Source organism: Ranitomeya variabilis, chromosome 5 (assembly GCF_051348905.1).
Source record: "Ranitomeya variabilis isolate aRanVar5 chromosome 5, aRanVar5.hap1, whole genome shotgun sequence".
Classification (NCBI taxonomy): domain Eukaryota; kingdom Metazoa; phylum Chordata; class Amphibia; order Anura; family Dendrobatidae; genus Ranitomeya; species Ranitomeya variabilis.
The window spans coordinates 12,047,441-12,335,798 of NC_135236.1; the positions used below are offsets into that span (position 1 = coordinate 12,047,441).

Genomic DNA, 288,358 nt, shown 5'->3' on the forward strand with positions numbered 1-288,358 from the left:
ATTTGCTAATTATTCCAGTAAATTTTACATTCAAAAAGTGAAATGGCGCTCCTTCCCTTCCAAGCCCTGCCATGCACAAAAACAGTGGTGTTCTCCTACATATGGGGTACCAGTGCAACAAGGTGGCATGGGGTGGTAGTCATGGGCGAGTCTACAGTACTCGCTGTGTCAGCTAGAATCTTAATCCCAGGAAGCACCACAAAGTCTTTACTAAACGGCAATGACAGAAAAACGACTGGCACATCCAAACTAGTGTGAATAGGTGCATAACAGGAGCAGCTACGATGTGCCAGTCATTTTTCTGTCATTTCTATGTTAGCTTACTGACTGATTACTCCTCCCGTCACCATGTGGTTTTTAATTACACCTATCACACTTGGTTCTGGCCAACCCATATGTAGGCTTTGCTGACAGAGGTGTCCACATTCACCCAGGCATACACACATTGGCCTTCAGTAAGTGTTCACATTTGGACAGGGAGGTCAGGGACCCATCAGTTTAATGAGACCAAATTGACGTTGGTTGATGGGCTCACACTATAAGATTAAATCAAATTCTGTGCAAAGCGTCTCAAATATTTTCCTAATGTTCAAAAGCGATTTTGCTATTCATATTTCATGTATTTCATATTAGACATGCTTTGGCACGATAGAGTGCAACCTTTTTTGTATATTTACGAAACGGCAAGGCATCCATCACATCCAGGGGTACTCTCCCACAACTACCACCCTGTGCCACCTTGTTACATTTGGCGTAGTCAGCAGGATTGAATCCAGGAGCCCTGCAGCTACAGACCTGGTGAAAAAGATTCCTGGGATTTGTAGACTGATGACTAAGTTGTGGTTAAAAATGGCGCCAAACACTGTCGAGAGGGAAAGTCAGTGGCACGAAAATGGAGGGTGGTGCCACCTTTTGTGGGTATCCTAGAAAGAAACTGGCACCAAAAGGAAGGAGGTCGTGGCATGAGCCGAGGCCACATCCCACTGTGATTAATGCCTGCCCGAAATGGGTGCGGGCGAAGAAGAAGCTTCAGGCTTTTCAACAGAGTGTGAGGAAACTGGTGAAGCAGCTGGAAGTGTCTCTGCCCATGAAAAGGAGGAGCCCAGAAGGATGAGACAGTGTGTCGGAAGAGGAGACACCATTGCCTGACAACATGCAGAGGCGAAACACGTCCTACCGTGGTGGAATCGGACACCAGGACAGGAGGCATTCTGTGGCCCGGGCAGAGACTGGACTGCAGTTCGATGACTGGTCGGTGAGTGAGTGGGAGGAGTGGAGCTCTTCTCAATGGTGAAAGATGAGGATCTCACGAGATCGGCCACACTGGTACCGGAAAAGGCCCCAAAAACCTTAGAAGCTGTCTTGCGAAGGGTTGTAGCGATCGTGGTTACCAGCTCAGGAGGCTGCATGAGAGAATTATCATTGAGCACAGCATCAGTGAGTGGGGAATCCAATTCTGTCCATGCTTCCACCTTGGGGACCATGTGCTGTGGCCATCAGGATGGTTTCCAGTCTTGAAGAGCGGCGGGTGCATGCTGCCAAGTATGATGTGCGGCTGACTGCAACGGCTGTGGTTCCTGCAGCTCAACAGGAGGATGCAGTCCCCGTAACCAGCCATTCCTTGATGCAAACACTCATGTGTGTTTAAGAGCCCGTAATGTACTAAAAGGAGGGAGGGGAAAGATTTGTACAGGAGGACCCGAGGAGAGAGCCGGGTCAGGACTACGTGGACTGTTGTCAATTTAGCCACTAGACCAGTCTGTTTGTGCTTGTCGGTCTGTGTGTGTTTGAATACCCAGAGCAGGAAAGGACTGGCCTATGGGCCCGAACTGATGCTATGTGATACCTCATGCGGAAGGGTCCCAGGTGTCATGGGATCGTAATCAGTCAGACTCACTTCAAAAGGAACTTGAATTTCTATTCCAGGGCTCTAACCAAGTAGAGCCTGGGTCACGGATAATCCACAAGAAACATTTGAAAAGGACTGCATTAATTTTATTGATGTTTTTATATATGCTAATTTACAGTTTACAGTTGCCATCATGGTCGGGGATGACCATATTTTAGGAGGGAGGAGTGTAAGGAGGTAGCGGGGACCCTCAATTGCCTTCCCTCTCCCACGCCTCCGACTGTCTCCTTCTTGACAGTGCTTGGCGCCATTTTGAACCACACAAGCCCCTATACCCCTGTAGCTTTGCACTGTCACACCCTTAACTCCTCCTAGCTGCTTAACTCTTCTGTCCCTGAACTAAAGCATTTAAGAACAAATACATTTACAGTAACAAGACATTAAGAGTACATCACATTATGATACCGCACGTAACACAATACAAGAACATGAGAAAACCTCACATCATATTCATAAAATATTAGTAAGCCGCACATGACAAGGTTACTTGATATTCAGGAGAGGGACGGCAAGCGAGGGTCCCCACCACCTCCTTACACTAGCATGCTCAGGAGAAATTGTGCATCAAATTGTATGGTGAATTTCCTCTGTTACTCTTGCAAAAGTATAAAAAAGTAGATCTTAAGGAAAATTTTTGTGAAAAAAGTTAAATGTTAATTTTTTCATTCCACATTCTGTTAATTTCAGTGAAGCTCCTGAAGGGTTAATAAACTTCTTGAATGTGGTTTTGAGCACCTTGAGGGGTGCAGTTTATAGAATGGTGTCACTTTTGAGCATTTTCTGTAACATAGGCCTCTCAAAGTCATTTCAAATGTGAGGTGGTTCCTAAAAAAAATGGTTCTGTAAATTTTCTTGTAAAATTAGAAATTGCTGGTGAACTTTTAGACCTTATAACGTCCTAACAAAATAAAAATATGTTTCAAAAATTGTGCTGAAATAAAGTAAACATGTGGGAAATGTTACTTATCAACTATTTTGTGCAATATGACTCTGATCTAAGGGCATAAAAATTAAATTCTAAAAATTTAAAAAAATTTTCACATTTTTGTGAAAAATTCCGATTTTTATGCAAGTATACATAAGTTATATTGAAGTAATTTTACCACTAGCATGAAGTACAATCTGTCACGAGAAAACAATCTTAGAATCTGTGGGATCCATTGAAGTGTTCCAGAGCTATAATCTCATAAAGTGACCGTGGTCAGAATTGTAAAACTTGGCTTGGTCAGGAAGGTGAAAACAGGCTTCGGGGCAAAGAGGTTAAGTAATTTCTCTATCCACATTTGTTTGCAGCAGAATTGTCCTGCTGTTACCCCTATTTTGCTTCTTTTGCAGCTCCCTAGCACTCTCTATGACAATTTTATAGCTATTTTCCAGCTCTCAATTTCGGGTCTCCATTGACTTATTGAGGGGTCCAAGGACAAGTTCACGATCAGAACCGAACTTTAAAAAAATGTCCGCCCGAACCAACTGAACACTAACATCCACAGGTGTACTCATCTCTACCAACATATACATCAGTATGTACACCTGTATTTATACTTGTTTGTAACTCTTTATGTACCCCTGTATGTATCTCTACAGTATACATAAAGCTGTATGTACACATATTGTATATGTTCCTCTCTTTCCCTGCAGTGTGCAGGCAGTGTGGTTAGATCACCCGGCACAGGTAGGACACACCTTCCCCAGGTATTTATCTGCTCCGCTGTGAACATTTCTCCAGTATCCTGACTGACGGCTGCAGGCTGACATCATGGCACGGCGCTGGCATCTCGTCCTCGTACTGCTGGTGGTGCTGACCTGCTACAGCGTCTACCAGAACCTTCAGCACCGGGGACAGAGCGCTCAGCGGTAAGTCACTACTAATGGGCTGCAGGAAAACATGTGTGCGAGACAGGGAGGAAGAAAAATAAAAAGAGAAGAATGAGAGAGAGAGAGAAAAGCATAAACAGGGAAAGAGGGATAGAAAGTGAAGGAAATTCAAAGAGAGAGAAATAGAGAGAGTAAAAAAAAGGCAAATAGAGAGAAAGAGAGACACAAAGAAAAATAGAATCTGGGAAGGAAGAGATAGAGTTTGAAGAGAGAAAGAAAAAGAAAAAATAGACAAACAAAGACACAGAGAAAAACAGAGAAAAAGGCCAAGAAAGAAGAAAAGTGAGAGGAAGACAGACAAAAAAGCAACAGAGAGAGAAGAGAGTATAAAAAAAGAAAAAAGGCAAAGAGATAGAGAAAGAAAAAGAGAAACAGAGAGACAAGGAACTAGACACAGAGAAAGAAAGAGGCAGAGTGAAAAATGTATAAAAATAAAAAAGAGAAACAAATAGAGAGAAAACGACAGGAAAAAAGAAAAGAAAAAATGGGAGTGAGAGGGAGAGCGACAGAAAAATTAAAAGAGAGAAAGAGAAAAAGGGACAGTGGGACAGTGGGATGAGAAAAAAAGAAGCAAAAAAGGAGATCCACTGTGCCATATTTTCCACTGGGCTAGGATGGCCGGCTGCAGGGGGGGTGGCACTTGCGAGCAAAATAATTTTGAAAATAAAAATCTTTAAATTTTCCCCCTCACGCCAGATCGGCGTCTTTGTGGAGGGGTTTTCAGAGGGGCTCAGAATGGAGGAGGGGCAGTATAGTGGGTGCCTCCTGATGAAGGATTTAATTCCGAAACGCGCGTCGGGGTGTGTGCCACATTCGGTTCTCTGAACCACCAGGTATTTATTACTGATCATGTTTGCAATATTTCCCTGACCAGCTCGCTTATTATGTAGTTTATGGACAGTGTCATATTAGGAGCATTGGAAGTGCATGGACAGTACTTGTATTTACTACCATTGCCCAGTGTGGTCAATCACGGACTTCTCTGTCCAAGGTATTTACATGCGTTACTGACATGGTGACTCACCTCCCGTTGTTCTGTTGTTATTGACAGGGGATCATATCTACTATCTTTTTGGGGCGGTTGTGTTTCCATCATCACTGAGGGCTCAGTTAATACCTGGATCTTTCTTATTTCCCTTCTTTTCAGCATTTAACCTGTAACTTCTACGTTGTTCCTATCCCACAGCCATTTAATGACTAGTCTTTTGTTTTATCTGCCGCCCCTCTTGTCGCCACCAACACTTTGTACATATTTAGATGCCTGTAATCGATTCTTTGATCCACTCTTCGCACTCATACCTGTTCCTGGTGGATCACAGTGGCTTTTTTCTGTGCTGTATATTGTTCTATGCAGTGTGGACACCTGATTTCTCCAGTAAAGGTTTTTACTTCCACAACCTTATCTTGTTCTGATCTTTGTGTGGCCATATGTTCGGTGATTTTCATTTGGGTCTTGGAGATAGGGGCAGTAGAGGGGTCGCAGTGTAGGGGGTTCTGTTAGAAGATGAGGCAATTTACGGGAATAGATAGGGGACCGTATAGGGGGCGCTTTGTTTAGAAACTGTCAGTATAGAGGTGCTCAGAATAAAGAAGGGACAATATAGGGGGGTTCTGTTTGGAGATGGGGCAAAATAGTTGGACTCTGTTTCTACATGGGGAATTATTGGGGAGCTTTGTATACAGATGGGGCTCTTTGTGGACATGGGGCAGCATTGGGGGCTCTGGATGGAGATGGAGGAGTATGGAGGGGATGCATATGGAGGTGGGGTAGTATAAATGTGCTCCGTAAGGAGCTGGGGCAATATAGGGAGCACTATGTACAGAATAGAAGCAGTAGGTTGGGAGATATTTTAGATATAGGGGAAAATTGGGGACTCCGCATGGAGAAATGGCAATATAGGAGTGCTCTGTATGGATATGGAGCAATATGGGGGCTCGCTATGGAAATTAGGCAGTATGGGGCGCTTTGTATAGTGACGGGCAGAATGGGGTTCTCTATATAGACATGGGGCAGTATAAGGGGGCTCTGTTTGGAGATATGAAAGTACTTAGGGCTCTGTTTTGATATGGGGCAGTATGATGGGGAGTCTGTATGGAGAAGGGAAAGTTTAGTGATAGGTCAGTATGGGGCGTTCTTTTTGGATACGGAGCGAAATTGTGGACTGTGTATGGATAAATGGCAATATGGAAGGTGTTCTGTATGGATATGGGGCAGTATGGGGGGCTCAATACAGATGTGATAGTATGGAGATGAGGAAGTAGGGGGGTCTCTGTATAGAGAAGGGGCTATATGGGGCTCTGTATGGAGATGGGGCAATATGGGTGGGCCTTTTATGGAGAAGAATCACTATAGGAGTGTCTGTGTATAGAGTTGGGGTAGTATGGTGGGTCAGTATGGAGAAGGGCCAATAAGTTAGTGACAGCATGGTAGTGGCTCAGTATAGAGTTTGGGGCAGAACAGTGTGGGGGTCATAGTTCATAAACGATGAAGGTGTGATGGGTATAACTCATAAGGGCAAATAGTATGGTGGCTGAAGTTCATAGAGATGGACAGTTTGGTTGTCATAGTATATAACGGGGCGGACGGCGTGGTGGTCATAGTATATAACGGGGCGGACGGCGTGGTGGTCATAGTATATAACGGGGCGGACGGCGTGGTGGTCATAGTACATAACGGGGCGGACGGCGTGGTGGTCATAGTATATAACAGGGCGGACGGCGTGGTGGTCATAGTATATAATGGGGCGGATGGTGTGGTGATCATAGTATATAATGGGGGACGGTGTGGTGGTCATAGTATATAATGGGGCGGACGGTGTGGTGGTCATAGTATATAATGGAGGGACGGTGTGGTGGTCATAGAATATAGTGGGGCGGACGGTGTGGTGGTCATAGTATATAACGGGGTGGACGGTGTGGTGGTCATAGTATATAACGGGGTGGATGGTGTGGTGGTCATAGTATATAATGTGGGACGGTGTGGTGGTCATAGTATATAGTGGGGCGGACGGTGTGGTGGGAATATTTGATATGAGAGAATGGTTTGGAGGCTGGGTATCATGAAAGGGACAGTGTAGGGTCATGTTTTGTGCAGGGAGCACAGTGAGAGGCAATTATATATTCATGGGCTCAGCATAGGGCTTATTTAGTGCACATCACGGGTGGTTATTCTTAAACAGTTGGCATTATATTCACACTATTATTTTGTGGGACACCATGATGGAATGTGCTGGAGAAGACCGGGGAAAAGGGAAATCTGCAGATGAAAAATCATCATGGCATCAGGACCAGATGAGAACTAGAAGAACTCCAATCAGAATGTCACCTTCAAGGTATCTAGATGTATGGGTGCAGCTACATTGGCCAATCTCTCATATAACATAACCACAGATTTGCTATATGACGTCAATTGGCAGTTATTTGTCGCCGCTCTTTCTCGTGTGCAGAACGATCGTTCACATGATCGTTCTGTGCGGCTAGATAGCATTGTTTTCGGAAGCACATGTTTACACATGACAATGTGCTGCCAAGAAGGATGATATTTAAAGAGAATCTGACAGCTGACACATAATGCCTAATCTCCATGGACATCCGGTATCAGGCACTGGCTGTATGAACTCACCCTGGTGTGTTTTACTCTGCAACAATGCAACTTTTTAGAGTAAAACATACTTTTATAGCCATTGGGGACCAAGCCACGCACTAGACTTGTTGGTCAGGCGGGATCTCAGTGGCTTCTATCCACCCCCTGCCCAGGAGTAGGGCAGCATGAACACCAAATATGGCCCTGGATACACTCAAAGTAAAAGAGAAAGAGGCAGAAGGGGCAACAAAAAGAAATAAAGAGAGTAAGATATGGAAAGAAAAAGAACAAAAAAGAAAGTGAGAAAAAAAGAAATGTAGAAAAAGAGTGAGAAAGAAACTGAAAAACCTAAAGAAACTGATAAAAAGAGTGAGAAAGACAGAGAGATGAAAAGTGAGGAGTAAAGACAGGGAAAGAAAAAGAGTAAAAAAGACAGAGACCGAGGAAAAAAGAGCAAAGAAAAACAGACAAATAAAAGAGTTTGAAAGACAAAGAGAAAAAAAGATGGAAAAAAACAGTGAGAAAGACAGAGACACAAATAGAGTGAGAAATACAGACAAGGAAAATGAGTGAGAAACATAACGAGAAAGAAGTAGAAATACCAAGATGAAAAAGTGAAATATACAAAGATAGATAAAGATAAAAGGCCCAATACATCAAGATCAGCACTGTTCAAGCCGGTGTTGATGAGGGGGAGTGCTGGAGTCAGATTCATGCGCCTCTTCATGAATCAGTCCCTGCTGGATATACCACTGACGGGTGTACTAATCCCTAATCAAATAGGACTCATTGAACGGGATGCAGAATCAAATAGGACTCACTGAACGGGATACTGAATCAAATAGGACTCACTGAATGGGATACTGAATCAAATAGGACTCACTGAACGGGATACTGAATCAAATAGGACTCACTGAAAGGGATACTGAATCAAATAGGACTCACTGAACGGGATACTGAATCAAATAGGACTCACTGAAAGGGATACTGAATCAAATAGGACTCACTGAACGGGATACTGAATCAAATAGGACTCACTGAACGGGATACTGAATCAAATAGGACTCACTGAAAGGGATACTGAATCAAATAGGACTCACTGAACGGGATACTGAATCAAATAGGACTCACTGAACGGGATACTGAATCAAATAGGACTCACTGAACGGGATACTGAATCAAATAGGACTCACTGAAAGGGATACTGAATCAAATAGGACTCACTGAACGGGATACTGAATCAAATAGGACTCACTGAACGGGATACTGAATCAAATAGGACTCACTGAAAGGGATACTGAATGAAATAGGACTCACTGAAAGGGATACTAAATCAAATAGGACTCACTGAACGGGATACTGAATCAAATAGAACTCACTGAAAGAGATACTGAATGAAATAAGACTCACTGAACAGGACAGTAAAATAGGACTCACTGAAAGGGATACTGAATCAAATAGGACTCACTGAAAGAGATACTGAATCAAATAAGACTCACTGAACAGGAGAGTAAAATTGGACTCAATGAAGGGAACACTGAATCAAATAGTACTCACTGAATGGGATACTGAATCAAATAGGGCTCATTGAAAGGGATACTGTATCAAGTAGGACTCACTGAAAGGGATAATGAATCAAATAAGACTCACTGAACAGGATAGTAAAATAGGACACACTGAAAGGGATACTGTCATGTCTGACGCTGTTCAGACCAGGTCGTCCGACAGACAGCGGTAATTCCGCTTTTGACCACTATTTGCTCATTGGCGTCTGCTAGATATTATCTAGCTGTTCCGGGCTTAATTGACCTAACCCTCAGATTGGAAGCTGGGCCATTCCCATGGCCTTTAAATAGTTCTCCTGTTCATTGGGCGTCGCCGATTATAGCTTCTGTCTTGTGCGTTGTTATCTCGGTCTGGAGTGGAGAGCTGGTTGTTGGAGATTCGTTGCTGGTGGTGTATTTTCCTCTGTCTTATTTACACCTTCCTATATTTGCATTTATTTTGCCCTGCACATTTATAGTGTATTCCTGTGTGACTGCGGCGTGGTGTATATTTTCCTTTATCCTTGTCTGTGCTAACTGTGGGTATTGGAATATAATATAACCTCTTCACTGGGTGGAGCGCGGAGGTATCAGCCTAGGGTTAAAACAGGAGTCGAGGCCTGGACATGCACACCATCAGTGTAAACTCCAGGTAGAGGGTCAGTCAGGATTTCCCTAGTCTGAGGGAAACTGCAGGGGCCCGGGTTTTTAGCTCGCTCACCTAGTCTCCCCGTGACAGATACTGAATCAAATAGGACTCACTGAACAGGATAGTAAAATAGGACTCACTGAGCGGGATACTGAATCAAATAGGGTTCACTGAAAGAGGCCTCATATAGTTCTGTGCTCTAAGTTTGGGCATTGGAGGCCGTTGTACTTATTTTGTGGCTGTACGATACTCAAATTCTATACAGCACTATTTAGCACAAATTAACTTTAAAAAAAATTGAATACAGTCTCTTAGGTGTGGCTGAGGCCTGCCTGGTGTTTGGGTTTGAAAAATCGTAGATTTGCAGGCATACTGATCACATATTATTTTGCTACTAATAAAGACATTTGTGTTGAGCATTTGAAATAGTGCAGTAGTCCATTTAAAATAGTTACAGCAAGGGGCAAGGGACAGGGAGGTGGACGTGATGCTGATGGTGCATCCAGAGGACGAGGCCGTGGCCAAGGTAAAAGTGGGCAACAGCAAAGACTCACATCTTCTCGCTCGACCTTCCTGTCACAGTTTCTGGGGGACCGCAGCACACCACTACTGAAGCCAGAGCAGTATGCAACGGTTGTTGGTTGGATAGCGGATAATGCTTCCAGTCACTTAGCCACCACCACCACCACCATGTCTTCCACACGGTCAAGTCTTAGTAGCTGTCAGTGTGGCCACGATATTCCTCACCCTGATCCTCCCACCATGCCGAGTGCCCTGAGACAACTGATCCCACACTTGTACACTCTGAAGAGCTGTTCAGTTTTCCATTTCAAGATTCAGAAATCTCTGCCGGTCAACTTGAAGTGTGGAAAGATGAGATCGCATGTAGAGCTGCCCAAAGCTTTGACCAGCCCCGGTCACATGAAGGCGATGGTGGGAAAGTGTCATAAGAGGTGGACGATGATGAGACACAATTGCCAGAAAGTCAGGAGGAGGAGCAGGGTGCGAATGTGGAAGAAGAGTTGGTGGATGACATAGTGACTGACCCAACCTGGCAGGAGGACATGCATAGCGAGGACCATGACCACTGCCTTCTGGTCACACCACTGCTTTTTCCACTGTTTTGCGTCGAAGCCAATCCCCAGTACACCGTGCATGTGAAGATGTCTCTAGCCCTGCACCTGTTGTGGCCCACAGTCAAGCAGCACCATCAGCACGTGCGTCCACGTCCTTGTCCCAGCACAGCGTTTAGTTGTCTATAACCCAGTCTGTGGAACACAAGCAGAAATACCCAGCCAACGCCCCACAGGCAACAGTCCTCAATTCTAATATTTCTCTTCTGCTTGCGCTAGAAATGCTGCCTTTTAGGCTTGTTGAGATGGACGCTTTCTGCAACCTGATGGTGGTGGCCATCCCAAGGTACTCGGTCCCCAGTCGCCACTATTTCTCCCGGTGTGCCGTACCGGCATTACACCAGCATGTGTCCCACAACATTACCCATGCCCTCCACAATGCTGTTACCTGGAAAGTCCACCTAACCACGGACACGTGGACCAGTGCTTGTGGGCAGGGATGGTACATCTCAATGACGGCACACTGGGGTAACATAGTGGAAGCCAGCACCCTGTCAGACCTTGGTATGGAACACATCCTCCCCACGCTGAGGATTACTGGCCCTACATCAATCAGGGTTTCCCCCACAGTCTACAGCTCCTGCATCTCCTCCTCCTCTTCATCCTCCATGTCTGAAATCAACACATCAGTCAGAAGCTGGAAGCACTGCAGCACTTCCTCAGCCTAGCGGCAACAGACTGTGCTGAAGCTAATCTGTATTGGTGACAAACTGCACAATGCAGAAGAGTTGTGTACAGCGTTGAAAGAGCAGTCAGATGTTTGGATGACATCACTGAACCTATAGGCAGGCATGGTCATGTGTGACAAAGGCCGTAACATGGTGGTGGCTCTGAGGCAAGGTGAGCTCACACACGTACCTTGCTTGGCCCATGTGCTTAACCTCGTGGTTCAACATTTTCTGAAAAGCTACCTAGAGCTGCCAGATCTGCTAGTGAAAGTATGCCGTCTCTCTTCCCATTTCAGAAAGTCAGCTACAGCTTCAGCTGCCCTTGCCGTGCTTCAGCAGCGGTTGCAGCTTCCAGCTCACCGACTGTTTTGTGATGTCCCCACGCGCTGGAACTCTACGCTGCATATGCTGGAAAGGATTTGTGAGCAGAAGAGGGCCATTGTTGACTACCAACATCAACAAGGCCATCGAATTTCAGGTCAGACTCCATACATAAGACTTCAGGATTGGACATGGATGTCAGACGTATGTAACATCCTTCAAAATTTTGAGGACTGCACCAAGATGGTGAGCGACGATGATGCCATAATTAGCATCACCATCCCACTTCCCAGCGTTCTGAAAAACTCTCTGCTCACAATCAAAGAGGAAGCATTGCAGGCAGAGCATGAGGACATGGAGCAAGGAAACATGCAGAGGGATTACACTCAGCTAAGCCTCATGTCTTCTCAACATGGATTGGTAGGCAATGAGGAGGAGGGTGAACGGGAGCTACTTTCATGCGCTACAGACGGTATTACAAACACATCTGTATTAGCTACTGTTCAGCGGGGATGGCCTGAGGACAGGGAGGAGTAGGATGAGGAGGACAGCATGGTCAGTCGTCCTGTTGGTGAGGACACAAAAGTCTTGCCTGTTAGCAGTCTGGTATGCATGGCTGACTTCGTTGTGCTGCATTTCACGCGACCCTCGGATTATAAAAATTTTGGGTGACACTCATTACTGGTTGGTGACACTTCTAGACCCACGCTACAAGGAGAACTTTAAATCTCTTATGCCTGAGGCAGAGACGTGTACAAAAATGTTGAAGTACCACAGGGCCCTTGTAGCAGAATTAGTTTGAAAATTCCCATGTGAGAACGCTGGCAGCAGACGTCAGAGTTTGTTGTACAACCAAGGACTCCAAGCAAAAGAGACAGAAGTACAATCCAGCTCAGGCAGGAGAACAATGGCCAAGATCTGGGACAGTTCACTCCCTCCCATTGTGGTGGCACAGAGGCAAGCGATGCTGTCACAAGAAGTGCAATCGTTGGGAAGATGGTGGGGGAGTACCTTGCAGATCCTACAAACGTCCTCCGTGATTTCTCTATGCCTTTTAATTCTTGGGTATCCAAGCTGGACACGTGGCATGAACTGGCTCTCTACGCCTTTGAGGTCCTGGCCTGCCCTGTTGCTAGCGTTCTGTCAGAGAGGGTTTTTAGTGCCGCTGGTGGAATTATAACAGATAAGAGCATCCGACTGTCAACTGAAAAAACTGACAGGCTGACTCATAAAAATGTACAAGGGCTGGATTGGGAAAGACTTCTGTACACCAACAAGTGAAAACAGTGAATCATAACCTCAAATACATTCTCTCTTTTGGGGACTTGTATTTTCATGCACCTCTTCACAACCACACATGGATATACGCTTCCAGATTTGGTCTGCTTGTTTTTATCCTCCTCCTTATCCTCATCCTCCTCATCCAGAAACACTATATCACCAGGGTGAACATGGTCTGTACGGTGCATTTTGGCCGAGGGTACTTTGATGGCACTCTTTTATTTTTTAAAAAAAGGACAACACATTGGGGAATTGGGCATGGCATTACATTGGGCCAACTTCTTAACTCGGTCTCCTGCAATCTAAAATGTTCCTGCCAGTAGATCACCAGGGTGAACGTGCTCTGTACGGTGCATTTTGGCTAAGGGGGCTGTGATGGCACTCATTTATTTTTCTTAACTCTGTTTCATGCAATCTGACCTGTACCTGCCAGTAGATCTCCAGGGTGAATGTGGTCTGTATGGTGCATGTTGGCCAAGGGGCCTGTGATGGCACTCTTTTATTTTTATAAAAATGGACCCCACATTGGGGAATAGGGCATGACATTACTTTGGGCCTACTTCGTAACTCGGTCTCCTGCAATCTAAAATGTATCTGCCACTAGATCACCAGGGTGAACGTGCTCAGTACTGTTGTAGGCCTTTGAAGTTTGGGCTAGGGGCATGCGATGGCACTAGTGTATTTTTAAAAGAGGTACCCTGTTGTGAATTTGGATTCTGGGCTCCCCCGGTGGCTACTGGTGGAATTGAACTGGTGTCTTCATCTTCTCTGTTCACCTGTTCCCATCAAGATGTGGGAGTCGCTATATAACCTTGCTTCTCTGTTAGTTGCTTGCCGGTCAACAATGTTATCAGAAGCCTCTCTGTGCTTGTTCCTGCTCCTAGACAACTACTAGATAAGTTGGACTCTTGTCCATGTTTGTTTTTGCATTTTTGTTCCAGTTCACAGCTGTAGTTTCGTTACTGTGTCTGGAAAGCTCTTGTGAACAGGAATTGCCACTCTGGTGTTATGAGTTAATGCCAGAGTTTTAAAGTAATTTCTGGATGGTGTTTTGATAGGGTTTTCAGCTGACCATGAAAGTGTCCTTTCTGTCTTCTGCTATGTAGTAAGTGGACCTCAAATTTGCTAAACCTATTTTCATACTACGTTTGTTATTTCATCTTAATTCACCGCCAATACATGTGGGGGGCCTCTGTCTCCTTTCGGGGTATTTCTCTAGAGGTGAGCTAGGACTTATATTTTCCTCTGCTAGCATTATTTAGTCCTCCGGCTGGTGCTGGGCATCTAGAATCAACGTAGGCATGCTACCCGGCCACTGCTAGTTGTGCGTTAGGTTTAGTTCATGGTCAGCTCAGTTCCCATCTTCCAAGAGCTAGTTCCTATATATGCTGATGCTATGTTCTCTTGCCATTGAGATCATGACAGTACCCCCATTGGGGAATTGTTTGGCAAATCATGCACTGCATTAAAAGTCTCAGAGACCCACACCACTACATTGGCCCTAATTCTTAACTCTGTCTCCTGCAATGTCTCTTCCTTCTCTCCGACAACATGACCAGGGTGCACGTGCTTAGTACTGTTATAGGCCAGTGAATTTTGGGCAAGAGGGTTGTGATAGCACTATATTTTTAAGTCCAAAAAATACAACACATTGGGGAATTGGGCATGACATTTCTTTGGGCCTACTTCTTAACTCGGTCTCCTGCAATCTGTCCTGGACCTGCCAGTAGATCACCAGGGTGAACGTGGTCTGTACGGGGCATTTAGGGCTAGGGGCTGTGATGGCCTTATTTTAATCAGCAGTCCAAAAAGAACCCCACATTGGGGAATTGGCCATGGCATTCCATTGGGCCAACTTCTTAACTCTGTCTCCAGCAATGTCTCTTGATTAACTGCCACTAGATCACCAGGGTGAACGTGCTTTGTACAGTTAGAGGCTGGTGAAGTTTGGTCAAAGGGGGCTGTGATGGCACTAGTCTATTTTTACAAAAGGTACCCCCCATTGGTGAAACCATATCCTTGTTGGCAAACACTTCATAACAATTGTGCACCTGAAAGAGCTCACTTGAAAAGCTCCTTTTTGTGTTGCCTGGTTGCTAACATTGGACATAATACACTTCATATAAATTTGATAAAGCAATGCTGTTACTTTGCCTCAGTAGTTCATTAAAAATATAGCTTTGTCCACTATATTTGTTTCTCTCCTTGTGAGCCTTAACTTTGTCTGCCTCAAATGTACAAATGGAGAATATACAAATGGCGATTTGTAAACAAGATTGAAATACTGTATACCGAATGCATTCAGACAATCACATAGCTGCATTTCTTGTAAAACATTTAGAGATGTGACAGACAATGCTCATAGTGACACAATCTTGATAAATGTTTGTTTATTCACTTCACAAACAGTTCTAAGCCTCTATATGTTTGCTGTTTGTCATTGTAAAACATTAAGGTTTACTGAAACTATGCCGGTGGTGGTTTGATTTAAATCCATGTGGGGTTCTCTGTCTTGGTCTTGCTTCTCTGATATTCCAGTCGGATGATGTTTAAAGCCTCTTGGTGATGATCTAACTATACTGTATATAGTTCATCTTCATCTATTTGTAATCACTATATTTATTTATTTAATCCCTATATGTACTTATTAACCTGTGTATGTTAACACATACAAAAGTGTACGCACTCACACTATTCAATAATACTATTCCTTGCATTTTGTAGTTTGCAATAAAATTGTGTTGTATTGCAAGTATTTGCCTTTTTTTAAAAGCCGTATCTGAACGTTGGTGATAACAACATCGCAAATAAAATTGCCAAATTCTCCAGTAAATAATTGTGCAGAGAGGGAACCATCATACCATTAAAAAATACGAGTGAATTTTCCTGGGCCCATCCAGTATGTGGGTTCCAAGGCCTAATGGGCTGCGTATGACTGACTATGCAGCAGGGTTCACCTTCCTGCCAATGTATAAAACAAAGGAGTACGGAGTACAAAATGCATATTGTGAAGTGGATCTTCCTGGGCCCATCCACTATGTGAGTTCCAACGCTTATTGGGGTGCATATGAATTGGTAGCAGGGCAGGCCTTATATTCAATGCAACACTTTTTCAGGAGTCCCTCCTGGATATCTTATGACAGGGGTATTGTGGTGCGTCATAATTCTTGGCAGCCCATCCATTCACAGCATAGGCTACAACAGCTTAGGAGACCCACTGTTTAATAATGGCCCTTTAAGAAGATTAATGCCGCCTGATGCACCAGTAATAATAGGTTCTGTGACTTTAAGAGTTCCTCCTTCATGAATGAAACAAGATGGGTCTCCTTATGTGTCACACACCACATGGCCAGCTAGGGGGGTTACATGTTACAATGACATTTCCCAGTGAATGCATTTGTGGTGGTTGAAAGCAATGTTAAAGTGGAAAAACGCTTGAAAAACGCTGCGTCTGAACTAAGCCTCAGTGGGGGAGGAACATTTTCGGTCTGGGGTGAAATATTTGGCCTTACAGGCAAGTCATTACCCTGCAAAGGATGGACCTTGACATATTTCCAAGCAAAACCCGTTTTGGTTTCGTTTTCCTGTGCTTTCTGTGGCACCAGGAAAAATCGCATGAATCTCGGAAAAAAATTATTAAGGCTGTGATCTCAGAGTCAGGAAGGCTTCCAGGGGCGATCCCCATGAGGTCCCTGTGTCATTTGAGCAGAGTTTCCATCATTTTCAGATGTTTTTAGACCTTAAAAAGACCCCGGGGGGATCGCGGTAAAAATACTCGGGTCTCCCATAGACTTACATTGTTGTTCTGGCCGAGTACCCGAGTATTCCAAACTGCTCGACCCGAACAACGAGCAACCGAGCATTTTAGTGCTCACTCATCACTACATCTAATCATTAATTCTTTTACTACTCTACCAGGCAAATCAACATCAGCCTGTTTATTTTCTCTAGACCAGCATGGTTATTATCATTAACCTCTTTGCTACGCTAAGCCACCAGGACATCATTATTACTTTTTTTTAATACCTTAGACAACCAGAGATATTGTTCCAGTAACTATCTTTTTTGTTCAAGACCACTAGAGAAGTAATCGATTATTACCCTAGACCAATGTTCCATAACTCCCGTCCAGCAGATCATGTTTTCAGGATTTCCTTAATGTTGTCTACGTGATGGAATTATTTCCTGCACAATACTAATACTAAGGAAATTCAGAAGACGTGATGTGTTGGTAGAGCTTGAGGACTGGAGCAGGGAGGTTGTCATTATCTTCTACACTGCCTCAGAACCTAGGGATGTTATCAGTAACTTTTGTACCATCCTCGTCCATGAGGGTTGTTAACATTCATTTTTTTTACTACCCTAGATCACCATGGATGATATCATACTTTTTTTTTTTAACCTTTAGACTATCCTTAACCCTATTACTACCTTAGATGACTGGAGAGATGATAATGAAACGTTTTACTTCCTTAGACCACAAGAGACTGAACCATTAACTCTTCCTCTACCCTGGCCACACAGCTGATCTGGGCTTGTGAGAATCTACAGTTATTAATCTATTGTTGTGTTTTGTTTAAATTCTGGAAACAATAAAAAACTAATTCCCTTTCATCCAAGGCTCCTTGTGGTTTATGGAACCTTCTTACTTGTCCTTTTGATACATATGAAAGAAATCAGATGAATCAATCTTAGGAGCGCCTCCATTCCTTTTCTACTTTGGATAGAACCATTGCAGATTCCATGGGAAACACATTGTAGACCCAGCGGGCTTACCACCTAACCAAGATTGTGCATCTCGTCAACAGGTCAAGGAGAAAATACATGGAGATGCCGGAATCCGAGTGTCTGCGCCTCAAATCTCTCATATTGAAAACTACAATGAAGAAGTGAGTAACGACAGAGATTCTTGGCCTCATCACAAGCCTCATTAATTTATTCTGATACAAGTCACCTTATGTTGTAACCGCAAAAAAAGCTTCATCATAACTGCTGTATCACTGCTGCCTGTTACTATTAGTCTCTGCTGTATCACTGCTGCCTGTTACTATTAGTCTCTGCTGTATCACTGCTGCCTGTTACTATTAGTCTCTGCTGTATCACTGCTGCCTGTTACTATTAGTCTCTGCTGTATCACTGCTGCCTGTTACTATAAGTCTCTGCTGTATCACTGCTGCCTGTTACTATTAGTCTCTGCTATATCACTGCTGCCTGTTACTATTAGTCTCTGCTGTATCACTGCTGACTGTTACTATTAGTCTCTGCTGTATCACTGCTGCCTGTTACTATTAGTCTCTGCTGTATCACTGCTGACTGTTACTATTAGTCTCTGCTGTATCACTGCTGCCTGTTACTATTAGTATCTGCTGTATCACTGCTGCCTGTTACTATTAGTCTCTGCTGTATCACTGCTGACTGTTACTATTAGTCTCTGCTGTATCACTGCTGCCTGTTACTATTAGTCTCTGCTGTATCACTGCTGCCTGTTACTATTAGTCTCTGCTGTATCACTGCTGCCTGTTACTATTAGTCTCTGCTGTATCACTGCTGCCTGTTACTATTAGTCTCTGCTGTATCACTGCTGTCTGTTACTATTAGTATCTGCTGTATCACTGCTGACTGTTACTATTAGTCTCTGCTGTATCACTGCTGCCTGTTACTATTAGTCTCTGCTGTATCACTGCTGACTGTTACTATTAGTCTCTGCTGTATCACTGCTGCCTGTTACTATTAGTCTCTGCTGTATCACTGCTGTCTGTTACTATTAGTCTCTGCTGTATCACTGCTGACTCTTACTATTAGTCTCTGCTGTATCACTGCTGTCTGTTACTATTAGTCTCTGCTGTATCACTGCTGACTGTTACTATCAGTCTCTGCTGTATCACTGCTGCCTGTTACTATTAGTCTCTGCTGTATCACTGCTGCCAGTTACTATCAGTCTCTGCTGTATCACTGCTGCCTGTTACTATTAGTCTCTGCTGCATCACTGCTGCCTGTTACTATTAGTCTCTGCTGTATCACTGCTGACTGTTACTATTAGTCTCTGCTGTATCACTGCTGCCTGTTACTATTAGTCTCTGCTGTATCACTGCTGTCTGTTACTATTAGTCTCTGCTGTATCACTGCTGACTGTTACTATTAGTCTCTGCTGTATCACTGCTGCCAGTTACTATCAGTCTCTGCTGTGTCACTGCTGCCTGTTACTATTAGTCTCTGCTGCATCACTGCTGCCTGTTACTATTAGTCTCTGCTGTATCACTGCTGACTGTTACTATTAGTCTCTGCTGTATCACTGCTGCCTGTTACTATTAGTCTCTGCTGTATCACTGCTGTCTGTTACTATTAGTCTCTGCTGTATCACTGCTGACTGTTACTATTAGTCTCTGCTGTATCACTGCTGTCTGTTACTATTAGTCTCTGCTGTATCACTGCTGACTGTTACTATTAGTCTCCTCTGTATCACTGCTTCCTGTTACTATTAGTCTCTGCTGTATCACTGCTGCCTGTTACTATTAGTCTCTGCTGTATCACTGCTGCCTGTTACTATTAGTCTCTGCTGTATCACTGCTGCCAGTTACTATTAGTCTCTGCTGTATCACTGCTGCCTGTTACTATTAGTCTCTGCTGCATCACTGCTGCCTGTTACTATTAGTCTCTGCTGTATCACTGCTGCCTGCTAATATCAGTCTCTGCTGTATCACTGCTGCCTGTTACTATTAGTCTCTGCTGTATCACTGCTGCCTGTTACTATTAATCACTGCTGTATCACTGCTGCCTGTTACTATTAGTCTCTGCTGTATCACTGCTGCCTGTTACTATTAGTCTCTGCTGTATCACTGCTGCCTGTTACTATTAGTCTCTGCTGTATCACTGCTGCCTGTTACTATTAGTCTCTGCTGTATCACTGCTGCCTGTTAATATCAGTTTCTGTTGTATCACTGCTTCCTGTTACTATTAGTCTCTGCTGTATCACTGCTGCTTGTTACTATTAGTCTCTGCTGTCTCACTGCTGCCTGTTACTAGTTCATTTTTTATGGGAATTGTATAAAATCTTTTTTTTAGAGACCTAAAAAATCTACAATATAATTTTCTGCTTACTTTTTTGAATCTGTGATACCTCATGAGCAGAGACAGTAATTTATAAAAAAAAAAAGTAATGTTCTATCATTGTGCAAGAATAGATAGTTCATACGTAGTTATACTGATGTAGATAGTTGGATGTGCCAGTGACATGTATCACTTTCCATTGTATTGCCTGTTACTATTAGTCTCTGCTGTATCACTGCTGCCTGTTACTATTAGTCTCTGCTGTATCACTGCTGCCTGTTACTATTAATCACTGCTGTATCACTGCTGCCTGTTAATATCAGTCTCTGCTCTATCATTGCTGCCTGTTACTATTAGTCTCTGCTGTATCACTGCTGACTGTTACTATTAGTCTCTGCTGTATCACTGCTGCCTGTTACTATTAGTCTCTGCTGTATCACTGCGGCCTGTTGCTATTAGTCTCTGCTGTATCACTGCTGCCTGTTACTATTAGTCTCTGCTGTATCACTGCTGACTGTTACTATTAGTCTCTGCTGTATCACTGCTGCCTGTTAATATCAGTCTCTGCTGTATCACTGCTGCCTGTTACTATTAATCACTGCTGTATCACTGCTGCCTGTTAATATCAGTCTCTGCTGTATCACTGCTGCCTGTTACTATTAGTCTCTGCTGTATCACTGCTGCCTGTTACTATTAGTCTCTGCTGTGTCACTGCTGCTTATTAGTCTCTGCCGTATCACGGCTGCCTGTTACTCTTAGTCTCTGCTGTATCACGGATGACTGTTACTATTATTCTCCGCTGTATCACTGCTGACTGTTAATATTATTCTCTGCTGTATCACTGCTGCTTGTTACTGTAAGTCTCCTCTGAGTCACTGTTGCCTGTTACTATTAGTCTCTGCTGTATCACTGCTGCCTGTTACAATTAGTCTCCATGAAGTACTCAAACTATTGATTTTTTGTCCTCTACTGAGATTTTGGTGACAAATCTTACAGACAACATGAGTTTTGTCATACTTTGCGATATCAAAAAAAGCCCAGGCTATGCAACGCTTAGAGCCCATGCGACCTGAAGTGCCACCACTACTTGTGCTCAGAGGCACAGTTGTGGTTGGGGATGCAGTTGATGAGGTGCTTCCAGTACTCCATCTCTGTCCAGGAAGGCCCAACCTAACCTCATCGTCAGACTCGTCACTAGCATCCTCCTCCACCTCCTCTGCTGACCTCATGGACTGGTGGACTGTGGGTTGACAGAAAGTGGGGTCTCCAACCTCGTCATCATCACATCACCCTGTGTGTTCTCACACCCGTCATCCTCAGAGCCAACCTCTTCCTGCCCTGACCGAAAAGTCAATTTTCGTTCCAATCAGGTATCTGTCTCATCATCATCTTCCTCATTGTCTCCCCCAACAGGAGTTACAGTTTGGGAATGAGGGTCTACATTATGCTCAGAACCTTCTTCATCTGGGCCTCGCAAAGATTCTGGGCATCAGTGCATATCATTTCCTCATCTGGATTCACAAAATGTTATGATCCGGTGGTAGGATCTAGAAACTGACCTGACACATATGACCAGAATATAGGACAAGTTCTGGGGATGTGGAAGCTATACTGACCGCAATCCTGATCCTATCCACAAACACTAAAGGCAGCTGTGGAGCGTTCCTAAAATCCTAGACGCCTCGTTCACAGCCTGAGAAACTGACTACCCCTAGAGAGAAAGCAAAGACCTCACTTGCCTCAGAGAAATAACCCCAAAGTTATAGTCAGCCCCCCACAAATAATAACGGTGAGTTAAGGGGAAAAGACAAACGTAGAAATGAAACAGGTTCAGCAAATGAGGCCCGCTAACACTAGATAGACTGAAAATAGATAGGAGTCTGTGCGGTCAGTACAAAAACTATCAAAAATAAACCACGCAGAGAATACAAGAACCCCCACACCGACTCACGATGTGAGGGGCGCACTCTGCACCCCAGAACTAACCAGCAAGCGAAAAATCACATATAAGCAAGCTGGACTGAACTCATCATATACAGAGAAACGTTTTCAAGGAAATAATGAGCAAAATGAACAAACAAACTTAACTACTCCAGCAGGAGACTGGTCACAAGGAATATTCAGGAACTCTCAGAAACAGGACTGAATACACCGATAGCAGGCAACAAGTGAAGGTCCAGGTGGAATTAAATAGGGACCAGTCATAGCAGGAAATGAGGCAACTGAGCCCTGCTACAGACCCGCAGTATCGCTAAAGGCCACCAGAGGGAGCACAGACGGAATTCACAACAGTACCCCCCCTTGAGGAGGGGTCACCGAACCCTCACCAGAGCCCCCCGGCCGATCAGGACGAGCTGAATGAAAGGCACGAACCAAATCGGCCGCATGGACATCAGAGGCGACAACCCAGGAATTATCCTCCTGACCATAGCCCTTCCACTTAACCAAATACTGAAGCTTCCGTCTCGAAACACGAGAATCCAAGATCTTCTCCACCACATACTCCAATTCTCCCTCGACCAAGACAAGAGTAGGAGGATCGACAGAAGGAACCACAGGCACCACATATCTCCGCAACAATGACCTATGGAACACATTGTGAATGGCAAACGAAGCTGGGAGGTCCAAACAAAATGACACAGGGTTGAGAATTTCCCAAATCTTATAAGGACCGATGAAACGTGGCTTGAACTTAGGAGAGGAAACCTTCATTGGAACATAACGAGAAGACAACCATACCAAATCCCCCACACGAAGTCGGGGACCCACACAGCGACGGCGGTTAGTAAAGCGCTGAGCCTTCTCTTGTGACAACGTCAAATTGTCCACCACATGGTTCCAAATCTGCTGCAACCTATCCACCACAGAATCCACCCCAGGACAGTCAGAGGGCTCAACCTGACCCGAGGAGAAAAGAGGATGAAAACCAGAATTGCAAAAGAAAGGTGAAACCAAAGTAGCAGAACTAGCCCGATTATTGAGGGCGAACTCAGCCAATGGCAAAAAAGTCACCCAATCATCCTGATCAGCCGAAACAAAACATCTCAAATAAGTTTCCAAGGTCTGATTAGTTCGTTCGGTTTGGCCATTCGTCTGAGGATGGAAGGCCGACGAAAAAGACAATTCAATGCCCATCTTGGCACAAAAGGACCGCCAAAATCTGGACACAAACTGGGATCCCCTGTCAGACACAATGTTTTCGGAATACCATGTAAACGAACCACATTCTGAAAAAACAGTGGTACCAAATCGGAGGAGGAAGGCAGCTTAGGCAAGGGTACCAAATGGACCATTTTAGAAAAACGATCACAAACCACCCAGATGACAGACATTCTCTGAGAGACAGGAAGATCTGAAATAAAATCTATGGAAATATGCGTCCAAGGCCTCTTCGGGACAGGCAAAGGCAAAAGCAATCCACTGGCACGAGAACAGCAAGGCTTGGCCCGAGCACAAATCCCACAGGACTGCACAAAGGAACGCACATCCCGAGACAAGGAAGGCCACCAAAAGGCTCTCGCCACCAAATCCCTGGTACCAAAAATCCCAGGATGACCCGCCAACACCGAAGAATGAACCTCGGAAATAACTCTACTGGTTCATCTGTCCGGGACAAACAGTCTCTCCCGTGGACAACGGTCAGGTCTATTGGCCTGAAACTCCTGCAACACTCGTTGCAGATCAGGAGAGATGGCAGACAAGATCACCCCCTCTTTGAGGACACCAGTCGGTTCAGAAACTTCCGGGGAGTCAGGTATAAAACTCCTAGAAAGGGCATCAGCCTTCACGTTTTTCGAACCCGGAAGATATGATACCACGAAATTGAAACGAGAGAAAAATAGCGATCATCGAGCCTGTCTCGGATTCAACCGTTGGGCAGACTCGAGATAAGTCAAATTCTTGTGATCCGTCAAGACCACCACACGATGCTTGGCTCCCTCAAGCCAATGTCGCCACTCCTCAAATGCCCACTTCATTGCCAACAACTCTCGATTACCAACATCATAATTCCGCTCGGCAGGTGAAAACTTTCTTGAAAAGAAAGCACATGGTCTCATCACAGAGCCATCAGAGCTTTTCTGCGACAAGACAGCCCCTGCTCCAATCTCAGAAGCATCAACCTCGACCTGGAAAGGAAGAGAGACATCGGGCTGGCGCAAGACAGGAGCCGAAGAAAAGCGACGTTTCAGCTCCTGAAAGGCCTCCGCGGCTGCAGGAGACCAATTAGTCACATCAGAACCCTTCTTGGTCAAATCTGTCAAAGGTTTAACCACACTAGAAAAATTAGTGATGAAGCGACGGTAAAAATTAGCAAAACCCAAGAACTTCTAAAGACTCTTCACAGATGTAGGTTGAGTCCAGTCATGAATAGCCTGGACCTTGACTGGATCCATCTCAATAGTAGAAGGAGAAAAAATAAAGCCCAAAAAGGAAACCTTCTGGACTCTGAAGAGACATTTAGAGCCCTTCACAAACAAGGCATTGGCACGCAGGACCTGAAGTACCATCCTGACCTGCTTCACATGAGATTCCCAATCATTGGAAAAGACCAAAATATCATCCAGGTACACAATCATAAATCTATCCAGATACTCTCGGAAAATGTCGTGCATGAAGGACTGAAACACAGAAGGGGCATTAGAGAGCCCAAAAGGCATCACCAAGTACTCAAAATGGCCTTCGGGCGTATTAAATGCTGTTTTCCATTCATCGCCCTGCTTTATGCGCACAAGATTATACACTCCTCGAAGATCTATCTTGGTGAACCAACTGGCCCCCCTAATCCGGACAAACAGATCAGACAACAGTGGCAAGGGGTACTGAGATTTGACCGTGATGTTATTTAGAAGGCGATAATCAATACAGGGTCTCAGAGAACCATCCTTCTTGGCCACAAAAAAGAACCCCGCACCCAAAGGGGACGAGGACGGGTGAATATGCCCCTTCTCCAAGGACTCCTTTATATAACTCCGCATAGCGGTATGTTCTGGTACAGATAAATTAAAAAGTCGTCCCTTAGGGAGCTTACTACTAGGAATCAGATTTATAGCACAATCACAATCCCTATGAGGAGGTAGGGCATTGGATCTGGGCTCATCAAATACATCCTGGTAGTCCGACAAAAATTCAGGGTCTTCAGAAGGAATAGAAGCAATTGACACCAAAGGAGCATCGCCATGAATTCCCTGGCAACCCCAACTTGACACAGACATTGCTTTCCAATCCAGGACTGGATTATGAGCCTGCAACCAAGGCAGGCCCAACACGACAACATCATGCAAATTATGTAGCACAAGAAAGCGAATCACCTCCTGATGTGCAGGAGCCATGCACATGGTCACTTGAGTCCAGTACTGAGGTTTATTCTTGGCCAATGGTGTAGCATCAATTCCCTTTAGTGGAATAGGGAATTACAAAGGCTCCAGGACAAAACCACAGCGCCTGGCAAATGACAAATCCATCAGATTCAGGGCAGCACCTGAATCCACAAAAGCCATAACTGAGTAGGATGACAGAGAGCAAATCAGAGTAACAGACAAAATGAATTTAGGTTGTACAGTACCAATGGTGACAGACTTGGCGAATCTTTTTGTGCGCTTAGAACACTCTGAGATAACATGAGCAGAATCACCACAGTAAAAGCACAACCCATTCTGACTAGTGTTGAGCGATACCGTCCGATACTTGAAAGTATCGGTATCGGAAAGTATCGGCCAATACCGGCAAAGTATCGGATCTAATCCGATACCGATACCCGATACCAATACAAGTCAATGGGACTCAAGTATCGGACGGTATTCCTGATGGTTCCTAGGGTCTGAAGGAGAGGAAACTCTCCTTCAGGCCCTGGGATCCATATTAATGTGTAAAATAAAGAATTAAAATAAAAAATATTGCTATACTCACTAGGGTTGAGCGAAACGGGTCGATCATTTTCAAAAGTCGCCGACTTTTGGCTAAGTCGGCGTCTCATGAAACCCGATCCGACCCCTGTGCTTGTCGGCCATGCGGTACGCGACTTTCGCGCCAAAGTCGCGTTTCAATGACGCGAAAAGCGCCATTTCTCAGCCAATGAAGGTGAACGCAGAGTGTGGGCAGCGTGATGACATAGATCCTGGTCCCCACCATCTTAGAGAAGGGCATTGCAGTGATTGGCTTGCTGTCTGCGGCGTCACAGGGGCTATAAAGGGGCGTTCCCGCCGACCGCCATCTTACTGCTGCTGATCTGAGCTTAGGGACAGGTTGCTGCCGCTTCGTCAGAAGCAGGGAGAGCGTTAGGCAGGGTCCACTAACCACCAAACCGCTTGTGCTGCAGCGATTTCCACTGTCCAACACCACCTTCGGTGTGCAGGGACTGTGGAAGCTATTTTTTTTTTTTCCCCTCAGCGCTGTAGCTCATTGGGCTGCCCTAGAAGGCTCCGTGATAGCTGTATTGCTGTGTGTACGCCACTGTGGAAACCAACTGCTTTTTTCAAAGCACATATCCTCTTGTTCCTTCCTTTCTGCACAGCTATCTTTTTTGTTTGTCCACACTTTTTATTTAATTTGTGCATCAGTCCACTCCTATTGCTGCCTGCCATACCTGGCTTACATTACTGCAGGGAGATAGTAATTGTAGGACAGTTTTTTTTTTTTTTTTTTTTTTTTTTGTGGGAGATTAAGATTGGCATTTCTGCTACAGTGCCATCCCTGTGTGTGCCATCTCTCACTGAGTGGGCCATAGAAAGCCTATTTATTTTTTCCGTGATTTGTGTTCTAAATTCTACCTCAACACAAAAACACTACATCAATCAGTGGGAGAAAAATATTGGCCTCAGTCAGGGCTTGTGTGCCACTGCTGTGTGTGCTATCTCTCATTCAGTGGGCTATAGCAAGCCTATTTTTTTTTTTTTTTTTTTTAATATTATTTGGTTTCTAAAGTCTCCCTGAAAAAAAAAAAAAAACCTAAAAAAACAGTGGGAGAGTAATATTGCCCTTTCAGCTTGTGTGCCAGTCTTGACTCCTGGGTGTGCCACCTCTCTCTCTCATTCAGTGGGCCATAGAAAGCCTATTTTTTTTTTGGTTTTTTTAATATTATTTGGTTTCTAAAGTCTCCCTGAAAAAAAAAAAAAAAACATACAAAAAACAGTGGGAGAGTAATATTGCCCTTTCAGCTTGTGTGCCAGTCTTGACTCCTGGGTGTGCCACCTCTCTCCCTTTCATTCAGTGGGCCATAGAAAGCCTATTTATTTATTTTTTTAAATATTATTGGGTTTCTAAAGTCTCCCTTAAAAAACAAAAAATACATAAAAAAACAGTGGGAGAGTAATATTGCCCTTTCAGCTTGTGTGCCAGTCTTGACTCCTGGGTGTGCCACCTCTCTCTCTCATTCAGTGGGCCATAGAAAGGCTATTTTTTTTTTGGTTTTTTTAATATTATTTGGTTTCTAAAGTCTCCCTGAAAAAAAAAAAAAAACATACAAAAAACAGTGGGAGAGTAATATTGCCCTTTCAGCTTGTGTGCCAGTCTTGACTCCTGGGTGTGCCACCTCTCTCCCTTTCATTCAGTGGGCCATAGAAAGCCTATTTATTTATTTTTTTAAATATTATTGGGTTTCTAAAGTCTCCCTTAAAAAACAAAAAATACATAAAAAAACAGTGGGAGAGTAATATTGCCCTTTCAGCTTGTGTGCCAGTCTTGTGTTGTGAATTTGGATTCTGGGCTCCCCCGGTGGCCGCTTGTGGAATTGGACTTGTCATCCTCTTTCCTGTTTCACCTGGTTCCATCAGTAGTGGGTGTCGCTATTTAAGCTCATTTCTCTGGTGGTTTCTTGCCGGTCAACAATGTTATCTGATGCCTCTCAGTGCTTGTTCCTGCTTCTAGACTACTACTAGATAAGTTGGACTTTTGTCCTTGTTTTGTTTTGCCTATTTGTTCCAGTTCACAGCTGAAGTTTTGTTACTGTGTCTGGAAAGCTCTCGTTGATCAGGGATTGCTACTCTGGCGTTATGAGTTAATGCCAGAGTTTAAGGTAATCTCTGGATGGTGTTTAGTTAGTGTTTTTCTGCTGACCATGAAAGTATACTATCTGTCTTCTGCTATCTAGTAAGCGGACCTCAAATTTGCTAAGACTATTTTCCTGCTGCGTTTGTTGTTTCATCTGAACTCACCGTCATTATATGTGGGGGGCTACTGTCTTCTTTGGAATATTTCTCTAGAGGTGAGCCAGGTCTTATATTTCCCTCTGCTAGCTATTTAGGTCTTAGGCCAGAGCTGGGCATCTAGCGATAAATAGGAAATGCTACCTGGCTATTTCTAGTTGCGCGGCAGGCTTAGTTCATGGTCAGTATAGTTCCATCTTCCGAGAGCTTGTCCCTCAATAGGCTTGCTATGATCTCTGCCTGCAGAGATCATGACAGTTTGACCGGCCCTTAAAGTGTTAAAGACCCAGGTTTAGAAAGGAGAGTTATAAGAAGTCTGCTGGAATTTTTTTTTTTTTTTCCTCCAGTCTGCCTTGCTGCAGTCTTTTTTCTCTCTCTCCTCCTAATCTCTGTATGCTCTGTGTGCACCTGACAATAATGGATCTCCAGAGTGTAACTGCGGGTTTGAATAATCTCATCACGAAAGTACAAAATTTACAAGATTTTGTGGTACATGCTCCGGTATCTGAGCCGAGAATTCCTTTGCCGGAGTTCTTCACAGGGAATAGAGCTAGCTTCCAGAATTTCCGAAATAATTGTAAGCTTTATTTGTCCCTGAAGTCTCGTTCAGCTGGAGACCCTGCTCAGCAGGTTAGGATTGTGATTTCCTTGCTCAGGGGTGACCCTCAAGATTGGGCCTTCTCATTGCCAGCAGGGGATCCTGCGTTACGCGATGTGGATGCGTTTTTTCTGGCCTTGGGCTTGCTTTATGAGGAACCTCATTTGGAACTTCAGGCAGAAAAAACTTTGATGGCACTATCTCAGGGGCAAGACGAAGCTGAGGTTTTCTGCCAAAAATTCCGTAAATGGTCTGTGCTTACTCAGTGGAATGAGTGCGCCTTGGCGGCAACTTTCAGAGAAGGTCTCTCTGATGCCATTAAGGATGTTATGGTGGGGTTCCCTTTGCCTGCAGGTCTGAATGAGTCCATGACAATGGCTATTCAGATTGATAGGCGTCTGCGGGAGCGCAAACCGGTGCACCATCTGGCGGTGTCTATGGAAAAGACGCCAGAAAGTATGCAGTGTGATAGAATTCTGTCCAGGAGCGAGCGACAGAATTTTAGACGGAAGAATGGATTGTGTTTCTATTGTGGGGATTCTACTCATGTTATATCGGCATGCTCTAGGCGTACAAAGAAGCTTGATAAGTCTGTTTCCATTGGCACCATTCAGTCTAAGTTTATTTTGTCTGTAACCCTGATTTGCTCTTTGTCATCCATTGCCACGGACGCCTATGTTGACTCTGGCGCCGCTCTGAGTCTTATGGATTGGTCCTTTGCCAATCGTTGTGGTTTTGATTTAGAGCCTTTGGAGACTCTTATTCCTCTGAAGGGGATTGACTCCACCCCATTGGCTAATAATAAACCACAATACTGGACACAAGTAACCATGCGTATCAATCCGGATCACCAGGAGATTATTCGTTTCCTGGTGCTGTATAATTTACATGACGATTTGGTACTGGGATTGCCATGGTTGCAGTCTCACAACCCAGTCTTGGACTGGAGAGCAATGTCTGTGTTGAGCTGGGGATGTAAGGGTATTCATGGGGACGTACCTTTGGTTTCTATTTCGTCGTCCATTCCCTCTGAAGTCCCTGAGTTCCTCTCTGATTATCAAGACGTCTTTGACGAATCCAAGCTTGGGTCGTTACCTCCGCACCGTGAGTGCGATTGTGCCATAGATTTGATACCGGGTTGTAAATATCCAAAGGGTCGTTTGTTTAATTTGTCTGTGCCGGAACATGCTGCTATGCGGGAATATATAAAGGAGTCTTTGGAAAAGGGACATATTCGTCCATCTTCTTCTCCCTTGGGAGCTGGGTTTTTCTTTGTCTCAAAAAAAGACGGCTCTTTGAGACCATGTATTGATTATCGGCTTCTGAATAAGATCACTGTTAAGTATCAATACCCATTGCCATTGCTTACTGATTTGTTTGCTCGTATAGAGGGTGCTAAGTGGTTCTCTAAAATTGATCTTCGTGGGGCGTATAATTTGGTGCGGATCAGGCAGGGGGATGAGTGGAAGACCGCATTTAATACGCCCGAGGGCCACTTTGAGTATTTGGTCATGCCTTTTGGTCTTTCTAATGCCCCTTCAGTTTTCCAGTCTTTTATGCATGATATTTTCCGCGATTTTCTGGATAAATTTATGATAATATATCTGGATGATATTCTGATTTTTTCTGATGACTGGGACTCTCATGTCCAGCAGGTCAGGAGAGTTTTTCAGGTTCTGCGGTCTAATTCTTTGTGTGTGAAGGGGTCTAAGTGCGTTTTTGGGGTCCAGAAAATTTCCTTTTTGGGGTATATTTTTTCTCCCTCTTCCATTGAGATGGATCCCGTCAAGGTGCAAGCTATTTGTGACTGGACTCAGCCCTCCTCTCTTAAGGGTCTTCAGAGATTTTTGGGCTTTGCCAACTTTTACCGCCGATTTATTGCTGGTTTTTCGGATGTCGTTAAACCACTAACTGATTTGACCAGACAAGGCGCTGATGTTGCTAATTGGTCCCCTCATGCTGTAGAGGCCTTTCAGGAGCTTAAGCGCCGTTTTGCCTCTGCCCCTGTGTTGCGTCAGCCTGATGTGAATCTGCCTTTTCAGGTTGAGGTTGACGCTTCGGAGATCGGAGCTGGGGCAGTGTTGTCGCAGAAAGGTTCCGACTGCTCCGTCATTAGGCCTTGTGCCTTCTTTTCTCGCAAATTTTCGCCCGCAGAGCGGAATTATGATGTTGGGAATCGGGAGCTTTTGGCCATGAAGTGGGCGTTTGAGGAGTGGCGCCATTGGCTCGAGGGGGCTAGGCATCAGGTGGTGGTATTGACTGACCACAAAAATTTGATTTATCTTGAGACTGCCAGACGCCTGAATCCTAGACAGGCGCGCTGGTCTTTATTTTTTTCTCGCTTTAATTTTGTGGTGTCATACCTACCGGGTTCTAAGAATGTTAAGGCAGATGCCCTTTCTAGGAGTTTTGACCCGGACTCTCCTGGTAATTCTGAACCCACAGGTATCCTTAGGGAGGGAGTAATTTTGTCGGCCGTTTCTCCTGATCTGCGGCGGTCCTTGCAAGAGTTTCAGGCGGATAGACCGGATCGTTGTCCGCCTGATAGACTGTTTGTTCCGGATGATTGGACCAGCAGAGTCATCTCTGAGGTACATTCTTCTGCATTGGCAGGTCATCCCGGAATTTTTGGTACCAGGGATTTGGTGGCAAGATCCTTCTGGTGGCCTTCCCTGTCACGAGATGTGCGAGTCTTTGTGCAGTCATGTGACGTTTGTGCTCGGGCCAAGTCTTGTAGTTCTCGGGCTAGCGGACTGCTGTTGCCCTTGCCTATTCCTAAGAGGCCTTGGACACACATCTCGATGGATTTTATTTCAGATCTGCCTGTTTCCCAGAAGATGTCTGTCATCTGGGTGGTCTGTGACCGTTTCTCTAAAATGGTCCATTTGGTTCCTCTGCCCAAGTTGCCTTCTTCTTCTGAGTTGGTTCCTCTGTTTTTTCAGAATGTTGTCCGATTGCACGGTATTCCTGAGAATATTGTTTCTGACAGAGGTACCCAATTTGTGTCTAGATTTTGGCGGGCATTCTGTGCTAGGATGGGCATAGATTTGTCTTTTTCATCTGCTTTTCACCCTCAGACTAATGGCCAGACCGAGCGGACTAATCAGACCCTTGAGACATATCTGAGGTGTTTTGTCTCTGCTGACCAGGATGATTGGGTTGCTTTTTTGCCATTGGCAGAGTTCGCCCTCAATAATCGGGCCAGTTCTTCCACCTTGGTGTCCCCGTTTTTCTGTAATTCGGGGTTTCACCCTCGATTTTCCTCCGGTCAGGTGGAATCCTCGGATTGTCCTGGAGTGGATGCGGTGGTGGAGAGATTGCATCACATCTGGGGGCAGGTTATGGACAATTTGAAGTTGTCCCAGGAGAAGACTCAGCGTTTTGCCAACCGTCATCGTCGTGTTGGTTCTCGGCTTTGTGTTGGAGATTTAGTGTGGTTGTCTTCTCGTTTTGTCCCTATGAGGGTCTCTTCTCCTAAGTTTAAACCTCGGTTCATCGGCCCTTATAGAATATTGGAGATTCTTAATCCTGTTTCTTTCCGTTTGGACCTCCCTGCGTCCTTTTCCATTCATAACGTTTTTCATCGGTCGTTATTGCGCAGGTATGAGGTACCTGTTGTACCTTCAGTTGAGCCTCCTGCTCCGGTGTTGGTTGAGGGTGAGTTGGAGTACGTTGTGGAGAAAATTTTGGACTCTCGTGTTTCCAGACGGAGACTCCAGTATCTGGTTAACTGGAAGGGTTACGGCCAGGAGGATAATTCTTGGGTCAATGCATCTGATGTTCATGCTTCTGATCTTGTTCGTGCCTTCCATAGGGCTCATCCTGGTCGCCCTGGTGGATCTGGTGAGGGTTCGGTGCCCCCTCCTTGAGGGGGGGGTACTGTTGTGAATTTGGATTCTGGGCTCCCCCGGTGGCCGCTTGTGGAATTGGACTTGTCATCCTCTTTCCTGTTTCACCTGGTTCCATCAGTAGTGGGTGTCGCTATTTAAGCTCATTTCTCTGGTGGTTTCTTGCCGGTCAACAATGTTATCTGATGCCTCTCAGTGCTTGTTCCTGCTTCTAGACTACTACTAGATAAGTTGGACTTTTGTCCTTGTTTTGTTTTGCCTATTTGTTCCAGTTCACAGCTGAAGTTTTGTTACTGTGTCTGGAAAGCTCTCGTTGATCAGGGATTGCTACTCTGGCGTTATGAGTTAATGCCAGAGTTTAAGGTAATCTCTGGATGGTGTTTAGTTAGTGTTTTTCTGCTGACCATGAAAGTATACTATCTGTCTTCTGCTATCTAGTAAGCGGACCTCAAATTTGCTAAGACTATTTTCCTGCTGCGTTTGTTGTTTCATCTGAACTCACCGTCATTATATGTGGGGGGCTACTGTCTTCTTTGGAATATTTCTCTAGAGGTGAGCCAGGTCTTATATTTCCCTCTGCTAGCTATTTAGGTCTTAGGCCAGAGCTGGGCATCTAGCGATAAATAGGAAATGCTACCTGGCTATTTCTAGTTGCGCGGCAGGCTTAGTTCATGGTCAGTATAGTTCCATCTTCCGAGAGCTTGTCCCTCAATAGGCTTGCTATGATCTCTGCCTGCAGAGATCATGACAGTCTTGACTCCTGGGTGTGCCACCTCTCTCTCTCATTCAGTGGGCCATAGAAAGGCTATTTTTTTTTTGTTTTTTTTAATATTATTTGGTTTCTAAAGTCTCCCTGAAAAAAAAAAAAAAAACATACAAAAAACAGTGGGAGAGTAATATTGCCCTTTCAGCTTGTGTGCCAGTCTTGACTCCTGGGTGTGCCACCTCTCTCCCTTTCATTCAGTGGGCCATAGAAAGCCTATTTATTTATTTTTTTAAATATTATTGGGTTTCTAAAGTCTCCCTTAAAAAACAAAAAATACATAAAAAAACAGTGGGAGAGTAATATTGCCCTTTCAGCTTGTGTGCCAGTCTTGACTCCTGGGTGTGCCACCTCTCTCTCTCATTCAGTGGGCCATAGAAAGGCTATTTTTTTTTTGGTTTTTTTAATATTATTTGGTTTCTAAAGTCTCCCTGAAAAAAAAAAAAAAAACATACAAAAAACAGTGGGAGAGTAATATTGCCCTTTCAGCTTGTGTGCCAGTCTTGACTCCTGGGTGTGCCACATCTCTCCCTTTCATTCAGTGGGCCATAGAAAGCCTATTTATTTTTTTTTTTTAAATATTATTGGGTTTCTAAAGTCTCCCTTAAAAAAAAAAAAAACATAAAAAAACAGTGGGAGAGTAATATTGCCCTTTCAGCTTGTGTGCCAGGCTTGACTCCTGGGTGTGCCACCTCTCTCTCTCATTCAGTGGGCTATAGAAAGCCTATTTTTTTTTTTTTTTTTTTTTTTTTTTATATTATTTGGTTTCTAAAGTCTCCCTGAAATAAAAAAAAAACTTAAAAAAACAGTGGGAGAATAATATTGCCCTTTCAGCTTGTGCGCCAGTCTTGACTCCTGGGTGTGCCACCTCTCTCTCTCTAATTGTGGGCCATAGAAAGCCTTTTTTTTTTTTTTTTTTTAATATTATTTGGTTTCTAAAGTCTCCCTGAGAAAAAAAAAAAAATAAATTAGGTGGGAGATTAATATTGACATTAGTGCTTGAGTGACAGTCCTGCGTGTGTGTCATCTCTGTGATTTTGTGCCACAGAAAACAGAGTGTGTAACATTGTGCCTGATTTTCCTTGTGGTCTCACCAACCTGTTAAGGGATATTGAAATCATACTGAAGTTATAGCTCACCGTGTAAGTTGTTTGACAGCAACAAATAAAGTTACTTTGGTTAAGATTTTAAAACAATGAGGAAGTCTGGTGCAAGAGGTCGTCGTGGGCGTTCATTGTCAGCTGGTAATGATGGTAGTGGTAGTGGAGCATCAGGTGGTCGTGGGGATAAAAATATTCCACCTAAGTCTGGAGCTGTGGAGCCAGTTTCATCGTCAGGCTACACAAGGCCTCGAACGCTCTCTTTTCTGGGAGTAGGAAAACCGCTTTTAAAGGCGGAGCAGCAACAGTAAGTTTTGGCTTACATTGCAGACTCAGCCTCTAGCTCTTTTGCCTCCTCTTCCGAAACTGGTAAATGTAAAAGCAGCGCGTCGCTTGTGGATGTTCACGGTCAGGGACAAGTCGCTTCCTTGTCCTCCTCAGCAAAAACTACAACAAGAGAGAAGGATGCAGCAGGCGACACAACGGGTCACTCCATGGAGCTCTTTACACATACCGTCCCTGGCTTAGAAAGTGAAACATTTAACAGGCCATGCCCATTACAAGTATATTCTGACATGGAGTGCACTGATGCACAGCCACAGCCAGAGTACTATGCTGCTCCTTTGACTCAGACCACCACATTGCCCTCTCAGGGTACAGATCCACAATCAGACCCTGATGAGACTATGTTGCCCCGCCACGAACGCTATACCACCGACCGACACAGTGACACAGACGAAGTTGCACACGAGCTCGAAGAGGAGGTAATAGATGACCCAGTTATTGACCCCGATTGGCAGCCATTGGGGGAACAGGGTGCAGGCGGCAGTAGTTCAGAAGCGGAGGTGGAGGAGGGGCCGCAGCAGGCATCAACATCGCAACAGGTTCCATCTGCCGGGCCCGTATCTGGCCCAAAACGCGTGTCAAAGCCAAAACCTGTTGGAGCACAGCGTTGCCATCCGGTTAAAGATCAGTCTGCAATCCCTGAAAAGGGATCCGAGTCTAGGAAGAGTGCAGTCTGGCATTTTTTTAAACAACATCCAACTGATCAGCGCAAAGTCATCTGTCAAAAATGTTCAACTAGCTTAAGCAGAGGTCAGAATCTGAAAAGTCTAAATACTAGTTGCATGCATAGACACTTAACCACCATGCATTTTCAAGCCTGGACTAACTACCAAACGTCCCTCAAGGTTGTAGCACCCTCGGCCAATGAAGCTAGTCAGCAACGCAACATCCCTTCCGTCACTGTAAGGCCACCATTTTCCGCACCACCGGCAGTATCTGTGCAGGTTTCTTTGCCAGCCAAAAGCAGTCAGGTTCAGGGAATCACCAGTTTTGTAGGAGGAAATATTGCATCTAGGGCACCGGCGGAAACAATACCGTCTCCAACCGTCTCTCAGTCTGCCATGTACACCGGCACACCCGAAAGTTCCACGATCTCCAGCTCTCCAGTCCAGCTCACCCTACATGAGACTCTGGTTAGAAAAAGGAAGTACTTATCCTCGCATCCGCGTACACAGTGTTTTAACGCCCACATAGCTAGACTAATCTCGTTAGAGATGATGCCCTACCGGTTAGTTGAAAGCGAAGCTTTCAAAGCCCTGATGGAGTACGCTGAACCACGATACGAGCTACCCAGTCGACACTTTTTTTCCAGAAAAGCCATCCCAGCCCTGCACCAGCATGTTAAACAGCGCATCGTCCATGCACTACAGATGCATGGACCAGTAGGCATGGCCAGGGACGTTATGTGTCCATCACGGCACACTGGGTGAATGTGGTGGATGCAGGGTCCACAGGCGACATCAATTTAGGGACAGTTGTGCCTAGCCCACGGTCTAGGAAACAGTTGGCTGTAGGCGTACGCACCCCCTCCTCCTCCTCCTCCTCATCCTCCTGCAGAAGCTACAGCTCTTCCACAGAACGCAGTCTGCCAACCACTCCATCGGCAGATGACACTGTTGCACACCAGTTGTCCCATTATGGGCCAGCTACTGCCAAGCGTCAGCAGGCTGTATTGGCTATGAAGTGCTTGGGCGACAACAGACACACCGCGGAAGTTCTGTCCGAGTTCTTGCAACAAGAAACACAGTCGTGGCTGGGCACAGTAGATCTTGAGGCAGGCAAGGTAGTGAGTGATAACGGAAGGAATTTCATGGCTGCCATCTCCCTTTCCCAACTGAAACACATTCCTTGCCTGGCTCACACCTTAAACCTGGTGGTGCAGTGCTTATTGAAAACTTATCCTGGGTTCTCCGACCTGCTCCTCAAAGTGCGTGCACTTTGCTCACATATCCGACATTCGCCTGTACACGCCAGCCGTATGCAGACCTATCAGCGGTCTTTGAACCTTCCCCAGCATCGCCTAATCATAGACGTTGCAACAAGGTGGAACTCAACACTGCACATGCTTCAGAGACTGTGCGAACAGAGGCGTGCTGTTATTTATTTGTGGGAGGATACATGGGCAGGCAGTAGGATGGCAGACATGGAGTTGTCAGGTGTGCAGTGGTCTAGACATGTGTCAAGTCCTTCAGTGTTTTGAGGAATGCACACGGCTGGTTAGTGCAGACAACGCCGTAATAAGCATGAGCATCCCCCTAATGCGTCTGCTGATGCAAAGTTTGACGCACATAAAGGAGCAGGCGTCTGCACCAGAGGAAGAGGAAAGCCTTGATGACAGTCAGCCATTGTCTGGTCAGGGCAGTGTACAGGACGAGGTAGCGGGCGAAGAGGAGGTGGAGGACGAGGAGGATGATGGGGATGAGTATATTTTTAATGCCGAACCTTTCCCGGGGGCACAGGAAATTGGTTGCGTGTCACGGCCGGGTTCTGGTTTTTTGAGGGACACAAGTGACGTAGATTTGCCTGCAACTGCCCCTCAACCAATCACAACCGGAGATTTGACAACTGGAACTTTGGCCCACATGGCGGATTATGCCTTACGTATCCTAAAAAGGGACACACGCATTACGAAAATGATGAACGATGACGATTACTGGTTGGCCTGCCTCCTTGATCCACGCTATAAAGGCAAATTGCAAAATATTATGCCACATGAGAACTTGGAACTAATATTAGCAACCAAACAATCAACTCTTGTTGACCGTTTGCTTCAGGCATTCCCAGCACACAGCGCACGTGATCGTTCTCACACGAGCTCCAGGGGGCAGCAGACTAGGAGTGTTAGGGGTGCACACATCAGAAGTGGCGTTGGACAGAGGGGTTTTCTGACCAGGTTGTGGAGTGATTTTGCTATGACCGCAGACAGGACAGGTACTGCTGCATCAATTGAAAGTGACAGGAGACAACATTTGTCCAGTATGGTTACTAACTATTTTTCATCCCTTATCGATGTTCTCCCTCAACCGTCATTCCCATTTGATTACTGGGCCTCCAAATTAGACACCTGGCCAGAATTGGCAGAATATGCATTGCAGGAGCTTGCTTGCCCGGCAGCAAGTGTCCTATCAGAAAGAGTATTCAGTGCTGCAGGTTCAATATTAACCGAAAAAAGGACTCGTCTGGCTACCCAAAATGTTGACGATCTAACATTCATTAAAATGAACCACAACTGGATTTCGAAATCTTTTGCCCCACCTTGCCCGGCCGACACCTAGCTTTCCTATGAAAAGCTCTTGCCTGTGAATTACTTTTCTAATGTCTAATTTGCTGCAGCTGATTGTACAGCATACGACATGTTTACACCTCCCTAAATGGCAAAACTCCCCACACGGGGCCGTGGTATCGCGACTTGGCGCAAGCACCCGTGAGACTGCTGTTTGTCTGAAGAGGTGGGTGTGCTCGCTTTTGGTTGACGGCATTGCTACTGGGTCCCTCATAGTACAATGTAGTGTCTCTGGCGGTGGTGGTGCGCACCCAACGTCAGACACACCGTTGTAACATGAGGGGCCCTGGGGCGGTCCCGCCGGCCTCAAGAGAGTTCCCCCCTACCCCAGCTCAAAATGTGCTCTACCACGTCCAAAATTATGTCGCACAGCTCCACCAATCTTTAGTCTATTCGCTGACATCATTCAATGTCTGGCACTGACAATACAAATTTGTAGACATCTATGATGCAACTTAAAGTAGTCTGTGTCTGTGTCCTATATTGGCACCATTAAATAGTTACTGCCAAATTACTATGTCAGAAACTCAGTAGATGAGCCCACCCCTGTACCTAAGTATGCCACCTTTTTTGTGTTTTGGTTGTTTTGCGAGACATTAACATCTATTTATATTTTGGGAGTACTGGGACAGACACTCCTTGCACTACTCCTCCACCAAGCTGCCTGTGTATCCATGTAACCGCTGTAAAGCTGCCATGAGCCTATTGTTTGTTATTTTAGGCCTTTGATAGCCTGTCTGCGGTCCCTACTTTAAATACTCCTCCACTGACCACCAAGCTGCCTGCCCGTGTATCCATGTAACCGCTGTAAAACTGCCATGAGCCTATTGTTTGTTATTTTAGGCCTTTGATAGCCTGTCTGCGGTCCCTACTTTAAATACTCCTCCACTGACCACCAAGCTGCCTGCCCGTGTATCCATGTAACCGCTGTAAAACTGCCATGAGCCTATTGTTTGTTATTTTAGGCCTTTGATAGCCTGTCTGCGGTCCCTACTTTAAATACTCCTCCACTCACCACCACCAAGCTGCCTGCCCGTGTATCCATGTAACCGCTGTAAAACTGCCATAAGCCTATTGTTTGTTATTTTAGGCCTTTGATAGCCTGTCTGCGGTCCCTACTTTAAATACTCCTCCACTGACCACCAAGCTGCCTGCCCGTGTATCCATGTAACCGCTGTAAAACTGCCATGAGCCTATTGTTTGTTATTTTAGGCCTTTGAAGCCTGTCTGCGGTCCCTCCTTCCACTAGTCCTCCACTGACCAGACCACTGCTGCCCGTGTACCCCTGGAACCAATTATAAAGTGCCTACAGCCAGCCCATTTTTTTATGTTAGGCCTTTGAAGCCTGTCTGCGGTCCCTCCTTCCACTAGTCCTCCACTGGCCAGACCACTGCTGCCCGTGTACCCCTGGAACCAATTATAAAGTGCCTACAGCCAGCCCATTTTCTTATGTTAGGCCTTTGAAGCCTGTCTGCGGTCCCTACTTTAAATACTCCTCCACTGACCACCAAGCTGCCTGCCCGTGTATCCATGTAACCGCTGTAAAACTGCCATGAGCCTATTGTTTGTTATTTTAGGCCTTTGATAGCCTGTCTGCGGTCCCTACTTTAAATACTCCTCCACTGACCACCAAGCTGCCTGCCCGTGTATCCATGTAACCGCTGTAAAACAGCCATGAGCCTATTGTTTGTTATTTTAGGCCTTTGATAGCCTGTCTGCGGTCCCTACTTTAAATACTCCTCCACTGACCACCAAGCTGCCTGCCCGTGTATCCATGTAACCGCTGTAAAACTGCCATAAGCCTATTGTTTGTTATTTTAGGCCTTTGATAGCCTGTCTGCGGTCCCTACTTTAAATACTCCTCCACTGACCACCAAGCTGCCTGCCCGTGTATCCATGTAACCGCTGTAAAACTGCCATGAGCCTATTGTTTGTTATGTTAGGCCTTTGATAGCCTGTCTGCGGTCCCTACTTTAAATACTCCTCCACTGACCACCAAGCTGCCTGCCCGTGTATCCATGTAACCGCTGTAAAACTGCCATGAGCCTATTGTTTGTTATTTTAGGCCTTTGATAGCCTGTCTGCGGTCCCTACTTTAAATACTCCTCCACTGACCACCAAGCTGCCTGCCCGTGTATCCATGTAACCGCTGTAAAACTGCCATGAGCCTATTGTTTGTTATTTTAGGCCTTTGAAGCCTGTCTGCGGTCCCTCCTTCCACTAGTCCTCCACTGACCAGACCACTGCTGCCCGTGTACCCCTGGAACCAATTATAAAGTGCCTACAGCCAGCCCATTTTTTTATGTTAGGCCTTTGAAGCCTGTCTGCGGTCCCTCCTTCCACTAGTCCTCCACTGGCCAGACCACTGCTGCCCGTGTACCCCTGGAACCAATTATAAAGTGCCTACAGCCAGCCCATTTTTTTATGTTAGGCCTTTGAAGCCTGTCTGCGGTCCCTCCTTCCACTAGTCCTCCACTGGCCAGACCACTGCTGCCCGTGTACCCCTGGAACCAATTATAAAGTGCCTACAGCCAGCCCATTTTCTTATGTTAGGCCTTTGAAGCCTGTCTGCGGTCCCTACTTTAAATACTCCTCCACTGACCACCAAGCTGCCTGCCCGTGTATCCATGTAACCGCTGTAAAACTGCCATGAGCCTATTGTTTGTTATTTTAGGCCTTTGATAGCCTGTCTGCGGTCCCTACTTTAAATACTCCTCCACTCACCACCACCAAGCTGCCTGCCCGTGTATCCATGTAACCGCTGTAAAACTGCCATAAGCCTATTGTTTGTTATTTTAGGCCTTTGATAGCCTGTCTGCGGTCCCTACTTTAAATACTCCTCCACTGACCACCAAGCTGCCTGCCCGTGTATCCATGTAACCGCTGTAAAACTGCCATGAGCCTATTGTTTGTTATTTTAGGCCTTTGATAGCCTGTCTGCGGTCCCTACTTTAAATACTCCTCCACTGACCACCAAGCTGCCTGCCCGTGTATCCATGTAACCGCTGTAAAACTGCCATGAGCCTATTGTTTGTTATTTTAGGCCTTTGATAGCCTGTCTGCGGTCCCTACTTTAAATACTCCTCCACTGACCACCAAGCTGCCTGCCCGTGTATCCATGTAACCGCTGTAAAACTGCCATGAGCCTATTGTTTGTTATTTTAGGCCTTTGATAGCCTGTCTGCGGTCCCTACTTTAAATACTCCTCCACTCACCACCACCAAGCTGCCTGCCCGTGTATCCATGTAACCGCTGTAAAACTGCCATAAGCCTATTGTTTGTTATTTTAGGCCTTTGATAGCCTGTCTGCGGTCCCTACTTTAAATACTCCTCCACTGACCACCAAGCTGCCTGTGTATCCATGTAACCGCTGTAAAACTGCCATGAGCCTATTGTTTGTTATTTTAGGCCTTTGAAGCCTGTCTGCGGTCCCTCCTTCCACTAGTCCTCCACTGACCAGACCACTGCTGCCCGTGTACCCCTGGAACCAATTATAAAGTGCCTACAGCCAGCCCATTTTTTTATGTTAGGCCTTTGAAGCCTGTCTGCGGTCCCTCCTTCCACTAGTCCTCCACTGGCCAGACCACTGCTGCCCGTGTACCCCTGGAACCAATTATAAAGTGCCTACAGCCAGCCCATTTTCTTATGTTAGGCCTTTGAAGCCTGTCTGCGGTCCCTACTTTAAATACTCCTCCACTGACCACCAAGCTGCCTGCCCGTGTATCCATGTAACCGCTGTAAAACTGCCATGAGCCTATTGTTTGTTATTTTAGGCCTTTGAAGCCTGTCTGCGGTCCCTCCTTCCACTAGTCCTCCACTGACCAGACCACTGCTGCCCGTGTACCCCTGGAACCAATTATAAAGTGCCTACAGCCAGCCCATTTTTTTATGTTAGGCCTTTGAAGCCTGTCTGCGGTCCCTCCTTCCACTAGTCCTCCACTGGCCAGACCACTGCTGCCCGTGTACCCCTGGAACCAATTATAAAGTGCCTACAGCCAGCCCATTTTCTTATGTTAGGCCTTTGAAGCCTGTCTGCGGTCCCTACTTTAAATACTCCTCCACTGACCACCAAGCTGCCTGCCCGTGTATCCATGTAACCGCTGTAAAACTGCCATGAGCCTATTGTTTGTTATTTTAGGCCTTTGATAGCCTGTCTGCGGTCCCTACTTTAAATACTCCTCCACTCACCACCACCAAGCTGCCTGCCCGTGTATCCATGTAACCGCTGTAAAACTGCCATAAGCCTATTGTTTGTTATTTTAGGCCTTTGATAGCCTGTCTGCGGTCCCTACTTTAAATACTCCTCCACTGACCACCAAGCTGCCTGCCCGTGCATCCATGTAACCGCTGTAAAACTGCCATGAGCCTATTGTTTGTTATGTTAGGCCTTTGATAGCCTGTCTGCGGTCCCTACTTTAAATACTCCTCCACTGACCACCAAGCTGCCTGCCCGTCTATCCATGTAACCGCTGTAAAACTGCAATGAGCCTATTGTTTGTTATTTTAGGCCTTTGATAGCCTGTCTGCGGCCCCTACTTGCAATACTCCTCCACTGACCACAATGCTGCCTGGAGTGCCTGCCTGTGTATCCATGTAACCGATGTAAAACTGCCATGACTGCCTACTGTTTGTTATTTTAGGCCTTTGATAGCCTGTCTGCAGCCCCTACTTGCAATACTCCTCCACTGACCACACCAATGCTGCCCGTGTACCCCTGGAACCTATTTAAAAGTTCATAGAGCCTAGTTATATATTTTATTTACTATTAATTAGGCCATGATGGACTACGCTGTACCACGCTACAAGCTAACCAGTCGACACTTCTTTTGCGAGAAAAGCCATCCCAACCCTCCACCAGCATGTAGAAGACCGCATTGTCCATGCACTCTGGCAATCTGTGAGTACAAAGGTGCACCTGACAACAGACGCATGGACCTGTAGGCATGGCCACGGAAGATTACGTGTCCATTACGGCGCAATGGGTTAATGTGGTGGATGCATGGTCCACAGGGGACAGCCTACTAAGTCTGTCTGCAGTCCCTTATTCAAATTGTCCTCCACTGTCTAAATCGGAGCTTCCACCTTCTGGCTTTCGGCCTATAGTATCAGAAATTAAACTGCATTTGGCCTTCAACTTTGGTTAGGGCCTACTAACGGCTTCTGCCCCTGCCTGGTGTTGCCCTCAACTAAATAAAGCTGAGCTTCAACCTTCCGGCTCTCATTAAGTGGTTTTAAAAAAAAAAAATGGTGGTTAGGGCCTACTAACAGCTTCTGCCCCTGCCTGGTGTTGCCCTCAACTAAATAAAGCTGAGCTTCAACCTTCTGCTCCAAATTACCATTTTAAAAAATGCAATAGGCTTTTCCGGCCTACTAAAGGTGTCTGTCTGTGTGCCCCTGCCTGGTGTTGTCCTCAACTAAATAAAGCTGAGCTTCAACCTTCCGGCTCTCATTAAGTGGTTTTAAAAAAAAAAAATGGTGGTTAGGGCCTACTAACGGCTTCTGCCCCTGCCTGGTGTTGCCCTCAACTAAATAAAGCTGAGCTTCAACCTTCTGCTCCAAATTACCATTTTAAAAAATGCAATAGGCTTTTCCGGCCTACTAAAGGTGTCTGTCTGTGTGCCCTTGCCTGGTGTTGCCCTCAACTAAATAAAGCTGAGCTTCAACCTTCTGCTCCAAATTACCATTTTAAAAAATGCAATAATCTTTTCCGGCCTACTAAAGGTGTCTGTCTGTGTGCCCCTGCCTGGTGTTGCCCTCAACTAAATGAAGCTGAGCTTCAACCTTCTGCTCCAAATTACCATTTTGAAAAATGCAATAGGCTTTTCCGGCCTACTAAAGGTGTCTGTCTGTGTGCCCCTGCCTGGTGTTGTCCTCAACTAAATAAAGCTGAGCTTCAACCTTCTGCTCCAAATTACCATTTTAAAAAATGCAATAGGCTTTTCCGGCCTACTAAAGGTGTCTGTCTGTGTGCCCCTCCCTGGTGTTGCCCTCAACTAAATAAAGCTGAGCTTCAACCTTCTGCTCCAAATTACCATTTTAAAAAATGCAATAGGCTTTTCCGGCCTACTAAAGGTGTCTGTCTGTGTGCCCCTGCCTGGTGTTGTCCTCAACTAAATAAAGCTGAGCTTCAACCTTCTGCTCCAAATTACCATTTTAAAAAATGCAATAGGCTTTTCCGGCCTACTAAAGGTGTCTGTCTGTGTGCCCCTCCCTGGTGTTGCCCTCAACTAAATAAAGCTGAGCTTCAACCTTCTGCTCCAAATTACCATTTTGAAAAATGCAATAGGCTTTTCCGGCCTACTAAAGGTGTCTGTCTGTGTGCCCCTGCCTGGTGTTGTCCTCAACTAAATAAAGCTGAGCTTCAACCTTCCGGCTCTCATTAAGTGGTTTTAAAAAAAAAAATGGTGGTTAGGGCCTACTAACGGCTTCTGCCCCTCCCTGGTGTTGTCCTCAACTAAATAAAGCTGAGCTTCAACCTTCTGCTCCAAATTACCATTTTAAAAAATGCAATAGGCTTTTCCGGCCTACTAAAGGTGTCTGTCTGTGTGCCCCTGCCTGGTGTTGCCCTCAACTAAATAAAGCTGAGCTTCAACCTTCTGCTCCAAATTACCATTTTAAAAAATGCAATAATCTTTTCCGGCCTACTAAAGGTGTCTGTCTGTGTGCCCCTGCCTGGTGTTGCCCTCAACTAAATAAAGCTGAGCTTCAACCTTCTGCTCCAAATTACCATTTTGAAAAATGCAATAGGCTTTTCCGGCCTACTAAAGGTGTCTGTCTGTGTGCCCCTGCCTGGTGTTGTCCTCAACTAAATAAAGCTGAGCTTCAACCTTCTGCTCCAAATTACCATTTTAAAAAATGCAATAGGCTTTTCCGGCCTACTAAAGGTGTCTGTCTGTGTGCCCCTGCCTGGTGTTGCCCTCAACTAAATAAAGCTGAGCTTCAACCTTCTGCTCCAAATTACCATTTTGAAAAATGCAATAGGCTTTTCCGGCCTACTAAAGGTGTCTGTCTGTGTGCCCCTGCCTGGTGTTGCCCTCAACTAAATAAAGCTGAGCTTCAACCTTCTGCTCCAAATTACCATTTTAAAAAATGCAATAATCTTTTCCGGCCTACTGAAGGTGTCTGTCTGTGTGCCCCTGCCTGGTGTTGCCCTCAACTAAATAAAGCTGAGCTTCAACCTTCTGCTCCAAATTACCATTTTGAAAAATGCAATAGGCTTTTCCGGCCTACTAAAGGTGTCTGTCTGTGTGCCCCTGCCTGGTGTTGTCCTCAACTAAATATAGCTGAGCTTCAACCTTCTGCTCCAAATTACCATTTTAAAAAATGCAATAGGCTTTTCCGGCCTACTAAAGGTGTCTGTCTGTGTGCCCCTGCCTGGTGTTGTCCTCAACTAAATAAAGCTGAGCTTCAACCTTCCGGCTCTCATTAAGTGGTTTTAAAAAAAAAAATGGTGGTTAGGGCCTACTAACGGCTTCTGCCCCTCCCTGGTGTTGTCCTCAACTAAATAAAGCTGAGCTTCAACCTTCTGCTCCAAATTACCATTTTAAAAAATGCAATAGGCTTTTCCGGCCTACTAAAGGTGTCTGTCTGTGTGCCCCTGCCTGGTGTTGCCCTCAACTAAATAAAGCTGAGCTTCAACCTTCTGCTCCAAATTACCATTTTGAAAAATGCAATAGGCTTTTCCGGCCTACTAAAGGTGTCTGTCTGTGTGCCCCTGCCTGGTGTTGCCCTCAACTAAATAAAGCTGAGCTTCAACCTTCTGCTCCAAATTACCATTTTGAAAAATGCAATAGGCTTTTCCGGCCTACTAAAGGTGTCTGTCTGTGTGCCCCTGCCTGGTGTTGCCCTCAACTAAATAAAGCTGAGCTTCAACCTTCTGCTCCAAATTACCATTTTAAAAAATGCAATAGGCTTTTCCGGCCTACTAAAGGTGTCTGTCTGTGTGCCCCTGCCTGGTGTTGTCCTCAACTAAATAAAGCTGAGCTTCAACCTTCCGGCTCTCATTAAGTGGTTTTAAAAAAAAAAATGGTGGTTAGGGCCTACTAACGGCTTCTGCCCCTCCCTGGTGTTGTCCTCAACTAAATAAAGCTGAGCTTCAACCTTCCGGCTCTCATTAAGTGGTTTTAAAAAAAAAAAATGGTGGTTAGGGCCTACTAACGGCTTCTGCCCCTCCCTGGTGTTGCCCTCAACTAAATAAAGCTGAGCTTCAACCTTCTGCTCCAAATTACCATTTTAAAAAATGCAATAGGCTTTTCCGGCCTACTAAAGGTGTCTGTCTGTGTGCCCCTGCCTGGTGTTGCCCTCAACTAAATAAAGCTGAGCTTCAACCTTCTGCTCCAAATTACCATTTTAAAAAATGCAATAGGCTTTTCCGGCCTACTAAAGGTGTCTGTCTGTGTGCCCCTGCCTGGTGTTGTCCTCAACTAAATAAAGCTGAGCTTCAACCTTCTGCTCCAAATTACCATTTTAAAAAATGCAATAGGCTTTTCCGGCCTACTAAAGGTGTCTGTCTGTGTGCCCCTGCCTGGTGTTGTCCTCAACTAAATAAAGCTGAGCTTCAACCTTCTGCTCCAAATTACCATTTTAAAAAATGCAATAGGCTTTTCCGGCCTACTAAAGGTGTCTGTCTGTGTGCCCCTGCCTGGTGTTGCCCTCAACTAAATAAAGCTGAGCTTCAACCTTCTGCTCCAAATTACCATTTTGAAAAATGCAATAGGCTTTTCCGGCCTACTAAAGGTGTCTGTCTGTGTGCCCCTGCCTGGTGTTGTCCTCAACTAAATAAAGCTGAGCTTCAACCTTCCGGCTCTCATTAAGTTTTAAAAAAAAAAAAAAATGGTGGTTAGGGCCTACTAACGGCTTCTGCCCCTGCCTGGTGTTGCCCTCAACTAAATAAAGCTGAGCTTCAACCTTCTGCTCCAAATTACCATTTTAAAAAATGCAATAGGCTTTTCCGGCCTACTAAAGGTGTCTGTCTGTGTGCCCCTGCCTGGTGTTGTCCTCAACTAAATAAAGCTGAGCTTCAACCTTCCGGCTCTCATTAAGTGGTTTTAAAAAAAAAAAATGGTGGTTAGGGCCTACTAACGGCTTCTGCCCCTCCCTGGTGTTGCCCTCAACTAAATAAAGCTGAGCTTCAACCTTCTGCTCCAAATTACCATTTTAAAAAATGCAATAGGCTTTTCCGGCCTACTAAATGTGTCTGTCTGTGTGCCCCTGCCTGGTGTTGCCCTCAACTAAATAAAGCTGAGCTTCAACCTTCTGCTCCAAATTACCATTTTAAAAAATGCAATAGGCTTTTCCGGCCTACTAAAGGTGTCTGCCCCTCCCTGGTGTTGTCCTCAACTGAACAAAGCTGAGCTTCCACATTCTGGCTTTCGCCCTATACTATCAGATATTAAACTGCATTTGGCCTACTAGTGTGGTTAGGCCCTTGAAACAGTGTCTGCTGCTCTTGGGTTTGCTACTCCACTGAACAAAGCAATGCCGCCTGTTTAGTCCTGTTACCAATTTTGAACTGCATGTAGCCTACTTTATTCTTTGGCCCTATATCTGTTTCCTCCTCATCCTGCCCATTGCCCAGCCACTGCTAAATGAGTCTGCTGGTACATTGACCTAGACCACTACATTCCCCTTGTACTCTACACAGCCAGAATCTGTCCCTGCTGAAAGTAAGGTTCCCCTTCCCGCATGTTATACCACCTTACACAGGGACAAAGAGGAAGGTGCAGATGAAAGTGCAGGTTCCTTCATCAGGTGGGGGGGCATACTCGTTGGCGACGTCACTGGCACAGGGCCCCTCAGAGTACGCAAAAGTGTCGCTGCTGGTAGGAGGCGCCCCCGCCATGCAAACACACCGCCTTACTTTGAGGGGCCCTGTGCCAGTGGCAATGCGAACGAGTGGGCCCCCCCCTGCTTGCTCAGGATCACAGCACTTGCAACTTTTAAATACTTACCTTTCCCTGCAACACCGCCGTGACGTAGTCCGCATTTCCTGGGCCCACGAAAAACTTGAGCCAGCCCTACTCCCCCCACAACTTTCCCCCAATTCCCTATGCCCAACTATTATTATACAGTTAATTAAGATTGGCAAGCTTCAGAAACAAGAATGGATGTTTTTGGCATTAAAATGGGCACTGTAGGTGTTTTCCTGGCCTCCACTCACTGCCGACTATGCTTCCCCATTGACTTGCATTGGGTTTCGTGTTTCGGTCGATCCCCGACTTTTAGCGATAATCGGCCGACTGCACTCGACTCGACTCTGGACAAAATCGGGTTTCCCAAAACCCTACTCGATCTTAAAAAAATGAAAGTCGCTCAACCCTAATACTCACCTCTCCGACGCAGCCTGGACCTCACCGAGGGAACCGGCAGCGTTCTTTGCTTAAAATGCGCGCTTTTACTTCCTTCCGTGACGTCACGGCTTGTGATTGGTCGCGTGCCACCCATGTGGCCGCGACGCGACCAATCACAGCAAGCTGTGACGTAATTTTCAGGTCCTCAATGCCTAATTCTAGGCATTCAGGAATTTAAAATTACTTTCCGGCTTGTGATTTGTCGCTTCGCGGTCACATGGGCGACGCGACCAATCACAAGCCGTGACGTCACGGGAGGCAGGAGACGCGCGCATTTTTAAAATTACGTCACGGCTTGTGATTGGTTGCGTGCCGCCCACGTGACCGCGACGCGACCAATCACAGCAAGCCGTGACGTAATTTCAGGTCCTGATGCCTATTTCTGCATTGAGGACCTGAAATTACATCACGGCTTGCTGTGATTGGTCGCGTCGCGGTCACATGGGCGGCACGCAACCAATCACAAGCCGTGACGTAATTTAAAAAATGCGCGCGTCTCCTGCCTCCCGTGACGTCACGGCTTGTGATTGGTCGCGTCGCCCATGTGACCGCGACGCGACCAATCACAAGCCGGAACGTAATTTCAAATTCCTGAATGCCTAGAATTAGGCATTGAGGACCTGAAAATTACGTCACGGCTTGCTGTGATTGGTCGCGTCGCGGCCACATGGGCGGCACGCGACCAATCACAAGCCGTGACATCACGGAAGGAAGTAAAAGCGCGACTTTTAAGCAAAGAACGCTGCCGGTTCCCTCGGTGAGGTCCAGGCTGCGTCGGAGAGGTGAGTATAGCAGTATTTTTTATTTTAATTCTTAATTTTACACATTAATGTTGTTTCGATACCGATACCCGATACCACAAAAGTATCGGATCTCGGTATCGGAATTCCGATACCGGCAAGTATCGGCCGATACCCGATACTTGCGGTATCGGAATGCTCAACACTAATTCTGACATCTGTGGTTTTGCCGTTCAACTCTGGTAAGAATCCTGTCGCATTGCATAGGCTCAGGCTTTTGCTCAGAAAATACCGCCAGATGGCGCACAGGTTTTCGCTCCCCCAAACGCCGATCAATCTGAATGGCCAAAGACATTGACTCATTCAGACCCGCAGGCGTGGGGAACCCCACCATAACATCTTTAAGGGCTTCAGAAAGACCCTTTCTGAAAATCGCCGCCAGGGCGCACTCATTCAATTGAGTGAGCACAGACCACTTCCTAAACTTCTGACAGTAAATCTCTGCTTCATCCTGACCCTGAGAGAGAGCCAGCAAAACCTTCTCAGCTTGGTCTACCAAATTTGGTTCCTCATAAAGCAGTCCAAGCGCCAGAAAAAACGCATCCACATCTAGCAATGAAGGATCTCCTGGCGCCAGAGAGAATGCCCAATCTTGGGGGTCACCACGCAACAAAGAAATAACAATTTTAACTTGCTGAACAGAGTCACCAGAGGAGCGAGGTCTTAGAGAAAGGAATAACTTACAATTATTCTTAAAGTTCAAAAACCTAGATCTATCTCCGGAGAACAGCTCAGGAATTGGTATTTTAGGCTCTGACATAGGACTGCGGACTACATAATCCTGAATGCCCTGTACCCTTGCAGTGAGATGGTCCACACTAGAAGACAGACTCTGAATGTCCATATCTGCAGCTGAGTTCAGAACCACCCAGAGATTAAGGGGAGGAGAGAAACTAAACACAGTGCAGAGGAAAAAAAAAATGACTTCAGAATTTCTCTTCTCCCTCTTCTGCTGCATTAACACTTTATGGCCTGCTGTACTGTTATGATCCGGTGGTAGGATCTCAAAACTGACCTGACACATATGACCAGAATATAGGACAGGTTCTGGGGATGTGGAAGCTATACTGACCGCAATCCTGATCCTATCCACAAACACTAAAGGCAGCTGTGGAGCGTTCCTAAAATCCTAGACGCCTCGTTCACAGCCTGAGAAACTGACTACCCCTAGAGAGAAAGCAAAGACCTCACTAGCCTCAGAGAAATAACCCCAAAGTTATAGTCAGCCCCCCACAAATAATAACGGTGAGTTAAGGGGAAAAGACAAACGTAGAAATGAAACAGGTTCAGCAAATGAGGCCCGCTAACACTAGATAGACTGAAAATAGATAGGAGTCTGTGCGGTCAGTACAAAAACTATCAAAAATAAACCACGCAGAGAATACAAGAACCCCCACACCGACTCACGATGTGAGGGGCGCACTCTGCACCCCAGAACTAACCAGCAAGCGAAAAATCACATATAAGCAAGCTGGACTGAACTCATCATATACAGAGAAACGTTTTCAAGGAAATAATGAGCAAAATGAACAAACAAACTTAACTACTCCAGCAGGAGACTGGTCACAAGGAATATTCAGGAACTCTCAGAAACAGGACTGAATACACCGACAGCAGGCAACAAGTGAAGGTCCAGGTGGAATTAAATAGGGACCAGTCATAGCAGGAAATGAGGCAACTGAGCCCTGCTACAGACCCGCAGTATCGCTAAAGGCCACCAGAGGGAGCCCAGACGGAATTCACAACACAAAAGCTCTGGAGCAGACTTCCGATTCCCAGGCTATAGTATGAGTAAACAGCTCTGCAGACTCACCTGTGTTACCCCATACTCAGTCGGGTGGCTGGAGACTTGGGAGCTGTGAGGATGCAAGTGTGATTGGGGTGACACCTCTGAGGACTGGAGTATTTGTGATGTTCAAGTTGACGTGGAGGAGAGCCCACCTGAACGAGCACTTGATATCCATTCAAGCACCTGCTGTTTTTGTGCCTCATCTGGAATTTGTAGCGATTCTCGTTACGATGGTCGTAAGAAAGGGATCATATCAGATTGTCCACGAAAAGAAGTAGACATCTTACTTTGGCTGGAAGATGGTCTTTCTTCTGCAGATGTTACTGTTGCTTTACCACCTACCCCACGGACACAACCTTTTTTTGCCCTTTCCAACACGCCTATTCCCCTTTCCACCAGCAGCAGGCCTTTTGCCACTCATTTTGGTGCTTTACTAATTGTTAACTCTGTATCTGTAGTTGGTGGCACTAAAAATGATGGTTGGAAACCGAACAGAGCTGAGTGGCCAAACTGTGCTCCTAGGACCAAAACAATTTACTGGGTTAGATGCAGTACAAATTTAGATACACAGGTGGTGTAGTTAGCTTCACAGGCGGGCTACTCTGCTGACGTGCAGACACTGCTCCTAGGCCCAAAACAATTTACTGGGTTAGATGCAGTACAAATTTGGATACATAGGCGGTGTAGTTAGCTTCACAGGCGGGCTACTCCACTGACGTGCAGACACTGCTCCTAGGCCCAAAATGATTTACTGGGTTAGGTGCAGTAAAAATTTAGATACACAGGCGGTGTAGTTAGCTTCCCAGGCGGGTATTCTGCTGACGTGCAGACACTGCTCCTAGGCCCAAAACTATTAACTGGGTTAGATGCAGTAAAAATTTAGATACAAAGGCGGTGTAGCTAGCTTCACAGGCGGGCTGCTCAGAAGATTACCAGACAATGCTACTAGCCCAAAAGGATTGGCTGAGCTAGATTACACCAAATGCTGCTGTGACTAACACTTGCACAGCACTGGCTCAGACCTGCCTGACAAACAGTGCTATGAACTGCTGTAACCTACCCTGAAAAGGGCTGATATTACAACTAGTCCCAACTCCTCCCGACTCCCTAAACCTATCTCTCAGAAAATTTGCTCCCAAAAAAGATTCTTAGACTGTATAGTGCCCACAGCAGCAGTGGTGCCGTCTAACACTAAGCTGCAGCAGTGAGGAAATGGTGGCGACGGGGCAAATGGCTGGTTCTTATAGGGCAAGGACATGTGACATACACAGCCAATGACACATGTCCATGCTTGAGTGCACCACATGCACATTGCTGTCTGTGTGCGCACTGCTGATAGGCTGAGAGACTGCACTGCCCCACTGTAAATGCGGAAAAAAAATGGCGGTCGGCACTATTTCAGCACAGATCTGTCCCCCGTACCCCCCCCCCCGCCCACTATACACTGAAACAGTCCATTAACAAGGATAAACTGTTTTAAGGTGCAAATCAAGTTAGGCTTTTGGTGAACGAACAGTTATCGAACAGAAACTCGAACAACCAAATTTCAACCAAATTTAGTTTGTTGAATAACTCGAACACCGCCCAAAACAGCTCGAATTTGAAAATGGCGAACAGTTCGACTCGAACGCCGCTCATCTCTAACTATAAGTGCAGCGCCCCAGAGTTCTGGTCGTTGCAGTACTGTGGCTCTGCCACTAAGGGGAGCCATGGTACGTTCGATGGCACTGAAGGAGTTCCTCCAATCAGGTATCACAGACACCAATATGTTTCACAGCAGGGCCTCCGGGGGGAGCTAAGGGTGCTATTCATTAGGCCACTCCCCACCATAGTGGGTAAACTGGGGGTCAGGCAGGAAGTTAGAGGAGAACGCTGACGGGATTGAACGGAGCAACACCCTGTGGCAGGGGGTGTTGTGAAGGGAGAGACTGTAGGGTCTCTGCCAGGGGTGGGATCCTGGCAGAGGCTTGGCATTGAAAGAACGTAACGGGTCCGCGCAGGCTCCTGGAAGCGGCGGGACTCAAGGAAAGGACTAGAAGCGAGACAGATTGTGCTGAGTGAGAAACGAGATCAAGCAGAAGGAGAATACCAGCAGGGGTTGTGCTGAAAGAGGCAGCACCTTGCTGAGGCGCAATACCGGTGGCCGGAACGCCGAGGGAGTGGATTAGAATACAGCTTTAAGCCATACTCCAAACAGCGGCAGGACAGTCGGTCTCAGGCGGGCTGTCTACCACATATCACCTATGAAGTCTTGGGGTGCAATTGCGGGAGAGGGGCGTCTCTAGGGTCCCGGAAGAACTCCAGGCCTACCTGACAAACGGGTGCCATTCCAACCTGAATACAGGGAAGGGGTGGATTACAGAGGAACATCAAATCGAGTTGTGAGGGAACTTAAGAAACAGACACAACCGTTGTGGGGTCACTTTCCGTGAGCACAGCAGGGAAGGACTACAACACATAGCGCTAAGAAGGAAGGCACAGATTTCCACCTGAGAGGAGAACTCTGGAGGTGCCATTGGACCGGCCGGACTTGCGTAGCCTGGTGAACCGTGTTCTGGACTGAGGACTCAGAGATCTCCAGTAAAGAGGTAAAGAGACTGCAACCTGGTGTCCTCATTATTTACCGCGACTTACACCCCACAACCGCACCGCTACATCGTTACCATTACTACCACCTATTACACCGGACGTCCCCCACTGACGGACAGGGCCACGGACCGGGCCTAGCCACCGTGACAACCCCGAGACTCAGAGGCCCGGCTCCGGGTACCCCTCGGCCCTGCGGCGGTGTGGGGGCGCTCCAACTTGGCGTCACGAACAGGATCTACTTAAGCCTGAAGAATCAGGTCATGTGTGCCTAGAGACTGTGATTTACTGTACTTTATTGCAAGATTGTGCTGCGCCATTAGCCGCCAAAAGTTCCCGCCAAAAGGCGCCGCCATTGCTACACCCAAGGGGAAGGAGGGCGTGTTATGGGCGGAGACTCCCAGTGTGGCGCGAGAAATGGCTACCGCCCCCTGCACTTCTGGCTGCAGAGGAATGACCTGCCCCAAAGCAGAAGAGAAACACCCCTTGATATGCAACGGCGAGAGGCTGGTGACGGAGAAGCCCGACCTCAGAGAAATGGCGGAGTTAGGTGCATGCACTGCCAGCGACTATCAGGCAGCGATGATGAACGGCGAGTGCCTGAGCGAGGAAGAAGTGGTTCCGGCCTGCCCTTCTTCACCGGAGACGGACCGGAAGCCTGCGGATCCGACAGCGGAGCTATGTCCACCAATCCCGACCTTGGAGTTAGAGGAGGAGGAACCACTGCAAGCGGAGCGGAATCCGAGCATCCCATTGGCGGGGCCCCGGTCCGGGCTGCAGCCGATTCCAGCGTCCTTGTTAACGGACCGGAGCGACACCGATGGAACCACATTAGGCGCAGGTATGGCCGACGCCCCTGCTCCCCTTCACGAGCCCGCTTCCATGGCCCACCTCCATCGCAGTAGGGAGCGACTTATCTCGGCAGGGCTAATGGTGCTATCCCCCGACGACCTGGGGAGGATGGTGCCACCGCTGTCGACTGGAGTGGGGGAGCCTGTAGATGTGAGCTTAGATGGAGTGGTTCTTCGGTGGGACACCCCTTGGTTTAGAGCAGATGGATCCCGGGAGAACGGATCCACTCTTGCGGTGCTTACATGGGAACAATATAGACAGTGCTTGATTCTGCAGTGGAAAGGACGGAGAGGAGCTGAGTCGATGGGCCCACCGAAAGTACAACAACCCCCCCTGGCATGGGATGACAGAGACGCGGTAAGGCGAGGCACTGTGTTGGCCTACCATGTAAAAAGGGGGTGGGGCCTCATACACGAGCCGGGACTGGATACTGATGTTTTCGTTGCGCATTGTAACGTGAGGGCTCCTTGTTGTGGCCGAAGCAGAGAACCGTTACAAAAGGGGGATCCAGTGACCTACAGCCGCCACTTGAACCCGCTGGGGTGGTATGCACGGAATGTTCGGCGGTGTATGTCTGGGCCTGCGGCACCTGCAGCCCCAGACCTGGTCCCGGGAGCGCCTGAACTTGTCACCATCGCAACGGTACGCCTAGTGGCAGCCCCGGAGTTGGCCAGTCGAGTCCATCTGCATGTTCGAACCGAGGACACTGGCGCTACCGTGGCCGGGGTCCCGGAATCAAAGCCACCTGAAGAAGAATAAACCTCGGAAACCTGCAAAAATGTAAATAGTTTTCCTTTAACTGTTCCTGATTGTTTGTTGCTAAACCCGTCCAGGGTAAACTTTAAAAGGTGACCCCTTTGTTGACCCGGGGTCACTATTGTTGTTTTCCAGAAGTTTTACACAAACTGCAGTAATCATGGACTGTGCATGATTCGGACTTCCTTGTAAATAGTTGCACCTTCTTAAGGGTGCCTCCTACTGGTTTTAGTTAAAAGACACTTTGCGAAGATACCTTTCCTACTGGTTTTAGTTAAAAGACACTTTGCGAAGATGCCATTCCAGAGCCTTTGCGTGGACTGGTAGGCTGAGAAGACGAGCTACCTCAGAAAGGCTTGGTCCCCTCTTAAAGGGGATGCGTGGAATTGAACTTGAAAGCGATACTGTTTTAGAACGGTAACATGATGATGCTTTGAGAAAAAGAATGTAACTGTTTTACATGAAAAGTTATATGTGTTTAAATTGTTTGAATTGTGAAATCTGAAAATAATGTTTTGTGAAAGGAAAAGATGCAGAGAGCCCGCAGGGGTAGAAGTAGAGATCTGCATAGTTGAAAGTAAAAGAAGTAATGATGAAGGTGAGGATAGAAGGTAAACCCTGCGTCCCCATAGAAAGTTACTTTGTTGCTAAGGACAGAAAGCGAACCCGTAGGGGTTAGAGAGTGAGTCCTTAAAGGAGCCGAGTAGAGCTGGCTCAGAGTTCTTTAAATGAAAGGAATGTTATGTCTATACTATGTATAGTAGCGAAAGGCAGTAGGCCCTGGCTGAATGGGGCGGTCCTGTAAAAGAAAGGAGAGGCAGTAGGTCTGGTGCCATAGGGACAGGCGGTCCTGCAGGTTCAAAGTAGGAGAATGTGAAGTTACCCTACCCTGTAATGTGATTATAGGAAGGCCTTTGGTAAACTAAGAGTGTATGTTTCTTAAAGGCAATGTTAATTTATTGTTCCAGAATTTGCACTAAGTAGAATACCCGGTTGGGTAACAGGAGTTATGTATAGCCTGTAATTTATAATGTTGACTATGTTTGTAACGTTAAAAGTGTCCTCACCTCCCATAAAGGGAAGCCTGTTCAAGTATACTTATTGTTTTGCACTCAACAAAATTGTATGTCTGTTTACTAATCTGTATTGTTGTTTTTCTTCCCAGTCCCGGAGTACTGTGTTTAACCAGGGGGGAGTGCAGCGCCCCAGAGTTCTGGTCGTTGCAGTACTGTGGCTCTGCCACTAAGGGGAGCCATGGTACGTTCGATGGCACTGAAGGAGTTCCTCCAATCAGGTATCACAGACACCAATATGTTTCACAGCAGGGCCTCCGGGGGGAGCTAAGGGTGCTATTCATTAGGCCACTCCCCACCATAGTGGGTAAACTGGGGGTCAGGCAGGAAGTTAGAGGAGAACGCTGACGGGATTGAACGGAGCAACACCCTGTGGCAGGGGGTGTTGTGAAGGGAGAGACTGTAGGGTCTCTGCCAGGGGTGGGATCCTGGCAGAGGCTTGGCATTGAAAGAACGTAACGGGTCCGCGCAGGCTCCTGGAAGCGGCGGGACTCAAGGAAAGGACTAGAAGCGAGACAGATTGTGCTGAGTGAGAAACGAGATCAAGCAGAAGGAGAATACCAGCAGGGGTTGTGCTGAAAGAGGCAGCACCTTGCTGAGGCGCAATACCGGTGGCCGGAACGCCGAGGGAGTGGATTAGAATACAGCTTTAAGCCATACTCCAAACAGCGGCAGGACAGTCGGTCTCAGGCGGGCTGTCTACCACATATCACCTATGAAGTCTTGGGGGGCAATTGCGGGAGAGGGGCGTCTCTAGGGTCCCGGAAGAACTCCAGGCCTACCTGACAAACGGGTGCCATTCCAACCTGAATACAGGGAAGGGGTGGATTACAGAGGAACATCAAATCGAGTTGTGAGGGAACTTAAGAAACAGACACAACCGTTGTGGGGTCACTTTCCGTGAGCACAGCAGGGAAGGACTACAACACATAGCGCTAAGAAGGAAGGCACAGATTTCCACCTGAGAGGAGAACTCTGGAGGTGCCATTGGACCGGCCGGACTTGCGTAGCCTGGTGAACCGTGTTCTGGACTGAGGACTCAGAGATCTCCAGTAAAGAGGTAAAGAGACTGCAACCTGGTGTCCTCATTATTTACCGCGACTTACACCCCACAACCGCACCGCTACATCGTTACCATTACTACCACCTATTACACCGGACGTCCCCCACTGACGGACAGGGCCACGGACCGGGCCTAGCCACCGTGACAACCCCGAGACTGAGACCCAGAGGCCCGGCTCCGGGTACCCCTCGGCCCTGCGGCGGTGTGGGGGCGCTCCAACTGTCTCCTCTGTATCACTGCTGCCTGTTACTATTAGTCTCTGTTGTATCACTGCTGTCTGTTACTATTAGTCTCTGCTGTATCACTGCTGCCTGTTACTATTAGTCTCCTCTGTATCACTGCTGCCTGTTACTATTAGTCTCCTCTGTATCACTGCTGCCTGTTACTATTAGTCTCTGCTGTATCACTGCTGTCTGTTACTATTAGTCTCTGCTGTATCACTGCTGCCTGTTACTATTAGTCTCTGCTGTATCACTGCTGCCTGTTACTATTAGTCTCCTCTGTATCACTGCTGCCTGTTACTATTAGTCTCCTCTGTATCACTGCTGCCTGTTACTATTAGTCTCCTCTGTATCACTGCTGCCTGTTACTATTAGTCTCCTCTGTATCACTGCTGCCTGTTACTATTAGTCTCCTCTGTATCACTGCTGCCTGTTACTATTAGTCTCCTCTGTATCACTGCTGCCTGTTACTATTAGTCTCTGCTGTATCACTGCTGTCTGTTACTATTAGTCTCTGCTGTATCACTGCTGCATGTTACTATTAGTCTCCTCTGTATCACTGCTGCCTGTTACTATTAGTCTCTGCTGTATCACTGCTGCCTGTTACTATTAGTCTCTGCTGCATCACTGCTGCCTGTTACTATTAGTCTCTGCTGCATCACTGCTGCCTGTTACTATTAGTCTCTGCTGCATCACTGCTGCCTGTTACTATTAGTCTCTGCTGCATCACTGCTGCCTGTTACTATTAGTCTCTGCTGTATCACTGCTGCCTGTTACTATTAGTCTCTGCTGCATCACTGCTGCCTGTTACTATTAGTCTCTGCTGCATCACTGCTGCCTGTTAATATTAGTCTCTGCTGTATCACTGCTGCCTTTTACTATTAGTCTCTGCTGTATCACTGCTGCCTGTTACTATTAGTCTCTGCTGTATCACTGCTGCCTGTTACTATTAGTCTCTGCTGTATCACTGCTGCCTGTTACTATTAGTCTCTGCTGTATCACTGCTGCCTGTTACTATTAGTCTCTGCTGTATCACTGCTGACTGTTACTATTAGTCTCTGCTGTATCACTGCTGCCTGTTACTATTAGTCTCTGCTGCATCACTGCTGCCTGTTACTATTAGTCTCTGCTGCATCACTACTGCCTGTTAATATTAGTCTCTGCTGTATCACTGCTGCCTTTTACTATTAGTCTCTGCTGTATCACTGCTGCCTGTTACTATTAGTCTCTGCTGTATCACTGCTGCCTGTTACTATTAGTCTCTGCTGTATCACTGCTGCCTGTTACTATTAGTCTCTGCTGTATCACTGCTGCCTGTTACTATTAGTCTCTGCTGCATCACTGCTGCCTGTTACTATTAGTCTCTGCTGTATCACTGCTGCCTGTTACTAATAGTCTCCACTGTATCACTGTTTCCTGTTACTATTAGGGTAAGTGTCCACGTTCAGGATTGCATCAGGATTTGGTCAGGATTTTACATCAGTATTTGTAGCCAAAACCAGGAGTGGGTGATAAATGCAGAAGTGGGGCATATGTTTCTATTATACTTTTCCTCTAATTGTTCCACTCCTGATTTTGGCTTACAAATACTGATGAAAAATCCTGACCAAATCCTGATGCAGTCCTGAACGTGGACACATACCCTTAGTCTCTGCTGTATCACTGCCACTCCTGCCCTGCACAATCTCTACCCTAATGACCGATCTGCTCATTATAGGATTTCCCAGAACTGATCTTCTCTTACTCTGTCGGTGTCTGCCCCTTAATGGTTTTGCTGATGAAATCACATAACATAAAGTGCATTTACTCTAAAAGATTATAATGAACGAGTTTTCTTAACGCTCATTTCACAATATTCCTTTATTGAGTGCAGGCTGCCGATCACCCGATGAACGAGGAGAACACTTATTTACCTGGTAAAATGATGTTTTGTGCTCGGCAGAAGATCCTTATTCTCAGCCGTGAATTGTGTGATCAGGCTATAAAAGTGGCCAATGATGGGCAAATATTTTACCAATCAGTTGTCTACTTTTGGCAGACAGATATAATTTGCCAGTTTGGAGAGACCTGATAATAAGATTACTAAGCAGGAGAGGAAAGACTCACTGCAGTATTTCCCCTCCCTGACTCCATGATAGTTGCCCTGTACAGTGATCATCTCATTACAGGTCTCTCGGTGCTTCCATACGTCATCCATATCTTCACAATTATAGCCAAGCTGGGTTTGGTCATGGGCCGTAAAGAGTTCACCACCCTCATCTGCATGTCTGCAAGTAGCAGATGACAGTGCAGAGGATACAACATGGAGATAGAAAACAAAGTCCTCTGATTAAGGTTTATTTATTTTATGATTCATATATCACCAAGATTTGCTAATGATGATGATCCCAAGCCAAAAAATGTTGTCAATAAGCTTGTTTACTATTGGCCAGTACCAGAAAAGATGACAGTGCAGTGCACCTGAAGTAGAGAGCCCCTATGCCACTATCCTGGAGACCATCACATGTCTGGTCACGTCCTAATGGAAAGTTTCATGTTCTGTGTGGATGTGACTACGCAGTACAGAAAAGCGTTAAACACTTTTGATTAATTTGTTAAACCTGTGAAAAATCCACGCTAAGGATCAAATGACAAACCGGGGAATTTGCCTCTAGTTGAGACATGACTAAGGCTAGGGCTAAACACTGACATGTATCGTGCAACAATGATTTACTGAAAAATTACAAACACATTGGTGCAACTTATCTGCGACTTACTTTTGCGCGATTATTTTTACTACAATTTTCTATTGGTAAGTGTGTTGGGTACAACCAAAGATGGAAGAACCAATGCATGAAATGAAGCCAAGAGCAGCCTCAAACCTCTGACTCACAAGGACAATTTCTGGCAATCGGAGGATTTCACTGTCTACATATATTTTGTATGTCTTACACAGGTTGCCTCTATCCCTGTATTTCCATAAATAGATCTCATAGTAACATTTTTTTTCCTCTAGATTGGACAGATCTACATTTTATGCAGTGATTAACGCTCTACAAGGATGTCCTTGGATAGCAAACCAGACAGAGCGTTACCTGAAACGGTAAGTACAGAGCGCATGGAGTTGCAAAGTATGAAATAGCCGATCATGAGGGACCTATCCTTGCTATTGTTCCTAATGAGTACCACATCACCGGTCCGCCATGCCTCTTTGGTGGCCATATCACAACTGGAATCATAGTTTCCAAATATTTGAAGTTTAAATGTTTATAACTAGTAACTTAGTAAAGGGGGCTGTAATATCCTAAACTGCATTTGTGGCCATTCTTTGGTGGCCAGGGCTTTGGTATCTCGTCAACACCACACCTTTCAACTTAGAGTGGACTTTGGTAATAAAACCGGAACCAGATGCATTTCCACTAAAGCATGTAGGCAATTTATCATTAGATTTGTTTGGTTATTTGATAGGTGGTGCATCAATGGCCAGGCTTACGTTGGATAGTGTGACCTAGTGACTATTTGGTTTTTAAAAGAGCCACTGATGGTCAGGATAGGCTTGGCCTGTAGGTAGTCACCAGGTGCCACTCCAGGGCAGTCTCTGGACCTGCAGCAGATGAGCCATGGTCATGGCAGGAATGTGGAACACAGGGAGAGATGATAGAAGTGCAATCAGGAGATTCAAAGGTCGGGGCAGGCAGCACAAGTTCAGTATACATAGCCGGGGTCAGGAATGGAGAGATAAGACAAGATAAATGGAGCAAAATAATACCTTGCCAGAGCACCAGTTATTAACTGCAACAAATGGTAAGATCAGGCAAGGTGTGGAGTAAGGATCTGCCTATTATACCACCTAATGACAAGGGATAGACCAGGGAAGCTAATCACTGCAGGAGCCAGAGGCTACAAGTTCCTACAAAGCCCTGCCATGTCTGCCTGTAGCCGGCTAGAGGCTCTTCAGCAATAGGAGATATAGCAGAACTGGAGATGTTACATGAAGCATTAGATATGGTAGAAGCAAAGCCGCGCACACGGTGAGTAGGGCGGCGCTTACGACCTGCGCGAGTCACCGGTGTGACAAGTGGCCATACATACAATAAATGGACGGTTCAAGCCCAGACTACTCGATGGGGCGATTGAGAAGGGTCATCCACCGTGAACCCTCTCTGACACCTATCTGTACCATTACAATGAATACACAGGGGTCGCCTTTATGGGACAAGTTATTCCGAGATATCTGGGATTGCTATTGCAAGAATAAAATGCTACAGCCTGTTCCCTCTGAAACAGACAAAATTCAAGCCTGAAGATTATCCTCCTGGACACGGGCTCTCATTGTTGCGTTAAAACAAAAGTTTTCTGACCTTAAACTCATTTCTAGTTTATGTAGCCCTTCCTCGTTTTTCTGGCTGCTTGTAGAGCCGTAATGATTAGTGATAGGCGAGCACTAAAATGCTCGGTTGCTCATTGCTTGGGTCGAGCAGATTGGAATACTCGGGTCCTCGGCCAGAACAACGAGCCCAATGTAAGTCTATCGGAGACCCGATTATTTTTACTGCGATCCCCCCCCGGGGGTCCTTTTAAGATCTAAAAACATCTGAAAATGATGGAAACACTGCTCAAATGACACAGGGACCTCATGCGGATCACCCCTGGAAGCATTCCGGACTCCTAGCTCACAGCTTTAATAATTTTTTTCGAGATTCATGCCATTTTTCCCGGTGCCACAAAAAACACATGAAAATGAAACCAAAATGGGTTTTGCTTGGAAATATGTCAAGGTACATCCTTTGCAGGTTAATGGCTTGCCTGTAAGGCCAAATATTTAATCCCAGACCGAAAATTTCCTCCCCCACTTAGGCTTAGTTCAGACGCTGCGATTTTGAAGCGTTTTTCAACTTTAACATTGCTTTCAACCACTACAAATGCATTCACTGGGAAATGTCATTGTAACATGTAACACTCCTAGCTGGCCATGTGGTGTGTGACACATAAGCAGACCCATCCTGTTTCATGTACGAAGGAGGGACTCTTAAAGTGACACAGACTATTTTTACTGGTGCATCAGGCGGCATTAATCTTCTTAAAGGGCCATTGTGAAACAGTGGGTCTCCTAAGCTGTTGTAGCCTATGCTGTGAGTGGATGGGCTGCCAAGAATTATGATGCACCACAATACCCCTGTCATAGGATGTCCAGGGGGGACTCCTGAAAAAGTGTTGCATTGAATTCAAGGCCTGCCCGGCTACCAATTCATATGCACCCCAATAAGCCTTTGAACCCACATACTAGATGGGCCCCTGAAAATCCACTTCACAATATGCATTTTGTGCTCCATACTTCTTGGTTTTATACATTGGCGGCAAGGCCAGCCCTGCTGCATAGTCAGTCATATGCACCCCATTAGGCCTTGGAACCCATATAGTGGATGGGCCCAGGAAAATTCACTCGTATTTTTTAATGGTGTGATGGTTCCCTCTTTGCACAATTATTTACAGGAAAATTTGCCAATTTTATTTGCCATGTTGTTATCACTAAGGTTCAGATACGGTTTTAAAAAAGGCAAATACTTGCAATACAAGGCAATTTTGTTGCAAACTACAAAATTCAAGAAATAGTATGATTGAATAGTGTGAGTGCGTACACTTTGTATGTGTTAACATACACAGGTTAATAATTACATGTAAGGATTAAAAAGGTATAGTGAATACGTATAGATGAAGATTAACTACATACAGTATAGTTAGATCATCCACAAGAGGCTTTTAAATATCATCCGTCTGGAATATCAGAGAAGCAACACCGAGACAGAGAACCCCTGGGAGATTACCTACACTGCATGGGCGTCCCCACTTATGCAGGTATCAGCATACTGTACATGTACAGGTACCAAAGTTTTGGCATCTGTCTTAGTCATGTTCCTCTGGTCTTATATAGTGAATAACACTATGTAGTAACTCTAGTTTCACCCACACCTTCAAGGGGCCACTTTTCAAGGTTAGATGAAACTGAGATATCATGGAGTCATCAGATGATGGGCCATAAACCCATAGAAAATATAAGCCACGAGGATTTAGATGAAACCACCACCGGCATAGTTTCAGTAAACCTTTATGTTTTACAATGACAAACAGCAAACATATAGAGGCTTAGAACTGTTTGTGAAGTGAATAAGCAAACATTTATCAAGATTGTGTCATTATGAGCATTGTCTGTCACATCTGTAAATGTTTTACAAGAAATGCAGCTATGTGATTGTCTGAGTGCATTCGGTGTACCGTATTTCAATCTTGTTTACAAATCGCCATTTGTTTATTCTCCATTTGGACATTTGAGGCAGACAAAGTTAAGGCTTGCAAGGAGAGAAACTAATACAGTGGACAAAGCTATATTTTTAATGAACTACTGAGGAAAAGTAACAGCATTGCTTTATCAAATTTATTTGAAGTTTATTGTGTCCAATGGTAGCAACCAAGCAACAAAAAAGGAGCTTTTCAAGTGAGCTCTTTAAGGTACACAAACGTTATGATTCTGAAGTGTTTTCCAACAAGGATGTGGTTTCACCAATGGGGGGTCCCTTTTGTAAAAATAGACTAGTGCCATCACAGCCCCCTTGACCAAACTTCACCGGCCTATAACAGTACAAAGCAAGTTCACCCTGGTGATCTAGTGGCAGTTAAACAAGAGACATTGCAGGAGACAGTTAAAAAGTAGGCCCAATGGAATGCCATGCCCAATTCCCCAATGTGGTGTCCTTCTTGGACTGATTAAAATAGTGCCATTACAGCCCCCTTGGCCAAAATGCACTGTACAGAGCACGATCACCCTGGTGATCTAGTGTCAGGTACAGGACGATTGCAGGAGACCGAGTTAAGAAGTAGGCCAAAAAAAGTCATGCTCAATTCTCCAATGTGTTGTCCATCACAGCCCCTGTGCCCAAAAACCACCGGCCTATAACAGTACTTATCACGTGCACCCTGGTCATCCAGTGGCAGTTAAAGGACACATTGCAGGAGACAGACTTAAGAAGTAGGCCCAATGTAATGCCCAATTTCCCAATGTGGGGTCCTGTTTTTACAAAATGAAATAGTGCCTTCACAGCCCTCGTGCTCAAAAATCACCAGCCGAGATCTACAGGCAGGTACAAGTCAGAGTGCAAGAGACAGAGTTAAGAAGTCGGCCAAATGTAATGTCATGCCCAAGTCCCCAATGTAAAATCCTTTTTTTATTTAAATAAAAGTGCCATCACAGGCCCCTTGGCCCACATGCACTGTACAGAGCACTGTTCACCCTGGCGATCTACTGGCAGGTACAGGACAGATTGCAGGAGACCGAGTTAAGAAGTAGGTCCAAATAAATGTCATGCCCAATTCTCCAATGTGTTGTCCTTTTTAAAAAAAATAAAAGAGTGCCATCACAGGCCCCTTGGCCCAAACACACGGTACAGAGCACATTCACCCTGGTGATATAGTGGCAGGTACAGGACAGATTGCAGGAGACAGAGTTAAGAAGTAGGTCCAATGTAATGTAATGCCGAATTCCCCAATGTAAAATCCTTTTTTTTTTTTAAGAAAAGAGTGCCATCACAGGCCCCTTGGCCAACATGCACCGTACAGAGCACGTTCACCCTGGTGATCTACTAGCAGGTACAGGACAGATTGCAGGAGACCAAGTTAAGAAGTAGGTCCAAAGAAATGTCATGCCCAATTCTCCAATGTGTTGTCCTTTTTTAAAAAAATTACAAGAGTGCCATTACAGCACCCTTGGCCAAAATGCACTGTACAGACCATGTTCACCCTGGTGATATAGTAGTTCTGGATGGGAAGGATGGGGATAAGGAGGAGGATAAAAACAAACTGTCCAAATCTGGAACAGTATACCTTTGTGTGGTTGTGAAGAGGTGCATAAGAATACACCTCCCCAAAACAGATAATGTATTTGAGGTTATGTTTCGCTGGCTTCACTTGGTGGTGTAGAGAAGTCTTTCCCAATCCAGGCCTTGTTCATTTTGATAAGAGTCAGCCTGTCAGCATTTTCAGTTGACAGGCGGATGCGCTTATCTGTTAGGCCATGTTCACACAGTGCGTTTTTTACCGCGGAACCGCAGCGGTTTTGCCGCTGCGGTTCCGCAGCTTTTTTCCATGCAGGGTACAGTACAATGTACCCTATGGAAAACAGGAACCACTGTGCACACGATCCTGAATTTCCAAAAAAAAGCCGCGCTGAATAGCTGCGGGAAAAAAGAAGGAGCATGTCACTTCTTTGTGCGAAACTGCAGCGGTTCTGCACCCATAGACCTCCATTGTGAGGTCAAACCCGCAGTAAAACCCGCAGATCAAAAATATATCTGTGGGTTTTATTGCGGTTTGTGGTGCAGAACCGCTGCAGCAGGAAGTGCGGGGAAGCGGCCGGAAGTGCGTGGGTGGAAGTGCTTGGGCGGAGAGACATGGAGGCGTACCGTCGCATGGGGATCGTGTCGGCCGTTTGATTGATTTGGTATGTGTGTGTGTATGTGTGTGTCTCTATGTGTGTGTGTGTGTGTGTGTGTGTGTGTGTGTGTGTGTGTATGCGTGTGTGTGCGTGTGTGTCCCCATGCGACGCTAGTGTCTCCATTGTGCTAAGTCGCCGTATGGGACTACTACTCCCATCCGGTATTAGGATGGGAGAGTTGTCCCTGTGTCCGGCGACTTAGCACAGTTGTAAAGTTACACAAAACACCTACACACAATACACATACATGACACACAGTACAGTACATACAACACATAACACAGAGTATATACTCACCAACAGCACACTTGTAGGCGAAGCCCTCGATCCTCCAGGGAAAAATCCCAAAATAAAAAATCAAATCCATACTCCCTGTCTGCAGAATCCATAAAACGAGTGTCCCACGCCGATCGGCTGCTCTCCGGCGATACACTGCCAGGAGCGAAGCTCCTAGCAGTGTATCGCGTACTGTTCCAGAGTTCAATGGCTCCGGCGTCTCAGTTAACAGCAGTACAGCTGCGTTGAACTTTCCCACGCAGCACTGCCGTTAAGCGAGAGTGCCGGGGTCAATGACCACCGGCAAACTCGCTCGCGCATGCGCAATGACACACCAACAGGAACTATGGCTCCTGTCAGTGTGTTATACATTATATATATGTGTGATACGTGGCACTGAAATACGTGATATGTGGCACTTAAATACGTGGCACTTAAATACGTGATACGTGGCACTTAAATACGTGATACGTGGCACTTAAATACGTGGCACTTAAATACGTGATACGTGGCACTTAAATACGTGGCACTTAAATACGTGATACGTGGCACTTAAATACGTGATACGTGGCACTTAAATACGTGGCACTGAAATACGTGGCAGTTAAATACGTGGCACTGAAATACGTGGCACTGAAATACGTGATACGTGGCACTTTAATACGTGGCAGTTAAATACGTGGCACTGAAATACGTGGCACTTAAATACGTGATACGTGGCACTTTAATACGTGGCACTTAAATACGTGATACGTGGCACTTTAATACGTGGCACTTAAATACGTGATACGTGGCACTTTAATACGTGGCACTTAAATACGTGGCACTTAAATACGTGATACGTGGCACTTAAATACGTGATACGTGGCACTTAAATACATGGCACTGAAATACGTGGCAGTTAAATACGTGGCACTGAAATACGTGGCACTTAAATACGTGCTACGTGGCACTTTAATACGTGGCAGTTAAATACGTGGCACTGAAATATGTGGCACTTAAATACGTGATACGTGGCACTTTAGTACGTGGCACTTAAATACGTGATACGTGGCACTTTAATACGTGGCACTTAAATACGTGGCACTTAAATACGTGATACGTGGCACTGAATTACGTGGCACTTAAATACGTGATACGTGGCACTTAAATACGTGGCACTGAAATACGTGGCAGTTAAATACGTGGCACTGAAATACGTGGCACTTAAATACGTGATACGTGGCACTTTAATACGTGGCACTGAAATACGTGGCAGTTAAATACGTGGCACTGAAATACGTGATACGTGGCACTTTAATACGTGGCACTTAAATACGTGATACGTGGCACTTTAATACGTGGCACTTAAATACGTGGCACATAACTACGTGATACGTGGCACTGAAATATGTGGCACTTAAATACGTGATACGTGGCACTTAAATACGTGGCACTTAAATACGTGGCACTTAGGCTATGTTCACATTTGCGTTGTGCACCGCAGCGTCGGCGCCGCATCACACAACGCAAGCAGAAACGCAGCAAAACGCATGCACAACGCTGCGTTTTGCGCCGCATGCGTCCTTTTTTTGATTGATTTTGGACGCAGCAAAAATGCAACTTGCTGCGTCCTCTGCGCCCGGATGCGTGCGCTGCAGTGACGCATGCGGCGCAAAACGCAAGTGCGACGCATGTCCATGCGCCCCCATGTTAAATATAGGGGCGCATGACGCATGCGGCGACGCTGCGGCGCAGACCGCAAATGTGAACGTAGACTTAAATAGCTGGATAGAGCTGGATCCGCGGGCTGTGATCTGGCCTATGCTCAGCACTCTGCGGAGCGCTGTCATTCAAAACACGTCCACTCATTTTGGTGTTTAGTCCCAAAATGGAGGATGGAAGAAGAAAAGGGTTGGACAAGGAAATGACATCATTTCTTTTTTTTTTTCCCCACTGCAGTTAAAGCTTTATTTCTGTCAAACACAGACAATCTGCAGAGAAAACTGCAAAAAAAAACGCATCAAAAACCGCATCAAAAAACGCATCAAAAACGCACCAAAAACGCACCTGCGTTTTCTGCCAAGAGCTGCGTTTTTAGTCCTCAAAAAAAAGGATTGAAATCAGGAACGTGTGAACATACCCTTATAATTCCATCAGCGGCACTAAAAACCCTTTCTGACAGAACGCTAGCAGCAGGGCAGGCCAGGACCTCCAAGGCGTAGAGAGCCACTTCCAGAGATGCCACGTGTCCAGCTTGGATACCCAATAATTAAAAGGCACAGAGGAATCACGGAGGACGTTTGTACGATCTGCAAGGTACTCCCTCACCATCTTCCCAAATATTGCACTTCTTGTGACAGCACCCCTTGCCTCTGTGCCGCCACAATATGAGGGTCCAAGAAAACTGTCCCAGAACTTGGCCATTGTTCCTCTGCCTGAGCTGGATTGTACTTCTGTCTCTCTCGCTTGGACTCCTTGGTTGTACAACAAACTGTGACATCTGCTGCCAGCGTTCTCACATGGAAATTTTCTAACTAATTCCACTACTAGGGTCCTGTGGTACTGCAACATTTTAGTACAGCTCTCTGACTCAGGCAGAAGAGATTGAAAGTTCTCCTTGTAGCGTGTGTCTAGAAGTGTCACCAACCAGTAATGAGTGTCACCCAAAATTTTGATAATCCGATGGTCACGTGAAATACAGCGCAAGATAAAGTCAGCCATGCATGCCTGCTAACAGGCAAGACTTCTGTGTCCTCACCACCAACAGGATAACTGACCATGCTGTCATCCTCCTCCTCATCCTCCTCCTCCCTGTCCTCAGGCCATCCACGCTGAACAGAAGCTAATACAGATGTGTTTGTAGTACTGTCTATAGCGCATGAAAGTAGCTCCTATTCTTCCTCCTCCTCCTCATTGCCTACCAATCCACATTGAGAAGACATGAGGCTGGGCTGAGTGTAATCACCCTGTATGTTTCCTTGCTCCATGTCCTCGTGCTCTCACTGCAATGCATCCTCTTTGATTGTGAGCAGAGAGTTTTTCAGAATGCTGAGAAGCAGGATGGTGATGTTAATTATGGTGTCATCGCCACTCACCATCTTGGTGCAGTCCTCAAAGTTTTGGAGGATGTTACATATGTCTGACATCCATGTCCACTTCTGAGGTCTTATGTGTGGAGTCTGACCTGAAATTCGATGGCCTTGTTGATGTTGGTAGTCAATAACGGCCCTCTTCTGCTCACAAATCCTTTCCAACATCTGCAACGTAGAGTTCCAGTGCGTGGGGACATCACACAACAGTCGGTGAGCTGGAAGATGAAAACGCTGCTGAAGCACGGCAAAGGCGGCTGAAGCTGTAGCTGACTTTCTAAAATGGGCAGACAGACGGCGTACTTTCACTAGCAGATCTGGCAGCTCCAGGTAGCTTTTGAGAAAATGTTGAACCACGAAGTTAAGCACATGGGCCAAGTAAGGTACGTGTGTGAGCTCACCTTGCCTCAGAGCCGCCACCAGGTTACGGCCATTGTCACACACGACCATGTCTGGCTTTTGGTTCAGCGGTGTCATCCGAACATCTGACTGCTCTTTCAGCGCTGTCCACACCTCTTCTGCATTGTGTGGTTTGTCACCTTTGCAGATTAGCTTCAGCACAGCCTGTTGCCGCTTAATTGAGGCAGTGCTGCAGTGCTTCCAGCTTCTTACTGATGTGTTGAATTCAGACATGGAGGACTTTCCCGGTAACAGCATTGTTGAGGGCACGGCTCATGTTGTGGGACACATGCTGGTGTAATGCCGGTACGGCACACCAGGAGAAATAGTGGCGACTGGGGACTGAGTACCTTGAGACGGCCGCTGTATGACACCTTCTGTCTGTGGCCACCACACTGCTTCTTCCTGCCTGTTGGGGGATATGCCTCCTTCCCCATTTGTGCTGCTGTCCTCGCTATGCATGTCCTCCTGCCAGATTGGGTCTGTCACTATGTCATCCACCACCTCGTCTTCCAAATCTGCACCCTGCTCCTCTTCCTGACTTTCTTTCAATTGTGTCTCCTCATCGTCCACCTCTTGTGACACTTTCCCGCCATCGCCTTCGTGTCACCGGGGCTGGTCAAAGCTTTGGGCAGCTGTACATGCAATCTCATCTTTCCCCACTTCAAGTTGACCGGTAGAGATTTCTGAATCTTGAAATGGAAAACTGAACAGCTCTTCAGAGTGTCCAAGTGTGGGATCAGTTGTCTCAGGGCATTCGGCATGATGGGAGGAAGGAGGATCAGGGTGAGGAACATCCTGGCCACACTCACGGCTACTCAGACTTGACTGTGTGGAAGACAAGGTGGTGGTTAAGTGACAGGAAGCATTATCCGCTATCCAACCAACAACCGTTTCACACTGCTCTGGCTTCAATAGTGGTGTGCTGCGGTCCCCTAGAAACTGGGACAGGAAGGTCGAGCGAGAAGATGTGGGTCTTTGTCATTGCCCACTTTCGCCTTGCCCACGGCGTCGTCCTCTGAATCTACCATCAGCATCACGTCCACTTCCCCGTCCCTTGCCTTGCCCATTTTAAATGGACTACTGCACTATTTCAAATGATCAACACAAATGTCCATATTATTAGCGAAATAATATGTGATCAGTATGCCTGCAAATCTACGATTTTTCAAACCCAAACACCAGGCAGGCCTCAGCCTGACCTAACAGACTGTATTCAATTTATTTATTTTTTTAAAGTTAATTTATGTGAAATAGCGCTGTATAGGATTTGAGTATCTCACAGCCAAAAAATAAGCACACCGGCCTCCAATGGCAAAACTTGGAGCAGAGATATATGACGGCTGTAACAGAAATACCACACTGGCAAATCTTTGGCCTTTCAAATTTTTTTCAGGCTGAATAGTGCTGTATAGAATTTGAGTATCACAGAGCCACAAAGTAAGTACACCGGCCTCCAATGTCCAAACTTAGAGCACAGGGATATATGAGGCCTTTTTCGGTGAATTTAAAACACCAAAAAAAAAAAAAAGAAGGGACACAAGGGTAACGCACACAACTATGCTACGTATGCCTGACAAACTATAACTTTTCAACAGGCCTCAGTCTGACAGAACAAACTGTATATTTTTTTTTTTGGGGGGGGGAATTTTTGGAAAAAAAAAGAGATATACAGACAGTAAATAAGCTGCAGCAGCAGGCAGTTATGGAGCTTTGGGAAGGATGCAGTGGGACCAGTGTACGCACATACAGTGCCTGCAGGTCTTGCACTGATGTGGATATGCTGTGCCCTGCCTGCCTAGTGCTGCAATATTGGGACCCACGAATTAGCCCTAAAAAGGACTGTTGGTTTCTCAGGAGTTGTGGATGTAAGACTTTCAGATCTACACTAACTCTAAAACCACGATTCTGACCCTATCTCGGCAGCAGCTCTCCCTATTATCGCTGAATGCGGCGAGCAGGGCGGCGCCAGGTCTCTTATACTTGGGATGATGCTGTACGGCCCAGCCAATCACTGCACGACCACAACAAAGATGGCTGCGGCATTTCATGGCCTGGCAGACAATCCCTGCACCGTGATTGGGTCTCTAAAGTCTGCCAAAACTGCTGGGTCAAGACTGCAGTTACCGCCGAATAATCCCGGAAATGCTTGCTGCTCGCAGAGTACACTGAGTATCCCGATACTCTAGCGAGTAACGAATATTGGCGAGCACGTTCGCTCATCACTAGTAATGATGTGACAGAGAACTTTCCTGCACCACTTTAGATAAGTCATGAACTTGATGACACAGATCAAACATGAGAACAATGATAATGCGTGATGCAGCTATTTATTGCACATGTTATCTGAAAAATCTATTATCGCTTTATTGTAACCCTACAATGAAGCTAAAAACACAACCTGGCAAAGATTGCCTCCCTGAATGAACATGTTGTAGCTCATTGTTTGCACCGGTTTAGTTCTCCCTTTGTGAGACCCCCATACTGTCACCTCTCTTGCATTATTTGCACTCACCCTGGTTACTCTCTTTATTCTATATCCATGATACTGTAGATCTGGTCACTAGGGTTGAGCGAAACGGGTCGATCATTTTCAAAAGTCGCCGACTTTTGGCTAAGTCGGCGTCTCATGAAACCCGATCCGACCCCTGTGCTTGTCGGCCATGCGGTACGCGACTTTCGCGCCAAAGTCGCGTTTCAATGACGCGAAAAGCGCCATTTCTCAGCCAATGAAGGTGAACGCAGAGTGTGGGCAGCGTGATGACATAGATCCTGGTCCCCACCATCTTAGAGAAGGGCATTGCAGTGATTGGCTTGCTGTCTGCGGCGTCACAGGGGCTATAAAGGGGCGTTCCCGCCGACCGCCATCTTACTGCTGCTGATCTGAGCTTAGGGACAGGTTGCTGCCGCTTCATCAGAAGCAGGGAGAGCGTTAGGCAGGGTCCACTAACCACCAAACCGCTTGTGCTGCAGCGATTTCCACTGTCCAACACCACCTTCGGTGTGCAGGAACAGTGGAAGCTATTTTTTTTTTTTTTTCCCCTCAGCGCTGTAGCTCATTGGGCTGCCCTAGAAGGCTCCGTGATAGCTGTATTGCTGTGTGTACGCCACTGTGGAAACCAACTGCTTTTTTCAAAGCACATATCCTCTTGTTCCTTCCTTTCTGCACAGCTATCTTTTTTGTTTGTCCACACTTTTTATTTAATTTGTGCATCAGTCCACTCCTATTGCTGCCTGCCATACCTGGCTTACATTACTGCAGGGAGATAGTAATTGTAGGACAGTTTTTTTTTTTTTTTTGTTTTTTTTTTGTGGGAGATTAAGATTGGCATTTCTGCTACAGTGCCATCCCTGTGTGTGCCATCTCTCACTGAGTGGGCCATAGAAAGCCTATTTATTTTTTCCGTGATTTGTGTTCTAAAATCTACCTCAACACAGAAACACTACATCAATCAGTGGGAGAAAAATATTGGCCTCAGTCAGGGCTTGTGTGCCACTGCTGTGTGTGCGCTATCTCTCATTCAGTGGGCTATAGCAAGCCTATATTTTTTTTTTTTTTTTTTTTTTAATATTATTTGGTTTCAAAAGTCTCCCTGAAAAAAAAAAAAAACCTAAAAAAACAGTGGGAGAGTAATATTGCCCTTTCAGCTTGTGTGCCAGTCTTGACTCCTGGGTGTGCCACCTCTCTCCCTCTCATTCAGTGGGCCATAGAAAGCCTATTTATTTTTTTTTTTAAATATTATTGGGTTTCTAAAGTCTCCCTGAAAAAAACAAAAAATACATAAAAAAACAGTGGGAGAGTAATATTGCCCTTTCAGCTTGTGTGCCAGTCTTGACTCCTGGGTGTGCCACCTCTCTCCCTCTCATTCAGTGGGCCATAGAAAGCCTTTTTTTTTTTTGGTTTTTTTAATATTATTTGGTTTCTAAAGTCTCCCTGAAAAAAACAAAAAAAACATAAAAAACAGTGGGAGAGTAATATTGCCCTTTCAGCTTGTGCGCCAGTCTTGACTCCTGGTTGTGCCACCTCTCTCTCTCTAATTGTGGGCCATAGAAAGCCTTTTTTTTTTTTTAAAATATTATTGGGTTTCTAAAGTCTCCCTGAAAAAACAAAAAATACATAAAAAAACAGTGGGAGAGTAATATTGCCCTTTCAGCTTGTGTGCCAGTCTTGACTCCTGGGTGTGCCACCTCTCTCCCTTTCATTCAGTGGGCCATAGAAAGCCTATTTATTTTTTCCGTGATTTGTGTTCTAAATTCTACCTCAACACAAAAACACTACATCAATCAGTGGGAGAAAAATATTGGCCTCAGTCAGGGCTTGTGTGCCACTGCTGTGTGTGCTATCTCTCATTCAGTGGGCTATAGCAAGCCTATTTTTTTTTTTTTTTTTTTTTTTTTAATATTATTTGGTTTCTAAAGTCTCCCTGAAAAAAAAAAAAAACCTAAAAAAACAGTGGGAGAGTAATATTGCCCTTTCAGCTTGTGTGCCAGTCTTGACTCCTGGGTGTGCCACCTCTCTCCCTCTCATTCAGTGGGCCATAGAAAGCCTATTTATTTTTTTTTTTAAATATTATTGGGTTTCTAAAGTCTCCCTGAAAAAACAAAAAATACATAAAAAAACAGTGGGAGAGTAATATTGCCCTTTCAGCTTGTGTGCCAGTCTTGACTCCTGGGTGTGCCACCTCTCTCCCTTTCATTCAGTGGGCCATAGAAAGCCTATTTTTTTTTTTTTTTTAATATTATTTGGTTTCTAATTCTCCCTGAAAAAAAAAAAAAAACCTAAAAAAACAGTGGGAGAGTAATATTGCCCTTTCAGCTTGTGTGCCAGTCTTGACTCCTGGGTGTGTCACCTCTCTCCCTCTCATTCAGTGGGCCATAGAAAGCCTATTTATTTTTTTTTTTAAATATTATTGGGTTTCTAAAGTCTCCCTGAAAAAACAAAAAATACATAAAAAAACAGTGGGAGAGTAATATTGCCCTTTCAGCTTGTGTGCCAGTCTTGACTCCTGGGTGTGTCACCTCTCTCCCTCTCATTCAGTGGGCCATAGAAAGCCTATTTATTTTTTTTTTTAAATATTATTGGGTTTCTAAAGTCTCCCTGAAAAAACAAAAAATACATAAAAAAACAGTGGGAGAGTAATATTGCCCTTTCAGCTTGTGTGCCAGTCTTGACTCCTGGGTGTGCCACCTCTCTCCCTCTCATTCAGTGGGCCATAGAAAGCCTTTTTTTTTTTTGGTTTTTTTAATATTATTTGGTTTCTAAAGTCTCCCTGAAAAAAACAAAAAAAACATAAAAAACAGTGGGAGAGTAATATTGCCCTTTCAGCTTGTGCGCCAGTCTTGACTCCTGGTTGTGCCACCTCTCTCTCTCTAATTGTGGGCCATAGAAAGCCTTTTTTTTTTTTTTTTTTAATATTATTTGGTTTCTAAAGTCTCCCTGAGAAAAAAAAATAAATAAATTAGGTGGGAGATTAATATTGACATTAGTGCTTGAGTGACAGTCCTGCGTGTGTGTCATCTCTGTGATTTTGTGCCACAGAAAACAGAGTGTGTAACATTGTGCCTGATTTTCCTTGTGGTCTCACCAACCTGTTAAGGGATATTGAAATCATACTGAAGTTATAGCTCACCGTGTAAGTTGTTTGATAGCAACAAATAAAGTTACTTTGGTTAAGATTTTAAAACAATGAGGAAGTCTGGTGCAAGAGGTCGTCGTGGGCGTTCATTGTCAGCTGGTAATGATGGTAGTGGTAGTGGAGCATCAGGTGGTCGTGGGGATAAAAATATTCCACCTAAGTCTGGAGCTGTGGAGCCAGTTTCGTCGTCAGGCTACACAAGGCCTCGAACGCTCTCTTTTCTGGGAGTAGGAAAACCGCTTTTAAAGGCGGAGCAGCAACAGCAAGTTTTGGCTTACATTGCAGACTCAGCCTCTAGCTCTTTTGCCTCCTCTTCCGAAACTGGTAAATGTAAAAGCAGCGCGTCGCTTGTGGATGTTCACGGTCAGGGACAAGTCGCTTCCTTGTCCTCCTCAGCAAAAACTACAACAAGAGAGAAGGATGCAGCAGGCGACACAACGGGTCACTCCATGGAGCTCTTTACACATACCGTCCCTGGCTTAGAAAGTGAAACATTTAACAGGCCATGCCCATTACAAGTATATTCTGACATGGAGTGCACTGATGCACAGCCACAGCCAGAGTACTATGCTGCTCCTTTGACTCAGACCACCACATTGCCCTCTCAGGGTACAGATCCACAATCAGACCCTGATGAGACTATGTTGCCCCGCCACGAACGCTATACCACCGACCGACACAGTGACACAGACGAAGTTGCACACGAGCTCGAAGAGGAGGTAATAGATGACCCAGTTATTGACCCCGATTGGCAGCCATTGGGGGAACAGGGTGCAGGCGGCAGTAGTTCAGAAGCGGAGGTGGAGGAGGGGCCGCAGCAGGCATCAACATCGCAACAGGTTCCATCTGCCGGGCCCGTATCTGGACCAAAACGCGTGTCAAAGCCAAAACCTGTTGGAGCACAGCGTTGCCATCCGGTTAAAGCTCAGTCTGCAATCCCTGAAAAGGGATCAGAGTCTAGGAAGAGTGCAGTCTGGCATTTTTTTAAACAACATCCAACTGATCAGCGCAAAGTCATCTGTCAAAAATGTTCAACTAGCTTAAGCAGAGGTCAGAATCTGAAAAGTCTAAATACTAGTTGCATGCATAGACACTTAACCACCATGCATTCTCAAGCCTGGACTAACTACCAAACGTCCCTCAAGGTTGTAGCACCCTCGGCCAATGAAGCTAGTCAGCAACGCAACATCCCTTCCGTCACTGTAAGGCCACCATTTTCCGCACCACCGGCAGTATCTGTGCAGGTTTCTTTGCCAGCCAAAAGCAGTCAGGGTCAGGGAATCACCAGTTTTGTAGGAGGAAATATTGCATGTAGGGCACCGGCGGAAACAATACCGTCTCCAACCGTCTCTCAGTCTGCCATGTCCACCGGCACACCCGAAAGTTCCACGATCTACAGCTCTCCAGTCCAGCTCACCCTACATGAGACTCTGGTTAGAAAAAGGAAGTACTTATCCTCGCATCCGCGTACACAGGGTTTTAACGCCCACATAGCTAGACTAATCTCGTTAGAGATGATGCCCTACCGGTTAGTTGAAAGCGAAGCTTTCAAAGCCCTGATGGAGTACGCTGAACCACGATACGAGCTACCCAGTCGACACTTTTTTTCCAGAAAAGCCATCCCAGCCCTGCACCAGCATGTTAAACAGCGCATCGTCCATGCACTCAGGCAATCTGTGAGTACAAAGGTGCACCTGACTACAGATGCATGGACCAGTAGGCATGGCCAGGGACGTTATGTGTCCATCACGGCACACTGGGTGAATGTGGTGGATGCAGGGTCCACAGGCGACATCAATTTAGGGACAGTTGTGCCTAGCCCACGGTCTAGGAAACAGTTGGCTGTAGGCGTTCGCACCCCCTCCTCCTCCTCCTCGTCCTCCTGCAGAAGCTACAGCTCTTCCACAGAACGCAGTCGGCCAACCACTCCATCGGCAGATGACACTGTTGCACACCAGTTGTCCCATTATGGGCCAGCTACTGCCAAGCGTCAGCAGGCTGTATTGGCTATGAAGTGTTTGGGCGACAACAGACACACCGCGGAAGTTCTGTCCGAGTTCTTGCAACAAGAAACGCAGTCGTGGCTGGGCACAGTAGATCTTGAGGCAGGCAAGGTAGTGAGTGATAACGGAAGGAATTTCATGGCTGCCATCTCCCTTTCCCAACTGAAACACATTCCTTGCCTGGCTCACACCTTAAACCTGGTGGTGCAGTGCTTATTGAAAACTTATCCTGGGTTCTCCGACCTGCTCCTCAAAGTGCGTGCACTTTGCTCACATATCCGACGTTCGCCTGTACACGCCAGCCGTATGCAGACCTATCAGCGGTCTTTGAACCTTCCCCAGCATCGCCTAATCATAGACGTTGCAACAAGGTGGAACTCAACACTGCACATGCTTCAGAGACTGTGCGAACAGAGGCGTGCTGTTATTTATTTGTGGGAGGATACACGGGCAGGCAGTAGGATGGCAGACATGGAGTTGTCAGGTGTGCAGTGGTCGAAGATACAAGACATGTGTCAAGTCCTTCAGTGTTTTGAGGAATGCACACGGCTGGTTAGTGCAGACAACGCCGTAATAAGCATGAGCATCCCCCTAATGCGTCTGCTGATGCAAAGTTTGACGCACATAAAGGAGCAGGCGTCTGCACCAGAGGAAGAGGGAAGCCTTGATGACAGTCAGCCATTGTCTGGTCAGGGCAGTGTACAGGACGAGGTAGCGGGCGAAGAGGAGGTGGAGGACGAGGAGGATGATGGGGATGAGTATATTTTTAATGCGGAAACTTTCACGGGGGCACAGGAAATTGGTTGCGTGTCACGGCCGGGTTCTGGTTTTTTGAGGGACACAAGTGACGTAGATTTGCCTGCAACTGCCCCTCAACCAATCACAACCGGAGATTTGACAAGTGGAACTTTGGCCCACATGGCGGATTATGCCTTACGTATCCTACAAAGGGACACACGCATTACGAAAATGATGAACGATGACGATTACTGGTTGGCCTGCCTCCTTGATCCACGCTATAAAGGCAAATTGCAAAATATTATGCCACATGAGAACTTGGAACTAATATTAGCAACCAAACAATCAACTCTTGTTGACCGTTTGCTTCAGGCATTCCCAGCACACAGCGCACGTGATCGTTCTCACACGAGCTCCAGGGGGCAGCAGACTAGGAGTGTTAGGGGTGCACACATCAGAAGTGGCGTTGGACAGAGGGGTTTTCTGACCAGGTTGTGGAGTGATTTTGCTATGACCGCAGACAGGACAGGTACTGCTGCATCAATTGAAAGTGACAGGAGACAACATTTGTCCAGTATGGTTACTAACTATTTTTCATCCCTTATCGATGTTCTCCCTCAACCGTCATTCCCATTTGATTACTGGGCCTCCAAATTAGACACCTGGCCAGAATTGGCAGAATATGCATTGCAGGAGCTTGCTTGCCCGGCAGCAAGTGTCCTATCAGAAAGAGTATTCAGTGCTGCAGGGTCAATATTAACCGAAAAAAGGACTCGTCTGGCTACCCAAAATGTTGACGATCTAACATTCATTAAAATGAACCACAACTGGATTTCAAAATCTTTTGCCCCACCTTGCCCGGCCGACACCTAGCTTTCCTATGAAAAGCTCTTGCCTGTGAATTACTTTTCTAATGTCTAATTTGCTGCTGCAGATTGTACAGCATACGACATGTTTACACCTCCCTAAATGGCCAAACTCCCCACACGGGGCCGTGGTATCGCGACTTGGCGCAAGCACCCGTGAGACTGCTGTTTGTCTGAAGAGGTGGGTGTGCTCGCTTTTGGTTGACGGCATTGCTACTGGGTCCCTCATAGTACAATGTAGTGTCTCTGGCGGTGGTGGTGCGCACCCAACGTCAGACACACCGTTGTAACATGAGTGGCCCTGGGGCGGTCCCGCCGGCCTCAAGAGAGTTCCCCCCTACCCCAGCTCAAACTGGGCTCTACTACGTGCAAAATTATGTCGCACAGCTCCACCAATCTTTAGTCTATTCGCTGACATCATTCAATGTCTGGCACTGACAATACAAATTTGTAGACATCTATGATGCAACTTAAAGTAGTCTGTGTCTGTGTCCTATATTGGCACCATTAAATAGTTACTGCCAAATTACTATGTCAGAAACACAGCAGATGAGCCCACCCCTGTACCTAAGTATGCCATCTTTTTTTTTGTTTTGGTTGTTTTGCGAGACATTAACATCTATTTATATTTTGGGAGTACTGGGACAGACACTCCTTGCACTACTCCTCCACTCAGCACCAAGCTGCCTGCCCGTGTATCCATGTAACCGCTGTAAAACTGCCATGAGCCTATTGTTTGTTATTTTAGGCCTTTGATAGCCTGTCTGCGGTCCCTACTCCTCCACTGACCACCAAGCTGCCTGCCCGTGTATCCATGTAACCGCTGTAAAACTGCCATGAGCCTATTGTTTGTTATTTTAGGCCTTTGAAGCCTTTCTGCGCTCCCTCCTTCCACTAGTCCTCCACTGACCAGACCACTGCTGCCCGTGTACCCCTGGAACCAATTTTAAAGTGCCTACAGCCAGCCCATTTTATTGTGTTAGGCCTTCGAAGCCTGTCTGCGGTCCCTCCTTCCACTAGGCCTCCACTGACCAGACCACTGCTGCCCGTGTACCCCTGGAACCAATTTTAAAGTGCCTACAGCCAGCCCATTTTATTGTGTTAGGCCTTCGAAGCCTGTCTGCGGTCCATACTTCCACTAGTCCTCCACTGACCAGACCACTGCTGCCCGTGTACCCCTGGAACCAATTTTAAAGTGCCTACAGCCAGCCCATTTTATTGTGTTAGGCCTTCGAAGCCTGTCTGCGGTCCATACTTCCACTAGTCCTCCACTGACCAGACCACTGCTGCCCGTGTACCCCTGGAACCAATTTTAAAGTGCCTACAGCCAGCCCATTTTATTGTGTTAGGCCTTCGAAGCCTGTCTGCGGTCCATACTTCCACTAGGCCTCCACTGACCAGACCACTGCTGCCCGTGTACCCCTGGAACCAATTTTAAAGTGCCTACAGCCAGCCCATTTTATTGTGTTAGGCCTTCGAAGCCTGTCTGCGGTCCATACTTCCACTAGTCCTCCACTGACCAGACCACTGCTGCCCGTGTACCCCTGGAACCAATTTTAAAGTGCCTACAGCCAGCCCATTTTATTGTGTTAGGCCTTCGAAGCCTGTCTGCGGTCCATACTTCCACTAGGCCTCCACTGACCAGACCACTGCTGCCCGTGTACCCCTGGAACCAATTTTAAAGTGCCTACAGCCAGCCCATTTTATTGTGTTAGGCCTTCGAAGCCTGTCTGCGGTCCATACTTTAAATACTCCTCCACTCAGCACCAAGCTGCCTGCCCGTGTATCCATGTAACCGCTGTAAAACTGCCATGAGCCTATTGTTTGTTATGTTAGGCCTTTGATAGCCTGTCTGCGGTCCCTACTTTAAATACTCCTCCACTCACCACCACCAAGCTGCCTGCCCGTGTATCCATGTAACCGCTGTGAAACTGCCATGAGCCTATTGTTTTTTTATGTTAGGCCTTTGATAGCCTGTCTGCGGTCCCTACTTTAAATACTCCTCCACTCACCACCACCAAGCTGCCTGCCCGTGTATCCATGTAACCGCTGTAAAACTGCCATGAGCCTATTGTTTGTTATTTTAGGCCTTTGATAGCCTGTCTGCGGTCCCTACTCCTCCACTGACCACCAAGCTGCCTGCCCGTGTATCCATGTAACCGCTGTAAAACTGCCATGAGCCTATTGTTTGTTATTTTAGGCCTTTGAAGCCTTTCTGCGCTCCCTCCTTCCACTAGTCCTCCACTGACCAGACCACTGCTGCCCGTGTACCCCTGGAACCAATTTTAAAGTGCCTACAGCCAGCCCATTTTATTGTGTTAGGCCTTCGAAGCCTGTCTGCGGTCCCTCCTTCCACTAGGCCTCCACTGACCAGACCACTGCTGCCCGTGTACCCCTGGAACCAATTTTAAAGTGCCTACAGCCAGCCCATTTTATTGTGTTAGGCCTTCGAAGCCTGTCTGCGGTCCATACTTCCACTAGTCCTCCACTGACCAGACCACTGCTGCCCGTGTACCCCTGGAACCAATTTTAAAGTGCCTACAGCCAGCCCATTTTATTGTGTTAGGCCTTCGAAGCCTGTCTGCGGTCCATACTTCCACTAGGCCTCCACTGACCAGACCACTGCTGCCCGTGTACCCCTGGAACCAATTTTAAAGTGCCTACAGCCAGCCCATTTTATTGTGTTAGGCCTTCGAAGCCTGTCTGCGGTCCATACTTCCACTAGGCCTCCACTGACCAGACCACTGCTGCCCGTGTACCCCTGGAACCAATTTTAAAGTGCCTACAGCCAGCCCATTTTATTGTGTTAGGCCTTCGAAGCCTGTCTGCGGTCCATACTTTAAATACTCCTCCACTCACCACCAAGCTGCCTGCCCGTGTATCCATGTAACCGCTGTAAAACTGCCATGAGCCTATTGTTTGTTATGTTAGGCCTTTGATAGCCTGTCTGCGGTCCTTACTTTAAATACTCCTCCACTCACCACCTAGCTGCCTGTGTATCCATGTAACCGATGTAAAACTGCCATGACTGCCTACTGTTTGTTATTTTAGGCCTTTGATAGCCTGTCTGCGGCCCCTACTTGCAATACTCCTCCACTGACCACAATGCTGCCTGGAGTGCCTGCCTGTGTATCCATGTAACCGATGTAAAACTGCCATGACTGCCTACTGTTTGTTATTTTAGGCCTTTGATAGCCTGTCTGCGGCCCCTACTTGCAATACTCCTCCACTGAGCACAATGCTGCCTGGAGTGCCTGCCTGTGTATCCATGTAACCGATGTAAAACTGCCATGACTGCCTACTGTTTGTTATTTTAGGCCTTTGATAGCCTGTCTGCAGCCCCTACTTGCAATACTCCTCCACTGACCACACCAATGCTGCCCGTGTACCCCTGGAACCTATTTAAAAGTTCATAGAGCCTAGTTATATATTTTATTTACTATTAATAAGGCCATGATGGACTACGCTGTACCACGCTACAAGCTAACCAGTCGACACTTCTTTTGCGAGAAAAGCCATCCCAACCCTCCACCAGCATGTAGAAGACCGCATTGTCCATGCACTCTGGCAATCTGTGAGTACAAAGGTGCACCTGACAACAGACGCATGGACCTGTAGGCATGGCCACGGAAGATTACGTGTCCATTACGGCGCAATGGGTTAATGTGGTGGATGCATGGTCCACAGGGGACAGCCTACTAAGTCTGTCTGCAGTCCCTAATTCAAATTGTCCTCCACTGTCTAAATCGGAACTTCCACCTTCTGGCTTTCGGCCTATAGTATCAGAAATTAAACTGCATTTGGCCTTCAACTTTGGTTAGGGCCTACTAACGGCTTCTGCCCCTCCCTGGTGTTGCCCTCAACTAAATAAAGCTGAGCTTCAACCTTCCGGCTCTCATTATGTGGTTTTAAAAAAAAAAATGGTGGTTAGGGCCTACTAACGGCTTCTGCCCCTCCCTGGTGTTGCCCTCAACTAAATAAAGCTGAGCTTCAACCTTCCGGCTCTCATTATGTGGTTTTAAAAAAAAAAATGGTGGTTAGGGCCTACTAACGGCTTCTGCCCCTCCCTGGTGTTGTCCTCAACTAAATAAAGCTGAGCTTCAACCTTCCGGCTCTCATTATGTGGTTTTAAAAAAAAAAATGGTGGTTAGGGCCTACTAACGGCTTCTGCCCCTCCCTGGTGTTGTCCTCAACTAAATAAAGCTGAGCTTCAACCTTCCGGCTCTCATTATGTGGTTTTAAAAGAAAAAATGGTGGTTAGGGCCTACTAACGGCTTCTGCCCCTCCCTGGTGTTGTCCTCAACTAAATAAAGCTGAGCTTCAACCTTCCGGCTCTCATTAAGTGGTTTTAAAAAAAAAATGGTGGTTAGGGCCTACTAACGGCTTCTGCCCCTCCCTGGTGTTGTCCTCAACTAAATAAAGCTGAGCTTCAACCTTCCGGCTCTCATTATGTGGTTTTAAAAAAAAAAATGGTGGTTAGGGCCTACTAACGGCTTCTGCCCCTCCCTGGTGTTGTCCTCAACTAAATAAAGCTGAGCTTCAACCTTCCGGCTCTCATTATGTGGTTTTAAAAAAAAAAATGGTGGTTAGGGCCTACTAACGGCTTCTGCCCCTCCCTGGTGTTGTCCTCAACTAAATAAAGCTGAGCTTCAACCTTCCGGCTCTCATTATGTGGTTTTAAAAAAAAAAATGGTGGTTAGGGCCTACTAACGGCTTCTGCCCCTCCCTGGTGTTGTCCTCAACTAAATAAAGCTGAGCTTCAACCTTCCGGCTCTCATTATGTGGTTTTAAAAAAAAAAATGGTGGTTAGGGCCTACTAACGGCTTCTGCCCCTCCCTGGTGTTGTCCTCAACTAAATAAAGCTGAGCTTCAACCTTCCGGCTCTCATTATGTGGTTTTAAAAAAAAAATGGTGGTTAGGGCCTACTAACGGCTTCTGCCCCTCCCTGGTGTTGTCCTCAACTAAATAAAGCTGAGCTTCAACCTTCCGGCTCTCATTATGTGGTTTTAAAAAAAAAAATGGTGGTTAGGGCCTACTAACGGCTTCTGCCCCTCCCTGGTGTTGTCCTCAACTAAATAAAGCTGAGCTTCAACCTTCCGGCTCTCATTATGTGGTTTTAAAAAAAAAAAAAATGGTGGTTAGGGCCTACTAACGGCTTCTGCCCCTCCCTGGTGTTGTCCTCAACTAAATAAAGCTGAGCTTCAACCTTCCGGCTCTCATTAAGTGGTTTTAAAAAAAAAATGGTGGTTAGGGCCTGCTAACGGCTTCTGCCCCTCCCTGGTGTTGTCCTCAACTAAATAAAGCTGAGCTTCAACCTTCCGGCTCTCATTATGTGGTTTTAAAAAAAAAATGGTGGTTAGGGCCTACTAACGGCTTCTGCCCCTCCCTGGTGTTGTCCTCAACTAAATAAAGCTGAGCTTCAACCTTCCGGCTCTCATTAAGTGGTTTTAAAAAAAAAAAAAATGGTGGTTAGGGCCTACTAACGGCTTCTGCCCCTCCCTGGTGTTGCCCTCAACTAAATAAAGCTGAGCTTCAACCTTCTGCTCCAAATTACCATTTTAAAAAATGCAATAGGCTTTTCCGGCCTACTAAAGGTGTCTGCCCCTCCCTGGTGTTGTCCTCAACTGAACAAAGCTGAGCTTCCACATTCTGGCTTTCGCCCTATACTATCAGATATTAAACTGCATTTGGCCTACTAGTGTGGTTAGGCCCTTGAAACAGTGTCTGCTGCTCTTGGGTTTGCTACTCCACTGAACAAAGCAATGCCGCCTGTTTAGTCCTGTTACCAATTTTGAACTGCATGTAGCCTACTTTATTCTTTGGCCCTATATCTGTTTCCTCCTCATCCTGCCCATTGCCCAGCCACTGCTAAATAAGTCTGCTGGTACATTGACCTAGACCACTACATTCCCCTTGTACTCTACACAGCCAGAATCTGTCCCTGCTGAAAGTAAGGTTCCCCTTCCCGCATGTTATACCACCTTACACAGGGACAAAGAGGAAGGTGCAGATGAAAGTGCAGGTTCCTTCATCAGGTGGGGGGGCATACTCGTTGGCGACGTCACTGGCACAGGGCCCCTCAGAGTACGCAAAAGTGTCGCTGCTGGTGGGAGGCGCCCCCGCCATGCAAACACACCGCCGTACTTTGAGGGGCCCTGTGCCAGTGGCAATGCGAACGAGTGGGCCCCCCCTGCTTGCTCAGGATCACAGCACTTGCAACTTTTAAATACTTACCTTTCCCTGCAACACCGCCGTGACGTAGTCCGCATTTCCTGGGCCCACGAAAAACTTGAGCCAGCCCTACTCCCCCCACAACTTTCCCCCAATTCCCTATGCCCAACTATTATTATACAGTTAATTAAGATTGGCAAGCTTCAGAAACAAGAATGGATGTTTTTGGCATTAAAATGGGCACTGTAGGTGTTTTCCTGGCCTCCACTCACTGCCGACTATGCTTCCCCATTGACTTGCATTGGGTTTCGTGTTTCGGTCGATCCCCGATTTTTAGCGATAATCGGCCGACTGCACTCGACTCGACTCTGGACAAAATCGGGTTTCCCAAAACCCTACTCGATCTTAAAAAAATGAAAGTCGCTCAACCCTACTGGTCACTCTTTACACCACACGGCCATCCATTATCTATTTGTTATATTCTATGTGTGCATCTAGCCATCTTATAATTACACCAATGTGGTGGTCACATTCAGGGGTCTTAAGGTATGGATGGATGGTATTTCCTTGTAAAAGAAGAGAGTATTGCTTTATCTGTCAGATCTATAGAGATAAATAATAGATGGAGATACATATAGATAGAGAGACATGTAGACACACAGACAGACATATAGACATACAGCATCATACAGTGTGTGGTGTGGGGGATTGTGGTGGCCATCATACTGAGCGTCAGGCTTCTTACTCTATGTGAGGGCCATGATACTGTGAGTGGAACAGACAGACATATAATTCCACACTCCCCTGACAGGTAATAAAATTGTCATAGGACAGTTTTTTATGATTAAATAAATGAAAAAATGGCTGAGGGTTCTTCCTTTTTTTGTGTAACCAGCAAAGGTAAAGCTGACAGCTGAAGGCTGATATTATCAGGCTGGGAAGGTCCACGGTTTTCGGACCCTTTCCAAACCTAAAAATACCAGCACACAGAGGCCCAAAAAGCACTTTGCCCGGCTCTTCCCGATTGCTCTGGTGCAATGGCAATTGGGGTAATGGTAGTTGGAGTTGAATTGTCCAAAAACACAGCTGACATCAAGCCCTGTTGTTAGTAATGGAGAGGGGTCAATCAGAAACCCTGATTACTAACCCAGTAAGTATAAGAAATCTGTCATCCAAAACCTCGTTCTAAGGCGTCATAGGCTTTAGCAGTAGCCACTCCCGGTTCACACTGTGCTGCACAAGAGCCAGCGCCTCTGAAATGCGGTGACATCAGTAATGTCAGTAACGTCACTACGCTTCAGACATTCCTGGTCACTCTGTGCTCTGGACTACTTTCGATTCCAAGGACAACGTCAGAGCTGTGTGGGAATATTTATTCTAATAAATTAGTTTAGGAGTGACAGTATGTTTTTATTTCTCTAATTTTATGTTTATCAGGTTTCTATTTGTGGAATATGTCAGATTTGATGGATTACATCTGGGTCATGGATTACGTCAGGGTTTGGATGATTATGTCAGATTCGATGGATTACGTCAGATTAGGTGGATTATGTCGGATGCCCTGGGCAACGTCGGATTCAATGGATTACCGTATGTCAAATTCCCTGGACTACGTTTGATTTGGTGGATTAAGTCGGGTTTGCGTAGGAACTTTTTTTCCTTTTTTTAATAAAATAGTGAACGAGGGAAAGTGCAGGAATGTTTATTTAAATAAAGATTTTGTGTGAGTGTTCCTTTTACTTACTGGGTTAGTAATTGGAGATTATTCTTCTTCTTTCTTCTTCTTCTTTCTTCTTCTTCTTTCTTCTTCTTCTTTCTTCTTCTTCTTTCTTCTTCTTCTTCCCCGGCAGCTCTGGTGATGGTGAGGCAACAGAATGGTTATTGTAGGCTTTCCTGAAGAGATGGATTTTCATTTTCCATCTGAAGGATCCAAGGTTGCTGGATAATCAAACGTGTTGTGGCATGCAATTCCAGTGGATGAAGGATATTCAGGAGAAATCTTGGAGGCAGTTGTTTGAGGAACAAATAAGTGTGTGGAGAGAAGGAGGTCTTGGGAGGATCGAAGATTAAGTGAGGGAAGATATTGGGAGATTAGTTCAGAGATATAGGGAGGGGACAGGTTGTGGATGGCTTTGTAGGTCAATGTTAATAGTTTGAACTCGATTCGCTGGGGAATTGGGAGCCAGTGGAGGGATTTGCAGAGGGAAGAAACAGAGAAGTAGCGAGGAGAGAGGTGGATTAGGCGGGCAGCAGAGTTGAGGACAGACTGGAGTGGTACATGAGTTAGCGGGGAGGCCACATAGGAGGGTGTTGCAGTAATCGAGTGATGAGGGCATGCATAAGAGTTTTAGTAGATTGTGGTCTGAGGAAGGGACAGATTCTGGCAACATTTTTGAGTTGGAGGCGACAGGAGGTGGCAAGAGTTTGGATGTGCGGTTTGAAGGACATGGCTGAGTCGAGAGTTACCTCGAGGCAGTGGATTTCAGGTGCGGGAGAGACTGTGATGCTGTTTACCATAATACACAGATCTGGTAGGGGGGATACGTGAGACGTGGGAAAGATGATGAGTTTGGTTTTGTCTACATTGAGTTTAACGAAGCGAGAGGTGAAGGAGGATATGGCTGAAAGACATTCCAGGATTCTGGACAGCAGAGAGGTGACATCTGGGCCAGAGAGGTAGATCTGATTGTCATCCGCATACAGGTGGTACTGAAAGCCATGGGACTTTATGAGTTGTCCTAGGCCAAGGGTACAGATGGAGAAACGTAGGGGCCCTAGGACAGAGCCTTGAGGGACACAAACAGAGAGAGGGCGGGATGGGGAGGTAGTGTGGGAGTGGGAAACAGTAAATGTGCGGTTGGAAAGGTATGAGGCAAACCAGGACATGGCAAGGTCTTTGATGCCAAGGGAAGAAAGAATCTGTAGCAGTAGGCAGTGGTCGACTGTGTCGAAGGCAGAGGGCAGGTCAAGAAGGAGGAGGATAGAGAACTGTCTGTTAGTTTTGGCTGTGAGTTCTGAGAGAATCTTTGCTCTGATGCTCTAATAATTCAGACGGAACCATTCTGCCTTGCATCTGGGTCCTCATTCCTTGAACATTGCTCAATATCTTGCTCTGGTGTGTGGGAGAAGTGATCCCAATCCGAGTTAGGTCATCCTGGTTGACAACTGATTCCAGGTTGTTGTACCCTGCTGCTGTAAAGTTATCTTTATATCTGTCCAGTTTAATAGTTTGAAGCCAATCCACAACAGAGACCACCTGGAACCATTCAGGCGAGCTGGGGTACAGAAGAGCTGTGTTTGTTCTTGAACCTTCCAGTCCGGTCCTTTTAAAACTATTTGAGATTCGGATGAGTTTGTCTAGCATGCTGACTGTCTGTCCAAATTTGGGCCGGTCACTGCGTTCCTTCTGCCAGCAGTCCAGCATGAGCTGATGGAGGGGAATGAGGCAGTCCATGGGAGGAGGGAGGCAATATCCTTCTTCTATGGCTTTGATCTTGATTTGACATATCCCAGTAAGGTCTCTCTCCATAAGACATGACCTCCCACATGACGATTCCATAACTCCACACGTCGATAGAAGATGTCAATTTCCTATAGGCAATGGCTTTTGGTGCTGTCCATCGGATTGGGATCTTGCCTCCCATCACTTTGTATAACAATGGCACTGTCCTGGTACAAGGGACTGAGGACAATCTGGAGCAATTTGAAGACAGATTCCCTGATATTAAGCTCCAGGCCCAAATTCACATAGAACAACAAACCCCAGCCATCTCTGTCTGCACCCCTACAGCCACCTCTGATGCCCACACCCCTACCACTAATGCGAGGGATTGAGGTCAGCTGTGTTATTGGACAATTAACAGTTGACATCAACCCCAAGACCAATTACCCTGATTACCAACATACTAGAGCAATCGAGAAGCGGTGAGGTGAAGTGCCAGAATTGGTATATCTCATGTGATGGGCCACTTCTGGTGCAGCTGTGTATTGGTATTTAGGCTGGGAAGGGCGCAATACCTAAGGACCTACCCAGCCAGATAATATCAGCCCACAGCTGTCTGCTTTACCATTGCACGTTGTTTTTTTTTCATTTATTTATTTGATCATTAAAATCTGTCCAATGAGCTTCACAGGGTGAAATTTTATAATATGTCTAGGTGTTGTGCAAATATATGTCTATGTATCTATCTATCTATCTATCTATCTATCTATCTATCTATCTACATCTCTCTATCTCTATGGCTTTCGTTGCTGTCCAAACACACTAGAAAAACACAGGGAAAAAAAAACATACAAAAGCACAGAAAAATATGGGGAAAATTTGCATTTTTGCAGCTGCTTTTTTCCTGCCAAGAGATGAAGAAATGACGCAGAAATTTAGGCATCCAAATACTCATACCTTAAATGTCAGAGGGGATATTCAGCTCAAATACTTGCTACTTAATTTGGGTATCACATAAAATCCCAATAGAATACATAATTAAAATTTATAGGTGTCACATGAAAAATGTGGAAAAGTTCACGGGGTATGAACACTTCTTCTAGGCAGTATATATTGTTATTGCTTTATTGCCTATGGTTACATTCTCATTTATTACCTCCCGTAGCTTCATATTTATCAGGTTCTATACTTCTGTTGATTGCCCTCTAGCTACATTCCTTTTTTACACCACTGTAATAGAAGGTTGGTGTTAATATTTGTTTCTCTCCCCGCTGTGACACAATATGTCATCCTGAGAGATTTGTTACTGACACAATACTAGGTGTTTTTATTCTATTGGTTCTTTATATGCTTTATAAGTAGGTAAACTAATTAATAAGGTTTCTGTGTTTATCTGTAAAGTCAGTTACCCCCAATCCTTGTGACTAATCAGCATGTAGCCATCACAAAGACCACAAGGCCACTGTAGTGCCCGTGAGTCAGGGGATCCTGCCTGGGGTCTCAATTTCAATGGTACCTGCTTTCGTGACTCTGTGGTCATCATAGTGTATGTAAGGGATTATTGAGGCCATGATACTGTGTGTGGGAGACTGTTGGGACATCATACAGTGTGTGGGGGATTGTGGTGTCCATCATACTGAGTGTGAGGCTGTGGGGCTTCATACTCTATGTGAGGGCCATGAAACTGTGTGTGGGAGACTGTTGGGGCATCATACAGTGTGTGGGGGATTGTGGTGGCCATCATACTGAGTGTGAGGCTGTGGGGCTTCATACTCTATGTGAGGGCCATAAAACTGTGTGTGGGAGACTGTTGGGGCATCATACAGTGTGTGGGGGATTGTGGTGGCCATCATACTGAGTGTGAGGCTGTGGGGCTTCATACTCTATGTGAGGGCCATGAAACTGTGTGTGGGAGACTGTTGGGACATCATACAGTGTGTGGGGGATTGTGGTGGCCATCATACTGAGTGTGAGGCTGTGGGGCTTCATACTCTATGTGAGGGCCATGATACTGTGTGTGGGAGACTGTTGGGGCATCATACAGTGTGTGGGGGATTGTGGTGGCCATCATACTGAGTGTGAGGCTGTGGGGCTTCATACTCTATGTGAGGGCCATGATACTGTGTGTGGGAGACTGTTGGGGCATCATACAGTGTGTGGGGGATTGTGGTGGCCATCATACTGAGTGTGAGGCTGTGGGGCTTCATACTCTATGTGAGGGCCATGATACTGTGTGTGGGAGACTGTTGGGGCATCATACAGTGTGTGGGGGATTGTGGTGGCCATCATACTGAGTGTGAGGCTGTGGGGCTTCATACTCTATGACAGTAATGGTGTTAGAAATGGTCATCTGAGGGTATAGTTCATCTATGTAAGGGTCAATAACTTACTCATTTGGTCACCAGCAATGTATTTGGCTGTGGTTTCTTGACTGATCCACTTGTTCATCAGAAGATTCTTCACATCCTTCCCTGATATCTTTCACTTCCATTGGATCCTCTTGCTCTGGATGGTTTTCTTTGATTATATAAATCTTGCATGCTTGACCCACTAACACATGAGAAAACTCCACAAGGGTGGCAATGAAATTTCCGCCCCTGCTAGTCCAGTGCTGATAACCAGATGTCATGCAAAGTCACTTATATGGCTCAATTTTCACATTCTGATGTGGATTCCAAAACACAAAAAATTGCAACCATGTTCTTACGGTGGGGAGGGGGCATCAGCTTCTTTCAATCATTTGGGTGCTTGCCAATGAGAGGGCACTCCTCAATGTACTTCAGCTTTTTTTTTAGGGGGGGAAGAAGTCATAATCTCAACTGAGCCATGGTGCTTGGGGTGTAAACATCTTACTGCCATATAAAAGGCATTCAGTCAGTGATACTTACAGGGGCAGTGCACTGCATACCAGTATATGTAGAGAGGATGCACCCACTAGCCAGGTTCTGGACAGTAGTATGTATAATTCATGGATACCCTCCGGTCCCGGCTCAGAAACCAGTGAAACCCCGCAGGTCATGCACACACAGATTGACTGCAGACTTATCATTTTGGACCGCAAAACCCCTTGAAGGGATTCCTTGATACAAATAATGTAAGAGCCTCAATATCAGTCTCTGGAGAATCCAATGGTCATTCTCCAATCATTTCTATTTCTTAGATGCCCATTGGTCGCATGAATTGTGGACGGCAGTAAATGGTCCTGTTGTTTGGATTCTCCTTTCAGCAGTATCAGATCTCGGTATTTCACTTATGTCTAGTGACACTTAATGACCTGGAATTTGGAAGTTCCTCAATTATGGAAATCTGACAATGTTATTCTTTTCCATAAATAAATCAGTCCTTCTGGGCCACTGATTACATGTAAGACATGATAACAACAGTCATCAGCACCTTCATATAAAATATACAAAACCACCCTTTTATAGATTATATTATATATATATATATATATATATATATATATATATATATATATATATATATATAGATTTATTATAGATTTACACTATAGTCTCCACTTTCTGAAATGTTATGTTTGTAGGTTGCAATTGTATCTGCTCCACCTTCCTGTGATTGATAACTTTTCATTAAATGTTAATGGCCTGTGTGTCAGTATTTGTCTTAATGGATCTTGATTTTGTGATAGGGGGAGTCTAATCTGAATTAAAGGTGCCATCCAAGTGTAAACAGGGAGTATAGTTTGCCAATGTAATCATTTTAATAAGGGCTTTGTAGACTTTACATGGCGAGCCTCATCCATCATCCTCCTCACTTTACATGGCGAGCCTCATCCATCATCCTCCTCACTTTACATGGTGAGCCTAATCCATCATCCTCCTCACTTTACAATGGCGAGCCACAACCTTCACTCTCATCACTTTACAATGGCAAGCCTCATCCATCATCCTCCTCACTTTACAATGGCGAGCCTCATCCATCATCCTCCTCACTTTAGAATAGCGAGCCTCATCCCTCATCCTCATTACTTCACATGGCGAGCCTCATCCATCATCCTCCTCACTTTACAATGGTGAGCCTCATCCATCATCCTCCTCACTTTAGAATAGCGAGCCTCATCCCTCATCCTCATTACTTCACATGGCGAGCCTCATCCATCATCCTCCTCACTTTACAATGGCGAGCCTCATCTATCATCCTCCTCACTTTAGAATGGCGAGCCTCGTCCATCATCCTCCTCACTTTACATGGCGAGCCTCATCCATCATCCTCCTCACTTTACATGGTGAGCCTAACCCATCATCCTCCTCACTTTAGAATAGCGAGCCTCATCCCTCATCCCCATTACTTTACATGGCAAGCCTCATCCATCATCCTCCTCACTTTACAATGGCGAGCCTCATCTATCATCCTCCTCACTTTAGAATAGCGAGCCTCATCTGTTGTGAATTCTGCTTTTGGGCTCCCTCCGGTGGTTGTAGGTGGTAATGCAGTTGTCCCTGAGTTGCAGTCCTGGTCAGGTGTATCTGCTGATTGCAGTTCTGACTGGGGTATTTAGGCGTGCAGGATTCATTAGTCCTTGCCAGTTGTCAATTGTTGTTAGGAGGTGTTAGACCTCTGCCTGGTTCCTCCTGCTTTTCTGCCAAATCAGCAAAGATAAGTGTCTGGTTTTGTTTCTGTGGCACACATGCTGTGTGCTTCATAATTCAGTGCTATTCTTTTGTGTTTTCTTGTCCAGCTTAGATTGTGTCAGTATTTTCTCAGTCTTGTTGGATTCTCTGGTGTTGCAAATATTCACTCCACGTCTTTAGTTAGATTGTGGAATTTTTTGTATTATCTGCTGTGGATATTTTTTGAAGGGTTTTAATACTGACCGCCTAGTATTCTGTCCTATCCTTTCCTATTTAACTAGAGTGGCCTCTTTTGCTAAATCTTGTTTTCTGCCTGCGTGTGTCTTTTCTTCTCCTACTCACAGTCAATATTCGTGGGGGCTGCCTATCCTTTGGGGTTCTGCTCTGAGGCAAGGTAGTATTCCTATTTCCACCTATAGGGGTATTTAGTCCTCCAGCTGTGTCGAGGTGTCTAAGGTTTGTTAGGCACACCCCACGGCTACTTCTAGTTGCGGTGTTAGTTCAGGATCTGCGGTCAGTACAGTTTCCACCCACTCCAGAGAAAGTTTCATGCGGCTCCAAGATCACCAGATCATAACAGTACATCTGGCCCATAATGAGTTAAATGCATCTCAGAAGAAGGGAAGAAAGGTGTTGAGCCATTTTTTTTTCTGCAGTCTGTTTTGTCTTTTCTTCCCTCTTTATCTGTGGGTGGCTGAGGAGTCTTGTGCTAGCATGGATGTTCAGGAATTAGCTTCCTGTGTAGACCAGCTTGCTGCTAGGGTACAGGGTATTTCTGATTATATTGTTCAGACTCCTGTTTCAGAGCCGAAGATTCCTACTCCTGATTTGTTTTTTGGTGACAGGTCCAAATTTTTGAGTTTTAAAAACAATTGTAAACTGTTTTTTGCTCTGAGACCTCGATCCTCCGGTGATTCCATTCAGCAGGTTAACCCCTTCCCGACCTGTGACACAGCGTATGCGTCATGAAAGTCGGTGCCAATCCGACCTGTGACGCATATGCTGTGTCACAGAATGATCGCGTCCCTGCAGATCGGGTGAAAGGGTTAACTCCCATTTTACCCGATCTGCAGAGACAGGGGGAGTGGTGCTTCAGCCCCCATGGCTACGATCGCTCTGATTGGCTGTTGAAAGTGAAACTGCCAATCAGAGCGATTTGTAATATTTCACCTATGAAAATGGTGAAATATTACAATCCAGCCATGGCCGATGCTGCAATAGCATCTGCCATGGCTGGAGACCCCGATCTGCCCCCACCCCACCCCACCGATCGCCTCCCCAGTCGTCCTTTTTGCCCCGATCTCCGTTCCGCTCCCCTCCTCCCTCCTGTCGGCTCCCCCGGTCCTCCTGTCCGCTCCCCAGGTCCTCCGATCCCCCCCCGTGTTCCGATCCCAACCCCTCCATACTTACCTAGCTTCGTTGTCCCTCCCGGTGTCCGGCCGCCTTCTTCATGGGCGCCGCCATCTTGGAAAATGGCGGGCGCATGCGCAGTGCGCCCGCCGAATCTGCCAGCCGGCAGATTCGTTCCTGCACATTTTGGTCGCTGTGGTAAGTTCTATCACAGCGATCAAAAAAATAGTAAATAACTCCCCCCCTTTATCACCCCCATAGGTAGGGACAATAATAAAAAACAGAAAATATAATTATTTTTGTTTTTCCATTAGGGTTAGGGGTAGGGGTAGGGGTAGGGTTAGGGGTAGGGTTGCACTTAGGGTTGCACTGAGGGATGCACTTAGGGTTGCTCTTAGGGATGCACTTAGGGTTGCACTTAGGGTTGCACTTAGGGATAGGGTTGCACTTAGGGCTAGGGTTGCACTTAGGGTTGCACTTAGGGATGCACTTAGGGTTGCACTTAGGGTTGCACTTAGGGATGCACTTAGGGTTGCACTTAGGGATGCACTTAGGGATGCACTTAGGGTTGCACTTAGGGATAGGGTTGCACTTAGGGATGCACTTAGGGTTGCACTTAGGGATGCACTTAGGGTTGCACTTAGGGATGCACTTAGGGATGCACTTAAGGTTGCACTTAGGGTTGCACTTAGGGATGCACTTAAGGTTGCACTTAGGGTTGCACTTAGGGATAGGGTTGCACTTAGGGATGCACTTAGGGATGCACTTAGGGTTGCACTTAGGGATGCACTTAGGGATGCACTTAGGGATGCACTTAGGGATAGGGTTGCACTTAGGGATGCACTTAGGGATGCACTTAGGGATGCACTTAGGGTTGCACTTAGGGATACACTTAGGGATGCACTTAGGGATGCACTTAGGGTTGCACTTAGGGATAGGGTTGCACTTAGGGATAGGGTTGCATTTAGGGATGCACTTAGGGATGCACTTAGGGTTGCACTTAGGGTTGCACTTAGGGATAGGGTTGCACTTAGGGCTAGGGTTGGAATTAGGGTTAGAATTAGGCTATGTGCACATGGTGCAGATTTGGCTGCGGATCCGCAGAGGATTGGTCACTGCGGATTCGTAGCAGTTTTCCATCACGTTTACAGTACCACGTAAACCTATGGAAAACCAAATCCGCTATGCCCATGGTGCGGAAAATACAGCGCGGAAACACTGCGTTGTATTTTCCGCAGCATGTCAATTCTTTGTGCGGATTTCGCAGCGTTTTACACCTGTCCATAATAGGAATCCGCAGGTGAAATCCACAAAAAAAAACACAGGGAATCTGCGGTAAATCAGCAGGTAAAGCGCAGTGCGTTTTACCTGCAGATTTTTCAAAAACAGTGCGGAAAAATCCGCACACAAATCCGCAACGTGGGCATATAGCCTTAGGGTTAGGGTTGGAATTAGAGTTAGGGTTGGAATTAGGGTTAAGACTAGGGTTAGGGGTGTGTTGGGGTTAGGGTTGGGATTAGGGTTAGGAGTGTGTTGGGGTTAGTGTTGGAGTTAGAATTGAGGGGTTTCCACTGTTTAGGCACATCAGGGGGTCTCCGAACGCGACATGGCGCCACAATTGATTCCAGCCAATCTTGCGTTGAAAAAGTCAAATGGTGCATATGGGGTACCAGCGTACTCAGGAGAAACTGGACAACAACTTTTGGGGTCCAATTTCTCCTGTAACCCTTGGGAAAATAAAAAATTGCAGGCTAAAAAATTATTTTTGAGGAAAGAAAAATGATTTTCTATTTTCACGGCTCTGCGTTATAAACTTCTGTGAAGCACTTGGGGGTTGAACGTGCTCACCACACATCTAGATTAGTTCCTTTGGGGGTCTAGTTTCCAAAATGGGGTCACTTGTGGGGAGTTTCTACTGTTTAGGCACATCAGGGGCTCTGCAAACGCAACGTGACGCCCGCAGAGCTTCCATCAAAGTCTGCATTTCAAAATGTCACTACTTCCCTTCCGAGCCCTGACGTGCGCCCAAACAGTGGTTTACCCCCACATATGGGGTATCAGCGTACTCAGGAGAAACTGGACAACAACTTTTGGGGTCAAATTTCTCCTGTTACTTTTGGGAAAATAAAAAATTGCTTGCTAAAACATCTTTTTTGAGGAAAGAAAAATGATTTTTTATTTTCACGGCTCTGTGTTGTAAACTTCTGTGAAGCACTTTGGGGTTGAACGTGCTCACCACACATCTAGATAAGTTCCTTGGGGGGTCTAGTTTCCAAAATGGGGTCACTTGTGGGGGGTGTCTACTGTTTAGGCACATCAGGGGCTCTGCAAACGCAACATGATGCCTGCAGACCATTCCATCAAAGTCTGCATTCCAAAACGTCACTACTTCCCTTCCGAGCCCCGGCATGTGCCCAAACAGTGGTTTACCCCCACATATGGGGTACCAGCATACTCAGGAGAAACTGGACCACAACTTTTGGGGTCAAATTTCTCCTGTTACCCTTGGGAAAATAAAAAATTGGGGGCTAAAAATCATTTTTTGAGAAAAGAAAAATTATTTTTTATTTTCATGGCTCTGCGTTATAAACTTCTGTGAAGCAGCTGGGGGTTTAAAGTGCTCACTATGCATCTAGATAAGTTCCTTGGGGGGTCTAGTTTCCAAAATGGGGTCACTTGTAGGGGAGATCCAATGTTTAGGCACACAGGTGCTCTCCAAACGCGACATGGTGTCCGCTAATGATTGGAGCTAATTTTCCATTCAAAAAGCCAAATGGCGTGCCTTTCCTTCCGAGCCCTGCCGTGCGCCCAAACAGTGGTTTACCCCCACATATGAATTATCAGCGTACTCAGGAGAAACTGGATAATAATATTTAGGTTCCAATTTCTCCTGTTACCCTTGGGAAAATAAAAAATTCCGGGCTAAAAAATCATTTTTGAGGAAAGAAAAATTGTTTTTTATTTTCACGGCTCTGCGTTATAAACTTCTGTGAAGCAGCTGGGGGATTAAAGTGCTCACTATGCATCTAGATAAGTTCATTGGGGGGTCTAGGTTCCAAAATGGGGTCACTTGTGGGGGAGCTCCAATGTTTAGGCACACAGGGGCTCTCCAAACGCGACATGGTGTCCGCTAACGATTGGAGCTAATTTTCCATTCAAAAAGTCAAATGGCGCGCCTTCCCTTCCGAGCCTTGCCGTGCACCCAAAAAGTGGTTTACCCCCACATATGAGGTATCGGCGTACTCAGAAGAAATTGCCCAACAAATCTTAGGATCCATTTTATCCTGTTGCCCATGTGAAAATGAAAAAATTGAGGTTAAAAGAATTTTTTTGTGAAAAAAAAGTACTTTTTCATTTTTACGGATTAATTTGTGAAGCACCTGGGGGTTTAAAGTGCTCACTATGCATCTAGATAAGTTCCTTGGGGGGTCTAGTTTCCAAAATGGGGTCACATGTGGGGGAGCTTCAATGTTTAGGCACACAGGGTCTCTCCAAACGCGACATGGTGTCCGCTAAAGATTGGAGCCAATTTTTCATTCAAAAAGTCAAATGGCGCTCCTTCGCTTCCGAGCCCTGCCTTGCCCCCAAACAGTGGTTTACCCCCACATATGAGGTATCAGCGTACTCAGGACAAATTGGACAACAACGTCCGTGGTCCAGTTTCTCCTTTTACCCTTGGGAAAATTAAAAAAATTTTGCTAAAATATCATTTTTGTGACTAAAAAGTTAAATGTTCACTTTTTCCTTCCATGTTGCTTCTGCTGCTGTGAAACACCTGAAGGGTTAATAAACTTCTTGAATGTGGTTTTGAGCACCTTGAGGGGTGCAGTTTTTAGAATGGTGTCACTTTTGGGTATTTTCAGCCATATAGAACCCTCAAACTGACTTCAAATGTGAGGTGGTCCCTAAAAAAAATGGTTTTGTAAATTTTGTTGTAAAAATAAGAAATCACTGGTCAAATTTTAACCCTTATAACTTCCTAGCAAAAAAAAATGTTGTTTCCAAAATTGTGCTGATGTAAAGTAGACATGTGGGAAATGTTACTTATTAACTATTTTGTGTTACATAACTCTCTGGTTTAACAGAATAAAAATTCAAAATGTGAAAATTGTAAAATTTTCAAAATTTTTGCCAAATTTCTGTTTTTTGACAAATAAATGCAGAAATCATCGACCTAAATTTACCACTAACATGAAGCCCAATATGTCACGAAAAAATAATCTCAGAACCGCTAGGATCCGTTAAAGCGTTCTGGAGTTATTACCTCATAAAGGGACACTGGCCAGAATTGCAAAAAACGGCCAGGTCATTAAGGTCAAAATAGGCTGGGTCATGAAGGGGTTAAAATCGTCATCTCCCTGCTGCGTGGTGATCCAAAGGATTGGGCATTTTCCCTGGAATCTGGGAATCCTGCTTTGCTTAATGTAGACTCCTTTTTTCAGGCTTTAGGATTATTATATGATGAACCAAATTCTGTGGATCAAGCGGAGACGACCTTGTTGGCCCTGTCTCAGGGTCAAGAGGCGGCAGAATTGTATTGTCAGAAATTTAGAAAATGGTCTGTGTTGACTAAATGGAATGATGATGCTTTGGTGGCAATTTTCAGAAAGGGTCTTTCTGAATCCGTTAAAGATGTTATGGTGGGGTTTCCCACGCCTTCCGGTCTGAGTGATTCTATGTCTCTGGCCATTCAGATTGATCGGCGCTTGCGGGAGCGCAGAACTGTGCGCGCTGTGGTGTCGTCCTCAGAGCCAATTCCTGAGCCAATGCAGTGTGATAGGATTTTGTCTAGAACGCAACGACAAGAATTTAGACGTCAGAATAGGTTGTGTTATTATTGTGGCGACGCTTCTCATGTCATTTCAGTCTGCCGTAAGTGTACTAAGAGGATCGCTAGTTCATTTACCATCAGTACTGTACAACCTAAATTTCTGTTATCGGTGTCCTTACATAGTTACATAGTTACATAGTTATTAAGGTTGAAGGAAGACTGTAAGTCCATCTAGTTCAACCCATAGCCTAACCTAACATGCCCTAACATGTTGATCCAGGGGAAGGCAAAAAAACCCCATGTGGCAAAGAGTAACTCCACCATGGGGAAAAAAATTCCTTCCCGACTCCACATACGGCAATCAGACTAGTTCCCTGGATCAACGCCTTATCAAGGAATCTAATATATATACCCTGTAATATTATACTTTTCCAGAAAGGTATCCAGTCCCCTCTTAAATTGAAGCAATGAGTCACTCATTACAACATCATACGGCAGAGAGTTCCATAGTCTCACTGCTCTTACAGTAAAGAATCCGCGTCTGTTATTATGCTTAAACCTTCTTTCCTCCAGACGTAGAGGATGCCCCCTTGTCCCTGTCTCAGGTCTATGATTAAAAAGATCATCAGAAAGGTCTTTGTACTGTCCCCTCATATATTTATACATTAACATAAGATCACCCCTTAGTCTTCGTTTTTCCAAACTAAATAGCCCCAAGTGTAATAACCTATCTTGGTATTGCAGACCCCCCAGTCCTCTAATAACCTTGGTCGCTCTTCTCTGCACCCGCTCCAGTTCAGCTATGTCTTTCTTATACACCGGAGACCAGAACTGTGCACAGTATTCTAAGTGTGGTCGCACTAGTGACTTGTATAGAGGTAAAATTATGTTCTCCTCATGAGCATCTATGCCTCTTTTAATACATCCCATTATTTTATTTGCCTTTGTAGCAGCTGCCTGACACTGGCCACTGAATATGAGTTTGTCATCCACCCATACACCCAGGTCTTTTTCATTGACGGTTTTGCCCAGAGTTTTAGAATTAAGCACATAGTTATACATCTTATTACTTCTACCCAAGTGCATGACCTTACATTTATCCCCATTAAAGCTCATTTGCCATTTATCAGCCCAAGCTTCTAGTTTACATAAATCATCCTGTAATATAAAATTGTCCTCCCCTGTATTGATTACCCTGCAGAGTTTAGTGTCATCTGCAAATATTGAAATTCTACTCTGAATGCCCCCTACAAGGTCATTAATAAATATGTTAAAAAGAAGAGGGCCCAATACTGTGGTACCCCACTGCTAACCGTGACCCAGTCCGAGTGTGCTCCATTAATAACCACCCTTTGTTTCCTATCCCTGAGCCAGCTCTCAACCCACTTACACATATTTTCCCCTATCCCCATTACTCTCATTTTATGTAACAACCTTTTGTGTGGCACCGTATCAAAAGCTTTGGAAAAGTCCATATATACTACGTCCACTGGGTTCCCTTGGTCCAGTCCGGAACTTACCTCTTCATAGAAGCTGATCAAATTAGTCTGACATGAACGGTCCCTAGTAAACCCGTGCTGATACTGGGTCATGAGGTTATTCCTCTTCAGATACTCCAGTATAGCATCCCTTAGAATGCCCTCCAGGATTTTACCCACAGTAGAGGTTAAGCTTACTGGCCTATAATTACCGAGTTCAGTTTTTGCCCCTTTTTTGAATATTGGCACCACATTTGCTATACGCCAGTCCTGTGGTACAGACCCTGTTATTATGGACTCTTTAAAGTATAAAAATAATGGTCTATCAATGACTGTACTTAGGTCCTGCAGTACTCGGGGATGTATCCCATCCGGGCCCGGAGATTTGTCAATTTTAGTTATTTTTAGCCGCCGCTGTACTTCCTGCTGGGTTAAGCAGGTGACATTTAATGGGGAATTTTTATCACTAGTCATATTGGCTGCCATGGGATTTTCTTTTGTAAATACTGATGAAAAAAAGTCATTTAGCATATTGGCTTTTTCCTCATCCTCATCCACCATTTCCCCCAGACTATTTTTAAGGGGGCCAACACTGTCATTTTTTAGTTTCTTACTATTTATATAGTTAAAGAATATTTTGGGATTATTTTTACTCTCTCTGGCAATGAGTCTCTCTGTCTCAATCTTTGCTGCCTTGATTTGCTTTTTACAGAATTTATTTAATTTTCTGTATTTATTTAATGCCTCCTCACTACCTACTTCCTTTAATTCTCTATATTCTTTTTGTCCCTTATTGCGCCCCTTACAGCTCCATTTAGCCATATTGGTTTCCTCCTATTTCTAGTATGTTTATTCCCATACGGTATATACTGTGCACAGGTCCTATCCAGGATGCTAATAAATGTCTCCCATTTTCTTTGTGTATTTTTGTGTCTCAGGATATCGTCCCAGTTAATTGCACCAAGATCCTCTCTCATCCGTTGGAAATTTGCCCTCCTGAAGTTTAGTGTCCTTGTCACCCCCCTACTACCCATCTTATTAAAGGTTACATGAAAACTTATTATTTTGTGATCACTATTCCCCAAGTGACCCCCAACCCTTATATTTGATATGCGGTCTGGCCTGTTGGTTAATATTAGGTCTAGCAGTGCCCCCCTCCTTGTTGGGTCCTGAACCAGTTGTGAAAGGTAATTGTCTCTCATAGTTGTCAAAAACCGATCACCTTTGCTGGAACTGCAGGTTTCTGTTCCCCAATCTATTTCAGGGTAGTTGAAGTCCCCCATAATAATGACTTCTCCTTGAGTCGCAGCTTCATCTATTTGCTTTACGAGGATATTCTCCATTGCTTCCATTAGTTTTGGAGATTTATAACAAACCCCTATCAGTAATTTATTATTTTTTCCCCCTCCCCTTATCTCCACCCACAGGGACTCTACATTTTCATTAAATTCACCTATATTATCACGCAGGATGGGTTTTAAGGAAGATTTTACATATAGACACACCCCACCCCCTCGCTTATCTGTACGGTCATTTCTGAACAGACTATAGCCCTGCAAGTTAACAGCCCAGTCATGGCTCTCATCCAGCCACGTCTCAGATATCCCCACCATGTCATCATTATGCTCCAACAACATTAGTTCTAATTCGTCCATTTTGTTGGCGAGGCTTCTGGCATTAGTATACATGCACTTGATGTTACTCTCTGTACCTCTATTCTTTCTTAAATTACTAACTGTTCTAACCCCACCCCCCATGCCACCGCCACCCCCAACTTCCTTATTTGTGCCCAGGTCTCTATCTGCACTATCTTCCCCTCCTATAAAATGAATACCCTCCCCCCCCAATCCCTAGTTTAAACACTCCTCCAACCTTCTAACCATTTTCTCCCCCAGCACAGCTGCACCTTCCCCATTGAGGTGCAGCCCGTCCCTAGCGTAGAGCCTGTAGCCAACTGAGAAGTCGGCCCAGTTCTGCAGGAACCCAAACCCCTCCTACACCAATTCTTGAGCCACTTATTAACCTCCCTAATCTCCCGTTGCCTCTCTGGCGTGGCACGTGGTACAGGCAGTATTTCGGAAAATACCACGTTGGAGGTCCTTGCTTTCAGCTTGCAGCCTAATTCCCTGAAATCATCTTTAAGGACCTTCCACCTACCTCTAACTTTGTCATTTGTGCCAATGTGCACCATGACTGCTGGGTCCTCGCCAGCCCCTCCCAGTAATCTGTCCACCCGATCAGCGATGTGTCGGACTCGAGCGCCAGGTAGGCAGCACACCGTCCGACGATCCCTGTCTTTGTGACAGATTGCCCTATCTGTTCCCCTAATAATTGAGTCCCCCACTACCAGCACCTGTCTGGCCTGCCCTGCTCTCCTTTTTCCCTCCTTACTGGAGCAGTCACTCCTCCGGCTTTCAGAGGACATGCCTGGCTGCAGCAGTGCTACCCCTGTACTGGCACCCCCATCATCTGCCAACTTAGCAAACTTATTGGGGTGTGCCAGATCAGGACTAGCCTCCCTGGCACTCTTCCCTCTACCCCGCCTTCTATCTGTCACCCAGCTAACTGCCACACTGTCCTGCAGCTCCATCCTACCATCCCCCTCCTCATCTATCCCATTGAGCGTCTGCTCTGTGAGCAGAAGACTCCTCTCCATATTGTCTATGGATCTCAGTGTTGCCAGCTGCACATTTAGATCCAGTATCTGGGTTTCCAAATGCACAATGTTCTCACATCTCGCACAGCAGTATGCACCCTCGACCGGCTGGTCAAGGACTGCATACATGTGGCAAGATGTACACTGGATGGCATTAACAATTGTGGAGCACATTTCCTAATGGGGATTGCACCACACAGAAACGTTAATTAAAAATAAATACAAAGTATTAATTAAACCAAAAAAAAAAAAAAAAACCAGAAGCAATTCCTCCCTTGGAAACTCCCTGATTCCAAAGTCACTGAATCACAAGTCACACACTTACCGCCGTTCACACTTACGCTCAGGTCACACTCAGCTCGCTCACACTCGCTGTGCTGAAGATTTATAGATTTTTTTTTTTTTCTCTCTATCTCCCCTCAACAGCAATCCACCTTGCTGTTCAGATGCACTTCCAAAAAGGACTGGAGCCCCAAACAGCTGCCCCTTATATCCCCTTAATTATGAGCCCCCACCCTAAGTTAACTCCTTATGAATATAGCTACTCCCAATTCAGCAACTCACACAAATTCACACAGGTATTTGTTAAAGGCCTTCCAAATACCTCTTCACTGAATCACAAGTCACACACTTACCGCCGTTCACACTTACGCTCAGGTCACACTCAGCTCGCTCACACTCGCTGTGCTGAAGATTTATAGATTTTTTTTTTTCTCTCTCTATCTCCCCTCAACAGCAATCCACCTTGCTGTTCAGATGCACTTCCAAAAAAAGGATCTGCTCATTGTCATCATTTTCTGTCATGGCGTTTGTGGATTCAGGCGCCGCCTTGAACTTAATGGACTTTGAGTTTGCCAGGCATTGTGGTTTTCCCTTGCAGCCTTTGCAGAACCCTATTGTTGTGAATTTGCTTTTTGCTCCCTCTAGTGGTTACTAGTTTTTTGACTCTGGTTTTTCTGTCATTCCTTTTATCCGCACCTGGGTCGTTAGTTAGGGGTGTTGCTATATAAGCTCCCTGGACCTTCAGTTCAATGCCTGGCAACGTAGTTATCAGAGCTAGTCTGCTGTGCTCTTGTCTACTGATCCTGGTTCCAGTTATATCAGCTAAGTCTGCCTTTTGCTTTTTGCTATTTGTTTTGGTTTTGTATTTTTGTCCAGCTTGTTCCAATCTATATCCTGACCTTTGCTGGAAGCTCTAGGGGGCTGGTGTTCTCCCCCCGGACCGTTAGACGGTTCGGGGGTTCTTGAATTTCCAGTGTGGATTTTGATAGGGTTTTTGTTGACCATATAAGTTACCTTTCTTTATTCTGCTATCAGTAAGCGGGCCTCTCTGTGCTAAACCTGGTTCATTTCTGTGTTTGTCATTTCCTCTTACCTCACCGTCATTATTTGTGGGGGGCTTCTATCCAGCTTTGGGGTCCCCTTCTCTGGAGGCAAGAAAGGTCTTTGTTTTCCTCTACTAGGGGTAGCTAGATTCTCCGGCTGGCGCGTGTCATCTAGAATCAACGTAGGAATGATCCCCGGCTACTTCTAGTGTTGGCGTTAGGAGTAGATATATGGTCAACCCAGTTACCACTGCCCTATGAGCTGGATTTTTGTATTCTGCAGACTTCCACTTTCCTCTGAGACCCTCGCCATTGGGGTCATAACAGTTTGCCAGGCCAGTATTAAATGTTGAATGCATTGCAGAAGAGGGATTATAAGAAAGAAGATTCTGAGTTTTTTTTTTCTCCTTCCCCTTTACCTCAGAGTGGCTATGCTTGCTGCAGACATGAATGTCCAGACCTTGATTACAAGTGTGGACCAGCTGGCTACTCGTGTGCAGGGCATACAAGACTATGTTATCAGAAATCCTAGGTCAGAACCTAAAATACCGATTCCTGAACTGTTTTCCGGAGACAGGTTTAAGTTTAGGAATTTCGTGAATAATTGTAAATTGTTTTTGTCCCTGAGACCCTGTTCATCAGGAGATTCTGCTCAGCAAGTAAAAATTGTTATTTCGTTCTTACGGGGCGACCCTCAGGATTGGGCTTTTTCGCTGGCGCCAGGAGATCCGGCATTGGCTGATCTTGATGCGTTTTTTCTGGCGCTCGGTGTACTTTATGAGGAACCCAATCTTGAGATTCAGGCAGAAAAGGCCTTGCTGTCTATGTCTCAGGGGCAGGACGAGGCTGAAGTGTATTGCCAAAAATTTCGGAAATGGTCCGTGCTGACACATTGGAACGAGTGTGCACTGGCCGCTAATTTTAGAAATGGCCTTTCTGAAGCCATTAAGAATGTTATGGTGGGTTTTCCCATTCCCACAGGTCTGAATGATACTATGGCACTGGCTATTCAAATTGACCGGCGGTTGCGGGAGCGCAAAACCGCAAATTCCCTCATGGTGTTGTCTGAACAGACACCTAATTCGGTGCAATGTGATAGAAAAACCGCAAATTCCCTCATGGTGTTGTCTGAACAGACACCTGATTTAATGCAATGTGATAGAATCCTGACTAGAAATGAGCGGAAAATTCATAGACGCCGGAATGGCTTGTGCTACTACTGTGGTGATTCTACACATGTTATCTCAGCATGCTCTAAACGTATAGCTAAGGTTGTTAGTCCTGTCACCGTTGGTAATTTGCAACCTAAATTTATTCTGTCTGTAACTTTGATTTGCTCACTGTCATCTTATCCTGTCATGGCGTTTGTAGATTCAGGTGCTGCCCTGAGTCTCATGGATCTCTCATTTGCTAAGCACTGTCGATTTACTCTTGAACCATTAGAAAATCCTATTCCTCTTAGGGGTATTGATGCTACACCATTGGCAGCAAATAAACCGCAGTATTGGACTCAGGTTACCATGTGCATGACTCCTGAACACCGCGAGGTGATACGTTTCCTGGTTTTACATAAAATGCATGATTTGGTTGTTTTAGGGCTGCCATGGTTACAGACCCATAATCCAGTCCTGGACTGGAAGGCTATGTCAGTCTCAAGTTGGGGCTGTCGTGGTATTCATGAGGATTCCCTGCCTGTGTCTATTGCTTCTTCTACGCCTTCGGAAGTTCCGGAGTATTTGTCTGATTATCAGGATGTCTTCAGTGAGTCTGAGTCCAGTGCACTGCCTCCTCATAGGGACTGTGACTGTGCTATAGATTTGATCCCAGGCAGTAAATTTCCTAAGGGAAGACTGTTTAATCTGTCGGTACCTGAACATACCGCTATGCGTTCATATATCAAGGAGTCTCTGGAAAAAGGACATATTCGTCCGTCTTCTTCCCCTCTTGGTGCGGGATTCTTTTTTGTGGCAAAAAAGGACGGATCTTTGAGACCTTGTATTGATTATCGGCTTTTAAATAAGATCACTGTCAAATTTCAGTATCCTTTACCGCTGTTGTCTGACTTGTTTGCCCGGATTAAGGGTGCCAAGTGGTTCACCAAGATAGACCTTCGTGGTGCGTACAACCTTGTGCGCATTAAGCAAGGTGATGAATGGAAAACCGCATTCAATACGCCCGAAGGTCATTTTGAGTACTTGGTGATGCCTTTTGGGCTCTCCAATGCGCCTTCAGTTTTTCAGTCCTTTATGCATGACATTTTCCGGAAGTATCTGGATAAATTTTTGATTGTTTATCTGGATGATATTTTGTTTTTTTCTGATAATTGGGATTCGCATGTGGAGCAGGTCAGGTTGGTCTTTAAAATTTTGCGTGAAAATTCTTTGTTTGTCAAGGGCTCAAAGTGTCTCTTTGGTGTACAGAAGGTTCCCTTTTTGGGGTTCATTTTTTCCCCTTCTGCTGTGGAGATGGACCCAGTCAAGGTCCGAGCTATTCTTGATTGGACTCAGCCCTCGTCAGTTAAGAGTCTTCAGAAGTTCTTGGGCTTCGCTAACTTCTACCGTCGTTTTATCGCTAATTTTTCTAGCATTGTGAAACCTTTGACGGATATGACCAAGAAGGGCTCCGATGTAGCTAACTGGGCTCCTGCTGCCGTGGAGGCTTTCCAGGAGTTGAAACGCCGGTTTACTTCGGCGCCTGTTTTGTGCCAGCCTGACGTCTCACTTCCCTTTCAGGTTGAGGTGGATGCTTCGGAGATTGGGGCAGGGGCCGTTTTGTCGCAGAGAGGCCCTGGTTGCTCTGTTATGAAACCTTGTGCCTTTTTCTCTAGGAAGTTTTCGCCTGCCGAGCGAAATTATGATGTGGGCAATCGGGAGTTGTTGGCCATGAAATGGGCATTTGAGGAGTGGCGTCATTGGCTCGAGGGTGCTAAGCATCGTGTGGTGGTCTTGACTGATCACAAAAATCTGATGTATCTCGAGTCTGCTAAACGCCTTAATCCGAGACAGGCCCGCTGGTCATTGTTTTTCTCCCGCTTTGATTTTGTTGTCTCGTATTTACCAGGTTCAAAGAATGTGAAGGCCGATGCTCTTTCTAGGAGCTTTGTGCCTGATGCTCCTGGAGTCGCTGATCCTGTTGGTATTCTTAAAGATGGAGTTATCTTGTCAGCTATTTCTCCAGATCTGCGACGTGTGTTGCAGAGATTTCAGGCTGATAGGCCTGAGTCTTGTCCACCTGACAGACTGTTTGTCCCGGATAAGTGGACCAGCAGAGTCATTTCCGAGGTTCATTCCTCGGTGTTGGCAGGTCACCCGGGAATTTTTGGCACCAGAGATCTGGTGGCCAGGTCCTTTTGGTGGCCTTCCTTGTCAAGGGATGTGCGGTCATTTGTGCAGTCCTGTGGGACTTGTGCTCGAGCTAAGCCTTGCTGTTCTCGTGCCAGCGGTTTGCTCTTGCCATTGCCTGTCCCGAAGAGACCTTGGACACATATCTCCATGGATTTCATTTCTGATCTTCCGCTATCTCAGGGCATGTCCGTTATCTGGGTGATATGTGATCGCTTCTCCAAGATGGTCCATTTGGTTCCTTTGCCTAAGCTGCCTTCCTCTTCCGATCTGGTTCCTGTGTTTTTCCAGAACGTGGTTCGTTTGCACGGCATCCCTGAGAATATTGTGTCTGACAGAGGATCCCAGTTCGTTTCCAGGTTCTGGCGATCCTTTTGTAGTAGGATGGGCATTGATTTGTCGTTTTCGTCTGCTTTCCATCCTCAGACTAATGGACAGACGGAGCGAACCAATCAGACTTTGGAGGCTTATTTGAGGTGTTTTGTCTCTGCTGATCAGGACGATTGGGTGACATTCTTGCCGTTGGCTGAGTTTGCCCTTAATAATCGGGCTAGTTCCGCCACCTTGGTTTCGCCTTTTTTCTGCAACTCTGGTTTCCATCCTCGCTTTTCTTCGGGTCATGTGGAGCCTTCTGACTGTCCTGGGGTGGATTCTGTGGTGGATAGGTTGCAGCAGATCTGGAATCAGGTGGTGGACAACTTGAAGTTGTCACAGGAGAAGGCTCAGCGCTTTGCCAACCGCCGCCGCGGTGTGGGTCCCCGACTACGCGTTGGGGATTTGGTGTGGCTTTCTTCCCGCTTTGTTCCTATGAAGGTCTCCTCTCCCAAATTTAAACCTCGTTTTATTGGGCCTTACAAGATATTGGAAATCCTTAATCCTGTATCTTTTCGTCTGGATCTTCCTGTGTCGTTTGCTATTCACAATGTATTTCATAGGTCCTTGTTGCGGCGGTACATTGTGCCTGTGGTTCCTTCTGCTGAGCCTCCTGCTCCGGTGTTGGTTGAGGGCGAGTTGGAGTACGTGGTGGAGAAGATCTTGGATTCTCGCCTCTCCAGGCGGAGGCTTCAGTACCTGGTCAAGTGGAAGGGCTATGGTCAGGAGGATAATTCCTGGGTGGTCGCCTCTGATGTTCATGCGGCCGATTTAGTTCGTGCCTTTCATGCCGCTCATCCTGATCGCCCTGGTGGTCGTGGTGAGGGTTCGGTGACCCCTCACTAAGGGGGGGGTACTGTTGTGAATTTGCTTTTTGCTCCCTCTAGTGGTTACTAGTTTTTTGACTCTGGTTTTTCTGTCATTCCTTTTATCCGCACCTGGGTCGTTAGTTAGGGGTGTTGCTATATAAGCTCCCTGGACCTTCAGTTCAATGCCTGGCAACGTAGTTATCAGAGCTAGTCTGCTGTGCTCTTGTCTACTGATCCTGGTTCCAGTTATATCAGCTAAGTCTGCCTTTTGCTTTTTGCTATTTGTTTTGGTTTTGTATTTTTGTCCAGCTTGTTCCAATCTATATCCTGACCTTTGCTGGAAGCTCTAGGGGGCTGGTGTTCTCCTCCTGGACCGTTAGACGGTTCGGGGGTTCTTGAATTTCCAGTGTGGATTTTGATAGGGTTTTTGTTGACCATATAAGTTACCTTTCTTTATTCTGCTATCAGTAAGCGGGCCTCTCTGTGCTAAACCTGGTTCATTTCTGTGTTTGTCATTTCCTCTTACCTCACCGTCATTATTAGTGGGGGGCTTCTATCCAGCTTTGGGGTCCCCTTCTCTGGAGGCAAGAAAGGTCTTTGTTTTCCTCTACTAGGGGTAGCTAGATTCTCCGGCTGGCGCGTGTCATCTAGAATCAACGTAGGAATGATCCCCGGCTACTTCTAGTGTTGGCGTTAGGAATAGATATATGGTCAACCCAGTTACCACTGCCCTATGAGCTGGATTTTTGTATTCTGCAGACTTCCACTTTCCTCTGAGACCCTCGCCATTGGGGTCATAACACCTATTCCTTTAAGGGGGATTGATGCTACACCTTTGGCTAAAAATAAGCCTCAGTTTTGGACACAGGTGACCATGCACATGGCGCCAGCCCATCAGGAAGATTGTCGATTTCTGGTGTTGCATAATTTGCATGATGTTATCGTGCTGGGTTTTCCGTGGTTGCAGGTACATAATCCTGTGTTGGATTGGAAGTCTATGTCTGTGACTAGTTGGGGTTGTCAGGGGGTTCATAATGATGTTCCTTTGATGTCAATCTCCTCTTCTTCCTCTTCTGAAATTCCAGAGTTTTTGTCTGATTTTCAGGATGTATTCGATGAGCCCAAGTCCACTTCCCTTCCACCGCACAGGGACTGTGATTGTGCGATTGACTTGATTCCAGGCTGTAAGTTTCCTAAGGGCCGACTTTTCAACCTGTCTGTGCCTGAACATACCACCATGCGGAGTTATGTTAAGGAGTCTTTGGAGAAAGGGCATATTCGGCCATCTTCTTCACCGTTGGGAGCGGGATTTTTTTTTGTTGCTAAGAAGGATGGCTCCTTGAGACCTTGCATTGATTATCGCCTCTTGAATAAGATCACGGTCAAGTTTCAATACCCTTTACCTTTGCTTTCTGATTTGTTTGCTAGGATTAAGGGGGCTAGTTGGTTTACTAAGATTGACCTTTGGGGGGCATATAATCTTGTTCGTATTAAACAGGGTGATGAATGGAAAACTGCGTTTAATACGCCCGAAGGCCATTTTGAATACCTTGTGATGCCATTCGGGCTCACTAATGCTCCATCGGTTTTTCCATCCTTCATGCATGATATCTTCCGGACTTATAGTGATAAATTCTTGATTGTATATTTGGACGATATTTTGATTTTTTCCGATGATTGGGAGTCTCATGTGGAACAGGTCAGGATGGTATTTCAGATCCTTTGTGACAATGCTTTGTTTGTGAAGGGGTCTAAGTGCCTCTTTGGGGTGCAGAAGGTTTCTTTTTTGGGCTTTATTTTTTCTCCCTCATCTATGGAGATGGATCCGGTTAAGGTTCAGGCCATTTATGATTGGATTCAACCCACATCCGTGAAAAGCCTTAAGAAATTTTTGGGTTTTGCAAATTTTTATCTCCGTTTCATTGCTAATTTCTCCAGCGTGGTTAAACCCTTGACCGATTTGACAAAGAAAGGCGCTGATGTGGCGAATTGGTCCTCTGCGGCTGTCTCTGCCTTTCAGGAGCTTAAACGCCGATTTACTTCTGCTCCGGTGTTGCGCCAACCGGATGTTTCTCTTCTGTTTCAGGTTGAGATTGACGCCTCTGAGATTGGGGCAGGGGCCGTTTTGTCTCAGAGGGATTCTGTTGGTTCCTTGATGAAACCGTGTGCCTTCTTCTCCCGCAAGTTTTCGCCTGCTGAACGCAATTATGATGTCGGCAATCGGGAGTTGTTGGCTATGAAGTGGGCGTTTGAGGAGTGGCGACATTGGCTTGAGGGAGCTAAGCACCGTATTGTGGTCCTGACCGATCATAAGAATCTGATTTACCTCGAGTCTGCCAAACGGCTGAGTCCTAGACAGGCTCGATGGTCCTTGTTTTTTTCCCGTTTTGATTTCGTGGTTTCGTATCTTCCGGGTTCTAAGAATATTAAGGTTGATGCCCTTTCTAGGAGTTTTTTGTCTGATTCTCCTGAAGTCCTTGAACCGGTCGGCAATCTGAAAGAAGGGGTGGTCCTTTCTGCCATTTCCCCTGATTTACGGCGGGTTCTTCAGGAATTTCAGGCTGACATACCTGACCGGTGTCCTGTGGGGAAATTGTTTGTTCCTGAAAGATGGACTAGTAGAGTAATTTCTGAGGTTCACTGTTCTGTGTTGGCTGGTCATCCTGGTATTTTTGGTACCAGAGATTTGGTTGGTAGGTCCTTTTGGTGGCCTTCCTTGTCACGTGATGTGCGTTCTTTTGTGCAGTCCTGTGGGACTTGTGCGCGGGCCAAGCCTTGTTGTTCCCGTGCTAGTGGGTTACTTTTGCCATTGCCGGTCCCTGAGAGGCCCTGGACGCATATTTCTATGGATTTTATTTCTGATCTTCCGGTTTCCCAGAGGATGTCGGTTATCTGGGTTGTTTGTGACCGGTATTCTAAGATGGTTCATTTGGTGCCTTTGCCTAAATTGCCTTCTTCTTCAGATTTAGTTCCATTGTTTTTTCAGCATGTGGTTCGTTTGCATGGTATTCCGGAGAATGTTGTGTCCGACAGAGGTTCCCAGTTTGTTTCTAGGTTTTGGTGGGCCTTTTGTGCTAGGCTGGGCATTGATTTGTCTTTTTCCTCTGCATTTCATCCTCAGACAAATGGCCAGACCGAGCGAACTAATCAGACTTTGGAGACCTATTTGAGATGCTTTGTGTCTGCTGATCAGGATGATTGGGTGGCCTTTTTGCCATTGGCCGAGTTTGCCCTTAATAATCGGGCTAGTTCAGCTACTTTGGTTTCGCCATTTTTTTGTAATTTTGGTTTTCATCCTCATTTTTCTTCTGGGCAGGTTGAGCCTTCTGACTGTCCTGGTGTGGATTCGGTGGTTGACAGGTTGCAGCAGATTTGGGCTCATGTGGTGGACAATTTGGTGTTGTCTCAGGAGGAGGCTCAACGTTTTGCTAACCGTCGTCGGTGTGTTGGTTCCCGGCTTCAGGTTGGGGATCTGGTCTGGTTGTCTTCCCGTCATGTTCCTGTTTATGTTTATGAAGGTTTCTTCTACTAAGTTTAAGCCTCGGTTTATTGGTCCTTATAGGATTTCTGGGATTATTATCCGGTGTCTTTTCGATTGGCGCTTCCGGCCTCTTTTGCTATCCATAATGTCTTCCATAGATCTTTATTGCGGAAATATGTGGTACCCGTTGTTCCCTCTGTTGATCCTCCGGCCCCTGTGTTGGTTGATGGGGAGTTGAAGTATGTGGTTGAGAAGATCTTGGATTCTCGTTTTTCGACGCGGAGGCTTCAGTATCTTGTCAAATGGAAGGGTTATGGTCAGGAGGATAATTCTTGGGTTTTTGCCTCTGATGTCCATGCTGCTGATTTGGTTCATGCTTTTCATCTGGCTCGTCCTGATCGGCCTGGGGGCTCTGGTGAGGGTTCGGTGACCCCTCCTCAAGGGGGGGTACTGTTGTGAATTCTGCTTTTGGGCTCCCTCCGGTGGTTGTAGGTGGTAATGCAGTTGTCCCTGAGTTGCAGTCCTGGTCAGGTGTATCTGCTGATTGCAGTTCTGACTGGGGTATTTATTAGTCCTTGCTAGTTGTCAATTGTTGTTGGGAGGTGTTGGACCTCTGCCTGGTTCCTCCTGCTTTTCTGCCAAATCAGCAAAGATAAGTGTCTGGTTTTGTTTCTGTGGCACACATGCTGTGTGCTTCATAATTCAGTGCTATTCTTTTGTGTTTTCTTGTCCAGCTTAGATTGTGTCAGTATTTTCTCAGTCTTGTTGGATTCTCTGGGGTTGCAGATATTCACTCCACGTCTTTAGTTAGATTGTGGAATTTTTTGTATTACCTGCTGTGGATATTTTTTGAAGGGTTTTAATACTGACCGCCTAGCATTCTGTCCTACCCTTTCCTATTTAACTAGAGTGGCCTCTTTTGCTAAATCTTGTTTTCTGCCTGCGTGTGTCTTTTCTTCTCCTACTCACAGTCAATATTCGTGGGGGCTGCCTATCCTTTGGGGTTCTGCTCTGAGGCAAGGTAGTATTCCTATTTCCACCTATAGGGGTATTTAGTCCTCCGGCTGTGTCGAGGTGTCTAGGGTTTGTTAGGCACACCCCACGGCTACTTCTAGTTGCGGTGTTAGTTCAGGATCTGCGGTCAGTACAGTTTCCACCCACTCCAGAGAAAGTTTCATGCGGCTCCAAGATCACCGGATCATAACACTCATCCCTCATACTCATTACTTTACATGGCAAGCCTCATCCATTATCATCCTCACTTTACATGGCGAGCCACAACCATCACCCTCATCAATTTACAATGGCGAGCCTCATAACTCATGCTCATTACTTTACATGGCGAGTTTCATGCCTCATCCTTATCACGTTACATGGCGAGCCCCATCCCTCATCCTCATCACTTTACATGGCGAGCCTCATTCCTCATGATGATCTGTATTCCTACAAGCTCTTCCCCATGGCATGCCACATTACTACAAACACGACCCTTTGGCATGCAATGTTCCTACAAGTGCTCCGTTATACTGTCTCATAACAAAGTTTTGAGAAACCTTTCCTCAAGGCAAATCATGTTCCTATAAACTCTTCCCCTCGACAAGCCTCATACCTACACATTTTTCTCCACGTCAAGCCACATTTCAACAATCTTTTTCTTATTTTTTGCCTTGTTCTTACAAATTCTGCACCATGGCAAGTCACTTTCCTACAAATTCTTCCCATAGGCAAGCTGGGTTTTTGAGAATCATGTTCAGACATAGAAGTGTGTCTGCATGTGGCTTCAAGGGGTTCTGGCACATTTTTGTGCACGGATGATCATAGGACATCATAACATTTCTAGTCAATATATTTAGAACCCAATCAATGCCTACTGGCACAAGGCAAAGAGTCTTAGGGAAAACTCCTTGTTCCTGTTGTGTACTGTCACTTGTCATGGTGGCCAGTAGGCAGATAGTTGACTCACTGTTAATGAGCAGTGACTGTCGATCAAGCAGTGCCAAAGAGAATATCTGCTCTTCACATTGAGTCCCACCTTGGCAGATAAAGACTTTGCTAAGGGTACCGTCACACAGTGCCATTTTCATCGCTATGACAGCACGATCCGTGACGTCGCAGCGTCGTATGATTATCGCTCCAGCGTCGTAGACTGCGGTCACACTTTGCAATCACGGCGCTGGAGCGATGCTGAAGTCCCCGGGCAACCAGGGTAAACATCGGGTAACTAAGCGCAGGGCCGCGCTTAGTAACACGATGTTTACCCTGGTTACCAGCGTAAACGTAAAAAAACCAAACAGTACATACTTACATTCCGGTGTCTGTCCCCCGGCGTTCTGCTTCTCTGCACTGTGTAAGCACCGTAGCCAGAAAGCAGAGCGGTGATGTCACCGCTGCGCTCGCTTTCCGGCCGGCAGGCGCTCACAGTGCAGAGAAGCTGAGACGCCGGAGGACAGACACCGGAATGTAAGTATGTACTGTTTGTTTTTTTTACGTTTACGCTGGTAACCAGGGTAAACATCGGGTTACTAAGCGCGGCCCTGCGCTTTGTTACCCGATGTTTACCCTGGTTACAAGCGAACACATCGCTGGATCGGTGTCACACACAACGATCCAGCGATGTCAGCGGGTGATCAAGCGACGAAAGAAAGTTCCAAACGATCTGCTACGACGTACGATTCTCAGCGTGATGTCTGATCGCAGTAGCGTGTCAGACACAGCGACATCGTAACGATATCGCTAGAACGTCACGAATCGTGCCGTTGTAGCGATGAAAATGGCACTGTGTGACGGTACCCTAAGAGACTCTTTAGATCACTCTCCCAGATAAGTACGGAAGAGCACCAAGATGACATTTGGTCAGGTTAGATGTCCATTTTCCAGTTAGAGGATAATATACTTTAAGCCTTATGAAAGTTGAGCTCATGTCCGGCACAATTCCTTAATCGCAGATAACAAGTACAGGGTCAGATTTAATTTAAGCACACTTGTATTTTGGAGGTGGCAGTGTTGGTAATAAATTCTCTTATCTCTAATGGCCACATATGAAGCATTACTGGTCTGTTAAAATGGAACAATAGCAGCAAGAGATGCCCTCAAACTTTGCCTGAGCAATTCAACAATGGCACAGTACCACCTCATGGTGCCTTTATGGTTCTTCTAGAGAAGAATATTTTTTGAATATCAAATGCTAATTTTTAAGAACTTTTATGATGTTTTAAGAAAATAAAAGGCATAAAGTAGTAATCTACAAAAGTTTTATGACTGCCATACTGAGGCCCTGTTAAACTCAGATTGTATGGAGCTGTAGTAATATTATTCTGACGGTTATCTAACATTTTTCTTCTTTAAATTTGGAATTTCTTCAAACAAGTGCAAAATTAAGTTAGCAACCCACACAACAAAAATGCATAAATTAGTGTAGACTTTGGACAGGTGTGGACTCCCCAGGATACAGCTAAGCTGTGGACAGGGGTGGGCTCCCCAGGATACAGCTAAGATGTGGACTGGGGTGGGCTCCCCAGGATACACAGAAGCCGTGGACAAGGGTGGGCTCCCCAGGATACAGCAAGGATGTGGACAGGGGTGGGCTCCCCAGGATACAGCTAAGCTGTGGACAGGGGTGGGCTCCCCAGGATACAGCTAAGATGTGGACAGGGGTGGGCTCCCCAGGATACACAGAAGCCGTGGACAAGGGTGGGCTCCCCAGGATACAGCTAAGATGTGGACTGGGGTGGGCTCCCCAGGATACACAGAAGCCGTGGACAAGGGTGGGCTCCCCAGGATACAGCAAGGATGTGGACAGGGGTGGGCTCCCCAGGATACAGCTAAGCTGTGGACAGGGGTGGGCTCCCCAGGATACAGCTAAGCTGTGGACAGGGGTGGGCTCCCCAGGATACAGCTAAGATGTGGACAGGGGTGGGCTCCCCAGGATACAGCTAAGCTGTGGACAGGGGTGGGCTCCCCAGGATACAGCTAAGATGTGGACAGGGGTGGGCTCCCCAGGATACAGCTAAGCTGTGGACAGGGGTGGGCTCCCCAGGATACAGCTAAGATGTGGACAGGGGTGGGCTCCCCAGGATACAGCTAAGCTGTGGACAGGGGTGGGCTCCCCAGGATACAGCTAAGATGTGGACAGGGGTGGGCTCCCCAGGATACACAGAAGTTGTGGACAGGGGTGGGCTCCCCAGGATACAGCTAAGCCATGGACAAGGAATGAAGCCAACACCAAACTTGTCAAATTAACTTTTACTCTTAAATTCAGATAGAGTGCCTTTGTGGCATTCAACATAATGAAAAAGTGAATCCAGACACATCCAGTGAGGACAGACCGGTACCACTGTGTAGCATCACTCAGTAGGTGCAGAAATGTTCACTACAAAACTATAATTTACCTACTCATGAAAGGGTTTAGTGCAGTTACTGAGTGTTAACAGGATCTCTGGAACAACCAAATGAATTCTGGGGGAGGCCTATTGGTGATACAACACTTCAGTAGATTCCTATTTAATGCTTTGGGTTCTATAAGGCACTGGTGGTTCAGAAAGTTGACTCTGATGGGCACTGATGCCTTTAAGTGCCTGTATCTGTCTGTCTGGGCTTGATGGTGGCCTGAGTTCAGGATTTACCGACCTATGCTGGTTTTGCTGCAGAGATGTGACCAACAGATGACAACTGCTTGACCAAGCCATGGTGAGTCTCTAGCTGGTGCGTGGTACCACGGGTGGAGGGACCTACAGGGGTGTTGCTGATATCGGTCCCGGGGATTTAGGCTTCGCTCTGACCATATGGTCATGTGTCTGTGGATTTTTCCTGCACACATTTTACGATATATCAGGACATTTAGAGTCCATTTCAGTTATTCCTCGAGCTCTCGCTGAACAGTTAGATGTTCTCCATCACTGATTATCCAGTGATGACAGGCTCCTTCAACATTCAGCGGCTGGCATTGTTCACCTAATCCGGGTAATCCGGCTCATTCCCTTCTGTCAGCTTTGCGGTTTTACATAAAGTCAATATTGAAGTCATGAAAATGAGCCGGTGGAGATGTCTTTATCCAGTGCCACTTCCCGGTGACACTTGCGCGGGCCGACGGGTTACAGGACAGGAGTCTATACAAAACTTGTCCTAATTCAGGGCACATCACACTAATAATACTACCATTCCTACATAACCGACAATGTGGAAAAAAGAAGCGATCCCACATATAGCAATTGTTATTTTTATTATTAGTATTTGTAAGGAGAGTGGGATTATGGGTTAATGATGGTTTGCTGTTATACAATATAATCTTTACAAGAGCATTCCTACTCTGAGTATTATAATTTACACCCTCAGCACCTCTTTATATACATTACATCCTGATATATCTTGTATGATCACCAATATTAGCCTAAGTTGCCTTATGTATTTTTCTTGGATTGGATGCACACTGGGCTGTTTTTGAACTTATAACTTGTGGTGTCCCCTACGGCATTTTTGCTGTTTTACTGTTTGTTGTTTTAACATTGTTATAATATAAATTATTTTAAGGTTGCTATATGTGGCATCGCTTCTTTTTTCCACATTGACGGTTATGTGTGAACGGTAGTATTAGGACAGGAGTCTGCATGGTGCTAGAAAAATTTGGACAAAATACATTTTTCTGGGTAGTGATATTGTCGGACTACCCTTTAGACATTGATTATTGTTTGGACAAATTCCACCATTTTTAACTGAGGCAGAGAACAGTGCGTGCAATGTGTCGGGGCAAACAATGAAATGTGGCGCCGCAATCAGTCAACTACTCTCACCCCCATAATAAAAGAAATATATGGTCCAGTTACCGGAGGAAACACTATTAAATCACAAAACAATTTGAAGTGGTTTTGGTGCCTCCATGACCATAAGATTTTCTACATCTCTGCTTCCAGTGAAGGAATAGACAGAGTCGTATCCGCATCACTGCCCCGCGGAAACAGGGACAGGCCGCGGAGTCACCAATAACCAGGACTAGATGGTGATTTCATGTACTGACATTTTACTGCAGGATTTATATCCCTTTACTACTGACTTGGCAATAGTCGTTTCCTGATACATAGAGGTAATTGTGGACCTTATAACAAGCGCTCCACCCGCAATAAGATAAGAATCCGAGGAGCCTTAGTCATCCAATGCAGCAAAAAGAGGAGAACAAAGACAACAATCAACAATATATGACAGTCATTATTGCACGTAAGATATAGACAAATACCTTTTATACCTTGATACTGTAACCAACCATAAAGCCATAAAATATATTACATTTTTAAAATATATAAAAATACAAAATAATAGTTAACACTACCATGTGCACTAATATAACAGCTAAAATACTGCCCCTATGAACAAGACTATAACTACTATAATACTGCCCCTATGTACAAGAATATAACTACTATACTACTGCCCCTATGTGCAAGAATATACTATAATACTGCCCCTATGTACAAGAGAATAACTACTATAATACTGCCCCTATGTACAAGAATATAACTACTATAATACTGCCCCTATGTACAAGAATATAACTACTATAATACTGCTCCTATGTACAAGAATATAACTACTATAATACTGCTCCTATGTACAAGAATATAACTACTATAATACTGCTCCCTATGTACAAGAATATAACTACTATAATACTGCCCCTATGTACAAGAATATAACTACTATAATACTGCCCCTATGTACAAGAATATAACTACTATAATACTCCACCTATGTACAAGAATATAACTACTATAATACTGCCCCTATGTGCAAGAATATACTATAATAATGCCCCTATGTACAAGAGAATAACTACTATAATACTGCCCCTATGTACAAGAATATAACTACTATAATACTGCCCCTATGTACAAGAATATAACTGCTATAATACTGCTCCTATGTACAAGACTATAACTACTATAATACCGCCCCTATGTACAAGAGAATAACTACTATAATTCTGTAACTATATACAAGAATATAACTACTATAATACTGATCCTATGTACAAGAATATAACTACTGTAATACTGCTCCTATGTACAAGAATATAACTACTATAATACTGCCCCTATGTACAAGAATATAACTACCATAATACTGCCTCCTATGTACAAGACTATAACTACTATAATACTGCTCCTATATACAAGAATATAACTACTATAATACTGTCCCTCTGTACAAGAATATAACTACCATAATACTGCCTCCTATGTACAAGACTATAACTACTATAATACTGCCCCTATGTACAAGAATATAACTAATATAATTCTGTAACTATGTACAAGAATATAACTACTATAATACTGCCACTATGTACAAGAATATAACTACTATAATACTGCTCCTATATACAAGAATATAACTACTATAATACTGCTCCTATGTACAAGAATAAAACTACTATAATACTGCCACCTATGTACAAGAATATAACTAATATAATACTGCTCCTATATACAAGAAAATAACTACTATAATACTGCCCCTATGTACAAGAATATAACTACTATAATACTGCTCCCTATGTACAAGAATATAACTACTATAATACTGCTCCCTATGTACAAGAATATAACTACTATAACACTGCCCCTATATACAAGAATATAACTACTATAATACTGCTCCTGTGTACAAGAATATAACTACTATAATACTGCCCTCTATGTTCAAGAATATAACTACTATAATATTGCCCCTATGTACAAGAATATAACTACTATAATACTGCCCCTATGTACAAGAATATAAATACTATAATACTGCTCCTATGTACAAGAATATGACTACTATAATACTGTTCCTATGTAGAAGAATAAAACTACTATAATACTGCTGCTATGTACAAGAATATAACTAGTATAATACTGCTCCTATTTACAAGAATATAACTACTATAATACTGCTACTATGTACAAGAATATAACTACTATAATACTGCCCCTATGTACAAGAATATAACTACTATAATACTGCTTCCTACGTACAAGAATATAACTACTATAATACTGCTGCTATGTACAAGAATATAACTAGTATAATACTGCTCCTATTTACAAGAATATAACTACTATAATACTGCTACTATGTACAAGAATATAACTACTATAATACTGCTCCCTATGTACAAGAATATAACTACTATAATACTGCCCCTATGTACAAGAATATAACTACTATAATACTGCTCTCTATGTTCAAGAATATAACTACTATAATACTGCTCCTATATACAAGAATATAACTACTATAATACTGCCCCTATGTACAAGAATATAACTACTATAATACTGCCCCTATGTACTAGAATATAACTACTATAATTCTGTAACTATGTACAGGAATATAACTACTATAATACTGCCACTATGTACAAGAATATAACTACTATAATACTGCTCCTATATACAAGAATATAACTACTATAATACTGCTCCTATGTACATGAATATAACTACTATAATACTGCCACCTATGTAATAGAATATAACTACTATAATACTGCCCCCTATGTACAAGAATATAACTACTATAATACTGCCCCTATGTACAAGAATATAACTACTATAATACTGCCCTCTATGTACAATAATATAACTACTATAATACTGCCCCTATGTACAAGAATATAACTACTATAATACTGCTCCCTATGCACAAGAATTTAACTACTATAATACTGCTACTATGTACAAGAATATAACTACTATAATACTACCCCTATGTACAAGAATATACTGTAACTACTATAATACTGCTCCTATGTACAAGAATAAACTACTATAATACTGCCCCTATGTACAAGAATATAACTACTATAATACTGCTCCTATGTACAAGAATATGACTACTATAATACTGTTCCTATGTAGAAGAATATAACTACTATAATACTGCCCCTATGTACAAGAATATAACTACTATAATATTGCCCCTATGTACAAGAATATAACTACTATAATACTGCCCCTATGTACAAGAATATAACTACTATAATACTGCCCCTATGTACAAGAATATAACTACTATAATACCGCCCTATGTACAAGAATATAACTACTATAATACTGCCCCTATGTACAATAATATAACTACTATAATACTGCCCCTATGTACAAGAATATGACTACTATAATACTGTTCCTATGTAGAAGAATATAACTACTATAATACTGCTGCTATGTACAAGAATATAACTAGTATAATACTGCTCCTATTTACAAGAATATAACTACTATAATACTGCTACTATGTACAAGAATATAACTACTATAATTCTGTCCCTATGTACAAGAATATAACTACTTTAATAATGCCCCTATGTGCAAGAATATAACTACTATAATACTGCTCCTATGTACAAGAATATAACTACTATAATACTGCCTCTATGTACACGAATATAACTACTATAATACTGCTCCTATGTAGAATATAACTACTATAATACTGCTCCTATGTACAAGAATATAACTACTATAATACGGCCCCTATGTACAAGAATATAACTACTATAATACTGTCCCTATGTGCAAGAATATAACTACTATAATACTGCTCCTATGTACAGGAATATAACTACTATAATAATGTTCCTATGTACAAGAATATAACTACTATAATACTGTCCTTATGTACAAGACTATAACTACTATAATACTGCTCCTATGTACAAGAATGTAACTACTATAATACTGCTCCTATGTACAAGTAAATAACTACTATAATACTGCTCCTATGTACAAGACTATAACTACTATAATACTGCTCCCTATGTACAAGAATAAACTACTATAATACTGCCCCTATGTACAAGAATATACCTACTATATTACTGCTCCTATGTACAAGACTATAACTACTATAATACTGCCCACTATGTACAAGAGAATAACTACTATATTTCTGTAATTATGTACAAGAATATAACTACTATAATACTGATCCTATGTACAAGAATATAACTAATATAATACTGTCCCTATGTACAAGAATATAACAACTATAATTCTGTAACTATGTACAATAATATAACTACTATAATACTGCCTCTATGTACAAGAATATAACTACTATAATACTGCTCCTATATACAAGAAAATAACTACTATAATACTGCCCCATGTACAAGAATAAACTACTATAATACTGCCCCTATGTACAAGAATATACCTACTATATTACTGCTCCTATGTACAAGACTATAACTACTATAATACTGCCCACTATGTACAAGAGAATAACTACTATATTTCTGTAATTATGTACAAGAATATAACTACTATAATACTGATCCTATGTACAAGAATATAACTAATATAATACTGTCCCTATGTACAAGAATATAACAACTATAATTCTGTAACTATGTACAATAATATAACTACTATAATACTGCCTCTATGTACAAGAATATAACTACTATAATACTGCTCCTATATACAAGAAAATAACTACTATAATACTGCCCCATGTACAAGAATATAACTACTATATCACTGCCCCTATGTACAAGAATATAACTACTATAATACTGCCCCTATGTACAAGAATATAACTACTATAATACTGCTCCTATGTACAAGCATATAACTACTATAATACTGCCTCCTATGTACAAGAATATATCTACTATAATACTGCTCCTATGTACAAGAATATAACTACTATAATACTGCCCCTATGTACAAGAATATAACTACTATAATACTGCCCCCTAGGTACAAGAATATAACTACTATAATACTGCTCCTATGTACAAGCATATAACTACTATAATACTGCCTCCTATGTACAAGAATATATCTACTATAATACTGCTCCTATATACAAGAATATAACTACTATAATACTGCCCCTATGTACAAGAATATAACTACTATAATACTGCCCCCTAGGTACAAGAATATAACTACTATTATTCTGTAACTATGTACATGAATATAACTACTATAATACTGCCTCTATGTACAAGAATATAACTACTATAATACTGCCCCTATGTACATGAATATAACTACTATAATACTGCCCCCTAGGTACAAGAATATAACTACTATAATTCTGTAACTATGTACATGAATATAACTACTATAATACTGCCTCTATGTACAAGAATATAACTACTATAATACTGCTCCTATATACAAGAATATAACTACTATATACTGCTCCTATGTACAGGAATATAACTACTATAATACTGCCTCCTATGTACAAGAATATAACTACTATAATGCAGCTACTATGTACAAGAATATAACTACTGTAATAATGCCCTTATGTACAAGACTATAACTACTATAATACTGCTCCTATGTACAAGAATGTAACTACTATAATACTGCTCCTATGTACAAGTAAATAACTACTATAATACTGCTCCTATGTGCAAGACTATAACTACTATAATACTGCTCCCTATGTACAAGAATAAACTACTATAATACTGCTCCTATGTACAAGAATATACCTACTATATTACTGCTCCTATGTACAAGACTATAACTACTATAATACTGCCAACTATGTACAAGAGAATAACTACTATATTTCTGTAATTATGTACAAGAATATAACTACTATAATACTGATCCTATGTACAAGAATATAACTAATACAATACTGTCCCTATGTACAAGAATATAACAACTATAATTCTGTAACTATGTACAAGAATATAACTACTATAATACTGCTCCTATGTACAAGAAAATAACTACTATAATACTGCCCCTATGTACAAGAATATAACTACTATAATACTGCCCCTATGTACAAGAATATAACTACTATAATACTGCCCCTATGTACAAGAATATAACTACTATAATACTGCTCCTATGTACAAGCATATAACTACTATAATACTGCCTCCTATGTACAAGAATATATCTACTATAATACTGCTCCTATATACAAGAATATAACTACTATAATACTGCCCCTATGTACAAGAATATAACTACTATAATACTGCCCCGATGTACAAGAATATAACTACTATAATACTGCTCCCTATGAACAAGAATATAACTACTATAATACTGCTCCCTATGTACAAGAATATAACTACTATAATACTGCCCCTATATACAAGAATATAACTACTATAATACTGCCCCCTAGGTACAAGAATATAACTACTATAATTCTGTAACTATGTACATGAATATAACTACTATAATACTGCCTCTATGTACAAGAATATAACTACTATAATACTGCTCCTATATACAAGTATATAACTACTATATACTGCTCCTATGTACATGAATATAACTACTATAATACTGCCTCCTATGTACAAGAATATAACTACTATAATGCTGCTCCTATATACAAGAATATAACTACTATAATACTGCCCCTATGTACAAGAATATAACTACTATAATACTGCTCCCTATGTACAAGAATATAACTACTATAATACAGCTCCTATGTACAAGAATATAGCTACTATAATACTGCTCCTATGTGCAAGATTATAACTACTATAATACTGCTCCTATGTACAAGATTATAGCTACTATAATACTGCTCTCTATGTACAAGATTATAACTACTATAATACTGCCCCTATATACAAGAATATAACTACTGTAATACTGCTCCTATGTACAAGAATATAACTACTATAATACTGCTCCTTTGTACAAGAATATAGCTACTATAATACTGCTCCCTATGTACAAGATTATAACTACTATAAAACTGCCCCTATATACAAGAATATAAATACTATAATACTGCTCCTATGTACAAGAATATAACTACTATAATACTGCCCTCTATGTTCAGTAATATAACTACTATAATATTGCCCCTATGTACAAGAATATAACTACTATAATACTGCCCCTATGTACAAGAATATAACTACTATAATACTGCCCCTATGTACAAGAATATAACTACTATAATACTGCTCTTATGTACAAGAATATGACTGCTATAATACTGCTTCCTATGTACAAGAATATAACTACTATAATACTGCCCCTATGTAAAAGAATATAACTACTATAATACTGCCCCTATGTACAAGAATATAACTACTATAATACTGCCCCTATGTACAAGAATATAACTACTATAATACTGCCCCTATGTACAAGAATATAACTACTATAATACTGTTCATATGTAGAAGAGTATAACTAATATAATACTGCTGCTATGTACAAGAATATAACTAGTATAATACTGCTCCTATTTACAAGAATATAACTACTATAATACTGCTACTTTGTACAAGAATATAACTACTATAATTCTGTAACTATGTACAAGAATATAACTACTATAATACTGCCTCTATGTACAAGAATATAACTACTATAATACTGCTCCTATATACAAGAATATAACTACTATAAAACTGCTCCTATGTACAAGAATATAACTACTATAATACTGCTCCTATATACAAGAATATAACTACTATAATACTGCCCCTATGTACAAGAATATAACTACAATAATACTGCTCCCTATGTACAAGAATATAACTACTATAATACTGCCCCTATATACAAGAATATAACTACTATAATACTGCTCCTATGTACAAGAATATAACTACAATAATACTGCCCTCTATGTTCAAGAATATAACTACTATAATATTGCCCCTATGTACAAGAATATAACTACTATAATACTGCCCCTATGTAAAAGAATATAACTACTATAATACTGCCCCTATGTACAAGAATATAACTACTATAATACTGCCTCTATGTACAAGAATATAACTACTATAATACTGCTCCTATTTACAAGAATATGATGACTATAATTCTGTTCCTATGTAGAAGAATATAACTACTATAATACTGCTGCTATGTACAAGAATATAACTGTTGTGAATTGACTTTTTGGCTCCCTCTTGTGGTCACTAGTGATATTACACTTTGATATTCTTTCCCTTGCTTGGTACCCACCTGGCCTCGTTAGTCCAGGGGTGTCGCTATTTGAACTTCCTGGATTTTCAGTCTGGTGCCTGGCATCGTTGTAATCAGATCCTTCTGTCTGCTCCTATCTGCTGGTCCTGGTTCTATGCAAAATTAAGCTAAGTCCTGCTTTTTTGTTTTTGGTTATTTTCTGTGCTCTTATTTTTGTCCAGCTTGTACTAAATGTTATTCCTGATATTGCTGGAAGCTCTAGGGTGCGGATGTTCTCCCCCCGTGCCGTTAGTCGGTTCGGGGGTTCTTGAATATTCCGCGTGGAGTTTTTTGTGAGGGTTTTCGCTGACCATATAAGTCATCTTCCTATATTCTGCTATTAGTTAGCGGGCCTCTCTTTGCTAAAACCTAGTTCATTTCTTGCGTTTGTCTTTTCTTCTTACCTCACCGTTATTATTTGTTGGGGGCTTGTATCCAACTTTTTGGGGTATTTCCTCTGGAGGCAAGAAAGGTCTTTCTTTTCCCTGCTAGGGTTAGTTAGTTCTCCGGCTGGCGCGAGACGTCTAGAATCAACGTAGGTACGTTCCCCGGCTGCTGTTATTTGAGTGCTAAGTTCAGGTATATGGTCAGCCCAGTTACCACTGCCCTATGAGCTGGGTTTTATGTTTGCAGACTTCGCTATTGTCTCTGAGACCCCCTGCCATTGGGGTCATTACAGTATGCCAGGCCATAAGTGAATATTTAATGCATTGCAGAAGTGGGATTATAAGAAAGGAAATTCTGAGTTTTTTTTTTTTTTTTCCTTTCTTTCCTCCCCTTTATCTCAGAGTGGCTGGAGCCTTGCTGCAGACATGAATGTCCAGACCTTGATTACTAGTGTGGATCAGCTTGCTGCTCGTGTGCAGGGCATTCAAGATTTTGTTACTAGCAGTCCAATGTCAGAACCTAAAATACCTGTTGTGAATTAGACTTTTTTGGCTCCCTCTAGTGGTTACTAGTGATATGACTCTGGGATTTCCCAGTTCTGATGTTGCTAACTGGGCTCCTGCAGCCGTGGAGGCGTTCCAGGAGTTGAAGCGCCGGTTTACTTCGGCGCCTGTTTTGTGCCAGCCTGATGTCTCACTTCCCTTTCAGGTCGAGGTGGATGCTTCTGAGATTGGGGCAGGGGCCGTTTTGTCACAGAGAGGCCCTGGTTGCTCGGTAATGAGACCATGTGCTTTCTTCTCTAGGAAGTTTTCGCCTGCTGAGCGGAATTATGATGTGGGCAATCGGGAATTACTGGCCATGAATTGGGCATTTGAGGAGTGGCGTCATTGGCTCGAGGGTGCTAAGCATCGTGTGGTGGTCTTGACTGATCACAAAAATTTGATGTATCTCGAGTCTGCTAAACGCTTGAATCCTAGACAGGCCCGCTGGTCATTGTTTTTCTCCCGTTTTGACTTTGTGGTCTCGTATTTACCAGGTTCAAAGAATGTGAAAGCTGATGCTCTTTCAAGGAGCTTTGTGCCTGACTCTCCTGGAGTCACAGAACCTGTTGGTATTCTTAAAGAAGGAGTTATTTTGTCAGCCATTTCTCCTGATTTGCGACGTGTGTTGCAGAGATTTCAAGCTGGTAGACCTGACTCTTGTCCACCTGACAGACTGTTTGTTCCTGATAAGTGGACCAGCAGAGTCATTTCCGAGGTTCATTCCTCGGTGTTGGCAGGTCATCCGGGAATTTTTGGCACCAGAGATCTGGTGGCTAGGTCATTTTGGTGGCCTTCCTTGTCACGGGATGTGCGGTCATTTGTGCAGTCCTGTGGGACTTGTGCTCGAGCTAAGCCTTGCTGTTCCCGTGCCAGCGGGTTGCTCTTGCCCTTGCCTGTCCCGAAGAGGCCTTGGACACATATTTCCATGGATTTCATTTCTGATCTCCCGGTGTCTCAGGGTATGTCTGTCATCTGGGTGGTATGTGATCGCTTTTCAAAAATGGTCCATTTGGTGCCTTTGCCTAAGCTGCCTTCCTCTTCCGATCTGGTTCCTGTGTTCCTTCAGAATGTGGTTCGTTTACACGGCATTCCTGAGAATATTGTGTCTGACAGAGGATCCCAGTTTGTTTCCAGGTTCTGGCGATCCTTTTGTGCTAGGATGAGCATTGATTTATCGTTCTCGTCTGCCTTTCATCCTCAGACTAATGGACAAACTGAGCGAACTAATCAGACTCTGGAAGCTTACTTGAGGTGTTTTGTTTCGGCAGATCAGGATGATTGGGTGACCTTCTTGCCATTGGCTGAGTTTGCCCTAAATAATCGGGCTAGTTCCGCTACTTTGGTTTCACCATTTTTCTGCAACTCTGGTTTCCATCCTCGTTTTTCCTCGGGACATGTGGAGCCTTCTGACTGTCCTGGAGTAGATTCTGTGGTGGATAGGTTGCAGCAGATCTGGAATCATGTGGTGGACAACTTGAAGTTGTCACAGGAGAAGGCTCAGCGTTTTGCCAACCGCCGCCCCCGACTTCGTGTTGGGGATTTGGTGTGGCTGTCTTCTCGATTTGTTCCTATGAAGGTCTCCTCTCCTAAATTTAAGCCTCGCTTCATTGGTCCTTACAAGATATTGGAAATCCTTAATCCTGTGTCCTTTCGCTTGGATCTTCCGGTTTCGTTTGCCATTCACAACGTGTTCCATAGGTCTCTGTTACGACGCTACGTTGTGCCTGTGGTTCCTTCTGCTGAGCCTCCTGCTCCGGTGTTGGTTGAGGGCGAGTTGGAGTACGTGGTGGAGAAGATCTTGGATTCTCGTCTCTCCAGGCGGAGGCTTCAGTATTTGGTCAAGTGGAAGGGTTATGGTCAGGAGGATAATTCCTGGGTGGTTGCCTCTGATGTGCATGCGGCCGATTTGGTTCGTGCCTTTCACGCTGCTCATCCTGATCGCCCTGGTGGTCTTGGTGAGGATTCGGTGACCCCTCCTTAAGGGGGGGGTACTGTTGTGAATTAGACTTTTTTGGCTCCCTCTAGTGGTTACTAGTGATATGACTCTGGGATTTCCTTCCCTCTGTCTGCACCCAGCTGGGTCGTTACTTCAGGGGTGTTGCTATATAAACCTCCTGGAACCTTAGTCCAGTGCCTGGCATCAGTGTTATCAGACACATTCTGTTTGCTCCTGTTTGCTGGTCCTGGTTCGTGTTAAATTAAGCTAAGTCTTGCTTCTTTGTTTTTTGGGTTATTTGTTTGCTATCATTTTTGTCCAGCTTGTACTAAATGTGATTGCTGACCTTGCTGGAAGCTCTAGGGGGCTGGTGTTCTCCCCCCGGGCCGTTAGACGGTTCGGGGGTTCTTGAATTTCCAGTGTGGATATTTTTTATAGGATTTTTTGCTGACCATATAAGTTATCTTTCTATATTCTGCTATTAGCTAGTGGGCCTCTCTTTGCTAAATTCCTAGCTCATTCTTATGTTTGTCTTTTCCTCTTACCTCACCGTTATTATTTGTGGGGGGCTTCTATCCAACTTTTTGGGGTATTTCCTCTGGAGGCAAGAAAGGTCTTTCTTTTCACTTCTAGGGGTAGTTAGCTCTCCGGCTGGCGCGAGACGTCTAGGATCAACGTAGGAACGTTCCCCGGCTGCTGGTATTTGTGGTGCTAGGATTAGTTATATGGTCAGCCCAGTTACCACTGCCCTATGAGCTGGTTTTCTGAATTTACTGACTTAGCATTATTCCTGAGACCCTCTGCCATTGGGGTCATAACAAATACCTATTCCGGAATTGTTCTCTGGAGACCGATTTAAATTTAGAAATTTCAGGAATAATTGTAAATTGTTTCTATCTCTGAGACCTCGTTCGTCTGGAGACTCAGCTCAGCAAGTAAAAATTGTTATCTCTTTCTTACGGGGCGACCCTCAGGATTGGGCCTTCTCGTTGGCATCAGGCGATCCGGCTTTGGCAGATGTTGATGCGTTTTTTCTGGCGCTTGGGTTGCTTTACGAGGAGCCCAATCTTGAAATTCAGGCAGAAAAAGCTTTGCTGGCTATCTCTCAGGGCCAGGATGAAGCTGAAGTTTATTGCCAAAAATTTCGGAAATGGTCCGTGCTTACTCAGTGGAATGAGTGTGCTCTGGCCGCAAATTTCAGAAATGGCCTTTCTGAAGCCATTAAGAATGTGATGGTGGGTTTCTCCGTTCCTACAAGTCTTAATGACTCCATGGCGTTGGCTATTCAAATTGACCAGCGTTTACGGGAGCGCAAAGTCGCTAATTCCCTGGTGGTGTTGTCTGAACAGACACCTGAGTTATTGCAATGTGATAGAGTTCAGACTAGAATTGAACGGAAAAATCATAGACGTCAGAATGGGTTGTGTTTCTACTGTGGTGATTCTACACATGTTATATCAGCATGCTCTAAACGCTTAACAAAGGTGGTTAGTCCGGTCGCCATTGGTAATTTGCAACCTAAATTTATTTTGTCTGTGACTTTAATTTGCTCATTGTCTTCCTATCCTGTTATGGTGTTTGTGGATTCAGGTGCTGCCCTGAGTCTTATGGATCTGTCGTTTGCCAAGCGCTGTGGTTTTGTTCTGGAGCCTTTGGTTAATCCTATTCCTCTGAGAGGTATTGATGCTATGCCATTGGCGGAAAATAAGCCGCAGTTTTGGACACAGGTGACCATGTGCATGTCTCCTGAACATCGAGAGGTGATTCGTTTTCTTGTTTTGCATAAAATGCATGATTTGGTTCGTGCCTTTCACGCTGCTCATCCTAATCGCCCTGGTGGTCCTGGTGAGGGTTCGGTGACCCCTCCTTAAGGGGGGGGTACTGTTGTGAATTGACCTTTTGGCTCCCTCTTGTGGTCACTAGTGATATTACACTTTGATATTCCTTCCCTTGCTTGGTACCCACCTGGCCTCGTTAGTCCAGGGGTGTCGCTATTTGAACTTCCTGGATTTTCAGTCTGGTGCCTGGCATCGTTGTAATCAGATCCTTCTGTCTGCTCCTATCTGCTGGTCCTGGTTCTATGCAAAATTAAGCTAAGTCCTGCTTTCTTGTTTTTGGTTATTTTCTGTGCTCTTATTTTTGTCCAGCTTGTACTAAATGTTATTCCTGATATTGCTGGAAGCTCTAGGGTGCGGATGTTCTCCCCCCGTGCCGTTAGATGGTTTGGGGGTTCTTGAATATTCCGCGTGGAGTTTTTTGTGAGGGTTTTCGCTGACCATATAAGTCATCTTCCTATATTCTGCTATTAGTTAGCGGGCCTCTCTTTGCTAAAACCTAGTTCATTTCTTGCGTTTGTCTTTTCTTCTTACCTCACCGTTATTATTTGTTGGGGGCTTGTATACTACTTTTTGGGGTATTTCCTCTGGAGGCAAGAAAGGTCTTTCTTTTCCCTGGTAGGGTTAGTTAGTTCTCCGGCTGGCGCGAGACGTCTCGAATCAACGTAGGTACGTTCCCCGGCTGCTGTTATTTGAGTGCTAGGTTCAGGTATATGGTCAGCCCAGTTACCACTGCCCTATGAGCTGGGTTTTATGTTTGCAGACTTCGCTATTGTCTCTGAGACCCCCTGCCATTGGGGTCATAACATATAACTAGTATAATACTGCTCCTATTTACAAGAATATAACTACTATAATACTGCTCCTATGTACAAGAATATAACTACTATAATACTGCTACTATGTACAAGAATATAACTACTATAATACTGCCCCTATGTGCAAGAATATAACTACTATAATACTGTTCCTATGTACAAGACTATAACTACTATAATATTGGTCCTATGTACAAGAATATATCTACTATAATACTGCTCCTATGTACAAGAATATAACTACTATAATACTGCTCCTATGTACAAGTAAATAACTACTATAATACTGCCCTCTATGTACAAGAATATAACTACTATAATACTGCTACTATGTACAAGAATATAACTACTATAATTCTGTCCCTATGTACAAGAATATAACTACTATAATACTGCTCCCTATGTACAAGAATATAACTACTATAATACTGCCCCTATATACAAGAATATAACTACTATAATACTGCTCCTATGTACAATAATATAACTACTATAATACTGCTCCTATTTACAAGTATATAACTACTATAATACTGCTCCCTATGTACAAGAATATAACTACTATAATACTGCCCCCTATGTACAAGAATATAACTACTATAATACTGCTACTATGTACAAGCATATAACTACTATAATACTGCCCCTATATACAAGCATATATAACTACTATAATACTGCTCCTATGTACAATAATATAACTACTATAATACTGCGCTTATGTACAAGACTATAACTACTATAATACTGCTCCTATGTACAAGAATATAACTACTATAATACTGCCCTCTATGTACAAGAATATAACTACTATAATACTGCCCCTATGTACAACAAGATAACTACTATAATACTGCTCCCTATGTACAGGAATATAACTACTATAATACTGCTACTATGTACAAGAATATAACTACTATAATTCTGTCCCTATGTACAAGAATATAACTACTATAATACTTATCCCTATGTACAAGAATATAACTACTATAATACTGCCCCTATGTACAAGAATATAACTACTATAATACTGCCCCTATGTACAAGAATATAACTACTATAATATTGCCCCTATGTACAAGAATATAACAACTATAATACTGCCCCTATGTACAAGAATATAACTAATATAATACTGCCCCTACATACAAGAATATAACTACTATAATACTGCTCCTATGTACAAGAATATAACTACTATAATACTGCTCCTATGTACAGGAATATGACTACTATAATACTGTTCCTATGAAGAAGAATATAACTACTATAATACTGCCCCTATGTACAAGAATATAACTACTATAATACTGCCCCTACGTACAAGAATATAACTACTATAATACTGCTCCTATGTACAAGAATATAACTACTATAATACTGCTCCTATGTACAAGAATATGACTACTATAATACTGTTCCTATGAAGAATAATATAACTACTATAATACTGCTCCCTATGTACAAGAATATAACTACTATAATACTGCTCCTATGTACAAGAATATAACTACTATAATACTGCCACTTTGTACAAGAATATTACTACTATAATACTGCCCCTATGTACAAGAATATAACTAATATAATACTGCTACTATGTAGAAGAATATGACTACTATAATACTGTTCCTTTGTAGAAGAATATAACTACTATAATACTGCTGCTATGTACAAGACTATAACTACTATAATACTGCTCCTATGTACAAGAATATAACTACTATAATACTTCTCCTATGTACAAGAATATAACTAATATAATACTGCTCCTATGTACAGGAATATAACGACTATAATACTGCTCCTATGTACAAGAATATAACTACTATAATACTGCTCCTATGTACAGGAATATGACTACTATAATACTGTTCCTATGAAGAAGAGTATAACTACTATAATACTGCTCCTATGTACAAGAATATAACTACTATAATACTGCTACTATGTACAAGAATATAACTACTATAATACTGCTACTATGTACAAGCATATAACTACTATAATTCTGTCCCTATGTACAAGAATATAACTACTATAATACTGCCCCTATGTGCAAGAATATAACTACTATAATACTGTTCCTATGTACAAGAATATAACTACAATAATACTGCCCTCTATGTTCAAGAATATAACTACTATAATACTGCCCTTATGTACAAGACTATAACTACTATAATATTGCTCCTATGTACAAGAATATATCTACTATAATACTGCCCCTATGTACAAGTAAATAACTACGATAATACTGCCCTCTATGTACAAGAATATAACTACTATAATACTGCTACTATGTACAAGAATATAACTACTATAATTCTGTCCCTATGTACAAGAATATAACTACTATAATACTGCTCCCTATGTACAAGAATATAACTACTATAATACTGCCCCTATATACAAGAATATAACTACTATAATACTGCTCCTATGTACAATAATATAACTACTATAATACTACCCTTATGTACAAGACTATAACTACTATAATACTGCTCCTATGTACAAGACTTTAACTACTATGATACTGCTCCTATGTACAAGAATATAACTACTATAATACTGCTCCTATGTACAAGTATATAACTACTATAATACTGCTACTATGTACAAGAATATAACTACTATAATTCTGTCCCTATGTACAAGAATATAACTACTATAATATTGCCCCTATGTACAAGAATATAACTACTATAATACTGCCCCTATGTACAAGAATATAACTAATATAATACTGCCCCTACGTACAAGAATATAACTACTATAATACTGCTCCTATGTACAAGAATATAACTACTATAATACTGCTCCTATGTACAGGAATATAAATACTATAATACTGCTCCTATGTACAAGAATATGACTACTATAATACTGTTCCTATGAAGATGAATATAACTACTATAATACTGCTCCTATGTACAAGAATACAACTACTATAATACAGCTCCTATGTACAAGAATATAACTACTATAATACTGCTACTATGTACAAGAATATAACTACTATAATACTGCCCCTATGTACAAGAATATAACTACTATAATACTGCCCCTATGTACAAGAATATAACTACTATAATACAGCTCCTATGTACAAGAATATAACTACTATAATACTGCCCCTTTGTACAAGAATATAACTACTATAATACTGCTCCTATGTACAAGAATATAACTACTATAATACTGCTCCTATGTACAAGTAAATAACTACTATAATACTGCCCTCTATGTACAAGAATATAACTACTATAATACTGCTACTATGTACAAGAATATAACTACTATAATTCTGTCCCTATGTACAAGAATATAACTACTATAATACTGTTCCCTATGTACAAGAATATAACTACTATAATACTGCCCCTATATACAAGAATATAACTACTATAATACTGCTCCTATGTACAATAATATAACTACTATAATACTGCCCTTATGTACAAGACTATAACTACTATAATACTGCTCCTATGTACAAGAATATAACTACTATAATACTGCTCCTATGTACAAGTATATAACTACTATAATACTGCTCCCTATGTACAAGAATATAACTACTATAATACTGCCCCCTATGTACAAGAATATAACTACTATAATACTGCTACTATGTACAAGAATATAACTACTATAATACTGCCCCTATATACAAGCATATATAACTACTATAATACTGCTCCTATGTACAATAATATAACTACTATAATACTGCGCTTATGTACAAGACTATAACTACTATAATACTGCTCCTATGTACAAGAATATAACTACTATAATACTGCCCTCTATGTACAAGAATATAACTACTATAATACTGCCCCTATGTACAACAAGATAACTACTATAATACTGCTCCCTATGTACAAGAATATAACTACTATAATACTGCTACTATGTACAAGAATATAACTACTATAATTCTGTCCCTATGTACAAGAATATAACTACTATAATACTTATCCCTATGTACAATAATATAACTACTATAATACTGCCCCTATGTACAAGAATATAACTACTATAATACTGCCCCTATGTACAAGAATATAACTACTATAATATTGCCCCTATGTACAAGAATATAACAACTATAATACTGCCCCTATGTACAAGAATATAACTAATATAATACTGCCCCTACGTACAAGAATATAACTACTATAATACTGCTCCTATGTACAAGAATATAACTACTATAATACTGCTCCTATGTACAGGAATATGACTACTATAATACTGTTCCTATGAAGAAGAATATAACTACTATAATACTGCCCCTATGTACAAGAATATAACTACTATAATACTGCCCCTACGTACAAGAATATAACTACTATAATACTGCTCCTATGTACAAGAATATAACTACTATAATACTGCTCCTATGTACAAGAATATGACTACTATAATACTGTTCCTATGAAGAAGAATATAACTACTATAATACTGCCCTTATGTACAAGACTATAACTACTATAATACTGCTCCTATGTACAAGAATATAACTACTATAATACTGCTCCTATGTACAAGTATATAACTACTATAATACTGCTCCCTATGTACAAGAATATAACTACTATAATACTGCCCCCTATGTACAAGAATATAACTACTATAATACTGCTACTATGTACAAGAATATAACTACTATAATACTGCCCCTATATACAAGCATATATAACTACTATAATACTGCTCCTATGTACAATAATATAACTACTATAATACTGCGCTTATGTACAAGACTATAACTACTATAATACTGCTCCTATGTACAAGAATATAACTACTATAATACTGCCCTCTATGTACAAGAATATAACTACTATAATACTGCCCCTATGTACAACAAGATAACTACTATAATACTGCTCCCTATGTACAAGAATATAACTACTATAATACTGCTACTATGTACAAGAATATAACTACTATAATTCTGTCCCTATGTACAAGAATATAACTACTATAATACTTATCCCTATGTACAAGAATATAACTACTATAATACTGCCCCTATGTACAAGAATATAACTACTATAATACTGCCCCTATGTACAAGAATATAACTACTATAATATTGCCCCTATGTACAAGAATATAACAACTATAATACTGCCCCTATGTACAAGAATATAACTAATTTAATACTGCCCCTACGTACAAGAATATAACTACTATAATACTGCTCCTATGTACAAGAATATAAATACTATAATACTGCTCCTATGTACAGGAATATGACTACTATAATACTGTTCCTATGAAGAAGAATATAACTACTATAATACTGCCCCTATGTACAAGAATATAACTACTATAATACTGCCCCTACGTACAAGAATATAACTACTATAATACTGCTCCTATGTACAAGAATATAACTACTATAATACTGCTCCTATGTACAAGAATATGACTACTATAATACTGTTCCTATGAAGAATAATATAACTACTATAATACTGCTCCCTATGTACAAGAATATAACTACTATAATACTGCTCCTATGTACAAGAATATAACTACTATAATACTGCCCCTTTGTACAAGAATATTACTACTATAATACTGCCCCTATGTACAAGAATATAACTAATATAATACTGCTACTATGTAGAAGAATATGACTACTATAATACTGTTCCTTTGTAGAAGAATATAACTACTATAATACTGCTGCTATGTACAAGACTATAACTACTATAATACTGCTCCTATGTACAAGAATATAACTACTATAATACTTCTCCTATGTACAAGAATATAACTAATATAATACTGCTCCAATGTACAGGAATATAACTACTATAATACTGCTCCTATGTACAAGAATATAACTACTATAATACTGCTCCTATGTACAGGAATATGACTACTATAATTCTGTTCCTATGAAGAAGAGTATAACTACTATAATACTGCTCCTATGTACAAGAATATAACTACTATAATACTGCTACTATGTACAAGAATATAACTACTATAATACTGCTACTATGTACAAGCATATAACTACTATAATTCTGTCCCTATGTACAAGAATATAACTACTATAATACTGCCCCTATGTGCAAGAATATAACTACTATAATACTGTTCCTATGTACAAGAATATAACTACAATAATACTGCCCTCTATGTTCAAGAATATAACTACTATAATACTGCCCTTATGTACAAGACTATAACTACTATAATATTGCTCCTATGTACAAGAATTTATCTACTATAATACTGCCCCTATGTACAAGTAAATAACTACGATAATACTGCCCTCTATGTACAAGAATATAACTACTATAATACTGCTACTATGTACAAGAATATAACTACTATAATTCTGTCCCTATGTACAAGAATATAACTACTATAATACTGCTCCCTATGTACAAGAATATAACTACTATAATACTGCCCCTATATACAAGAATATAACTACTATAATACTGCTCCTATGTACAATAATATAACTACTATAATACTACCCTTATGTACAAGACTATAACTACTATAATACTGCTCCTATGTACAAGACTTTAACTACTATGATACTGCTCCTATGTACAAGAATATAACTACTATAATACTGCTCCTATGTACAAGTATATAACTACTATAATACTGCTACTATGTACAAGAATATAACTACTATAATTCTGTCCCTATGTACAAGAATATAACTACTATAATATTGCCCCTATGTACAAGAATATAACTACTATAATACTGCCCCTATGTACAAGAATATAACTAATATAATACTGCCCCTACGTACAAGAATATAACTACTATAATACTGCTCCTATGTACAAGAATATAACTACTATAATACTGCTCCTATGTACAGGAATATAAATACTATAATACTGCTCCTATGTACAAGAATATGACTACTATAATACTGTTCCTATGAAGATGAATATAACTACTATAATACTGCTCCTATGTACAAGAATACAACTACTATAATACAGCTCCTATGTACAAGAATATAACTACTATCATACTGCTACTATGTACAAGAATATAACTACTATAATACTGCCCCTATGTACAAGAATATAACTACTATAATACTGCCCCTATGTACAAGAATATAACTACTATAATACAGCTCCTATGTACAAGAATATAACTACTATAATACTGCCCCTTTGTACAAGAATATAACTACTATAATACTGCTCCTATGTACAAGAATATAACTACTATAATACTGCCCCTTTGTACAAGAATATAACTACTATAATACTGCCCCTATGTACAAGAATATAACTAATATAATACTGCTACTATGTAGAAGAATATGACTACTATAATACTGTTCCTTTGTAGAAGAATATAACTACTATAATACTGCTGCTATGTACAAGACTATAACTACTATAATACTGCTCCTATGTACAAGAATATAACTACTATAATACTTCTCCTATGTACAAGAATATAAGTAATATAATACTGCTCCTATGTACAGGAATATAACTACTATAATACTGCTCCTATGTACAAGAATATGCCTACTATAATACTGTTCCTATGTAGAAGAATATAACTACTATAATACTGCTGCTATGTACAAGAATATAACTACTATAATACTGCTCCTATGTACAAGAATATAACTACTATAATACTGCTCCTATGTAAAAGACTATAACTACTATAATACTGCTCCTATGTACAAGACTATAACTACTATAATACTGCTCCTATGTACAAGAATATAACTACTATAATACTGCTCCGATGTACAAGAATATAACTACTATAATACTGCCCCTATGTACAATAATATAACTACTATAATACTGCCCCTATGTGCAAGAATATAACTACTATAATACTGCTCCTATGTACAAGAATATAACTACTATAATACTGCCCCTATGTGCAAGAATATAACTACTATAATACTGTTCCTATGTACAAGAATATAACTACAATAATACTGCCCTCTATGTTCAAGAATATAACTACTATAATACTGCCCTTATGTACAAGACTATAACTACTATAATACTGCTCCTATGTACAGGAATATAACTACTATAATACTGCTCCTATGTACAAGAATATAACTACTATAATACTGCTCCTATGTACAAGAATATATCTACTATAATACTGCCCCTATGTACAAGTAAATAACTTCGATAATACTGCCCTCTATGTACAAGAATATAACTACTATAATACTGCTACTATGTACAAGAATATAACTACTATAATTCTGTCCCTATGTACAAGAATATAACTACTATAATACTGCTCCCTATGTACAAGAATATAACTACTATAATACTGCCCCTATATACAAGAATATAACTACTATAATACTGCTCCTATGTACAATAATATAACTACTATAATACTACCCTTATGTACAAGACTATAACTACTATAATACTGCTCGTATGTACAAGACTTTAACTACTATGATACTGCTCCTATGTACAAGAATATAACTACTATAATACTGCTCCTATGTACAAGTATATAACTACTATAATACTGCTACTATGTACAAGATTATAACTACTATAATTCTGTCCCTATGTACAAGAATATAACTACTATAATATTGCCCCTATGTACAAGAATATAACTACTATAATACTGCCCCTATATACAAGAATATAACTAATATAATACTGCCTCTACGTACAAGAATATAACTACTATAATACTGCTCCTATGTACAAGAATATAACTACTATAATACTGCTCCTATGTACAGGAATATAAATACTATAATACTGCTCCTATGTACAAGAATATGACTACTATAATACTGTTCCTATGAAGATGAATATAACTACTATAATACTGCTCCTATGTACAAGAATACAACTACTATAATACAGCTCCTATGTACAAGAATATAACTACTATAATACTGCTACTATGTACAAGAATATAACTACTATAATACTGCCCCTATGTACAAGAATATAACTACTATAATACAGCTCCTATGTACAAGAATATAACTACTATAATACTGCCCCTTTGTACAAGAATATAACTACTATAATACTGCTCCTATGTACAAGAATATAACTACTATAATACTGCCCCTTTGTACAAGAATATAACTACTATAATACTGCCCCTATGTACAAGAATATAACTATTATAATACTGCTCCTATATACAAGAATATAACTACTATAACACTGCCCCTATGTACAAGAATATAACTACTATATTACTATACCCTATGTGCAAGAATATAACTACTATAATACTGCTCCTATGTACAAGAATATAACTACTATAATACTGCCACTATGTACAAGAATATAACTACTATAATACTGTTGCTATGTACAAGAATATAACTACTATAATACTGCCCCTATATACAAGAATATAACTACTATAATACTACCACTATGTACAAGAATATAACTACTATAATACTGCTCCTATGTACAAGAATATAACTACCCTAATACTGCCCCTATGTACAAGAATATAACTACTATAATACTGCCCTATGTACAAGAATATAACTACTGTAATACTGGTCCTGTGTACAAGAATATAACTACTATAATACTGCCCCTATGTACAAGAATATAACTACTATAATACTGTTCCTATGTACAAGAATATAACTACTATAATACTGCCCCTATATACAAGAATATAACTAATATAATACTACCCCTATGTACAAGAATATAACTACTATAATACTGCTCCTATGTACAAGAATATAACTACTATAATACTGCCCCTATGTACAAGAATATAACTACTATAATTCTGCCCTATGCACAAGAATATAACTACTATAATACTGGTCCTATGTATAAGAATATAACTACTATAATACTGCCCATATATACAAGAATATAACTTCTATAATACTACCCCTATGTACAAGAATATAACTACTATAATACTGCCCCTATGTACAAGAATATTATACTATAATACTGCCCTATGTACAATAATATAACTACTATAATACTACCCCTATGTACAAGAATATAACTACTATAATACTGCTCCTATGTACAAGAATATAACTACTATAATACTACCCCTATGTACAAGAATATAACTACTATAATACTGCTCCTATGTACAAGAATATAACTACTATAATACTGCACCTATGTACAAGAATATAACTACTATAATACTGCCCCTATGTACAAGAATATAACTACTATAATACTGCCCCTATGTTGTGAACTCTATTTTTAGGCTCCCTCTAGTGGTCACAAGCGGTACTGTGTAGTGTTGTCTTTCTGCAGGTTGGCTGCATCAGCTGGTTCGTTATCCTTGGTTGGTTTCCTATTTAGCTCACCTGGATACTCAGTTCCTTGCCTGCTATCAATGTATTCAGTGCTCTTCAGATTCCTTGTGACTACCTTGCTCCCAGTCTCTCCAAGACAAGCTAAGTTTTTGTTTGTTCATTTTTTGATTATCAGCATTCATCATGTTTCTTGTCCAGCTTGCTAAAATGTGATTTCCTCGCTTGCTGGTTGCTCTAGGGGACTGAGTTTTTCCCCCCACACCGTTAGTTGGTGCGGGGTTCTTGAAATCTCAGTGTGGATATTTTGTAAGGGTTTTTTACTGACCGCATAGATCCCTTTTCTATTTTCTGCTATCTAGTATTAGTGGGCCTCATTTGCTGAATCTGCTTTCACCCCTATGTATGTGCCTTCCTCTTACCTCACCGTTATTATTTGTTGGGGGCTTCTATATCTTTGGGGATTATTTCTCTGCAGGCAAGAGAGGTCTTTCTTTCTCTCTAGGGGTAGTTAGTTCCTCAGGCTGGCTCGAGACGTCTAGGATTTTTAGGCACGTTCACCGGCTACCTCTAGTGTGTTTGGATAGGTTCAGTTTTGCGGTCAGTCTAGTTTACCACCTCCCTAGAGCTTGTCCTATGTTTTGTTACTTAGCTGGAGTAATTTGTGATCCTCAACCACTAAGGGTCATAACAGTATAGCGGGCCAAAAAGTGTTTAATGCATCGCAGAAGTGGGATAAAAAGAAGACCTGAGTACATTTTTTTTTTCCTCCCGCTTTTCCTTTGCTGCAGTCTGTTTAGCTTCTTTCATCCCCTTGAACTCTGGGTGGTTTTGAGCTCAGCTGCAGACATGAATATTCAGACTCTGACTTCTAGTGTGGATCATCTTACTGCACGGGTGCAAAGTATTCAGGATTTTGTTATTCATAGCCCTATGTCAGAACCAAAGATACCCATTCCTGAGTTGTTTTCTGGAGATAGATCTAGGTTTCTAAATTTTAAGAATAATTGTAAGTTATTTCTATCTCTGAGACCTTGTTCCTCTGGTGATTCCGCTCAGCAAGTTAAAATTGTTATCTCCTTGTTGCGTGGCGACCCTCAGGATTGGGCTTTCTCTCTGGCGCCAGGAGATCCTGCATTGCTTAATGTGGATGCATTTTTTCTGGCTCTTGGACTGCTTTATGAGGAGCCTAACCTTGAGAATCAGGCAGAAAAAGCGTTGCTGGCTATCTCTCAAGGTCAAGATGAAGCAGAGGTGTATTGTCAAAAATTTCGGAAATGGTCAGTGTTTACTCAATGGAATGAGTGTGCCCTGGCTGCAAATTTCAGAGAAGGTCTTTCTGAAGCCATTAAGAATGTTATGGTGGGGTTTCCCACCCCTACAAGTCTGATTGATTCTATGGCTTTAGCCATTCAGGTTGATCGGCGTTTGCGGGAGCGCAAATCTGCTCATCCTTTGGCGGTATTTTCTGAACAGAGACCTGAGTCTATGCAATGTGACCGAACTCTGACCAGAATTGAGCGACTAAGTCATAGACGTCAAAATGGGTTGTGCTTTTACTGTGCTGATTCTACTCATATTATCTCAGCATGCTCTAAACGCTTAAAAAAAATCGCTAAACCTGTCACCATTGGTACTATACAGCCTAAATTTATTTTGTCTGTTACTTTGATTTGTTCTTTGTCGTCCTACTCGGTTATGGCTTTTGTGGATGCTGCCCTGAATCTGATGGATTTGTCATTTGCCAGGTGCTGTGGTTTTGTCCTGGAGCCTTTGGAATTTCCTATTCCTCTGAGGGGAATTGATGCTACGCCATTGGCTGAGAATAAGCCTCAGTATTGGACGCAAATGACCATGTGCATGACTCCCGTTCATCAGGAGGTGATTCGCTTTCTTCTTCTGCATAATTTACATGATGTTGTCGTTTTGGGTCTGCCATGGCTGCAGGCTCATAATCCAGTTTTAGATTGGAAAGCTATGTCTGTGTCAAGTTGGGGTTGTCAGGGAATTCATGGCGATACTCCGTTGGTGTCTATTGCTTCTTCCACTCCTTCTGAGGTCCCTGAGTTTTTGTCTGACTACCAGGATGTATTTGATGAGCCCAGGTCCAGTGCCCTGCCCCCTCATAGGGATTGTGACTGTGCTATAAATTTAATTCCTGGTAGTAAATTCCCTAAGGGACGACTTTTTAATTTGTCTATACCAGAGCATGCCGCGATGCGGAGTTATATAAAGGAGTCTTTGGAGAAGGGACATATTCGCCCATCCTCTTCCCCTCTTGGTGCAGGATTTTTTTTTGTGGCCAAGAAGGACGGTTCTTTGAGACCTTGTATAGATTATCGTCTTCTGAATAAGATCACAGTCAAATTTCAGTATCCTTTGCCACTATTGTCTGATTTGTTTGCTCGGATTAAGGGTGCCAGTTGGTTCACCAAGATAGATCTCCGTGGTGCGTATAACCTTGTGCGCATTAAGCAGGGAGATGAATGGAAAACAGCATTTAATACGCCCAAAGGTCATTTTGAGTACTTGGTGATGCCTTTTGGACTCTCTAATGCTCCTTCTGTGTTTCAGTCCTTTATGCATGACATCTTCCGAGAATATCTGGATAAATTTATGATTGTTTATCTGGATGACATTTTGGTCTTTTCTGATGATTGGGAGTCCCATGTGAAGCAGGTCAGGATGGTGTTTCAGGTCCTGCGTGCTAATGCTTTATTTGTGAAGGGCTCAAAATGCCTCTTCGGAGTACAGAAGGTCTCCTTTTTGGGTTTTATTTTTTCTCCTTCTACTGTGGAGATGGACCCAGTCAAGGTCCAGGCTATTCATGACTGGACTCAGCCCACGTCTGTTAAGAGTCTTCAGAAGTTCTTGGGTTTTGCTAATTTTTACCGTCGTTTCATCGCTAATTTTTCTAGCGTGGTTAAACCTTTGACGGATTTGACCAAGAAGGGTTCTGATGTGACTAATTGGTCTCCTGCGGCCGTGGAGGCCTTTCAGGAGCTGAAGCACCGGTTTTCTTCAGCTCCAGTCTTATGTCAGCCAGATGTCTCTCTCCCCTTCCAGGTCGAGGTTGATGCTTCTGAGATTGGAGCAGGGGCTGTTTTGTCGCAGAGAAGCTCTGATGGCTCTGTGATGAAGCCATGTGCTTTCTTTTCAAGAAAATTTTCGCCTGCCGAGCGGAATTTTGATGTTGGTAATCGGGAGTTGTTGGCTATGAAGTGGGCATTTGAGGAGTGGCGACATTGGCTCGAAGGAGCTAAACATCGTGTGGTGGTCTTGACTGATCACAAAAATCTAATTTACCTCGAATCTGCCAAGCGCCTGAATCCTAGACAGGCTCGTTGGTCGTTGTTTTTCTCCCGTTTCAACTTCGTGGTCTCATACCTGCCTGGTTCGAAGAACATGAAGGCTGATGCACTTTCTAGGAGTTTTGTGCCTGACTCTCCGGGAGTTTCTGAGCCGGCTGGTATTCTCAGAGAGGGAGTGTGTTGTGATCCTAGTGGTAGAGGATCTCTGAAGTACCAGCTAAGTCCGCAAACAAAAAATCTAGCTCATAGGGAGGTGGTAACTAGGCTGACCGAATATCTGATCCTGATACAACAACTAACAGTAGCCGGGGAACGTACCTACGTTGATTCTAGACGTCTCGCACCAGCCGGAGAACTAACTAACCCTTTCAGAGAAAATAAGACCTCACTTGCCTCCAGAGAAGGGACCCCAAAAGGTATGATACAAGCCCCCAACAAATAATAACGGTGAGGTAAGAAGAAAAGACAAACGTAAGTATGAACTAGATTTAGCAAAGTGAGGCCCACTAATTAATAGCAGAAAATAGGAAGAGGACTTATACGGTCAGCAAAAACCCTACCAAAATATCCACGCTGAATATCCAAGAACCCCCGCACCGACTAACGGCGTGGGGGGAGAATATAAGCCCCCCAGAGCTTCCAGCAAAAATCAAGAATCACATTGTAACAAGCTGGAACAAAATAGCAGTAATGCGGATTAACAAAAATAAGGAAGCAGGACTTAGCTTTATCTTGCAAAAAGCAGGAGACCAGGAGACAGGAGCCAAAAGACATAGACTGATTACATCGATTCCAGGCACTAGACTGAGTTTCCATGAAGTCTAAATAGGAACACCCAAGGCCTAACGGCCCAGGTGGGTACAAACCTGGAGAAAGGCAATCCAAGTGTAATACCGCTAGTGATCACAAGAGGGAGCCAAGAAATACAATTCATAACAGTACCCCCCCTTTAAGGAGGGGTCACCGAACCCTCACCACGACCACCAGGGCGATCAGGATGAGCCGCGTGAAAAGCACGAACCAAATCGGCCGCATGAACATCAGAGGCGACCACCCAGGAATTATCCTCCTGACCATAGCCCTTCCATTTGACCAGATACTGAAGCCTCCGTCTAGAGAGACGAGAATCCAAGATCTTCTCCACCACGTACTCCAACTCGCCCTCAACCAAGACTGGAGCAGGAGGGTCAACAGCAGGAACCACAGGCACAACGTACCGCCGCAACAAAGACCTATGGAACACATTGTGAATGGCAAACGACACCGGAAGATAGAAACGAAAAGAAACCGGATTAAGGATTTCCAAAATTTTATAAGGACCAATAAAGTGAGGCTTAAACTAAGGAGAGGAAACCTTAAGAGGGACATACCGAGAAGACAACCAAACCAAATCCCCAACACGAAGTCGGGGACCCACACCGCGGCGGCGGTTGGCAAAACGCTGAGCCTTCTCCTGTGACAATTTCAAGTTGTCCACCACATGACTCCAAATCCGCTGCAATCTATCCACCACGGAATCCACCCCAGGACAGTCAGAAGATTCAACATGACCTGAGGAAAAACGAGGATGAAAACCAGAGTTGCAGAAAAATGGCGAAACCAAAGTAGCGGAACTAGCCCGATTATTGAGGGCAAACTCAGCCAATGGCAAGAAGGTCACCCAATCATCCTGATCCGCAGAAACAAAACATCTCAAATAAGCCTCCAGCGTCTGATTAGTTTGCTCCGTTTGGCCATTAGTCTGAGGATGAAAGGCAGATGAGAACGACAAATCAATGCCCATCTTAGCACAAAAAGATCGCCAGAACCTGGACACAAACTGGGATACTCTGTCAGACACGATATTCTCAGGAATGCCATGCAAACGAACCACATTCTGAAAGAACAAAGGAACCAGATCGGAAGAGGAAGGCAACTTAGGCAAGGGCACCAAATGGACCATCTTGGAAAAGCGATCACACACCACCCAGATGACAGACATACCTCGAGACACCGGAAGATCTGAAATGAAATCCATGGAAATGTGTGTCCAGGGCCTCTTCGGGACTGGCAAGGGCAAAAGCAACCCGCTGGCACGAGAACAGCAAGGCTTAGCCCGAGCACAAATCCCACAGGACTGCACAAAAGAATGCACATCCCGCGACAAGGAAGGCCACCAAAAGGACCTAGCTACCAAATCTCTGGTACCAAAAATCCCAGGATGCCCTGCCAACACCGAGGAATGAACCTCAGAGATAGCTCTGCTGGTCCATTTGTCAGGAACAAACAGTCTATCAGGTGGGCAAGAGTCAGGTCTACCAGCCTGAAATCTCTGCAACACACGTCGCAAATCAGGAGAAATGGCCGACAAAATTACTCCTTCTTTAAGAATACCAGCTGGCTCTGAGACTCCCGGAGAGTCAGGCACAAAACTCCTAGAAAGAGCATCCGCCTTCACATTCTTCGAACCAGGCAGGTATGAGACCACAAAGTCAAAACGGGAGAAAAACAATGACCAACGAGCCTGTCTAGGATTCAGGCGCTTAGCAGACTCGAGATACATCAAATTTTTGTGATCAGTCAAGACCACCACACGATGCTTAGCTCCCTCGAGCCAATGACGCCTGTTGTGAATTTGGATTCTGGGCTCCCCCGGTGGCTACTGGTGGAATTGAACTGGTGTCTTCATCTTCTCTGTTCACCTGTTCCCATCAAGATGTGGGAGTCGCTATATAACCTTGCTTCTCTGTTAGTTGCTTGCCGGTCAACAATGTTATCAGAAGCCTCTCTGTGCTTGTTCCTGCTCCTAGACAACTACTAGATAAGTTGAACTCTTGTCCATGTTTGTTTTTGCATTTTTGTTCCAGTTCACAGCTGTAGTTTCGTTACTGTGTCTGGAAAGCTCTTGTGAACAGGAATTGCCACTCTGGTGTTATGAGTTAATGCCAGAGTCTTAAAGTAATTTCTGGATGGTGTTTTGATAGGGTTTTCAGCTGACCATGAAAGTGTCCTTTCTGTCTTCTGCTATGTAGTAAGTGGACCTCAAATTTGCTAAACCTATTTTCATACTACGTTTGTTATTTCATCTTAATTCACCGCCAATACATGTGGAGGGCCTCTGTCTCCTTTCGGGGTATTTCTCTAGAGGTGAGCTAGGACTAATATTTTCCTCTGCTAGCATTATTTAGTCCTCCGGCTGGTGCTGGGCATCTAGAATCAACGTAGGCATGCTACCCGGCCACTGCTAGTTGTGCGTTAGGTTTAGTTCATGGTCAGCTCAGTTTCCATCTTCCAAGAGCTAGTTCCTATATATGCTGATGCTATGTTCTCTTGCCATTGAGATCATGACAGACGCCACTCCTCAAATGCCCACTTCATGGCCAACAACTCCCGATTACCCACATCATAGTTCCGCTCCGCAGGCGAAAATTTCCTAGAAAAAAAAGCACAAGGTCTCATCACAGAACAACCAGAGCCTTTCTGCGTCAAAACGGCCCCTGCACCGATCTCAGAAGCGTCCACTTCAACCTGAAAGGGAAGTGAAACATCAAGCTGGCACAAAACAGGCGCCGAAGTAAACCAGCGCTTCAGCTCCCGGAAAGCCTCTACGGCTGCCGGAGCCCAATTAGCCACATCAGAACCTTTCTTGGTCATATCCGTCAAAGGTTTAACAACGCTAGAGAAATTAGCAATGAAACGACGGTAGAAATTAGCAAAACCCAAGAACTTCTGAAGACTCTTAACGGACATGGGTTGGGTCCAATCATGAATAGCTCGGACCTTGACTGGGTCCATCTCCACTGTGGAAGGGGAGAAAATGAAACCCAGAAAGGAAACCTTCTGCACTCCAAAGAGACACTTTGAGCCCTTCACAAACAAAGCATTATCACGCAAAACCTGAAACACCATCCTGACCTGCTTTACATGAGAATCCCAATCATCCGAAAAAACCAGAATATCATCCAGATAAACAATCATAAATTTATCTAGATACTTCCGGAAGATGTCATGCATAAAAGACTGAAACACTGAAGAAGCATTAGAGAGCCCAAAAGGCATCACCAAGTACTCAAAATGACCTTCGGGCGTATTGAACGCAGTTTTCCATTCATCTCCCTGCTTAATGCGCACAAGGTTGTACGCACCACGAAGATCTATCTTGGTGAACCACTTGGCACTAGTGTTGAGCGATACTTTCCGATATCGGAAAGTATCGGTATCGGAAAGTATCGGCCGATACCGTCAAAATATCGGATCTAATCCGATACCGATACCCGATCCCAATGCAAGTCAATGGGACGAAAATATCGGAATTAAAATAAACCCTTTATAAACTTGTAGGTTCATTCTACATGAAGGAAAACAACTAAGAATAATGTAGGATGTATTGGGGGACGTGGCGGAGACATTAAAGGCACAGAGGTTTAGCCCAATGTAATAGAATAGCAGGATTTTGGTTTTTTTTATGACGTTCGGCGGTAGAAAGATTTTGACTATGTTATTTTTTTTTTTATTTTGTCAGATATTGATGTTTCACTACTTCCACGCCCTTCACCTTCTTTTTTACTTCTCCCACACTTTCTTCCTCATTATCCTCATCACCAGCTTCTTTGACATCAACTTCTTCACCTTATTCATCTTCTTCTTCATCTTCTACCTATTATTTTTTTTGGTTACATTGTTCATATTCTTTTTATTTTACTATTATCTTCATCATATTCAACTTCTTCATCATATTCTTATTTGTGACAGGCATTCCCGTAGTTGTTATCTATAAAAGTTTGAAGATTACACCTTCCGTTCTGCCTGTCACAAAAGAGTTACATTTGTCCGCGTTCAGTTTGGCCTGCAGCATCAGGCTTTATCCAGGGGCACCACGAGGAGGAACGGACTCACCCCCATACACTGCTTAGTCTTCTTCTGCTTATAATTTAGATAATATTTTTTGCTCTGATATTTAGTGTTATGCTTAATGTTCTTCTGCTCTTTGTTCTGCAGCCTCTTGTTCTTCTGCTTCTCGGTCTTCCAGGTCGTCGTCGTCTCCAGGTTCGTCGTCTCCGGGGTCGTCGTCATCGGGGTGGTCTTCAGGGTCGTCGTCTCCGGGGTCGTCGTCATCGGGGTGGTCTTCAGGGTCATCGTCTCCAGGGTCGTCGTCATCACAGTGGTTGTCGTCTCTGGTGTCGTCGTCATCTTAGGGGTGGTCTTCCGGGTCATCGTGTTTAGTCTCTTGAACTTGGAAATGTAGCAGAAGGTACAAGAAGGCTGAGAAAATGCCGAGAACCAGCTGATGGAACTGGAACTCGGATGGCTACCCGAAGGTCCAAGAGCCAATGGAACTACCGAGGACCAGCTGACGTTACTGGAACCCGGTTACTAAGCAGGAGGTACCCGTGCCTGAAAGCACTACCAAGGACCACCTGACGTTGGTGGAACTCGGATACCCAGAGGGAGGCACCTAAGCCAAAGGCTCTGCCCGGAACCAGCTGACGGTACTGGAACCAGGATGGGGAGCAGAAGGTACAAGAGCAAAAGACACTGCCGAGAACCAGCTGACTGTGCTGGAACCCGGATGTGTAGCCGAAGGTCCAAGAGCCAATGGAACTACCGAGGACCAGCTGACGTTACTGGAACCCGGTTACTAAGCAGGAGGTACCCGTGCCTGAAAGCACTACCAAGGACCACCTGACGTTGGTGGAAATCGGATACCCAGAGGGAGGCACCTAAGCCAAAGGCTCTGCCCAGAACCAGCTGACGGTACTGGAACCAGGATGGGGAGCAGAAGGTACAAGAGCAAGTGTCTGCGTGGCTTTTGCAGGACACGATGCCGGCTGCACAGCAGGGGAACAGCTGGCGGTGCTGAACCCCACTGACACATTGGCTGGTGTTTTTCTCTGTGCAGGTAGCAGTACCGGGCCCCAACTGGCGGTGTTAGAGCCCGGGGTCAGCAGGAGGAGGAGATGGAGCAGAGTGTAGGCCGAAGCCTGCACTGGCGGCAGCTTTGGGTCTGTTGTGCCTGCGTGGCAGTTGCAGGACACGTTGCCGGCTGCACAGCAGGGGAACAGCTGGCGGTGCTGAACCCCACTGACACATTGGCTGGTGTTTGGCTCTGTGCAGCTAGCAGTACCGGGCCCCAACTGGCGGTGTTGGAGCCCGGGCTCTGCAGGGGGAGCAGAGTGTAGGCCGAAGCCTACTTGAACCAATTTCAAAGGTAACCTTTAACCCCCCCTCAGGGGTTACAAAGTAGAAGAGCCACAGCTTATGCAGCAGTAGTGCTGCACAAGTCAAAGGTTGCTCTTTTAATTTTGCTCCTTGCACACGCTGAATGAAACACGTATAACATTTAGCCCTTTATACAGTCAAACTGTGTTGGAGGCGCGAGTTCCCTTTGTAATGAGACGCAGCACAGATGTCAAGAATCCCACCTTGGTGCTGGGTGCAGCCTCCTGAGCGTTGTTATTTGCTGTACAGGAGTCTGCGCTGTCGTGTTATCCCCTGGCCTAGCGCTGTTAGCGCTGCCCATCTTCTGACCTCATTTAATGTCGGCCGGTGCGGTTCGCGATGACCATGAATCCCAGCCCCGCAGTGTCTTAACATTGTTAAAACACTGCGGGGCTGGGATTCATGGCCTGGCGCAGCACATATGTTCGCCTCTCGCACTCGGGTCCTTACACCCGCTTCAGACTGTGCGGCGTCAGCTGATCCCTTATCGCATTCCACGGCCATGAAGCCGCACAGTCTGAAGAAGGCGGAAGGAGATGAGGGACAGGCGAAGTGATGCACCGCTCATGCCCATCAATCACACCCTCGCAGTCCCAAGAAATAAGACACCGAGGGGCGTTGTGTGGGTCAGGGCGGCCGCAGAGGCGCAGCCAGCCAAACAATGATGCCAGAAGACGGGCAGCGCTACCAAGGGGGTTGCAGCGTGTCATTACAAAGGAAAGTCACACCACCGGGACGGTTAAATGGTCACACAGAGGACACATTTTAGACGTGTTTTCAGTTCCACATGTGCGAGGAGAATACGTTTATGAGCCACCTTGGACACATGCAGCATTACCGCTGTGCAAGGTGGCCTTAAAAACGTACAAACGCCTGGGGGAGGGGGGACAGGTTCCCTTCAATTTCAGTTCTTGTGTCTGCGTGGCTTTTGCAGGACACGATGCCGGCTGCACAGCAGGGGAACAGCTGGCGGTGCTGAACCCCACTGACACATTGGCTGGTGTTTGGCTCTGTGCAGCTAGCAGTACCGGGCCCCAACTGGCGGTGTTAGAGCCCGGGGTCAGCAGGAGGAGGAGATGGAGCAGAGTGTAGGCCGAAGCCTACTTGAACCAATTTCAAAGGTAACCTTTAACCCCCCCTCAGGGGTTACAAAGTAGAAGAGCCACAGCTTATGCAGCAGTAGTGCTGCACAAGTCAAAGGTTGCTCTTTTAATTTTGCTCCTTGCACACGCTGAAAGGAACACGTATAACATTTAGGCCCTTACACAGTCAAACTGATTTTGAGGCGTGAGTTCCCTTCGTAAAGAGACGCAGTACAGCTGGCAAAAATGCCACCTTGGTGCTTGGCGCGGCCTCCTGAGCATCGTTATTTGTTGCACAGGAGTCTGCGCTGTCGTGTTATCCCTTAGCCTTGCGCTGTTAGCGCTGCCCATCCTCTGACATCATGTAATGTCGGCCGTTGCGGTTTGCGATGACCATGAATCCCAGCCCCGCAGTGTCTTAACATTGTTAAAACACTGCGGGGCTGGGATTCATGGCCTGGCGCAGTACATATGTTCGCCTCTCGCTTGGGTTCTTACACCCGCTTCAGACTATTCGGCGTCAGCTGATCCCTTATCGCATGCCACGGCCATGAAGCCGCACAGTCCGAAGAAGGCGGAAGGAGATGAGGGACAGGCGAAGAAATGCACCGTTCATGCCCATCAATCACACCCTCGCAGTCCAAATAAATAAGACACCGAGGAGAGTTGTGTGGGGCAAGGCGGCCGCAGAGGCGCAGGCAGCCAAACAATGATGCCAGAAGACGGGCAGCGCTACCAAGGAGCTTGTTGCGTGTCAATACAAAGGAAAATCACACCTGAGGGACGTTTTAATGGTCGCAGAGGACTCATTTTAGACGTGTTCAGTTCAACATGGGCAAGGAGAATAAGTTTCTGAGCCACCTTGCACACATGCAGCATTACTGTCGTACAAGGTGGCTGTAAAACGTAGAAACACCTGGGGGAGGGGGGACAGGTTTCCTTCAATTCCAGTTCTTGTGTCTGCGTGGCTGTTGCAGGACACGTTGCTGGCTGCACAGCAGGGGAACAGCTGGCGGTGCTGAACCCCACTGACACATTGGCTGGTGTTTTTCCCTGTGCAGCTAGCACATCTGGGCCCCAACTGGCGGTGTTAGAGCCCAGGGTCAGCAGGAGGAGGAGAGGGAGCAGAGTGTAGGCCGAAGCCTGCACTGGAGCAAGTTGAAAGGGGAACTTTAACCCCCCCTCCAGGCGTTTGTAGCTGAAAGAGCCATCGTGTACAGCACTAATGCTGGAAAAGGTAAACTTAGCTCTTTTAATTATGGTCCTTGCACATGCTGAACCTAACACTTATGAAAAGTGTCCCCTCCTACCGTGATACCGTCCGGTAGGTGGAACTTTCCTTTGTGATGTGACGCAGCACAGCCGTCATTTTTACCCCCTTGGCGCCGTGCGCCGCCTCCTCAGCGTTGTTTGAATCAGTCCCGGAGCCTGCGCTGTTAGGTTAGCCCTTGGCCATGCACACATTTTGCGCTGCCTGTCTTCTGACATCATTTGGTGTCAGGCTGGCTGCGCCTGTGCGGCCGCGCTGGCCAAGATCCCGCCTCGTACTGTCTTCTGATTTAATCCCACTGGGGGCCTGAGATCCGTGCCCGTGCGCAGTGCATATCCTCGCCTCTCACTCCCCTCCCTACGGCTTCTTCAGACTGTGCGGTGTCACGGCCGTGGCATGCTATTAGGGATCAGCTGACACCGCACAGTCTGAAGAAGCCGTGTGGAGATGAGTGAGAGGTGGAGGTTCAGATATGCACTGCGCATGTCCATGGATCTCAGGCCCCCAGTGGGATGAAATCAGAAGACAGTACGAGGCTGGATCCCGGCCAGCGCGGCCGCACAGGCGCAGCCAGCCTGACACCAAATGATGTCAGAAGACGGGCAGCGCAAAATGTGTGCATGGCCAAGGGCTAACCTAACAGCGCAGGCTCCGGGACTGATTCAAACAACGCTGAGGAGGCGGCGCACGGCTCCAAGGGGGTAAGAATGACGGCTGTGCTGCGTCACATCACAAAGGAAAGTTCCACCAACCGTACGGTATCACGGTAGGAGGGGACACTTTTCATAAGTGTTAGGATCAGCATGTGCAAGGAGCACCACGAAAAGAGGCACTTTTTCCCTTTGCATCATTACTGCTGCACAAGGTGGCTCCTTCAGTAACAAACACCTGGGGGGGGGGACAGGTTCCCTTAAATTTAACTTGTTGTGCCTGCGTGGCGGTCGCAGTACACGTTGCCGGCTGCACAGCAGGGGAACAGCTGGCGGTGCTGAACCCCACTAACACATTGGCGAGGTGTTTGGCTCTGTGCGGACAGCACTTCTGGACGGCAACTAGCGGTGTTGGAGCCCAGGGACAGGTGGAGGAGGAGGAGGTGGAGGAGGTAGGAGGGATTGCCACACACACAGCAGGGGAACAGCTGACGTTACTGAACCCCAATAACAGAGGAGGGACTGTTGGGACTGTGCGTACAGCACTACAAGGCAACAACTAGCGGTGTTGGAGCCCAGGGACAGGTGGAGGAGGTGGAGGAGGTAGGAGGAGGTAGGAGGGATTGCCACACACACAGCAGGGGAACAGCTGACGTTACTGAACCCCAATAACAGAGGAGGGACTGTCGGGACTGCGCGTACAGCACTACCAGGCAACAACTAGTGGTGTTGGAGCCCAGGGACAGGTGGAGGAGGAGGAGGTGGAGGAGGTAGGAGGGATTGCCACACACACAGCAGGGGAACAGCTGACATTACTGAACCCCAATAACAGAGGAGGGACTGTTGACTGTGCGTACAGCACTACCAGGCAACAACTAGCGGTGTTGGAGCCCAGGGACAGGTGGAGGAGGAGGTGGAGGAGATAGGAGGGATTGCCACACACACAGCAGGGGAACAGCTGACGTTACTGAACCCCAATAACAGAGGAGGGACTGTTGGGACTGTGCGTACAGCACTACCAGGCAACAACTAGCGGTGTTGGAGCCCAGGGACAGGTGGAGGAGGAGGAGTTGGAGGAGGTAGGAGGGATTGCCACACACACAGCAGGGGAACAGCTGACATTACTGAACCCCAATAACAGAGGAGGGACTGTTGACTGTGCGTACAGCACTACCAGGCAACAACTAGCGGTGTTGGAGCCCAGGGACAGGTGGAGGAGGAGGTGGAGGAGATAGGAGGGATTGCCACACACACAGCAGGGGAACAGCTGACGTTACTGAACCCCAATAACAGAGGAGGGACTGTTGGGACTGTGCCTACAGCACTACCAGGCAACAACTAGCGGTGTTGGAGCCCAGGGACAGGTGGAGGAGGAGGAGGTGGAGGAGGTAGGAGGGATTGCCACACACACAGCAGGGTAATAGCTGACGTTACTGAACCCCAATAACAGAGGAGCGACTGTTGGGACTGTGCGTACAGCACTACCAGGCAACAACTAGCGGTGTTGGAGCCCAGTGACAGGTGGAGGAGGAGGAGGTGGAGGAGGTAGGAGGGATTGCCACACACACAGCAGGGGAACAGCTGACATTACTGAACCCCAATAACAGAGGAGGGACTGTTGACTGTGCGTACAGCACTACCAGGCAACAACTAGCGGTGTTGGAGCCCAGGGACAGGTGGAGGAGGAGGTGGAGGAGATAGGAGGGATTGCCACACACACAGCAGGGGAACAGCTGACGTTACTGAACCCCAATAACAGAGGAGCGACTGTTGGGACTGCGCGTACAGCACTACCAGGCAACAACTAGCGGTGTTGGAGCCCAGGGACAGGTGGGGGAGGAGGAGGTGGAGGAGGTAGGAGGGATTGCCACACACACAGCAGGGGAACAGCTGACGTTACTGAACCCCAATAACAGAGGAGGGACTGTCGGGACTGCGCGTACAGCACTACCAGGCAACAACTAGCGGTGTTGGAGCCCAGGGACAGGTGGAGGAGGAGGAGGTGGAGGAGGTAGGAGGGATTGCCACACACACAGCAGGGGAACAGCTGACGTTACTGAACCCCAATAACAGAGGAGCGACTGTTGGGACTGCGCGTACAGCACTACCAGGCAACAACTAGCGGTGTTGGAGCCCAGGGACAGGTGGAGGAGGAGGAGGTGGAGGAGGTAGGAGGGATTGCCACACACACAGCAGGGGAACAGCTGACGTTACTGTACCCCAATAACAGAGGAGCGACTGTTGGGACTGTGCGGACCGCACTTCTGGACGGCAACTAGCGGTGTTGGAGCCCAGGGACAGGTGGAAAAGCAGAGGAACACAATGTAGGCCGAAGCCTGAGAAAGTCGAAAGGGAACCTTTAACCCCCCCCCAAGGCGTTTGTAGCTGAAAGAGCCAGCTTGTGCAGCACAAAAGATGCAAAAGGAAAAGGTGGCTCTTTTCATCATGCTCCTTGCAAACACAGAATTAAACACTTATAAAATGTGTCCCCTGAAACCGTGAAACCGTCCCGGAGGTGGGACTTTCCTTCGTAATATGACGCAGCACAGCCGTCATTCCTCCCCCCCGGGCGCCGCGCCCCGGCTCCTCAGCGTAGTTTGATTCCGTCCCGGAGCCTGCGCTGTTATGTTATCCCTTGGCCAGGCACACTTAGCGCTGCCCATCTTCTGACATCATTTGGTGTCAGGCTGGCTGCGCCTGTGCGGCCGCGCTGGCCGAGAGCCCGCCTCGCAGTGTCTTCTGATTTTATCCCACTGGGGGCCTGGGATCCATGGCCATGCGCAGTGCATATCCTCGCCTCTCACTCCCCTCCCTACGGCTTCTTAAGACTGTGCGGTGTCACGGCCGTGGCATGCTATTAGGGACCAGCTGACACCGAACAGTCTGAAGAAGCCATAGGGAGATGAGTGAGAGGTGGAGGTTCAGATATGCACTGCGCATGTCCATGGATCCCAGGCCCCCAGTGGGATTAAATCAGAAGACACTGCGAGGCGGGCTCTCGGCCAGCGCAGCCGCACAGGCGCAACCATCCTGACACCAAATGATGCCAGAAGACGGGCAGCGCTAAGTGTGCCTGGCCACGGGATAACATAACAGCGCAGGCTCCGGGACGGAATCAAACAACGCTGAGGAGCCGGGCGCGGTGCCGGGGGGGGAGGAATGACGGCTGTGCTGCGTCATATTACGAAGGAAAGTCCCACCTCCGGGACGGTTTTACGGTATCAGTGGACACATTTTATAAGTGTTAAGTTCTGCGTGTGCAAGGAGCTAAACCAAAATAGCTACCTTTTCCTTGTGCAGCATTACTGCTGTACAAGGTGGCTCTTTCAGTAACAAACGCCTTGGGGGGGGACAGATTCCCTTACATTTCAGTTGTTGTGTCAGCGTGGCGGTCGCATGACACATTGCCGGCTACACAGCTGGGGATCAGCTGACGTTACTGAAACCCAATAACACTGGGTCGTATGTTTTGACTGTGCAGACGGCACTTCTGAGCCTCAACTGGCGGTGTTGGAGCCCAGGAATTTAAGTTCAGGTGGTAGAAAGATGAACACAACAGGAGACCTGGATAACGTATACAGTGACCTAATTATTTAATCAGGAGGAGGAGTGGCAAATTCCTGCGAGATCCAGGCCTTGTTCATTTTCAGGAAAGTAAGCCGGTCAACGTTATCGGAGGATAGTCGCATGCGACGGTCAGTTAGTACACCACCTGCAGCACTAAAGACACGTTCCGATAATACACTGGCCGCAGGGCAAGACAGCACCTCCAATGCATACTGGCTTAGCTCTGGCCATGTATCCAGCTTTGAGACCCAAAACTTGAAAGGGGAAGAGCCGTCTGGGAGTACAGCAAGAGGGCAAGACATGTAGTCTGTCACCATCTGACGGAACCGTTGCCTCCTGCTGACTGGAGCCGTCTGTGATGGTGTAGACTTTTGTGGGGGGCACAGAAAACTGTGCCACAGTTGGGCCATACTGGTCTTGCCTTGGGCAGAGGCACTGCTTCTGCTCCCTCTTTGTGCAGAGCCTCCACCACTGCCTGGACGCACTGAGCTGCTTTGGAATGCACTAGCAGCACTTCTCTCAGTTGGAATGGAGAAGATGATGGAATTGACCAGTGTGTCTTGGTACTCCCGCATTTTTCGCTCCCGGTTCAACGTTGTGATGAGGCTTTCTACGTTGTCCCGGTAGCGAGGATCGAGGAGGGTGAACACCCAATAATCAGACATGTTGAGAATGTGGGCGATGCGGCGGTCGTTTCTCAGGCACTGCAGCATGTAATCCACCATGTGCTGCAGACTGCCAACTGCCCAAGAAACGCTGTCCCCTGCTGGAGGCGTGATATCTGCCCGCTCGTCATCACCCCACCCTCGCTGTACACACTGAGTACTGGACAATTCGGTAACTCCCTCCTCTGGACGGATGTCTTCCTCCTCCATTGACTCCTCCTCATCCTCCTCACAAACTGTCCCCTGCCTACGCGTTTGTGAGGAACCACGTGGCGCTGACTGTCCAGAAGATGATGGAAATGGTGAATCCTCATCCTCCACCTCTTCCACAACATCATCCCTTAGCGCTTGCAGTGATTTTTCAAGCAGGCAGATAAGGGGGACAGTCATGCTGACTAGTGCATCATCTGCACTCGCCATCCGCGTGGAATAATCAAAGGGACGCAAAACCTGGCAGACGTCATTCATAGTGGCCCACTCTGTGGTTGTGAAGTCTGTACGGCGCTGAGTGCGACTTCTTTGCGCCTGAAGCAGCTGGTACTCCATTACAGCTTGCTGCTGCTCACACAACCGCTCCAACATATGTAACGTGGAATTCCACCTGGTAGGTAGGTCACATATGATGCGATGTTCCGGCAGGCGGTGTCGGCGCTGCAGAGCCGCAATGCGCGCTTTTGCCGTGCTGGAACGCCGCAAGTGAGCACACTCTAGGCGGACCTTGTGCAGCAGTGCATCAAGATCCGGATAGTCCCTCAAAAAGCTCTGCACGACCAAATTGAGCACATGTGCCAGACATGGGATGTGAGTGAGGTTGCCGAGGCCCAGAGCTGCCACCAGATTTCGGCCATTATCACACACTACCATGCCTGGCTGGAGATTCGCTGGCACAAACCACACATCGCTCTCCTGCTTGATGGCATTCCAGAGCTCCTGCGCTGTGTGGCTACGATTCCCCCAAAAAATTAATTTCAAGACGGCCTGTTGACGTTTGGCCACGGCTGTGCTCATGTCGGTCGTAACAGGTACACGTTCATCACGGGTCCATGTGGAGGTGGACTGTGACGGCTCCTGCAGCTATGATTCTGAGGAACTGGTGTAAGAGGAGGAGTCAATGCGTACAGAATGGATTCCTGCAATCCTTGGAGTGGGCAGGACACGTCCTGCGCCACTCGCACGGTCTGTACTTGGCTCAACGACATTAACCCAATGGGCAGTGAGGGAAAGGTATCGCCCCTGTCCATGTTGACTGGTCCACGCATCGGTGGTGAGGTGGACCTTGCTACTGACGGCGTTCAGTAGCGCGTGTTTTATGTGTCCCTCCACATGCTTGTGCAGGGCAGGGACGGCTTGCCTGCTGAAGTAAAAGCGGCTGGGCACATTGTACTGTGGGACTGCCAATGACATCAAGTCACGGAAGCTGTCAGTCTCCACCAGCCTGAATGACAGCATTTCCAGTGACAGAAGTTTGGCAATGCCTGCAGTCAGAGCCTGTGCTCGTGGGTGGTTTGACGAGAAAGGCCGCCTTTTCTCCCATGCCTGTACTACCGATGGCTGTAGACTGGGCTGGGAGTGTGTGGATGACTGGGAAAGTGGTGCTGCGGGTGGAATTACAGCGGGTCTCTGGACAACAGGGCCAGAGGTTCTTCCACGGCGATCCTGGGAGGAAGCCGAACCAGCTGCGTGTGAGCTAGAGGAAGAGGCAACACGAGCTGAAGAGGTGGTAGCTGCCGCTGTTGGTTGGCCTAGCTCTTCAGTGTGTTTTTCTAACTCCGCCGGGTGCCTGTTGCGCACATGTTTCCACATGTTGGAGGTATTGAGGTTGCTGACATTTCGACCTCTTTTGACTTTTTGATGACACACCTTGCATCTGACATAGCAAATGTCATCTGCAACTGTGTCAAAAAAGGACCAGGCACTGCAAGTCTTGGGAGCGCCCTTTTTGGCTTTTGGAAGAAACATGCTCCTAACGGGTGCCAAAGCGGAGGCTGCAGGATCCGCAGTCTTCCCCCTCCCTCTCCCTCTTTGGGCCGTACGGGGAATCTCTTCCTCAGAGCTGCTCCCACCACCTTCCTGTCCCTCACGCCAAGATGGGTCAAGGACCTCATCATCTACACTACCCTCTGCCCCCAACTGCTCCTCCTGGGTAGTCTCAGCAGCAGAGCACGCACCAGTAAGTGGCACCTGAGTGTCATCATCAGCTGATGCGGCCTGCGATGTGGTGACCGGAGCCACTGGCCCACCCGCCTCTTCAGAGGAAGAGAGAAAAAGCTGTTGGGCATCACTGCACCCTGCCTCTTCTTCCATTTCTCCAATGCTGCTTGGCTGGCCCCCTGTTTCCAAGCCAAGAGATTCAGAGAACAGAAGTAGAGACGGCTCCTGTCCTGGGCTCTCTGTCTGCCTGGGCAATTTGGCAGGTGGTGAAGAGACAGATGGCTGCTCTCCAGTGCTCTGTGTCTGAGAGGATGTGGCACTAATTGAAGTTGATGCATTAGCTGCCATCCATCCGACAACGGCTTCAATTTGGTCTTCACGCAGCAGCGGTGTACGGCACTCTGACACAAAGCTGCGCATGAATGACTGTTGCCTGGTGAAAGTGGGTGCAGATGAGTCACCGGTGCCCGCAGCAGGCACAGAATCCCCACGTCCCCTCCCTGCTCCACGCCCACGCCCACGTGCCTTACTCACTGCCTTCTTCATCTTGGTTGACTGATAAAGATAAGCAGAAAAGTACTAACGGCTTTGTGTGCTTTTTCCTGAGCAACTCCTCCTAACAGGTATAAGAAACACTAATTTTCTAAAGTGTGGACTAGACTTTAATATGAGCTAATGTGGCCTACACAAATGTAAAGTGGTGTAACTGTTGTGTTTGGTGAACTTTATTATTTATTTATTTTTTGGGGGCTGAACTGACAACGGATAGAGCTGCAGTCACACGGAGACCGTGCAGACAGACGTAAACGGCGCTGCAAGGCCCAAAAACCCTCCTCTACGTTATCCTATGTAGTGTTTTTCCACAAATTAGCTGGAGACGGGTGGAAAGACACTAATAGGAATTTTTTGAAAAAATGTGCAGCAGCCTGCACTACTTAAAACAAAATGAAAATTGATTTGGCGGTATGACGCAGTGAACAACCCTGAGCTGGAGACAACCAGGCTATGGCTGCTCACAGACTACAGGGCGAGCTGCAGTCACACGGAGACCATGCAGACAGCCGTAAACGGCGCTGCAAGGCCCAAAAACCCTCCTCTACGTTATCCTATGTAGTGTTTTTCCACCTAATTAGCTGGAGACGGGTGGAAAGACACTAATAGGAATTTTTTGGAAAAATGTGCAGCAGCCTGCACTACTTAAAACAAAATGAAAATTGATTTGGCGGTATGACGCAGTGAACAACCCTGAGCTGGAGACAACCAGGCTATGGCTGCTCACAGACTACAGGGCGAGCTGCAATCACACGGAGACCGTGCAGACAGCCGTAAACGGCGCTGCAAGGCCCAAAAACCCTCCTCTACGTTATCCTATGTAGTGTTTTTCCACAAATTAGCTGGAGACGGGTGGAAAGACACTAATAGGATTTTTTTGAATAAATTAGCAGCAGACTACACTACTTGAAAAAAAAAAAAAAAGAACAGTATGAGGCAATGAACCACCCTCCCTGAACTGAATACAACGAGCTATGGATGGCCTATGTGGCTGCACTCAGACTAGAGAGTGGGCTGCACTCACACACACACACACACAGACCTTGCAGATCGCTGTGAAAACAGCGCTACAAGGCAAAAGCAAGGTGAATAGTAGGTGAACACAGCGGTTGCTAAATTAGCCTTTGGAAAGCACAAAGAAGCAAATCGCTATCTCTAAACTGTCCCTCAGTCAGCAAACAGTGTCCTGTCACTAACTGAATTCACAGCAGAGTGATCGCAAAATGGCGCCAGTGACTTTTAAACTGCATCATGACATCATTTCAGCAGCCAATCACAGCCTTGCCAGTAGTTTCATGCCCTCCATGCTAAACAGGATGTGCCCACACTTGGAATCATTCTCATTGGCTGAATTTCTGCATTTTGAATCTTGGAACTTCCGATTCCGGTATCCGATACGCGGCAAGTATCGGAATCCCGGTATCGGAATTCCGATACCGCAAGTATCGGCCGATACCCGATACTTGCGGTATCGGAATGCTCAACACTACTTGGCACCCTTAATCCGAGCAAACAAGTCCAACAACAGTGGCAAAGGATACTGAAATTTGACCGTGATTTTATTCAGAAGCCGATAGTCTATACAAGGTCTCAAAGACCCGTCTTTTTTGGCTACAAAAAAGAATCCCGCACCAAGAGGGGAAGAGGATGGACGAATATGTCCCTTCTCTAAAGACTCCTTTATATAAGAACGCATTGCAGCATGTTCAGGTACAGACAGATTAAATAATCATCCCTTAGGAAATTTACTACCAGGAATCAAATCTATAGCGCAGTCACAGTCCCTATGAGGAGGAAGAGCACTGGACCTGGACTCGCTAAATACATCCTGATAGTCCAGCAAATACTCCGGAACTTCAGAAGGAGTAGAAGAAGCAATAGACACCGACGGGGAATCGCAATGAATTCCCTGACAACCCCAACTTGACACAGACATAGCCTTCCAATCCAAGACTGGATTATGGGCCTGTAACCATGGCAGACCTAAAACAACCAAATCATGCATTTTATGCAGAACAAGAAAACGAATCACCTCCCGATGTTCAGGAGTCATGCACATGGTCACTTGTGTCCAATACTGCGGCTTATTCTCCGCCAATGGCGTAGCATCAATTCCTCTAAGAGGAATGGAATTTTTTAAAGGCTCCAGGACAAAACCACAGCGCTTGGCAAACGACAAGTCCATAAGACTCAGGGCAGCACCTGAATCCACAAATGCCATAACAGGGTAGGAAGACAATGAGCAAATTAGAGTTACCGACAAAATAAACTTAGGATTCAAATTACCAATGGTGACAGGACTAATCATCTTTGTTAGGCGCTTAGAGCATGCTGAGATAACATGTGTAGAATCACCACAGTAAAAACATAACCCATTCTGACGTCTATGATTTCGTCGTTCAGCTCTAGTCTGAATTCTATCACATAACATTAAGTCAGGTGTCTGTTCAGACAGCACTGCCAGAGGATTAGCAGATTTGCGCTCCCGCAAACGCCGATCTATCTGAATGGCCAGAGCCATAGAATCACTCAGACTTGTAGGAATGGTAAAACCCACCATCACATTCTTAATGGCTTCAGAAAGGCCATTTCTGAAATTTGCGGCCAGAGCACACTCATTCCATTGAGTGAGCACGGACCATTTGCGAAATTTTTGGCAATACACTTCAGCCTCATCCTGGCCCTGAGAGATAGCCAGCAACGCTTTTTCTGCCTGAATTTCAAGATTGGGCTCCTCATAAAGTAATCCGAGCGCCAGAAAAAACACATCAATATTTGCCAATGCCGGATCTCCTGGCGCCAATGCAAAAGCCCAATCCTGAGGGTCGCCACGCAAGAAAGAGATAACAATTTTAATTGCTGAGCTGAGTCTCCAGACGAACGCGGTCTCAAAGATAGAAACAATTTACAGTTATTCCTAAAATTCCTAAATTTAAATCGATCACCAGAGAAAAGCTCAGGAATAGGTATCTTAGGCTCTGACATAGGACTACTAGTAACAAAATCCTGAATGCCCTGCACTCGTGCAGCAAGCTGATCCACACTAGTAATCAGAGTCTGAACATTCATGTCTGCAGCAGAGCTTCAAGCCACTCAGAGAAAAAGGGGAAGAAGAAAAAAAAAAAAAAACTCAGAACTTCTTTTCTTTTAATCCCGCTTCAGCAATGCATTAATGGCCTGGAATACTGTTGTGATCCTAGTGGTAGAGGATCTCTGAAGTTCCAGCTAAGTCCGCAAACACAAAATCTAGCTCATAGGGAGGTGGTAACTAGGCTGAACGAATATCTAATCCTAACACAACAACTAACAGTAGCCGGGGAACGTGCCTACATTGATTCTAGACGTCTCGCACCAGCCGGAGAACTAACTAACCCTTTCAGAGAAAATAATACCTCACTTGCCTCCAGAGAAGGGACCCCAAAAGGTATGATACAAGGCCCCAACAAATAATAACGGTGAGGTAAGAAGAAAAGACAAACGTAAGTATGAACTAGATTTAGCAAAGTGAGGCCCACTAATTAATAGCAGAAAATAGGAAGAGGACTTATACGGTCAGCAAAAACCCTACCAAAATATCCACGCTGAATATCCAAGAACCCCCGCACCGACTAACGGCGTGGGGGGAGAATATAAGCCCCCCAGAGCTTCCAGCAAAAATCAAGAATCACATTGTAACAAGCTGGAACAAAATAGCAGTAATGCGGATTAACAAAAATAAGGAAGCAGGACTTAGCTTTATCTTGCAAAAAGCAGGAGACCAGGAGACAGGAGCCAAAAGATATAGACTGATTACATCGATTCCAGGCACTAGACTGAGTTTCCAGGAAGTCTAAATAGGAACACCCAAGGCCTAACGGCCCAGGTGGGTACAAACCTGGAAAAAGGCAATCCAAGTGTAATACCGCTAGTGATCACAAGAGGGAGCCAAGAAATACAATTCATAACAGGAGTGATTTTGTCTGCCATTTCCCCAGATTTGCGACGAGTGCTGCAGAAATTTCAGGCGGATAGACCTGACCGTTGTCCACCAGAGAGACTGTTTGTCCCGGATAGATGGACCAGCAGAGTTATTTCTGAGGTTCATTCTTCGGTGTTGGCGGGTCATCCTGAGATTTTTGGTACCAGAGATTTGGTGGCTAGGTCCTTCTGGTGGCCTTCCTTGTCGCGGTTCCTTTGTGCAGTCTTGTGGGATTTGTGCTCGGGCTAAGCCTTGCTGTTCTCGTGCCAGCGGTTTGCTTTTGCCTTTGCCTGTCCCGAAAAGGCCTTGGACGCACATTTCCATGGATTTTATTTCGGATCTTCCAGTATCTCAAAAAAAGTCTGTCATCTGGGTGGTGTGTGCTCATTTTTCCAAGATGGTCCATTTGGTGCCCTTGCCTAAGTTGCCTTCCTCCTCCGATTTGGTTCCTCTGTTTTTTCAGAATGTGGTTCGCTTGCACGGCCTTCCTGAGAATATTGTGTCTGATAGAGGATCCCAGTTTGTGTCCAGGTTTTGGCGGACTTTTTGTGCTAAGATGGGCATTGATTTGTCTTTTTCGTCGGCCTTCCACCCTCAGACTAATGGCCAAACGGAGCGAACTAATCAGACGTTGGAAACTTATTTGAGATGTTTTGTTTCTGCTGATCAGGATGATTGGGTGACTTTTTTGCCATTGGCCGAGTTTGCCCTTAATAATCGGGCTAGTTCTGCTACTTTGGTTTTGCCTTTTTTCTGCAATTCTGGTTTCCATCCTCGTTTTTCCTCGGGTCAGGTTGAGTCTTCTGACTGTCCTGGGGTGGATTCTGTGGTGGATAGGTTGCAGCAGATTTGGAATCATGTGGTGGACAATTTGAGGTTGTCACAGGAGAAGGCTCAGCGCTTTGCCAACCGCCGCCGCGGTGTGGGTCCCCGACTTCGTGTTGGGGATTTGGTGTGGCTGTCTTCTCGGTATGTTCCTATGAAGGTCTCCTCTCCTAAATTCAAGCCTCGCTTCATCGGTCCCTATAAGATCTTGGAAATCCTTAACCCGGTGTCTTTTCGTTTGGATCTCCCAGCATCGTTTGCCATTCATAATGTGTTCCATAGGTCTTTGTTGTGGAGGTATGTGGTACCTGTGGTTCCTTCTGTTGAGCCTCCTGCTCCGGAGCTGGTCGAGGGCGAATTGGAGTACGTGGTGGAGAAGATTTTGGATTCTCGTATCTCTAGATTGAGGCTTCAGTATTTGGTTAAGTGGAAGGGCTATGGTCAGGAGGATAATTCCTGGGTTGTTGCCTCTGATGTTCATGCGGCTGATTTGGTTTGTGCCTTCCACGCGGCTCATCCTGATCGCCCTGGGGGTCTTGATGAGGGTTCGGTGACCCCTCCTCAAGGGGGGGTACTGTTGTGAACTCTATTTTTAGGCTTCCTCTAGTGGTCACAAGCGGTACTGTGTAGTGTTGTCTTTCTGCAGGTTGGCTGCATCAGCTGGTTCGTTATCCTTGGTTGGTTTCCTATTTAGCTCACCTGGATACTCAGTTCCTTGCCTGCTATCAATGTATTCAGTGCTCTTCAGATTCCTTGTGACTACCTTGCTCCCAGTCTCTCCAAGACAAGCTAAGTTTTTGTTTGTTCATTTTTTGATTATCAGCATTCATCATGTTTCTTGTCCAGCTTGCTAAAATGTGATTTCCTCGCTTGCTGGTTGCTCTAAGGGACTGAGTTTCTCCCCCCACACCGTTAGTTGGTGCGGGGGTTCTTGAAATCTCAGTGTGGATATTTTGTAAGGGTTTTTTTACTGACCGCACAGACCCCTTTCCTATTTTCTGCTATTTAGTATTAGTGGGCCTCATTTGCGGAATCTGCTTTCACCCCTGTGTATGTGCCTTCCTCTTACCTCACCGTTATTATTTGTTGGGGGCTTCTATATCTTTGGGGATTATTTCTCTGGAGGCGAGAGAGGTCTTTCTTTCTCTCTAGGGGTAGTTAGTTCCTCAGGCTGGCTCGAGACGTCTAGGATTTTTAGGCACGTTCACCGGCTACCTCTAGTGTGTTTGGATAGGTTCAGTTTTGCGGTCAGTCCAGTTTACCACCTCCCTAGAGCTTGTCCTATGTTTTGTTACTTAGCTGGAGTAATTTGTGATCCTCAACCACTAAGGATCATAACACCCTATGTACAAGAATATAACTACTATAATACTACCTCTATGTACAAGAATAAAACTACTATAATACTGCTCCTTTGTACAAGAATATAACTACTACAGAGACCTACGAGACCTACAGGAACCGGGAGCGGTTTGCCTCCTATAAGCAGGACTGTGCTGTAGAGACCGGGACCCTCCAGCAGCGGACACGGCCAGTGTTACAGGCCGCCCGCTTCTGCTTCCAGGAAGGCAAAAAAACTGCCGCAGCAAGCAGCTGAGTGTGAACAGGAGCATGCACTTCAGACTCCACCAGAGGCACCACAGGTCCCAGAATGCCCCACGCAGGAGCAAGACACTATATGTGAGACTGTTTGTGCTGCTGAGGCAGCTGAGTGTGAACAGGAGCATGCACTTCAGACTCCAGCAGAAGCACCACAGGTCCCAGAATGCCCCACGCAGGAGCAGGACATTATTTGTGAGACTGTGCTGATGAGGCCGAAGCTGAGGCTGAGGCACAGACTGGGGCTGGTGATGTTGTGCCCATGGGGTCGGGGGTTGGAGGGGTTTCACATTCTCTCATGGATGTGGCACTGTCTGAGGATAATGATGCTGCTGATGATAATGTGCATGATATGTGTGACTGTCCCCCTTTACCATCTAGTCCACAAGGTGTGGCAGCCCCCCTGCTGCAGACCCTCTCCCATAGCTCCCAACCGTCCCTCATTGTGCGGGTTTGTCCCGGATTTCATGCTGTGCCCCGCTGTCCAGCGCAGGACGCTGTGGTCCCGGACACAGAGCAGGAGAAACTCGGCCACGCCCCCTTTTGTTAGGCAACGCCCCTTCCCCTGTATGTTCCTGAGTCTCCCAGCGTCACTGTTCAGAGAGGGAGAGAGAGGGGACACTTCTAGTTTGAGGTATGTAACAGCAGAGCCTGGGTGCCGGCGGCAATGTAAACAGCTGCCAGCAGACCAGTGTGGACTGCTGATGATGCCTGCTAGTATAAATCGTGCGTGGAATGAGTCTGGGGCTGAGCAGGGAGGGATGGAGGACACACTCACAGCCTCCCTGTTTGCCTCCAGTGCTCACAGATCGATGACTCACTGACACTCCAGTCAGTGCATTTAAGAGGAGAGGGTGACCACGCTATTGTGGCTGCTTTTTTTCCCCAAGCAAAAAAGGGCAAAGCCAAAGCCCCTGTGACAGTCTGACACTATCATCATGTGCTATAATGAGACAGCAAATCATGGCACAATTAAGGTGTGTGTGCGTGGTGTATGGAGCGGAGCCGTGTGTGTACGAGGTGTATGGAGCGGAGCCGTGTGTGTATGAGGTGTATGGAGCGGAGCCGTGTGTGTACGAAGTGTACGGAGCTGAGCCGTGTGTGTACGAGGTGTATGGAGCAGAGCCGTGTGTGTACGAGGTGTATGGAGCGGAGCCGTGTGTGTACGAGGTGTACAGAATGGAGCCGTGTGTGTACAAGGTGTACGGAGTGGAGCCGTGTGTGTACGAGGTGTACGGAGCGGAGCCGCGTGTGTGCGAAATGTATGGAGCGGAGCCGTGTGTGTATGAGATGTATGGAGCGGAGCCGTGTGTGTACGAGATGTATGGAGCAGAGCCGTGTGTGTACGAGATGTATGGAGAGGAGCCGTGTGTGTACGAGGTGAGCGGAGCCGCGTATGTGCGAGGTGTATGGAGCGGAGCCGTGTGTGTGCGAGGTGTATGGAACGGAGCCGTGTGTGTGCAAGGTGTATGGAGCGGAGCCATGTGTACGAGGTGTACAGAGCGGAGCCGTGTGTGTACGAGGTGTACGGAGTGGAGCCGTGTGTGCGAGGTTTATGGAGCGGAGCCCTGTGTGTGCACGAGGTGCATGGAGCGGAGCTAAATGTGTATGAGGTGTATGGAGAGGAGCCGTGTGTGTGCACGAGGTGCATGGAGCGGAGCTAAATGTGTATGAGGTGTATGGAGCGGAGCCATGTGTGCAAAGTGTAAGGAGCGCAGCCGCGTGTGTAGGAGTAGCTATGTGTGGCCATTATATGGTACGAAGTATCATGTGCAGCCAATATACAGTATGGAGCATCATGTGCAGCCAATATACAGTATGGAGCATCATTTGCGGCCAATATACAGTATGGAGCATCATGTGCGGCCATTATACAGTATAGAGCATCATGTGTGGTCATTATACAGTATGGAGCATCATGTGCGGTCATTATACAGTATGGAGCATCATGTGCGGTCATTATACAGTATGGAGCATCATGTGCGGTCATTATACAGTATGGAGCATCATGTGGGGTCATTATACAGTTTGGAGCATCATGTGCGGCCAATATACAGTATGGAGCATCATGTGCAGCCAATATACAGTATGGAGCATCATGTGCAGCCAATATACAGTATGGAGCATCATGTGCAGCCAATATACAGTATGGAGCTTCATTTGCGGCCAATATACAGTATGGAGCATCATGTGCAGCCATTATACAGTATAGAGCATCATGTGCGGTCATTACACAGTATGGAGCATCATGTGCGGTCATTATACAGTATAGAGCATCATGTGTGGTCATTATACAGTATGGAGCATCATGTGTGGTCATTATACAGTATGGAGCATCATGTGCGGTCATTATACAGTATGGAGCATCATGTGCGGTCATTATACAGTATGGAGCATCATGTGGGGTCATTATACAGTTTGGAGCATCATGTGGGGTCATTATACAGTTTGGAGCATCATGTGGGGTCATTATACAGTATGGAGCATCATGTGCGGTCATTATACAGTATGGAGCATCATGTGCGGTCATTATACAGTATGGAGCATCATGTGTGGCCAATATACAGTATGGAGCATCATGTGCGGTCATTATACAGTATGGAGCATCATGTGTGGCCACTATACAGTATGGGGCATCATGTGTGGCAATTATACAGTATGGAGCATCATGTGTGGCCACTATACAGTATGGGGCATCATGTGTGGCAATTATACAGTATGGAACACTGTGTGGCCATATTTTTTTGTTTATAATTATTGTATATGAAACAGTGTGATCAGCAGTGCTAAATGGGTGTGGTTGGGACGTGGATATGGGTGTGGCTAGTTATGAATGGGTGTGGTCAGAGGCGTGGCCTACAATTTGCCGCGGCACGCTTAGCGCGCCGCTAACTTTGTCCCTCTTTCCCATCTTTAAAAGTTGGGAGGTATGCCCTCTCCCTGTCAGTCGGCCCAGTGTGACCCGGCAGGTGCCCCCCAGGAATGCCTGGAGCCGCGGCGCCCTATCCTTCACTTCCAGCACCAGGTATACCGGCCAGACATTTAAGCGCATTAATGTGGTGCGGTTTAAATACATAGGTGCCAAGGAGGATCTGCCACAGCGCAGGTATGTGGTGAGAGAGCTGCTATGCGGCCAGATGGGGTTTGTGGCAAACGAGATACTGGCGGTGTCTAACCTTCAGGACAGGCAGGGCTACGAGGTCAGTTTCAAGCTCCAGTGTGACCTGGACAGGTTCTGGGCCAATTACCCCAGGTTCAGAGACGCTGAAGGCTGGAATAAATTTATATTGGTTCCTATCTCCAGGCCGGACACTGTCACGGTAAATATCACCTTCTGGAATGAGGCCGTTCCACCACAGGACATCGAGGTGTGGCTCCGGAGACACTGTGACCTCGCCTCTGGACTCTCCATGGTCAGAGACGAGGATGGTATCTGGACAATGGGGTGGAAAGCTGTGGTGAAACTGCGGCAATTTAATAACATTACTGCCCACTTACCCAACTCCTTCTTCATTGGGAGGGAGAAGGGAAGATGTTATTACCCCGGGCAGCCCAGAAAGTGTTTCAAATGTGGTGGGAAAGGTCATCTGGCTAACGCCTGTACTGTGGTGAAGTGCAGCCTGTGTGGTGAAATCGGCCACGTCGCTGCAGATTGCCGGGATGTTAGATGTAACCTCTGCGGTAAGATGGGCCACCCTCACAGGGACTGTCCAGACGCCTGGCATAATATCTGCAGAGTCTTCCCTGATGAGGCTGTACTGGCAGGGGCAGAGGCTCAGGAGGATGAGGATGTGGTGACAGGGGCACATGAGGGAGAGGATTTAATGTCAGGAGAGATGGTGACCAACCCAGATGCACAACAGGAGTCCATTCATGTAACGCCACAGAAGCAGGGTATAGAGGGTGCAGAGGGGAACATGGAGGTCCAGCAGCCTCAGGTAGCCCCCCCCTTCAGCATCACTGTCTGTATCTGATGACTGGAGCGTTAATCATCATAAAATGAAGAAAAAGAGCACGTCCTCCCGTAAACCTGAGGCAGAGTATGACACCGGTCAGAGTGCTACTAGGAAGGTTCAGAATTCTGCAGGAGTGATGGTTGTGTCCAACAAGTATGGAGTTTTATCTGAGTCTAATGATGGCGATTATGAGACAGAGTTGAGGAAAGTTGATGCAGAGTGTGACAGGGACATAGAGGACCACCCTCCGTCAAAGCGGAAGCCTTTATCTGTAGACTCTCAGGTAGAGTCTGACATGGACACCGGTGGTGGGCAGAACATCCCTGACTCATGATGATGGCAGTTACTTTGCTCCTTCTCTATTGTGTTGTGATTGCGGGGTTCTCATTAACACTAACCTCAAGTAATGTCAATAGTATTAAGGCAAGGAGGACGAGACATGTGGTGTATGAACATCTCACACATCTAGACACCGATGTAATTTTCCTGCAGGAGACACGACTGACATCTCTGGGGCTTATGAGAGAGGCTGAGAGGGAATGGCGGTGCGGTCCTTCTTTCTGGTCACTGGCTGTGGAGCCTTACGCCGGAGTCGCTGTCCTGTTTAACACCAATGATGTGACTGTGCATAGGATGACGGAGGTGGTCATGGGAAGATGTTTGGTCCTGGAAGTCACTATTCATGGTAGGCGACTCCGGCTTATTAACATCTATGGGCCACAGACAGTGACTGACAGGATTCAGCTATTTAATAACGTTAAGCCTTACCTCTTCACTTCTCTTCCGGTGGTGATGGCAGGTGACTTTAATGCCATACTGACGTCAGGTGACAGTTCCTCGGGCAGGACAGTGACCAGGGATGGTAAGGTCCTACATAGCATTATAATGCATGCTGGACTGACTGACGTTTTCGCACAGGGAGGTCGACAGCCAAAATTCATTTATTCATGTTCCAACTGGAGCAGTAGGATAGATTTTGCTTTTGTGAGCCCTACTGAGGCTGTCGGCACCCTGAGTGAGAAGGTTGTCCCTTACTCAGATCACCTTGCCTTGTGCTTCTGTGTGGGGACCTCTAACCGTCCGGACATTGGTAGAGGGTTGTGGAGGCTCAATTCCAGGCTCCTGGATGATGCTTATGTTCATAGTCGTGTCTACTCCCTTATCCAGCTTCATCTAGATAGGGTTGACTTCTATGACAATATGACTGACTGGTGGGAGGACGTCAAGGAGGATATCAGATCCCTCTTAAACAGACTGTCAGTTAATAAAGGGAGGAATAAGTACAGCCAGTACCTAAAGCTGCGTAAAGAATTGGAGCCACTATATTCGGCGGGCGGGGATAACAAAGTGAAGATCGACCGACTGAAATCTGAGATAAGGCAGTATCAGTATAGTAGGTATACCTCCCTGGTTCTTGAACGGGATTATGGGTCCTTAGGGGCCCCTGATCCCTTTGAGAATTGCAGGGAGAGGGTAGTCAAAAAAATGGTCATGGGTCTCACTGACTTCCAGGGTGTATTGCAGGATTCACGGGAGGGTATCCTGGAGGTGGTGGGATCTTACTATGCTTACTTGTTTCAGAGGAAAGTTTTGGATAAAGATAAGATGGCTCAATTCTTGGAGGCAACTCCTGCGCCTGATACTAATGATGTGGACTTTTCTCCTTTGACAGCAGAGTTAACGGTGGAGGAAGTTAAGGAGGCTTTTGATAAATTACATCAGAAGAAGGCACCAGGTCCAGATGGCATAACAGCAGAATTTTATAGGAAATTCAGAGACCTCCTGGCTCCAATCCTCGTGGATGTGTGTAAAAGTTGTCTAGAAACCTGATTCCTCCATCCATGAGAGTGTCCTCGTTGATTCTGCTGTCTAAAGGTAAAGAGCCGAGCGACATCAAGAACTGGAGGCCGATTGCCCTCTTGAATGTGGACAGGAAGATTCTAGCAAAGATCCTGTTTTCTAGATTAGTCTGTTTGTCCCCAGCACTGTTGGCAGGCTGTTGTGAACTCTGTTTTTGGGCTCCCTCTTGTGGTCACAAGTGGTACTGTGTGAGTGCTGTCTTTGGGCTCCCTCTGGTGGCTCTTTGTGTCATTCTGCAGGTCTGGGCTGGATCAGCTGTCTCGTTATCTGTTAGCTGGTTTCCTATTTAGCTCACCTGGACTCTCAGTTGTTGCCTGCTGTCGATGTATTCAGTCTCTCCAAGAGAAGCTAAGTTTTCTGTTTGGTTATTTTTTGCTCATCATTGTTCAATATGTTTCTTGGTTATTTATTTGTCCTTGTCCAGCTTGCTAATATGTGATTCCCTTGCTTGCTGGTAGCTCTAGGGGGCTGAGTTTCTCCCCTCACACCGTTAGTTGGTGTGGGGGTTCTTGAATTCTCAGCGTGGATATTTTGTATAGGGTTTTTTACTGACCGCACAGTTCCCTGCCTGTCTTCTGCTATCTAGTATTAGTGGGCCTCATTTGCTGAATCTGTTTTCATTTCTACGTTTTGTATTTTCCCCTTACCTCACCGTTATTATTTGTTGGGGGCTTCCTATATCTTTGGGGTCATTTCTCTGAGGCAAGTGAGGTCTTACTTTCTCTATAGGGGTAGCAAGTTTCTCAGGCTGCGTCGAGACGTCCAGGAATTTAGGCACGTTCACCGGCTACCTTCAGTGTGTTTGGTTAGGATCAGGTTTGCGGTCAGTCCAGTTACCACCTCCCTAGAGCTCGTTCTATGTTCAGTAACTTAGCTAGTTCATTCTGTGATCCTCAGCCACTAAGGATCATAACAGCAGGCTCTCAGTTTGGCACAGTAAAAGGAACATCTCTGGAGCAGTCATCTCGATACGGGAGATGTTTGAGAGATGTAAAGCTCTGCGGTGTGGGAAATATATTGTTAGTCTGGACTAGGCTAAAGCCTTTGACAGGGTTGATCATGACTATCTGTGGGCCACTTTGTCAAAGTACGGTATTCCGGGACAATTTGTGGATTGGCTGAAGACATTGTACAGAGAGGCGGTGAGCTTTCCTCTGATTAATGGTTGGCAGGGTGACACTTTTGGAGTTGGGGTAGGGGTGAGACAGGGTTGCCCACTGAGTCCGCTCCTGTATGTTTTTGCCCTAGACCCGTATCTGAGGTCACGCAGGAGTGTGATTTTCATGGGGTTTCGGTCCCCCATTGCCTGCCTCTGAATGTTGTTCCCTATGCGGATGATGTGACGTTGGTGATCTCTAATCCTCGAGAGGTGCAGATGTTATCTGTGTCTATCAGAAGTTACTCAGAGGCCTCCAGGTCTCTGGTCAACCTTGAGAAGAGTCAAGCTCTGTGGACATTAGATACTGATCCCAGCTTTGATCTGTAGCAGTTTGCCAAAGCCTCCACCCATATTAAGATCCTAGGGGTTAAATTTGGGATGGATGATAATGCCACGCTAAATTGGGAGGAGAAATTGGAAACCGGAAATGCAAAAGTTCAGCGATGGAAGAACTGGAAGCTGACCTACAGAGAAAGGGTCGCAATGTTGAAGACTTACCTAGTCCCTGTTTTCTTGTATATCTCTGTCATTTTCCCTTTGCCAGAATCTTTCTCAGCAAGGCTCTTCAGCCTGTTCTTCCTACTCTTGTGGGGGAATAGGTTGAACCTAATAAAGAGGGGAATAACGTACCTACCGCGGAGAGAGGGTGGGCTGGATATGTTGAATCCAAGGGTTTTCTTTGACTCCTTGTTTATAAAGGTAAATTTTGGGAACATGGACTCAAACAGTAGCTCCCTGTGGGTAAATAGTACCAGGTACTGGATATTGCCTTTTGCAGAATCTTGGGTGCGAGGCGGCAGTCTCAAGAGGAGGAGATGGACAGGTGACCACCTCCCCCAGTATCTGGACTACGGTCTGAAGTGTGTTAGGAGGTGGGGACTGCAGAAGTCTTACATTGAGAGCAGTACGAGAAAAGACCTATATGCTCATGTATGTAGGACATTCTTCTACTCTCTACTGGCTCTGAGAGATTGTGTCACCACCACCCTGCAGGAAAGCCTTAGGTTCCTAAACGGGAAACGACTTCCTCCTAAACTGTTTGATGTCACTTGGCTTTCACTGCATAGTCGTCTCTTTGTCAGGGGAAACCTGAAACATCTGAGTGTCTCTGATAGGAATTGTCCCCTTGGTTGTCAGCAGGAGGAGACCATGGAGCACTTTATATGTGATTGCTGGGGAGGAAGGAAGATCTGGGAGGAAGTGTCAGATAATCTAAAAATCCCCAGACTGCAGACCCTAAAGTATCCTGACATAATCTACGGTGTCCCCTCCACTGTTAGTAGCATCGACAGAGAGAAGATGTACATTATCATAAGTGTCATTAAATACTATCATTGGCACATGAGAACCCGGGTGTCACTGCACAATGAGCTGTTCGATCACACCGCTGCGGCTGGTCAGGTTATGTCAGAACTCCGGTGGATAAAATCACTAGAAGCTGGAAGGAGTCCGAGAAATAATAAGTTATGGAGGAATGTAAAATTCAGTTAGGAAATATGATATTACTTTTTTTTTTGCTTAATTTTCTTCTACGTCCAGGTGTGGACACTTTAATTTATGCATGAATATGATCTGATTAATTAGTACTTGTGTATATATAACCAAAGTGAATTGTGTTTTCTAATTCTGGGTGATTTTTGTTTTTATTATAATTGTATTTATGTTTGGTTTTTATAATAAAAATTGCCCCTATGTACAAGAATATAACTACTATAATGCTGCCTCCTGTGTACAAGAATATAACTACTATAATACTGCCCCTATGTACAAGAATATAACTACTATAATACTGCTCCTATGTACAAGAATATAACTACTATAATACTGCCCCTATGTACAAGAATATAACTACTATAATACTGCTCCTATGTACAAGAATATAACTACTATAATACTGCCCCTATGTACAAGAATATAACTACTATAATACTGCCCCTATGTACAAGAATATAACTACTATAATACTGCTCCTATGTACAAGAATATAACTACTATAATACTGCTCCTATGTACAAGAATATAACTACTATAATACGGCCCCTATGTACAAGAATATAACTACTATAATACTGCCTCCTATGTATAAGATTATAACCACTATAATACTACTCCTATGTACAAGAAAATAACTACTATAATACCGCCCCTATGTACAAGAATATAACTACTATAATACTGCTCCTATGTAGAAGAATATAACTACTATAATACTGCTCCTATGTACAAGAATATAACTACTATAATACTGCTCCTATGTACAAGAATATAACTACTATAATACTGCTCCTATGTACAGAAATATAAAACTGAAAGAAAAAAGGAATATAGTCAGCTTACCGGTCTTAGACGAAATCCCCAGACCTGCCAACGCCCAGCACGGTTCGGGGTGAGCGCCCACAGCAAAAGAAGACAAAAAGAGAAATGATCCAGCTGGAGGTGGAGGCAGTCTAGACTTTGTGAGACTTTATTACACAACTAAAGCAATAAATAGTTCTTCAAAAAGAAAAATCTTTTCATAGCAAACACCTGGCACACCAGTGAGGAGGATCAACGCGTTTCAACTATGAAGTCTTACTCATGATCAAGAATATAACTACTATAATACTGCCCCTATGTACAAGAATATAACTACTATAATACTGCCCCATATATAAGAATATAACTACTATAATACTGCTCCTATGTACAAGAATATAACTACTATAATACTGCTCCTATGTACAATATAACTACTATAATACTGCTCCTATGTACAAGAATATAACTACTATACTACTGCTCCTATGTACAAGAATATAACTACTATAATACTGCCTCTATGTACAAGAATATAACTACTATAATACTGCTCTTATGTACAAGAATATGACTGCTATAATACTGCTTCCTATGTACAAGAATATAACTACTATAATACTGCCCCTATGTAAAAGAATATAACTACTATAATACTGCCTCCTATGTATAAGATTATAACCACTATAATACTACTCCTATGTACAAGAAAATAACTACTATAATACCGCCCCTATGTACAAGAATATAACTACTATAATACTGCTCCTATGTAGAAGAATATAACTACTATAATACTGCTCCTATGTACAAGAATATAACTACTATAATACTGCTCCTATGTACAAGAATATAACTACTATAATACTGCTCCTATGTACAGAAATATAAAACTGAAAGAAAAAAGGAATATAGTCAGCTTACCGGTCTTAGACGAAATCCCCAGACCTGCCAACGCCCAGCACGGTTCGGGGTGAGCGCCCACAGCAAAAGAAGACAAAAAGAGAAATGATCCAGCTGGAGGTGGAGGCAGTCTAGACTTTGTGAGACTTTATTACACAACTAAAGCAATAAATAGTTCTTCAAAAAGAAAAATCTTTTCATAGCAAACACCTGGCACACCAGTGAGGAGGATCAACGCGTTTCAACTATGAAGTCTTACTCATGATCAAGAATATAACTACTATAATACTGCCCCTATGTACAAGAATATAACTACTATAATACTGCCCCATATATAAGAATATAACTACTATAATACTGCTCCTATGTACAAGAATATAACTACTATAATACTGCTCCTATGTACAATATAACTACTATAATACTGCTCCTATGTACAAGAATATAACTACTATACTACTGCTCCTATGTACAAGAATATAACTACTATAATACTGCCTCTATGTACAAGAATATAACTACTATAATACTGCTCCTATGTACAAGAATATAACTACTATAATACTGCCGCTATGTACAAGAATATAACTACTATAATACTGCCCCTATGTACAAGAATATAACTACTATAATACTGCCCCTATGTACAAGAATATAACTACTATAATACTGCCCCTATGTACAAGAATATAACTACTATAATACTGCTCCTATGTACAAGAATATAACTACTATAATACTGCCACTATGTACAAGTATATAACTACTATAATACTGCCCCTATGTACAAGAATATAACTACTATAATACTGCTCCTATGTACAAGAATATAACTACTATAATACTGCCCCTATGTACAAGAATATAACTACTATAATACTGCCCCTATGTACAACAATATAACTACTATAATACTGCCCCTATGTACAAGAATATAACTACTATAATACTGCTCCCTATGTACAGAAATATAACTACTATAATACTGCTCCCTATGTACAGGAATATAACTACTATAATACTGCTCCTATGTACAAGAATATAACTACTATAATACTGCTCCTATGTACAAGAATATAACTACTATAATACTGCTCCTATGTACAAGAATATAACTACTATAATACTGCTCCTATGTACAGGAATATAACTACTATAATACTGCCACTATGTACAAGTATATAACTACTATAATACTGCCCCTATGTACAAGAATATAACTACTATAATACTGCTCCTATGTACAAGAATATAACTACTATAATACTGCCCCTATGTACAAGAATATAACTACTATAATACTGCCCCTATGTACAACAATATAACTACTATAATACTGCCCCTATGTACAAGAATATAACTACTATAATACTGCTCCCTATGTACAGAAATATAACTACTATAATACTGCTCCCTATGTACAGGAATATAACTACTATAATACTGCCCCTATGTACACAAGAATATAACTACTATAATACTGCTCCTATGTACAAGAATATAACTACTATAATACTGCTCCTATGTACAAGAATATAACTACTATAATACTGCTCCTATGTACAAGAATATAACTACTATAATACTGCCCCTATATACAGGAATATAACTACTATAATACTGCTCCTATGTACAAGAATATAACTACTATAATACTGCTCCTATGTACAAGAATATAACTACTATAATACTGCCCGTATGTACAAGAATATAACTACTATAATACTGCTCCTATGTACAAGAAAATAACTACTATAATACTGCTCCTATGTACAAGAATATAACTACTATAATACTGCCCCTATGTACAAGAATATAACTACTATAATACTGCCCCTATGTACAAGAATATAACTACTATAATAGTGCTCCTATGTACAAGAATATAACTACTATAATACTGCCCCTATGTACAAGAATATAACTACTATAATACTGCTCCTATGTACAAGAATATAACTACTAAAATACTGCTCCTATGTACAAGAATATAACTACTATAATACTGCCCCTATGTACAAGAATATAACTACTATAATACTGCTCCTATGTACAAGAATATAACTACTATAATACTGCTCCTATGTACAAGAATATAACTACTATAATACTGCCCCTATGTACAAGAATATGAGTACTACTATAAAACATGGGGACAGTACAATGTTTGGTGCTGAGAATAGATATCGGGTTTCCTCCTACTTCTTGTCCTCTGCTCATCTCTCTGCGTTTCTCAGGTCCCAGTTTCGGACGTGCTGTAACGCCTCTCGTACACTGATAATGACCCAGGAGAACAGTGCGGTTGGACAGATTATTCAGTACGATGCAGAAAAGAGAAGTAAGAACATCACGGAGAGTCTCTACAAGCTGTTTCCAGAGGTAATGTGATCATCTCCCTCACACTGACACGTAGCGGCCGTGCTTCTATGTGCAGTGATCCAGTGATTAGCGGTCGGTGTACAGTTGGCTCCGGGGCAGTGATACCGTAACCTTAGCATGAATTTCACTTTTCTCACTTTGTCCATTTAGTTATTTCTAAATCTTACAATAGAAACATTTGGAGAACGAGTCGGACCCACTGAGCAGATTGTGGACCACGGGGATGTACAGGACGTAGAGGAGGAGTTAGTGCTCATTAGTAGTGATAAACAAAATTGTTCGGAGAATGATGGCCAAACATAAATTCGGCACGAATATGGCACATTCGAATTCGTGATTAAAAATCACAAGCAACATTTTGTAAATTTGGTATAAACCGGTAACATTTGTTAAAAAATGCGGGAAAATATTTGCGTAGCCACAAAACTATTTTCTTCACTTTAGCAGCGATAATGGTGGTGTATCATGAGCATTCGGCACGTGTTTGATGAGGGGGGTTTGCTGAGCTCAGAGGCGCCGCGTACTTGTAAACAGTCATTTTTTTCCTAACTTTATGTGTGTGCAGCTAGCCAATAAGGGCCCTTACATAACAGCTTGTGTCATTGGCTGCTGAAATCACATGTCCCTCTCCATGTAAAGAGCGGACATCTTGTTTTAGCACCATTTTGACACTGTAACAGCGCAGAGAGGCTGCTCCTGACGCTGGCACTGTTAGCAGCAAGATATTAGCTACTTAGTTAGGTGGTTGTATATCAGTCAGATATTGTAGGTAGCTACTGTCCAGTGTGGCTGTAAAATTTACCTTCCAGCACTTTTTTTTTGGCCACTACTGAGGTCCACAGACAAAGCCAGCAGGGCACATGTCCTACAAGTGAGTTGTGCACCGCTTCTATTTTGCTCCATGCGCGAGTATAGCATTCTAATTAATATTTTTTCACTAGATAAATGTGAAACAGCCGCTGTATCCCAACTTGTCATTTACTGCTGTGGTGATATGAAACTGCAGACCTAAAGCACATTAAAAAAAATGTTGAATTTTTCAGTTGCAAAAAGTTAGACAACCGCTATATCGCACTTTGTCATTTAGTTGACTTGAAATGAAGCTGTCGAGGCCTGATCCAGAGGCCACAAACAACTCTTCTAACTCCTAGTGTCATACAGTAGCAGACCTGACTTTAAAATAGTTTGTAGCATCTAGTGTGTTATAGAGGCCTGATGCAGAGGCCACAAAGAATTCCTGTGTTCCTAGTGTCATACAGTAGGAGACCTGACTTTCAAATTGTTTGCAGCATATCTTCTTTGTCATACAGGCCTCATCCACACTCAAACAATTATTTTTTCTTTGAGTAACATGATACAGCATGCCATATTCCACCTCGGAATTTGCTGTCACTGTGCAGAGGTGGAGCGGAGTTTAAAATCTATTTTTTTGTTGCTAATTAGTGCTCTCATCAGCCAACGCCTGTGACTGTGAACAATCACAGCTGCTGACTCTCATGCTGTCATCTGTGTGACTACGTGGGAATCGCAGAGCTGTGACCGGTGGTAACGTTACCACCAACTCGAGCCAGATTTTCCCACTTTGTCTCACAGATGACCGCATGGAAGCTCCCATGCTGTCATCTGTGTAACAGCATGGGAAACACTGGACGTTCAGGCCCCCCATTCATTTGAATGGGGTTCTAGTTCAGGCTCAGATTCTGGTACTGTTCTTGGACCCGAGCCACATTTTTTTAATCACTTAACGACCAGGGGTATTTCAGTTTTTGAATTCCCTTTTCTTGCTCCCCTTCTTCCCAGAGCCATACCTTTTTTGATTTTTCAGTCAATATGGCCACATGAGAACTTGTGTTTTTGCTGGACAAGTTGCACTTTTGAACAATACTGTTGGTTTTAACATATCTGTACTGGAAATCAGGAAAAAAATTCCAAGTGTGCTGAAATTGCAAACAAAAAGTGCAATTCCACAGTTGATTTTTTTATTGTTTTTTTACCATGTTCACTAAATACAAAAACTGACCCACGGTTATGATTCTCCCGGCCATTACGAGTTCATAGACACCAAAAATGTCTAGGTTCTTTATTACTTAAATGGTGGAAAAAAAAATCAAAATTTGTAAAAAGAAAAAAAAAAAAAACTTGCGCCATTTTCCAAGACCTGTAGCGTCTCCGTTTTTCGTGATCTTGGGTTGGATGAGGGCTTACTTTTTGCGTGCCAAGCTGACGTTTTTATTGATACAATTTTGGTGCAGATACGATCTTTCCATCGCCCGTTATTGCTTTTTATTGCAATGTAGTGGCAACCAAAAAAAACCCTAATTCTATCGTTTTGAATTTTTTTCTCACTATGCTGTCTAGGAATCAGGTTAATTCTTTTGTTATATTGATAGATCAATCGATTCTGAACTCGGTGATACCAAATATGTGTAGGTTTGATTTTTTTTTTATTGTTTTATTTTGAATCGGGTGAAAGGGCGGTGATTTGAACTTTTTTTTAAAAAACATTTTTTTTTTTTACTTTTTGCACTGGAGCCCGCAACAAACATGGAGAATTCTGGGCGCACTATTACGCCGGAAAAAGATTAAGGTTCGGCCTAACCTGATGGACCTGAACATCCATGGGTCCACCCATCATTAGTTATCTTTAACTTTTGGTCTTTTAGAGATCATTTCATTTTCTACTTGCCTAACTGTTCACAATAAAATTAATTATGACCAGGGGTGCCCAAACTTTTATAAGCCACTGTATATAATATCTGAATATATTGTGTGAATATATAGTATGTATGTGTGTGTGTGTGTGTATATATATATATATATATATATATAATTTTTATATACACATACAACATTTCAAGAGTTTGTTTTGTTACTTTGTACTTGATATTAACTCTTTTGCCTCATTTTAATATCCATTGACTCTTTTCTTCTTCCTCTTTGTTCTCTTTTTCTTTCCCTCTATCACTTTCTCTTTTCCTCTACCTTTATTTCCTTCTGTTTATCTCTCTCTTCCATTTCCTCTTCTCTCTCTTTCTCACTCTCTCTAACTTTCCATCTCTCTCTCTTGCTCCTTCTTCTCTTCTTTCCTGACAGACATCTCCATTTACTAAACCCATCAGAAGTTGTGCGGTGGTCGGTAATGGCGGCATCTTGAAGAGCAGCTTGTGTGGTGCTGACATTGACCAAGCAGATTTCGTGTTCAGGTAAGCATGAAATGACCCATGATATCCCAGATCACCAAGCTGAAAACTACCAGGTCCTCCTCTGGTGGCTCAGTCTGCAAATGGTCTCCAAATCTTTTAATTTCTTATGGTTGATATTAGTTAGGCAGGTGAGACCTTAAGCAAGTACGTCATTAACTTCTGCCATTTGGCACTTGGATACTATTAATGCAGGAAGTTATTGAAATGTACAGATCACTAAAACAAATGCCCAGCGCCAATTCTCACATTGCCAAAGATTGCATCAACCAAAGAGTGGGCTCATATAACGTCTGGTGCTGCACGAGCCTTCTCATAATGCCTTGCAGCTATGATAATCCATAGTCAAGTGAAGGCAAGTTGGCGGCTCCATCGCAAAGACGATGAAGCATGAGAGCAGGGAAAGCAGGGGCCATTTTTGGATTTTATAGTCTAGGGTTAGGGGATGAGAGCACACAAGTCGTTACACAAATGAATTGAAAGGCCTAAATTAGTGGTGTACTACTTCAGCACTGAAGAACATGTGACAGGAGTGACTTAGTCTCAGTGTGTTTACAATAGTATCAAGATTCAAGTGATAGGGAGGTGCAAAACCTGCAGAGTCAGTGTGATTGTGAAGGTGCGGGACCTGCAGAGTCAGTGTGATTGTGAAGGTGCAGGACCTGCAGAGTCAGTGTGATTGTGAAGGTGCGGGACCTGCAGAGTCAGTGTGATTGTGAAGGTGCGGGACCTGCAGAGTCAGTTTGATTGTGAAGGTGCAGGACCTGCAGAGCAAGTGTGATTGTGAAATGATTGATCTGAAATATAATGCTACACAACATCATAAAGTGAACCTGTCTCACACTTTACAAATGCACATATAAGGTATTTAAGGTCAACTGGAAGGTAAATAGTCTTTATATACTGTATAGGCGGCTTACAGGAGCAGCAGGCACAGGAAAACAATAAGTTTTTTTTCTCTCTGCACCAACATGCTACCAGTCTTTGGGTCTAAAGATGTTACAGTCACTCTTCACTATACAGTGAGTGTGTCTGTAGTCACTCCCCTGCACTGTGATTGACAGCTGGCTCTGCACACACACGCTGCCGAGCAAGCTGTCCATCAAAGTGCAGGGTAGTGACTACAGACACACTCACTCCAAAGTGAGCATTAAATGAATCTGCTTCCTGCATCGCCCCAATGACTGGAGCGAGTTGGTGCAGGGAGAATAACACTTTATTGTTTCCCCTCACCTGCTGCTCTAACAAGCCGCCATAAATGCTATGTATATTAAGAATAAGCCTAAATCCGCAGGTCCATGGCGTTTTTAGATGGCACGACTTTCCTTTAATTGCACCATGTTCTAAATTCTTGATGCCGTGTAAACCAGGAGGGCAGTTTTAGTCTCCTTAGTACTGATACCAAGGCTGGTCTGACGGAGAAAGCGTGCTTCCAGGCTGGTGAGGTGGTGGTGGATGAACCACAAGTCACATCTTTTTTCCATTTATTTCTCATTTCTTTTTGTAAATAAGTTCATTTTAAAAGAAAAAAGCAAACTCCCAACATTTCGGAAATGTGTAGGCCAATGTCTACTTCACAAAGTTTGCTTGTTTTATAAGTTCTAATATTGCTATGTGCTGTAATAGTCCAATATTACATCTGTCCACGTCACACAAATTCAGTGGCCCAATACTGGTGCCGGTTTTGGGAACGTGTACATTCTTCGATTTTCTTGTCATGTCCCATTCAGGTGAGGGTGTACTAATTAATGGTGAAATCTTTATAACAAAAGATGCACATTTCACTTTTTACGTATTTGATAATAAGTCCAATTTAGCAACAATGCCCCCCCACGACAATGCTACACAACGCATGTTCCTTCCTTGGTTAAGGATTTTTAACATAAGGGAGTGAAGGTAAAATGAAGAAATGTAAGTTTCATGTTTTGTAGCCATATTTTACCAGCGCAATGAAACAACTGTACTCACAACAATCCAGCAGGCTGATACTGCATCTTTTTAACCCTGCGTGTACTTGTAGAGATCGCAGGAACACGGGATGTCATCAGGAGGCAGATCAATAGTTAACAGTTTTATTTACCAATAAGCACACTCCACATGGGGAGTGATAGATGGCAGGGTAGTGATAGGAAATAGGGCACAACTGGGGGACTGACAGGTTAGGACAGGGATGGATGATAGTTCAGTAACTAAAGAGGTGAAACTTGTAGTCTTCTTGTGTGCGGCACCTCAGGGTTCCACCGATGGTACCGACAGCAGCGGCAGGTGATGTCTCAATGATGTACAGTGGGGCAAAAAAGTATTTAGTCAGTCAGCAATAGTGCAAGTTCCACCACTTAAATAGATGAGAGGCGTCTGTAATTTACATCATAGGTAGACCTCAACTATGGGAGACAAACTGAGACAAAAAAATCCAGAAAATCACATTGTCTGTTTTTTTATCATTTTATTTGCATATTCTGGTGGAAAATAAGTATTTGGTCAGAAACAAACAATCCAGATTTCTGGCTCTCACAGACCTGTAACTTCTTCTTTAAGAGTCTCCTCTTTCCTCCACTCATTACCTGTAGTAATGGCACCTGTTTAAACTTGTTATCAGTATAAAAAGACACCTGTGCACACCCTCAAACAGTCTGACTCCAAACTCCACTATGGTGAAGACCAAAGAGCTGTCAAAGGACACCAGAAACAAAATTGTAGCCCTGCACCAGGCTGGGAAGACTGAATCTGCAATAGCCAACCAGCTTGGAGTGAAGAAATCAACAGTGGGAGCAATAATTAGAAAATGGAACACATTCAAGACCACTGATAATCTCCCTCGATCTGGGGCTCCACGCAAAATCCCACCCCGTGGGGTCAGAATGATCACAAGAACGGTGAGCAAAAATCCCAGAACCACGCGGGGGACCTAGTGAATGAACTGCAGAGAGCTGGGACCAATGTAACAAGGCCTACCATAAGTAACACACTACGCCACCATGGACTCAGATCCTGCAGTGCCAGACGTGTCCCACTGCTTAAGCCAGTACATGTCCGGGCCCGTCTGAAGTTTGCTAGAGAGCATTTGGATGATCCAGAGGAGTTTTGGGAGAATGTCCTATGGTCTGATGAAACCAAACTGGAACTGTTTGGTAGAAACACAACTTGTCGTGTTTGGAGGAAAAAGAATACTGAGTTGCATCCATCAAACACCATACCTACTGTAAAGCATGGTGGTGGAAACATCATGCTTTGGGGCTGTTTCTCTGCAAAGGGGCCAGGACGACTGATCCGGGTACATGAAAGAATGAATGGGGCCATGTATCGTGAGATTTTGAGTGCAAACCTCCTTCCATCAGCAAGGGCATTGAAGATGAAACCTGGCTGGGTCTTTCAACATGACAATGATCCAAAGCACACCGCCAGGGCAATGAAGGAGTGGCTTCGTAAGAAGCATTTCAAGGTCCTGGAGTGGCCTAGCCAGTCTCCAGATCTTAACCCTATAGAAAACCTTTGGAGGGAGTTGAAAGTCCGTGTTGCCAAGCGAAAAGCCAAAAACATCACTGCTCTAGAGGAGATCTGCATGGAGGAATGGGCCAACAACAGTGTGTGGCAACCTTGTGAAGACTTACAGAAAACGTTTGACCTCTGTCATTGCCAACAAAGGATATTTTACAAAGTATTGAGATGAAATTTTGTTTCTGACCAAATACTTATTTTCCACCAGAATATGCAAATAAAATGATAACAAAACAGACAATGTGATTTTCTGTATTTTTTTTTCTCAGTTTGTCTCCCATAGTTGAGGTCTACCTATGATGTAAATTACAGACGCCTCTCATCTTTTTAAGTGGTGGAACTTGCACTATTGCTGACTGACTAAATACTTTTTTGCCCCACTGTATGTGACGAACGGGGATCCAATGGTGGCACCGACAACAGCGGCGCGTGATGTCTCAATGAAGTCTTTGAGGAGAGAGTAACTTTCCCATGCCCACGTGTGTCTGGCACGGTACTGAGTCCAAAGTATGAACCCTCTGAATGAGACGTCGCTCTGCGGTGTATACTGATCCTGAGTAACAGCGTACAGGCCTAAATGCCTGTGTCTCACGGAGTCGCACACTTGGAGCAGTCTCCGACGTGAAGTCTGAGTCACCTCCAGGCTTGGAGGATGGCGAGGGATTGCCGGTTAGTTGTCCACCAGTGGGAGAACTGTATGCATGGATGCTGTTAAGTCAGTTTGTACATGCGTATCCTTCTGCGCTGTCAGTGGAGACCGCACCTGTCTCACCACTCAACTTTCCCTCCCGGGCTTTGTCTCCTCTCCCGTGCGCCGTGCTGTTTATCTCAGCCAAGCCTACTACAGTCAAATGCAATGGTTCATCCTGGAAAGAATGTCTTCCCCAATGCAACATGGGTGACAGCCCCGGCAGTTCTAGAGCTGGTGTGAGAAAGGTACCCCCGTACTGGTTCTTCCTCTTACATTCCCCCTCTCTTTTAGCTCGCCATTGCACGGGTGAGCATTTCTTTATCTCCCTACAACACTCTTCCAGTCCTTGAACTATTTGCCGCCAAACAAACTTGTCTTGATTGTAGCGAATAGGGGGTATGCCTGCGGTGGAATGTTTGGAGCACCGTAAAGTAGAAGGAGTAGTAGAGTCCAATGGAACAACTGAATCAGGTTGTCCTCGGGGACTGGTAGACATACTTTCCTCAGCTGAATTGTTGATGTCGGACTCTTCTTCTTCATCTCTCATGAGAACTGTTGGAACTTCATTTGGAGCATCCAGTATCTCCTGTTCAGGGGTGGGATCCCTAGATAAGCAAGGCCGCAACATGTTCCGGTGAACTATGCGAGTAGGAGCACCTTCTTTCCCCTCAGACTGAATTTCATATACAGGTCCTCTAGCTTTGACTCTTCGTTTCACCCGACATGGGTTCTTCTCCCACCGGGACTCCAGCTTGTCACGAGGACACCTCTCTCGTACCAGGACACGGTCCCCAACTTGTAGAGCTGTCCCAAGTAAGGATGTTCCAGTTCTTGGAGCTTGGTCTGTACCAGTCGATGTAAGGTCTGCAACCGATGTCGATGTTCACAAACCCAGGTAGAAACCCCCGTCCGTGGGTAGTCTTCCTCAGGCTCTATTTCCAGTTCTGTAATCCCCCTCCCTGGAAGACTTAACAGAAGAGTGTAAGGCGTGTGGCCAGTGGTACTGTGTTTTCGGTTGTTGTATATCCACACCAGCTCGGCCACATATTCAGGCCATAGGGCCTTCCTATGCTCTTCCAAAGTTCGCAACATCTGGATTAAGGTGCGGTTGAACTGCTTGCAGGACCCATTTCCTCCATCACTTTTCCAAGGAAATAGGTGCCCTGATCTGAGTGTATGCGTTTTGGACACCCGTACACCTGAATGAAGTTCTTACAGCTGGCATAGGCGGCCGATTTGGCCGTTGGGTTCACGCATTGGAGTCACAACAGCAAACTTTGTGAAGTGATCCGTCATCACTAAGCAATGTTCGTATCCTTGATGTGCTGGGCCAATGGTCAGATAATCTATCATTAGCAACTCCAGTAGAGCAGACGTCCTTATGGCTTGTATGGGGGCCCTCTATTCAGGTGGCTTAGCCTACTCGCACCTCCAACAATGTTGACAAGCTTCTTCCACTGCTGATTTCAAATGAGAATGATATACCAATCACTGTAGCCACTGAATGATTTTCTCTGGTCTGAAATAAGCCCCTCTTTTCTGTGCTTCTGTGGCCACTTGGGACAGCAACATCTCACAAATCAATGTTTGTCAGATGGCATTCAGTTCCCATCGCAGTAGAACTTTCTGGTACAGAATCCCATCACTTAATTGCAGACTCTCCCAGTGTCGCACCATCCGCAGGACACCAAAGGACAAAGCATCTCTCTATTGCTGACTGGTTAACTGCCTGGAAGACACCCATTGTCTAAGTTGAGCCAGTTCTTCATCCTCCTGTTGTATTCGGACCCATTCATCACAGAACTGTCCCAGTAGACAGGCTTGAGTCGCCTTCTGCACCTGTTGCAACGTGGCTACCACCATCCTGGCAGTATCTCTGAATATAGGAACCTCCTCAGCCTCCAATTCTTGATCGCGGTTGGGCCCAGATTTCCCATAGTCCACTCGGGACAAGGCATCAGCATGAGTATTCTCTGCTCCTCACTTGTAAGTGATTTTGTAGTGGAATTTCACCGTCCGGGCGACCCAGATCTGTTCCAGTGCCCCAAGTTTCTCTCTCTCCAAGTGAGCCAATTTATTGTTGTCCATACGCACATGGACTTCGGAACCAGACAGATACTCAGCAAACTTTTCCATCATCAATGCCAACAACTCCAGCTTAAAGAACTGTAGTTTACTGCATTCCTTTGTCATGTAGGGACCGACTCACATAGGCGATCACTCGCTCCTCTCACTTCTGGATTTGGTACAACACTGCTCAGAGTCCATGCAGACTCCCATCTGTATGCAGAATGAATGGCTGCGTGAAGTCAGCATAGGCCAGCACCGGGGCACCTGTCAAGGCCAATTTCAGGACTTGAAATGCTTCCTCTTGTTGTTTGCCCCACTGTACAGTCCTGTTTTTTTGCACTCGATGGTACTCCCTTTAATAACTCCACCAGTGGGTTCACGATGTGGGAGAAATTCTTCACGAAGCGTCTGAAATATCCCATGAGTCCTAGGAGAGCTTGCGCGTGTTTCTCGGTTTTTGGGGTAGGCCAATCTTTTACCGCAGCAATCTTTTCACAAGATGGTCTCACTTTTTCTGTGGAGATGACATGTCACAGATATTTGATTTCAGTGCAAAACAAATGACACTTCTGAATCTTCACTTTTAGCCCATGTTGCTGCAGGCGACTCAGTACTCGTTCCAGTCTCTGAAGATGTCCTTCAAACGAGGGAACAAAAACAATAATGTCATCCAGATAAAGCGGGGTGGCTTCAAAGTTTAAATCTCCCAAGCATCTTTCCATGATCCGCTGAAACGTGCCTGGGGCGTTGGATAAGGCCGAATGGCATCCGATCAAATTCAAATAACCCCATGGAAGTATGAAGGCTGGTTTGGCTCGGTCTTGCTCGGACATAGAAACTTGCCAGTAGCCACTGGCCAGATCCAGGGTGGAAAAGTTCTTAGCATTCCCCAGAGCAGACAAGGACTCCTCAATCCTCGGCAATGGCTACGAGTCCCGCACCATACAGATGTTGAGTTTGCGGTAATCCACACATAAAGGTAATCTCCCCATCCTTCTGCACTATTACGATAGGGGCAGCCCAAGCTCTGGCTTTCCAGAATCCATCCACTCTGGAGAATCTGAGACAGCATACCCTTCACCTCATGGTACTATACATTTGAGGGGGGATCTGACGATAACGTTCTTTTATGGGTGCGGTATTTACAGTGGGAAGCTCACGGGTGATTGCCGTGGTTCACCCAAAATTGTCCTCGTGTTTCGCAAACACATCGTGGTATTTTCCTAACAGAGCCTCCACCTGCTGTACTTGTTGGGGAGTGAGTTCAGTCAGTTCTGCTTTCATCTTTTCTAGAATCCGATGTCCCTCTTTCAGATGTCGCGGGCCAGGTGACAATGCCGCATCCACGGTCACCATCCAGGGATCTCCTTGTTTAACGGTTGGCTGTGCGGCCTGTGGTAGCATCAACTCTTCTGGCATGCCCATGACGTGGCCCAATTCACTCATAGGGGGTTAGGTTTTGTCTCCCCCAAATTCACACAGCTTACAAGCACTGCTCAGTCTCGCACCGTGGCTAACGTTCGTGCTACAAGAATTCCTGGTGGTAGCTAGTCAGGATTGCTCGGCTCAATCTGAACTTCCACACCTTCCAGGGGGTACAAGCCCAGATTGGCAGGTTCAGCACTGTTTGACCTGGTGGTATGACTCAATTGAATGAAGTAGGGGCAATTACCTCCCCAAGATCATCCCTCCACTGGAGGTCTCTTGAGCTTGAGTTGCTCTAATTAGCTGTTGATAAAAAAATTTCTGGGGCATTTGAGTACCCCATTGTTTAAGGAATCTATCTGGGGACTCATGGATAAGGAGACTTCCAAACTCTTTCAGCGCATTCATGCCCAGTGTGACAGTATGTTCCTTGTTGGCCTCTCCGGCTGTCAGCACCACCCCTTTTCATCCCAAGTCTTTCCCGCAGACCACTATATTCATCCAGACCACCCCTGCGACTGAGATGGGAAATTGATTGGCCGCCATGAACTTGATCATCGGGCACCATTCAGGCCACATTGCTTCAGTAAAATGCCGGCAGAAGTATACTACAGGCATTGTGGCCACCTGAGAGCTTGTATCCACCAAACAGTGTCCAGCTCATCCGTTCATCTCTACCCAGACTAGGGGGCACACAGGCACCAGATTTGTGGGACTTCTAGTACTCCTTAATGGAACAGGCTCCGGGCTGCATCCCTCTGGCTCTGGGCCCCTTAGTTTAATGGGCGGTGCTGGAGAGACCTTCCTCTTTTGGTGCACCACCGGGCCACATGTCCTAACTCTCCACAGTTATATCACGCAGGAGGCCCTCCACTGCGGCCCATTTTCATCCCCTGCTGGGGAACAGGCTTTTGACGATTTTCAGGCCGGCTGACAGCTACGGCCGGGGTCTATTTAATCTCAGCCAATTCGTGCACGCCTCCCTTCCTATTTCAGAGAAGGTCATACTGGGATTGACTATCAGGCATTACCGTAAACCCTGCTTCAGCATCACGTCACGTAGGCCTGTCATTAGCTGGTCTCGCAGCACTACGTCAATGGATCCTATGCCTATCCTGTCTTTGTGAACAATTGCAGTATGAAGCTCCTGTAGCGCAGTCATAAATTGGATCACCATCTCCCCCTCTCTTTGAACCCAGCCGAACAGACAGATGCACAACTCTCTCTTACGTCCATAAGGTCCCCATGCATCTGCTCAAGTATTAGTATGACTTTATCCAGGGTGTCCCTCATCTGTGGGGGCCGGAGCATGACAGAGTCCCTGGCCTCCCCGTCTAAAGCCATCACAGCCACCTCTGCTTCTAGGGCTGGAGTCATGGGATGCATCCTCCTCATACCCCATATACGCTCAGTCCTACTCCAAAGCATGGTATTTGTTATGACCTGGTGGTTAAGGAGCAACATGGGATGAGCTCTGAGGAGATGGTATCTTTACTGACCGCAGTTCCTGAACCTAACACAACACTAGAAGTAGCCGTGGAATGTTCCTGTTACTCCCTAGACATCTCATCACAGCCGGAGAACTAACTACACGTAAAGATGGAAACAGGAAAGCTATCTTGCCTCAGAGAAAATTCCCAAAGGACAGACAGCCTCCCACAAATATGGACTGTGAGTGGAGAGGGAAATGACATACACAGAATGAAACCAGGATTTAGCAAAGGAGGCCACTTCTAACTAGATAGACAGAATAGGAAAGGATACTGTGCGGTCAGTAGTAAAAGCTAAAAAATCCATCACAGAGTTTACAAAAAATCTCCACACCTGACTAACGGTGTGGAGGGCAAATCTGCTTCCCCAGAGCTTCCAGCTTAACTGAATATAGAATACTGACAAGCTGGACTAGAGCAAACATAAAATGAGCTGAACGATTAAGTCCACAGCAAGTGGACAACAAATGAACATGTAAGGACTTATCTTTGCTGAACTGGACCGACTATCAAAAAAATCCAAGGAGAGATCTGAATCCAACCAAGAAACATTGACAGCTGGCACTGGCTGAAGATCAGAGCCAGGCTAAATAGCAGAGCAGGAGAGACGATCAGTGGAAGCAGCTGCTAAGCTAAGTCCAAGGAGCAGCAGTTCCACTTAAAACCACTGGAGGGAGCCCAAGGGCAGAATTCACAAAAGTGCCATTTACAACCACCGGAGGGAGCCCAAGAACGGAATTCACAACAGTACCCCCCCTTGAGGAGGGGTCACCGAACCCTCACCAGGGCCCCCAGGCCGATCAGGATGAGCCAAGTGAAAGGCACGAACCAAATCGGCGGCATGGACATCGGAGGCAACAACCCAAGAATTATCCTCCTGGCCATAACCCTTCCACTTGACAAGATACTGAAGCCTCCGCCTCGAAAAACGAGAATCCAAAATCTTCTCAACCACATATTCCAACTCCCCCTCAACCAACACCGGGGCAGGAGGATCAACAGAGGGAACAACGGGCACCACATATCTCCGCAACAAAGATCTATGGAAAACATTATGGATGGCAAAAGAGGCAGGAAGGGCCAAATGAAAAGTTACCAGATTGATAATCTCAGAAATCTTATAGGGACCAATAAAGCGAGGCTTGAACTTAGGGGAAGAAACCTTCATAGGAACATGACGAGAAGATAACCAAACTAAATCCCCAACACGACACACACCGACGGCGGTTAGCAAAACGTTGAGCCTTTTCCTGAGACAACGTCAAATTGTCCACCACATGAGTCCAAATCTGCTGTAACCTGTCCACCACAGAATCCACACCAGGACAATCAAAAGGCTCAACCTGCCCTGAATAAAAACGAGGATGAAAACCAAAATTACAAAAAAAAGGCGAAACCAAAGTAGCCGAACTAGCCCGATTATTAAGGGCAAACTCGGCCAACGGCAAGAAAGCCACCCAATCATCCTAATCAGCAGACACAAAGCATCTCAAATAGGTTTCCAAGGTCTGATTGGTTCGCTCAGTCTGGCCATTTGTCTGAGGATGAAACGCCGAAGAAAAAGACAAATCAATGCCCATCCTAGCACAAAAGGACCGCCAAAACCTAGAAACAAACTGAGAACCTCTGTCAGAAACAATATTCTCCGGAATGCCATGCAAACGAACCACATGCTGAAAAAACAATGGAACCAAATCAGAGGAGGAAGGCAATTTAGGCAAAGGTACCAAATGGACCATCTTAGAAAACCGGTAACAAACCACCCAGATAACAGACATCTTCTGGGACACAGGAAGATCCGAAAAAAAATCCATGGAAATATGCGTCCAGGGCCTCTCAGGGACCGGCAAAGGCAAAAGCAACCCACTAGCGCGGGAACAGCAAGGCTTGGCCCGGGCACAAGTCCCACAGGAATGCACAAAAGAACGCACATCCCTCTACAAGGAAGGCCACCAAAAGGACCTAGCAACCAAATATCTGGTACCAAAAATCCCAGGATGACCAGCCAACACCGAACAATGAACCTCAGAAATTACCTTACTAGTCCATCTATCAGGAACAAACAGTTTCCCCACTGGACAGCGGTCAGGTTTATCAGCCTGAAATTCCTGAAGCACCCACCGTAAATCAGGGGAGATGGCAGAATGAATCACCCCCTCCTTAAGAATACCAACCGGCTCAAGGACTCCCGGAGAATCAGGCAAAAAACTCCTAGAGAGGGCATCAGCCTTAACATTCTTAGATCCCGGAAGATATGAGACCACAAAATCAAAACGGGAGAAAAACAGGGACCATCGAGCCTGTCTAGGATTCAACTGCTTGGCAGACTCGAGGTAAATCAGATTCTTATGATCGGTCAAGACCACAAGGCGGTGCTTGGCTCCCTCAAGCCAATGTCGCCACTCCTCAAATGCCCACTTCATAGCCAACAACTCCCGATTGCCTACATCATAATTACGCTCCGCAGGCGAAAACTTTCTGGAGAAGAAGGCACACGGTTTCATCAAAGAACCATCAGAACTTCTCTGAGACAAAACGACCCCTGCCCCAATCTCAGAAGCGTCAACCTCAACCTGAAAAGGAAGAGAAACATCCGGCTGACGCAACACAGGGGCAGAAGTAAATCGACGTTTAAGCTCCTGAAAGGCCTCAACAGACGCAGAGGACCAATTCATCACATCAGCGCCTTTCTTCGTCAAATCGGTCAGGGGCTTAACCACACTGGAAAAGTTGGCAATGAAACGGCGATAAAAATTAGCAAAGCCCAAAAATTTCTGAAGGCTCTTCACAGACGTGGGTTGAATCCAATCATGAATGGCTTGGACCTTAACAGGATCCATTTCTATAGCCGAGGGAGAAAAAATAAAACCCCAAAAAGAAACCTTCTGAACTCCAAATAGGCATTTAGACCCCTTCACAAATAAAGTGTTAGCACGAAGGATCTGAAATACCATCCTGACCTGTTTCACATGAGACTCCCAATCGTCGGAAAAAACCAAAATATCATCCAAATATACAACCATGAATTTGTCAAGATAATTCCGGAAGATATCCTGCATGAAGGACTGAAACACAGATGGGGCATTAGAGAGCCCGAATGGCATCACAAGGTATTCAAAATGGCCTTCGGGCGTATTAAATGCAGTTTTCCATTCGTCACCCTGTTTAATACGAACAAGATTATACGCCCCTCGAAGGTCAATCTTAGTAAACCAACTAGCCCCCTTAATCCGAGCAAAAAAATCAAAAAGCAAAGGTAAAGGGTATTGGAATTTGACCGTGATCTTATTAAGAAGGCGATAATCAATACAGGATCTCAAGGAGCCATCCTTCTTGGCAACAAAGAAGAATCCCGCTCCCAACGGTGACGAAGAGGGCCGAATATGCCCCTTCTCCAAAGACTTCTTAACATAACTCCGCATGGCGGCATGCTCTGGCACAGACAGATTGAAAAGTCGGCCCTTAGGGAACTTACAGCCAGGAATCAAGTTAATAGCACAATCGCAGTCCCTATGAGGAGGAAGGGAGCTGGACTTGGGCTCATCAAATACATCCTAGAAATCCGACAAAAACCCAGGAACTTCAGAAGAGGGGGAAGAGGAAATTGACATCAAAGGAACATCACTATGTACCCCTTGACAACCCCAACTAGTCACAGACATAGATTTCCAATCCAGCACTGGATTATGTACCTGTAACCATGGAAAACCCAGTACAACCACATCATGCAAATTATGCAACACCAGAAAACGACAATCTTCCTGATGTGCTGGAGCCATGCACATGGTCAGCTGAGTCCAGTACTGAGGTTTATTCTTGGCCAATAGTGTAGCATCAATGCCCCTTAAGGGAATAGGGCTCTGCAAAGGCTGTAAGGAAAAACCACAGCGCCTGGCAAATTCTAAGTCCATTAGGTTCAGGGCAGCGCCTGAATCCACAAATGCCATGACAGAAAAGGACGATAATGAGCAAATCAGGCTAACAGACAAGAGAAATTTAGGCTGCATAGTACTAATGGTAACAGACCTAGCGACCCTCTTAGTACGCTTAGGGCAATCAGAAATAGCATCAGCAGAATCACCACAGTAAAAACACAGCCCATTCTGACGTCTGAATTCCTGCCGTTCTGCTCTAGTCCAAATCCTATCACATTGCATAGGCTCAGGACTCTGCTCAGAGGACACTGCCATATGGTGCACAACCTTGCGCTCGCGCCGGCGCCGATCAATCTGAATGGCTAGAGACATAGATTCGTTCAAACCAACAGGCGTGGGGAACCCCACCATAACATCTTTAAGGGTTTCAGAAAGACCCTTTCTAAAAATTGCAGCCAGAGCATCTTCATTCCATTTAGTGAGCACAGACCACTTTCTAAATTTCTGGCAGTATAATTCTGCCGCTTCCTGACCCTGACACAGGGCCAACAAGGTTTTTTCTGCTTGATCCACAGAATTAGGTTCATCATACAGTAATCCGAGCGCTTGAAAGAATGCGTCTACATTAAATAATGCTGGATCCCCTGACTCAAGGGAGAATGACCAATCCTGAGGGTTTCCACGCAGCAGAGAGATGACAATTTTCACCTGCTGAATGGGGTCACCAGAGGAACGGGGTCTCAAAGCAAAAAACAATCGGCAGTTATTTTTAAAGTTCAAGAACTTGGATCTATCCCCAAAAAACAAATCAGGAGTAGGAATTCTAGGCTCCAAAACCGGAGTCTGAACAACATAATCTTGGATACTCTGTACCCTTGCAGCAAGTTGATCCACATGAGAGAACAATCCCTGAACATCCATGTCAGCGCCAAAATCCTGAACCACCCAGAGATTAAGGGGGAAAACAATACAAAACAGGCTGCAGAGAAAAAAAATTGGTTCAGAACTTTTTTTTTCCTTCTTTTGAGATGCATTCAATACATTGCAGGCCAGCTGTACTGTTATGACCTGGTGGTTAAGGAGCAACATGGGACGAGCTCTGAGGAGATGGTATCTTTACTGACCGCAGTTCCTGAACCTAACACAACACTAGAAGTAGCCGTGGAATGTTCCTGTCACTCCCTAGACATCTTGTCACAGCCGGAGAACTAACTACCCCTAAAGATGGAACAGGAAAGCTATCTTGCCTCAGAGAAAATTCCCAAAGGACAGACAGCCCCCCACAAATATGGACTGTGAGTGGAGAGGGAAATGACATACACAGAATGAAACCAGGATTTAGCAAAGGAGGCCACTTCTAACTAGATAGACAGAATAGGAAAGGATACTGTGCGGTCAGTAGTAAAAGCTAAAAAAATCCATCACAGAGTTTACAAAAAATCTCCACACCTGACTAACGGTGTGGAGGGCAAATCTGCTTCCCCAGAGCTTCCAGCTTAACTGAATATAGAATACTGACAAGCTGGACTAGAGCAAACATAAAATGAGCTGAACGATTAAGTCCACAGGAAGTGGACAACAAATGAACATGCAAGGACTTATCTTTGCTGAACTGGACCGACTATCAAGAAAATCCAAGGAGAGATCTGAATCCAACCAAGAAACATTGACAGCTGGCACTGGCTGAAGATCAGAGCCAGGCTAAATAGCAGAGCAGGAGAGACGATCAGTGGAAGCAGCTGCTAAGCTAAATCCAAGGAGCAGCAGTTCCACTTAAAACCACCGGAGGGAGCCCAAGAGCAGAATTCACAAAAGTGCCATTTACAACCACCGGAGTGAGCCCAAGAACGGAATTCACAACAGGTATTACTCCCAGTGAACTTCGGGAGGTTATTTAACATGGCCCCTAGGGAGATGCTGCATCTAGGTCCCCCTCCAACTCCTTGATCCTGCCACCTCCATACCAATGTATGACATTCTGCCAACTACACCAAGTGTAGAGATCGCAGGAACGCAGGATGTCATCACGGACAGGAGGCAGATCAAGAGTTAACAGTTTTATTTAACAATATACACACTCCAGGCAGGGAATGATAGATGGTGGGGTAGTGATAGGAAATAGGGCACAACTGACTGCCAGCCCCTACGCACGTTTCACGTAGGCGTAGGCTTCTTCGGGGGGCGAAGCGCGCACAGGGGCTGGCATTCAGGACACATCACAGTGACCAACATGGGTAAGGATCAGTTTGTGACCTTCGACTACATTGTACACTACCCATAGGTATTGTCATGTCAGACGCTGTTCAGACCAAGTCTTCCGACAGACAGCGGTAATTCCGCTTTTGTCCACTATGCCCTCATTGGCGTCGGCTAGATTTTATCTAGCTGGTCGGGGGTTAATTTAGCTGGTGCTCGGATTGGAAGCTGGGCCATGCCCACTGCCTTTAAATAGTTCTCCTGAACATTGGGCATCGCCGATTTATAGCTTCTGTCTTGTGCGTTGATATCTCGGTCTGGAGTGGTGAGCTAGTAGTTGGAGTATTGTTGCTGGTGGAGTATTCCCCTTTGTCTTATTTACTCCTTCCTATATTTGTATTTATTTTGCCCTGCGCATTTATAGTGTATTCCTGAGTGACTGTGGCGTGGTGTATATTTTCCATTATCCCTGTCTGTGCTACCTGTGGGTATTGGTGTATTATCTTTTCACTGGGTGGTGGGCCGTGGTTTCAGCCTAGGGTTGAAACAGGAGACAGGGCGAGGGTCGAGGCCTAGACATGCACACCATCAGTGTAAACTCTAGGTAGAGGGTCAGTCAGGATTTCCCTAGTCTGAGGGAAATTGCAGGGGCCCGGGTTATTAAACTCTTGCCCACCTAGTCTTCCCGTGACAGGTATAATACAGTGCACAGCAAGGCGTGATTACTTTTTGAACTTGGTCCTACCGGTCACCTATTGGTAATCAGTGATGTTTTCCTGACTTAAACTTTTTTCCTGTGTCCTTCCCTTAAATTTACCTGTAATACTTTTGTAATGATTGATTTTGTAGGATATTTTGTGACTCACATTATGTTTTTGCACTAATAAAAATCATTTTTTGTGCATACTTTATGACTCCAATTTTTTGAATTTTTCATAAGAATATAACTTTGAGTGTATTAGGAGGAAGGGATTGGAAGGTGAAGGGAGTGATGATAAGATAAAACCCGACAATAATACTGAAATAAATATAAGACCGCTTATAAGACAAACACTCTTCACAGTCACTCATAGATTTTTGTCTTAATGAAGAGGTCGTGTGTGACCTTGAAACGCGTTGACCTGTAAACTTTTTAAAAAAATTCATTGAATTTATTCTGCAGCTCAGTCCTTATAAACAGTGCAGTTGAAGACACCGCCTTCTTACTTTTCATTTACCTACAAATGCAGCATTCTTTTGTCAAAGAGGAGGAAGAATAGTGTTTTTGGTATAAAAAATAATTGTAAAAATCCATTGAGTTCTCATACGAACATTGAAGCATGAATTAAATGGAGCAAAAGTTGGCTATGTGACCTACATATGACCCTTGTCTTCAGCTGGAATAATGATTAGATGGATGATACTATCCATGCCACCCAAAAATTGTGATAGGAAACATGACAGTAATATCCCTTATCTATTGAACTCACACCTATCACAAAAAACAAAATTAATATCTGGTAACCTTGCCCAGCAAAGTCTGGGACATTGTCTTTTTTTGCTTTAAAGTCTGGAAGAGACTAATTGCACAAGGACAGAAAAGTGTCTTCACATCAGTCTTCTGGTTCATATTCAAACTGACCACTTCAAAGGAAGCGGCTGCATCACAGATCTTCTGTTCAGCAGGTGGTCATTGAGCAAGTGGGAGGAATAGATTGTCAGCTCTTCTTCCCGTGACCCTGATTGACAGTTCATAGTGATGGTCCTATGCTCAAAATGAAGGTGACCGTGTGCTTAATTTGTAAATGCAACTGTATCATGCATTCACAGGTGCATGTCTCATTATATTGGAACCTGATGCAGGTGTGAGATGTAGGCACAGGGGCCCTCCACTGTTATTGTTCATTCTTCATGTGACTATCCCAGATTATATTTTTGATCTTTTAACATTTATTTTCTAGGCTGAACTTAGCTCCACTGAATTGGACTCAAGATGTCGGGACTAAGACGGACATTGTCTCTGCAAACCCAAGCATCCTAATAGATAAGTAAGTGTCTGGGATGGTTGGCCAAAGAAAATTAGACATCAATGAAAATATTTTCATATTACAAAGTAATGACATATCTCGAACATATTCCAAGCCTTTTTGATCAGGGGTGATCAAACCTCTGGAATACAAAAATGTCCAGGAAATGAAGGTGTCCCAGCTGATTCCTCTCCATGTACTACTGCCTAGAGTCGGTGTGGGAAATTGCTGCCTAGTTCTATTGAAGAATTTTTGGGCACAATGAGTGACCCAGCAAGAATAAGGTTCAGAAACAAAATAAAAGGAGTCACAGCACTACACTAGCAGGGTGGCCCCTTTATGCTCAGCATCAATGGACGTCCCAGAAATCAAAACTTCACCATTCATAAAGTTATGATGACTATGCAAGCACTGAGGTCCTGGGTTCAAATTCAACCAAGGACAACATCTGCAAGGAGTTTGTATGTTCTCCAAGTGTTTTCAAGGGTTTCCTCCGGGTTCTCCAATTTCCCCCCACACTTCCTAGACATACTGATGGGGAATTTAGATTGTGAGCCCTAATGGGGACAGTGGCGATAAAGTCTGTAAAGTGCTGTGGAATTAATGGCGCTACAGGTTCGTCTCACAAAATGAGAATATCATCAAAAAGTGAATTTATTTCCGTTCTTCAACACAAAATGTGAAACTCGTATATTATATGGAGTCATTACACACAGAGTGATCTATTTCACGTGTTTATTTCTGTTAATGTTGATGATTATGGCTTACAGCCAATGAAAACCCAAAAGTCATTGTCTCAGTAAATTAGAATACTTTATAACTAGAGATGAGCGAACCCGAACAGTAAAGTTCGGCGTGCGTAATGAACACCTACTGTTCGGGCACGTATACAGAACACGGATTTCACCAGGAAGTCCGTGTTACTGTTCGGGTTTGGCTGCCCGAACATCGGGTGTTTGTGGTGCTGTCATGTACATACAGCGCGGCAAATACCGCTACTGATGGGCGGAGAAATCATAACTGCCGGTCAGAGAGCCACGGTTCCCATGATGTCAAAAGATAGCGGGAGCGCTCAGCTGTAGTGTTGAGCATTCCGATACTGCAAATATCGGGTATTGGCTGATATTCACTGTATCGGAATTCCGATACCGAGTTCCGATATTTTTGTGATATCGGAAATCGGAATCGGAAGTTCATATAAGTTCCCAGTCATCTTCGGCGTGTGCAGTACGTATGGTTCCCAGGGTCTGGAGGAGAGGAGACTCTCCTTCAGGCCCTGGGATCCATATTCATGTAAAAAATAAAGAATAAAAATAAAAAATATGGATATACTCACCCCTCCGAAGGCCCCCGGCTCTCACCGGTGCAACCGGCAGCCTCCGTTCCTAAGAATGCAGTGAGTGTAGGACCTGCGATGACGTCGCGGTCTTGTGATTGGTCGCGTGACCGCTCATGTGACCGCGACGTCATCGCAGGTCCTTCACTCACTGCATTCTTAGGAACGGAGGCTGCCGGTTGCACCGGTGAGAGCCGGGGGCCTTCGGAGGGGTGAGTATATCCATATTTTTTATTTTTATTCTTTATTTTTTACATGAATATGGATCCCAGGGCCTGAAGGAGAGTTTCCTCTCCTTCAGACCCTAGGTACCATCCAGGATAGCTTCCGATATTTGTGTCCCATTGACTTGTATTGGTATCGGGTATCGGTATCGGCGATATCCGGTATTTTTTGGATATCGGCCGATCCAATCCGATACCAATACTTTTGAATATCGGAAGGTATCGCTCAACACTACTCAGCTGTGATTGGAGGTATAAAGTTTACCTCCGGTCACTGGTGTCAGCTGATGGGACTTAATTTATTTAAATAATTAAAAAAACACCATGGGGAACCCTCTAGTCTTGATAATTAGCCTGTCATGTCGGACGCTGTTCACTCTAGGGTGTCCGACAGTCAGCGGTAACTCCTCATTCGTCCACTATATTCTCAGTGGCGCCGGTTAGATTTGATCCAGATTATCAAGGGGTTAATCTGGTTGGTACTCGGGTTGAAGGCTGAGTCACGCCCACTGTCTTTAAATAGTTTTGCTGGGCTTTGGGCGTCGCCGATTATAGCTTCTGTCTTGTGCTTGGTTATCTCTGTCTGGAGTGGTGGTCTAGGAGAAGGCGTATCGTATCTGGTGGTGTATTTCCCTTTGTCTTATTTTCTCCTTCCTATATTTGTATTTGTTTTGCCCTTTGCATTTATAGTGTATTCCTGTGTGACTGCGGCGTGGTGCATATTTTCCGTTATCCTTGTCTGTGCTTACTGTGGGTATTGGTATGTGGTTTCTTCACTGGGTGGTGGGTGGTGGTTTCAGCCTATGGTTGAAACAGGAGTCAGGGTGAGGGTGGAGGCCCAGACATGCACACCATCAGTGTAAACTCTGGGAGAGGGTCAGTCAGGGTTTCCCTAGTCTAAGGGAAATTGCAGGGGCCCGGGTTATTAGCTCCTGCCCACCTAGGCTCCCCGTGACATTATAATCGGCCACATTTTTTTTTTCCATGGATCCCATGACTTCTATAACCCGCCAGTTGGAGGCGCTGTCCCTGCAGGTCACTGAGCTGAAGGGAGCAGTTCAGCAACAGGGTCTTGTAGTATCTAATGTGCAAGCTGAATCTGCAGGCAGAGTTGCTGAGCCAAGGTTTCCTTTGCCTGAAAGGTTTGCTGGGGAACGCAGTAAATTTGCTACTTTTCGTGAATCTTGTAAACTATATTTTCGTATGCGCCCGATCTCCTCAGGTAATGAGGCTCAGCGTGTGGGTCTGGTGTTGTCATTACATTAACGGGGATCCTCAAGCATGGGCATTTTCTTTACCTTCTGATTCTGCTGCATATAACTCAGTGGAGAGTTTTTTTTCTGCTCTTGGACTCATTTCTGAGGATCCTGACAGAATGGGTCTAGCAGAATCTAAAATTCGCGCTATTTGCCAGGGGGAATGTATGGAGGAGGATTACTGTTCTGAATTTCGCCGCTGGGTGGTGGACACACAGTGGAATGATCCTGCGCTGCGGAGTCAGTTTGTTCATGGGGTTTCAGGAAGGGTTAAAAAAGCCCTTCTGATGTATGAGACTCCTGCTTCTCTAGAATCTGCTATGAGTCTGGTTATTCGTATTTATCGCCGTCTGTGTCAGGGGGTGCAAGAGACGCCGCTGATAGGAGAGAGCGTAGGCACACGTGAGGTTGCTGCAGGTGAGCCCACGGAGCCTATGCAAATCGCAGGGGTGTCACATGTGAAGTATCATGCCCCTTTGCTCAGGAAGCAGAGAGCCTGTTTTTGCTGTGGTAAAACTGGTCATTGTGTTAATGCTTGTCCTCTGCTATCTAAGAAAAGTGCAATGGCGAAAAAACTACGAAGCTCAGAGGGTGTAGAGGAGTCCGATCTGAGTTTATGCATGTCCTCCATAGTGGTTTCTCAATGCATGCTCCCTGCCAGGGTTGTGGTCGCTGGCAGAGAGCTACCTATTACTGTGTTTGTGGATAGTGGTTTCGCCACTAACCTCATTGATGAGGAGTTTGCGCGCACAGCCGGTTTCAGGATCGAAAAACTGCCTCATCCTATCCGGGTGGTCACCATCAATGATGCTCCTCTCCCACAGGGGGAGATTACTGAGTTTGTGGCTGAGGTTAAACTCCACATTGGGGTCCTACATGCTGAGCAAGTTACATGTAAGGTGCTCAGTAGTGTTGAGCGATACCTTCCGATATTTGAAAGTATTGGTATCGGATTGTATCGGCCGATATCCGAAAAATATCGGATATTGCCGATACCGATACCCGATACCAATACAAGTCAATGGGACACAAATATCGGAAGTGATCCTAGATGTTCCCAGAGTCTGAAGGAGAGGAAACTCTCCTTCAGGCCCTGGGATCCATATTCATGTGTAAAATAAAGAATAAAAATAAAAGATATACTCACCCTCTGACGCGCCCTGGTTGTAACCGCTGCAACCGGCAGCCTCCGTTCCTAAGAATGAGTGAGTGAAGGACCTTCGATGACGTCGCGGCTTGTGATTGGTCGCGTGAGCGGTTACGCGACCAATCACAAGACCACGACGTCATCGCAGGTCCTTCACTCGCTCATTCTTAGGAACGGAGGCTGCCGGTTGCAGCGGTTACAACCAGGGCGCGTCAGAGGGTGAGTATATCCCCATTTTTTATTTTTTTTCTTTATTTTACACATGAATATGCATCCCGATTCCCGATATCGCAAAAATATCGGAACTCGGTATCGGAATTCCGATACCGCAAATATCGCCCGATACCCGATACTTGCAGTATCGGAATGCTCAACACTAGTGCTCAGTAATCTTCCTGCTCAAATGGTTCTGGGTTTTCCATGGTTGGCTGTACACAACCTGGTTATTGACTGGAAAACTCAGGACATAATTCAGTGGAGCGGATTTTGCCAGGAGAATTGCTTGGACACGTGTGTGTCCGCTGTGACTCCTAGCATTCCTGAGTCACTGCAGGACTTCGCGGATGTGTTCTCAGAGAAGGGTTGTTCAGAATTGCCACAACATCGCCCCTATGACTGTACTATTAGGCTAAAACCAGGGGCCAAATTGCCGAAAGCAAGGATGTTTAACATCTCTGGTCCTGAGAGGCAAGCCTTAAAAGACTACATCGCTGAGAGTCTGAGCAAAGGGCACATCAGGCCTTCGTCCTCGCCTGTTGCAGCGGGGTTTTTCTTCGTTAAGAAGAAAGATGGTGGATTACGCCCGTGTCTGGATTTCAGGGAGTTAAACCATATTACGGTTCGTGACCCATACCCTATGCCACTGATAACTGATCTGTTCAATCAGGTGGCTGGTGCTAGGTGGTTCTCTAAGCTTGACCTCAGGGGGGCATTCAACCTCATAAGAGTCCATCAAGGTGATGAGTGGAAAACGGCTTTTAATACTCCTGAGGGTAATTTTGAAAATCTGGTGATGCCATTTGGTATGACAAACGCGCCTGCTGTTTTTCAGCATTTCATAAACGATGTGTTCTCTCATGTCATGGGAAAATTCGTTATTGTGTAAATTGATGACATTCTCATCTATTCATGCAACCGTGATACTCATTTAGAGCATGTTAGGCAGGTGTTACAGCTGCTCAGAGAGAATAAGCTCTATGCTAAACTGGAGAAATGTGTATTTTCGGTTCAGGAGTTGCCTTTTTTGGGTTATATTGTGTCCGCTTCAGGGTTCAAAATGGACGCCGCTAAGGTGCAAGCGGTGCTGCGCTGGGAACGTCCTGATAACCTAAAAGCGCTCCAGCGGTTCCTTGGGTTTTCTAATTATTATAGAAAGTTAATTAAGAATTTTTCTATCATTGCTAAACCACTCACTGACATGACGAGAAAAGGTACCGATTTCTCCGCCTGGTCTGAGGCTGCTGTGCGCGCATTCGAGTTTCTGAAAAACAGTTTTGCTTCAGCTCCCATTCTGGTGCAACCGGATGTATCGAAACCATTTACTGTGGAAGTCGATGCATCTGAGGTTGGAGTGGGGGCAGTGCTGTCTCAAGGCTCATCCTTGAGCGACTTGCGTCCATGCGCCTATTTCTCCAAGAAACGGTCTCCCGCCGAACGTAACTACGATATAGGCAACAGGGAGTTGTTGGCTATCAAGTTGGCTTTTGAGGAATGGTGACACTTTTTGGAGGGGTTGGTTCACCAGGTTACTGTTATTACCGACCATAAGAATCTGCTGTATTTGGAGTCAGCCAAGTGTGTGTCCCCCAGGCAGGCTCGCTGGGCATTGTTTTTCACGCGGTTCAACTTTTTTGTCACTTACCGACCTGGGTCTAAAAACACTAAGGCTGATGCTTTGTCCAGGTGTTTTCCGGGGGGAGAACCTCGGGAAGAATCGGTACCCATCCTCCAAAAGGGTGTTGTTGTCTCGGCTCTCACAACCGAGGCTGAGACTGAGATTGCCGAGGCTCAGGAGGACGTACCTCCTGAGCTTCCCGTTAACAAATCCTTTGTACCGCTCCATCTTCGCCTAAAGGTGTTGGGTGAGCATCATGATGCTGTCCTGGCTGGCCATCCAGGGGTTAGGGGTACCTTGGAGTTGGTGTCGTGTCGGTTTTGGTGGCCCAAAATCCGACAGGACGTGGTCTCATACGTGCCAGCATGTACCACGTGCACTAGGGCTAAGACGCCCCGCTCCTGTCCTGCTGGCACACTACTTCCTCTCGAGGTACCCAGTAGGCCATGGACGGAGATCTCTATGGATTTTATCACAGACTTGCCTTCCTCTGCTGGGAACACGGTCATCTTGGTGATTGTTGATCGTTTCTCTAAAATGTCGCACTTTGTGTCTTTGCCTTCGTTGACTAACGCTAAGACTCTGGCTCAGGTATTTGTGCATGAGGTGGTCAGACTTCACGGGGTCCTGTCTGACATCGTGTCTGATAGGGGTACTCAGTTTGTGGCAAAATTTTGGAAAGCATTTTGCTCACGGTTGGGGATCAAGTTGTCGCATTCTTCGGCATTTCATCCTCAGTCAAATGGTCAGACTGAGCGTATGAACCAAAATTTGGAGCAGTACTTATGCTGTTTTGTTTCCGACAACCAGGAGGCTTGGTCAACGTTCCTTCCTTTGGCTGAGTTTGCTATAAATAATCACCGCCAGGAATCTTCTGGGGAGTCTCCGTTCTTTTGTGTTTACGGGCATCATCCTCAACTTTGCACTTTGAGTCAGGGGGGCTCTTCCGGCGTTCCGGAGGAGGACATGTTAGGAGCACAACTGTCATCTGTCTGGAGGAAAGTGAAACAGCGCCTGTTGAGCGTGGGTGCGAGGTACAAACGTGTGGCTGACAGTAGACGTGTGCCAGGTCCGGACCTGGGTGTGGGTGACTGGGTGTGGTTGTCCACAAAAAACGTAAGACTTAAAATACCATCCCTTAAATTAGGTCCTAGGTTTATCGGTCCGTTTAGGGTCACCGCCATCGTTAACCCGGTAGCTTACCGATTGAAGCTCCCTTCGGTATATAAGATTCACAACGTGTTCCACAGATCATTATTAAAAAAGGTGGTGGGTTCTGTGGACACAGTGTCGATGCCTCCTCCAGTCTTGGTGGATGGCAATTTAGAGTTTGAAGTCTCCAAGGTGGTTGACTCTCGTGTGGTGCGCCGCACATTACAGTACTTGGTACACTGGCGTGGTTATGGGGCAGAGGAGAGGTCTTGGGTATCAGCTTCGGACATACATGCAAACCGGCTGGTCAATATGTTTCACCGCCGCCATCCGGACAAGCCGGGTCCTATAAGTCGTGAGGGCCCTGGGGTCCCTCGTAGAAGGCAGGGTACTGTCATGTCGGACGCTGTTCACACTAGGGCGTCCGACAGTCAGCGGTAATTCTTCATTCGTCCACTATATTCTCAGTGGCACCGGTTAGATTTGATCCAGATTATCCGGGGTTAATCTGGCTGGTACTCGGGTTGAAGGCTAAGTCACGCCCACTGCCTTTAAATAGTTTTGCTGGGCTTTGGGCGTCGCCGATTATAGCTTCTGTCTTGTGCTTGGTTATCTCGGTCTGGAGTGGTGGTCTAGGAGAAGGAGCATCGTATCTGGTGGTGTATTTCCCTTTGTCTTATTTTCTCCTTCCTATATTTGTATTTGTTTTGCCCTGCGCACTTATAATGTATTCCTGTGTGACTGCGGCATGGCGCATTTTTTCCCTTGTCCTTGTCTGTGCTAACTGTGGGTATTGGTATGTGGTCTCTTCACTGGGTGGTGGGTGGTGCTTTCAGCCTAGGGTTGAAACTGGAGTCAGGGTGAGGGTGGAGGCCCAGACATGCACACCATCAGTGTAAACTCTGGGAGAGGGTCAGTCAGGGTTTCCCTAGTCTAAGGGAAATTGCAGGGGCCCGGGTTATTAGCTCCTGCCTACCTAGGCTCCCCATGACATAGCCTTGCTGAAGCTGACAGCTGGGGTTTGCAGCCCCCAGCTGTGATTTTTGTCTGTCTGGTTAGCAAAAATACAGGGGAATCTATGCCTTTTTTTCTTTTAATTATTTATTTACAGCGCAGGAGCAGCGGATGAATACTCTCATCCTCCATTCCTGCTCTCGCTGTTATTAGCGGCAGCATGCATTGGCTGATGGGTGCTTTAGTTCCATCAGATGACACCAGTGACCGGAGGTAAACTTTATACGTCCAATCACAGCTGAGTGCCCCCACTGACTTTTGACAGTGTTGGAATCTCGGCTCTCTGATATCATCCCTGCCGATCACAAGAGGTGTTTACTGCGCTGGCATGCACATGATAGCGGTGCAAACACTGGATATTCGGGCCCACCATTCAAGCGAATGCGGTCCGGGTACTGTTATGGTACCCGAACCCGAACGTTTTTTAACTGTTTGGCTGAACAATCTGGTCCCAAACATCCAGGTGTCCGCCCATCTCTATTTATAACACCAGCTTAAAAATGATTTTAAATTCTGAAATGTTAGCCTCCTGAATAGTGATGAGTGAGTGTACTCGTTGCTCGGGTTTTCCAAAGCACGCTAGGGTGGTCTCCCGAGTATTTGTTAGTGTTCGGAGATTTAGTTTTTGATGCCGCAGCTGAATGATTTGCGACTATTAGACAGCTTGATTACATGTGGGGATTCCCTAGCAACCAGGCAACCCCCACATGTACTCAGGCTGTCTAGTAGCTGTAAATCATTCAGCTGCAGTGATGAAAACTAAATCTCTGAGCATTCATAAATACTCGGAGACCACCCGAGCGTACTCGGGAAAACCCGAGCAACGAGTATACTTGCTCATCACTACTCCTGAAATGTATATTCAGTAAATGCACTCAATACTTGGTTGGGGCTCCTTTTGCATCAATTACTGCATCAATGTGGTGTGGCATGTAGGCAATCAGCCTGTGGCACAGCTGAGGGGTTATGGAAGCCCAGGTTGCTTTGATAGAAGCCTTCAGCTCTTCTGCATTGTTGGGTCTGGTGTCTCTCATCTTCCTCTTGAAAATACCCCATAGATTCTCTATGGGGTTAAGGTCAGGCGAGTTTGGTGCCAATCAAGCACAGTGATACTGTTGTTGTAAACCAGGTATTGGTACATTTGGCAGTGTGGACAGGTGCTAAGTCCTGCTGGAGAATGAAATTTCCATCTCATAAAAGCTTGTCGGCAGAGGGAAGCATTAAGTGATCTAAAATTTCCTGGTAGACGGCTGCGCTGACTTTGGTCTTCATGAAACCCAGTGGACCTACACCAGCAGATGACATGGCTCCCCAAACCATCACTGATTGTGGAGACTTCACACTAGACCTCCAGCAGCTTGGATTGTGGCCTCTCCACTCTTCCTCCAGACTCTGGGACCTCGAATTACAAATTAAATGCAACATTTACTTTCATCTGAACACAACACCTTGGAGCACTGACAACAGTCCAGATCTTCTTCTCCTTGGCCCAGGTAAGACGCTTCTGGCGTTGTCTATTGGTCATGAGTGGCTTGACACAAGGATTGTGACACTTGTAGTCCATGTCCTGGAGATATCTGTGTGTGGCGGCTCTTGAAGCAATGACTCCAGCAGCAGTCCACTCCATGTGAATCTTCCCCACATTACTGAATGTCCTTTTCTTAACAATCCTTTCCAGGCTGCGGTTATCTCAGTTGCTTGTGCACTTTTTTTTACCACACTTTTTCCGTCCACTGAACTTTCCATTAATATCCTTGGATACAGCACTCTGTGAGCAGCTAGTTTCTTTAGCAATGACCTTTTGTGGCTTCCCCTCCTTGTGGAGTGTGTCAGTGATGCCTTCTGGACATCAGTTAAGTCAGCAGTTTTCCCCATGATTGTGGAGCAGACTAAGGGACCCATTAAAACACTTAGGAAGCCTTTACAGATGTTTTTTAATTATTCTAATTTACTGAGATAATGACTTTTGTGTTTTCATTGGCCGTAAACCATAATCATCAACATTAACAGAAATAAACGCGTGAAATAGATCACTCTGTGTGTAATGACTAGAATATATCAGATTCACTTTTTTGTATTGAAGAACTGAAATAAATTAACTTTTTGATGATATTCTAATTTTGTGAGAATCACTTGTATATACAGTTAGGTCCATATATATTTGGACAGAGACAACATTTTTCTAATTTTGGTTATAGACATTACGACAATGAATTTTAAACAAAACAATTCAGATGTAGTTGAAGTTCAGACTTTCAGCTTTCATTTGAGGGTATCCACATTAAAATTGGATGAAGAGTTTAGGAGTTTCAGATCCTTAACATGTGCCACCCTGTTTTTAAAGGGACCAAAAGTAATTGGACAGATGCAATAATTTTAATAAATAAAATATTCATTTCTAGTACTTGGTAGTGTTGAGCATTCCGATACCGCAAGTATCGGGTATCGGCCGATACTTGCGGTATCGGAATTCCGATACCGGGATTCCGATACTTGCCGCGTATCGGATACCGGAATCGGAAGTTCCAAGATTCAAAATGCAGAAATTCAGCCAATGAGAATGATTCCAAGTGTGGGCACATCCTGTTCAGCATGGAGGGCATGAAACTACTGGCAAGGCTGTGATTGGCTGCTGAAATGATGTCATGATGCAGTTTAAAAGTCGCTGGCGCCATTTTCCGATCACTCTGCTGTGAATTCAGTTAGTGACAGGACGCTGTTTGCTGACTGAGGGACAGTTTAGAGATAGCGATTTGCTTCTTTGTGCTTTCCAAAGGCTAATTTAGCAACCGCTGTGTTCACCTACTATTCACCTTGCTTTTGCCTTGTAGCGCTGTTTTCACAGCGATCTGCAAGGTCTGTGTGTGTGTGTGTGTGTGAGTGCAGCCCACTCTCTAGTCTGAGTGCAGCCACATAGGCCATCCATAGCTGGTTGTATTCAGTTCAGGGAGGGTGGTTCATTGCCTCATACTGTTCTTTTTTTTTTTTTTTTTTTCCAAGTAGTGTAGTCTGCTGCTAATTTATTCAAAAAAATCCTATTAGTGTCTTTCCACCCGTCTCCAGCTAATTTGTGGAAAAACACTACATAGGATAAAGTAGAGGAGGGTTTTTGGGCCTTGCAGCGCCGTTTACGGCTGTCTGCACGGTCTCCGTGTGACTGCAGCTCGCCCTGTAGTCTGTGAGCAGCCGTAGCCTGGTTGTCTCCAGCTCAGGGTTGTTCACTGCGTCATACCGCCAAATCAGTTTTAATTTTTTTTCAAGTAGTGCAGGCTGCTGCTAATTTATTTAAAAAATTCCTATTAGTGTCTTTCCACCCGTCTCCAGCTAATTTGTGGAAAAACACTACATAGGATAAAGTAGAGGAGGGTTTTTGGGCCTTGCAGCGCCGTTTACGGCTGTCTGCACGGTCTCCGTGTGACTGCAGCTCTATCTGTTGTCAGTTCAGCCCCCAAAAAAGAAATAAATAATAAAGTTCACCAAACACACCAGTTACACCACTTTACATTTGTGTAGGCCACATTAGCTCATATTAAAGTCTAGTCCACACTTTAGAAAATTAGTGTTTCTTATACCTGTTAGGAGGAGTTGCTCAGGAATAAGCACACAAATCCGTTAGTACTTTTCTGCTTATCTTTATCAGTCAACCAAGATGAAGAAGGCAGTGAGTAAGGCACGTGGGCGTGGGCGTGGGCGCGGAGCAGGGAGGGGACGTGGGGATTCTGTGCCTGCTGCGGGCACCGGTGACTCATCAGCACCCACTTTCACCAGGCAACAGTCGTTCATGCGCAGCTTTGTGTCAGCACCGTAGCGCCGTACACCGCTGCTGCGTGAAGAACAAATTGAAGCTGTTGTCGGATGGATGGCAGCTAATGCATCAACTTCCATTAGTGCCACATCCTCTCAGACACAGAGCACTGGAGAGCAGCCATCTGTCTCTTCACCACCTGCCAAATTGCCCAGGCAGACAGAGAGCCCAGGACAGGAGCCGTCTCTACTTCTGTTCTCTGAATCTCTTGGCTTGGAAACAGGGGGCCAGCCAAGCAGCATTGGAGAAATGGAAGAAGAGGCAGGGTGCAGTGATGCCCAACAGCTTTTTCTGTCTTCCTCTGAAGAGGCGGGTGGGCCAGTGGCTCCGGTCACCACATCGCAGGCCGCATCAGCTGATGATGACACTCAGGTGCCACTTACTGGTGCGTGCTCTGCTGCTGAGACTACCCAGGAGGAGCAGTTGGGGGCAGAGGGTAGTGTAGATGATGAGGTCCTCGACCCATCTTGGCGTGAGGGACAGGAAGGTGGTGGGAGCAGCTCTGAGGAAGAGATTCCCCGTACGGCCCAAAGAGGGAGAGGGAGGGGGAAGACTGCGGATCCTGCAGCCTCCGCTTTGGCACCCGTTAGGAGCATGTCTCTTCCAAAAGCCAAAAAGTGCGCTCCCAAGACTTGCAGTGCCTGGTCCTTTTTTGACACAGTTGCAGATGACATTTGCTATGTCAGATGCAAGGTGTGTCATCAAAAAGTCAAAAGAGGGAAAAATGTCAGCAACCTCAATACCTCCAACATGTGGAAACATGTGCGCAGCAGGCACCCGGCGGAGTTAGAAAAACACACTGAAGAGGTAGGCCAACCAACAGCGGCAGCTACCACCTCTTCAGCTCGTGTTGCCTCTTCCTCTAGCTCACACGCAGCTGGTTCGGCTTCCTCCCAGGATCGCCGTGGAAGAACCTCTGGCCCTGTTGTCCAGAGACCCGCTGTAATTCCACTCGCAGCACCACTTTCCCAGTCATCCACACACTCCCAGCCCAGTCTACAGCCATCGGTAGTACAGGCATGGGAGAAAAGGCGGCCTTTCTCGTCAAACCACCCACGAGCACAGGCTCTGACTGCAGGCATTGCCAAACTTCTGTCACTGGAAATGCTGTCATTCAGGCTGGTGGAGACTGACAGCTTCCGTGACTTGATGTCATTGGCAGTCCCACAGTACAATGTGCCCAGCCGCTTTTACTTTAGCAGGCAAGCCGTCCCTGCCCTGCACAAGCATGTGGAGGGACACATAAAACACGCGCTACTGAACGCCGTCAGTAGCAAGGTCCACCTCACCACCGATGCGTGGACCAGTCAACATGGACAGGGGCGATACCTTTCCCTCACTGCCCATTGGGTTAATGTCGTTGAGCCGGGTACAGACCGTGCGAGTGGCGCAGGACGTGTCCTGCCCACTCCAAGGATTGCAGGAATCCATTCTGTACGCATTGACTCCTCCTCTTACACCAGTTCCTCAGAATCATCGCTGCAGGAGCCGTCACAGTCCACCTCCACATGGACCCGTGATGAACGTGTACCTGTTACGACCGACATGAGCACAGCCGTGGCCAAACGTCAACAGGCCGTGTTGAAATTAATTTTTTGGGGGAATCGTAGCCACACAGCACAGGAGCTCTGGAATGCCATCAAGCAGGAGAGCGATGTGTGGTTTGTGCCAGCGAATCTCCAGCCAGGCATGGTAGTGTGTGATAATGGCCGAAATCTGGTGGCAGCTCTGGGCCTCGGCAACCTCACTCACATCCCATGTCTGGCACATGTGCTCAATTTGGTCGTGCAGAGCTTTTTGAGGGACTATCCGGATCTTGATGCACTGCTGCACAAGGTCCGCCTAGAGTGTGCTCACTTGCGGCGTTCCAGCACGGCAAAAGCGCGCATTGCGGCTCTGCAGCGCCGACACCGCCTGCCGGAACATCGCATCATATGTGACCTACCTACCAGGTGGAATTCCACGTTACATATGTTGGAGCGGTTGTGTGAGCAGCAGCAAGCTGTAATGGAGTACCAGCTGCTTCAGGCGCAAAAAAGTCGCAGTCAGCGCCGTACAGACTTCACAACCACAGAGTGGGCCACTATGAATGACGTCTGCCAGGTTTTGCGTCCCTTTGATTATTCCACGCGGATGGCGAGTGCAGATGATGCACTAGTCAGCATGACTGTCCCCCTTATCTGCCTGCTTGAAAAATCACTGCAAGCGCTAAGGGATGATGTTGTGGAAGAGGTGGAGGATGAGGATTCACCATTTCCATCATCTTCTGGACAGTCAGCGCCACGTGGTTCCTCACAAACGCGTAGGCAGGGGACAGTTTGTGAGGAGGATGAGGAGGAGTCAATGGAGGAGGAAGACATCCGTCCAGAGGAGGGAGTTACCGAATTGTCCAGTACTCAGTGTGTACAGCGAGGGTGGGGTGATGACGAGCGGGCAGAGACCACGCCTCCAGCAGGGGACAGCGTTTCTTGGGCAGTTGGCAGTCTGCAGCACATGGTGGATTACATGCTGCAGTGCCTGAGAAACGACCGCCGCATCGCCCACATTCTCAACATGTCTGATTATTGGGTGTTCACCCTCCTCGATCCTCGCTACCGGGACAACGTAGAAAGCCTCATCACACCGTTGAACCGGGAGCGAAAAATGCGGGAGTACCAAGACACACTAGTCAATTCCATCATCTTCTCCATTCCAACTGAGAGAAGTTCTGCTAGTGCATTCCAAAGCAGCTCAGTGCGTCCAGGCAGTGGTGGAGGCTCTGCACAAAGAGGGAGCAGAAGCAGTGCCTCTGCCCAAGGCAAGACCAGTATGGCCCAACTGTGGCACAGTTTTCTGTGCCCCCCACAAAAGTCTACACCATCACAGACGGCTCCAGTCAGCAGGAGGCAACGGTTCCGTCAGATGGTGACAGACTACATGTCTTGCCCTCTTGCTGTACTCCCAGACGGCTCTTCCCCTTTCAAGTTTTGGGTCTCAAAGCTGGATACATGGCCAGAGCTAAGCCAGTATGCATTGGAGGTGCTGTCTTGCCCTGCGGCCAGTGTATTATCGGAACGTGTCGTTAGTGCTGCAGGTGGTGTACTAACTGACCGTCACATGCGACTATCCTCCGATAACGTTGACCGGCTTACTTTCCTGAAAATGAACAAGGCCTGGATCTCGCAGGAATTTGCCACTCCTCCTCCTGATTAAATAATTAGGTCACTGTATACGTTATCCAGGTCTCCTGTTGTGTTCATCTTTCTACCACCTGAACTTAAATTCCTGGGCTCCAACACCGCCAGTTGAGGCTCAGAAGTGCCGTCTGCACAGTCAAAACATACGACCCAGTGTTATTGGGTTTCAGTAACGTCAGCTGATCCCCAGCTGTGTAGCCGGCAATGTGTCATGCGACTGCCACGCTGACACAACAACTGAAATGTAAGGGAATCTGTCCCCCCCCCCCCAAGGCGTTTGTTACTGAAAGAGCCACCTTGTGCAGCAGTAATGCTGCACAAGGAAAAGGTAGCTATTTTTGTTTAGCACCTTGCACACGCAGAACTTAACACTTATAAAATGTGTCCACTGATACCGTAACACCGTCCCGGAGGTGGGACTTTCCTTCGTAATGTGATGCAGCACAGCCGTCATTCCTACCCCCCCGGCGCCGCGCACTGGCTCCTCAGCGTTGTTTGATTCCGTCCCGGAGCCTGCGCTGTTATGTTATCCCGTGGCCAGGCACACTTAGCGCTGCCCGTCTTCTGGCATCATTTGGTGTCAGGATGGCTGCGCCTGTGCGGCCGCGCTGGCAGAGAGCCCGCCTCGCAGTGTCTTCTGATTTAATCCCACTGGGGGCCTGGGATCCATGGACATGCGCAGTGCATATCTGAACCTCCACCTCTCACTCATCTCCCTATGGCTTCTTCAGACTGTTCGGTGTCAGCTGGTCCCTAATAGCATGCCACGGCCGTGACACCGCACAGTCTTAAGAAGCCGTAGGGAGGGGAGTGAGAGGCGAGGATATGCACTGCGCATGTCCATGGATCCCAGGCCCCCAGTGGGATTAAATCAGAAGACACTGCGAGGCGGGCTCTCGGCCAGCGCGGCCGCACAGGCGCAGCCATCCTGACACCAAATGATGCCAGAAGACGGGCAGCGCTAAGTGTGCCTGGCCACGGGATAACATAACAGCGCAGGCTCCGGGACGGAATCAAACAACGCTGAGGAGCCGGTGCGCGGCGCCGGGGGGGTAGGAATGATGGCTGTGCTGTGTCACATTACGAAGGAAAGTCCCACCTCCAGGACGGTTTTACGGTTGCAGGGGACACATTTTATAAGTGTTTAGTTCTGTGTTTGCAAGGAGCATGATGAAAAGAGCCACCTTTTCCTTTTGCATCTTTTGTGCTGCACAAGCTGGCTCTTTCAGCTACAAACACCTTGGGGGGGGGTTAAAGGTTCCCTTTCGACTTTCTCAGGCTTCGGCCTACATTGTGTTCCTCTGCTTTTCCACCTGTCCCTGGGCTCCAACACCGCCAGTTGCCGTCCAGAAGTGCTGTACGCACAGTCAACAGTCCCTCCTCTGTTATTGGGGTTCAGTAACGTCAGCTGTTCCCCTGCTGTGTGTGTGGCAATCCCTCCTACCTCCTCCAACCTCCTCCAACCTCCTCCTCCTCCTCCTGTCCCTGGGCTCCAACACCGCCAGTTGCCGTCCAGAAGTGCTGTACGCACAGTCAACAGTCCCTCCTCTGTTATTGGGGTTCAGTAACGTCAGCTGTTCCCCTGCTGTGTGTGTGGCAATCCCTCCTACCTCCTCCAACCTCCTCCTCCTCCTCCTGTCCCTGGGCTCCAACACCGCCAGTTGCCGTCCAGAAGTGCTGTACGCACAGTCAACAGTCCCTCCTCTGTTATTGGGGTTCAGTAACGTCAGCTGTTCCCCTGCTGTGTGTGTGGCAATCCCTCCTACCTCCTCCAACCTCCTCCAACCTCCTCCTCCTCCTCCTGTCCCTGGGCTCCAACACCGCCAGTTGCCGTCCAGAAGTGCTGTACGCACAGTCAACAGTCCCTCCTCTGTTATTGGGGTTCAGTAACGTCAGCTGTTCCCCTGCTGTGTGTGTGGCAATCCCTCCTACCTCCTCCAACCTCCTCCAACCTCCTCCTCCTCCTCCTGTCCCTGGGCTCCAACACCGCCAGTTGCCATCCAGAAGTGCTGTACGCACAGTCAACAGTCCCTCCTCTGTTATTGGGGTTCAGTAACTTCAGCTGTTCCCCTGCTGTGTGTGTGGCAATCCCTCCTACCTCCTCCAACCTCCTCCAACCTCCTCCTCCTCCACCTGTCCTTGGGCTCCAACACCGCCAGTTGCCGTCCAGAAGTGCTGTACGCACAGTCAACAGTCCCTCCTCTGTTATTGGGGTTCAGTAACGTCAGCTGTTCCCCTGCTGTGTGTGTGGCAATCCCTCCTACCTCCTCCAACCTCCTCCAACCTCCTCCTCCTCCTCCTGTCCCTGGGCTCCAACACCGCCAGTTGCCGTCCAGAAGTGCTGTACGCACAGTCAACAGTCCCTCCTCTGTTATTGGGGTTCAGTAACGTCAGCTGTTCCCCTGCTGTGTGTGTGGCAATCCCTCCTACCTCCTCCAACCTCCTCCAACCTCCTCCTCCTCCACCTGTCCTTGGGCTCCAACACCGCCAGTTGCCGTCCAGAAGTGCTGTACGCACAGTCAACAGTCCCTCCTCTGTTATTGGGGTTCAGTAACGTCAGCTGTTCCCCTGCTGTGTGTGTGGCAATCCCTCCTACCTCCTCCAACCTCCTCCAACCTCCTCCTCCTCCTCCTGTCCCTGGGCTCCAACACCGCCAGTTGCCGTCCAGAAGTGCTGTACGCACAGTCAACAGTCCCTCCTCTGTTATTGGGGTTCAGTAACGTCAGCTGTTCCCCTGCTGTGTGTGTGGCAATCCCTCCTACCTCCTCCAACCTCCTCCAACCTCCTCCTCCTCCACCTGTCCCTGGGCTCCAACACCGCCAGTTGCCGTCCAGATGTGCTGTACGCACAGTCAACAGTCCCTCCTCTGTTATTGGGGTTCAGTAACGTCAGCTGTTCCCCTGCTGTGTGTGTGGCAATCCCTCCTACCTCCTCCAACCTCCTCCAACCTCCTCCTCCTCCTCCTGTCCCTGGGCTCCAACACCGCCAGTTGCCGTCCAGAAGTGCTGTACGCACAGTCAACAGTCCCTCCTCTGTTATTGGGGTTCAGTAACGTCAGCTGTTCCCCTGCTGTGTGTGTGGAAATCCCTCCTACCTCCTCCAACCTCCTCCTCCTCCTCCTGTCCCTGGGCTCCAACACCGCCAGTTGCCGTCCAGAAGTGCTGTACGCACAGTCAACAGTCCCTCCTCTGTTATTGGGGTTCAGTAACGTCAGCTGTTCCCCTGCTGTGTGTGTGGCAATCCCTCCTACCTCCTCCAACCTCCTCCAACCTCCTCCTCCTCCTCCTGTCCCTGGGCTCCAACACCGCCAGTTGCCGTCCAGAAGTGCTGTACGCACAGTCAACAGTCCCTCCTGTTATTGGGGTTCAGTAACGTCAGCTGTTCCCCTGCTGTGTGTGTGGCAATCCCTCCTACCTCCTCCAACCTCCTCCAACCTCCTCCTGCTCCTCCTGTCCCTGGGCTCCAACACCGCCAGTTGCCGTCCAGAAGTGCTGTACGCACAGAGCCAAACACCTCGCAAATGTGTTAGTGGGGTTCAGCACCGCCAGCTGTTCCCCTGCTGTGTATACGGCAACGTGTACTGCGACCGCCACGCAGGCACAACAAGTTAAATTTAAGGGAACCTGTCCCCCCCCCCCCCAGGTGTTTGTTACTGAAGGAGCCACCTTGTGCAGCAGTAATGATGCAAAGGGAAAAAGTGCCTCTTTTCGTGGTGCTCCTTGCAGATGCTGAACCTAACACTTATGAAATGTGTCCCCTCACAGCGTTCAACCGTCCGGTAGATGGAACTTTCCTTTGTCATGTGACGCAGCACAGCCGTCATTTTTACCCCCTTGTCGCCGTGCGCCGCCTCCTCAGCGTTGTTTGAATCTGTCCCGGAGCCTGCGCTGTTAGGTTAGCCCTTGGCCATGCACACATTTCGCGCTGCCTGTCTTCTGACATCATTTGCTGTCAGGCTGGCTGCGCCTGTGTGTGTGCGCTGTCCGAGATTCAGCCTCGCAGTGTCGTGTAATGTAATCCCACCGCGGTCCTGGGATCCGTGGCCATGCGCAGTGCATATCCTCGCCTCTCACTCCCCTCCCTACGGCTTCTAAAGACTGTTCGGTGTCAGCTGATCCCTAATAGCATGCCACGGCCGTGACACCGCACAGTCTGAAGAAGCCGTAGGGAGGGGAGTGAGAGGTGAGGATATGCACTGCGCATGGCCACGGATCCCAGGCCCGCGGTGGGATTACATTAGACGACACCGCGAGGCTGAATCTCGGACAGCGCACACACACAGGCGCAGCCAGCCTGACAGCAAATGATGTCAGAAGACGGGCAGCGCGAAATGTGTGCATGGCCAAGGGGTAACCTAACAGCGCAGGCTCTGGGACAGATTCAAACAACGCTGAGGAGGCGGCGCACGGCGCCAAGGGGGTAAAAATGACGGCTGTGCTGCGTCACATGACAAAGGAAAGTTCCACCTACCGGACGGTTGAACGCTGTGAGGGGACACATTTCATAAGTGTTAGGTTCAGCATCTGCAAGGACCATAATTAAAAGAGCTAAGTTTACCTTTTCCAGCATTAGTGGTGTACACAATGGATCTTCCAGCTACAAACGCCTGGGGGGGGGGGGTTAAAGGTTTCCTTTCAACTTGCTCCAGTGCAGGCTTCGGCCTACACTCCGCTCCCCCTGCTCCTCCTGCTGACCCTGGGCTCCAACACCGCCAGTTGGGGCCCGGTACTGCTAGCTGCACAGAGAAAAACACCAGCCAATGTGTCAGTGGGGTTCAGCACCGCCAGCTGTTCCCCTGCTGTGCAGCCGGCATCGTGTCCTGCAAAAGCCACGCAGACACAAGAACTGAAATTGAAGGGAACCTGTCCCCCCTCCCCCAGGCGTTTGTACGTTTTAAAGGCCACCTTGTACAGCGGTAATGCTGCATGTGTGCAAGGTGGCTCATAAACGTATTCTCCTCGCACATGTGGAACTGAAAACACGTCTGAAATGTGTCCTCTGTGTGACCATTTAACCGTCCCGGTGGTGTGACTTTCCTTTGTAATGACACGCTGCAACCCCCTTGGTAGCGCTGCCCGTCTTCTGGCATCATTGTTTGGCTGGCTGCGCCTCTGCGGCCGCCCTGACCCACACAACGCCCCTCGGTGTCTTATTTATTGGGACTGCGAGGGTGTGATTGACGGGCATGATCAGTGCATCAGTTCGCCTGTCCCTCATCTCCTTCCGCCTTCTTCGGACTGTGCGGCTTCATGGCCGTGGCATGCGATAAGGGATCAGATGACGCCGCACAGTCTGAAGCGGGTGTAAGGACCCGAGTGTGAGAGGCGAACATATGTGCTGCGCCAGGCCCTGAATCCCAGCCCCGCAGTGTTTTAACAATGTTAAGACACTGCGGGGCTGGGATTCATGGTCATCGCGAACCGCACCGGCCGACATTAAATGATGTCAGAAGATGGGCAGCGCTAACAGCGCTAGGTCAGGGGATAACACGACAGCGCAGACTCCTGTACAGCAAATAACGCTCAGGAGGCTGCACCCAGCACCAAGGTGGGATTCTTGACATCTGTGCTGCGTCTCATTACAAAGGGAACTCGCGCCTCCAACACAGTTTGACTGTATAAAGGGCTAAATGTTATACGTGTTTCATTCAGCGTGTGCAAGGAGCAAAATTAAAAGAGCAACCTTTGACTTGTGCAGCACTACTGCTGCATAAGCTGTGGCTCTTCTACTTTGTAACCCCTGAGGGGGGGTTAAAGGTTACCTTTGAAATTGGTTCAATTAGGCTTCGGCCTACACTCTGCTCCCCCTGCAGAGCCCGGGCTCCAACACCGCCAGTTGGGGCCCGGTACTGCTAGCTGCACAGAGAAAAACACCTCGCCAATGTGTCAGTGGGGTTCAGCACCGCCAGCTGTTCCCCTGCTGTGCAGCCGGCAACGTGTCCTGCAACTGCCACGCAGGCACAACAGACCCAAAAGCTGCCGCCAGTGCAGGCTTCGGCCTACACTCTGCTCCATCTCCTCCTCCTGCTGACCCCGGGCTCTAACACCGCCAGTTGGGGCCCGGTACTGCTAGCTGCACAGAGAAAAACACCAGCCAATGTGTCAGTGGGGTTCAGCACCGCCAGCTGTTCCCCTGCTGTGCAGCCGGCATCGTGTCCTGCAAAAGCCACGCAGACACAAGAACTGAAATTGAAGGGAACCTGTCCCCCCTCCCCCAGGCGTTTGTACGTTTTAAAGGCCACCTTGTACAGCGGTAATGCTGCATGTGTGCAAGGTGGCTCATAAACATATTCTCCTCGCACATGTGGAACTGAAAACACGTCTGAAATGTGTCCTCTGTGTGACCATTTAACCGTCCCGGTGGTGTGACTTTCCTTTGTAATGACACGCTGCAACCCCCTTGGTAGCGCTGCCCGTCTTCTGGCATCATTGTTTGGCTGGCTGCGCCTCTGCGGCCGCCCTGACCCACACAACGCCCCTCGGTGTCTTATTTATTGGGACTGCGAGGGTGTGATTGATGGGCATGATCAGTGCATCAGTTCGCCTGTCCCTCCTCTCCTTCCGCCTTCTTCGGACTGTGCGGCTTCATGGCCGTGGCATGCGATAAGGGATCAGATGACGCCGCACAGTCTGAAGCGGGTGTAAGGACCCGAGTGTGAGAGGCGAACATATGTGCTGCGCCAGGCCCTGAATCCCAGCCCCGCAGTGTTTTAACAATGTTAAGACACTGCGGGGCTGGGATTCATGGTCATCGCGAACCGCACCGGCCGACATTAAATGATGTCAGAAGATGGGCAGCGCTAACAGCGCTAGGCCAGGGGATAACACGACAGCGCAGACTCCTGTACAGCAAATAACAACGCTCAGGAGGCTGCACCCAGCACCAAGGTGGGATTCTTGACATCTGTGCTGCGTCTCATTGCAAAGGGAACTCACGCCTCCAACACAGTTTGACTGTATAAAGGGCTAAATGTTAGACGTGTTTCATTCAGCGTGTGCAAGGAGCAAAATTAAAAGAGCAACCTTTGACTTGTGCAGCACTACTGCTGCATAAGCTGTGGCTCTTCTACTTTGTAACCCCTGAGGGGGGGTTAAAGGTTACCTTTGAAATTGGTTCAATTAGGCTTCGGCCTACACTCTGCTCCCCCTGCAGAGCCTGGGCTCCAACACCGCCAGTTGGGGCCCGGTACTGCTAGCTGCACAGAGAAAAACACCTCGCCAATGTGTCAGTGGGGTTCAGCACCGCCAGCTGTTCCCCAGCTGTGCAGCCGGCAACGTGTCCTGCAACTGCCACGCAGGCACAACAGACCCAAAAGCTGCCGCCAGTGCAGGCTTCGGCCTACACTCTGCTCCATCTCCTCCTCCTGCGGACCCCGGGCTCTAACACCGCCAGTTGGGGCTCGGTACTGCTAGCTGCACAGAGAAAAACACCAGCCAATGCGTCAGTGGGGTTCAGCACCGCCAGCTGTTCCCCTGCTGTGCAGCCGGCATCGTGTCCTGCAAAAGCCACGCAGACACTTGCTCTTGTACCTTCTGCTCCCCATCCTGGTTCCAGTACCGTCAGCTGGTTCCGGGCAGAGCCTTTGGCTTAGGTGCCTCCCTCTGGGTATCCGAGTTCCACCAACGTCAGGTGGTCCTTGGTAGTGCTTTCAGGCACGGGTACCTCCTGCTTAGTAACCGGGTTCCAGTAACGTCAGCTGGTCCTCGGTAGTTCCATTGGCTCTTGGACCTTCGGCTACCCATCCGGGTTCCAGCACCGTCAGCTGGTTCTCGGCAGTGTCTTTTGCTCTTGTACCTTCTGCTCCCCATCCTGGTTCCAGTACCGTCAGCTGGTTCCGGGCAGAGCCTTTGGCTTAGGTGCCTCCCTCTGGGTATCCGAGTTCCACCAACGTCAGGTGGTCCTTGGTAGTGCTTTCAGGCACGGGTACCTCCTGCTTAGTAACCGGGTTCCAGTAACGTCAGCTGGTCCTCGGTAGTTCCATTGGCTCTTGGACCTTCGGGTAGCCATCCGAGTTCCAGTTCCATCAGCTGGTTCTCGGCATTTTCTCAGCCTTCTTGTACCTTCTGCTACATTGCCAAGTTCAAGAGACTAAACACGATGACCCGGAAGACCACCCCTAAGATGACGACGACACCAGAGACGACAACCACCGTGATGACGACGACCCTGGAGATGATGACCCTGAAGACCACCCCGATGACGACGACCCTGGAGACGATGACGACCTGGAAGACCGAGAAGCAGAAGAACAAGAGGCTGCAGAACAAAGAGCAGAAGAACATTAAGCATAACACTAAATATCAGAGCAAAAAATATTATCTAAATTATAAGCAGAAAAAGACTAAGCAGTGTATGGGGGTGAGTCCGTTCCTCCTCGTGGTGCCCCTGGATAAAGCCTGATGCTGCAGGCCAAACTGAACGCGGACAAATGTAACTCTTTTGTGACAGGCAGAACGGAAGGTGTAATCTTCAAACTTTTATAGATAACAACTACGGGAATGCCTGTCACAAATAAGAATATGATGAAGAAGTAGAATATGATGAAGATAATAGTAAAATAAAAAGAATATGAACAATGTAACCAAAAAAATAATAGGTAGAAGATGAAGAAGAAGATGAATAAGGTGAAGAAGTTGATGTCAAAGAAGCTGATGATGAGGATAATGAAGAAGAAAGCGTGGGAGAAGTAAAAAAGAAGGTGAAGGGCGTGGAAGTAGTGAAACATCAATATCTGACATAAAAAAAAAAAAAAAATTAACATAGTCAAATTCTTTCTAACGCCGAACGTCATAAAAAAAAAAAAAAATCCTGCTATTCTATTACATTGGGCTAAACCTCTGTGCCTTTAATATCTCCGCCACGTCCCCCAATACATCCTACATTATTCTTAGTTGTTTTCCTTCATGTAGAATGAACCTACAAGTTTATAAAGGGTTTATTTTAATTCCGATATTTTCGTCCCATTGACTTGCATTGGGATCGGGTATCGGTATCGGATTGGATCCGATATTTTGACGGTATCGGCCGATACTTTCCGATACCGATACTTTCCGATATCGGAAAGTATCGCTCAACACTAGTACTTGGTTGAAAACCTTTGTTGGCTATGACTGCCTGCAGTCTTGAACTTATGGACTTCACCAGATGTTGTGTTTCCTCCTTTTTGATGCTCTGCCAGGCCTTCACTGCGGTGGTTTTCAGTTGCTGGTTGTTTGTGGCCTTTCTGTCTGAAGTTTAGTCTTTACCAAGTGTAATGCATGCTCAATTGGGTTGAGATCAGGTGACTGACTTGGCCATTCAAGAATATTCCATTTCTTTGCTTTAATAAACTCCTGGCTTGCTTTGGCTTTATGTTTTGGGTCATTGTCCATCTGTAGTATGAAACGACGACCGATCAGTTTGGCTGCATTTGGCTGGATCTGAGCACACAGTATGGCGGCTTTGAAGACCTCAGAATTCATTCCTGTGTCACAGCATCAATAAACACTAGTGACCCAGTGCCACTGGCAGCCATGCATGGCCAAGCCATCACATTGCCTCTGCCGTGTTTTACAGATGATGTGGGATGCTTTGGATCATGAGCTGTACCACGCCTTCGCCATACTTTTCTCTTACCATCATTCTGGTAGAGGTTGATCTTGGTTTCATCTGTCCAAAGAATGTTCTTCCAGAACTGTGCTGGCTTTTTTAGATGTTTTTTAGCCTTTTTGTTCTTGATGCTTATGAGTGGCTGCACCGTGCAGTGAACCCTCTGTAGTTACTTTCATGCAGTCTTCTCTTTATGGTAGATTTGGATATTGATGCGCCGACCTCCTGGAGAGTGTTGGTCACTTGGTTGGCTGTTGTGAAGGGGTTTCTCTTCACCATGGAGATTATTCTGGGATCATCCACCACTGTTGTCTTCCGTGGGCGCCCAGGTCTTTTTGCATTGATGAGTTCACCAGTGCTTTCTTTCTTTCTCAAGATGGACCAAACTGTAGATTTTGCCACTCCTAAAATTGTAGCAATTTCTCAGATGGGTTTTTTTCTGTTTTCGCAGCTTAAGTTTGGCTTGTTTCACCTGCATGGAGAGGTCCTTTACCGCATGTTTACATCACAGTAAAACCTTCCAAATGCAAGCACCACACCTCAGATCAACTCCAGGCCTTTTATCTGCTTAATTGAGAATGACATAACAAAGGGATTGCCCACACCTCTCCATGAAATAGCCTTGGAGTCAATTGTCCAATTACTTTTGGTCCCTTTAAAAACAGGGTGGCACATGTTAAGGAGCTGAAACTCCTAAACCCTTCATCCAATTTTAATGTGGATACCCTCAAATGAAAACTGAAAGTCTGAACTTCAACTGCATCAGAATTGTTTTGTTTAAAATGCATTGTGGTAATGTCTCTAACCAAAATTAGAAAAATGTTGTCTCTGTCCAAATATATATGGACCTAACTGTATGTGAGAATAAATGCATAAATAAATTAGTATACATAATGCAAATTATTTTCCAAGTCAATGGTGGTCAGTGTTCCTCATTAACAGACCATCATAGGTGACCCTCAAGAACGCTGCTGAAGAAGTCACAGCATTTCAAGGAAAAAGCATTAGTATAAAATGATCGTTAACAGCTTTATTCAATGCAATGGTCAAACATCGCTCCTGTTTCATCAGCTCCCTAGTCTCCAATGATGATGTTTCACCATGTACATTAGATCATTTGGCTTCAGCAGTTCTATGTCTATGCTGGATATCATACCTGGAATAATGAGGAGCAGAGAATGGAGGGAGGCTGAGAGGTGATGAAACAGGATTATCAAGAGGTTGATGACCATCACTGCTTAGATTTTTTTATGTTATTCAAAGTCTCTACGAAAAATGTTTGGAGAAGAACTTGAGTGAAAGGAGTAGAAATCCCATCCTGTCATTTGTCTGGATCCTGAGATATTGGGCTACGGCAATGAGCTGAATATTTGCCCTGATAATATGAAAATCGAATTACAAAAATGTGAGGTTTATCTGGGATAATCTCGCTTCTTATGCCGTATACCCTGCACGGACAGTCTGATTGTCCAGTAATTATTCACATCTAGTGTTTACATCTCTATGAATAACTAGGTCACAATATAAAAATCTTCACACCACTATGGGCGAAAGTTACATTTTCCAGGGTAACTTTCAGTTACATTGATGCCCATTTTGTTGAGAAATTATCACAACATTTGTTGGGAATTATTGAGATGAGGAATTCTGCTTGAGCAACTTAAATTCTTCTTAAATTTTTCAAAAAATTCAAAAAATGTTGTTATTTGTTTCTTGCAGTTCAAGCAAAATAGCAGTTGGCTGGCCACCAGTGATGAGTGTGTATACTCGTTGTTCGGGTTTGCCCGAGCATGCTCAGGTGGTCTCTGAGTATTTGTGACTGCTCAGATATTTAGTTTGTGTCTCCATAGCTTCATGACTTGTGGCTGCAAGTCAGCCTGAGTACATGTGGGGGTTGCCTGGTTTCTAGGCAACCCCCACATGTACTCAGGCTGATTAGCAGCCGTAAGTCAAGCAGCTATGGAGACAGAAACTAAATCTCCAAGCACTCACAAATACTCGAAGGCCACCCGAGCATGCTCGTAAAAACCTGAGGATCGAGTATACTCACTCGTTACTACTGCCCACCATTTTGCTGATTTATTAAGTGCTGGTAAAGAGGCACAAAAAATAAAACTCCTGTTTGAACTCTCTGCACAGCTCTCTTCTTTACTCCTCCATGGCATGTGATGTCCTTTTGATCCGGCTTCTATTGCTGAGCTGTTCTCAGTAGTAAGTGGACAACACACCGCCAGATGGACGAAGAACACATCGCATACCATGGAAAAGTAAAGAAAATGCTGGAGGTAGCTGAGGGTCGGTGAGGTGCTGTGGAGGCAAGACAGGTGAGAATTATTATAATGTCAGGTGAAAATAAAAATCTATATTATGCTCTAGGGCAGGGATTCACTCATAAGTAGTAAACAATCACTATGTCATTTCTTAGTAATTCTAATAAAAATGTTTACTTGAACAGGTATAAAAGCCTCAGGGAGCAGAGGAAACCCTTCATTGACATGGTAAAGGCTTACGACTCTGCACTTATTCTCTTGCCTGCCTTCTCGTTCAGAATGAATACTGAAGTCTCTCTCCGAACGCTCTATTCCTTGGAAGACTTTGACATGAATAACCGGGTCATATTCTTTAATCCTCAATATATCCGAAGCCTTTCATCTTACTGGAAAGGCATTGGGCTTAAATTCCGCCGTATGTCCTCAGGTCTCATGTTGGCCAGTGCAGCCTTCGAGGTTTGTGAGCAGGTAACACTCTATGGTTTCTGGCCATTTTCTGAAGATCTTGATGGGACAACGATTCTTCACCACTACTATGATAACAGACTTCCTTCGCCCGGTGTCCACTCTATGCCAGAAGAGTTTTATCAGTACTTGCTGATGCACAGTCAAGGATCTCTGAAGCTCCAACTAGGGCAATGCTAAAGAGCAAAAGCACCACAAGTATTGTAAATGAAGCTGGTAATATTAAGAATGTTTACGGGAATGAGGATTTTTTAAAATGTATCTTAGAAGGCCAGTAGAAGACTGAGAATATCCAAAAAACAGATAAAGTAGTATGTGATTTCAAAGTCATTGTACAGAAAAAGTGGAACCAGCGCTCGGGACAATGGTAATTATATTACAAAGGGGTGCAGTCACCCTCAAGCATTGGGAATCACCATTTTATACTTGCCATAAAGCAATCTATGTAAGACAACGGTTGAGCCCACCATATCGCTTGAGGAAGAACCACACAGGTCCTCTAGAAAAAGAGACAAGCCTTTTCTTATAATCTTTATGAACTTTGTCAGGAAGACCAATAATGTACTTGAGAAATTTGTGAAGATTTCTAAAATTTATCCAATTGTGACCAATCCATTGACCTCTGATCAGAAATATTATTCATCACTGTGAATTCAACTCACAAAATTGAATTAATACTTATAATTACTATTTATTATATTTTTCTTACTTTTTGGCTGTGATTTTACCGTTTTCTCCCACATCAGGACTGCAATTAAACAATGTGACAAAGATGGTTTCATCAATCAATGTGAAGAATTTTATTGAGTGGATATATTGCAAGCACACACATATGTATTTATAGATATATACTGTATATATAAAGTATATTTACATCTCTCTCTCTCTCGTGTGTGTGTATATGTATATATATGTGTATATATATATATATATATATATATATATATATATATATATATATACATTATACATATAGTGGGTTCGGAAAGTATTCAGACTTTTACATTTTTCACTCTTTGTTTCATTGCAGCCATTTGGTATATTCACAAAAGTTCATTTTTTTTTTCGTTAATGTACACTCTGCACCCCATCTTGACTGAAAAAAAAACAAATGTACTGTAGTAATATTTGCAAATTTATAAAAAAAAAAAAACTGAACTATCACATGGTCATAAGTCTTCAGACCCTTTGCTTAGTATTGAGTAGAAGCCACTTTTCAGCTAGTACAGCCATGAGTCTTCTTGGAAATGATGCAACAAGTTTTTCTCCCCTGGATTTGGGGATCCTCGGCCATTCCTCCTTGCAGATCCTCTCCAGTTCCGTCAGGTTGGATGGTGAATGTTGGTGGACAGCCATTTTCAGGTGTCTCTAGAGATTCTCAATTGGGTGTAGGTCAGGGCTCTGGCTGGGCCAGTCAAGAATGATCAGAGAGTTGTTCTGAAGCCACTCCTTTGGTATTTTAGCTGTGTGTTTAGGGTCATTGTCTTGTGAACCTTCGGCCAAGTCTGAGGTCCAGAGCACTCTGGAAGAGGTTTTCATCCAGGATATCTCTGTACTTGGCCGCATGTCAACCACTCATCCTGTCCCTGCAGCTGAAAAACACTCCCATAGCATGATGCTGCCACCGCCATGTTTCACAGTAGGGATTGTATTAGGCAGGTGATGAGCACTGCCTATTTTCCTCCACACATACCTCTTAGAATTATCACCAAAAAGGTCTATCTTCATCTCATCAGAACAGAGAATCTTATTTCTCACAGTCTGGGAGTCCTTCATGTGTGGTTTTTTTTGCAAACTCTATCCAGCTTTCATATGTCTTGCACTGAAGAGAGGCTTTTCCGTCGGGCCATTCTGCCATAATGACCCTACTGGTGTAGGGCTGCAGTGATAGTTGACCTTTTTCTACATTTATTTGCTTGGTCACGCTGCAGACTACAGCCAGGTCATTGTAAAAGAAGAGTGTGCAAATCTTTTAATTTTTTTTTTTGTCCCAGGCATCAGATGTGAGTGCGCCAAAATCTGTCCTTTTTTTTGTGCTATCTAATATTTTGTAGTGACTTACAACATTTTTGGACACCATTTTGCTGCCCCAAAAATATGTAGCTGGCCCAAAAATATTTAGCTACAGTTCTTAGATTTATCACTGTGAGTTTTACAACACACGCAGCACATATCATTGAGCAAAATATCTTTCAATTTTAGTCCTATTTTTTTTGTGTCATAGCCAACTTGTTGACACGACTTTGGTGTGCCCCAAAAATCAAGGCCACATTTAGATCAGTCTGTTATCTCAGACTGACGACTGGTGTATCTGTGGTGGAAAAATCTTTTATTCGCAGGCATACGTTGCATAGTTCTGTCTGCTAGCCTTGTTCTACTCATTTTTTATTATTTTCTGAAATTCACAAAAAACATAAAAAAATATACAGTCTGTTATCTCAGGCTGATGATGGTTGTATCTGTGGTTGAAAAATCTTTTATTGGCAGGCATACGTTGCATAGTTCTGTCTGCTAGCCTTGTCATTTTTCTATTGTTTTCAAAAAATCACAAAACACAGAAAAAAATACAGTCTGTTATGTCAGGCTGAGGACAGTTGTATCTGTGGTGGAAAAATCTTTTATTGGCAGGCATACGTTGCATAGTTCTGTCTGCAAGCCTTGTTCTACTCATTTTTTATTGTTTTCAAAACCTACCAACAAACAAAAAAAATCATACAGTCTGTTATCTCAGGCTGAGGCCTGGTGTATCTGTGGTGGAAAAATCTTCGCTTAGCAGGCATACTGACCACATATAATTTTTCTTCCAATAAATCCTTTGTACTGAGGTTTTCAAATATTTCAGTATTCCATTTAAAATGGGCAAGGCAAGAGATGGGGAAGTGGACGTGAAGCTGATGGTGCATGCAGAGGACGAGGTTGTGGCCAAGCTGAAAGTGGGCCACAGCAAATACCCACATCTTCGTGTTCGACCTTCCTGTCCCAGTTTCTAGGGGACCGCAGCACACCACTTTTGAAGCCAGGGCAGTTTGAAACGGTTGTTGGTTGGATAGCAGATAATGCTTCCAGTCACTTAGCCACCACCAACATGTCTTCCACACGGTCAAGTCTGAGTAGCTGTGATTGTGGACCGGATATTCCTCTCCCTGATCCTCCTTCCTCCCACCATGGCAAGCGCCCTGAGACAACTTATCCCACACTTGGACACTCCGAAGAGTTGTTCATTTTTCCCTTTATAGATTCTGTACTATCGGCCGGTCAAAGTGAAGTGGGGCCAGATGAGCTTGCATGTAGCAATGCCCACACATTTGAACAGCAATGGTCACATGAAGGCGATAGTGGGAAAGTGTCACAAGAGGTGGACGATGATGAGACACAATTGCCAGAAAGTCAGGAGGAGGAGCAGGGTGCGGATGTGGAAGACAAAGTGGTGGATGACATAGTGACTGACTCAACCTAGCAGGAGGACATGCCGAGCGAGGACAGCAGCATACATGGGGAAGGAGGCATATCACCGCAACATTCAGGAAGAAGCAGTGAGGTGGCCACAGACTGAAGGTGTGCATCCATTCCCCGTGACACAAACATGAGGGAAGTTGCCAGAACTGTTAGATCTTCCCAAGTGTGGTTATTTTATAAAAACTCTGCGGATAACCCCAAACAGGCCATTTGCAGCACCTGCAATGCCCACATCAGCAGGGGTAGCAAAACTACCAGCCTGACCACCAGCATGATCAGGCACATGGCAGCAAAACACCTGACTTTGTGAGCCAAACCACAGGCTCCAGGAACACTGCAGGTGACAACACAGCTTATTCCACTGTTTTGCATAGAAGCCAATCCCCAGCTCACCGTGCCTGTGAAGATGCATCTAGCCCTGCACCTATTGTTGCCCACAGTCAACCAGCACCATCATCAAGCCCATCCACATCCTTGTCCCAGCCCATCCTTCAGTTATCTATACCCCAGTCATTGGAATGCAAGTGGAAATACCCAGCCAATGCCCCACAGTCCACAGTACTTAATTCGAACAGTTATCATCTGCTTGCGCTCGAAATGTTGCCTTTTAGGCTCATTGAGACAGACGTTTTCCGCAACCTGATGGCGGCAACCTTCCTAAGGTACTCGATCCCCAGCAACCACTATTTTCCCCGGTGTGCCGTACCGGCATTACCCCAGCATGTGTCCCACAACATTACCCGTGTCCTCAACAATGCTGTTACAGGGAAAGTCCACCTAAACACGGACACGTGGACAAGTGTTTGTGGGCAGGGACGGTACATCTCACTGAGGGCACACTGGGTTAACAAAGTGGAAGCCAGGACCTAGTTGGACCTTGGGATGGAACACATCCTCCCCACGCAGAGGATTGCGGGCCCTACATCAATCAGGGTTGCCCCCCACAGTCTACAGCTCCTGCACCTCCTCCTCCTCCTCTTCAGCCTTATCTCTGAAATGAACACATCAGTCAGAAGCTGGAAGCATTGCAGCACTGCCTCAGCCAAGCAGCAACAGGCTGTGCTGAAGCTAATCTGCATAGGTGACAACTGATTTTCACTGTCCTATTAAGGGAATAGAAGAATCCAGGATATCTATAAACAGAAAGATAGAGAGGAAACACTTAGCTAACATAAATGAATTCAAGTCTCCGGGTCCAGATGAATTACACCCTAGAGTCCTGAAGGAGACAGCAGAAGACATTTTTGAACCACTCTCCATAATCTTTGAAAATTCTTGGAGAACAGGAGAAGTCCCAGAAGACTGGAGAAGAGCAAATGTTGTTCCTATCTTCAAAAAGGGGAAGAAGGTGGACCTATGGAACTGTAGGCCAGTGAGTCTGACATCTATACCAGGAAACATTTTAGAATGACTGTCTTTATTCTCATTTGCACAAGGAAAGACTAGAAGCAATGGGATGAAACTGAATGGGAGGAGACACAGATTAGATATAAGAAAAAACTAATCAATGAGTGGAACAGGCTGCCACGAGAGGTGGTGAGTTTCTTCAATGGATGTCTTTAAAGAGAGGCTTGACAGACACCTGTCTGGGATGATTTAGTGAATACTGCTTTGAGCAGGGAGTTGGACTAGATGACCCAGGAGGTCCCTTCCAACTCTAACATTCTATGATTCTATGACAAACCGCACAATGCAGAAGTGTTGTGGACAGCGCTGAAAGAGCAGTCAGATATATGGATGACACCACTGAACCTACAGCCAGGCATGGTTGTGTGTGACAATGGCCAGAACCTGGAGGCGGCTCTGAGCCAAGGTGGGATCACACACATACCTTGCCTGGCCCATGTTCTTAACCTCATGGTTCAACGCTTTCTGAAAAGCTACCTGGAGCTTCTGGATATGCTAGTGAAAGTACGCCGTCTGTCTGCCTATTTTAGAAAGTCAGCTATAGCTTCAGCCTCCCTTGCCGTGTTTCAGCAGCATTTGCAGCTTCCGGCTCACCGACTGGTGTGTGATGTCCCCACGCATTGGAACTCTACACTGCATATGTTGTAAATGATTTGTGATCAGAAGAGGGAAGTTGTTGACTACCAGCATCAACAAAGCTGTCATTATTCAGTTATTCAGGTCAGACTCCACACATAAGACCTCCGAGGGGACATGGATGTCAGACATATGTACCATCCTCCTGAACTTTGAGGACTGCACCAAGATGGTGAGCGGCGATGATGCCATAATTAGTGTCATCATCCCTGTTCTCAGCATTCTGAAAAACTCCTCTACTCACAATTAAAGGGGATGCATTGCAGGCAGATCATGAGGACATGGAGCAAGGAACCATACAGGGAGATTACACTCAGCCCAGCCTCATGTAGTTGCAGCATGAATTGTTAGACAATGAGGAGGAGAAGGAGGAGAAGCAAGAACAGGAGCTACTTTCATGCGCTATAGACGGTGCTACAAGCACAGCTGTCATACCGTCTGTTCTGCAGGGATGGCTTTAGGTCAGGGAGGAGGAGGAGGACAGCATGGTCAGTAGTCTTGTTGGTGAGGACACGGAAGTCTTGCTTGTTAGCAGTCTGGCACACATGGCTGACTTTATGTTGGGATGTGTTTCCCGTGACCCTCGCATTATTAAAATTTTGGGTGACAGTCATTACTGGTTGGTGACACTTCTATACCCATGCTACAAGGAGAACTTTCAATCTCTTCTTCCAGAAGCAGACAGGTGTACAAAAATGTTGCTGTACCAGAGGGCCCTTGTAGAGGAACTACTAAAAAAATTCCCATGTGAGAACGCTGGCAGCAGACGTCAAAGTTTGTTGTACAACCAAGGAGTCCAAGCGAGAGAGACAGAAGTACAATCCAGCTCAGGCAGGGAAACAATGGCAATGTTTTGAGACAGTTTTCTCAGACCCTCCCATCGTGCCGGCACAAAGGCAAGAGGTGCTGGCACAAGAAGTGCATTGTTCGGGAAGATGGTGATGGAGTACCTTGCAGATCGTACAAACGTTCTCCGGGATTCCTCTGTGCCTTTTAATTATTGGGTATCCAAGCTGGACACGAGGCATGAACTGGCTCTCTACGCCTAGGAGGTCCAGGCCTGCCCTGCTGCTAGCGTTCTGTCAGTTTTTAGTGCCGCTGGTGGAATTATAACAGATAAGCACATCCGCCTGTCAATTGACAACGCTGACAGGCTGACTCTTATAGAAATGAAAAAGGGCTGGATTTGGCGAGACTTCTGTATACCACCGAATGAAAACATCGAAACATAATTCAAAGACATTGTCTTTTTTGTGGAGGTGTATTCTCATGGGTATCCACTTCCTGATTTGTCTGTTTGTTGCTATCCTCCTTATCCTCATCATCCACAACCAGTGCAACACCAGGGTGAACGTATTTCGTGATGCAAAAGTCAGTCAATTTTTGTGCAAGGGTGTTTTTATGATGCCCGTTACTAATTAGAATCCAAAACAAATGTTACTCCCCCAGGCGAACTGTCATCAAAATGAGATGTACGTATAGTCTTCCTATTTATTCTCATATTTTTCATTTTTACTATCTCAAGACCATCCTCTTATGAACTAGTGTATACCTCTACAATAGAAAAATATTGAAATACTATTACATTACATTTTTATTTATATCCCTGTGTCTGAGCTGTTGCTATGGATCAACATATCTCATTGGACACATTCTGGCTTCATATCTATGAACTTATGTTCGCCCCTCCCTTTTGTTATTTACTTTCATAGGTGGATTTACATCTTTTAATTATTTGTTTGATTTATCTTTGTCTCCTCATTCTCTGCCACTAGATCACCAGGGTTAATGTGTTCTGTGCTGCTACAGGCAGTCCAATTTTTGGCAAAGGTGTCTGATGCCCATAGTATATTTGTAAAAAATGTACCCTCATGGGGAAATGTATGTCAGCACATGCACTGCGTGTATGGGAATTACAAGTCTAGGAGACCTTCTCCTTTACATTGGGCCTAGGTCATCTTTCTCTTTCACTAGAACAGCATAGTGAACGTGTTGTATGCTGCTACAGCCATTCATTTTTTGAGCAAGGGTGTTTTTATGATGCCCGTTACCAATTTGAAACCAAAACAAATGTTACTCCCCCCAGGGGGAAATGTCGTAAAAAATTAGATGTACTTATATTCTTCCCATTTCTTCTTATTTTTTCCATTTTTCATATCTCTGGACCATCATCTAATGAGCTAGTGTATACCTCTACAATATAAAAATATTGAAATACTCTAGATTGCCAGGGTTAACATGTTCTGTGCTGCTACAGGCAGTCCAATTTTTTGGAAGGGTGTCTATGATGCCCATGAAATATTTTTAACCCCGTAACCCCCAAGGGTGGTTTGCACGTTAATTTTTACAATTCTGACCACTGTCCAATTATGAGGTTATAACTCTGGAATGCTTCAATGATTCTGACATTTTTTTCTCGTGACATATTGTACTTCATGATAGTGGTAAAATTTCTTTGATATTACCTGCGTTTATGTGTGAAAAAAAACAGAAATTTGGCAAAAATTTTGAAAATTTTGCCGTTTTCCAAATTTGAATTTTTATGCCCTTAAATCACAGAGATATTTGACACAAAATACTTAATAAGTAACATTTCCCACATGTCTACTTTACATCACCACAATTTTGGAACCAATTTTTTTTTTGTTAGGGAGTTATAAGGGTTAAAAGTTGTTCAGCAATTTCTCATTTTTACAACACTATTTTGTTAGGTACATTTGAAGTCATTTTGAGGGGTCAGCATGATAGAAAATAACCAAGTGTGACACCATTCTAAAAACTGCACCCCTAAAGGTGCTCAAAACCACATTCAAGAAGTTTATTAACCCTTCAGGTGTTTCACAGGAATTTTTGGAATGTTTAAGTGAACATTTAACTTTATTCACAAAAAGTTTACTTCAGCTAAAATTTGTTTTATTTTACCAAGGTTAACAGGAAAAAATTGGACCCCAAAATTTGTTGTACAACTTGTCCTGAGTACGCTGATACCCCATATGTGGGGGTAAACCACTGTTTGGGCGCATGGCAGAGCTCGGAAGGGAAGGAGCACCGTTTGACTTTTCAATGCAAAATTGACTGGAATTGAGATAGGACACCTGTTATGGTTCTCAATGGCAAGAGAACATAGCCCAGCAAACATAGAACTAGCTCTTGGAAGGATGGAAACTAAACTGACCATGAACTAAACCTGCCGCACAACTAACAGTAGCCGGGTAGCGTAGCCTGCGTTTTATCCCTAGACGCCCAGCGCCGGCCGGAGGACTAACTAATCCTGGCAGAGGAAAATATAGTCCTGGCTCACCTCTAGAGAAAATTCCCCAAAAGGCAGACAGAGGCCCCCACAAATATTGGCGGTGATTTTAGATGAAATGACAAACGTAGTATGAAAATAGGTTTAGCAAAATTGAGGTCCGCTTACTAAATAGCAGGAAGACAGAAAGGACACTTTCATGGTCAGCTAAAAAACACTATCAAAACACCATCCTGAAATTACTTTAAGACTCTAGTATTAACTCATAACATCAGAGTGGCAATTTCAGATCACAAGAGCTTTCCAGACACAGAAACGAAACTACAGCTGTGAACTGGAACAAAATGCAAAAACAAACAAGGACTAAAGTCCAACTTAGCTGGGAGTTGTCTAGCAGCAGGAACATGCACAGAAAGGCTTCTGATTACAATGTTGACCGGCATGGAAGTGACAGAGGAGCAAGGCTAAATAGCGACTCCCACATCCTGATGGAAACAGGTGAACAGAGAGGATGATGCACACCAGTTCAATTCCACCAGTGGCCACCGGGGGAGCCCAAAATCCAATTTCACAACAGTACCCCCCCCTCAAGGAGGGGGCACCGAACCCTCACCAGAACCACCAGGGCGATCAGGATGAGCCCTATGAAAGGCACGGACCAAATCGGAGGCATGAACATCAGAGGCAGTCACCCAAGAATTATCCTCCTGACCGTATCCCTTCCATTTGACCAGATACTGGAGTCTCCGTCTGGAAACACGGGAGTCCAAGATTTTTTCCACAACGTACTCCAACTCGCCCTCAACCAACACCGGAGCAGGAGGCTCAACGGAAGGCACAACCGGTACCTCATACCTGCGCAATAATGACCGATGAAAAACATTATGAATAGAAAAAGATGCAGGGAGGTCCAAACGGAAGGACACAGGGTTAAGAATCTCCAATATCTTGTACGGGCCGATGAACCGAGGCTTAAACTTGGGAGAAGAAACCCTCATAGGGACAAAATGAGAAGACAACCACACCAAGTCCCCAACACAAAGCCGAGGACCAACCCGACGCCGGCGGTTGGCAAAAAGCTGAGTCTTCTCCTGGGACAACTTCAAATTGTCCACTACCTGCCCCCAAATCCGATGCAACCTCTCCACCACAGCATCCACTCCAGGACAATCCGAAGATTCCACCTGACCAGAAGAAAATCGAGGATGAAACCCCGAATTACAGAAAAAGGGAGACACCAAGGTGGCAGAGCTGGCCCGATTATTGAGGGCAAACTCCGCTAAAGGCAAAAAAGCAACCCAATCATCCTGATCTGCAGACACAAAACACCTCAAATATGTCTCCAAGGTCTGATTCGTCCGCTCGGTCTGGCCATTAGTCTGAGGATGGAAAGCAGACGAGAAAGACAAATCTATGCCCATCCTAGCACAGAATGCTCGCCAAAATCTAGACACGAATTGGGTACCTCTGTCAGAAACGATATTCTCCGGAATACCATGCAAACGGACCACATTTTGAAAAAACAGAGGAACCAACTCGGAAGAAGAAGGCAACTTAGGCAGGGGAACCAAATGGACCATCTTAGAGAAACGATCACACACCACCCAGATGACAGACATCTTCTGAGAAACAGGAAGATCCGAAATAAAATCCATCGAGATGTGCGTCCAGGGCCTCTTCGGGATAGGCAAGGGCAACAACAATCCACTAGCCCGAGAACAACAAGGCTTGGCCCGAGCACAAACGTCACAAGACTGCACGAAGCCTCGCACATCTCGAGACAGGGAAGGCCACCAGAAGGACCTTGCCACCAAATCCCTGGTACCAAAGATTCCAGGATGACCTGCCAACGCAGAAGAATGAACCTCAGAAATGACTTTACTGGTCCAATCATCAGGAACAAACAGTCTACCAGGTGGGCAACGATCAGGTCTATCCGCCTGAAACTCCTGCAAGGCCCGCCGCAGGTCTGGAGAAACGGCAGACAATATCACTCCATCCTTAAGGATACCTGTAGGTTCAGAATTACCAGGGGAGTCAGGCTCAAAACTCCTAGAAAGGGCATCCGCCTTAACATTCTTAGAACCCGGCAGGTAGGACACCACAAAATTAAACCGAGAGAAAAACAACGACCAGCGCGCCTGTCTAGGATTCAGGCGTCTGGCGGACTCAAGATAAATTAGATTTTTGTGGTCAGTCAATACCACCACCTGATGTCTAGCCCCCTCAAGCCAATGACGCCACTCCTCAAAAGCCCACTTCATGGCCAAAAGCTCCCGATTCCCAACATCATAATTCCGCTCGGCGGGCGAAAATTTACGTGAGAAAAAAGCACAAGGTCTCATCACGGAGCAATCGGAACTTCTCTGCGACAAAACCGCCCCAGCTCCGATTTCAGAAGCGTCGACCTCAACCTGAAAAGGAAGAGCAACATCAGGCTGACGCAGCACAGGGGCGGAAGAAAAGCGGCGCTTAAGCTCCCGAAAGGCCTCCACAGCAGCAGGGGACCAATCAGCAACATCAGCACCCTTCTTAGTCAAATCAGTCAATGGTCTAACAACATCAGAAAAACCAGCAATAAATCGACGATAAAAGTTAGCAAAGCCCAAAAATTTCTGAAGACTCTTAAGAGAAGAGGGTTGCGTCCAATCACAAATAGCCTGAACCTTGACAGGATCCATCTCGATGGAAGAGGGGGAAAAAATATATCCCAAAAAGGAAATCTTTTGAACCCCAAAAACGCACTTAGAACCCTTCACACACAAGGAATTAGACCGCAAAACCTGAAAAACCCTCCTGACCTGCTGGACATGAGAGTCCCAGTCATCCGAAAAAATCAAAATATCATCCAGATACACAATCATAAATTTATCCAAATAATCACGGAAAATGTCATGCATAAAGGACTGAAAGACTGAAGGGGCATTTGAAAGACCAAAAGGCATCACCAAATACTCAAAGTGGCCCTCGGGCGTATTAAATGCGGTTTTCCACTCATCCCCCTGCTTAATTCGCACCAAATTATACGCCCCATGGAGATCTATCTTAGAGAACCACTTGGCCCCCTTTATGCGAGCAAACAAATCAGTCAGCAGTGGCAATGGATATTGATATTTAACCGTGATCTTATTCAAAAGCCGATAATCAATGCACGGCCTCAAAGAGCCATCTTTCTTAGCCACAAAGAAAAAACCGGCTCCTAAGGGAGATGACGAAGGACGAATATGTCCCTTTTCCAAGGACTCCTTTATATATTCTCGCATAGCAGCATGTTCAGGCACAGACAGATTAAATAAACGACCCTTAGGGTATTTACTACCCGGAATCAAATCTATGGCACAATCGCACTCCCGGTGCGGAGGTAATGAACCAAGCTTAGGTTCTTCAAAAACGTCACGATATTCAGTCAAGAATTCAGGAATCTCAGAGGGAATAGATGATGAAATGGAAACCACAGGTACGTCCCCATGCGTCCCCTTACATCCCCAGCTTAACACAGACATAGCTTTCCAGTCAAGGACTGGGTTATGAGATTGCAGCCATGGCAATCCAAGCACCAACACATCATGTAGGTTATACAGCACAAGAAAGCGAATAATCTCCTGGTGATCCGGATTAATCCGCATAGTTACTTGTGTCCAGTATTGTGGTTTATTGCTAGCCAATGGGGTGGAGTCAATCCCCTTCAGGGGTATAGGAGTTTCAAGAGGCTCCAAATCATACCCACAGCGTTTGGCAAAGGACCAATCCATAAGACTCAAAGCGGCGCCAGAGTCGACATAGGCATCCGCGGTAATAGATGATAAAGAACAAATCAGGGTCACAGATAGAATAAACTTAGACTGTAAAGTGCCAATTGAAACAGACTTATCAAGCTTCTTAGTACGCTTAGAGCATGCTGATATAACATGAGTTGAATCACCGCAATAGAAGCACAACCCATTTTTTCGTCTAAAATTCTGCCGTTCACTTCTGGACAGAATTCTATCACATTGCATATTCTCTGGCGTCTTCTCAGTAGACACCGCCAAATGGTGCACAGGTTTGTGCTCCCGCAGACGCCTATCGATCTGGATAGCCATTGTCATGGACTCATTCAGACCCGCAGGCACAGGGAACCCCACCATAACATCCTTAATGGCATCAGAGAGACCCTCTCTGAAATTCGCCGCCAGGGCGCACTCATTCCACTGAGTAAGCACAGCCCATTTACGGAATTTCTGGCAGTATATTTCAGCTTCGTCTTGCCCCTGAGATAGGGACAACAAGGCCTTTTCCGCCTGAAGTTCTAACTGAGGTTCCTCATAAAGCAACCCTAAGGCCAGAAAAAACGCATCCACATTGAGCAACGCAGGATCCCCTGGAGCCAATGCAAAAGCCCAATCCTGAGGGTCGCCCCGGAGCAAGGAAATCACAATCCTGACCTGCTGAGCAGGATCTCCAGCAGAGCGAGATTTCAGGGACAAAAACAACTTGCAATTATTTTTGAAATTTTGAAAGCAAGATCTATTCCCCGAGAAAAATTCAGGCAAAGGAATTCTAGGTTCAGATATAGGAACATGAGCAACAAAATCTTGTAAATTTTGAACTTTCGTGGTAAGATTATTCAAACCTGCAGCTAAACTCTGAATATCCATTTTACACAGGTGAACACAGAGCCATTCCAGGATTAGAAGGAGAGAGAGAGAGAACAGCTGCAACATAGGCAGACTTGCAAGAGATTCAATTACAAGCACACTCAGAACTGAAGGAAAAAAAAAAAAAAAAAAAAAATCTTCAGCAGACTTCTCTTATCTCTCCTTTCTCTGTCAATTAATTTAACCCTTTTAGGCCGGTCAAACCGTTATGGTTCTCAATGGCAAGAGAACATAGCCCAGCAAACATAGAACTAGCTCTTGGAAGGATGGAAACTAAACTGACCATGAACTAAACCTGCCGCACAACTAACAGTAGCCGGGTAGCGTAGCCTGCGTTTTATCCCTAGACGCCCAGCGCCGGCCGGAGGACTAACTAATCCTGGCAGAGGAAAATATAGTCCTGGCTCACCTCTAGAGAAAATTCCCCAAAAGGCAGACAGAGGCCCCCACAAATATTGGCGGTGATTTTAGATGAAATGACAAACGTAGTATGAAAATAGGTTTAGCAAAATTGAGGTCCGCTTACTAAATAGCAGGAAGACAGAAAGGACACTTTCATGGTCAGCTAAAAAACACTATCAAAACACCATCCTGAAATTACTTTAAGACTCTAGTATTAACTCATAACATCAGAGTGGCAATTACAGATCACAAGAGCTTTCCAGACACAGAAACGAAACTACAGCTGTGAACTGGAACAAAATGCAAAAACAAACAAGGACTAAAGTCCAACTTAGCTGGGAGTTGTCTAGCAGCAGGAACATGCACAGAAAGGCTTCTGATTACAATGTTGACCGGCATGGAAGTGACAGAGGAGCAAGGCTAAATAGCGACTCCCACATCCTGATGGAAACAGGTGAACAGAGAGGATGATGCACACCAGTTCAATTCCACCAGTGGCCACCGGGGGAGCCCAAAATCCAATTTCACAACAGACACCATGTCGCGTTTGGAGAGCCCCTGATGTGCCTAAACATTGAACCCCCCACAAGTGACACCATTTTGGAAAGTAGACCCCTAAGGAACTTATCTAGATGTGTGGTGAGCACTTTGACCCACCAAGTGCTTCACAGAAGTTTATAATGTAGAGCCGTAAAAATAAAAAAACATATTTTTTCACAAAAATGATCTTTTGGCCCCCAATTTTTTTATTTTCCAAAGGGTAAGAGAAGAAATTGGACCCCAAAAATTGTTGTGCAATTTGTCTTGAGTACTCTGATACCCCATATGTGGGGGTAAACCACTGTTTGGGCACATGGCAGAGTTCAGTAGGGAAGGAGCGCCATTTGACTTTTCAATGCAAAATTGACTTGAATTGAGATGGGACACCATGTCGCGTTTGGAGAGCCCCTGATGTGCCTAAACATTGAGCCACAAGTGACACCATTTTGGAAAGTAGACTGCCTAAGGAACTTATATAGATGTGTTGTGAGAGCCTTGAACCCCCAAGTGTTTCACTACAGTTTATAATGCAGAGCCGTGAAAATAATTTTTTTTTTTCACATAAAATTATTTTTTAGCTCCCAGTTTTGTATTTTCCCAAGGGTAACAGGAGAAATTGGACCTAAAATATTGCTGTCCAATTTTTTCTGAGTATACTGATACCCTATATGTGGGGGGAACCACCGTTTGGGTGCATGGCAGAGCTCGGAAGGGAAGGAGCGCTGTTTGGAATGCAGACTTAGAAGAATTGGTCTGCAGGCGTCACATTGCATTTGCAGAACCTCTGTTGTACCTAAACAGTAGAAACCCCCCACAAGTGACCCCATATTGGAAACTAGAACCCCAAGGGACTTATCTAGATGTGTTGTGAGAACTTTTAACCCCCAAGTGTTTCACTACAGTTTATAACGCAGAGCCGTGAAAATAAAAAAATATTTTTTTCCCACAAAATTTTTTTTTAGCCCCCCAAATTTTTATTTTCCCAAGGGTAACAAGATAAATTGGACCCCAAAAGTTGTTGTCCAATTTGTCCTGAGTATGCTGATACCCCATATGTTAGGGTAAACCCCTGTTTGGGTACACGGAAGAGCTCGGAAGGGAAGGAGCACTGTTTTACTTTTTCAATGCAGAATTGGCTGGAATTGAGATCGGACGCCATGTCGCATTTGGAGAGCCCTTGATGTGCCTAAACAGTGGAAGCCCCCAATTCTAACTGAAACCCTATCCTAAACACACTCCTAACCCTAATCCCAACTCTACCCATAACCCTAACCACACCCCTAACCCGAACATTCCCCTAACCTCAACCACACCCCTAACTCCAACACACCCCTAACCCCAAAAGACCCCTAACCCTAAGGCCAACCCTAACCACACCCCTAACTCCAACACACCCCTAACCCTAATGCCAACCATAACCCTAACGACACCCCTAACCCTGACACGCCCCTAACCCTAATCCCAACCGTAAATGTAATCCAAACCCTAACTTTAGCCTCAACCCTAACCCAAACTTTAGCCCCAACCCTAACCCAAACTTTAGCCCCAACCTAACCCTAACTTTAGCCCCAACCCTAACTCCAACCCCAACCCTAACCCAGCCCTAACCCTAGCCCCAACCCTAACCCTAGCCCCAACCCTAACCCTAGCCCCAACCCTAACCCTAACCCTAGCCCCAACCCCAACCCTAACCCTAATGGGAAAATGGAAATAAATACATTTTTTTATTTTATTATTTTTTCCTAACTAAGGGGGTGATGAAGGGGGGTTTCATTTACTATTTATAGCGGGTTTTTAAGAGGATTTTTGTGATTGGCAGCTGTCACACACTAAAAGATGCTTTTTATTGCAAAAAAAAAGGTTGTGCGACTCCACATTTTGAGAGCTATAATTTTTCCATATTTTGGTCCACAGAGTCATGTGAGGTATTGTTATTTGCGGGACGAGTTGACGTTTTTATTTGTACCATTTTTGGGCATGTAACATTTTTTGATCGCTTTTCCGAATTTGTGAGGCAGAATGAACAAAAAACAGCTATTCATGAATTTCTTTTTTGGGGGGGGCGTTTATACCATTCCACGTTTGTAAAATTGATAAAGCAGTTTTATTGTTCGGGTCAGTGAGATTACAGAGAAACCTCATTTATATCTTTTTGTATGTTCTGGCGCTTTTATACGATAAAAACTATTTTAGAGAAAAAATAATTATTTTTGCATCGCTTTATTCTGAGGACTATAACTTTTTTATTTTTTTGCTGATGATGCTGTATTGTGGGTCGCTGTTTGCGGAACAAGATGACGTTTTCAACGGTACCATGGTCCATATCCGTCTTTTTGATCACGTGTCGTTCTACTTTTTGTTAGGCGGTATGATAATAAAGCTTTGTTTTTTTGCCTCGGTTTTTTTATTTTTTACTTTTTTACGGTGATCACTGAAGGGGTTAACTAGTGGGACAGTTTTATAGGTCGGGTCGTTACGGACGCGGCGATACTGAATGTGTACTTTTATTGCTTTTTTTTTTTTAGATAAAGAAATGTATTTATGGGAACAATATATTTTTTTCTTTATTTAGGGATTTTATTTTTACATATGAGAATATTTTTTTTTTTACTTTATAACATTGTCCCAGGGGGGGCATCATGTTATAGGGTCAGATCGCTGATCAGACACTTTGCAGAGCACTGTGTCAGATCAGCGATCTGCCAGGCACTGCAGGGACGCTAGCAAGTGCTAGCTCTGAGCAGGCGCTTGCAAGCCACCTCCCTGCAGGACCCAGAAGCAGCCCTGTGGCCATATTGGATCCAGAGCCTGCAGGGAGGAGGAGGTAAGAGACCCTCGGAGCAATGCGATCACATCGCGTTGCTCCGAGGGTCTCAGGGAAGCACGCAGGGACCCCCCTCCCTGCGCGATGCTTTCCTATGCTGCCGGAACACTGCGATCATGTTAGATCGCAGTGTTCCGGGGGTTAATGTGCCAGGGGCGGTCCGTGATCGCTCCTGGCACATAGTGCCGCATGTCAGCTGTGATAGCCAGCTGACACTCGGCCGCGCTCCCCCCGTGAGCGTGGCCGATCGCATATGACGTACTATCCCGTCACTGGGAGTTAAGTCCCAGGTCACCTCGACGGGATAGTACATCATATGGGATTAAGGGGTTAAAAAGGTACCCAGCATGGGGAAATGTTTGTCAGCCCATGCACTTCATGTATGGGCGTTATAAGTCTAGGAGACACACTCCGTAACATTGGGCCTACTTTTTAATTGTGCTACTTGGGCAGAGGAGTTTATGTGCACATATCCACATCACTGCAAGTACATAGCTCTCACTGCATACATCAAAAAGCTCCATCACTGTTTGCTGCTATATATTTTATATATACCTTGCTGCAGTTATCCGTGGCAAATTTTTTTTTTAATGGTGTACCTGCTCATTTTATTATAAAGCAATCCATGCCCCCTTTTTCAACATTTATTTGCTTGGTCACGCTGCAGACTACAGCCAGGTCATTGCAATACAAGAGCGTGAAAATATAATTTTTTTTTGTGCCCAGGCACCAGATGCGAGTGCGCAAAAAAATCTGGCCTTTTTTTGGTAATGTCTAATATTTTGTAGAGTCTTACAACATTTTTGGGCACCATTTTGCTGCCCCCAAAATATTTAGCTACAGTTGTTATATTTATCACTGTGAGTTGTACGCCACACGCATCGCATATCATTGCGCTAAATATCTTACAATTTTGGTGCTCCAATTTTTTTTTGGGGTGTCATAGACAACTTTTTGACACAATTTTGGTGTGCTAAATAAACCAAAGCCACAATTTGATCTGTCTGATATCTCTGGCTGACGCCTGGTGTATCAGTGGTGTCAAATTCTGTGCTTTGCAGGCATATGTTGCATTGTTCTGTCTGCTAGCCTTGGACTACTCAGTATTTATTGTTTTGCAAAACTACATAAAAAATTAAAGAAAATTTATACAGTCTGTTATCTCCGTCAGATGTCTAGTGTATCTGCTGTGTCCAAATCTTTGCTTTGCAGGCATACGTTGTATTTTTTGGTTTGCTAGCCTTGGTCTACTCATTATTTTTCTTTAAAAAATATTTAAAAAAAATAATAAGAATAAAATTCTCTGTCTGTTATCTCCTTCAGACACTCAGTGTATCTGTCGTCTCAAACTATTTGCTTTTCAGGCAGACTGATCACATATAATTTTTCTCCAAATAAATCCATTTGTATTGTGCTTTTCAAAAATTTCAGTTGTCTATTTAAAATGGCCAAGGCAAGGGGCAAGGGATGGGGAAGTGGACGTGATGCTGATGGTGCATGCAGAGGACGAGGCCATGGTAAAGCTGAAAGTGGGCCACAACAACGACCCACATGTTCGCGCTCGACCTTCCAGTCCCAGTTTCTAGGAGACCGCAGCACACCACTATTGAAGCCAGAGCAGTGTGAAATGCTTGTTGGTTGGATAGCGGATAATTCTTCCAGTCACTTTGCCATCTCCGCCACCATCATGTCTTCCACACGGTGTTACCATTTTTCCTATCTCTGGACCATCCTCTTATGACCTAGTGTATTCCTTTCCAATCTAAAAATATTCAAGTACTATTATATTATATCTATATCCCTGTCTCTGAGCTGTTGCTAGGTACCAATATATCTTGTTGGACACATTCTGACTTCATATGTATGAACCTGTGTTTACCCCTCCTTTTTGTTATTTTCTTTCATAGGTGTATTCACATCTTTTATTCATTTTTTGGATTTCAGTATGATTGATCATTCATTATGTCTCCTCATTCTCCGCCACTAGATCACCAGGATTAACGGGTTCTATGCTTCTTCAGCCAGACAAATTTTTGGCAAGGGTGTCTATGATGACCATAACATATTTTTAACAATTTTACTCACCCAGGGGGAAATGTTTGTCAGCCCATGCACTTAGTGTATGGGCATTATGAGTCTAGGAGACAAGCTCCTTTAAATTGGGCCAAGTTTTTAATGAGGCCTTCCTGAACGTCTCCTCATTCACCACCACTACATCACCAGTGTTAACGTGTTCCGTGCTGATAAAGCCAGTCCTATTTTTGGCAAGGGTGTCTATGATGCCCATAAATTATTTTTTTTAAATGTACCCATGGGGAAATGTTTGTCAACTCATGCACTTCATGTATGGGCATAACAAGTCTAGGAGACACAATCCTTAACATTGGGCCTAGTTATAAATAAGGCCTTCCTCAACATCTCATCATTCTCCGACACTAGAACAGCATAGTGAATGTGTTGTATGCCAGAGGTGTCAAACTGCATTCCTCGAGGGCCGCAAACAGGTCGTGTTTTCAGGATTTCCTTGTATTGCATAGGTGATAATTTAATCACCTGCACAGAATGATTCCAGCACCTTGTGGAATGCTAAGGAAATCTTGAAAACACTCATGGTTTGAGGCCCTCGAGGAATGCAGTTTGACACCTCTGTTGTATGCTGCTACAGCCATTCACTTTTTGGGCAAGGGTGTCTATGATCACCTTAAATCATTTTTTTAAAATGTACCCCACATGGGGAAATGTTTGTCAGCCCATGCACTTAGTGTATGGGCATTACAAGTCTAGGAGACCTGCTCCTTTGTAGTGGGAAGGTTTTTTTTTATGAGGCCCTCCTCCATTATTCTTCCAAAGGGGATTATGTTGCATGCAAATTTGGGTCAAGGCAGCCCTTGCATTCAATTGATAAGGAAACAGTATGGCAGGACCAACTGAAGAATGTGAAGTGGGTTTTCCTGTGGCCATCCAGTACGTGGGATCAAAGGCATATTGGGGTGCATATGACTTGGTAGCAGGGCAGGCCTTGCATTCAATACAACTTTTTTTTCAGGAGGTCCTCCTGTACCTCTCGTAAAAGGAGTATTGGGGTGCGTTGTAATTCTTGGCAGCCCAGCCACTCACTGCATAGGCAATAACAGCATAGGAGACCCAATGTTTAATAATGGCCCTTTAAGAATATTAATGCCACCTGATGCCCCTCTAAAAATAGGCTTTGTGACTTTAAAAGTCCCTCGTTCAGGAATGAAACAAGATGGGTCTCCTTTAGGGTTGAGCGAAACGGATCGGTCATTTTCATAAGTTGCCGACTTTTGGCAAAGTCAGGTTTCATGAAACCCGACCCGATCCCAGCGTGGGATCGGCCATGCAGTACACGATCTTCACGCCAAAGTCACGTTTCATATGATGCTTAAAGCGCCATTTTTCAGCCAATGAAGGTGCACGCAGAGTGTGGGCAGCGTGATGACATAGGTCCTGGTCCCCACCATCTTAGAGAAGGGCATGACAGTGGCTTGCTTTCAGCGGCGTCACAGGGGCTATAAAGGGGCGTTCCTGCCGACCGCCATCTTACTGCTGCTGATCTGAGCGTAGGGAGAGGATGCTGTCGCTTCGTCAGAAGCAGGGATAGCGTTAGGCAGGGTAAATTGACCCCAAAACCGCTTGTGCTGTAGCGATTTCCACTGTCCAACACCACCTTTTCTTTTTGGGACAGTGGAGGCTAGATTTCTCTTCATCATCTCTTTAGGTTATAAGGCTCCCTGATCGCTGCGTTGCTGTGTGTACGCCGCTGTGCAAATCAACTGCTTTTTTCAAAGCACAAAGCCTGTTACTCCTTCCTTTCTGCACAGCTATCTTGTTTGTTTGTCCACACTTTTGATTTTTGTGTGCAGCACTCCTTTTTATTGCTGCCTGCCACACTTTTCTGAGATTACTGTAGGGAGATAGTAATTGTAGTACTTTTTTTTTTTTGTTATATCTCTTCAAGCCACTTTCTGCCACAGAAAACCTACTGTATAACAGTGGGCCTGATTTTTCACTGCATTCTCCCACACACAAAGAGGGACATTTCTATTGCCAGTGTTTTTATCTGTGTCACTCATGTTAGTTGTTATGACCCCAATGGCAGGGGGTCTCAGAGACAATAGCGAAGTCTGCAAACATAAAACCCAGCTCATAGGGCAGTGGTAACTGGGCTGACCATATAGCTGAACCTAGCACACAAATAACAGCAGCCGGGGAACGTACCTACATTGATACTAGACGTCTCGCGCCAGCCGGAGAACTAACTAACCCTAGCAGGGAAAAAAAAGACCTTTCTTGCCTCCAGAGGAAATACCCCAAAAAGTTGGATACAAGCCCCCAACAAATAATAACGGTGAGGTAAGAAGAAAAGACAAACGCAAGAAATGAACTAGGTTTTAGCAAAGAGAGGCCCGCTAACTAATAGCAGAATATAGGAAGATGACTTATATGGTCAGCGAAAACCCTCACAAAAACTCCACGCGGAATATTCAAGAACCCCCGAACCGTCTAACGGCACGGGGGGAGAACATCCGCACCCTAGAGCTTCCAGCAATATAAGGAATCAAATTTAGTACAAGCTGGACAAAAATAAGAGCACAGAAAATAACCAAAAACAAGAAAGCAGGACTTAGCTTAATTTTGCATAGAACCAGGACCAGCAGATAGGAGCAAACAGAAGGATCTGATTACAACGATGCCAGGCACCAGACTGAAAATCCAGGAAGTTCAAATAGCGACACCCCTGGACTAACGAGGCCACGTGGATACCAAGCAAGGGAAGGAATATCAAAGTGTCATATCACTAGTGACCACAAGAGGGAGCCAAAAGGTCAATTCACAACAGTACCCCCCCCTTAAGGAGGGGTCACCGAACCCTCACCAGGACCACCAGGGCGATCAGGATGAGCAGCGTGAAAGGCACGAACCAAATCGGCCGCATGCACATCAGAGGCGACCACCCAGGAATTATCCTCCTGACCATAGCCCTTCCACTTGACAAGATACTGAAGCCTCCGCCTGGAGAGACGAGAATCCAAGATCTTTTCCACCACGTACTCCAACTCGCCCCCAACCAACACCGGAGCAGGAGGCTCAACAGAAGGAACCACAGGCACAACGTACCGCCGCAACAAGGACCTATGGAACACGTTGTGAATGGCAAACGACACAGGAAGTTCCAAGCGTAAGGACACTGGATTAAGAATTTCCAAAATCTTATAAGGACCGATGAAGCGAGGCTTAAATTTAGGAGAGGAGACCTTCATAGGAACAAAGCGAGAAGACAGCCACACCAAATCCCCAACGCGAAGTCGGGAACCCACACCGCGGCGGCGGTTGGCAAAACGCTGAGCCTTCTCCTGTGACAACTTCAAGTTGTCCACCACATGATCCCAAATCCGCTGCAACCTATCCACCACAGAATCCACCCCAGGACAGTCAGACGGCTCCACATGTCCCGAGGAAAAACGAGGATGGAAACCAGAGTTGCAGAAAAATGGCGAAACCAAGGTAGCGGAACTAGCCCGATTATTAAGGGCAAACTAAGCCAACGGCAAGAAGGTCACCCAATCATCCTGATCTGCAGAAACAAAACATCTCAAATAAGCCTCTAGAGTCTGATTTGTTCGCTCAGTTTGGCCATTAGTCTGAGGATGAAAGGCAGATGAAAACGACAAATCAATGCCCATCCTAGCGCAAAAGGATCGCCAGAACCTGGAAACAAACTGGGATCCTCTGTCAGACACGATATTCTCAGGAATGCCGTGCAAACGAACCACATTCTGAAAGAATAACGGAACCAGATCAGAAGAGGAAGGCAGCTTAGGCAAGGGCACCAAATGGACCATCTTGGAAAAGCGATCACATACCACCCAGATGACAGACATGCCCCGAGACACTGGAAGATCCGAAATGAAATCCATGGAAATGTGTGTCCAAGGCCTCTTCGGGACAGGCAAGGGCAAAAGCAACCCGCTGGCACGAGAACAGCAAGGCTTAGCCCGAGCACAAGTCCCACAGGACTGCACAAATGACCGCACATCCCGTGACAAGGAAGGCCACCAAAAGGACCTAGCCACCAAATCTCTGGTGCCAAAAATACCCGGATGCCTTGACAACACCGAGGAGTGAACCTCGGAAATGACTCTACTGGTCCATTTATCAGGAACAAACAGTCTGTCAGGTGGACAAGAGTCAGGTCTATCAGCCTGAAATCTCTGCAACACACGTCGCAAATCCGGAGAAATGGCCGACAAGATTACTCCCTCTTTAAGAATACCAACTGGCTCTGAGGCTCCAGGAGAGTCAGGCACAAAGCTCCTAGAAAGAGCATCAGCCTTAACATTCTTTGAACCAGGCAGGTACGAGACCACAAAGTCAAAACGGGAGAAAAATAATGACCAACGGGCCTGTCTAGGATTCAGGCGTTTAGCAGACTCGAGATACATCAGATTTTTGTGATCAGTCAAAACCACCACACGATGCTTAGCACCCTCAAGCCAATGACGCCACTCCTCAAATGCCCACTTCATGGCCAACAACTCCCGATTGCCAACATCATAATTCCGCTCAGCAGGCGAAAATTTCCTAGAAAAAAAAGCACATAGTCTCATTACTGAGCAACCAGGGCTTCACTGCGACAAAACGGCCCCTGCACCGATCTCAGAAGCATCCACTTCAACCTGAAAGGGAAGCGAGACATCAGGCTGACACAAAACAGGCGCCGAAGTAAACCGGCGCTTCAGCTCCTGAAAAGCCTCCACGGCTGCAGGAGCCCAGTTAGCAACATCAGATCCTTTCTTGGTCATATCCGTCAAAGGTTTAACAACGCTAGAAAAATTAGCGATAAAACGACGGTAGAAGTTAGCAAAACCCAACAACTTCTGAAGACTCTTAACCGATGTGGGCTGAGTCCAATCATGAATAGCTCGGACCTTGACTGGGTCCATCTCCACAGCAGAAGGGGAGAAGATAAAACCCAAAAAGGGAACCTTCTGCACACCAAAGAGACACTTTGAGCCCTTAATAAACAAAGCATTCTCACGCAAAACCTGAAACACCATCCTGACCTGCCTTACATGGGAGTCCCAATCATCAGAAAAAAACAGAATATCATCCAGATAAACAATCATAAATTTATCCAGATACTTCCGGAAGATGTCATGCATAAAGGACTGAAACACTGAAGGAGCATTAGAGAGCCCAAAAGGCATCACCAAGTACTCAAAATGACCTTCGGGCATATTAAATGCAGTTTTCCATTCATCTCCCTGCTTAATGCGCACAAGGTTGTACGCACCACGAAGGTCTATCTTGGTGAACCACTTGGCACCCTTAATCCGGGCAAACAAGTCTGACAACAGAGGCAAAGGATACTGAAATTTAACAGTGATTTTATTCAGAAGTCGATAGTCTATACAAGGTCTCAAAGATCCGTCCTTCTTGGCCACAAAGAAAAATCCCGCACCAAGAGGGGAAGAGGATGGACGAATATGTCCCTTCTCCAGAGACTCCTTAATATACGAACGCATTGCGGTATGCTCAGGTACAGACAGATTAAATAATCTTCCCTTAGGAAACTTACTACCTGGAATCAAATCTATAGCGCAGTCACAGTCCCTATGAGGAGGAAGAGCACTGGACCTGGACTCGCTGAATACATCCTGATAATCAGACAAATACTCAGGAACATCCGAAGGAGTAGAGGAAGCAATAGACACCGGCGGGGAATCGCAATGAATTCCCTGACAGCCCCAACTTGACACAGACATAGCCTTCCAATCCAAGACTGGATTGTGAGTTTGTAACCATGGCAGACCCAAAACGACCAAATCATGCATTTTATGCAAAACAAGGAAACGAATCACTTCTCGATGTTCAGGAGACATGCACATGGTCACCTGTGTCCAAAACTGCGGCTTATTTTCCGCCAATGGCGTAGCATCAATACCTCTCAGAGGAATAGGATTAACCAAAGGCTCCAGAACAAAACCACAGCGCTTGGCAAACGACAGATCCATAAGACTCAGGGCAGCACCTGAATCCACAAACGCCATAACAGGATAGGAAGACAATGAGCAAATTAAAGTCACAGACAAAATAAATTTAGGTTGCAAATTACCAATGGCGACCGGACTAACCACCTTTGTTAAGCGTTTAGAGCATGCTGATATAACATGTGTAGAATCACCACAGTAGAAACACAACCCATTCTGACGTCTATGATTTTTCCGTTCAATTCTAGTCTGAACTCTATCACATTGCAATAACTCAGGTGTCTGTTCAGACAACACCACCAGGGAATTAGCGACTTTGCGCTCCCGTAAACGCCGGTCAATTTGAATAGCCAACGCCATGGAGTCATTCAGACTTGTAGGAACGGAGAAACCCACCATCACATTCTTAATGGCTTCAGAAAGGCCATTTCTGAAATTTGCGGCCAGAGCACACTCATTCCACTGAGTAAGCACGGACCATTTCCGAAATTTTTGGCAATAAACTTCAGCTTCATCCTGGCCCTGAGAGATAGCCAGCAAAGCTTTTTCTGCCTGAATTTCAAGATTGGGCTCCTCGTATAGCAACCCAAGCGCCAGAAAAAACGCATCAACATCTGCCAAAGCCGGATCGCCTGACGCCAACGAGAAGGCCCAATCCTGAGGGTCGCCCCGTAAGAAAGAGATAACAATTTTTACTTGCTGAGCTGAGTCTCCAGACGAACGAGGTCTCAGAGATAGAAACAATTTACAATTATTCCTGAAATTTCTAAATTTAAATCGGTCTCCAGAGAACAATTCCGGAATAGGTATTTTAGGTTCTGACATTGGACTGCTAGTAACAAAATCTTGAATACTCTGCACACGAGCAGCAAGCTGATCCACACTAGTAATCAAGGTCTGGACATTCATGTCTGCAGCAAGGCTCCAGCCACTCTGAGATAAAGGGGAGGAAAGAAAAAAAAAACTCAGAATTTCCTTTCTTATAATCCCACTTCTGCAATGCATTAAATATTCACTTATGGCCTGGCATACTGTTATGACCCCAATGGCAGGGGGCCTCAGAGACAATAGCGAAGTCTGCAAACATAAAACCCAGCTCATAGGGCAGTGGTAACTGGGCTGACCATATAGCTGAACCTAGCACACAAATAACAGCAGCCGGGGAACGTACCTACGTTGATTCTAGACGTCTCGCGCCAGCCGGAGAACTAAGTAACCCTAGCAGGGAAAAGAAAGACCTTTCTTGCCTCCAGAGGAAATACCCCAAAAAGTTGGATACAAGCCCCCAACAAATAATAACGGTGAGGTAAGAAGAAAAGACAAACGCAAGAAATGAACTAGGTTTTAGCAAAGAGAGGCCCGCTAACTAATAGCAGAATATAGGAAGATTACTTATATGGTCAGCGAAAACCCTCACAAAAACTCCACGCGGAATACTCAAGAACCCCCGAACCGTCTAACGGCACGGGGGGAGAACATCCGCACCCTAGAGCTTCCAGCAATATAAGGAATCAAATTTAGTACAAGCTGGACAAAAATAAGAGCACAGAAAATAACCAAAAACAAGAAAGCAGGACTTAGCTTAATTTTGCATAGAACCAGGACCAGCAGATAGGAGCAAACAGAAGGATCTGATTACAACGATGCCAGGCACCAGACTGAAAATCCAGGAAGTTCAAATAGCGACACCCCTGGACTAACGAGGCCAGGTGGATACCAAGCAAGGGAAGGAATATCAAAGTGTCATATCACTAGTGACAAGAGGGAGCCAAAAGGTCAATTCACAACAGTTAGTGCCATATCTGCCAGCCTCTTTCTGCCAATCAAACTGGCTAGTGTAATACAGTGGGTTTGATTTTTCACTGCATTCTCCCACACATAAAAAAGGGAGATTTACATTCCCAACAAGTTCACGCACACCTTGTACCTGGTTTTACAGGACCACATAACGGTTGTTAGTTTGGTAACATTTTTCCAAGAATGAGGAAGTCTTGTGGAAGAGGTCGTGGCCGTGGGCAGTCATTGGCAGCTGGTAATGATGGTAGTGGTGGTGGTCGTGGAGCATCAGGTGGTCGTGGGAAAAGCAGTATAGTCTCGAGTTGTTGAGCAAGCGTCATCGTCTGGCTGCACAAGGCCTCAAAGGCTCCCTTTTCTGGGAGTTGGAAAACCGCTTTTGAAGCCAGAGCAGCAGGAACAAGTATTGGCTTTCATTGCTGACTCTGCCTCTAGCTCTTTCGCCTCCTCCTCGGAAAGTGCCAAATGTCAGAGCAGTGTGTCGTCGGTGGATGCTCCCGGTCAGGAACAAGTCGCTTCCTTGTGTCCTTCACCCAGAACAACAGTGAAGGATGCGTCAGGCGACACAACTGGTTACTCCATGGAGCTCTTTACACATACCGTGCCTGGGTTAGAAAGGGAAATTGTTAACAGGCCATGCCCATTACAAGATGAATCGGACATGGAGTGCACAGATGCACAGACACAGCCAGATTATTATGCTGTTCCTTTGACTCAGATCAGAACATTGCCCTCGCAGTGTACTGATCCAGAATCTGACCCCGATGAGACTATGGAGCCCCGTCACGAACGCTATAGCACCGGCTTACACGGTGACCCAGAGGAAGGTGCACAGAACATAGAAGAGGAGGTCATAGATGACCCAGTTGTTGACCCCGATTGGCAGCCATTGGGGGAACAGGGTGCAGGCGGCAGTAGCTCTGAAGCGGAGGAGGAGGAGCCGCAGCAGGCATCAACATCGCAACAGGTTCCATCTGGCAGGCCCGTATCTGGCCAAAAACGTGTGGTAAAACCAAAACCAGTTGTAGGACAGCGTGGCCATCAGGTTAAAGTAGCTCAGTGTGCAATGCCTGAAAAGGTATCCGATAGGAAGAGTGCAGTCTGGAGATTTTTTTAACCAAGATCCCAATGATCAGCACAAAGTCATCTGTAAGAAATGCTCAAGGACCTTCAGCAGAGGTCAGAATGTTAAAAATTTAAATACAAGTTGCATGCATAGACATTTAAACACCATGCACTTGCAAGCCTGGACAAACTACCAAACGTCCCTTAACGTTGTAGCACCCTCTCACAATGAAGCTAATCAGCAAGGCGACATCCCTTCCCTCACTGTAAGCCCACCGTTTACCACACCACCTGCAGGTAATGTTGCGGTTTCGTTGCAAGGCCAAAGCAGTCAGGGAATCACCAGGTTCGTGGTCGGAAAAACTGTATGTAGGGCACCATCAAGAATACCATCATCAACCCTCTCTGTCACCCATGTCCACCGGCACCCCCGCTAGTTCCACCGTATGCAGCTCTCCAGTCCAGCTAACCCTACATGAGACTCTCGATAGGAAAAGGAAGTACTCATCCTCGCATCCGCGTACACAGGGTTTGAACGCCCACATTGCTAGACTAATCTCGTTAGAAATGATGCCCTACTGGTTAGTTGAAACCGAAGCTTTCAAAGCCCTGATGGACTATGCTGTACCACACTACAAGCTACCAGTCGACACTTCTTTTCGAGAAAAGCCATCCCAGCTCTCCACCAGCATGTAAAAGACCGCATTGTCCATGCGCTCAGGCAATCTGTGAGTAGAAAGGTGCACCTGACAACAGATGCATGGACCAGTAGGCATGGCCAGGGGCGTTACGTCTCCATCACAGCACACTGGGTTAATGTGGTGGATGCAGGGTCCACAGGGGACAGTAATATTGGGACAGTTCTGCCTAGCCCACGGTCTAGGAAACAGTTGGCTGTAGGCGTTCGTCCCCCCTCCTCCTCCTCGTCCTCCAGCAGAAGCGAGAGCTCGTCCACAGACCGCAGTCGCACGACCACTCCATCCGCAGCTGCCACTGTTGCACGCGAGGTGTCCAAATATGGAACAGCTAGTGGCAAGCGTCAGCAGGCTGTATTGGCAATGAAGTGTTTGGGTGACAACAGACACACGGCGGAAGTTCTGTCCGAGTTCTTGCAGCAAGAAACTCGGTCATGGCTGGGCACTGTACATCTTGAGGCAGGCAAGGTAGTGAGTGATAACGGAAGGAATTTTATGGCTGTCATAGCCCTTTCACAACTGAAACACATTCCTTGCCTGGCTCACACCTTAAACCTGGTGGTGCAGTGCTTCCTGAAAAGTTATCCGGGGTTACCCGACCTGCTGCTGAAAGTGCGCAGACTTTGCTCTCACATCCACCGTTCGCCCGTACACTCCAGCCGTATGCAGAACCATCAGTGGTCTTTGAACCTTCCCCAGCATCGCCTAATCATCGACGTTGCAAAAAGGTGGAACTTCACACTGCACATGCTTCAGAGACTGTGCGAACAGAGGCGTGCTGTTATGTATTTGTGGGAGGATACACATACACGGGCAGGCAGTTGGATGGCAGACATGGAGTTGTCAGGTGTGCAGTGGTCGAAGGTACAAGACCTGTGTCAAGTCCTTCAGTGTTTTGAGGAATGCACATGGCTGGTTAGTGCAGACAACGCCGTAATAAGCATGAGCATCCCCGTAATGCATCTGCTTATGCAAAGTTTGACGCACATAAATGAACAGGCGTCTGCAGCCGAGGAGGAGGGAAGCCTTGATGACAGTCAGCCATTGTCTGCTCAGGGAAGTCTACAGGACGAGGTGGTAGGCGAAGAGGAGGAGGACGAGGAGAATGATGGGGATGACTATTTTTTGGATGAGGAAGCTTCTCAGGGGGCAATAGAAACTGCCGGCGGTGCAAGGCCGGGTTCAGGGTTTTTGAGGGAGACAAGTGATGTTGATTTGCCAGAAAGTGCTCCTCAACCCAGCATATGCACTGACTTGACAACTGGAACATTGGCCTACATGGCGGATTATGCCTTGTGTATCCTCAAAAGGGACCCACACATTATAAAAATGATGACAGATGACAATTACTGGTTGGCCTGCCTCCTTGATCCTCGCTATAAAGGCAAATTGCAAAATATCATGCCACATGAGAACCTCGAACAGATATTGGCAACCAAACAAGCTACTCTTGTAGACCATTTGATTCAGGCATTCCCAGCACACAGCGCCGGTGATGGTTCTCACACGAGCTGCAGGGGGCAACAGGGCAGAGGTGTTAGAGGTGCACAGATCAGAAGTGGCGTAGGACAGAGGGGTTTTCTGACCAGGTTGTGGAGTGATTTCGCAATGACCACAGACACGACAGGTACAGCAGCATCCATTCAAAGTGACAGGAGACAACATTTGTCCAGTATGGTTACTAACTATTTTTCCTCCATTACCGATGTTCTCCCTCAACCGTCATTCCCCTTTGATTACTGGGCATCCAAAATAGACACCTGGCCTAAATTGGCTGAATATGCATTGCAGGAGCTTGCTTGCCCAGCAGCTAGTGTGCTGTCAGAAAGAATATTCAGTGCTGCTGGTTCAATACTGACCGAAAAAAGGACTCGTCTGGCTACCCAAAATGTTGATGATCTATCCTTCATTAAAATGAACCACTCATGGATTTCAAATTATTTTGCCCCACCTTTCCCGGCTGACACCTAGCTTTCCTGTAAAAAGGTCTTGCTTTGGGACTGGTGATACTGACTGTTCCAATCTCGTAATTTGCAGCTGCTGTTTGTCCAGCATACGACATCTTTACACCTCCATAAATGCCCTAACTCCCCCCACGGGGCCGTGGTCTCGCCACTTGTGGCAAGCACCCGTCAGAGTGCCGTTTGTCTGAAGAGGTGGGTGTGCCCACTTTTGGTCGACGGCACTGGCACTGGGTCCCTCATAGTACAATGAAGTGTCTCTGGCGGTGGTGGCGCGCACCCAACGTCAGACACACCGTTGTAACATGAGGGGCCCTGGGCTTGTACCGCTGGCCAGGAGAGAGTGTCCCTCCCCAAGGTACAACAGTGCTCTACCACTTGCAAAATTATCTGTTGCTGCTCCACCACTGTTTAGTCTATGCTCTGAAATCCTTCAATGCCTGGCACAGACAATAACAATTTGTTGACATGTATGATGCTAGTTAAAATAGTCAGGGGCCCTGTCCTACATTTACACCAGTAAATACTTTGCGCAAAATTACAATGACTGAAAGTCAGCATAGGAGCACACCCCTGTACCTAAGTATGCCACCCTTTTTTTGGGGGGGGGGTTTGGATTTTTTTGGGGAGACATTAACATCTAGTTTGTTTTTGGGACTACGTACTGTGTCAGACACTCCTTCCAATTGTCCTCCACTGACCACACCAATGCTGCCTGTGTACCCCTGTAACCAATTTAAAACTGCATAGAGCCTATTTTATTATTTTAGGCCTAGGAAGTCTGTCTGCGGTCCCTCCTTCCAATTGTCCTCCACTGACCACACCAATGCTTCCTGTGTACCCCTGTTGCCACATTTAAGCTGCATAGAGCCTATTTTATTATTTTAGGCCTAGGAAGTCTGTCTGCGGTCCCTCCTTCCAATTGTCCTCCACTGACCACACCAATGCTGCCTGTGTACCCCTGTAACCAATTTAAAACTGCATAGAGCCTACTTTTTTAGTTAACACATACTACCTTTGTCTGTCTGTGCCACTAAATCACGCTGTCCTCCACTGAAAAAGCTGAGCTTCAACCTTCAGGCTCTCATTAAGTATTTTTAAATGTAACACTGCAATTGCTTTACTACTTGGGTTGGGGCCTAGTAACGGTGTCTGCCACTCCTTGGTGTTCTCCTCCTCCTTGGTGTTCTCCTCCAGGTTTCCTTGTCTGAGCTTCAACCTTCTGGCTCTCATTAAGTATTTTTAACTGTAACACTTTTGTTGCCCTACAACTTGGGTTGGGGCCTAGTAACGGTGTCTGCCACTCCTTGGTGTTCTCCTCCTCCTTGGTGTTCTCCTCCAGGTTTCCTTGTCTGAGCTTCAACCTTCTGGCTCTCATTAAGTATTTTTAACTGTAACACCTTTGTTGCCCTACTACTTGGGTTGGGGCCTAGTAACGGTGTCTGCCGCTCCTTGGTGTTCTCCTCCTCCTTGGTGTTCTCCTCCAGGTTTCCTTGTCTGAGCTTCAACCTTCAGGCTCTCATTAAGTATTTTTAAATGTAACACTGCAGTTGCCCTACTACTTGGGTTGGGGCCTAGTAACGGTGTCTGACGCTCCTTGGTGTTCTCCTCCAGGTTTCCTTGTCTGAGCTTCAACCTTCAGGCTCTCATTAAGTATTTTAAAATGTAACACTTTGTTGCCCTACTACTTGGGTTGGGACCCAGTAACGGTGTCTGCCGCTCCTTGGTGTTCTCCTCCTCCTTGGTGTTCTCCTCCAGGTTTCCATGTCTGAGCTTCAACCTTCAGGCTCTCATTAAGTATTATTAAATGTAACACTGCAGTTTCCCTACTACTTGGGTTGGGGCCTAGTAACGGTGTCTGCCGCTGCTTGGTGTTCTCCTCCACTGAACAAAACAGTGCCACCTTTTTCCCACTGTTAGCAATTTAGAACTGCATTTAGCCTAGTTACTTATTTGGCCCTACTCACTGTGTCAGTGTTGTGAATTAGACTTTTTTGGCTCCCTCTAGTGGTTACTAGTGATATGACTCTGGGATTTCCTTCCCTCTGTCTGCACCCAGCTGGGTCGTTACTTCAGGGGTGTTGCTATATAAACCTCCTGGAACCTTAGTCCAGTGCCTGGCATCGGTGTTATCAGACACATTCTGTTTGCTCCTGTTTGCTGGTCCTGGTTCGTGTTAAATTAAGCTAAGTCTTGCTTCTTTGTTTTTTGGGTTATTTGTTTGCTATCATTTTTGTCCAGCTTGTACTAAATGTGATTCCTGACCTTGCTGGAAGCTCTAGAGGGCTGGTGTTCTCCCCCCAGGCTGTTAGACGGTTCGGGGGTTCTTGAATTTCCAGTGTGGATATTTTTGATAGGATTTTTTGCTGACCATATAAGTTATCTTTCTATATTCTGCTATTAGCTAGTGGGCCTCTCTTTGCTAAATTCCTAGCTCATTCTTATGTTTGTCTTTTCCTCTTACCTCACCGTTATTATTTGTGGGGGGCTTCTATCCAACTTTTTGGGGTATTTTCTCTGGAGGCAAGAAAGGTCTTTCTTTTCCCTTCTAGGGGTAGTTAGCTCTCCGGCTGGCGCGAGACGTCTAGGATCAACGTAGGAACGTTCCCCGGCTGCTGGTATTTGTGGTGCTAGGATTAGTTATATGGTCAGCCCAGTTACCACTGCCCTATGAGCTGGTTTTCTGTATTTACTGACTTAGCATTATTCCTGAGACCCTCTGCCATTGGGGTCATAACAGTATGCCAGGCCAATATTGAATGTTTAAAGCATTGCAGAAGTGGGATAATAAGAAAGGAAATTCTGAGTTTTTTTTTTTCCTTCCTTCTCTTCCTCCCCTTTACCTTTGAGTGGCGTGTGCTTGCTGCAGACATGAATGTGCAGACCTTGATTACAAGTGTAGACCAGCTGGCAGCTCGTGTGCAGGGTATACAAGATTTTGTTACCAGTAGTCCTATGTCTGAACCTAAAATACCTATTCCGGAATTGTTTTCTGGAGATCGATTTAGGTTTAGGAATTTCAAGAATAATTGTAAATTGTTTCTTTCTCTGAGACCCCGTTCATCTGGAGATTCTGCTCAGCAAGTTAAAATTGTTATTTCTTTTTTATGGGGCGACCCTCAGGATTGGGCTTTCTTGCTAGCGCCAGGAGATCCGGCATTGGCGAATATTGATGCATTTTTTCTGGCGCTCGGATTGCTTTACGAGGAACCCAATCTTGAAATTCAGGCAGAAAAAGCCTTGCTGGCTATTTCTCAGGGTCAGGATGAAGCTGAAGTGTATTGCCAAAAATTTTGGAAATGGTCCGTGCTTACTCAGTGGAATGAGTGTGCTCTGGCCGCAAATTTCAGAAATGGCCTTTCTGAAGCCATTAAGAATGTGATGGTGGGTTTCCCCATTCCTACAAGTCTGAATGATTCTATGGCGCTTGCTATTCAAATTGACCGGCGTTTGCGGGAGCGCAAAACCGCTAATCCTCTGGTGGTGTTGTCTGAACAAACACCTGATTTAATGCAATGTGATAGAATTCAGACTAGAAATAAACGGAAAAATCATAGACGTCAGAATGGGTTGTGTTTTTACTGTGGTGATTCTACACATGTTATATCAGCATGCTCTAAACGCCTAACAAGGGTTGTTAGTCCTGTCGCCATTGGTAATTTGCAACCTAAATTTATTTTGTCTGTGACTTTAATTTGCTCTTTGTCTTCTTACCCTGTTATGGCGTTTGTGGATTCAGGTGCTGCCCTGAGTCTTATGGATCTGTCATTTGCCAAGCGCTGTGGTTTTGTTCTTGAACCGTTAGTAAATCCTATTCCTCTTAGAGGTATTGATGCTACGCCATTGGCGGAAAATAAACCGCAGTTTTGGACGCAGGTGACCATGTGCATGACTCCTGAACATCGGGAGGTGATTCGTTTTCTTGTTCTACATAAAATGCATGATTTGGTCGTTTTGGGTCTGCCATGGTTACAGACCTACAATCCAGTCCTGGATTGGAAGGCAATGTCTGTGTCAAGTTGGGGCTGTCAGGGAATTCATGCTGATTCCCCGCCGGTGTCTATTGCTTCCTCTACTCCTTCGGAAGTTCCTGAGTATTTGTCTGATTATCAGGATGTATTCAGTGAGTCCAGATCCAGTGCTCTGCCTCCTCATAGGGACTGTGACTGCGCCATAGATTTGATTCCAGGTAGTAAATTTCCTAAGGGAAGATTATTTAATCTGTCAGTACCTGAGCATGCCGCAATGCGTTCATATATCAAGGAGTCTCTGGAGAAGGGGCATATCCGTCCATCCTCTTCTCCTCTTGGTGCGGGATTCTTTTTTGTGGCTAAGAAGGACGGATCTTTGAGACCTTGTATTGACTATCGGCTACTGAATTAAATCACTGTAAAATTTCAGTATCCTTTGCCTCTCTTGTCGGACTTGTTTGCCCGGATTAAGGGTGCCAAGTGGTTCACCAAGATAGATCTTCGTGGTGCATACAACCTTGTGCGCATTAAGCAAGGTGATGAATGGAAGACTGCATTTAATATGCCCGAAGGTCATTTTGAGTACTTGGTGATGCCATTTGGGCTTTCTAATGCTCCCTCAGTATTTCAGTCCTTTATGCATGATATTTTCCGGAAGTATCTGGATAAATTTATGATTGTTTATCTGGACGATATTCTGGTTTTCTCTGAAGATTGGGACTCACATGTGGAGCAGGTCAGGATGGTGTTTCAGGTTTTGTGTGAGAATGCCTTGTTTGTTAAAGGCTCAAAGTGTCTCTTTGGAGTACAGAAAGTTCCCTTTTTGGGGTTTATTTTTTCCCCTTCTGCTGTGGAGATGGACCCAGTCAAGGTCCGAGCTATTCATGAGTGGACTCAACCCACGTCAGTTAAGAGTCTTCAGAAGTTCTTGGGTTTTGCTAACTTCTACCGTCGTTTTATCGCTAATTTTTCTAGCGTTGTTAAACCTTTGACGGATATGACCAAGAAAGGTTCTGATGTTGCTAACTGGGCTCCTGCAGCCGTGGAGGCGTTCCAGGAGTTGAAGCGCCGGTTTACTTCGTCGCCTGTTTTGTGCCAGCCTGATGTCTCACTTCCCTTTCAGGTCGAGGTGGATGCTTCTGAGATTGGGGCAGGGGCCATTTTGTCACAGAGAGGCCCTGGTTGCTCGGTAATGAGACCATGTGCTTTCTTCTCTAGGACGTTTTCGCCTGCTGAGCGGAATTATGATGTGGGCAATCGGGAATTACTGGCCATGAAGTGGGCATTTGAGGAGTGGCGTCATTGGCTCGAGGGTGCTAAGCATCGTGTGGTGGTCTTGACTGATCACAAAAATTTGATGTATCTAGAGTCTGCTAAATGCTTGAATCCTAGACAGGCCCGCTGGTCATTGTTTTTCTCCCGTTTTGACTTTGTGGTCTCGTATTTACCAGGTTCAAAGAATGTGAAAGCTGATGCTCTTTCAAGGAGCTTTGTGCCTGACTCTCCTGGAGTCACAGAACCTGTTGGTATTCTTAAAGAAGGAGTTATTTTGTCAGCCATTTCTCCTGATTTGCGACGTGTGTTGCAGAGATTTCAAGCTGGTAGACCTGACTCTTGTCCACCTGACAGACTGTTTGTTCCTGATAAGTGGACCAGCAGAGTCATTTCCGAGGTTCATTCCTCGGTGTTGGCAGGTCATCCGGGAATTTTTGGCACCAGAGATCTGGTGGCTAGGTCATTTTGGTGGCCTTCCTTGTCACGGGATGTACGGTCATTTGTGCAGTCCTGTGGGACTTGTGCTCGAGCTAAGCCTTGCTGTTCCCGTGCCAGCGGGTTGCTCTTGCCCTTGCCTGTCCCGAAGAGGCCTTGGACACATATTTCCATGGATTTCATTTCTGATCTCCCGGTGTCTCGGGGTATGTCTGTCATCTGGGTGGTATGTGATCGCTTTTCAAAAATGGTCCATTTGGTGCCTTTGCCTAAGCTGCCTTCCTCTTCCGATCTGGTTCCTGTGTTCCTTCAGAATGTGGTTCGTTTACACGGCATTCCTGAGAATATTGTGTCTGACAGAGGATCCCAGTTTGTTTCCAGGTTCTGGCGATCCTTTTGTGCTAGGATGGGCATTGATTTATCTTTCTCGTCTGCCTTTCATTCTCAGACTAATGGACAAACTGAGCGAACTAATCAGACTCTGGAGGCTTACTTGAGGTGTTTTGTTTCGGCAGATCAGGATGATTGGGTGACCTTCTTGCCGTTGGCTGAGTTTGCCCTAAATAATCGGGCTAGTTCCGCTACTTTGGTTTCGCCATTTTTCTGCAACTCTGGTTTCCATCCTCGTTTTTCCTCGGGACATGTGGAGCCTTCTGACTGTCCTGGAGTAAATTCTGTGGTGGATAGGTTGCAGCAGATCTGGAATCATGTGGTGGACAACTTGAAGTTGTCACAGGAGAAGGCTCAGCGTTTTGCCAACCGCCGCCGCGGTGTGGGTCCCCGACTTCGTGTTGGGGATTTGGTGTGGCTGTCTTCTCGATTTGTTCCTATGAAGGTCTCCTCTCCTAAATTTAAGCCTCGCTTCATCGGTCCTTACAAGATATTGGAAATCCTTAATCCTGTGTCCTTTTGCTTGGATCTTCCGGTTTCGTTTGCCATTCACAACGTGTTCCATAGGTCTTTGTTACGACGCTACGTTGTGCCTGTGGTTCCTTCTGCTGAGCCTCCTGCTCCGGTGTTGGTTGAGGGCGAGTTGGAGTACGTGGTGGAGAAGATCTTGGATTCTCGTCTCTCCAGGCGGAGGCTTCAGTATTTGGTCAAGTGGAAGGGTTATGGTCAGGAGGATAATTCCTGGGTGGTTGCCTCTGATGTGCATGCGGCCGATTTGGTTCGTGCCTTTCACGCTGCTCATCCTGATCGCCCTGGTGGTCTTGGTGAGGGTTCGGTGACCCCTCCTTAAGGGGGGGGGTACTGTTGTGAATTAGACTTTTTTGGCTCCCTCTAGTGGTTACTAGTGATATGACTCTGGGATTTCCTTCCCTCTGTCTGCACCTAGCTGGGTCGTTACTTCAGGGGTGTTGCTATATAAACCTCCTGGAACCTTAGTACAGTGCCTGGCATCGGTGTTATCAGACACATTCTGTTTGCTCCTGTTTGCTGGTCCTGGTTCGTGTTAAATTAAGCTAAGTCTTGCTTCTTTGTTTTTTGGGTTATTTGTTTGCTATCATTTTTGTCCAGCTTGTACTAAATGTGATTCCTGACCTTGCTGGAAGCTCTAGAGGGCTGGTGTTCTCCCCCCAGGCTGTTAGACGGTTCGGGGGTTCTTGAATTTCCAGTGTGGATATTTTTGATAGGATTTTTTGCTGACCATATAAGTTATCTTTCTATATTCTGCTATTAGCTAGTGGGCCTCTCTTTGCTAAATTCCTAGCTCATTCTTATGTTTGTCTTTTCCTCTTACCTCACCGTTATTATTTGTGGGGGGCTTCTATCCAACTTTTTGGGGTATTTTCTCTGGAGGCAAGAAAGGTCTTTCTTTTCCCTTCTAGGGGTAGTTAGCTCTCCGGCTGGCGCGAGACGTCTAGGATCAACGTAGGAACGTTCCCCGGCTGCTGGTATTTGTGGTGCTAGGATTAGTTATATGGTCAGCCCAGTTACCACTGCCCTATGAGCTGGTTTTCTGTATTTACTGACTTAGCATTATTCCTGAGACCCTCTGCCATTGGGGTCATAACAGTCAGCCTCTCATTACAGTTGTCCTCCACTGAACAAAGCAATGCCGCCTGGTTAGTCCTGTTACCAATTTTGAACTGCATTTAGGCCACTTTATTATTTGGGCCTAGATCTGTGTTTCCTCCTCATCCTGCCCATTGCCCAGCCACTGCTAGATTAGCCCTCTGGTACATTGACCCAGACCACTACATTCCCCTTGTACTCTACACAGCCTGAATCTGACCCTGCTGAAAGTCTGGTTCCTCTTCCCGCATGTTATACCACCTTACACAGGGACAAAGAGGAAGGTGCAGATGAAAGTGCAGGTTCCTTCATCAGGTAGGGGGGCCCACTCGATGGCGACGTCACTGGCACAGGGCCCCTCATAGTACGCAAAAGTGTCGCTGCCGGTGGGAGGCGTCCCCGCCATGCAAACACACCGCCGTACTGTGAGGGGCCCTGTGCCAGTGCCAATGCGAACGAGTGGGACCCCCTGCTTGCTCAGGATCACAGCACTTGCAACGTTGCAATACTTAGCTCTAACTGCTCCACCGCCGTGACGTAGTCCACGTTTCCTGGGCCCACTAAAAACTTGAACCAGCCCTACCCCCCACAACTTTAGCCAAATGACCCCCCAATTTTCAATGGCTACCTATTATTGTAAGGTAAATTAAGATTGACAAGCTTAAGTAACAAGAATTGATGTTTTTGGCATTAAAATGGGCACTGTAGGTGTTGTCCTGACCTCCACTCACTGCCGACTATGCTTCCCCATTGACTTGCATTGGGTTTCGTGTTTCGGCCGAACAACGACCCCGACTTTTCAAGAAGATCGGACGATTTCACTCGACTCGACTTTTGACAAAGTCGGGTTTCGCAAAACCCGACTCGACCCCAAAAAAGTAAAAGTCGCTCAACCCTAGTCTCCTTATGTGTCACACACCACATGGCCAGCTAGGGTTGTTAAATGTTACAATGACATTTCCTAGTGAACGCATTTGTATTGGTTGAAAGCAATGTTAAAGAGGAATATTTCGGTCTCGGGTTAATTATTTTAGCTTATGTACAAGTCATTACCCTGGAAAGGATGTACCTTAACATATTTCCCAGCAAAATCCATTTTGTTTTCGTTTGTGTATGTTTTTAGGTACACCTGTAAAAATGGCATAAAACTCTGACAACATTGCTCACAGCTGTGACCTAGGAGTCAGAATTGCTTCCAGGGGCGATCCGCATGATGTTCCTGTGTCATTTCTGAAGTGTTTCCATCATTTTCAGACTTTTTTAGACTTTAAAAGGACCGCTGGGGGGGATCTTGGTAAAAATACTCGGGTTTCCCAAAGACTTACATTGGGCTCCTTGCTTGGGTCGAGTACCTGAGTATTCCAATTTGCTCGACCCCAGCAACGAGCACCCAAGCATTTTAGTGCTCGCTCATCACTAAATCTCACCACTTGCACGCTTGACCCACTCCCGTCCCACCTCAACCCTAACCACACTACAGTCTTCATCCCAACCCTAACACACCTCTTCAACCTCTCACTGACAACGGGTGTCTTCCCCTTATCTTACAAGCATGTCTCGATCAAACCGATCCTCAAAAAGCCCTCCCCCGCCCCATCCTCTGCGTCTAGCTATCGCCCAATATCTCTTCTCCCTTATGCCTCAAAACTACTGGATCAGCATGTCCATCTTGAACTGTCGTCCTACCTCTCCTCCTGTTCCCTCTTTGTCTAGTTACAATCTGGCTTCTGATCTAATCACTAGTGTTGAGCGATACCTTCCGATATTCAAAAGTATCGGTATCGGATTGGATCGGCCGATATCCAAAAAATAACGGATATCGCCGATACCGATACCCGATACCAATGCAAGTCAATGGGACACAAATATCGGAACGTAAATAAGCCCTTTCTGTCCTTCCATATGCTGTGCCGGAGGGGGAGAGAGTGTGGGCATTGCGTGGGCGGACACTGAGTGTCTGTGTGTGTGGGCGGGGTCTGTGCGGGCCTGCCAGGGATCTATACATGCCTTCCAGGGCTGTATGCAGCATGCAGGGGCTCTATGTGGCGTGCCGGTGCTGTATGTGGGCTGCCCGGGCTCTATGCGGCGTGGAGGGGTCCCTGTGCGGTGTGGGGGGTCTCTGTGCGGCATTGGCGGGTTTCTGTGCGGCATGGGGGGGGCTCTGTGCAGCGTGCTGGGGTCTCTGTGCGGCGTGCGGGGGTCTGTGCAGCATGGGGGGGTCTGTGCGGCATGGGGGGTCTCTGTGCGGCGGTCTCTGTGCGGCATGGGGGTGTCTCTGTGCGGCGTGCGGGGGTCTCTGTGCGGCATGGGGGTGTCTCTGTGCGGCGTGGGGGGGTCTGTGTGGCGTGCTCGGGCTCTCTGCGTTTGTGCAGGCATCGTCCGATGGGACTACAAGTCCCATCGGACAATGCCTGCTACACCGACAGTGATTGACACATTAGCCAATGATGGGACAGTAGTAGTCCCATCATCTGGCTAATATGTTGAATGAAAAAAAAAATACTCCATACATACATACAACATACATGCTACATACTACATACATGTTGCATACATGCTACATACATGCTACATACATGCTACATACATACATACTACATACATACTACATACATGCTACCTTAATGCTACATACATGCTACATACATGCTACATACAGTGCCTACAAGTAGTATTCAACCCCCTGCAGATTTAGCAGGTTTACACATTTGGAATTAACTTGGCATTGTGACATTTGGACTGTAGATCAGCCTGGAAGTGTGAAATGCACTGCAGCAAAAAATAATGTTATTTCTTTGTTTATTTTTTTTTTAAATTGGGAAAAGTGTTTTCAGAGGGTCATTTATTATTCAACCCCTCGACCCACCAGAATTCTGTTTGGTTCCCCTAAAGTATTAAGAAGTAGTTCAGGCACAAAGAACAATGAGCTTCACATGTTTGGATTAATTATCTCTTTTTCCAGCCTTTTCTGACTATTTAAGACCCTCCCTGTTGTGAATTCCGCTCTTGGGCTCCCTCCGGTGGTTATAAGTGGCATTTTTGTGAATTCTGTTCTTGGGCTCCCTCCTGTGGTTTTGAGTGGTATGGCTGCTTCTGGGATTTTACCATCAGCAGCTGTTTTCACTGTTCGTCTTTCTGGCTCGGCTATATTAGTCTGGCCTGTTCCCTCATTCAATGCCAGTTGTCAATTGTTCCAGCCTGGAGTCATGGCTCTTTGGATTTCCCTGACACTCTGACCAGTTCAGCAAAGCTAAGTCCTTGCTTGTCCTTTTGCAGTTCACTTGTTGTGGACTTTGTTGTTCAGCACTTTCTATGTTTTGCTCATTTGTCCAGCTTATCAGTATGAACCTATTTAGCTAAGCTGGAAGCTCTGGGCAGCAGAGTTTTCCCTCCACACCTTTAGTCAGGTGTGGAGATTTTTGCATTTCTCTGCGGTGGACTAATTATAGTTTTTATTACTGACCACACAGTGTTCTGTCCTGCACTAATTCTATCTAGCTAGAAGTGGCCTCCTTTGCTAAATCTTGTTTCATACTACGTATGTCATTTCCTTCTCCTCTCACAGTCATTATTTGTGGGGGGCTGTCCTATCCTTTGGGGATCTTCTCTGAGGCAAGATAGCTTTCCTATTCCTACCTTTAGAGGTAGCTAGTTCTCCGGCTGTGACGAGGTGTCCAGGGAGTGACAGGAACATCCCACGGCTACTGCTAGTGTCTGTGTTAAGATCAGGAACTGCGGTCTGTATAGTTACCACCTGCTCAGAGCTAGTCGCATGTCGCTCCTAAATCACCAGTCCATAACAGTACAACTGGCCAAAAATGAGCTGAATGCATCTCAAAAGAAGGAAAAGAAAACGAGTTCTGAGCCATTTTTTTTTTCTTTACTCTGTTTTGTCTTTTTCCTTCCTCTTAATCTCTGGGAGATTCAGGATTTGGATGCGGGCATGGATGTTCAGGGTTTGTTTTCTCGTGTGGATCAGCTTGCTGCACGAGTACAGAGTATCCAAGATTATATTGTTCAGACTCCGGCCTTAGAGCCTAGAATTCCTACTCCGGATTTGTTTTACGGGGATAGATCTAAGTTTTTGAACTTTAAAAATACCTGCAAATTGTTTTTTGCTCTGAAACCCCGTTCCTCTGGTGACCCCATTCAGCAAGTTAAAATAGTTATTTCTCTGCTGCGTGGTGACCCTCAGGACTGGGCATTCTCCCTTGAGTCAGGGGATCCGGCATTGCTTAATGTAGATGCATTTTTTCAATCGCTCGGATTATTGTATGACGAACCTAACTCTGTAGAGCATGCTGAGAAAACACTGTTGGCCCTGTGTCAGGGTCAGGAAGCAGCAGAATTATACTGCCAGAAATTTAGAAAATGGTCTGTGCTCACTAAATGGAATGAGGATGCTCTGGCAGCAATTTTCAGAAAGGGTCTTTCTGAAGCCCTTAAGGATGTTATGGTGGGGTTCCCCACACCTGTTGGTTTGAGCGAATCTATGTCTCTTGCCATTCAGATTGATCGGCGCCTGCGTGAACGCAAAGTGGTGCACCATATGGCAGCGTTCTTTGAGCAGAGACCTGAGCCTATGCAATGTGATAGGATTTTGACTAGAGCGGAACAGAGGGGATGCAGATGTCAGAATGGGCTGTGTTTTTACTGTAGTGATTCTGCTCATGCTATTTCTGATTGCCCTAAGCGTATTAAGAGGGTTGCTAGATCTGTTACCATTAGTACTGTACAGCCTAAGTTTCTCCTGTCTGTGACCCTTATTTGCTCATTGTCATCTTTCTCTGTCATGGCATTTGTGGATTCAGGCGCTGCTCTGAATTTAATGGACTTAGAATTCGCCAGGCGCTGTGGCTTTTCTTTGCAGCCTTTGCAGAGTCCTATTCCCTTGAGGGGTATTGATGCTACACCGTTGGCCAAGAATAAACCTCAGTATTGGACTCAGCTGACTATGTGCATGGCTCCAGCACATCAGGAAGATTGCCATTTTCTGGTGTTGCATAATTTACATGATGTTGTTGTACTGGGTTTTCCATGGTTACAGGTGCACAATCCTGTGCTGGATTGGAAATCGATGTCTGTGACTAGTTGGGGTTGTCAAGGGGTACATAGTGACGTTCCTTTGATGTCAATTTCCTCTTCCCCCTCTTCTGATGTTCCTGAATTTTTGTCAGATTTCCAGGATGTATTTGATGAGCCCAAGTCCAGTTCCCTTCCTCCACATAGGGACTGTGATTGTGCTATTGACTTGATTCCTGGCTGTAAGTTCCCTAAGGGCCGACTTTTCAATCTGTCTGTGCCAGAGCATGCTGCTATGCGGAGCTATGTCAAGGAGTCTTTAGAGAAGGGGCATATTCGGCCGTCTTCGTCACCATTGGGAGCGGGATTTTTTTTTGTTGCCAAGAAGGATGGCTCCTTGAGACCCTGTATTGATTATCGCCTTCTTAATAAAATCACGGTCAAATTCCAATACCCTTTACCTTTGCTCTCTGATTTGTTTGCTAGGATTAAGGGGGCTAGTTGGTTTACCAAGATTGACCTTCGAGGGGCATATAATCTTGTTCGTATTAAACAGGGTGACGAATGGAAAACTGCATTTAATACGCCCGAAGGCCATTTTGAATACCTGGTGATGCCTTTCGGGCTTTCTAATGCTCCTTCTGTATTTCAGTCCTTTATGCATGATATTTTTCGCAATTATCATGATAAATTCTTGATTGTGTATCTGGATGATATTTTGATTTTTTCCAATGATTGGGAGTCTCATGTGAAGCAGGTCAGGATGGTATTCCAGATCCTTCGTGATAATGCTCTATTTGTGAAGGGGTCTAAGTGCCTATTTAGAGTTCAGAAGGTCTTTTTTTGGGGGTTTATTTTTTCTCTTTCATCTATAGAAATGGATCCTGTTAAGGTCCAAGCCATTCATGACTGGATTCAACCCGCATCTGTGAAGAGCCTTCAGAAATTTTTGGGCTTTGCTAATTTTTATCGCCGTTTCATTGCCAACTTCTCTAGTGTGGTTAAACCCCTGACCGATTTGACAAAGAAAGGTGCTGATGTGACAAATTGGTCCTCTGAGGCTGTTGAGGCCTTTCAGGAGCTTAAACGCCAATTTACTTCTGCCCCTGTCTTGCGTCAGCCGGATGTTTCTCTTCCTTTTCAGGTTGAGGTTGACGCTTCTGAGATTGGGGCAGGGGCCGTTTTGTCACAGAGGAATTCTGATGGTTCCTTGATGAAGCCATGTGCCTTCTTTTCCCGAAAGTTTTCGCCTGCGGAACGCAATTATGATGTCGGCAATCGGGAGTTGTTGGCTATGAAGTGGGCATTTGAGGAGTGGCGACATTGGCTTGAGGGAGCCAAGCACCGCATTGTGGTCTTGACCGATCATAAGAATCTGATTTACCTCGAGTCGGCCAAGCGGCTGAACCCTAGACAGACTCGGTGGTCCCTGTTTTTCTCCCGTTTTGACTTTGTGGTCTCATATCTTCCGGGATCTAAGAATGTTAAGGCGGATGCCCTCTCTAGGAGGTTTTTGCCTGATTCTCCTGCAGTCCTTGAGCCGGTTGGCATTCTTAGGGAAGGGGTGATTCTGTCTGCCATCTCCCCTGATTTGCGGCAGGCGCTTCAGGAATTTCAGGCTGATAAACCTGACCGCTGTCCTGTGGGGAAGCTGTTTGTTCCTGATAGATGGACAAGTAAGGTAATTTCTGAGGTCCATTGTTCTGTGTTGGCCAGTCATCCTGGGATTTTTGGTACCCGACATTTGGTTGCTAGGTCCTTTTGGTGGCCTTCCTTGTCGAGGGATGTGCGTTCTTTTGTGCAGTCCTGTGGGACTTGTGCCCGGGCTAAGCCTTGCTGTTCCTGCGCTAGTGGGTTGCTTTTGCCTTTGCCTGTCCCGGAGAGGCCTTGGACACATATTTCCATGGATTTTATTTCGGACCTTCCTGTGTGCCAGAGGATGTCTGTTATCTGGGTGGTTTGTGACCGGTTCTCTAAGATGGTCCATTTGGTGCCTTTGCCTAAATTGCCTTCCTCCTCTGATTTGGTTCCATTGTTTTTTCAGCATGTGGTTCGTTTGCATGGCATTCCAGAAAATATTGTGTCTGACAGAGGTTCCCAGTTTGTTTCCAGGTTTTGGCAGGCCTTTTGTGCGAAGATGGGCATTAATTTGTCTTTTTCTTCGGCGTTCCATCCACAGACAAATGGCCAAACTGAGCAAACTAATCAAACCTTGGAAACCTATTTGAGATGCTTTGTGTCTACTGATCAGGATGATTGGGTGGTTTTCTTGCCGTTGGCCGAGTTTGCCCTTAATAATCGGGCCAGTTCGGCTACTTTGGTTTCGCCTTTCTTTTGTAATTTTGGTTTCCATCCTCGTTTTTCTTCAGGGCAGGTTGAGCCTTCTGATTGTCCTGGTGTAGATTCCGTGATGGACAGGTTACAGCAGATTTGGACTCATGTTTCCTCCCGTGCCGAGGCCAGGCTTGTCCGAAGAGTCAAGGCTAACCCAAGGACAACAAGGAAGGAGCTCCGGGAAGATCTCATGGCAGTGGGGACATTGGTTTCAGTCAATACCATAAGTAACGTACTCCACCGCAATGGTCTCCGTTCCAGACGAGCCCGTAAGGTACCTTTACTTTCAAAGCGTCATGTCAAGGCTCGTCTACAGTTTGCTCATGATCACTTGGAGGACTCTGAGACTGACTGGTTCAAGGTTCTCTGGTCTGATGAGACCAAGATCGAGATCTTTGGTGCCAACCACACACGTGACGTTTGGAGACTGGATGGCACTGCATACAACCCCAAGAATACCATCCCTACAGTCAAGCATGGTGGTGGCAGTATCATGCTGTGGGGCTGTTTCTCAGCCAAGGGGCCTGGCCATCTGGTCCGCATCCATGGGAAGATGGATAGCACAGCCTACCTGGAGATTTTGGCCAAGAACCTCCGCTCCTCCATCAAGGATCTTAAGATGGGTCGTCATTTCATCTTCCAACAAGACAACGACCCAAAGCACACAGCCAAGAAAACCAAGGCCTGGTTCAAGAGGCAAAAAATCAAGGTGTTGCAGTGGCCTAGTCAGTCTCCTGACCTTAACCCAATTGAAAACTTGTGGAAGGAGCTCAAGATTAAAGTCCACATGAAACACCCAAAGAACCTAGATAACTTGGAGAAGATCTGCATGGAGGAGTGGGCCAAGATAACTCCAGAGACCTGTGCCGGCCTGATCAGGTCTTATAAAAGACGATTATTAGCTGTAATTGCAAACAAAGGTTATTCCACAAAATATTAAACCTAGGGGTTGAATAATAATTGACCCACACTTTTATGTTTAAAATTTATAAAAATTTAACTGAGCAACAAAACTTTTTGGTTTGTAAGATTTATGCATCTGTTAATAAATCCTGCTCTTGTTTGAAGTTTGAAGGCTCTAACTTATTTGCATCTTATTAAACCTGCTAAATCTGCAGGGGGTTGAATACTACTTTTAGGCACTGTACATACTACATACATACATACTGCATACATACTACATGCATACATACTACATACATACTACATACATTACATACATACTACTACTACTACTACTACTACTACTACTAATAATAATAATAATCATTTTTATTTATATAGCGCCAACATATTCCGCAGCGCTTTACAAATCATTACAGCATAACAGAAATCACAGTTCAAAACAGATACCAAGGGGAGTGAGGGCCCGGCTCGCAGCTTACAAACTATGAGGAAAAGGGGAGACACGAGAGGTGGATGGTAACAATTGCTTTAGTTATTTGGACCAGCCATAGTGTAAGGCTCGGGTGTTCATGTAAAGCTGCATGAACCAGTTAACTGCCTAAGTGTGTAGCAGTACAGACACAGAGTGCTATTAACTGCATAAAGTGTATGAGAACATGATGAGAGGAACCTGATTATTATTTTTTTTTTGTGAATGGGTCACACAGGGATAGTTAGGTTAATGTGTTGAGGCAGTAGGCCAATCTGAACAAATGAGTTTTTACGGCACGCTTAAAACTGTGGGGATTGAGGATTAATCGTATTAACCTAGGTAATGCATTCCAAAGAATCGGCGCAGCACGTGTAAAGTCTTGGAGACGGGAGTGGGAGGTTCTGATTATTGAGGATGCTAACCTGAGGTCATTAGCGGAGCGGAGGGCACGGGTAGGGTGGTAGACTGAGACCAAAGAGGAGATGTAGGGTGGTGCTGAGCCATGGAGTGCTTTGTGGATGAGGGTAGTAGTTTTGTACTGGATTCTGGAGTGGATGGGTAGCCAGTGTAATGACTGGCACAAGGTAGAGGCATCGGTGTAACGGTTGGTGAGGAATATGATCCTGGCTGCAGCATTCAGCACAGATTGGAGCGGGGAGAGTTTGGTAAGAGGGAGGCCGATTAGTAAAGAGTTACAATAGTCCAGACGAGAATGAATAAGTGAGACAGTAACAGTTTTTGCAGAGTCAAAAGTAAGAAAAGGGCGAATTCTAGAAATGTTTTTGAGATGCAGATAAGAAGAGCGAGCCAGTGATCGGATGTGGGGGGTGAATGAAAGCTCAGAATCAAGGATGACCCCAAGGCAGCGGGCATGTTGCTTTGGAGTAAAGGTGGAACCACACACGGAGATGACAATGTCAGGCAAAGGTAGGTTAGTAGAGGGAGAGAACAAGAGGAGTTCAGTTTTTATACTACATACATACTACATACATACATACATACTACATACATACTGCATACATACATACATGACATACATATAGACATACATTACATTAAACATAGATTACATACTCACCATTACTTGTCATTTTGATCCCCGAAGCCAGTGTCATCTGTAAAAAATATGAAAAACACAAACAACCAATATACTCCCTGTCCGCAGAAATCCACAAGTGTCCCACGATGATCTCCCGTGGAGAACGGCAGCAACAGCTATTGCAACCGCTCTCTAGGGGCCCCAGGAACACAATGACAGGAGGAAGGTATTAAATGTAATGTAAAAAAAAGTCCCTAGTCTCACTTTATGGCATTGCTGTATGAGAAATTTTTGCAATTGCAAAAAGTGAGACTTTGAACTCAGGTAACCTCAGTGATGCACTTCAGGAGCCATTGTCTCCTGTCAGTGGGTCACTGAGGGTCCTATAGAGCAGTGACATCACCCGATGTCACTGTTCTATAGAGGAGATCGTCATGGGACACTCGTTATTAATTGGACTACGGCGGACAGGTAGTATGCGGTTTATTATTTTACGTTTTTTGCAGGCGCTGAAGTATGGTAAGTATGGTGAAACTGAAGAATATTAAAATACTTTTTCCTAATGTGTGTGTTTTATTAACCCTTTCTTACTATTGGATTAATAACGGATAGGCGTCTTATTGACGCCTCTCCGTTATTAACCCGGCTTAATGTCACCTTACAATAGCAAGGTGACATTAACCCCTTATTACCCCATATCCCACCACTACACGGGAGTAGGAAGAGAGGGGCTAAGTGCCGGAATTGGCGCATCTTACAGATGCACCATTTCCGGGGTGGCTGCAGACTGGTATTTGTAGCTGGGGGGTGGGGCAATATCCATGGCCCCTCTCTAGGCTAAAAATTAAAATAGGGGGACCCCCCAAAAAAATGACGTGGGGTCCCCCTATTTTAATAGCCAGTAAAGGCTACGCAGACATCTGCGGGCTGATATTCATAGCAGGCTACAAATATTGGCCCCTATTGAGGGTGAATCTCTACTAGTTTCAGCAGATGTGGAGTCCCTTTATACAAATATTAGACACAAGGATGGCATTGCTGCAGTGAAATTCTTCTTAGAAACATCAACATTGTCTAGTGGACTTAGGGGACTCCTGCTGGAACTACTGGAGTTCACCCTCTCACACAATTTCTTTGTGTTTAAGGGGTCCTTCTACCTACAGCTCCAGGGGACAGCCATGGGTGCGGCCTTTGCGCTGGCTTATGCCAATCTGTTCCTGGGGCTGTGGGAGAGGGACCTCTTCCTGTCGGACAGGCTGTCATCGATGGACCATATCCCTTTTTGGATGCGGTACATCGATGACATCGTTTTTGTCTGGCAGGGTGAGGCCGTCGACCTGGGGCAGTTCATTGAGTTCCTCAATGGCAATGATCTTAATATCAAACTCACATGTGTTTGGGATAGGTCCAAGATCAGTTTCCTTGATGTAATGGTTGGTAAGGATGAGACTGGGAACATACATACCGACATCTACCGTAAGGTTACATCCACCAATATGGTGTTACATGCCTCCTCCTGCCACCCTCGGCACATGGTATCCTCTATACCTGTTGGGCAGTTCCTCCATTTACGGAGGATTTGCTCAACAGAGTCTGATTTTGAGAAACATGCTATGGAGTTAACAACACGGTTTATTGAACGAGGATATAGCAGATGTAATATCAAAAAAGCTTATCATAGGGCTAAATATTCCACTCGGAATCATCTGTTATATAAACCCCAGGGTGAGGGTAGAACCAATGGTGGTGATCATCTTCGGTTTCTTACAACATTCAATCTCCAGGCTGACAGAGTGAGATCTGCACTCACTAAAGCCTGGCCTATCCTTCAAACCGACCCCATCATTGGCAAATTCCTCCCCAATAGACCCCTCCTTACGTTCAGATGGGCAAAGAATCTAAGGGACCTCCTAACCAAGAGTCATTATACTGGACAGGGACCTAGAACATTCTTGGATGACATACCAGTCCCGGCGGGCTCGGCCCCATGTGGTCGTTGTGTCGCATGTCCTAATATGGACAGATGTGGCAAATTTTTGAATTCTAGTGGGTCTAAGGAGTACACTATCAGGAGGCGCATTACGTGCACCTCCAGATATGTAGTCTACTATGCCACCTGCCCGTGCGGATTGATCTACGTCGGGATGACCACTAGACAACTAAAAGTTAGGATTAGGGAGCATGTTTTGGGGATTGAGGCGGCTGCTACCCAGAATGATACATCCCTATTAAAAACCATTCCAAGGCATTTTCTAGCTTTACATCATAGCGACGGCTCGTTGCTTAGAGTCCGTGGTATCAACATGTTGAATGTCAATATTCGCGGTGGGAATCTATTTCAACGTCTCGGCCAATTAGAGACGAGATGGATTTGGTCGCTGAATACATTGCATCCATTGGGCTTAAACGAGAACATAAGTTATGCCCCTTTTCTGTAGTCGTCACACTGCTGTGCTTATGTTTGCCTTTCCGCATCATGGTGTTTTTATTTGATTTTAATTCTTATTTTTTATTGTTATTTAGGATCCGTATTCTTACACACTGGTATATTAAATGTTGGCCGTCAGTATGTAACTGGCAAGACCATGAAGGAAGAAATGTGGAGCCAGAAGTGGATTAAAAATCTTGTGGGAATGCTTATATTCTTTTATTTGATATATGTGTCTACTCTATATGTATTCAATACTGGGTGCTTGTATTATGTCCCATACATTGTGTATTTGACTTGCACATATTCCTGACCATAATTATACTACTACTTTGGACCACTAGGTTTTCTATGGGATTTCCCGTTATATGTTGAATGGTCACTTTAAATATCCTGGTCATGTGAATCTGTTAATAATTATTATACATTCCATCTGGGATAAATCATATTTACATCCCCGTATTGTTATATGTTGTTATAATCCATTTTTAAGCACCTTTGGCCATGTGCATTTAAATTGTATCTGTGCATTCCACTTGGGACAGTCGCATTTTGCATCCTCCCCTTTTGGTATAGGTTATACATATACGTTGTTATTTAACACATACTACTAGCCTATGCTTATGCTGGCGTTCCTGCCCTCTTCCTTGCCGCTTTTAAATATGGCCGCCTTACATTCAGTGCGCATCTGCGCATGCGCCGCTTCGCTCCGACCAGTCCGGGCTACTGATCACGTACTCCCGGATCACGTGGGGCCCCATGTGCTTCCGGCTGTCGGCTGATTGGATGTGCTGGGCGGACGGAAGCTGCACTACACGGCAGAGCGCTGTTTTCAACAAAGGGTCCGCTATAAATAGCTTTGTTGTGCCCACATACCGCCATGCGCCCCCTGAGGAAGGTACACTTACCGAAACGCGTGTTGGGGTGGACCGGTGTCTCCTACGTTGGTCCAGGTCCTCTACATCAGGTGATATTCATATTATACCACCCTTTTCATGTCTGTAGCCATACTACTGCCTAATGTTATGGGAGATATAAGGATATAGATGTTGGTGCTGCTCTTTACCTGTTGTGCATTGATTTTCTGACATGTTGTATGCTTTTGTATACCTATGGGCTGTATCTGGACTACCGTTGGGGCCACCAAACCTTGGGTGACTACTTTTTCATGTTGCCTTTGGCATCTTGGTGTCATCTGCTAGCCTCATTGCACATTGTTTGTCTGGTTTTTTTCATGTATATTTTATATTGATTATTAATAATAAAAAAGGTATTTTATTGGATTCTGTGACTGCATTTTCCTTGTTCTTAGTCTAGTATGTATGTATATAGTATGTATGTATGTATGTAGTATGTATGTAGTATGTAAGTATGTATGTAGTATGTATGTATTATGTATGTAGTATGTATGTATTATGTATGTAGTATGTATGTATGTAGCATGTATGTATGTAGCATGTTTGTATGTAGCATGTATGTAGCATGTATGTATGTATGGACTATTTTTTTTTTCATTCAACACATTAGCCGAATGATGGGACTACTACTGTCCCATCATTGGCTAATGTGTCAATCACTGTCAGTGTAGCAGGCATCGTCCGATGGGACTTGTAGTCCCATCGGACAATGCCCGCACTGAGACACCCCACACGCCGCACAGAGACGCCGCACGCTGCAGAGACATCCCGCACACCGCACAGAGACCACCCACGCCACAGAGACACCCCGCAAGCTGCACAGAGACCCCGCACGCCGCAAGAGACACCCCGCACGCCGCACAGAGACACCCCACACGCCGCACAGAGATGCCGCACAGAGACACCCCGCACGCCGCACAGAGACACACCGCACAGACACGCCACACAGACACCCCGCACGCCGCATAGAGACCCCGCACGCCGCACAGAGACCCCGCACGCCGCACAGAGACACCACACAGAGACATCCCACACAGAGACATGCCGCACAGAGACACCCCGCACACCGCCCAGAGACACCCCGCATGCCGCACAGAGACACCCCATACGCCGCACAGAGACCCCGCACGCCGCACAGAGATGCCGCACAGAGACACCCCGCACGCCGCACAGACACGCCACACAGAGACACCCCGCACGCCGCTTAGAGACCCCGCACGCCGCACAGAGACCCTGCACGCTGCACAGACACACCCCGCACGCCGCACAGAGACACCCCGCACGCCGCACAGAGACACCCCGCATGACGCACAGAGACACCCCACAGGCTGCACAGAGACACCCCGCACGCCTCACAGAGACCCCGCATGCCGCACAGAGACGCCGCACAGAGAGACATGCCGCACAAAGACACGCCGCACAGAGACACCCTGCACGCCGCATAGAACCCCGGCACACACACAGAGAGCCCCACGGTCATGCACAGATACCGCCCGCACACACAGTCTCCGCCCACGCACCGCCCACACTTCATTATACTGCATAATTTCACTATAGGAACTTCCTATTCCAATTTCCAATATTGCAAAAATATCGGAACTCGGTATCGGAATTCCGATACAGCGAATATCGGCCGATACCCGATATTTGCAGTATCGGAATGCTCAACACTACTCATCACTCAACTGAAACTGCCCTAACTAAAGTCACCAATGACCTACTAACCGCCAAGAGGAAGCAACACTACTCTGTCCTCCTTCTCCTGGACATGTCTTCTGCCTTTGACACAGTGAACCATTCCCTCCTGCTCCAGATTCTCTCATCTCTTGGCATCACAGACTTGGCCCTATCCTGGATCTCGTCATATCTAACAGACCAAACATTCAGTGTCTCCCTCTCCCACACTACCTCCTCACCTTGCTCCTTATCTGTCGGTGTTCCCCAAGGCTCAGCCGTAAGGTACCTTCACACGAAGCAACGCTGCAGCGATAGCGACAACGATGCCGATCGCTGCAGCGTCGCTGTTTGATCGCTGGGGAGCTGTCACACAGACCGCTCTCCAGCGACCAACGATGCCGAGGTCCCCGGGTAACCAGGGTAAACATCGGGTTGCTAAGTGCAGGGCCGCGCTTAGTAACCCGATGTTTACCCTGGTTACCAGCGTAAAAGTAAAAAAACCAAACAGTACATACTCACCTGCGCGTCCCCCAGCGTCTGCTTCCTGACACTGACTGAGCTCCGGCCCTAACAGCACAGCGGTGACGTCACCGCTGTGCTTTCACTTTCACTTTAGGGCCGGCGCTCAGTAAGTGTCAGGAAGCAGACGCTGGGGGACGCGCAGGTGAGTATGTACTGTTTGTTTTTTTTACTTTTACGCTGGTAACCAGGGTAAACATCGGGTTACTAAGCGCGGCCCTGCGCTTGGTAACCCGATGTTTACCCTGGTTACCAGTGTAAAACATCGCTGGTATCGTTGCTTTTGCTTTCAAACACAACGATACATGGCGATCGGACGACCAAATAAAGTTCTGGACTTTATTCAGCGACCAGCGACATCACAGCAGGATCCTGATCGCTGCTGCGTGTCAAACGAAACGATATCGCTAGCCAGGACGCTGCAACGTCACGGATCGCTAGCGATATCGTTACAAAGTCGTTTCGTGTGAAGGTACCTTTAGGGCCCCTGCTCTTCTCCATCTACACCTTCGGCCTGGGACTGCTCATAGAATCTCACGGTATGCAGTATCATCCCTACGCCAATGACATGCAGATCTATCTATCTGGACCTGACCTGATCTCCTTACTCATCAAAATCCCACCATGTCTGTCTGCTATTTCAGCCTTCTTTTCTGCTTGTTTTCTAAAACTGAACATGGAAAAAACAGAATTCACCATCTTTCTCCCATCTCACTCTACTCCTCCACAAGACCTATCCATCAATGTCAATGGCTGCTCACTTTCCCCAGTCCCGCATGCTCGGTGCCTTGGGGTGATCCTCGACTCTGCCCTCTCTTTCAAGCCTCATATCCAAGCCCTTGCCTCCTCCTGCTGACTCAAACTCAAAAATATTTCCCGGATCCGTGCATTCCTTGACCAAGAAACTACAAAAATGCTAGTGCACGCCCTTATCACCTCCCGCCTCGACTACTGCAACCTCCTACTCTCTGGCCTCCCCTCCAGCAATCTGGCACCTCTCCAATCCATCCTACACTCTGTTGCAGCTGTCCACCCGCTATTCCCCGGCCTCTCCCCTATGCCAAGCTCTTCACTGGCTTCTTAGGCTTCTTTCACACTAGCGTCGGGCTCGGCCCGTCGCGGTGCATCGGGCCGAGGTCCCCGATGCTAGCATTGTCTCCGCCGCACAACGGGTGCAGCGGATGCATTTTTCCAGCGCATCCACTGCCCCATTGTGAGGTGTGGGGAAGTGCGGGGAGGTGGGGGCAGAGTTCCGGCCGCGCATGCGCGGTCGGAAAAAACGGACCGTCGGGAGCAAAAAACGTTACATGTAACGTTTTTTGGTCCCGACGGTCCGCCACAGCACGGCGCAACCGTCGCACGATGGTTGCGACGTGTGGCAATGCGTCGCAAATGCGTCGCTAATGTTAATCAATGCTGAAAAAATGCATCCTGCAAGCACTTTTGCAGGATGCGTTTTTTCGGCAAAACAACGCATTTGCGACGTATTGCAGTTAACGCTAGTGTGAAAGTAGCCTTATTGTCCAGAGGCTGCAGTTCAAAATCCTTACTTTGACATACAAAGCCATCCACAACCTGTCTCCTCCATACATCTGTGACATAGTCTCCCCGTACTTACCTACACAACCTTCGATCCTCTCACAATCTCCTTCTCTACTCCCCCCTTATCTTTTTCCCACAACCGCATACAAGACTTCTCCCGTGCTTCCCCTATACTCTGCAACTCTCTACCCCAACACATCAAACACTCACCTACCACTGAAACCTTCAAAAAGAACCTGAAGACCCATCTCTTCCGAGAAGCCTACAATCTGCAGCGATCCTTAGTCTGCTGAACCCCCTCTCCTAGTGTATCCTCACCCATCCCCTGTAGACTGTGAGCCTTCGCTGGCAGGGTCCTCCCTCCTCCTGTACTTATGTGTGCCTTGTTTTGCTCATGTTTATTGTGCTTGTCTATATTTGCCCCTTATCACATGTAAAACACCACGGAATAAATGACGCTATATAAACGTATAATAATAATTATATTAATAATATTAATATCTGTGTCTGTAAACATTATTCTTCAATGGAGTATGTAAAAGAGGTTGGACAAGGAAACTACATCACAATTCTTTTTTTTGTATATCTTTATCTAGCTTACAAAAACACACAATTACATATGAAAAGCGCATAAAAAAATGCATAAAAAATGCATAAAAAAATGCAGGTGACCTGACAGTGACCTGAGATGCAGATTTGGTGCAGATTTTAACCGTGTCAAATCCTGAGCAAATACTGAGCCATTCCTGACCGTGGAAACATACCCTTAGGCATATAAAAAAAAAAATCAGTTGCAAAAAGTTAGACAACCCAACGTATCACACTTAGTCATTTTGTTGGGTTGAAATTAATCTGTAGAAGCCTGATCCAGAGACCACCAAAAAATCCTTTGATTCCTAGCGTCATACAGTAGGGGGCCTGACTTTTTATTAGTTTTGACTACATACTTAAACCCATATTAAGTTTCCAAATTTCAAATCCACTTATTAGTCAAATGCATAGTGCAGGGATATATCATTCCATATAAAAGCAGGCATTAATAAATGATAAATAGCAGCAATTACATGAATAAGGAGTCAGTGTGGGGTCCCCACCACCCCAATGCACGTTTCGCTCCTTCGTCAGGAGACGTGTGTTTTTGGGAGGGGTGAGACTGAGTTAAATAGTATGAATAGCCAATCAGCGGTAGCATCTCAGGAGGGGTGCACTGATCACATGCTTGCTGTGCCGTGTGTGATAAGTGTAAAGAATATTTCTGGTATATTGTGCGCATGCGTCGCTGAAGTCACCCAGCATTAGAGATGCATGGACTTGTGGCCGTGGAAAGCAAGCCAACATGGTCCTTCTGTGAGACGGCGCATGCGCCTGAGCTCCCTATTGACCACTTGTCCAGGCGTCAGAGGGTGAGAGAGCGCTGCATGCGTCACACCGGTAACATTAGTCTGTGCCGGTACAGGGCTGTGAATATAAAGAGAGTTTCATTGGAACTAAGGAAAATGGGAAAGAAGGAAAGAGCGAGAGAGAATGAAATAGAGCAAGAGAAAATTATGTGACACATGCTACAAACATTTAAAAGCCAAAAAACATCCCCAATAGATGGAAACAGCCCCATGAGACCACAAAATTGTTTAAATGTCACAACACCATAATAACACAAAAATATAACAGCAAATGGTCTGATGATAAAATTAGATGGTTTGGCACCTGGTAAGGAGAGTTGTTCACCACTGAAAATAATGGTCGATTTTCAAGATAAACCTGTTCTTGTCAAATGTTTAGTAATCAAATGGGGCGTGGCCTGGCAGCTCAAGAGACCAGACGCACATGCAAAGAGCTCCTGCACGTAACAAGGGTTTTTGGTTTATAATTACCCTAAAAGCGACTCGAAACCCCCTAAGAAGATTTGATAACAACAACTTAATCTGGGGGAAGCCTTTGGAGAGGAAGGCCCTTCCTTATCAGCCTGACACGGGATCTCCAACCTGGAGGAGAGTGGCAAAAGAGGATCCCCCATCTTAAGCCTGCAAGCGGCGGCAAGCTGGGGGTAAGGGAGACTGAACGGAGACCCCACCTGTTCCCATCCCGGGACCACTCACATATGCCACCTCACTGTTGGCCGGAACGAGGTCCCCACCACTTCCATAGGAAGACAGCGGAGTGGCTGCCGCAACGCTGAACCACTGCAGGAGCGACCATTTTGTGGAGAGGACCGTTCACGCTGAGACTCTCCCGCTCCCACCAATGGCAGATTACCACCGACACCCGCACCACTCACCTGCCAACATCAAGAGGAGAGGAGATTGCTTGCTGGCACGGGTTGGTCCCGGACGTTCTCTACAAGGGAGGCTGCTCCGGGAGGCCGCTTACTCGCGCTGTGCTCCCAGCCAGACGACACCAGACCAGAGGAACCAAAGCCAGACCCCTTTCCCTCACTCTGTTTTCCCGCTCGCTTGAGAAGGCGCATTGCTGCCAGCATAGATGCAGGTGAGGAGTGCACCGCTTCACCCTAACACAGCTGAACGTGACTTTGCAGACTGCATTCGTCCACAAGCCCCTACAGGGAACTTCAGAGGGATTGGGTGACATCTGAGGGCTGGGGGAGAGACCCGGAGGCAAACCCGATTAAGTGCTCAGTGCCCTGCATTATACCCATTAGCGGGGGAGGACTCAGTACGGCCACCCTGGGCAAGTCTTCCTCAGAAGCGGCTTCCTGCCTAAAATTGGCACCATTTTCTCCGTTACACTACAGCAAGAAAGGTGGTTATCAGATCTAGGGGAAAAATGCTTTAACCCTATCATGATACAGGAAAGATATATATCTTGGTACCATGTTAGCCAGTAGATAGAAAAATATTTAGAATTGAGAGTCCTCAGTGGTTGATACCTTTTAATGGCTAACTGAAAAGATGGTAACAAATTGCAGCTTTCGAGACTACACAGGTCTCTTCATCAGGCATAGACTAATATAAATTCTGAAAAATCACATATTTATTCAAATCATAGCACAGGAAAAAAAAAAGCATGGATAAGACAAACGACATGAATATAAACTGATGACGACCTTTGACAGTCTCACTGCAGGAATGAATGTGTCGCATGGATTTATGTCTTTTTACATCAACTAAGGAACTTGCCCCTCAGACCATGTGGGGTCATCACAACAGAACCAGACCCCAATCAGAGGACAATAAAACATTCCTTATCTAAGAACTGGCCCAATATTTATGGACATAACTGTTTATCACTCATGGTAATTCTGCGTCATGTCTTATCCATGTTTTTTTTTTTTCTGTGCTATGTTGAGCATGAATAGAGTTATATGAAAAAGTTTGGGCACCCCTATTAATCTTAAGCTTAATGTTTTCTAAAAATTGTTTTTTTTTGCAACAGCTATTTCAGTTTCATATATCTAATAACTGTTGGACACAGTAATATTTCTGGATTGAAATGAGGTTTATTGTACTAACAGAAAATGTGCAATCTGCATTCGAACAAAATTTGACAGATGCATAAGTATGGGCACCTCACCAGAAAGGTGACATTAATATTTAGTAGATCCTCCTTTTGCAAAAATAACAGCCTCTAGTCGCTTCCTGTAGCTTTTAATGAGTTCCTGGATCCTGGATGAAGGTATTTTTGTCCATTCCTCTTTACAAAACAACTCCAGTTCAGTTAAGTTTCATGGTCGCCGAGCATGGACAGCCCTCTTCAAATGATCCCACAGATGTTCAATGATATTCAGGTCTGGGGACTGGGATGGCCATTCCAGAACTAGGTGCTAGATTTCATGCTAGGTGAAATCCCAAGAAACAATGAAAACCCTATATTAAGGGACACCAATCTAACCCAAGAAGAGGTGCGAAACCGGCTAAATAAGATTAAAATAGATAAATCTCCGGGTCCGGATGGCATACACCCACGAGTACTAAGAGAACTAAGTAATGTAATAGATAAACCATAATTTCTTATTTTTAGGGACTCTATAGCGACGGGGTCTGTTCCGCAGGACTGGCGCATAGCAAATGTGGTGCCAATATTCAAAAAGGGCTCTAAAAGTGAACCTGGAAATTATAGGCCAGAAGGTCTAACCTCTACTGTTGGTAAAATATTTGAAGGGTTTCTGAAGGATGTTATTCTGGATTAACTCAATGAGAATAACTGTTTAACTCCATATCAGCATGGGTTTATGAGAAATCGCTCCTGTCAAACCAATCTAATCAGTTTTTATGAAGAGGTAAGCTATAGGCTGGATCACGGTGAGTCATTGGACATGGTATATCTCGATTTTTCCAAAGCATTTGATACCGTGCCGCACAAGAGGTTGGTACACAAAATGAGAATGCTTGGTCTGGGGGAAAATGTGTGTAAATGGGTTAGTAACTGGCTTAGTGATAGAAAGCAGAGGGTGGTTATAAATGGTAT

General features: G+C 45.4%; 1 protein-coding gene and 1 pseudogene across 1 annotated transcript; one reads left to right on the forward strand and one right to left on the reverse strand.

The window, feature by feature from the left end:
* Positions 1 to 3,623: 3,623 nt before the first annotated feature.
* LOC143774200 (alpha-2,8-sialyltransferase 8E-like) lies at positions 3,624 to 229,585 on the forward strand. Its single transcript, XM_077261574.1, has 7 exons — positions 3,624 to 3,763; positions 17,772 to 17,852; positions 60,573 to 60,659; positions 180,845 to 180,986; positions 184,080 to 184,189; positions 201,372 to 201,458; positions 228,425 to 229,585. Exons 1-7 carry the CDS (start codon positions 3,666 to 3,668, stop codon positions 228,882 to 228,884), a joined length of 1,065 nt encoding a protein of 354 aa, XP_077117689.1. The 5' UTR covers positions 3,624 to 3,665; the 3' UTR covers positions 228,885 to 229,585.
* On the reverse strand, positions 88,197 to 88,845 carry LOC143773336 (ephrin type-A receptor 4-B pseudogene; annotated as a pseudogene).
* Positions 229,586 to 288,358: the final 58,773 nt, after the last annotated feature.

Bases quoted from the DNA above. Each gene is read 5' to 3' on its own strand.
- LOC143774200 (XM_077261574.1), top strand. From the start codon at position 3,666: ATGGCACGGCGCTGGCATCTCGTCCTCGTACTGCTGGTGGTGCTGACC. The intron at 17,853-60,572 runs GTGAGTAACGAC...TTTTTCCTCTAG, and splicing joins TTGAAAACTACAATGAAGAA to ATTGGACAGATCTACATTTT. The intron at 184,190-201,371 runs GTAAGCATGAAA...TTTATTTTCTAG, and splicing joins CAAGCAGATTTCGTGTTCAG to GCTGAACTTAGCTCCACTGA.